The 288358-nt window shown below is 33.9% G+C and overlaps 1 protein-coding gene and 1 non-coding gene across 2 annotated transcripts; one reads left to right on the top strand and one right to left on the bottom strand.

The window, feature by feature from the left end:
• Positions 1 to 52323: 52323 nt before the first annotated feature.
• Positions 52324 to 52430, bottom strand: LOC135274945 (U6 spliceosomal RNA). Its single transcript, XR_010342688.1, has one exon. It is a non-coding gene; the product is annotated as a U6 spliceosomal RNA (small nuclear RNA).
• Positions 52431 to 132543: 80113 nt separating this feature from the next.
• Positions 132544 to 284531, top strand: CDH9 (cadherin 9). Its single transcript, XM_012459926.2, has 12 exons — positions 132544 to 132744; positions 182307 to 182583; positions 248419 to 248713; positions 256978 to 257097; positions 257688 to 257855; positions 260310 to 260497; positions 261535 to 261788; positions 273921 to 274057; positions 274528 to 274649; positions 278340 to 278457; positions 278559 to 278810; positions 283071 to 284531. The coding sequence occupies exons 2-12, from the start codon at positions 182356 to 182358 to the stop codon at positions 283556 to 283558; spliced, it is 2370 nt and encodes a 789-aa protein (XP_012315349.2). The 5' UTR covers positions 132544 to 132744; positions 182307 to 182355; the 3' UTR covers positions 283559 to 284531.
• Positions 284532 to 288358: the final 3827 nt, after the last annotated feature.

Genomic DNA, 288358 nt, shown 5'->3' with positions numbered 1-288358 from the left:
GCTTACAAAAACTGTGACTGAGACGAGTCCACAGTGCAGGAAAGTGGCGCAGGTGGAAATGGTAGACAAAATAATGAGCAGGCCGCACACTAACGAGAATAAGTGTTGGATTCTTACTTAAAGTATGCCACCATCTGCAGCTTAATTGTCACTTGCCACTCACTGATAGGGTTTTGATAGGAGTCTGCAAGCAATTGATTTATTATGGTCTCTGTGCAGTCAAACCTCTCTGCTAATGTTGCTAATGTTAATCTGTATTTCCATCTGCTTCCCAGCCCTAGCATCACCACGTCAGTACCACTGCAAATCATCAGCCATCATTAGATTCTCAGAAGTAGTGCACAACCTAGATCCTGCACATGTGCAGTTCACAATAGGGTTCGAGTTCCTATGAAAATCTAATGTCATTGCTGATTTGACAGGAGGTGGAGCTCAGGCAGTAATGTGAGCAGTAGGGAGCAGCTGTAAATAGAGACAAAGCTTCACTCCACTCACGGGCCACTGGCCTCCTGCTGTGTGGCCCAGCTCCTAACAGGCCATGAAATGGTATTGGTCCATGGCCCAGGGCTTGGAGACCCCTGCCTTACATCAGATGTGCCCATCTTGTATAGCTATTACAGCCAGGGGAAATTATGAAGCATGAGCTGTTCAAATTATAAATAGAAAACTTTTGTAAAGATAAATATTTCTGTGTCTAAATGCAGAACAATTAACAAAGAAAAGGCACCACTTATCAAGAGGGGAAAAAAAAGTTACAGCGCATATCTCAGTGTCCTATCTGCAGAATACACAGCTCTATAGGAATCATGAGAAAAGGAAAATAAAATCCTGAAAGAGCAGCTCATTGGCATAAGTTTAATTTAAATAATTTAACTCTAAGAGGCACATAAAACTGTGACACGTAGCCAAGAGATAAAATTGTGTGCATGTATCCATACACTCGAATCTTTGGTCCTTGATTTCATTTGGTCCCCGGTGGCTTTTTAGCTTTGCCTTTACATTTTTAAGAACAAAACTGCGTAATACATATGTATTTTGCTGCTACAGAGTGCAATTCAAACTGTTTAAAGAAAAATTATTCAGGATACTTGTTAAAACAGCAATGCAGAATTTATTCTGGACTATCAGAATAGGTATAGGGACTACTGCAATGAATATTTGCAGAGAAATTGGGTGAGAGAAATTGGGCTCAATTCCAAATACAAAACCAAAAGGCATGAGTTTATAGCCAAGCAGTTGGGCAAAGGGTAAGTGGATGAAAAAATACCAGTTGGAGACTTTAGAGGGAAGGGGAACTTTGGTTTCACTTACCTAGTAGGATTCTTGCTGAAGGCCAAATGGCATGATCAGATATCAAGTGTTGGGGATGCTGGCTAAACCAACTTTACAGGATTCTTGCTAAAACTGGGCTCTCAGAGGACATGCCCAAGAACTGGGCCTATAGTGGAACTCAGAAGGGCCTAAGGTTTGGTCCAAAAGAATATCTTTGTCAAAATCTCTCTAACTTAAGAAAGGACATTAAAATAACAACAGCTCTATAAAATAAAAAATTAATGAAAAATATCTTTGGGTATTTGTAATATGGATTTAACTGCTATTAGTATAAGTGAGATTGAGTTCTTAAGCCTTTATGAAATAAAGACAGTAATTTATTTTTTGACTGCCTGATATTTTCTCAAAATTTCAGGATGCCTTATAAATTATTATACATTTTATATGTACGTACCTACATATAAAGTTAAAGATTATGCGTTATTACATAAATGGAAAAATGTTTCATACCAATGTTATCTATCATTTACCAATAGAAAATGTAATAAAATTTATAATGGCCTTAGCAATTAAAAATTTGAAATCAACAATGAGACCTTTTTATATCCAAATTTAAGAGAAGAGATAACTTGTAACAAATGACGTATTATTAGAGGTCAAAAAGTACACTGTGGAAGGAAAATATACTTTGTCTCACCACCAAATTCTTCAACTTGTTTTAAGTTAGAGAATAGCAAATGTGTTATTTGTTTTTTAGTTATTGTTTTCTAGTAAATGTTCAATTAATTAATGTGGTATCTTGCATGTCCTTCACATGTACCCCAAAACCTAAAATGCAATTAAAAAAAAAGTTATGTGGTAATAGACTGAGCAATGGCCTTCTAAAGATATCCAAATCTTTATTCTTGAAACCTGTGAATGTTACATAAAAAAGACTTTATAGATGTTACATCAAAGATCTTGGTATAGGGATATTATATTAGATTATACAGGGGGCCCAAAATACAATCGCACGAGTCTTTACAAGGCAGAGAAAGATTTCACAGATAACAGTAGAAGATAATGTGATCAGTAAAACAGATATTGAAATTTTGCAGCAACAAAACAAAACGCTGGCAGCCACCAGAAGCCAGGAGAGGCAAGGGATGAATTCTTCCCAGAGTCTTCAGTTGGAGTGTAAACCCTGTTGGCGATTTTATTCTTGTCAATGCTGTGATACTGTATTTGGTCTTTTGAACTTTTTATATATGCAGTGTACTTTACGACACAGCATAGTTCATTAATCTTCTCACAAGCTCTTTACCTCATCACAGACTCGCAAAGGTAGTCCATGGATACAGTCTAGGAGCACATCTTAAAGCTCATCTGCTACCCTGTGATGTGTTTCTTTAGTTTATTCTCATCCCAAGTTTGACATTACTTTATCTACCAAAAATAAAAGGTGTGTCATTTAAAACTCTACAAAGTTAAAAGCTCACTTTCTCCTTAAAACTTGGATTTTAGTAGCAACTGTTTTGTATATTTATTATAATTTTAAAAAATGTATTTATTATACTTTACGTTCTGGGGTACATGGGCTGAACATGCAGATTTGTTACATAGGTATACACCTGCCATGGTAGTTTGCTGCATCCATCACACCATCATCTACATCAGATTTTTCTCCTAATACTATCTCTCCTCAGTTCCCCGACCCCCTGCTATCTCTACCCTATTCCCCTGTCCCCCCAGCAGGCCCCGGTGTGTGATGTTCTCCTCCCTGTGTCCATGTGTTCTCATTGTTCAACACCCACTTATGAGTGAGAACATGTGGTGTTTGCTTTTCTGTTCTTGTGTCTTAGATGCTACTGAAGACTTAGACAATCTCCTAAACCTGGGGGAAATAACACTCCCACTTTTACATCACTGAATTTTGGGAAGAGTCAATTTGGAAACACTATATTTAATTACTTTTAGAAAAAATGTCCTGCTTAATGTAATAAAGATATCTAAACAAAGCTAATTTAATTCATAGATGCATATATCATATTTTATCCTATCCAAGGAATATAGTAAGTAGGTATGTAACTTTGAGCTACACTATTAATATTAAACATTACCTATATATAGGAAAAACCTTCCTCTTACTGGATCGAAGAATAGTAGCTAGCTGTAAATGAGAAAAACCAATGAGTGTTGTCTTCTGTATAGATAGCATGAATTGAAAAGAAATGTGATGCATTTACTTTGAAAGGATGTTATGCGTTCAGATTTTTAAAATGTGATCTATTTACTTCCAAAGATGACATTTTCTTTACCAAACGTTTCCTTGAAATTTATTTGGATAAAAAATGACTTCTATATAGCTACAATTGTGTGTATGAAGTGTAGGCGGAATCAGTGGCCTTGAGATGAATGGAATTTAAAATTATTTATTCAGGGTCGGTTGTAAATATAAGTAGTCTGTTATAACTCTTAAAACAGCCATTGTGATTGTTTTTCTTTTTTGTAAGCTACCAATAGGATTATTATTTCTTTAAATGAATCAATTTAATCGTTACCAGGCATTTAGTCAAGAATTTCAGATCATATTTTCACCCTATTTACAAGTACTTTTCTTTATTCAAAGGGAATTGCTACAGGTATTTATTATTTGTGAAAAATAATATTGTGAAAGATCTAACTTGGTATTTTTTATAATTCATCCCAGAGACTATGATTACATACACAAAACAATTGAGTTATTCAGATGAACATGACTAGCTTTTAGGCAAATAAATCTATAATATAGATTAACACAATCATCTATTTGTAGGAATGAGGGAAAAAGTTAACTTTACAAATTCTATTGCAATAGAATTGTAAATATCAAAACTATTTCAGCAATGCTAATTCAGTAATACATACCCCAGAAGTTACACATACCTAGGTACATGCATAGCTATAAACAGGCAAATCTAGGACTGGAGAACTAATTTTCTATCTTGAAAATTTTTTCATTGTATGTATCACGATGTCACAAAAACTTGACTCTTTTATATGCTCGAGAGTCCTGGATATAACTCAGTCAAATAATGGCCAATATTGTTTGTTCAAAAATGTCTGCTCAGGAAAATTATCCAGATTTTATATAAAGAGCACAGACTCTTAATATACATTAAAATTTTGTTCCTTCTACATACATCAGCAGACTGTGTAGTATCCAAATTTGTAGCATTTCTTTTTATAACCAGGATAAATGTAAGATTGTCTCATGAAAATAAAACTCAGTTAAATTTTAATATTTTTTTCTAGGTGATGCACAGGGATCTAAATATAAGCTTGGGCATTCCTTCCAACAGCTCTTAATTAAACCACTCATGCAAATGTTATCATCTGTAGAAAAAGTATTATAGCTCTCTGTGCTTAGCTTCTCTCTTCTTCTCACCCCTTTCCTTCATGTGGTCATCAGTATTTCTTTAATACCTACTGTATATCTGGTGTTATAAGCAGATTCCAGCAACATCCTAACAAATAATCTAGACTAAACACACCCTCATTTTTTTGTAATGTATTTATACACAGGATTATTTTAGGAATATTATGCAGGACTATCAAAATATTCATAATGAAATTTTTACATTCTTACAAGATGTCTATAGAAAAAGCAGCATATTTAGTGCTAATGTTAGGGATTTATTGTGATGACAGTATTATAATGAAAACAATGTCTTAATTTTAGAAATACATAAAATTTGATTCTCTAAACTAGATGTGGTACCTGATATTCAAGCCTTTAATACTTATAAGTACTTAGAACAATTAAATATAAATAAGAGATTTTGTGTTCTATTTACCAATAGATGTTGACTTTTTAAAAATTATCATGGGGAGTATGTTAGCTTGTATGACATACATTATTTCTCTCTGGAAAATAAAAAATGACAGGAAAAATTATCCCTTTTTGGTTGCCAGAAGGTTAAGGTAACTGTTTGGCTAGAACCTTAAGTGTGTGTGTGTGTTTGTGTGTGTGTGTAAAGAAATGACTACATGGGTTTGGTGGCTAATGCCTGTGACCCAGCACTTTGAGAGTGCACTGGGGCAGGCAGATCACCTGAAGTCAGGAGTTCGAGATCAGCCTGGACAACGTGGTGAGACCCTGTCTCTACTAAAAATACAAAAAAAAAAAAAAAAAATCAGCTGGGTATGATGGTGGCTGCCTGCAATCCCAGCTACTTGGGAGGCTGAGGCAGGAGAATCACACTTGAACTTGAAAGGTGGAGGTTGCAGTGAGTCAAGACAGTGCCATTGCACTCCAGTCTGGGCATCAAAGAGTGAAACATCACGTCAAAAAAAAAATTGACCATGTAATTGGTAACTTAGGAAATGTACTCCTCTGATTTGCATTAATTGAAGAAAAGATTTGTTGGAATAAATGACATGACAAAAATGTAGGTTCATGATTTCCAAACAGAATAAATAAAAGGCTTTATAAGAAATATTAAGGGAGAGAGATCCAAGATGGCTGATGATTAGCAGCTCGGGCACGTACCTCCCAGTGAAAGCGCAAAGAACGAGAGGACGCCACACTTTCAGACGAATATTAGTTGCTCACGGACCAGGAGATTCCCAGTGGAAGAGCTCCACGGGTCGCCAGGGCGACTCTTGTGGCCGGCGTGGCGGTTTTGCTGGTGCCTTAGCACGCCAGTTCTTGGTGCAGAGTCCGGAGATTCCCGGGCAGAAAAGCACCATCAATCTTAACACCGCTGTTTTGGCCGGCTCAGTGGATTGCTCAGATTTCGGCGCAGGGAATCAACAAGTTGGACGTCAGAGACCCAGTTAGAAAGTCGGTAATTATAAAGACGACAGACAGACAAATATATAATGAAGGGAAGAAACCAGCGTAAAAAGGTAGAGAATACTCAAAATCAGAATGCCTCTCCCTCTACAGGGGATTGCAATTCCTCATCAGTAACGGAACAAGGCTTAATAGATTACACGTGTGTTCCAATAACAGAAGCAGGTTTCAAAACGTGGGTGATAAGAAACTTCTGTGAATTAAAAGAACTTGTTCTAACCCAATGCAAAGAAACTAAGAACCTTGAAAAAAGGTTTGACGAAATGTTAACGAGAATGGACAATTTAGAGAATATAAGTGAATTGATGGAGCTGAAAAACACAACACGAGAACTTCGCGAAGCATGCACAAGTTTAAACAGTCGAATTGATCAAGCAGAAGGAAAGATATCAGAAGTCGAGGACCAGCTCAGTGAAATGAAACGAGAAGACAAGAATGCAGAAAAAAGGATGAAAAGGAATGAGCAAAGTCTCCAGGAAATATGGGACTATGTGAAAAGACCTAATTTACGTTTGATAGGTGTACCTGAATGTGATGAAGAGAATGAATCCAAGTTGGAAAATACTCTTCAGGATATCATTCAGGAAAATTTTCCCAACCTGGCAAGGCAGGGTAATATTCAACTCCAGGTAATACAGAGAACACCACAAAGATATTCTTCAAGAAGACCAACCCCAAGGCACATAATCGCCAGATTTATTAGGGTTGAAATGAAGGAGAAAATACTAAGGGCAGCCAGAGAGAAAGGTCAGGTTACCCCTAAAGGGAAACCTATCAGACTTACAGCAGATCTCTCAGCAGAAACCCTACAAGCCAGAAAAGAGTGGGGACCAATATTTAACATCCTTAAAGAAAAGAACTTTCAACCCAGAATTTCCTATCCAGCCAAACTAAGCTTTATGAGCGAAGGAAAAATTAAATCTTTTGCGAACAAACAAGTACTTAGAGAGTTCACCACCACCAGGCCTGCTTTACAAGAGCTTCTGAAAGAAGCACTATACATATAAAGGAACAACCAATATCAGCCTTTCCAAAAATATATCAAAAAGCAAAGAACTTTAACACAATAAAAAATTTACATCAACTAATGGGCAAAACAGCCAGCTAGCATCAAACGCCGGTATTAAACTTACATATATTTTAATTGGATAAAAAGCCAAAACCCATCGGTATGCTGCATCTGGGCCCATTTTACATGCAACAATACACAAAGACTCAGAGAGAAGGAGGAAGATTTACCAATCAAACAGAGAGTAAAAATAAACCAATAAACAAAAAGCAGGAGATGCAATTCTCGCCTCTGATAAAGTAGACTTTAAAGCAACAAAGATCAAAAGAGGCGAGGAATGACATTACATAATGGCAAAAGGATCAATGCAACAAGAAGAGCTAACGATTCCATAGATTAACGAGATAGAAAATTAACAAGGATATTCAGAACTTGAACTCAGACCCGGAACAAGTAAACTTAATAAACATTTATAGATCTCTCCACTTCAAATACACAAACATACATTACCACCTCACACCTATTCCAAAGGTGACTATATAATTGGAAGTAAATCACTCCTCAGTAATCGCATAGCATTTCATAGGTTTAAATGAAATATTGGTTGGCTGTTTGTTTGTTATCTTCTTCCCTTATTCCTTCCTGACTACATCATTAAGTATAATTATCAGTATAAAAGAGGTTTTCAATACCCATTACTAAATTGCATTCTAGTCTGGGCAAGAAATCAATACTCCCATTCTCTCTCCCTCTTTCTTTTCCTTCTCCCTCCTCCCCATTCTGTCTCTCTCTTTCTCTTCCTTTTTCCTCCTCCCTATAAAAAAAAAAAAAAAAAAAAAAGAAATATTAAAAATACAGTCACGTGTTGCTTAACTACAAGTATACATTCTGATAATTGCATCATTAGGAAATTTTTGTTTTGCAAACATCGAAGAGTGTACTTACACAAACCTAGATGCTATAGTCTGCTACACTCCTATGCTATGTAGTATAACCTATTGCTCCTAGACTACAAACCAATATAGCATATCACTGTCCTGAATACTGTAGGCAACTGTAACATGATGGTAAGTATGTCTGTATCTAAACATATCTAAACAGAGAAGAAGTACAGTAAGAAGACAGTATAAAATATAAAAATAATGCCATTGCTTTTGGTGTTTTAGTCATGAAGTCCTTGCCCATGCCTATGTCCTGAATGGTATTGCCTAGGTTTTATTTAGCCAAAATTGACAAATAGGATCTAATTAAAGTAAAGAACATCTGCACAGCGAAAGAAACTATCATCAGACTGAACAGGCAGCCTACAGAATGGGAGAAAATTTTTGCAATCTATCCATCTGACAAAGGGCTAATATCCAGAATATACAAAGAGCTTAGAGAAATTTAGAATTAGAAAAACCAAACAACCCCATCAAAAAGTGGATGAAAGATATACACAGACACTTCTCAAAAGAAGACATGTGTGTGACCGACAAACATATAAAAAAAGCTCATCATCACTGGTCATTAGAGAAATGCAAATCAAAACCACAATGAGATACAACTCATGCCAGTTAGAATGGTGATCATTAAAAAGTCAGGAAACAGCAGATGCTGGAGAGGATATGGAGAAACAGGAATGCTTTTACACTGTTGATGGGAGTATAAATTAGTTTAACCGTTGTATAAGACAGTGTGGCAATTCCTCAAGGATCTAAACCAGAAATACCATTTTACCTAGGCATCCCATTACTGGGTATATACCCAAAGGATTATAAATCATTTTACTATAAAGACACACGAACACATATGTATAGTGTAGCACTATTCCCAATAGCAAAGGCTTGGAAGCAACCCAAATGCCCATCAACGATAGACCAGATAAAGAAAATGTGGCACATATACAGCATGGAATACTATGCAGCCATAAAAAGATGAATTCATGTCCTTTGCAGGGACATGGATGAAGCTGGAAGTCATCAGTCTTAGCAAACTAACACAGGAACAAAAAATCAAACACTGCATGTTCTCACTCATAAGTGGAAGTTGAACAATGAGAACACATGGACACAGGAATGGGAATACCACACACACCAGGGCCAGTCAGGAGGTTGGGGGCTGTGGGAGGGATAGCATTAGGAGAAATACCTAATGTAGATGATGGGTTGATGGGTGCAGCAAACCACCATGGCACGTGTATAGTATGTAACAAACCTGCATGTTCTGCACATGTATCTCAGAACTTAAAGTATAAATAACAATAATAAAGAAATAAGGAAATGCAGTTGACAAAATTAAAGAGACACAGGATTCAGTCTTCTTGTGTTGAAACTAAATAGTTGGGTTTTCTTCACTCCATGAAGATGCAGGCAGGGCTGAGGGTCCCAGGAGCTTCTATCTCCAACCATAAAGAATCAGGAACCTGCAGTGAGTGCAAAGTGTAGACATGTAACTGCTGCTTGGTCTTATTCTAAAACTCTGGGGGTTCTCCCACTCAAATGGAAAGCTCCCATCATGTTTTTGCAACCACCAGGTCCAATCTCTTTGTGAAGAGCCATGACCAAGAGAACTGGATTGCTTGGCTGTAAGAGATCTTAGAAATCTAATAGTGGTTGAAAGTTTGCACTTTGGTGTCAATCTTCCTGGTTTTAGTTCTAGTTTTGCACCTTGAGCAAGTTATTTGACTTCTCCAGACCTCAATCTCCACATGTGTAAAAGAGGAATTATAATATATACAGTGAATTTTGTGAGGATTAAGTGAGAGGATTAAATGCTTGTAATCTGGTACATGTTAAATAAACAATAAAGTAATTGGCTATTATTTTATTTAATTCATTCACTTTATGTATACAGAGAAGATAATAACAAATATAAACTTCCAGCTTTGTTCTTTTCTTTCAGGGTTTCATTGCCTATTTTTGTTTTTTAAAGTTTTCATGTACAATTTAGAGAAAGGTTCTTTCTGCTTTAAGAAATGAGAGAAAATAGTATAGAGGACAGCATCTTGCAACTTGGATGTCAGTCCAGTCACAGTGAAATAAAGCACTAGGCAAATATCTGAAGCCCAGAATTCCAAGTCTTTGCTCCTGGATGGTGTTTGTAGACTAACTCTAGGCAAGATGGAAATCCACCGCCTCAACGGAATAAAGCCAGTCACAGGAGAATTTCTCACCTGCTGACTAACATGGTCTTGAGCCTTGAATAAGCATTAGCAGCAGCCAGTCAGTGCTGGCGACAACGCTTGGGTGAATTCCAGTATTGTGCTAGTCTACAAGACTTCAGGTGTATCCCTGTGTAGTAACAGCTGTGGTGACCATGAGAGTGGCCAAATCACACCTTTCCCAACTCCAGGCATCCCAGAGCAATGAGAGACCCTTTCTGTTTGGGGGAAAGAGAGAAAGGAGAGCAGGAGACTGCCTGGCAGCTCAGGGAATTATCCGTTAACTTACTCATGTGCATCAAGGCACTGTATCTAGGAAGTTACAAGACTCACAGGGTTTGGGGACTTAGTTTACTGTTTCCTGGTGCTGAAACAACTGCAATGACTGTAGGCTTACGTCACAACACTTAATCTTCTTTGAATTTGTGAAAAACTCTCTCCAGAAGAATTAATAAAAGTAAGTCCAGACTTGGAAGATTGGAATAAATACCTCACACTTCAATAGCCAGATATGCACAAGTGTCCATAAGTGCCAAGAATATCAGGTAAACATGACTTTTCCAGATGGACAAAATAAAGCACCATGATTGTATTAGTTCATTTTCACACTACTGTAAAGATACTACCTTGGACTGGGTAATTTATTTTAAAAAAATTAATTGACTTACAGTTTTGTATGGCTAATGAGGCCTCTGAAAACTTGTTATCATGGCAGAAGGTGAAGAAGAAGCTAGAAATTTTTTCACAAGTCAGCAGGAAAGAGTAAAGGGGAAGCTGCCAATTACTTTTAAAACTATCAACTGTTATGGTAACTCACTCACTATCATATCACTATCACTGTCATAGTATAGAGAAAACCATTCCCATAATCTAATCACCTCCCACCCGGCCCCTCCCTTGACACATAGAAATTACAATTCCCAGTGAGCTTTGGGTGAGGACACAAAGCCAAACCCTGTCATTCTGCCCCAAACCCTCTAAAATCTCATGTCCCTCTCACATTCAAAATCAATCATGCCATCCCAAATATTTTCCAAAATCTTAACTCATTCAGCATTAACTCAGAAGCACAAATCCAAAGTTTCATATAATGAAAGGCAAGTCTCTTCTGCCTCTGAGCCTGTAAAATAAAAAATACGTTAGTTACTTCCAATATACAAGGATTTTGGTAAATGTTTCCATTCCAAATGGGAGAAAATGGCCAAAACTAAGGGGCAACAGGGTCCATGCAAGTACAAAATCTGGCAGAGCACGCATTCTATCTTAAAGATCCAAAACCTCCTTTGACTCCATGTCTCACATTTAGGGCATGCTGATGCAAGGAGTGGACTCCCACAGCCTTGGGCAGCTCAGACTCTGTGGCTCTTCAGGGTGCAGTCCCTGTAGCTATTTTTATGGGCTGGTGTTTTTCCATGCTCACAGTGCAAGCTTTTAGTGGGTCTACCATTATTGGGTCTGGAGGACAGTGGCCCTTTTCTCACAGCTCCACTAGGCCATGCTCCAGTGGGGACTCTGTGTGGGTGGTCGAACTCCACATTTTTCTTTTGCACTTCCCTAGTTGGGGTTCTCCATGAGGGCTCTCCCCATGCAGCAGACATCTGCCTGGACATCCAGGTATTTCCATATATCCTCTGAAATCTACGTGGAGTTTCCTAAACCATAACCATTGTCTCTGCATACCTGCTGACCCTATACCATGTGAAAGCTGCCAATCCTTGGGGTTTGTACACTCTGAAGCAATGGCCCAAGCTGGATTTTGGCCTCTTTTCACCATGGCTAGAGCTGGAATGGTTAGGATGCAAGACATCATGTTTTAAGGCTGCACAGAGCAGCAGGGCACTAAGCCTGGCCCATTAAACCATTTCTCGTTCCTAGGCCTCCTGGCCTGTGACGGGAGGGGTTGCTGCACAGATCTCCAAAAAGCCCTATAGACATTTTCACCATTGTCTTGGAAATTAACATTTGGCTCCTCAGCTGGTTTGAATTTCTCTCCAGAATTTTTTTTTTCTTTTCTACTGCACGGTCAGACTGCAATTTTTTCAAACTTTTATGCTCTGCTTTCCTTACAACCATAAGTTCCAATTTCACATCATCTTTATGTGAGTGCATGTAAGTGTGCACTTTGAAAAAAGCCAGGTTGGCTCTTGAATGCTTTGCTGAGTAGAAATTTCTTCTGCCAGATATGCTAAATCGTCTCTCCTTAGCTCAAAGTTCCAGAGATCTCTAGGGCAGGGCCAAAATGCCAACAGTCTCTTTGCTTAAGCCAAGAATCACCTTTGCTTCCATTCCCAACAAGTTCCTCATCTCTATCTGAAACCACTTCCACCTGGACTTCATTGTCTATATCATTATCAGCATTTTGGTAAAAACCATTCAACAAGTCTGTAGTAAGTTCCAAACTTTCTCACATCTTCCTGTCTTCTTCTGGGCCCTCCTAACTGTTCCAATCTCTGCCCATTACCCAGTTCCAAAGTTGCTTTCACATTTTCAGGATATCTTTATAGTAACACCCCACTCTGCTGATACCAATTCTCTGTGTTAGTTTGTTTTCATGCTGCTATAAAGGTACTGAGACAGGATAATTTACAAAGAAAAAAAGGTTGAATTGACTCAGAGTTTCACATGGCTGAAGAAACCTCAGGAAACTTATAATCATTGCAGAAGGTGGAGGATAAGCAAGCAACTTCTTCACAAGGTGGCAGTATGGAGAGAGAGCAGAGGGGAAACTGCCAAACACTTTTAAAACTGTCAGCTCTCATGGTAACTCACTCACTATCCCAATAACAACATGGCAGAAACTGTCCCCATGATCCAATCACCCCCCGCCAGGCCCCTCATGTAACATGTAGGGATTAATATTCCAGATGAGACTTTAGTGGGAACACAGAGTCAATCCATATTCTCAAGTGATAGAGACGTGACATTTTTCAACAAGAAATTTCAATTCGCTGTCTTGAGGAAGCCCAATAAACTTCAAGTCAACACAGAGAAAGAATTCTGATTTACAGACAAAAAATCTTTAGAAAATCAATCTAAAATTTTGGAGCTGAACAATGTAATTGACAAACTGACAAATGCATCATAGACTCTAAAGAGCAGTACTGATTAAGTGAATAAACAAAGTAGTTAGTTTTAAGACAGGCTTTATGAAAATACACAGTCAAAAAAGAAAAAATAATAATAATAAAGAATTAAGCACACCCAGAAGACCCAGAAAATAGCCTGAAAGGAGAAATTTAAGAATTATTGGTCTTAAAAAGAGTACATTTAGAGAGATGTGGGTAGAAAGTTTATTCAATGAAATAATAATAGATAAATTTTCAAACCTAGAGAAAGATCTGAATATTTATGTTGAATGTCAAAGAACACAAAAGAAATTTAACCCAAATGAGACTACCTCAAGGCATTTAACAATCAAACTCTCAAAGGTTAAAGGTAAACGATGCTAAAAGCATCAAGAGAAAAGACTCAAATAACCTATAAAAAAGCTCCAATATCTCTTGCCGCAGAAATCTCAACAGAAAGTTTAAGACCAGGAGGAAGTGAAATAATACAGTCAAAATGCTGAAGAAAAAAAAGCTTTCAACATAGAATATTATGTCCAGCAAAATTCTACCTTAAACTTAAAAGAGAAATCAGAGTTTTTTTGTTACACAGATGACTCCATTTTTATTTCAACAATTCTCGTATTTCCCCATTTTGATCAAGGTCTTTTCTGATACCTCAAGAAAAGTCAAGAATGCAGAATCGAGTTATTCTGGAGGAAAACATTGTTCTTTTCAGTTTTTATGATACAAATTTCAGACACAAAAACAATGGTAAATAGGTGTGATTCAAACTAAAAAATTTCTTCACGGCAAAAAAAAAAATCAGCAGAATAAACAGACAACTCATAGAGTGGTAGAAAATCTTTGCAATCTATACATCTGACAAAGGACTAATATCTAGAATCTACAAGTAACTAAAACAAATTAGCCAGGATAAAAACCAGTCCCATCAAAAAATCAGCTAAGCACCTGAATAGACAATTCTCCAAAGAAGATATATGAATGGCCAACAAACATATGAAAAAGACGTTCAACATCATGAGTAATTAGGAAAATGCAAATCAAACCCACAGTGCAATACCACTTTACCCCTACAAAAATGGCCATAATCATCAATACATCAAAAAATAATAGGGGTTGGTGAGGATGCAGTGAAAAGGGAACACTTTTACATTGCTGGTGTGAATGTAAAATAGTACAACCACTATGGAAAACAGAGTGGAGATTTCATAAAGATTTAAAAATAGAACTACTATTCAATACAATAATGCCACTAATGGGTATCTAACCTGAGGAAAAGAAGTCATTATAGAAAAAAGTGCATTATTATACTTGCACATACATGTTTATAGCAGCACAATTCACAATTGCAAAAACATGGAACCAGCCCAAATGCCCATCAATCAATGAGTGAATAAATTGTGATATTTATATATTATATAGTATTATACATAATATCATATATAATTAATTACTATTCTATACATATACATATTTTAGATACTATATTACTATAGAATATATTACTATAGAATATTCTATATTACTATAGAATTAATATATCATATATATTACTATTCTATACATATACATGTTTTAGATACTATATTACTATAGAATATTACTATATGTTACTATAGAATATTCTATATTTTACTATATAGAATAGTAATATATTCTATACTATACAGTATAGAATATATTACTATAGAATATTCTATATAGTAGAATATTACTATATATATTACTATATAGAATATTCTATATTACTTTAGAATATATTACTATTCTATACATATACATATTTTAGATATTCTTGTTTATATATATATTTTATATATGGAAGATATATATATATAGAGAGAATAGTATATAATGGAATGGAATATCATTGTATTTATTTTTTTGGCTGAATAGTATTCCATGGCACATATATATAATTTATACACACACACTATATATATATATAAAAATATATATATAATATGAATATATATAGAAGACTATATATATAGAAGACAATATATATATATTGTGTGTATGTGTGTGTGTGTATATATGTATTCCATATATTATATATATATATGTCATAGAATATTATTCAGCCAAAAAATGAACACAATAATGGTATTCACAACAACCTCGATGGAATTGGAGACTGTTATTCTCAGTGAAGCAACTTAGGAATATAAAACCAAATATCATATATTCTCACTCATAAGTTGGAGCAAAGCTCTTAGGATGCAAAAACATAAGAATTATACAACGGACTTTAGAGAGTTGGAGAAAAGGGTGGGAGGGAGGTGAAAGATAAAAGACTACAACTGGGTACAGGGTATACTGCTTGGATGATGGGTGAACCAAAATCTCACAAATCACCACTAAAGAACTTAACTCATGTAACAAAGCATCACCTGTTCCCCAAAATCCTATGGACTTTTTAAATTTCTTTTTTCAAAAAGATAAACATTCCAGTCTCAGGTCACAGAATCAGTGTTAGAATGGAAGAATATTGTTAAAGGAGTGAATTAAAAAGGTGGTGGAGAGAATTATTATTGTTACTCTTTTCAAGGGGATAAAAAAAGAAGAGCAGAAGGCAATGAAATATGACTTGTAAATCACATGTAAAAAATTATGCCCATTGTTAGATTTTGAAATATGAACCTGAAACGTGTTAAGAAAACATTATCTTGAAAAATAAAATTACTACTTTGTATAAAAGATATTATTTTTTTCCAATGGGGGGGGCATAAAGGATCCTGTAAAACAGACAAAAAAGAAAATGTAAAATTAAAACCTCTGATAATTTTACTAAGAACAGTTTAATATTTCAAGAAAACCTTATCATTCTAACATAGGGAACATTTTTTAGTTTTTTATTATGTATTTTAATATCAAATATTAATCTTAAGAAAGATTAATTTAGTAAAATAATTATTTAACTATAGCCTACTTGATCAAACAATTTTTTTTAATTTACCCTTTACTAACCTTATCATGATGTACTCAGATCTCTGACAACATACTTACACTTTCTGCTTTATCCTATATTTCCTCTTTACTAAATTACCTACGATTTTAGTATAATACAAAAATTTACCACTCAAGATTATTTTTCTGAGAAAATTACCTTTTTTCTAAACTTCCTTACCAAAAGAATCTTTATATTCAAAACCTTTTTCACATCTGTCTGTCCTACTTACTTTCTTTTTATTTTGTTTCTATTTCCTTCCTAAATGCATGTTTCCAAGCAACCTTTTAATAACCTCTGAGTCAGAAAAAAAATATATTTTTTAAATGAAGAATACATTTAAAATGCTTTTATTATATTTTTTCTCATCAAAACCACATTTCACCTTTTAGGTACACTTTATATACACGCATATATTAATTTTTAGTGAAACCTAGGAAGCAAGCAATTTTCTTATAATGTTAAAAATGCTTTTCTTATTTTTGTCCTCATTAAAAATACATTTCACCTTTTTGGTACACTTTATATACACACATATATTAATTTTTAGTGAAATCTAGGAAGCAAGCAATTTTTAAATCTCTGTCACATATCAGTATTATAGAAGTGAGAACTATTTTATAATTTTTAGAAAGTTTTTCCCATAACATAATTATTTTTATATGTTTTCATAGACCCAAATAAACTTAATCTTTCTATAAAATTTAAGAAGGCAAGAACAAGATTTATATTAATGTTCAGCAATTTTTTTATGTCTTATATGGAAATGTCCAAGGAATTTAATTGGTGTTATTTAATTTAATATAACTTTATAATTTTAAATTGCATAACATGTTTGTTTTTAAATGTTTATCCCATTTATGTTTAACTAATTATTTGTTTTTAACGATTTTCCTTAATTACTTATGAAAACTTAGATATCAGATGAAGCTTGTCATTATTTCAAATTATTCCTTTGTGAATCTTTCTTATAGCCTGTAAATATCAGATGTTCACAGAAATAGTAACATTAAGCTTAAATATATGGGTATTTTGCCAATAACTCAGAAGATATATCTCTTTAAAAATTAAGCCTGCAATGTTCACTTAGTCTTACTTATGGCAGAATTGCACAAAGATCAATCTGTTTAGGTTGGATTTATAGTTTTATAATGTCTGTATCAAAACTTGATATTATAAAATATCTAGTAGAGACAAATATGAAGCAATCTCACCAATAAAGCCAGGCAAACATTTATGCTGATCTTTTCGAAGATATTTATATTGATATCTTAACCACCATTATAAAATAAGCTTATTTATCATTTACTTAAGTCACTTCAACTAAAAGTAATTTGGACTATTTGTTACTAGGTTACTTGAGCTCTTATCTATCTAAGCCAATCTGAATAGAATTTATTAAGAGCTTTCTGGCCAACTATGGTAGAATTCATCATGTAGACTCAACATACAACATAATGCATGTATGTAGGTGTAAACACACCTAGACGTGTACACACAAAGATCTCATAGTTTTTATATTAGAATTTATATGTGAAATAGTAACATACTTTTGCCAGTTTATAAAAAGCAGTAAAATCCAAATTGTATTTTTGACAAAGTAAAACATATTCACATGGGTAAAACTTCAGAATCTATATCATATTGACAATAAAACTATATTATATTTTATTTTTATTGGCTATGATTTTCTTTTTGTAATTTTCTCTGCCTTAATTTGGAGAAAATAATGGTAGGTAAAGTATTATAAGATTTGTTATAAGTATATTCTTTATTTCATGTTTATTTTGTTTTGTTTTTTATTTCTCTAACGCAGACTTGGTGAAGTTTTATTTAAGGAGCCAAATGTTAATAGTAAATATTTTAGGCTTTTTGAACCACATATAGTCTCTGTCACATATTTTTATTTATTTGCTTTTTCTTTACAACCTTTTAAAATAATATTATTATTACCTTGCCAGTCATTATTTATTGATAACTTTAACATATCATTTCTATTTTTCTTGTGTTTACTTTAAATGTAAAGATTTTGTAAAACATAATATTTCAAAATCTATAATGAAAATTTATTTTCTCTTCCCAAAAATATATGAACTTTTCCTGTTTTAACTTCCCTCCATTTCTCCCTCAACCTCCTCAAACTCCATTTGAAAAGTACTTGTGGTACCAATTGTTGGAAATTATTTATTACAGAATGTAATTTATATGGCAATGTGACTATTATCTAAACATACAGAACTGCCTAAATCATTGTAACAGCATCATTCTAATTGTCTTAATGGTATTAATGCATTTTATTTGTATAATATTAGGTAGATAATATTAGACTCAACCTTCCATATCTGTGGGTTTAGCACCCATGGATTCAGCCAACCACTGATTGAAATTATTTGAAGTAATAAAAGTGTACTGAACATACACAATATTTTTTATTATTATTTTCTAAACAATGCAGTATAACAACTATGTGCATAGCACTTTATTTTATTTGTTATTATAGGCAATCTGGAGATGATTTATAACGTATAAGAGAATGTGTGTTAGTTATATGCAAATATACAGTAGTTAATATAAATAATTTTAGCATCCACACATTTTGGCATACATAGGGAGCCCTGGAGCCAATCACTCACAGATACCAGAAAATAACTTTAGACAGACTTTTATTGCCATTACATAAATGAGTAAAAATTATGCACAAAGAATTTACATGATTCACTCAATATCAAACAGCTAATATTAGGTAGTGGAATCAGTCCACAAATACAATCTGGCTGGCTTCAGAATACTTGCCTTTAATCATTTAGACAGAAATACAAGTATTTTCAGTTTTTCTCTTCATCACTATCTATAACCTTCCTTTGATATTACCCTCTTTTTTTTTTTTAACCATTTGTCTTAATTTATTTAGAGAGAATTTGTGGTAAATGTTTATATATTTTAAAATCTTAGACTGTTATATTAAATGGCACCTGGTAAAGACTTCAAAATGCAAAATAAGTTTTGTTATTTGTTTTTCTTTTTCAAATTACTGAAGTTACTGTTTCTGTATCTGCTAGCATCAATTGTTTCTGTTGAGAAGATTAGTTTGATGTAATTCTCATTCCACTGCTGTAACACTGGGATTTCCTCATGTTTACTTCCTTTTGTGTGTAAATGTTTTGTCACTATTTCATTTCTGAAAGCATTTTAGAATTTCTTTCAAATCTTGTAACAGCATGATATTGCTATTGTGGGCCTTTTTATTTGAATACTTAACTAAGAATTTGTTCTTGTATAATTAATTTTAGAGATGTGAGGATTTTTTAATGCTTGTTCTAATTTATTTCATCCAATTTTATTATATTAATGCAATACTTTCTTCCATTTTAAAATCATAACTTTTTATTTGTTTTTACTTTGTTTGGTTGAATATTTAACTGTTTATTTTTATTTCTTCATTTCTTTCTCTAGTTAATATGTTTAAGATATTAATATTCTCTCTGAATAGCGATTTGGCAGCAACATACTGGCTTTGTTTTACTCTGAACACTTACTGATAAAAAATAAAATACATGAAATTAAAAAGTTGATGCAGACAAAAATAGAAATATATATTGAACCAGTATATATTCAGATGCAAATACTGTCCTAATTTTCAATATGAGATAAAAGTAAGACTCAGAAATTAGAGGCCAATTACTTTTGCTATGGCTGATGGAGCAATAGCAAAAGTAAACATAGATATATTCTCTCTATAAAAATACTTTATTTTATTATTATGTTCATTTTTATTTTTTTCCTATTCTGATTCATGTCTTCTAATTCAGCCAGTTAGAAAATATTTTAATATTTGTCTGTGATAATACTATGTATAAAATATTAAAAATCAGAAGGGTAGGCCGGGCGCGGTGGCTCACGCCTGTAATCCCAGAACTTTGGGAGGCCGAGGCGGGTGGATCACTAGGTAAAGAGATCGAGACCATCCTGGTCAACATGGTGAAACCCCATCTCTACTAAAGATACAAAAAATTAGCTGGGCATGGTGGCGCGTGCCTGTAATCCCAGCTACTCAGGAGGCTGAGGCAGGAGAATTGCCTGAACCCAGGAGGCGGAGGTTGCGGTGAGCCGAGATCGCGCCATTGCACTCCAGCCTGGGTAACAAGAGCGAAACTCCGTCTCAAAAAAAAAAAAAAAAAGAAAAAATCAGAAGGGTAAATGCAAATGTAGCAGCAGTAACAACATCGAACTGTAGACTTATCTCAAAGTTATGCTGCATTCTATTTTTGGTCAACTGTGTGTATTTTAACATCCTCACAATGAACAAAATAGTGTTTAATCCTATAGATCAGCATTTCTGATACTTTGTTTCTCAACTGTGAAGCTGTGCACCATAGATAAGATGATGGTCAAGAAGTTTGAGTTATTTTGTTATAGAATATAAAACTCAGGCCAGATAACATCAGTTATAAAAGTAACAGCATACAGGAACTAGAGGTATACTCAGGGGGCTGACATAAGGCAGCATTGAACTAAGAGAACACTTTAGGTTTAACTAAGTTAAAAAAAAATGGATGAGCATTTCCAAGGCAGTGAATTTCAAGAAGTAGAATGAAGACAGGTGAAAGCAATTGAGAGCATGACACTTTCAGAGACTAAAAGTAATTCGGAGTTGCTAAAATTTACAGGGAAGTTGGAAAGAGTGAGAGATGAGATGAAATAAAATTAGTAAGTGAGCAGTTCAGGGATAGCAAGTTAAGTTAAAACAAACTAAGTCGACTTGCACCAAAGGCATAGGAAGAGTGTTAAGCAGGAGAATGGCAGTAGTAAGATAAAAATGAAAAATAAAAATTGAAATATAATAATACTAGTAAGCAAAATAGTATTTTTGATTATTAAAAGTCAAAATTATCCTATTATAAAAATTATCAAACCAGGATATTATTTAGAAAACTGGATGAAGTAAAATATATGTATAAACATAAGATACAGAAATATGAACAACAAAAAAAAGAGGACAAGAACAGATTTTAAAATATTTATATGTGTATTAAGAGACAATTATTGTTGGGAGGTAGAATGTATCACTTGTTCACTAACACCATTTCTCCCTGTTGATCCTTATGCAGTTAGAAATCTTGAGAGCTGAGGTAATGTCTTTCTGCACAAGTGCAATGTTATTTATTTGCCATGAAGTGTAGTGGATTTTTTAAGCTCAGTATTACTTTGCACGCAACACACTGCCCATGCAGTCTTCAACTGATCCATGTCCCCTTAGGGAACTTCAGGGCAAAGGAAACTTTGACAAGTTTGATGACATTGCTAGTATTGGCTGTGTGGTGTTTAATTTCATTATTTGTCTCTGACCCAGAAATCTCATGTATTCTGTCAGCATCTATAGAACTGTAACAGGCTGAGTCATTAGCTCGTAAGTGAAGTAAAATCAGTCTTCCTACAATTATGTATTGTGATTGATTTATTTTTGAGAGGGTAAATAAATGTTTAATATTCTAGAATATTTCAAATAAATAAAATAAATTCCCAAAAAATATTTTGAAAAATATCTCAGACACCAAATAATTTTGGAGAGCTTTTCCAAATTATTGAAACTCTTAAGGACAAATTCTACCTACTGAGGAAAGTAAGATATTTTTTAAAGTATGCCAATTTATTGTATTAGACTAACAAAAGTGTGCAGAGTAATAAACAACAATAAACTATGAAGATCAATCTTATCTGTGAACATCACTGGAGAAAGATACAATTATCGGTTAACAATAAGAATCAAATAATAATGTATAATGCAGTATGGCACATGTGCTTTCAGCTATCAGTTTACCAAAATCTAACAATGCTAAAGCAACTTCTCATTGTTTTTGTATCTGATTTTATTAGCAACATAACAGACAAAATGCTGAATTGGGATATATGAATACCAATTACTACTTATTGTTTTATATATTAACTAGTTGAAACATTTTGTTCTAGACTTTGCTAAAAATGAATTAGCTGACTGGCTTCTTAAAGTAGAATCATTTACCTTATATTGATAGCACCTAGTATAATGTCAGGCATTTGGAAAATTATCAATAAGCATTTAATGTTAGCAATAGTATCCTTTATGAAAGTCAGCCATGAAGCCTTTATTTCACTGGTTGCATTAGGCATATATATTCCATATTCACAGCAGCAGACATGGAAAGTTAGGGGAAGAGAGGAGATGTAAACATGACTGTTTCATTTGCAAGAATAAGAAAAATACTTCACACTGTTTCTTTCAATATTGCAAGGCAAAACTTATTAATATTGGTTAAGTGAGGCATATTCTTTTTTGCTACTGTAAAAAATTAACACAACATTGATGGCTTCAAACAACCCAAATTGATTATTTTACTATTCTGCATGTCAAAAGTCCAGCATGAGTCTTTCTGGTTAAAATCAAGGCATCGACCCCACTGTGTTTCTCCATGCTCCAGGAAAAACACAGTTTCCTTGGTTCTTCAGGTCGTTAGAAGAATTTCATTGCTGTTGTTGGTTGTAGGACTGAAGTCCTCGTTGCCCTTCAAACCTGTGAACACTGATACATGTCATTATTACCTGTTATTACTCCTTATTACCTCTTTTTACCCATCTGTGGATTCCTCTTTTATAATTTTGATCTCTCCTATTCCTCTCATTTTTTTTTTTAAGTTTCTAGGACACATGTAATTATATTGACCCAACAAATACTCAAGGATAATCTTCCTGTTTTAAAATCTGTAACCTTAATTCCATCTTCAGTGTCTCTGTTTTCTTTTTTGCCATATAATGTAACATACTCACAGATTCTGGGGATTAGGACATGAACATCTGTAGGGAATTTTCTTATGTTACTACCACATTAATTAATAAATAGAATTACTGAAACGATTTCCTTAACAAATTTATGTTTTTACATAAATCATTTAACTTATATACTAGGTAATGTAATTCAGATTTATTTTCCAGAAAATATGTATCTGTCAGTAAAAGAACACATTATAATATTAAATTAATCATAATTATAATAAAGTTTAAGCATTTATTCTATTGGAAATAGTAACAAAAGTATTATTTCTGACCTATACTAAATTCCTTAACAAGAGATGTTTTTAAATTTACATCTTAATCAGCAAAGTGAGTAAGAAATTTACTTTGCATTTCAAATAGATATACATTGAGAGTTTTAACTAAAGACATGTGAACTTGGGCTGGGCATGGTGGCTCATGTGTATAATTCCAGCACCTTGGGAGGTCAAAGCAGGTGGATCACCTGAGATCAGGAGTTCAAGACCAGTCTGGCCAACATGGCAAAACCCCATCTCTACTGAAAATACAAAGAAAAAAAATATATCTGGGTGTTGAGCGCCTGTAATCCCAGCTACTTAGGAGGCTGAGGCAGGAGAATTGCTTGCACTCCAGACTGGGTGACAAGAGCAAAACTGTTTCAAAAAAAAAAAAAAAGAAAGAAAGAAAGACATGTGAAGTCATAAATGTTGAAAAGAATTCCTGTAAATTATTGCAACTAGTAAATTTTCAATAAAATCAGTTAGCTATTTTCTTTATTTTATTTTATTATATATTATTCTTTATGTGCTTTTCCTGGGTCATTTTGTGTTTTTATCACTTCATTATAATTTTACCTTAAATAATCATCTTCTTTTTAATAGGCTTCTGTACAATAGAAAAATAAAATAGACCCTCACCCATCACTAGGGTCTTGTCTGAGATGCATATATGTGTGTGTGTGTGTGTGTGTGTGTGTGTGTATATATGTAGTTACTCTCATATATATATATAGTTACTCATATATATATGTGTGATTAACTAGAGAAAATCTTGCAAATTTATTTAATTAATTTTATGTGACACAGAATCCTTCATTAGGAAATGAGGCCCCCAGGACCCAGATGAAATTGTATTTTTGTAAACAATTAGCAGAGTCATGATTGGAGGGAAAAAGAGTATGATGTAATGGTAACGAAGTGAGAGGAACTTAGGAAACTCTGTTTGTTCACATACTTCTTGGCATCTGTGTGACATTCTTTCTGTGCAGGTATAGGGAAGACACCTGATAGATGAGGTTAATTAGGAACTAAGGGAAGGAGAAGGCCAGAGAGTGAGCTTCCTGAATTTTATGGCTTGCTTCAGGGGAGACTGAAGCAAGGTGGGGAGAAAATGAGAGTGGCTTTCCTGATTCTACTGTTTTCTGACATTCTCTGGTGTCATATTTTGGAGTAGCATTTCCTGCACTCAATAACTCTCCATCACCATTTCAAGTTTTGGAAACAAAATTCCAGAAAATTATTTTCTATATCTTCCTAAGAATATTTTTAAGTTGGTAGAATATTTATAGATTATTAGAAGAGCTATTTGAACAACCTTCTGAATTTGTAGGTGCATTTTTAAATTCATAGTTGTATTTTTATACCAACAATTAAAAGGTAAAAATGAAAATTAACATCATTGATATTCACAAAATATTTTTTAAAACATAAGCAATATTTTTCAAATGGAATAATACTTTTGTCTGTCTGTATTTAAATATTTACATTTCACATATAAAAGGATTGTTTCAAGTATTAAAAAGAAGATAATACTTAAGACCTAGAGTACTTTTAAAATGTAGTAAGCAATTAATATTTGTTTAGTAGATTTTTCTGTGATTAACCTTTTGTAAAACATAATATTAATGAATAAACCTGAAAATATGTTATATTTGCATATAGGAAAAGTAAATCATTTAAAGATATTAATTCATCTGCAGAAAATTTGTGAATCAAAAACAAATTCTATACAAATGTCCAAAACAATTTTGAAAAGAACAAGAAAAAAGAAAGTAGAGGAAAAGAAGATGTAAAAAGGAAGAGAAAAGGAGTAGGGAGAATTAGGGACTGGCCTTTCCTGACATAAACATTTGAAATAAAACCAAGTTCAACAAATTGGTTAAAATGTTTTGATTGCATTAACTCAGAGCTCATCTTTTTTTCCTGGAAAATGAGTAATACCAGATGTAAACAAATACTTAAATGTATAGGAGATCTTAAGTAGGCTGTTGTTCTTTGTGTAATGAGAAAAACATTGGGTTTCATATGGAAGTTAATTTGACATTATAAACTATACATTTCTGCAGCAGTCACTGTCTATACTTAAGACAATAAGATAAAGAGGGGGAAACACACTTTGGGGAGGCCAATTAGAGAGATAATGTTGTAGCATAAAAAATAATTAACAAATTGTTTTCAAATTCATTTTTTGAGTCCAGTGCCATTATTCTATTCAATGGTATATAAATGTTGTTACATCATACAATGGAATATTATTCAGTGATTAAAAAAGTAAACTATTAAGCTACAAAAAGATGAAAAAAAAACTTGAGTACGTATTGCTCAGTGAGATATACCAGTCTGAAAGACTATATACTATATAATTTCAACTGTATGACATTTAGGAAATGCAGAACTGTAGAGACTATAAAATGATCAGTAATTGTCAAGGGCTTGAGATGGGGAGGAGAGATAAATACTTGGGCATAATAGGTTTACTGGACAGTGAAACTATACTGTATGATATTTTAATTGTTGGATTCATGATATTGTGCATTTGTTAAGATCCATAAAAATATACAACATAAACAGTGAGCCCCATTGTAACGTATTATCTTAGTCCACTTTGTGCTGCTATAATAGAACACCACAGACACAATAACTTAGAATAAACAAAATTTATTGGCTCACACTTCTGGAAAATTAAAGTCCAGTATCAAGGTGCCAGAATCCTGTGAGGTCCTTGTTGTTGTGCCATCACATGGCAGAATATGAGAGGGCAAGAGAGAGCAAGAGGGAGGAAAACTCACCTTTCTTTCTAAGAGCATCAATCCCACCTTTGTAAGTCCTCATAACTTAAATAACTTAACTGTTCCACCTCCTGATACTGTTATAATGGCAATTACATGTCAACATGAGATTTGGAGGAGACAGAGATTCAAACTGTATCAACTTTGGAGTTTAATTAATAATAATGTAACAATCACACTTAACACAATGTTAATAGGAGGGAAAATTGTTGGGACAGAGTTGATACAGAAACTCTCTAGGAACTACTCAATTTTCTGCAATTCTAAAACTGTTCTTAAAATATAAAGTATATTAGTTAAAATTAAATGAAATATGAGAGGCTAAGGCAGATCAACCTGAGGTCAGGAGTTTGAGACCAGTCTGGCCAACATGATGAAACCCCATCTCTACTAAAAATACAAAAATTAGCTGGGCATGGTGGCACACACCTGTAGTCCCAGCTGCTCAAGAGGCTGAGGCAGGAGAATCACTTGAACCCAGGAGGGGGAGGTTGCAATGAGCCGAGATCACTCCACGGCACTCCAGTCTGGGTGACAATACTAGGCTCTGTATCAACAATAACAATGATAGTAAATGATATGAATTTTTAAAAATTATTTAAGCAGATAATTAGTCACAGAATGTTGATAGGTGTTCAAGCTGAGAAAAGTAACACTTATTCACAGATGAGAAATTCAGAGACAAGAATATAAGTGACCCATGTTTATTTTTTCTTTCTTTGTGCCCTGCAACTGAAAACAGTTGCCTGACTAAAAAATAGCACATTTAGTGATTGATCAAATAATTTTTATTTGAGGAAATATGTTTTATATGAGGAATTTTATATGAGGAAACACTGTAATTACATGTTTTATGTGTGTATGTGTGTACACATAAGTGTGCTTCACTGTGTGTACAGTACAACAGATGCTTAAATATACATCTCTATATAGAGATATTATAGATTCTGTATTTATTATATTCTTAATTATTAATGTATAAATGGTAGTACAAAGTATGTATGTTTTTCCCTTTGGCTTTTACAGCATTTAAGAGGTAGGGGTTTGTTGTGTGTTCTGTATCCTACTTTTATACAAACTCACCTCCCTTAAGATTCAATAACTAAGATATAACATAAATGTACACACAGACACACACACAAACAGAGACACACACATGCACACACACAGTATTTGAACTCTGGCAAATATTTTTTTCTTTTTTTTAGTAGAGATGGGGTTTCACCATGATGGTCAGGCTGGTCTTGAACTCCTGACCTCGTGGTCTGCCCACCTTGGCCTCCCAAAGATTACAGGTGTGAGCCACCATGCCAGGCCCACAAATATTTTTTTCAAAAAATTCTTTTCTAAGTCCACAAGTTTGTTACAAAAAGGGAAATTACTTTCTTTGTGACAATTTATCAAGATTTAATGGTCACGTACCTTATTTTTTACCATCGGTTTTCTTTCATGCTCAACCATTCTCTCAAAAAAGTCTAACCCAAAGGGTGAACAATTTTGTTGCTTAGGGATAGAAGCTATTTATTGTTCCTATGTGTTTAATTATAGGAGTGAAGACAGAAACAATATGACAGCTTGTGAAGCCAAATGGATGGAAGAGACAGATAAAATATTTTCAGCTAGGTTTTCTAATCCCTGTGGTTACAAGTAATGAAGAAACACATCATACTACCACCAACGTCATTCACTTACACTTACCTCTGAGCCAGGCTTTAGAATAGGTCTTTTCCTAACATAGGAATTAAAAATAAACAAAACACCAATTTTTTGATCAAATTTATTTTTCTGGCAGAGGAAGAAATAGACATGAGAAAAAGTGTTGTATAGGGAAATAAAGAGTCTTCATCCTTCAAGCTCAATTCAGTCTACTCTCATCATCAGTGTGAAGAGTGACTTGGCATAACATGGGTCCTTACTAACAGGGTTCTGCTGTGAAAGAAGGGGATAGAAATAAAGGTCAAGTCAACTGTGGTACAAAACTCCCACCTATGTGAGTTATTAAGAGGGGACCCAGATAATTCCTCCGTAAATCCAGGCTCCCTCCAACACACTGTGCCCTAAATTTGCTGGGTTTAGTCCCATTATATATTTCATCCTCTTTTGTGGTATCCCCAAGAACCCCTAGACTCAGTCATACTTCATGGTCCAAAATCCAATCTTTTTTAAAGCTCTGTAATCCCTATTTTTCCTCTTTTATTACCATCCTACTTCCTGGCATCCTTACATTGTTTCAGATGAATTATTTTACATTCTGAGATCAAATTCTTTGACTTTTCCTTTCAAACTATTTTTCTGATGAAAACATGGATCTCTCCTGAGGACATGGCTTCCACTACTGGCCTCTAAGTAATATTTGTTTTTGTTCCCACAGCTTCACAAAACAAATCTGGGTATTTTCTTAAATATTATTTCCAGTTTCAGGGCATTCTTTCTCTTCTTCCTGAAGATCCTCAGGTTTTTGATATGGCTTGGTTCTGTGTCCCCATCTGATAAGGTTTGGCTATGTCCCCACCCAAATCTCACCTTGAATTGTATCTCCCACAGTTCACATGCGTTGTTGGAGGAACCCAGTGGGAGGTGATTGAATTACTGGGGTGGGACTTGCCTGCACTTTTCTCATTATAGTGAATGAGTCTCACGAGATCTGATCCACCCAACTCCTGGCACTACAGATCCTTGAATTTCATGCCCTAAAGTTCTGGTCTTTGTCTCAGCCATAATCTATTTAGCCTGTATGTAGATCTTGTGGTACTAATGAATACATCACCTCCATGATCTCAGTTTATTGAATTCTATACTTTGACCACCAACTCTTTTAATTCACTTTATCACCCTGACTTAGCAACACTTAAAGTCTCTTAAAACTTCCATTCCATTGATCTTACTAACATTTATTTGTCCCTCTTCTACTTGATGTCTCCTGTTTCTCATCCCTCGGGTTTAATTCCATGGACATTAATCTCATAATAGATATCCACTAAGTAATTATTATGTGCTTTCAGTATTTTGTCTTTCATATTTATTAGCACATGAAGATGAAAAGATTCCTCTGTATTAATTCCTGAAACAATAGATGAAACATATTTGTTTCTATCAAATATCAGTCACTTCCTTCTAATCTATTCAAAGGTGTCATTTTGGCAATTCTTCTCTCTTCCTTCTATGTAATCAAACGTTCCCCTCTATTACGATATTTCCATTACTACATAGTTTCTCCTAAAGAAAGGTAATGATTTTGTTTTGCTTACTTTATCAAATATAATACTATTTATTTGGTCATATTTGCAGAACAACTGTTTGAGATTATTGACAATTACCATTGTTTCTCTCTGACTTTCTAAAAATTTGTTCAAATTAGTCCTTCTCCCCTATGGCTCTACCAAAACTACTGTCATTGTTGTGGACAGAAAATAGGTGAAACTTCATGATTCCCACCCACATATACTTATGCTTTTGTGTTTATCACTACTTTCTCCTCATTTCCTTGGCTTCTTGGATTCATCCCTTCTTTGCTTTTCCTCCTAACTTGCTAGGTGATACTACTCATCTCTTTTGCTGGATTCCCATTTGCTCCCCACATCTTTAATCTATGAATTTCCTAGGACTCTAGATTCAGGCAATAGTCTATGTTTCTGTTAAAGCCATTTGTCTTCAAAAAATTGAAATACAACTCTGTCTTTGGCAAAGAAAAGTTTATTGTCTCATATTTTAAACATGGAAAGTATAGAGGTACAGCTGGGTCTCAGGAAGGACTGGATTCTGGTATCCAATGTTGCCGTCACTCTTTCTGTCCTTCTCTCTCTGTCTCTGGTCTCTGTAAGCTGGCTTACTCTGTCATTACATTTTACTCCGAACTCTAAGATTACTTTTTGTTCTGGACCTCTGTGGAAAATATGCATAATTTCTTCTCCTAAGATCTGTGTAAGAAAGCCTCAGATAGTCTCATAAGGACTCAGAGAATCTTATCTTGAACTCTGGCAGAAAAGGGGTCACTTGGAAAACATGACTAAAAGAGTAAAGTTTCATAAAGTAGGAGTTTCATTTTTGGAAAGTTAGAAACAATAAAACAGTTGAGAAAAGGTTTAAGAATTGTACAACAGTAAACAATATTAAATGTTAACATTTTTTATCAATAAATTGTTTACGTTGTTTTCAAATGTGCTTCCTAAGTAATGATAATAATAATAAATTGATAATAATAATTAGCTTATTTTACCTGTATCATATGCTCTGCTAAATATTTTACAAGCATCTCATGATCTTAAAGAATTTCTAAAGTAGAGATACTATTATTATTCTCATTAGCACATCAGGAAATCCAGACAGCTTAAGGAATGTTTCAAAGATTCCTCTGGAGTTCAAAGGTAGACTGGCCGATTCCAAACTCATGTGTTATACATTAAATCTTACTGAAGGTGTGCATCTGCTGATGCCTATTCCTTCATTCATGGGAGCAGGTGTTTCCTGATCATTAAAGCACAGGCTTTGATGTGAAACAGTCCTCGGATTTGACAGGAGTCTGATGATTCTTAACCATGGTAACCTAGTCAACTTTTTTAACCTGTTCTCTGTACCTCATTTTTCAACAGGAGAATTGGGTTAGTGAAAATTGGAATTAGAGTAATAGTAATATCTACATTTAATGAATTAAATAAAATTATGCACTTGTATGCTTTCTTGCCACATATAGTGTTCACTATTAACTATTATTATTGTGAAAAGTAAGATGTCAGAGTCTCTTTCTCTGAAGCAGGTGCATTTCACACTGTCTTTCTTTGTTTTTAGTTAGTTAGTTTGTTTTGTTTGTTTGTCTGTTTGTTTTTGAGAGGGAGTCTTGCTCTGTCACCCAGGATGGAGTACAGTGGTGTGATCTTGGCTCACTGCAACCTCTACCTCCTAGGTTCAAGCCATTCTCCTGCCATTCTCCTAGGTTCAGCCTCTCCAGTAGCTGGGATTACAGGCACTCACAATCACTCCTAGCTAATTTTTTTATTTTTATTTTTAGTAGAGACAGGGTTTCACCATATTGTCAAGGCTGGCCTTAAACTCCTGACCTCATGCCCCATCTCAGCCACTCAAAGTGCTGAGATTACAGGTGTCAACCACCACGCCTGGCTTCTGTCTGTTTTTCCTAAAAATCAAAATGAATTTTTAAGCTCGGTTATAAGAATGGGCAAATTATGGGGTAATTGCAACTAAATTAACACAGGCTGATAAAGTAAGAAATCTGAGAAAGCTGAAAGAATAAAACACTTGGATTTTTATATTTACTTATCAGAGAACTGGAGACCAGTTATTTCAAGCCAGTCATATTGCATTATACACCTCAATTCTTCACCCACTTGCATCTGTTTCCCATGCCCTTTGACTCAGTGATAAACAACTTTTCTTCCACTTGACTTTGATTCAACCATATGACCTACCTTGGACATTAAAATAAGGCAGAAATAATGGCAGGCCATTTCTGAATTTTCACCTGACACTTTACCTTTCCTCTCTTATGCTTCTGCTGCTTCTATGACAAAAACATGTCAGATCAATTTCACTTGACCTGGAAGGGGGAGGAAAGACAGATGCAACAAATAACATCTGATTTATGTAGAACAAACAAGCATAGGTAAGATCAATACGGCTCCTAGCTAATGTCCATCTACTGTAGTTAATATTCAGCCTAACTGCAGATCCATGACAGTAAATTTAATAAAAATAATATATTAAACCTTTGATCTAGAAATTCATTACATAGAAAATTTAGTTTAAATGTTTTAACTGATATATTCAGGAACATTCTGTTAAGCCTTTTAAAACCTTTTCATTCTCTGCATGTTTTAGTATGACTGAACTAAGCAACCACATTAAAAAGGTTCATACAAGTTTGAGGCCATCTTTATCCTTTAAGGGCTGTGTGGGAGGATGAGATGATTTGACTAATTCAGTTAATTTACAAATCAGTGATGAAGGAGTGAATGTAGATTGATGATCATGTGTTTAAGCAAAACCCATTTTAGTTAATTTTTTTCCTCAATTTGTACTGGCTAATTATGTGTGAAGAGTCTTATTCTTTTATTTCAAAGGCTTGTCAACATGTGAAATGACAGTAAAGAGGAAGATAGTAGTTCTTATTAATTGTTCTGAGCTCTGAACACTCTTTGGTGCATACTTGGGATGTGAAATTATTTGATTCTCATTGCTTCTATTTGAACAAACTTAGACAAAAAAGCAAAAATATATAAACAAAAATATAAAAAATGTAGAAAAATAACCATTGTTTCTACATAGTTCTCATTAATCCAGTGAGATTGAAACTCCAGAATAAAAGCACAAGTACCAGTGAGTCCTTTTTTTATAGTTGTTAGAGAACAGACTAGAAAGTTTTTTCAATTTTTTTGTTCATATAAACACAGTGACTTAAATGCAAAAGTATGTTTTGTAGATAAGATCTAGTTAATTTGGCATTCTATAAATACTTTCAAGGATTTAGACAGATATAGATGTTTATATACCTAGTAAATGCTTTGTGATGTGATGAATTTTAGCATCCTTCAACTGTATTTTCTGATTATTAGTTTTTAATTGAAAAGTCTTCTAAAATTCAAACCACTCATTCAATGTTTAATTTTTAAAAATAGAATTGCAGTGAATGAAATAATATGTGTAGGAAAAGTATATATATATATATATTTCAATCATTTGTTGAAGTCATACAGTAAATATGCTGTGAAATAACTAAATCTTAATTTAAGACTATTGTAATTTCTCAGACATCAGTGTACTGATGTAAAATAAAAGGTACTCTGAAACTCATTTTTTATTGAAATAGTTTCTCCAATATTCATATATAACAGTAAATCTATGTATTTTTAAGAGTTTAACATGCTTTCACGTATTATATATGTCACTTTTCACTCTAAAGTAAAAAGAAGAAAGACTATATTTGCTTCATTTTATCCCTTGCCAGCTGCTTACTGCTGGGTACAATTTTTGTGTCATTCTCATTTTTCTGCCTTCTTAGCATGAGTTTACTTAAGTGTTTGGTGACTAGTTCTATTTTTCACAGTAATTTTATCCTTGAAGCTCTTGCTTTCTTAGAAATTGAACTGTTGTTGTCAATTCCAGGCTGATGCCAGATCTAATCTTAGCATCATGAGTAACAGAATTAATAGCCCTCCACTTGACACAACTATTTGTCTATGACTCTTAACCTATTCCAGTTGGATGTACCCTTCTACTGAATAGATTAAAAACTAATCCATTTGATAGGAAACAAGTTTTTTGAAATTTCATTTATAGCATAACATTACAAATAAAATTGTATATGCAAATCTCTATTTGTATATACTTAAAAAAAAAGAAATTAAATCTTTAAAGCTTGTGCACCAAATTATATCCTGCAAAATTTGTCTGGTTTGTGAATTTTTAAAAAGTGGTTTACTTTCTTCTGTGTTGCTTTAATGTATTTTAATAATCATGTGGGATCATGTGCACATGTCCATGCTTTTTAAAACTGATAATACTTATGAAAAAGATTATTCTCACTGATAACTTTGGGTATATAATTTTGAGTTTTGATTGTCACACCAAAAACCCGAATATTTTAAAGTTATTGATTCATCCTTTAAAGCTATTATTTTATATAAACTATGCTTTGGCTTTAAGCCCATAGATTATATTGAGGACAAAACCATTAAATTCTTACTGTTTTACTTAGGATTATTTTACATACAAGTGGACATAAAACTTAGCACAAAATGGCTCAATCAGTATGGAAATTTACTGACTCATCTTAGTATTTTAGGGTGGAATTCACAGGTGTTTTGAGGTGGTATTAATGTCAAAGCCTTGACATCTTTGCATCTTTCTTCTTTGCCTTTAGCTTGGAACTGCATTTTTGTGCAAGATAATAATATACAAGTCCAGGGCAATAAGATAAAGCATCTAAGTTTAGAAGAAAATAAAATTTCTAATCAGAAAGTGACATAGGGATCATCACTTGCTGACTTGTTTACATACATCACCTTGAACCTGTCTGGGTGATGTAACTAGGATTATGCCGATTGGTTATTCTAAGCAGACTCATTGCCTAAAGCTCTGAATGCCACACATCACAAGCCCATGAGGTAGAGTGGTAGGATAGTACCAAATTTTGTAAGTGTATTATTCTTAGAATTAATAATGATTAACTGTAGCTAAACCATTGTGTTTCACTATCAGCTTAGTGATGGACATTAAAAATATATCCTCAATTCCATCTTATAAATAAATTCTATGACATAGATGATATAAGTAAAAAGAATTTCTCTAGAGATTATTTTCACTGTGTCACTCAATATAAACTGTATAAAATTTATGAAAGACATTTATTTTCAGATTAGGTTCTGTAAAGCTGCATTTTTCCTCTGAGGTATAAAATGTATTATGTTCCTTGATAAACAGTAAAAATATTTTAACTGAATAAATTTTATATTGCAAGAAACTCAAGACCAAATTTAGTACTAAACATTAATAGCCATGTAGAATCCTAGTGCTTATATATTAATTTTATAATTTTCCTACGGTTTTAATCATCCATTGAAATGATATTTTTCTGTTTGTAGACATCTGGGCTTGGATAGCAATGGTAATATCTCCCTTATTCTCCTGAAATGAGAAAAAATCAACAAGGGCAAAAAATAACACCCCATGGGACCCACACTTATAATCTCACTAGGAGACAGTGAACACTATAACTCTAGATAATTTTTAATTAAGAGAAATGGGAAAGGCAATATCAACTGAACACGCACCATAATCTCATATTTGCTCTAAAGTTGTGGGTACAGAGACATTGAAAAGGGAGACCGGAAAAGACTCCATAACCAAGAACAGCCATCAGCAGAGGACTTAGAGGAGGCACATTACATCATCCTCAGAAAGAGAAAGTGAAATAAGAATTGAACACAGGTTAAGCCTTAGAAATTCATAGACGTCATTATGAATTAAGCTTAAAAATGTGTGAAATTATAAGTGGCAGCTTGGAAAAGTGATGCTTCTTGGAAAGAACCAGATGCAGAAGAGATAGCATACTTTGGAGGTGATGTCATGAAGGAAATAAAACAGAGGGGAAATGTAAGTATCCTACTAAAGTAAGTATTCTGCAGTTGATGAAAGAATAGCACCACAAATTTCTTTTCTCTCTTCTCGCAACCATAAAAGAAAATATGCAGAAGAGAGCAAAAACAGTAGAAGAAGGAATTCACAAAGTAGGAGCTCTGACCACTAAGAAAGAGTAGAAAAGGGTAGATATCACGAAAGTTCCATATAAAGTTAGATATTGCAAAATAAATATTTTCCGCTAGTAGAAAGTTTCAATAATACACAAATTACACAAATGAAAAAATCAACATTGCAAGAAACTTACATCAAAACAAAATAAAAACATGAAATATTACCTTGAATCAAAATACAAAACATACAAAGAAAAATAAAAAATGATTAAAGAAAAGTTCACTAAAATTGTAAAATAAACATGTGTAAAAGATAAAATGATATCATTAATAAAGACATCATCAGAAAATGTCCTTGAGATAATAGATTTGAATGAACCCTTCTTAAAGCATACTGAATCAAGGCAGGAAAATAATCTAGAGAATAAACTTGAGATGTTTAAAAAATTATAAAGGACCAGAACAAAAGTGATTGAGATGGAAGAAAGACAAATGAGGTTGAACTTTTGCATTATTATTTTCCCAGATGAAGAAAATTAAACTATATACCAAAACTAATATTTCAAATTATATACTAGAAAAGTTTCCAGACATAAAAGTAGGCCAGATATGTGCACACTGTCTTTAATATTTAAGTGGAGTCATACTACTTCTAACCAATGGACTGTGCATGGAGACATTTTATCAAAATTTGAGAATCAGTTACTCAAAATATTTCTAAATTTCCATAACTTCTCCTCCACGAATGAGCCTGAAAGTCCATTTAGAGAGAAATGTAGACAGATCAATGCTGTTTGGAATACCAAATCATTACATAAAGAACAGTTAATTGAAGATTTGCTTGGACTTACTTTGAACTTTGAAAGAGAGAAATAAACCCTATTTTGATATATCACTGAAATATTTGTGGTTCTTGTTATGGTAGCAAAAACTAACCTATTATGTCTGATGCAATTAGTCATAGTAAAAATATGAAACCAAAATATAGTTTTGTTCAGTACTATATGTAAATAATAAATTATAAATTAATATAAAACTCTAAAACTGATTAACTCTGTTCTGTTATATCAGAATCCCTTTGGCTAAAGCCCAGGAATTGCTATTTTTAAAATGTTCTCCAAGTATACAGCCATGGCTAACGACCTCTACTTGATTGAAATGGAGTCTGTACATAATTATGAAAATGTTTCAGTGAAAATGTATTTCAAAAACAAAATATGCAGAAAATTTATCATTACAAAAATCATTATTTTTCCTCTCTAGAAGATAATTTATTATTTCAATGTGATTCCATATCATCATGCATGATTTGCACCTGTTGATGTTTTGCAAAATTCTTCATTTCTAAGATGATTGCTTTGTGTAGTTTGCACTTCTTCTATTTTAATTTGCATCATCTTCTGAAAAACTACTTGTTTTCTGAACTAGAGTTCTCATTAAAGTTTTGAGGGCTGATTGCAGCTGATGTGCACTGTATAATCATAAAGCTTAGTCACATAGCTTGGAACAAGTATGGCATCTAGTCTTTCTTAGAAAGTAATTAGGTAAAATTTAACATCTTATGACCAGCATCACTTTCTCTTAAAAAAATAAAAAAATTTGCTCCACCTGTCCTCAATTTTATTTTGTGTCACATTTCATCTTTTTAAGTCCTTATCATGATTTTCTTTTTATGCATTTTTTCATTTTTATTTATTTTGACTCAGCACACTCAATAACTTTGGCATTTTTTCTTATTTTTTAACGTTTTCCCCTAGAACAATACTTTTAATGGCTTATGATCTGAAATATGTCCTTAGCACTCCTTATCACTTTCTCTCTCACATCCATGTGATAGATAGATAACAGACAGATACAGGAACAGATACATAGATATAATTGATTTCATTGATAATACTGCCATTTTTCTGTATATAATCTCCCTGTGTAATGACTATGAATAATGTTATTTTTTAGCCATCATCATATTCCACATAAGAGGTAGTTGTTCCTTTAGAAAGGATCTCTTTTTGATCCATTTATAAACAGAAAAGCAGTATCTCCAATAAGTTTTATATTTTGACAAGCAATTTAAAAATTAGCTATGTTGCTCTACAGAGGGAGTACTTAAAAATGGTTGAGTGGGTATGGGAAGGTTGAGGACCTGGACAGACTACTTAAGTGTTGTAAATAAGAAATTATTTCCAAGAGTAATTCACATCTTATGTCATCCAGCATACAAATCCAGATCATTATTCAGATTTTCTCAATGCATTTTCTTAACAATATGTCAAATTCAAAATTTCACATGGTGAGTTGATAATATTCTGAATATGTCCTGTGACGGTTAAAAGCTATCATTTTGTCAAGGTTTTATTGGTAGGTCAATAAAACCTTGAAAAATTTTATTGATTACTTGTGTCCCCAAATGATAAAATAAATTCCCAACCCTCAGTCCCTCATAATGTGATCTAATTTGGAACTAGAGCCATTGTAGATGTAGTCAGTCAAGTTAAAATAAAGTTATTCTGATTAGGGGGGTTTTAATCTGATACAATTGGTGTCCTTAGAAGGACAGGAGGAGAGATACCAAGATGGTGAGACACAGGGAGTATATCATGTGATGTCACAGGCTGAGATTGGAGTCATGCCACTGCAAACCAAGGAATGCCAAGGGTTTTCACAACAGACTGGGGAAAGAAATCAGAACCACATTCTCCTGTAGAGCTTTCAGAGAGGGCACTGCCATGCTGACACATTGATTTTGAACTTCTTGCTTTCAGAGCTATGAGAAAATAAATTGCTGTTGTTTCAGCCACACATTGCATAGTACTTTGTTTTAGGAGCTCTGGAAACTAATACACTAGATAACATTACAGCTAGTTTGAGTCACATAATAATAAGTTAACATTGCAGCTAGTTTGAGTCACATTTTCCTTGGAGTTTATGAAGATGTAACCCTTAAAATATTGATAAACTCCTACACATTACAGTTTGCCTTATTTTGTTGTCTACTTTCATTTCAGAAATATCATTAGAATTTGTTGGTAATATATAATATCTGACTTTACCTCCATAAGCGTCAATATTGAAAAATGAAACTACAGTTTTGAAAACTCATCCAATGGGTATCAATGCAGTTGTTCAGGCAATCCTCATTATGTTTTCTTGAATCTTTTTTTCTTATTAGTCAATGCTCATTTCACCTGTCATTACCTATTTTGGATAATACTCATGGAAAGTATCATTAAATTTGCCATAGTAAAAACTAAAGAACAATGTTAGGTAGTTAGTTGACTATGAAATATTCAAGAAAATGTGGACTTTACAAAACCTCACACCAAACAGTAACATGAAAAGCAATCTTCTTGCATGGAGTTTCAAGTAATAAAAGACTAACCTGGATCATGATTTTAACTGCGACGTGGCTATGCTGAAAATTTCACTTGTATTTGTATTAGTACATGTTTAAATATCTATGAAATGTTATAAATGTGTGTCAACAAAACAGCCCTAAAATTTGCTACCAAGAAGTTTATAACATACACAATTATGAATTGTTGAATATAATTAGTTCCATCCACACCTTAGTTAAAAGTGCAAGTTAACCGTGACGGAATAGTCAACTGGTAGTCAAAATATTTTCTCAACGTTAGAGGAATAAAAAAATTTTGCACAGTCTGTTTGATTTTATTGAAATAGTCACCTCCAGAACTCTTAAATTAATTTAAAGTTGTTTGAAGTTATTAGTTTGTATTTCCTAGAAATGTTCAGAACGGTGAGTTTTCTTATAACAATATAAAGAAGTTTGGATTCTTTATTTTAAATGTCAGAAAAAATCTTCTTCGAGTCTTCTCACCCCTGTTATTTTCTTCATGATTATGGCAGTTAGCTGTGTGCTAGACCGACTACCCTGCTGTGGTGTTAATCAGAGGAGAGAAGACCCTGCTGGGAGTTGTGGTAATTACACTGGGATAGTTCATCTCTTTCTGAACTCTCTCTAGGTCTTCATTTCTCCTAAGAGCAGCAACGATACCAATTAAAAATGGATGTTAATTATAAAAGTTTAAAATATTCTCTTTACAAGTTAATGTAATATTTTCTACCAATGAAATAGATTTTTCTATTTCTGTAGCTCTTTTGTCCAGCTCTCTGAAGTTAAAAAATAATATGTTTCAGTATAACTATTTTTATAAATGATAAATAAATGTCCCTTCATCCAGGGACATATTTTTCATTCTCATTTAGGTATATTTTAGACCCTAAAGCTGTTTCAGTTATTAATAAATATACCTCCTATTAAACTTTATGGCTTATAAAATTGGCATCCTGCTTACAAAAAGAGTGGGGTGTTTATTGAAGCTTTGAAAAACAATCTTTATTTATAGAGAGTTACTAAACATCAACTAGCTGATGTTTTCCCAAGAATGACAAGTGCAAATACATTCTGATGTTAATGCATTTATGTAGTTATTGAGGTATTTCATCTAAACCTCTTTTTTATTGATATTAAAATTATAAAGTATATGGTATTGCAAATAAATGTGAAAAATATTTATTAATAAAACTGTGTCTTCAAAAATAATAAAATCAGCTTAAAAATCGCAAATGTATTAGTAACATATGTTGGTCATAGATAATAGAGAAAATTGGTAGTAAAATTGTGCCGAGAGGATGTGAATAGGAACATTATAAGAAAATCTTGTGCGTTTTATATGCTTAATTTAAATGTAAAGCAGCAATTCTAAAATTGGAACTACAATTTTTATTAGTTGTGTTCCCATTTAAATTTCATATTTTACTTTGCACAGAAAGTATTAAAATATCCAGAAAACATTCTATAAAAGAATAAACACTTGTGACTTATAAGCACTAGATAAAATTCTAGCAATTATTCCATGAAATCTGGGACAAAGAAGCTAATTGAGTGTATTATTATAAAATTCTAGGGGGAGAAACAACAAGTTAAGCAGTACTGTCAAAGGTTTAGAATATCTCTACCCTTTTTAGGATTAATCTCTCTGGAAGCAGAAGATCTGAAGCCAACCATGAAAGAAGCAATCATATTTTAAGTGCTAGTGCATCAAAAGAGGTTGTCATTTCTCTAGTAACCATAGCATCTTTAAATATTAGACAATGAAAAAAGTGAGGGTTTTAAATTTAGTTCTCCATCAAATTCTTCTAAAACACAGTTACATATTTTAAATATAATAGGATAAAACATGACTCTATTGTTTAGAAATAATCTTATTTTACAAATTTCATATATTTGGTACAAATAAATAATGCCAAGTGTGATATAATTTCTTAAATTTTTTTGATGTCCACCTCTATTTAACTCTATGATGCTGCTTTGTTGATTCTGAGATTCTGTAGTTTTGAAATTCAGAATACTTAGTTCAGGTTCTGAATGCATAGTTCAGATTTAATTAAAACTGGATGAGTCATTGTCAATTTTTGAGTAATTTGAGTCCATTTGGCTAATTTTTAAATTTTTTTTTTTTGTAGAAATTGGGTCTCACTATATTGCCCAACTTGATCTCAAACTGCTGACCTCAAGTTATCCTCCTGCTCAGCCTCCCAAAGTTCTAGGATTAGAAGTGTGCGCTTTTAGGAAGTTAATTAATATATGTGAGTCATAATTTTATCATCTACTATGTTATGGAAATAAAATGATATGGCCAGGTGTGGTGGCTCATGACCGTAGTTACAGCCACTTGGAAGGCTCAGGTGAGAGGATCCCTTGAGCCTCAGAGGCGGAGGTTGCAGTGAGCTGATACCATACCACTGCACTGGAGCCTGGGCAACAGAGTGAGACCCTGTCTCAAAAAAAGAAATAAAACAGTGCCCAAGCATGATGGCTCATGCCTGTAATTCCAGCATTTTGGGAAGTTGAGATGGACAGATCACCTGAGGTCAGGAGTTTGAGACCAGCCTGGCTAACATGACAAAACTCTGTCTCTATTAAAAATCCAAAAAAAAAAAAAAAAAAAAAAAAAAAAAATAGCAGGGTGGGGTGGTGCACACCTGTAATCCCAGCTACTTGGGAGGCTGAAGTATGACAATTGCTTGAAGCCTAGAGGCAGTGAGCCTACATTGGACCACTGTAGTCAAGCCTGGGTGACAGGCAAGACCCTGTCTCAATAATAGTAATAATATTTAAAGGAAGAAAAGAAAACATTTAAAATGATATAATTTAATTTAGGAATATAAATACATTTTTGTAATATACAATACCACTTAGAAGCCCTATAGATGCTTGTGATCCTGACTTTACTACGTATTTTAGTGTTTGATATCCTCATGGGAAATTGAAAGTGTCTGTGAACTAACAAAGAAATCAATTATATTATTTCATTGGAAAATACCTTGGAGGAATTATTTGGTAATCTGTGAACAAAATCTATATGGCAAGTTATGATATAACTTGTAAGCTTTGCAATATATGGCAAGCTTTCCTATAGTACCTTTTGACAAACTGCATGTTTAATTTCTAATCAGCTGTTATTTTCAAAATTCTAGTAATCAAAATAAGACCATTCTGTGAAAGCGAAATTAGATTTATGAATTATATCATTACAAAGTAACTGGTAATGTATAATTACAGATCTATTTTCTATAAATCTGTAAACAAAATAAATGTATACTGTAATATTGATGAAGCTGTTCAATGTGCATTCTGCTCATATTAATAAGAAACAGTGAAGCATTTTCCCTGCAGATATAGTAATGGATAGGGAAAGTTTTTCTAGAGAAAAGTTGCATTCAATGTGTATTGTAATCAGTATGTGTTATAAATCCTGGAACTTTTCCAGGAATTTATATGGTTGATCTTCATTGTTCAGAGATTCTATATTTATGAAACGGTTGATCTTCATTATTCAGAGAGTCTATGTTTTTGAAATGAACAACTTTCTAATGTTTATTTGTAATCTCAAAATGAACACTCTGGAACTTTTGTGGTCGTTTTCAGATATATGCAGAAAGGTGAAAAGCTTTGAGTCCCCCAACACACGTATTCCCAGCTGAGGTCACACGTGGAGATGCTCCAATTTCACATATTACCTCTTACCCTGCAAACAGTATAAGAGCTCTTATACTGCAAAGTCCTTAAGTGTTCTTTTTGTAGCCATATTGTTAGCATTTTTGTGCTTTTGTTGCTGATTTTATAGTTTGGCCCCCAAACACAGTGCTAAAGTAATATCTAGTGCCTAACCACAAGCAGCCTAATTCACCTTATAGAAACAAATATATATTGGATAAGCTTTGTTCAGACATGAGTTATAGTAGTGTTGGCTTTGACTTTAATGCTATTTAATCAGCAATCTATAGCAAATAAGGTGAGTTTATAGAGAAACACACATAAACAAGTTTATGTATTGGTAAGTTGACTAGAGAAACCTAATCCTGTATTTTTCCTTGAAGCAATGGTTTGGTATTAGTTAATTTACTGTTCTTGAAGACTATAAAATATATACACTGAGAATAGTAATAAGTGACTGCATTTTTCTCTCTGGATTATTTTTCACTCACAGAAAGATATTAGATTATTTTCTGGTATAAAATGAATTAATTCCATCTATTGTGCTTCTTAGTATTTACTCAAATAAGTTGAAAATGTATGTATGTACACACAAAAACATGGACATGAATACTATATCAGTACTATTTATGATTGCCAAAGCTTGGAATGAGCTAATATGTCCCTTAATAGTGAATGGATGAGCAAACTATGGTACCTCAAAACAATGAAATATTATTCACCAATATAATGAAATAAGCTGGCCAGGTGCAATAGCTCATGCTTGTAATACCAACACTTTGGGAGGCCAAGGCAGAAGGATTGCTTGAGCCCAGGAGCTTGAAACCAGCCTGGGAAACAAAGTGAGACACTGTCTCTACAAAACATTAAAAAGGTAGCTGGGTATGGTGGCTGGGACCTGTAGTCCCAGCGACTCAGGAGGCTATGGCAGGACACTGTCTTGAGCCCAGGAGACTGAGGTTGCAGTGAGCCATGATCATGCCACTACATTTCAGCCTGTGGTACAGAGTGAAATCCTGCCTCAAAAAAAAGAAAGGAAGGAAAGAAGGAAATGAGGAAGGAAGGAAGGAAGGAGGGAGGGAGGGAGGGAGGGAGGAGGGAAAGAGTGAGAGAGACGAAAGAAGAAAGAAAGAAAAGAAAGAAAGAAAAGAAAGAAGAAAGGAGAGAGGGAGGGAGTCTGTATGACTCTGTCAAGGCAGTGTCATATAGACTGACATATGACATAGAATACATGTCATTATACATTTGTCAAACCCACAGAATGTACAACACCAACAGTGACTCTTAATGTAAACTATGAACTTTAATTAAAAATGGTGTATCAACATTGGTTCATCAATTAGAATTATACCACAGTAACTCAACATGTTAATAACAGGAGTAACTGGGGGTACTAGTTAGAAGTTTTTACTTTCTGTTCAATCTTTCCATGAAACCAAAACTTCAAAAAAATAGCCTACTAATTATTTAAAATTTGATTAGTTAAGTTTTTCAAGTTCAAATCAAATAAACTAAGTTTACCTGGGTTAGCAGAAATAAAATAGATAATTTAGAGAAATAAGTATTCATAAGAAACAAACTTTGAGGCACCCTGAAATGATACCCAAAACTGTAATACAGAATTGTCCCAACATTCATAGGTACAAACACTGTACTTTTTATACCCAACAAAGCTGCCTTTTGATATTGAATGTTATAACAAATGTCAACCCTAGTACAAACTCTGCAAACTTCAAGTTGATGCTACGGTCACTACCCACAAATAGGGGTTTCTTCCTGGACTACTTTTTTGAGTTATTACCCACTGACTGAAAGTTTATGGTCTGCTAAGAAAATCAACTGTGACATGGTTGGGTACCTGTACCCTTGCCTTTAAGGGAACTTTGCCTCCAACAAAAGATGTTTAAGACAAGAATTGTCCATGCAAAAGGGAGTTCAGATTCTGACAAACCAAAAAAAAATTGCAATAAGATAATGTATTAATAGAAGACAAAATATTATTAAGATATTGGCAAAATCACATTTTATCCAATGTAAAAAATAGTAATTGTTGAGCAAGCAAAAAATCGTCATGCTTTGGAAAACTCAGATCCAAGTTAGGATTTGATACAAATTTATTTTTTAGATGACACCTTAAGGCCTGATTGATGCTTAGGAGATTACTATTTTACTAATACTGATCTGGACAATTTCCTCTTTTACCCTCTATTTTCACAAGCAAGCTACTTTAAGGAGTATTTCATCAGTGCTAGGCTGCATCCAACTAGAACTTGCATTTAGGTTTATTGCAATCGCTCTTTTTTTTTTAATTACATATTTTATTGCGTTTTAGGTTTTGGGGTACACGTGAAGAACATGCAAGATTGCTGCATAGGTACATACACGACAATTGCTCTTATGTTACCAATGCCTTCTTCATTTTTTTCTATTTTAAATTTTATTTCAGCTTCTGACAAAACTGCAATTACTAATGATGTTGAAAATTTCTGCCTTGAAATTCTCTACCTCTTTTCTTCCATGAAACCATTATCTATTTTCACCAGTTACTTTGTTCCTGAGCAATTTAAGAACCTCTAAAATCTAGATGATCATGAGTCTTTTTAAAATCTATATCCACTCTTCTATGTGAACTCATCCAAATCCATTGCTTCAAAAGTGACTCATATACTCCTAATTCTCTGTGTTTCATCGTGCTTAGGTACAGACCTAAATTTGGGTAGTGTGTACAGAAGTATCTGCTAGTACCACTTTCCTCCTTAGTTAACACATTCTACACGTTAAGTCTGCTTTTCCACTTAAACTTCTTTTCTAAATTAAAGACATTGTGACCCAGGGATAGGTTAAAACATGGGCATTGTCCTAAAATTCACATTTGCATTTGCTCATCACAGCCAACCTGTCTCCCAGTTCTATACATTCTACCCCCAAATAGTATGCCATCACTCTCTTTTTAAGACTCCCAATATTTTAGTTAGACCCTATTTTTTTCACCAAAACAATTGCATTCTAATACATTCCTTACTCTTTTGCTTTCCCCAATGGCTTCCCTCACAAATAGTGTCTCAACTCTTTGTATTTCCCTACACATGCCATCTTTCTTTACAATTCAGTAACAAGTCAAGAAGTAGGGTGATGGATAAAAAAGATATATGACTGGAATTAGATGATTTCGAGGATGAATCCTGGCTCTCCATGTTATCTTTAATTGGGGCAAGGTTATTTCTCTGTGTTTCAATTTCCTAATTTGTAAAATGGGCATATATCTAATGATGTTATGATGTGTTATAAACAAAGAGTTTGATACACATGGTTCATTAAGTCTATTTTTATCTGGGCCCTCCACCTACCTCTTACAAGCCACTCTTTTATTCATTCAATTATAAATTCATGAGTACCCACTGTGTGCCAGACTTCACTAAAAAGGGGAAGTGTGCATGTTTCTATATTTCCTTTGATTGTTTTTGTCTCTTTATCTTTCTACTTTTGACACATCTGATTCAAATGGTTTTGCCATCCTATCTGTCTGAAAGCTTACATTTGCAGGCTCATTGAGGAAAGTCACATACATTGTCTTCCTCCCAAAGTTAAGAAACGTTATTCAGATAGTTTAGTCCAGCTTGTATATACATTAAGTATGATATTCATTACTTAATTTCAATTTATTTATTTGTTCTTACTATTAGATAATGAACTCTTGGAATACAGAGCCCATATCTCATCACTTTTTAGCTACCCACCAAAAAAAAAAAAAAGGATATAATAAACAATTTAATAAGAAAATATCTCTTAGATATTTTAAATCATATACTTATATTTCTCTACCCATATCTATTAAAACTATTTTTAAAATATTGAAGATAAAAAATTATAAAAATCATTCTTAAAATTTCTTTGAGCAGGAAAGGCATTTGCATGAAAATATTAAATTGCAATATACCATTCATTGCATATTTGACTAATAGTTCATATAATAAATTCCATAAGAGTTCTGAATAGAGAAGCATCAGTGTGGATTACTCCATTTAAGTGAAATTTTCATGCAGGGTTTAACTTTAATGAGAGGAGAGAAAATTCAAGGACTTTCCAGGTGATAGGAATGAAGTAAGTCATGGAGCAGAGACAGGAATTGTATATTTATTTATTTATTTTTAATAGATTCTTTGGGGATCTATGGCATATTTTATGGGGAAAATATTAGATGAATTTTTGTAAAGTAAAGAATTCACTTACAGAAGTAGTGAGTGATAAATTTGGAGACATACAGACTGGCTTATGAAGGGTTTGAAGGCCAGTGCTTCAGTGGGGCTGTATGATTTAGGTAGCAGAGTCACGACACTTAATTCAGGAGGTGGAAGGAAGTACACAGCATTGTTTTAGAAAAGTTAGTTGGGCTGTGAGTTACTTAAGGGTTTACCTTATACGTATCTACGTATCTGGAGAGATCAGTCAAAAGCCTATTGCGATCCTCTTACTATAAAATAATGAGAACCCAATGTAGATTTTTGGTATATTCTTTAGTCTTCTTGGTGAATCTAATTTCTTGATCATGCCAAAGTGATTGCGGTATCTTCAGATAAAATATAAGAAGTTTCTATGAAATGCATATAGGTTTCATAATTATATTCTAATTGACTTATTTCCAAAAGATACCTGAAATGTAGTGAATTAAAATCATGTGAGTTCTAGAGAATTTGAGTAATTGTTTGATATAAATAAGTGTTTAGCATTCATTAAATATTTAAATTATTATTATACTGTACAAGAGAGAAAATGAATGGAATAATTTTTGCTTTTGCAATGTTTACAATCTATCAGCAAGACAGTCAAATTTGTCAGTATAATATCAAAAAGTAATGAGTGAAGAATATTATAAGGGTTTATTAAAAACAAGCTTCATGAGATTATAATTTTGGAAGAAATAATCGAGGTAAGCGTTGCTGGAAGTGTTTCATGTAGGCTTTGCTCTGAAGTATGTATAGGATTTTGAGTCATAGAGATGTCACTGAGGATAAGAGTCTCAAATAAATAGAGACAGAAGAAACACATGCAATTTTGGAAATTGGCAGGGAGTCCACTCTGGTCTAAATAAAGGATGAAAGAAGAAGTGTCCTGATAAGCAAAGAAGGTATAGTTGACTATGGTCATATCAGTGGGGTGTGTGCCTGTGTGTGTACGTGAATTTGTATGTGTGCTTGAAGAGCCAGAATATAAGCATCTTTCTATTGAATTTCAATGTTATTTTGGAGGGAACAGGGACTCGCGGAGGTGGAAGAAGAACGAAACAGGAGACTACTAGTGATGTGCCACGGCCAGATCACAAGCACAGCAAGGAGTTTGGACTCTGATGTTTATCGAGATTTTTTTGCTTGAGCAAACTTCAATCAGGTCTTTGAAAATCCTCTTATGCTCATCTGTGCATTTCCTTGTAAAATTCAGTTTTATAAAGACCCTTGCTAGATCAGTTGAGCAAGAATTCTTCCTTTGATATCTAATCATTCTTGGTATTAGATGAGGTTCCTCATGCTCCACCTTCCTCCAGGTAAGGGCTGATCATTCTAGCCTGTCTTCAGCTGGAATCCTGCTAGGTCAGTTTAGCCAGAATTCCCCCTACCTCTGATATTTCCTCTTAGTAATTTTCCCTCCACGGACCTTCAACCTGTTTCTTGGCTATGAATGACCACTTAGCCATGCTGTATCCTCTTTGCCCATGCTTGGTTAAACCCAATCTCTCTTCCCCACTGCAAAATTCCATTGCAGTGGTCTCTACACCTATCACTCTTAACTGAATAGTCTTTTTTACTGAGCTTTCACAAGGATCATTGTTATCACAGTGAATATGTGTTTTCTTTTTTCCTTTTATTTTGTTTTGACGTGGGGTATCACTCTGTCACCCAGTGGCATAAACACAGCTCACAGCAGCCTCAACCTGGCCTCAAGTAATCCTCCTACCTCAACTGGGATAGCTGGGATCACAGGTGCACACACTATGCCCATCCAGCTGTTTTAGTTTTTCTAGAAATGGGGTCTCACTGTGTTGCACCAGCTGACCTAGAACTCCTGGGCTCAAGTGGTCCTTCTGCTTCACCCTCTCAAAGTGCTGGGATTACAGGCATGAGACACCAAACCTAGCCATTTTTTTTTTTTTTTTTTTAGCAATGTAAGCATCAAGAAGTCTCTGGAGATTTTTGAGCAGAAGGATGACACAGTGTATTGGATATTTGTTTTAGGGAAATATCTAAGACAGAAAAATGTACGATAGTTTATAAATGTATAAATGTCAAGTTGAGAGAAAAGACTAGGTGGCCACTTAGATTTCTGTAATAATTTGAATGAGACAAAAAACAGATGTGAATCTCTGCCTCCCACCAAACACAAATTAAGGATGCATTCGAAAACATGAGCTGAATTCTAATAAGTAAATTCTGGTCATACAATTCAAAATCAAATACTGTAATATTGATTTAGTAAATCAATTTAACAGCACAGTATTTTTTCAGGTACTGGACAGAAATTTAATATTATACATACAACCATTATAAAATAGATTGGGTATTCTTTATTTTGTCAAAGAGAAAAGCTTTAGAAACAATTTTTGTAAAATATGTCTGTTTACAAATACATTTAGTAATAAACGAAGTAAAAATTCGAATTTCTAATGTCTATAAATTGTAACCTTAGAAATACTGAAAATTTTATAGCAAATGAAAAATTTGTCCCTGTAGGTCAAATTCTTTCATTGATTCTTCCAGTAAACATTATGTCCTTGCAGATCAAATTCCTCAACTGAGATCAAGTCCTACAGGCCAAATTCAAATCATATATTTATTTATTAATAGCTATTATCAAGAAATTTAATTATTTTATTATTTATTACAAAGAAAATATTCTAATTTACAAAATGTATGTATTAAACAAAAGCAGTTAAAATCTGTTAAGTAACATATTTTTTAGCAGCAACATTGCATGTAAGTTAACAATAACATATGTTTTATTTCCCCAAGTTTGGTTATTTCAGCACCTCATCAACATAAAGACACAGTTTCTATGCGACACTGTGCTCACTGTCCTTGGCATGCTAACAGTCCCTTTTAGGTTTGTTACCCTCATGACACCAAAATGGCTGCTGCAGCTTCAGACTTTACCTGCATTTGGAAAACTTTTGTTTGTTTGTTCGTTACTTTAAGTTATGGGATACATGTGCAGAACGTGCAGGTTTGTTACATAGGTATACATGTGCCATAGTGGTTTGCTGCACCTAACAACCCATCACTAAAATTTTTTTTTTTTGGAACAGAGTTCAAACGGAGTTTGGTCTCCCAGGCTGGAGTGGTGCGATCTTGGCTCACTGCAACCTCCACCTCCCGGATTCAAGCAATTCTCCTGCCTCAGTCTCCCAAGTAGCTGAGATTACAGGTGTGTGCCACCACACCCAGCTAACTTTTGTGTGTGTGTGTGTGTGTGTGTGTGTTTTTAGTAAAGATGGGGTTTCGCTATGTTAGCCAGGCTGGTCTCAAACTCCGGACCTCGATTTCTGCCTGCCTTGCCTCCCAAAGTGCTGGGATTACAGGTGTGAGCCACCTCACCCAGCCAGTTTTAAGCACCTGATGCATTAGCTATTTATTCTGATGCTCTCCCACCTCTCACCCACCTCCTCGCTTCACCCTCGACAGGCTGCAGTGTGTGTTGTTTCCCTCCCTGTGTCCATGTGTTCTCATTATTCTGCTCCCACTTATGAGTGAGAAAATGCAGTGTTCGGTTTTTCTTTACTGTGTTTGTTTGCTGAGGATAATGGCTTCCAGCTTCATCCATGTCCCTGAAAAGGACATGAACTCCTCCTTTTTATGGCTGCATAGTATTCCATGGTATATATGTATTACATTTTCTTTATTCAGTCCATCTTGATTCACATTTGGGTTGGATCCATGTCTTTGCTACTGTGAATACTGTTTTAATAAACATGCATATGCACATATGTTTACAATAGAATGATGTATATTCCTTTGGGTATATACCCAGTAATGGGATTGCTGGATCAAATGATGCTTCTTGTTCTAGATCCTTGAAGAATAACCACACTGTCTTCCACAATGGTTGAACTAATTTACATTTCAACCAATGGTGTAAAAGCATTCCTATTTCTCCACAGCCTCACCAGCATCCCTTATTTTTTGACTTTTTAATAATTGCCATTTTGAATGGCATAAGATGGTATCTAATTATGGTTTTTATTTGCATTTCTCTAATTATCAGTGCTGTTGAGCTTTCTTTATATGTTTATTGGCTGCATATATATTTTCTTTTGAGAGGGGTCTGTTCATATCCATTGCCCACTTTTTGATAGGGTTGCTTATTTTTTTCTTATAAATTTGTTTAAGTTCCTTGCAAATTCTGGATATTAGGCCTTTGTCAGATGGTTAGATCACAAAAATTTTCTCTCATTCTGTAGGTTACGTGTTCACTTTGATGATAGTTTCTTTTGCTGTGCAGAAGCTCTTCCATTTAATTAAATCCCATTTGTCAATTTTTGCTTTTGTTGTAATTGCTTTTGGTGTTTTAGTCATGAAGTCTTTGCCCATGCCTATGTCCTGACAGGCATCGCCTCAGTTCTTCTAGGGTTTTTTTTTATGGTTTGGGGTTTTACATTTAAGTCTATCATTCTTCTCAAGTTAATGTTTTTAAAATGTGTAAGGAAGGAATGTAGTTTCACTTTTCTCCATATGGCTAGCCAGTTTTCTTAGCACCGTTTATTAAATAGGGAATCCTTTCCTCATTGCTTGTTTTTGTCATGTTTGTTGAAGATCAGATGGTTGTAGTTGTAGATTTATGGTCTTATTTCTGAGTTCTCTGTTTTGTTCCATTGGTATATGTGTCTGTTTTTGTACCAGTACCATGTTGTTTTGGTTCCTGTAGCCTTGTGGTATAGTTTGAAGTCTGGTAGCATGATGCATCCATCTTTGTTCTTTTTGCTTAACATTGTTTGGTTATACAAGGTCTTTCTTAGTTCCATATGAATTTTAAGGTAGTTTTTTCTAATTTCATGAAGAATATCAATGGTAGTTTTATGGGAATAGCATTGAATCTATAAATTACTTTGGGCAGTATGGACGTTCTTATGATACCGATTCCTCCTATCCATGAGGATGGAATTCTTTTCCATGTGTGTGTGTCCTCTCTTATTCCCTTGAGAAGTGGTTTGTAGCTCTCCTTGAAAGGTTCTACATGTCCCTTGTTGGCTGTAATCCTAGTAATTTGATTCTCTTTGTAGCAATTGTGAATGGGAGGTCATTCATTATGTGGCTCTCTGCTTGTCTATTGTTGATGTATAGGAATGTTTGTGATCTTTTTTTACATTAATTTTGTATTTGAGACTTTGCTGAAGTTGCTTATCAGCTTAGCAAATCTTTGGGCTGAGACTATTGGATTTTACAGAGATAATCTGATTTTCTCTCTTCCTATTTAAATATCTTTCTTTCTTTCACTTGACTGATTGCCCTGGCCAGAACTTCCAATAATATGTTGAATAGGAGTGGTGAGAGGGAACATCCTTGTCTTGTGCCAGTTTTTAAAAGGAATTCTTCCAGCTTTTGCCCCTTCAGTATGATATTGGCTGTGGGTTTGTCATAAATAGCTCTTATTATTTTGAGATATTTTCCATCAATACCTAGTTTATTGTGAGTTTTTATTATGAGGGGATGTTGAATTTTATCAGAGGCCTTTTCAGCATCTGTTCAGAATACAATGCAGTTTTTGTCATTGGTTCCGTTTATGTGATGGATTACGCTTATTGATTTGTGTATGTTGAACCAGTCTCGCATTTTGGGAATGAAGCCAACTTGATCATGGTAGATAAGCTTTTTGATGTAGTGCTGGATTTGGTTTGCCAGTATTTTACTGAGGATTTTCACATCCATGTTCATCAGGGAATTGGCTTGAAGTTTCCTTTCTTTGTTGTGTCTCTGCCAGGTTTTGGTATCAGGATGATCCTGGCCAAAAATATGTAATGTTTCATGAATTTGCATGTCATCCGTACACAGGGGTTATACTAATCTTCTCTGTATCATTCCAATTTTAGTATATGTACTGCTGAAGCGAGCACTCAAATTTTATTTTTTTAGTTGTTTTATCTTTGAGAAAAAATTTATTCACTTTCCCAATGAATAGATGTTTATTTCAAGATAGACTGCAGTCCATTATTGTCAACACTTCAATCTTACTAGCCATTGCCTTCTTCAAGTGGCATAATTTGTTATCCTGTAAGTGCAAGGTCACTTATGTTCAGCCAATTGTATATATGTTTCCATATACGGATTCAATAATTGTTAAATTAAGTTTAACCTAAAGCTACCTTCTTGTAAGTTCAGCTTAAAAGTTCCTTCATACCTAGTGAACTGTGACCTTAAGTGAATGTTTAAACAGCCTGTAACCTATTCTTGTACAAATCACCAAGTTTAGCCAAAGGTGATGAACTCTTCAGGGTTAGCCTAAGACAAGTGCCGGGCTGTAACCAATCCAACTGTTTCTCTCCTCACTTCCATCATCTGTAAGGGTGGTGTGGTCTTGGTGCACAATTCATGAATTGTCCTTTGCTCAGTTAAACTCTGTTAAGTTTAATCTGTTCAAAAATTCTCTTTCATATAACACATTTCCTAAAAGGAAAAATTCTATGTCTAGATTTATATTTCGAATTTACAAAAATAATTTTACTCATTAACTCCACTGAAATTTATTTTTGTTTCGGTTATCATTTATGGTATGTTGGGCTCATATTTTGCTGAATGTATGTGGCATGATCAATCTAAAAATAATAATTTTGACTCCCTTTCACTGCATATGTCAGAGGCATTTGAACCAGAGCAACTCTGTCTTGAATAGGAGCTGGGTAAAATATGGCTGAACCTAAGGGCTGCATTCCCAGAGAGTTAGACATTCTAAGTCAGAGGATGGGACAGGAGGTTGGCACAAGACACAGGTCATAAAGACCTTGCTGATAAAACAGGCTGCACTAAAGAAGCCGGGTAAAACTCATCAAAACCAAGATGGCCACAAGAGTGACCTCTGGTCTTCCTCACTGCTACACTCCCACCATCACCATAACAGTTTATAAATGTCATGGTAGCATCAAGCAGTTACCCTACATGGTCTAAAAAGGAGAGGCATGAATATGCATACATCGTTTAGCATGTAATCAAAAAATAACCATAAAAATAGGCAACCAGCAGCCCTTGGGGCTTCTCTGCCTATGGAGCAGCCATTCTCTGGTTTTTACTTTCCTAATAAACTTGCTTTCACTTTACTTGGACTCACCCTGGATTCTTTCTTGCGTGAGATCCAAGAGCCCTCTCTTGGGGTCTGGAGCGGGACCCTTTTCCTGTAACACATGTATCAGAACAATTTCCTATTCATTAAGTTTCAACTTTTGGTTGTAGTATATTTTAGTACGAACATCCAGGAACAAATTCTCAGCTGAATATATCTGAGAGAAAAATTGTCCAATGATCAAATATTTTAAAGCTCTTAGAAGATGAAGTATCACTGTAGTTCAAACACATGTAAAGTTTTACTATTTCTTGTAAGGATATGTTCTTCCAGTGTAACTATAACTCGAGTTGGTAATATATTATTTATACTTTAACTGGAAAATATGAGAATTGTATTTTTTATCATAGAAATTTCAATAATTTTACATTTTGAGTATATTCAAATATTAAAAGAATTAAATTGGAACTCTGTTTGTACATTAAAAGTAGACATAGCTGGGTACGATGGCTCGTGCCTGTAATCCCAGCACATGGGCGAGGCCAAGGTGGGCAGATCACCTGAGGTCAGGAGTTCAAGACCAACCTGACCAACATAGAGGAAACCCTGTCTCTACTAAAAATACAAAATTAGCCAGGCAAGGTGGTCCATGCCTCTAATCCCAGCTACTTGGGAGGCTGAGGCAGGAGAATTGTTTGAAGCTGGGAGGTGAAGGTTGCAGTGAGCCGAAATCACACCATTACACTCCAGCCTGGGCAACAAGAGTGAAACTCCATCTCAAAAATTAAAAAATAAAAATAAAATAAAATAAAATAAAAGTGGAGATAATTTTATAAATAATATATGTCATTATTTATAAGTGAGAATGGACTATAGAGATAGGTGGGTTCCAAACACATCACTCAAAATATGACTGTTGGTGTCCAGAATATGTCACCCTGATCAATGCTTCTCAGACATATTGATTATTTTGAGCTGGTTACTCTGAGAAACAGACACAGAAGTAGCTCTGAAAATTTGTCCTTCTGTAAGAGAAATTTACATCTATAAAGAAAATTTCTTTGGGAGGCCGAGGCGGGTGGATCACGAGGTCAAGAGATCGAGACCATCCTGGTCAACATGGTGAAACCCCGTCTCTACTAAAAAACTACAAAAAATTAGCTGGGCATGGTGGCGCGTGCCTGTAATCCCAGCTACTCAGGAAGCTGAGGCAGGAGAATTGCCTGAACCCAGGAGGCGGAGGTTGCGGTGAGCCGAGATCGCGCCATTGCACTCCAGTCTGGGTAACAAGAGCGAAACTCCGTCTCAAAAAAAAAAAAAAAATAAAAAAAAAAAAAAAATAAAATAAAAAGAAAATTTCTGTTTGTGTCTCTTCCTCTCTGCACCAGGAGTTGAGAGAGGACTTAATGAAGAAGGCATGGACTTAAGTCTGCATAACAAACCATGCTTTCCTTAAGGTGATTTTCCTGATCATTTCATCTTAACCAGGCCTTTCCCTGCACACTTTTTTTTTTTTTTTGAGATAATGATGACATGTAAGTCTGAAGTTTGAAAGTATTTTTTGAGATATACTTTGAAAAATTACACATGTTCTGGTGTCTCCCATATATATATACAAAACTATAAATGTTAATAAATGTCTGTTTGTTTTTGCATGTTAATTTGTGTGTGTGTGTGTGTGTGTGTGTGTGTGTGTTTTACAGAAAGCCCAGTATAAAACTATGAAAGGTAAGGAAAAAAAAATTTTTCCCGTGTACAGACATGAGTTGCAATAGCCCTTAGCTATCTGCTACTGTTAGTGATGATAATATTTGCACTACTTCTCTAAATAACATACCCATGCCACTTGTTTAACTGATGCCAGAACCAGAAATAGATCCTCAGATTTAACTCTTATTCTATTTTTTGTTCATGACATCATTGCACTCTCTTATGATTTAAAGTACCATAATACAACCTATCATTTAGTTGCTAGTATGTACTGTACTTTGCTTTGATTTACAGAATTACTAAATTCTAAAACAATGCTTTTTTCAGTTTTTCTCGTTAGAAATAGTATGATGATACTGCTTGTTTTATAATAATGTAGTCTTAGTTTTAATTGTATTAAGATAACATTTTAATTAGAAAAGTTTATTTTATCAAATCTTAATCTAAAAGAGTAAAATGTTTATATAAAGAGCATAACTTTAATTTTTGTTATTTCACTAAATCGAATTGCTATTGTAGGTATCTGGGTGAGATATGAGCAGGGCAGGAGAAGGTTCCCCCACTCTACACGCACCTGGCATGTCAGGCCATCAGGCAGTTAACTGTCTCTCTAAAATAATAATTGGTCACAGCCAGCACTAGAGAAAGGCAGCCTCCCAATAGATGGAAAACACCTGAAACTGGTGATCAGAGCTTCCTAATAAGATCTCAGGAGTTGGCTAAGCGGGCTCAAGCATGTGCATTAAGATGCAAAATGACGGAGTTCAACTTGTATATGACCTCCTAGGGATATCTGATAGGTGAGGGAAGAATGCCTCAAGTAAGCATACCTACAATTCCAGTAAACCTTACACTGCGCATGCTCCCTTCCCAAGTGCTCCTAGGCCACTGTGCATGGGTGCATCCCATCCTAAGGGAAGAATCAGGGCACAGGGGATGCAAGACCCTGAAGTATGCCAACATAGAAAACCCCAAGTCAAAGGGCAAGTTGTGCGCCTGCCTTTTGACTCACCTGCTTAGCCCTCTTCCAAGTGTGCTTTGCTTTCTTTTGTTCCTGCTCTAAAGCTTTTAAATAAACTTTCACTTTTGCTCTAACACTGGCTTCGGTCTCTGCTTCTGCCTTAGGCCCCTCAGTCATAAGGGGCTGAGGTTGCTGCAGAACCATATGGATTTTCCACCAGTAACATACTTTGGTGCCGTGTGACTCAGATATGTTCTGCTACTAACAAAATGTTGTCAAATGATACTCAAAAATCTTTTCTTTGCCATCAATTAGTTCGTTATCTGGTTTTAATTGCCTTATAAGAAATTTCAGATATTTTAGTTTTCTTCGCATTAAAAATGATTTCAATTGAGAGGCCATTAGTCTGAGACAGTTCCCATGCCTTGAATGCCTACATAAGCAAGCTGAAGCCCAATGTGAAAATTGAAATGAAGCCTAAGCTAAACCTGCCAGAACTGCCAGTTATCCTCTAAGGACATTCCACAGGATTATACCTACAATAAACAAATGCCTGGCTGTAGCCAATCAAGTAATTTCTTTACTTCGTGTCGACATTCAGCCTATAAAACATCACTGCTCATGCTGCTAAAGTGGAGCTTTCTTAACCTCTTCTGGTCATGAGGACTGTCTGATCCACAAATTGTTCTTTGCTCAGATAAACCCTATTAAATTAATATGTCTAACTTTTTTTTAACGTATTTGTTTCTTCCTATAAGTAAATTAGAGAGTTTTAAAAATATATTTTAATGATATGCTTTGCAACCAGTGCTTATGATTTTTCCATACTTAGAATGGGAAGAACAAAAAACTCCCATACATTTTATCCTTATTCAAGGAAACTTCAGTAATATACCAAATAATACAGTATTTTCCTGTGTGACATGTATATAGGGACTTATAGACCTAGACCTTTTCAGGAATACTGTAAAAATAACTCCTATTTTTTTCTTCTTTAATTTTAGCTGTTGATCATTTTTTTAAAATAATATGCATTGACCGAATAACTCTTAGTTAGATATGCTGACTGAATTTCCACTAAAATATTTGTACAAGTTTGATTAATTAGATAACTAATGGGTAGCTGCTTCTATGTCTTCTCCGAGTTTTAAAGATGTTAAATACATTGTGAATTTAAAGTTTCCAAAGGAATATGGTAAAATTTGGAATCTCAAAATTAGTTTGAAAGCTAATATCTATGTTCTGGAAAGCTTGTGTTTAAAATTGTATTCTGGTTTTTCAATACCTTTTAAACTGGTTTTAGAGTTCATAAGTCATCTGTGTACTTTGTGTTTTGGAACTTTTCTGTCCTCATTATTAAGGATATTCTCTTTTATCTCTCTCATCCTACTTTCCTACTGGAAATTTTTATTTTTAAACAAAGCTTTTGTGGTCTTTGGGGTGATCCCTTTCCATCCTCTCCTAACCCCAATCCCTATAATTTTCTTTGGAAAATAGTATAACCAGTAAATAAATTACAACTTGTTTTATATCTTGAAAGTCTTGAAAGTCTTACCTAATATAAAGAGAGAGAAGCAAATTGATTACTACAGTTAAATTGATAATTAACAGGATCTCAAGAATGTTATATTTCATATTTTTATACTATTAACAGAAAAGCTCAGTTTCAACAGTCTTTGAATTAAAGGATGCAATAGATCAAGGGCATTAATCTATTGCATTCTTTAACACTAGGTTGAGGCTCTGGGTGGGATATGGGTAATTTCAGGAGAAAGCAACATGCCAGCTCCATTCACTAACCTGAGGTTGTTGGTCCAGGGGCCACATAACCAGCTCATCTGAACAAGTATCACTCCATATAATGAGACAAGTAGGTAGGAAATGACAAAACGTTTTTAAATTCTGGAGGCTTAAACTGTAATATATATATTTAAAACATTTATATACATCTATACAGACACATAGATATATTTCACATATATTTCATTTTATATATATATATATATATATTTTCCATTATGTGTGTGTATATATTTATATAATGGAAATTATCTGAGTATAATTACCTACTTATACTATTTAACAATATCTTTTCTACTTCCTAGATCAGAAGGTGTATTAGTTTGCTAGGGCTCCCATGACAAAATACAACAGTAAGAGTGGCTTAAGCAATATATACTTAAGTATATATAAGTAATATATACTGGAAGCTAGAAGTCCATGTTCAAGGCAGTTTTATTCTGATGCCTCTCTTCTGGGCTTCCAGATGGCTATCTTTTTGAATGTTCACACATGCTTTTCCCTCTATGTGTCTGCATCCTTGATGATCCTTTGTGTGTCCAAATTTCCTCTTATAAAGGGCATCAGTCAGATTGGACAAGCATCCTAAATGGCCTCATTTTAATCTAATCACCTCATGAAAGATCTTCTCACAAAATACATTCAAACAGTGAGGTGCCTGGGGTTAATCCTGAAATATAAGAATTTCTGGGGTAATTCAAAAAGCATTGAGGTTGAAATCGGAATGTCTGAAGAAAATAACTTCATTGCACGCATTAAATAAGTCAATAGGCCTCTGCTTCCTAACCTATTATATGGAAATAATAATATCTATCTTAAGGTAATTATTATATGATGATATCTATATATCTATGTATCTATATATAGAATCTACCAAACTACCTTATCTGTGTTAATAATAAATTTATTGAATGTGCATATTATATCATAGTCATTGTATATTTTTTACACTCTAAGTTTAAAGAAATAATTTGATAGAAAATACAAAATTTAAATACAGTGTCTTCACTTTGCCCTTGCAAGTAACACATTTTTTATGAAGAACATATTTGAGCCTAATATATTAAATGTGTCCTAAAATTCTGATAGCATTTTTAAACTGCTCCAATTTAGACACTTCAGTTCTATTTAGCCCTCCATAAAGCTTTTGTTCATGCATCATTGATTTATGGACACTTGTCACAAACAGGATAGGCCCATATGTTAAAAGCACTTGCCATTTTTTAGTGACTGCCCTCAATCAGTTTTAGCAGATTAATGATTGTAGTAATCTGCCATCCTGATTTTTGACTACAAGGTTTTAACTATCCCACTATTTCAGCTTTGTCTCTTAATCCAAATCATTAATCTCTTTAGGACTGATTACAGCCTCTTTTTACACATATTGATCTGCATTCAAGCTGTATGTCTTCTGTAACATTAATGTTCTATAAGTATATTCATAGCAAAGTATTTCTATTAATTGATGTGTTGATGTATTGTTATATTGCTTCACTTCAAATATCTCACCCCTCACCCTGCACATTTCAATTTCACTATTTTAAATGTTTTAACCTCTTATAGGTCTTTGTAATGTCCTTCCGTATAAGATCAAGTACAGTCTGTTGACTGTATTTTCTAGTTCAAATTAAAACACCATTTGTTCAGCTTGACTTATGCTTAGTGACAGCTCTGTGTATTTTTCACTGTGATGTGAATACATGAAGGACACAGCCTAGAAACTTAGTGCATTATACTCCATCTGCACAGTGAGGTAAATGTGACTGGGGTAATTACTGCCACCTAAGTTTTTATTTCTTTTTTCATTAAAGCTGTTATCATGCCAGGGACAAAATAAATAATACCCAATATCTGGCTTTTATTAGTTTCTGTCTTTGTTAAATGTGAATGACGTGAATGGCAATAAGGAAGGCTATAAAGAAATCATAAATAAAACATTAGCACATTTTTGTAATAGCGCAGGTGTAAATGTCACTAATGAAGTAAGAATAAATGTGTGATGTTAATTAGTCTTGTTTGCCTAACTATGAAATATGAAAGGAAATGTAGTGCTTGACAAGAATGAAAACAGGAAAATAGAATATATTGTTTTTATTTCCCTGGGAAATACTAAATTTTTGTTTACTTGCAAAACAAAGAGTAGTTTATACTGCAGAGTGGGTCATAGATTGAATCTGTTTTATAGAGTAATATTCTAAACACATGAAGTTACATATGCCTGTTACACCAGCTGGTCCTAAACAGAGACATATGTGTGTGTGTGTGTGTGTGTGTATGTGTGTGTGTGAGAGTGGGTTCTCATGCATGCACGCTTTTATATACTTGCATATGTACGTGTATATATGTATATGCTGTTTTTATATATGCATATACTGTCTACATATATACACACACATTGCTTTTGCATATACATAAACACACACACATATACATGTACACATAAGGACAAATCATAAAGTACATTTTTCTATCTATTTCTTCAGGGTAAGATAGTCAGCACATCACACTTCACGAGTGCTTCATCATCCCTTATTCTACAAACTCTTTCTGCTGTGGACCAATTGCTCTTTTATAATGTGCCAAGAAATGGGAAAGCTAAATGTGTTAGAATTATGTTTAACCATGTGTAAGAAAGCCAGAAATTAAGATAAAAAATGAACTTATAAGTTCATAAGCTTTAACAATGATTTTTAAAAGTTCATTGTTTTGAAATGATTTGTTTGTTTATTTGTTATGTCCTAAAACAGGAAAAGAATGTGTTGTTGAAGTTCCTGGCTCACTTTTGGACATCTCATTACTTTTGTTTATATAAGTTGGAGAGATAGACTGTTATACTAACCATCTCACCATTAGGTAGAATCAACAAGACAGAGCTCAGATTTTCATGATTCCTTCAAAAATTAGCTCTAATAATCATTCACTCTTCTCGCTTATTGAATGCCATTGCATCCAGAAAAAAAAATCATACATCTCACTCTGCATGCTTTACACTTACACTCTGTCTTATATACAGAAGTAGCAATGATTAAACTAGTTTAGCTTATATGTAATTGAAAGTCCTCATTTTACAGACAACTAATCTTTGTATCAGAGAGAATAATTGACTCTCCAATTTCACATAGCCATAAATTTCAAAATCAGAATTTAAATTGGAATTCAACACTTCATTTTGCACCTAAGCTTCAATGCTGTCTTGTTCCAAAAGCTTCTATCTAGTTTACTCAGATGTGATTTCTCAACACATCTATTTGGATGCTATAAACACATTTTACCTTAACTTAATCTCTCTTTAAGGGCATCTAGAACAGTAGCACAGGTCACCTTGATTGAGTGGCAATATTTATTGTTTCCTTTTTTGAAATGTTAATTTGCCATATTTCAGAAAAAACGAATCTTGTTTTTAAAAGTAAATGTTTGCCATAACTGAATTGAGAACAAATTATGCTTTCTTTTTTCTTTCTTTCTTTTTTTCTTTTTTTAAGATGGTGTTTCACTCTGTCACCAAGACTGGATGCTATGGCACAATCTCAGCTCACTGCAACCTCTGCCTCCCAGGTTCAAGCAATTAGTCTGCCTCAACCTCCGGAGTAGCTGTCACTACAGGTGCACGCCACCACACCTGACTAATTTTTGTATTTTTAGTAGAGATGGAGTTTCACCATCTTGGCAGTCTGGTCTTGAACTCCTGACCTCATGATCCACCTGCTTAGTCCTCCCAAAGTGCTGGGATTACAGGTGTGAGCCACTGCACCCAGCCAAATTATGCTTTCTAAAGTAAATATCCATTACAGTAAATGAAATGTGTTTCTTCATTATTTATTAATGTTTGTTGTGCTGAAAAATTTAAATCATACTGCCTATATGTCTAATTAAATTATTCTAAATATTAAGCAAGACTAACATCATTGGAAATAATAAAATAAGCATTATGAAAACCAGCATGACTCACATAAAAACTACTAAGATTAGAGGATTTGATTAACTTACTGTAAAAAGAGCAAGATATACAGCCCGTAGTTAGCTGGAAATTATTTTGAATATCCTATGCACAATTATAACAGAAATCCATGAAATTACTTAGAAATACAATTCATAAGAGGGATGAACTATATAAATAAAACTGTTAAAATACAATGAAATGGCTGGGCATGGTGGTTCGCACCTGTAATCTCAGCATGTTGGGAGGCTGAGGTGGGCAGATCATGAGGTCAGGATTCAGACCAGCCTGGGAACATGGTGAAATCCCATCTCTACTAAAAATACAAAAAAATTAGCTGGACGTGGTGGTGGGCACCTGTAATCCCAGCTACTTGGGAGGCTGACCCAGGAGAATCCTTTGAACACGGGAGGCTGAGATTGCAGTGAGCCGAGATTGCACCACTGCACTCCAGTCTGGGCAACCGCATGAGATTCCATCCCCCCCACCCAAAAAAAATGAATAAAATAAAAATTCATAATAGAGGGAAATAATTCCTATTCCTTGAGATTTAAATATCCAAATGTTAGCAATAGCAAAAAAGTAATTTATAAACACAATGCATAACAAAATTCAAAGTTTTAAAATAAAAACTAGTTTTAATTTTTATAACATAGAATACATTTCCAAGACATTGATATATTATCTTGAAAATAACAATTGCACTTATGAAAAATATTTTGCAATATATGGTAGAGTTTGGATGTTTACAGTCTACAATCCAGCAACTCCACCTCTAGTCTATAATGCAAATGAATTCTCACACATTTGCAAAAATAAAAAAATAAAGAATGTTTAATACATGAGTAACAACATAGTTTACTAAAGCAATATATTGGAAACAAACTCTATGTCAATCAAAAACAAAATGGGCAAATAAATGATGGGTATATCCATAGAATAAAATATTACTCATAGAGTAAACTAGATTATATTGGTGAATATATTAAAGCTAGCATTGAGAAATAGAAACAAATTCCAGAAGAGCACATAAAACAGCAGTCCCCAATCTTTTTGGCACCAGAGACCAGTTTCATGAAAGACAATTTTTCCACAGATGTTGGTGGGATAGTTTTGGGGAGAAACAGTTCCACCTCAGATCATCAGGCATTAGATTCTCATAAGAAGCGAGCAACCTACATCCTTCCACATGCAGTTCACAATAGGGTTCCAGCTCCTATGAGAATCTGATGCCACAACTGACCTGATAGGAGGTGGCGCTCAGGCTGTAAACTCACTTGCTCACCACCCACCTCCTGCTGTGCAGCCTGGTTCTTAACAGTCCATAGATCAGTACCAGTCTGTGGCCTGGGGGTTGGGGATCCCTGACATAGTGTATAATATTTTATCTTTAAAGTTAAAAAACATGTAAAGAATGCAGTACTATATATTATTTGATTAAATATTTAATAATGTATGTTACAAAATATTCAGAAATGCATGAAAATAAGAAACAGCAATTTCAAGATACTGGTTATCTCTATCAAAAAGAGTTTATGCAATTGATAAAGAGTGCACATATGACTTCAATTGACTAGGTAAGGTTTTATTTACTTATTTGTATACTGGATGGTACACATGCAGATATTCCCGGAAATAGTTTTACACAACTCTATACATCTTAAATATTTTATGACAAATTACTAAAGAAAACATCTGTTAGGATACATTATACACTGATTAGTATTGTTAATAAAACAATACTTTTTTACTAGTAAGTATTATTGCTAGTAAGAAAATTGCACCATGACTTCCATGGATTTTTTTTTTAGTACATCTTCACATAGTTTACATTCTGCAAGTAGGAATATGATGGTAAAAACATTTATCATTAAAGATTATCAAATATAAAGATGTGCCCTCTTTAGCTGGAAGTATACAGAACTATATAGCTAGCAACCACTGTGATAAAAATAAGTTAATTTGACATTATTAATTATAAATTAAAATATCAATGAGTTATTTGCCTTCAACAAAGAATAGTAATCTCGGGTGCACTGAGTAAGCTCAGGATACTGACAATTACTGTTAAAATTTATTCAGAAAAAAATGTGGGAGAATCTATTAAGATATGTACATTATTTTTTAAAATAGAAGTTCAGCCCTGAAGCTGTGGAAATCAAAACTTTTAAAAAGCCTAAATAAAAAAAAAAAAACTACAGGTGCATTACTATCTAGGGAAAATGTTTGCAAATGCAAAATGTATATAACAACTTAAATGTTTGTAAATAGAAGACTGACAATAAATAATCATGGGACATTCATCATAAGAAATACATCTATTTAAAAAATATTTGAATTGTAAACTATTGGCAAGAATATAGGTAAAAGATATTAAGTAGGAAAAATAAACTATATCTATTATAAGTTTATTATATACCATATATATTTGCTTATACATTATATATCTCAGGATATCACTGAAAGTAAACAAAATAACTGCATGTGAGTCTATATGTATAATTACAGAGAAGAATGTGAAAAGGTTCACATAAACTGTGATAAATAAAAAACCCAGAACCTTGCACTGGAAGGATAAATCAATATATAAGTGTGTCAACATCTTATCATTTCTTTTGTTACCAAGACTATTTATTATTTATGTGAAAATATTTTTTAAAGTCGAACAGCTTACAAAGTAGAAATTGAATTGTGATTGTAATACACTTTTTAAGAGAACATAAGTCAAGCATCCTGAAGGAAATTCATATCATTCAGAAGCAAGATATAAATATAAAATAAAATGTCTTCTACTTTATTAGTATGCAATTTTTATCTCTGTAGAATATACATATACTCCTCTTCAGACAGTAAATGAGGATATTTTTTCTTTCATTTCTTAATCTGATGCTATATGATGGTGATTAACATCTGGGAGTGGAGATGACTGAATTGGCAACTGGAAAACCAAAAGAAGCTTCCATTCATGTGTACAAATCAAGTCTCTTGATAATGATTGCAGACATGATGTGAAGTGCTTATTGCTAGTGAATCATAGTTGGCCCAAAGATTTTGCTGTAAAAAGGCTTCTTGATTCCCAAACTTTTAATAGGAAATGGTTGTAAAAGGGCTCTGCCAAATCAGAAATTTGTATTAAAGCAACGTCATGACATTCTTGATTGCTTTTGCCCGGGCTGAGCCCATCCAGCAGTGCACTCACTAAAAATGCACCTGGTGCAAAATGGGCAAAGGACATTTTTGTTGTGCAAACTTGAAAAAACAGAATACCATCCTTCTTTTTGTAAGTCTTTCAACACAGATGTAGATTTAAAAATAACTGATACAAAGAGAAGGAAGCATTTAGCTTTGCAAGCCAGTGGAGTCTTTGTTGGAGGGCGAGAAGGGCCCTTCATAGAAAGGCTTTCACTCTGGTAGATGCGTTCACCACCTCATCTATTTCAGCGTCTACTTGTGCAGACAGTTACAGTAAGCTCCTGTTTATATTTGTGAGCAAAATCATTGAAAGCCTTTTTGAAATTGTTGAGTTGGAGGCCCACAAAGGATGGGACTATAAAGAAGATTTATAGTATAAAAAGATAACACTTTGGGAGGCCGAGGCAGGCAGCTCATGAGGTCAGGAGATCCAGAGCAGCCTAACATGGTGAAATCCCATCTCTACTAAAAATACAAAGAATTGGCTGGGTGTGGTAGCATGCTCCTGTAATACCAGCTACTGGGGAGGCTGAGGCAGGAGAATCACTTGAACCTGGGAAGCAGAGGTTGCAGTGAGCGGAGATTGCTCTGCTGCACACCAACCTGGGTGACAGCAAGCCTCTTTAAAAAAAAAAAAAGAATAAAAAGATAAAAGTAACTTCAGAATTCTAATGGCAGGGATGATGTTAAACATCAACATGTCTAGGAAACTGCAGAAATAGAAAGATCTAAAAGAAAAACAGAGAATGAAAGCCACAAGCACTGCATTTCTACTTTATCTAGGTGCGAATTTCCTCACACTTTCCAAGGCAATGAGATTCTGTGCTATATCTTAATCTTAGGGAAAGATATGAAATGAAATATAAAATAAATGTAATACTATAGTTTATAGACTCCTTTGCTTATTGAAATAAAATCATAGAAAAGGAGCTTAGATGTGATTTAGTCCAATCCCTCAGGAAAATTGGGGCACAGAGAAGTGAAGAGATTTAGGCACATTTATGGGAGAAAAGCCAGCCATTAATGGAGCAGAGATTAACATGTAGGACTGCTAAACTGTCTTCAGTGATTTTTTTTTTTTTTGTAGAAAGAGAGAAATAATAAAACAATTCATCTATATAGTTGAAAAATAAATATTTATTAGGCACATCTTAGTAATCTGATATTCTCCTATGTCTCAGGATAGAGCTGAGAACATGACACATTTTTTGTTGGGATACTGTTTAGATTCTAATAGGGGAGACAGAAAGAAGGAAAAAAACAGTGCAAAATGATAATTAATGTTGCATAATAAATAGAATAAAATGTGTGAATGTAATATCACCTGAGAAGGTGATATTTGAGCTGGTTTCTGAAGGGCAAGGGTCTGTCACCGTAGGAAATACGTTAAGGGAATATCTGGCAGAGGGTCTTGAGACTCCCAAATCTAAAAATGTGAAATGAATTTGAGATGCTTATGCATCAGAAGGCAAGATGTGTTTGGAGACTAGTAACCATAAAGGCAGGTGTTAATCAAAATGGTGTGGAACTATTCAGGAGTTGGATGAAGTAAGATATTGAAAGCATATAAATAAGCCTGGATTTTATTTTAATGATAGAAAAAGTCATTGGCATATTTTAATCACAGATGCTATTAGATTAACATGCTATGAATAAATTGATTTATATAGAGGCAATAGCAGAATCAGAGAAATCAATTAGAAGATTATTAATTTAGTTCATGAGGTAAACAATCCTTTGATTAAAGTGCCATCAGTAAAAATCAGGAATCATTGATTACATATCTTTTATTTTTTGAGGATAAGTCTGATAATTCTTCAAAATAAACACATTATGAGAAATTAGATGAAAAGAAGAATTAAGTGTATTCCACTTGGTTTGAGCAATTGGGTGAGCTGTGGCATCCTTAAGAGGAGAAAAAAACAAGACTGTTGTGCAGTAAAGTCAGGATCAAATTTGGACTTTTTACCTTAAAAAATGTATGAGACAACAGCATGGAGGTATCAAGGAGATCATGGGATTTATGAATCTGGAGTTCAAGGCACTCAAATGGGTAAAGATATAAATGTGAAGTCATCTACATATAGATGTTAGAGTCGTGTGACAAGAGAAGATTCCTCTATGAGAGTAAAACTAATGTGACAGTATAACATCAACTCTAGGGATCTCTAGCTCAGTGAACTAGAAGCAGCACATGTGACTGAAAGGAAATGTACTATGAGTGGGGAAGAAAATGATACAATTATGGTGTCATGGTGAAGCCACGTTTGCAAGATTGTGACTGAGACAGTGAGAGAGATCTAACTTAACTGACTCCATCTTGCTTCTAAGCTCCAGATGGTCCTTGTTCATTCCTGGGTATAGGTTGAAATAAGTTTGAGAGAAACATCATTTATAGTTTGTGGTTTAAGGCAAAGTCTATAGGGGCCCTTTCCCAGGGCAGACCTCCTTCTTTCCTGGGGACTAGATTGCCTTTGTAGGACTAACATTAACCACAAGATTAGAAAATATGGCTTAGGAGTCATGCCACTGGAGGCTGCAAGATTGTGACCCTCCCTAAACTGCTACTAAGATCAGTGCATGAGATATTTTGTGGACCCTGCACTTGATGGATCAACTAGCACTGCCTAGATAGTGAACTGGCTCATCAGGTCTTATGGCCCCAATCCAGGAGCTGATACAGCACAAGAAGACAGCTTTTTGTCTCTGACTAATTAGCACTCCCAGCTCACTGCCTTCCCCCACCCACCAAGTTGTCCTTGAAAACTCTGCTCCCCAAATTCTTGGTGAGACTATCTGAGCAATAATAAAACTATGGTCTCTCTCACAGCCAGCTCTGGGTGAATTATGCTTTCTCTATTGCAATTCTCGTCTTTATAAATTGGCTCTGTCTAGGCAGCAGACAAGGTGAACCCACTGGTTGGTTACAATGGAAGACCAGAAGTTAGTATGTTTCAAGAAGTAAAATGTCATCTCTATTAAATGCTGTGCCCAGCTCATGAAGCTCATGAAGTCACTTTGCAAAAATCATAACTGAGAAAATATGATAGTAAAATATATTAGACTAAACTGACCCCATCTTGCTTCTAACCTCTTAATTGTCCTTGTTCATTCCTGGGCATAGGTCGAACTAGATTTGGGAAGGAATTTAGTGTATAGTTTATATAGAATAGCCCTTCCCAAAAGGCTAAGGTGTTCTTGAAAAACAAGTGAAAGGCCATCAGCCACCAAGTCAAAATGAGAGGGGCTGGAATTCCAAATATTACTAGCCAATTAATTATTCTGGAGGTCAAAAAATTTGCAACTTCCTCAATCACTCTTGAAGCTAACATCACTATTGTGAACCTAAAATTGACCTTCTAAGGTGTCTTTTCAGTTTTTTGTATTTCCAACAACCAGATGGCCCCACCTCGACCTGCCAATCAATTCTGCAGCCTCCACCAAGGAACTAACTGAGCAGAAGAAAACCACTTCGACTCCCTATGATTTCATCCCCCAGTCAACCAATCAACATTCCCAAGTCACTGGGCCCCTACTCACCAAATTATCCTTAAAAGCTGTCATCACCGAGATTTCAGGGAGACTAATTTGAGTAATAATAAAACTTGATGTCTCGCACAGCTTGTTCTGCGTGAATTACTCTTTCTCTGTTGCAATTGCCCTGTCTTGATAAATCAGGTCTGTCTAGGCAGTGGGCATGGTGAAGCCCTTGGACAGTTATACACACATGAGATGAAAGAAGTTTTATGTTTTTTAGATTTGGCATACAGCAAGTCACCATGGACCTTGACTAGAGGCATTTTACAGTAAAGGATGTAGCAATATTATATAAAATTGCATATGAGGCCAGTACAAAATGAGAAAGAACTAAAATAATCTGAATAAAATAAGTTTGAGAAGGATTGTTAATAGATTTAATCTGGCCTGTACTTTCATAATTTGAGAAATTTTAATGGCTTTTTTTAATTATATTTTGAGTTCTGGGATACATATGCAGAACATGCAGGATTGTTACATAGGTATACATGTGCCATGGAGGTTTGCTCACCCATCAACCCATCATTTACATTAGGTATTCCTCCTAATTCTATTCCACCTCTATGTGTGATGCCCCCCTCCCTGTGTCCATGTGTTCTCATTGTTCAACTCCCACCTATGAGTGGGAACATGTGGTGTTTGGTTTTCTGTTTGTGTGTTGGTTTGCTGAGAATGATGGTTTCCAGCTTCATTCATGAAGGACATGAACTCATCCTTTTTTTATGGCTGCATTGTATTCCTTGGTGTATATGTGCCACATGTTCTTTATACAATCTATCATTGATGGTATTTGGGTTAGTTCCAAGTCTTTGCTATTGTAAATAGTGCTGCAATAAACATACTCGTGCATGTGTTTTTACAGTAGAATAACTTATAATTCTTTGAGTATATACCAAGTAATGGGATTGCTGGATCAAATGGTATTTCTAGTTCTAGATCCTTGAGGAATTGCCACAGTGTCTTCCACAATGGTTGAACTAATTTGCACTCCCACCAACAGTGTAAAAGCGTTCCTGTTTCTCCACATCTATTGTTTCCTAAATTTTTAATGATTGCCATTCTAACTGTCATGAGATGGTATTTCATTGTGGCCATTAGAGATTTGCATTTCTCTAATGACCAGTGATAATGAGCTTTTTTTCATATGTTTGCTGGCCACATAAAAGTCTTCTTTTGAGAAGTGTCTGTTCATATGCTTTGCCCACTTTTTGATGAGGTTGTTTGTTTTTTTCTTGTAAATTTGTTTAAGTTCCTTGTAGATTCTGGATATTAGCCCTTTGTCAGATGGATAGATTACAAAAATTTTCTCCCATTCTGTAGGTTGCCTGTTCACACTGATGATAGCTTCTTTTGCTGTACAGAAGCTCTTTAGTTTAATTAGGTTCTATTTGTCAATATTGGCTTTTGTTGCCATTGTTTTTGGTGTTTTAGTCATGAAGTCTTTGCCTATCCTACGTCCTGAATGATATTGCCTAGGTTTCCTTCTAGGGTTTTATGGCTTTAGGCCTTACATTTAAGTCTTTAATCTATCTTGAGTTAATATCTGCATAAGATGTAAGGAAGAGGTCCAGTTTCAGTTTCTGCATATGGCTAGCCAATTTTCCCAACACCATTTATTAAATAAGAAATCCTTTTCCTATTGCTTGTTTTGGTCAGGTTTGTCAAAGATCAGATAGCTGTAGATGTGTGGTGTTATTTCTGAGGCCTCTGTTCTTTCCCATTGGTCTATATATCTGCTTTCTTACCAGTATCATACTGTTTTGGTTACTGTAGCCTTATAGTATAGTTTGAAGTCAGGTAGCATGATATCTCCAGCTTTGTTCTTTTTGGTTAGGATTGTCTTTGCCATATGGGCTCTTTTTTGATTCCATATAAATTTTAAATTAGTTCTTTCTAATTCTGTGAAGAAATTCAGTGGTATCTTGATGGGGGTAGCATTCAATCTATAAATTACTTTGGGCAGTATAGCCATTTTCATGATATTGATTCTTCCTATTCATGAGCATGGAGTGTTTTTCCATTTGTTTGTGTCCTCTCTTATTTCCTTGAGCAGTGGTTGGTAGTTCTCCTTGAAGAGGTCCCTCACATCCCTTGTAAGTGGTATTTCTAGGCATTTTATTCTCTTGGTAACAATTGTGAATGATCATGATTTGGCTTTCTGTTTGTCGACTACTGGTGAATAAGAATGCTTGATATTTTTGCACATTGATTTTGTATCTAGAGACTTTGTTGAAGTTGCTTATCAGTGTAAGGAGATTTTGGACTGAGACAATAGAGTTTTTGAAATATACAATCGTGTCATCTGCCAGATGGATTCACAGCCAAATCAACCAGAGGTACAAACAGGAGCCGTCACCATTCCTTCTGAAATCTTTCTAAACAATAGAAAAAGAGGTATTTCTCCCTAACTCATTTTATGAAGCCAGCATCATCCCAATACCAAAACCTGGCAGAGATACAGCAAAAAAAGAAAATTTCAGGCCAATATCCCTGATGAACATCAATGTGAAAATCCTCAATAAAATACTGGCAAACTGAATCCAGCAGCACATCAAAAAGCTTATCCACCATGATCAAGTTGACTTCATCCTGGAGATGCAAGACTGGTTCAACATACACAAATCAATAAACATAATCCATCACATAAACAGAACCAATGACAAAAACCACGTGATTATCTCAATAGCTGCAGAAAAGGCCTTCAACAAATTTCAATAGCCCTTCATGCTAAAAACTCTCAATAAGCTAGGTATTGATGGAACTTATCTCAAAATAATAAGAGCTATTTTTGACAGACCCACAGCCAATATCATACTGAATGGGCAAAAGCTGGAAGCATTCCATTTGAAAACCAGCAAAAGACAAGTATACCCTTTCTCACCACTCCTATTCTCCATAGTATTGGAAGTTCTGGCCAGGGCAATCAGGCAAGAGAAAGAAATAAAGGTATTCAATGGCATTTTTAATGAGAAAAATCTGGCCCTAAATAATTAGCCTGAGAAATCCCTCTAGGCAAAAAGGTTAACTCTGACAGAAATGAAGTTAAGTCATGACTATTGAAGCAAAATAAATAACCAAACTTCATTATCTCAGGAAATAACATATGATGTGAGACTTACGTTATTTCCTGAGATAGACATAGAACATAACCTGGTAGATTACATGATGAATAGAATTACACAGTACTTTAGAAGAATAGGTGACAATCCTGCATCATTTTTATTTTTTTATATTTTGAAAAATACTTTTAAATATAATGCCTTTCAATTTATTTTTATTTCTGAAATATATTACTAGATGTTTAGACAGGCATTTCCAAAGCTCAAGTCATGCTGTACATAAAATAGACTGCAGGAATTAATAATTTTTAACAATTCTAAATACTCTTTAATTAAGTTACTTTCCCTGGCTTACAGTGGAAGCAAAACTAGTCAATTATATAATTGATCGGGTAGTTCTTTTTCTAAGGTAGTTGAATATCATTTGTTAAATCATCATGCTGATTTGACAATAAAAATTGGTTAAATTTAGGTAGCTAAAAGTACCTTCAAAGAATAAATAGGACTTTATTTTGCAATAATTAATTTAGTTAACAGCGCTGGCTGGGTCAGATAATATTGGACAACTCCATACAAAAAGAAAGTGGATACAACTGATGACTAAACTTACTTAAAAAAATGGATCTCCAACTAATTTTAGCTGATACTTTGAGAGTAATTAATATTCCTGATGAAAAAGTTTTTTTTTTTTTTCCTTTCTGCAGTAGGTACTCTTCTTTTCACATCTGGAGAATATTATGTTGAAGGGATGCTCATTCAGAAACACCATGCATCCAAACCTCAGTATCCCAGTATTGAATAGTGTGATACAAAAAGTTTCTTATGGATAGCAAATTAATTAATTTGAATTTCTGCTTGCTTTGCTCTTGTGGAGTCTGGGAAGAGAATTGCAGTACAGCTGTAATAAATGAGGTTAGGTATAAATTCAGATTTGTACTCTTTATTATTTTGAGAATACAATGCATGCATTCATTTTATATTTAATAAGAAAAGTTTGACTTACTTCAAAACAACTGAAGGACTTTTTCAACTTAAAGGAAAGGCATATTTCCTAATATGCACTTTTACTAGAAGATAGTCAACAAGAGTTTCAAATTGGTTTGTTATCTGTAACAAATGCATGAGTTAGGGTAGATGATTTTAGAATGGAAACCTATAAAGTAAAAAGCAGAGAGTTGAAATAAACCCATCAACATGTGGAATCCAACTGTTCATAATTGCTTGTGAATGCAGCAAGTGAAAAAAAAAAGAAAAAAATCCTAATATCTCTGATTCATTTTCATGATCCATTGGCCAGCTGCTATGAGAAGACTCACTAATGAAGCTTGTGGTTTCATGCTGTTTGGCCCCACAGCATGAGCCATGTGTCACCTTATGGTCACATTTTGTATTCTCTATTAACACCAAAAAGGTCCATGTGTTTTGAACACATTAAAATATGATATGTACATATTATTCAGCTTCCTTTGAAAATCACTGACAGCTACCATGCCATTTGTGGGAGTGACAGCGTTCAGTGGAGCATTGTTCTGTGAAATAGAGTACAGAATCACACAGTGTGAAAGGAAAAATGTAGAATCAAAAGTTTTCCAGAAGCTATTATTTAGTAGGGCTTTTGTTAAGGAGTTAATACTGTAAGAATTCACCTGTAATTTTTGTTTCTTCTTCTGATAAAAATTGAGTTTTTGAAACTACCAGAATTTAGTGTTTGTTGCCCGTTTTTGATGTTCCTATCACTTATTAGGCTTGTGTTGTATTTCATAGAACTATAAGAAACTATGTGGTCTTTGACATTACAGCTTACAATTGAGTGTTGACAGGATAGCAATGAGATTTTCTTACTACATTACTCTTACAAGCATTGAAAATAAATTTCATAAGGGTACTTTGAATTCTTGCATGTCAGAAGTGAACAGCCTTGTTTTTTCTTAAGCCACCTACTGGTTGTTGAGGTTGTTCAGTTGATTCAAGTATAAATATGAAGCTCATTTATGTCTCTGTTCTTATTTTGGAACTGAAGTTGAGATTGTGTTTCAAATGCAAATAATTTACAGAATTTCATCCATGAATACTGTTGTTATTAAAAGATGAGCATGTATCCTATATTTATCTACTAAAATGTGCCCTAACTCAGAATGTTTAACCTGTTAGTACAGTCAAGTGTGCTTTCTTACATTATTTAGTTCATTATATCACGAGTTTGCACTATGAATAATACATTATGCATACAAGAAAATTAAAGAAATTATAGTAACATAGAAGACCACACTGCTGGCACCAGCTGAGTTAGAATTACGGCCAAAGCACTTGCCTGGATATTGTAGATAAAATGGAAATTCACTGTAGTTACCTATTTTCATATAAAGCATAATGGTAATTTTTCAAGTACCTAGAAATGCCATATGTTTGTTTTTTCTAAGAATCATTCATCTTTGGTTCCCCAGAAAATAGGATTTGATTATCTGAGATCAATGGAGAAGCAGTTGTTTGAGGTGTGATCTTGTAACTGCTCAATGGGTTCTTTTGCCCACTTCCCACATAGAGCTGATGACAAGACAGAAGAATTGCAATAGAAAAAAATTTTAATACACAGATCTGGCTAAAAGGGTGACTGGAATCTTCTTATTACTCAAATCAGCCTTCCCCAGAATTTGGAGGTTAGGGATTTGCAGAGATGGTTCCTTAGGGAGAGGGCTGGCTAAGGAATGAGTGCTATTGATTGGTTGGAGATGCAATCATAGGGATGTGGAAAATAGTCCCTATGCATTTAGCCCCCTTCCGAGTGGGGGCCACAACACTAGTTCAGTCAAGTGTCATGGACTGGGTGGGGCCATCTAGTCATCAGAGAGGCAAAAGCCTGAAAAGAGATCTCAAAAGGCCAGTCTTAGGTTCTACAACAGTGATTTTATCTGCAGAAGTTATTGGGGAAGTTGCAAATTATGTGACTTGCAGAATAATGCCTGGTAATCATGTAATGCCTATATCTTAGCATAATTCTGGCTTCTCTCATCCTTCTAATATGGTGGTCTTTCATTAGTTTTATAAAGGTGGTTTAATGGAGGGGAAGGGCTATCATCATTTAAACTATAAACTAAATTTTTCCCAAAGATAGTGTGGGCCAAACCCCGAAATAACCAAGGGTAGCTGCAAGATGAAGGCAAAATGGAGTTGGTTAGATCAGATCCTTTTCACTGTTAGAATTTTCTCACCATTCTGATTTTCGCCAAGACAGTTTTATTCCCAGAAAGAATGCCTGTTTCAGGGAAGGAAGCAAGATTAGACAGAGTGGGGAGTAAGACTTGGATGTCCTTGGAATAAAGGACTTACCTTGTCCAAAGATCAGTTTTGAGTTAGGATGAAAGGATTTTGAAGCACAATGGCCAGGCATTAACCTCCATCAAGATTAGTAACTAAATATGGGCCTCCTGGGGAGGAGACAAAGCCTTGCCCAAGTTGCTTTTTCATCCAAGAATAATTTCAAGGAATGGTTTTGGTTATCCTATAAATTTATATCTATTACACTATTTTACAATTTTAAATAAATTGAAACATGTTCCAAATGTCAATTATTTAAAATTTATCTTTGTTTTTATAATTAACAACATATAATATTACCTTAAATATTAGGAGTGATTAAAAAAAGTTCAACCATTTTAATAAAAATGACATTATTAATGCCATTTATTAATTTTTCATGCTGCTAATGATACTGATGGGTTATAAATTTGTGTGTTGTTAAATTTGGAGTATTAATTTTTATAAAACATTAAAAAATCAATTTTTTGTTATAAGGCATATAAAATGTTTTGTTAAAGTTTGAACACATGATTAGCCAGAGGTAAACAGCAACATAGAACTTGTAAAGGAAAAACAAATATCTTTGAGAAAATATAGCACTTGAAATGGCTGAATGTATTATATTATAAAAATTATGCTAGATAAACTTTAAAAAGTAAAAAGCTAAAAATGTAAATCTCCCAATAAACTGTCAAAATACCACATTGGTGCCTAGTAAGGTGATTATAAATAAAATTCGGTAAAACCAGTCACCCTTCATATCCCTGGAATCTATTATTGTATCCTTCTTGCCAACATTTCATAAGGGTCACTATTATTATCTACTTTTAAAGATAAGAAAATTGAAATTCAATGGAAATGAAGGAATAGGTTATTTAGCTAAAACATGAAAGATGTGATCATGTACCCATATTCTCTTAAAAAAAATTACCACTTAAAATCACTGAAATTCATTGTGGTAACATAAAGGAAGAGAGAGTGGTGAGAAAAAATAAATCACAAGAATAAGAAAAATGGGAAGGAGACATTGCCTCCTCACACTAGAACAGGGTAACGTATATGGTAGCAAAAGAGAAACACATGAATGTACATTGACTTGATGCAGCTCTATTACCTGTATTTTGAGCTGTAATCTCTTTAGTTAAGTATTTCAACAAAAGTATCTATTATGTTCTTGGGACAGGATATAAGGTATTTTGCCCTCACAGGAGCCAGTATTTAGAAATGAAAGATTCCCTCACGCCTGTAATCCCAGCACTTTGGGAGGCTGAGCCGGGTGGATCACGAGGTCAAGAGATCAAGACCATCCTGGTCAACACGGTGAAACCCCGTCTCTATTAAAGATACAAAAATTTAGCTGGGCATGGTGGCGCATGCCTGTAATCCCAGCTACTCGGGAGGCTGAGGCAGGAAAAACTCCGTCTCAAAAAAAAAAAAAAAAAAAAAAACGAAATGAAAGATTCCTCTCTTTTCTTTAACTATAACTTCTTTATCTTTAAGAAGTGTATTCATATAGGAATAAGGTTTTTTAAAAAGGAAGCTGTTTTTTTTGGTTTTAACTCACATAATCATTGATAGCATGAGCTGTATGCGCTCTAATTTTAGGGACATTATTCAATACACTATAAAATGCAATTATGAGTTTACGATTTTAAAATCTGCCTCTAAATTAAATACATAGTTGACAATTAGTCTTTGTCATATTCAAGTCATTCTATTTCTTGGAATCAGGTAAAACTTTGAAAGTGATTAGTTCATCTTATAAAAAAAAAAAAAAAAACAACACTTAGTGCCTAGAGTTTTTTTTTTTTTCTTTTTTATATTTAAACTTCATTGGATGACTTGATCTGAGGCTTAGCCTCTGGTTTCCTCATGCTCTGAAATTTAGCAGGGAAAGTTAAAGAATATCTTACTGTTTAAAAGTGAAGTTCTGAATGTAAAGTCATGTGAGAAAAGTAAACATTATTTCTGGAAATTAATGGTTGCCAAGATAGTAGAACACAGAATATAATTTAAAATAAATTTTCATATGTAATTTTTAGAAAAAGAGGCATAAGGACTGGGAAAGAAAAAAGAAAGAAAACGAAGATATGTAAAAATTAGAAAATGTGTGTACAGAGAAAATCCTTCTACAGTTTTTGTTCCAAAATTTTATTTAAAATGTTTAAACATTCTACAAAGGTGAAAGAAGTTTACAGGGAATATCCACTACCTCCCATTTAATATTTTATTACATTTGCTTTAACATATATCTGCCCATTTATCCATCACTTTTTCATCAGTTTCTCATTTATATATTTTAAATTTAATCATGTTATGATTTTAAAATTATTATTTAAGATTCTCATGGTAGTATTCCTCAGATCTTTGCAAAATGTTTTATCAATTACTCTTGCCTTGAACATAGTATTATATTTAAAATTGCAACTCTTTGTGGGGCAAAGTAGCTCATGCCTATAGTCAGTACTTTGGGTGGCCGAGGTGGGCAGATCACTTTAGGTCAGGAAATTGAGACCAGCCTAGCCAACATGGTGGAACCCCATCCCTACTAAAAATATTTACATAAATAAATTAGCTGGGCATGGTGGTGTGAGCATGGAATCCCAGCTACTCAGGAGACTGAATAGAAGAATTGCTTGAACCTGAGAGGCGAAGGTGGCAGTGAGCTGAAATCAGGCCTCTGCACTCCAGCCTGTGTGACAGAGCAAGACTCCATCTCAAAACATAAAAATACAAATTAATAAATAATAAAAATGAAATAAAATTGCAACTGTTTCAACACACACAAAAACACACACGTACATGCCCATGCACCCATGCATGTGCTCATGTGAGCACACACACATACACAGCATCCAAACTCCCATTGCAACATGTATATTTTTACATAGCCCTTACCACCTTCCAGCTTATGAAAATGTACACACCTTAAAGGCAGAATTTGTTTTTTATTGTCTAATTGATTTCAAAAGCCCAGAATAGAGTCTGGTGCACAATATACGGTCAACATATATTAGTTGCATTTTACTGTGTGCATATGTGATGGCAAATGATATTCCATTGTAAATTACAGCAAGTTTTTTGGATATATCCTGAATTTCCACATGCAATCATATCATTTCAAGATACCCCTACAGCTCTGTAAATTGATCCGAAGCCCCTTTCCTATAATATCTGCTATTAATTTTACAATGTTTATTTCAGTTTCTTTTTAAAGTCATCTCTGTCCTGAATAACTCTTAAGATATAGTTTTAAATAAGAAAAATTCTACGTATGCCAGTTTCGTCTTTGGTGTGCATTTCCACCATCAGCGCCGTCATTTCCTGTTTGTTGATACAGCACCAATATATCGCTGAATTACTACCATTTAGCAATTATTACCAAATTATTGTTTCCATTCCTTCTTCTAATTGTTTTTACTACTTCTATGTTTATTACAGATGTCAAAATGAATAAGTTATCTGAAAGCTGATGTATGTTAAACATTCCCCCCATCCCAAACCATCACCACAGACACAAAAGCATCTCTCTCTCTCTTTCATTATATGTGGAAGATCAACAAACCTCCAAGATTTAATATATCAATGGCAAAGAGGTAGGCTTGGTTTTTGAGGGCCCCTCAGATCTCTGTCATGCCCTCAGATTTACATAAAGCCAGCTTCTTATGCTTCCTATTCTAAACCGTGCACTGCTTTCCTGTTTTGACAATCTGTTTATTATGATGAGGTCTCAGCTTTGACTTAATCTTGACATCAGTTGGCTTTTAGCTGAAAATCTGCAATTGAGATGCTGAAGCTGTCACTCTTGTTGACCTTTTAACAGCCTAGTGTCAGAGACCTATTTCTTTTTGCTAGACTTAAGTTAACCAGAGATTCTGTGGGCCAGTTTATATGAGAGATTTGGAAAAGCAAGCTAACAAACTGACAAATAGGATTAAAATATTCAATGTGTGAAAACATGCTTGTTATTCTATCAGATGATAGAATTTTGAGTTTGCTTATATAAGCTGCTTTTCAAAATACAGGAGCCAAATTCAGCAGATAATTTTTCATTTCTCCTTTTGACATTGCTTGTGAATATTCCTCCTGAAACTAAAACTGATCAATCCTAGAGACTATATTATTCTACACTAAAAACTTTCCTGATAACATTCAGAAGCAATGGAAATTGGATATTACAAATAAACAGTATTTATATAAATAAAGGATGCTTACTATGTCTATAATATAAAATATGTTTTAAAAATATTGCAAGAATAAATGTCTTCACATTGTTAAGCATAAAAAGTCCATAAAAGCCAAAAATAAAGTTTTAGAAATGCATATCAATTTCTTATATGGTAAAGTATATTTAATAGACAATTATAAATTATAATTATATCAACTCGTATGTCATTGAAATAAAATATGTATTTTATATACCTTAACCTTGAAATCTGGAAAATATGAAAGTATTTATTAGCATTTATTTCTTACATTTAGGTATGCATTTATATTAAAGAGTGCTTAAGGTATACATTTCATTTTTCCATAAACCTTGTGCTTTTAAATGCTGCATAATTCTCCTATGACATTCTCAGAAAATATAAATTCATGATCCATATTTGATGTTTTATTTTCTTTTTTCTCTACATTTTCCCTTTCAATCCTTTCCCAAAACATGCGTGATTCATATTAATCTTTTAATAGTAATTCTACCTCATCATTATAATAAACCATTTTAATGAGCATTTTAAAAAACACTTCTGACATTCTTATCAAGCATTTAATAGCACAAATTAAGTAAATGGCAAATTATGATTTCATTTGTATTCACTGTAATAATGTTATTCATCAGGCATTATTTTGGCTTTCATGTGAATACAACTCTCTATTTCCATGGAAATTTATTTTTATTTTGTCCTTAATTGAGTCAACTTGACACATTGTTCTAGATGGTTTAGCTAGCTAGTTTCAAGCTTAGAGTACCTAAAAAATAACTGAGGTTCAAAAGGAAGAAGAGAAATTCTACACTTTTAAGAAATGTTTTGTTAGGCCAGTATTGAAAAGGCATTAAAATGTAAATTTGGAAGAATTTGGCCGGGCGCGGTGGCTCAAGCCTGTAATCCCAGCACTTTGGGAGGCCGAGGCGGGTGGATCACGAGGTCAATAGATCGAGACCATCCTGGTCAACATGGTGAAACCCCGTCTCTACTAATACAAAAAAATTAGCTGGGCACGGTGGCGCGTGCCTGTAATCCCAGCTACTCAGGAGGCTGAGGCAGGAGAATTGCCTGAACCCAGGAGGCGGAGATTGCGGTGAGCCGAGATCGCGCCATTGCGCTCCAGCCTGGGTATCAAGAGTGAAACTCCGTCTCAAAAAAAAAAAAAAAAAAAAAAAAAAAAAAAAAAAAAAAAAAAAAAATTTGGAAGAATTTGTATAGCAATCAGAATTTCTGGTTTATCTTCTGCTTTATCATCAAAAAGTTTATTTTGCAGAAATAAACTTTTGGAGTGTGTTTTCTAGCTTGTCATAATTCCATTCAACTTTCATCTCGTCCTTGTTTTCTACTTTGTATTAACTTCCTATCTCTTACAGACCGGTGAGCTTGCACCACTCAGGACACAGGCTTTCTTGAAGGGTATTGGGATACCTTATCCCTGTGTCACCTGTTAAGTTTGTTTCTAACCTTAGTTCAGGAACCGGATATCATGGAACTGATAATGTTATCAGTAGACAGGTAATTAGGCAGAGTACAATTTGTTAGGGTTTCTGTAAAGGAAGTGGGAACAAAATCAACCAGTTGCCTGTGTTAAACTCCTGTTCTTGATTACAGGCAGCAAACTCCTGTACCAGATGGCTGTTGTGGAAAATGGAATGGCTACTTGTGATTCTTTGTGTTTATGACAATTGCTGGATTCTAGAAAAAGTTCTTAAATAAGGGAAATTATAACTAAACCAAGTTGTTTTTTAAGAAACTGTCAGAAGAAAAAAATGTAATAGTCCAACTATCACAGTCCTTGATGCTAACTATGTTTTGCTTTTGTTTTTCTTCCCTTGTATTTATCATTGTAAAGAAGGTCCTTAACTTCACTATTTTGAACATTTTAGTGATCATATCTACATTAGGAGCTTATTTTGTATTGGATCAACTTTTCTAATACAGTAAAAAGATAATACTTCAAGTAAGCACATTTGTCTAGGTTGCAATTACTGTTGAGTATAAGGTCTATTGTTCCTGTCAGGATACTTTTTTTAAAAAGTACTTGCAATAATTAAACTTCCATGAAGATCAGCCCTTAAAAAGACCTTCATATATCAATCAACCCTATACCACCCACGTCCCTGCTCATAAACATTTATATTTGTTATCCTTTAGTTTTTATCATTTTATCTTCTCTAGCATTTTCATCATGTTTAAAGAGAAAGCCCATAGCTTACAGAGACAGAAATTCTTGCTCTGCCATTTTTAGTTACATGTAAGAGACTGCCCAGGCTCTACCTTTTATAGTATAACTTTCCATAATAAATTGACCTTTCTAGGCTTCTCATTTTCATCTGCAAATGTAGATAATATCACTTAGCTTGCCAACTCCATAAGGATTTTTTGAGTTTCAGCAATCATTACGAATTCATAGCCTGTTTTGAAAAATAAAGCATTGCTTTTACAACTTTAATTCAGGCCAAGCCATTTTATTTCTATATCGTCGCATCTAAATGAAACTTGTTAGATTTAAAAGTATGATGGTAGAAGTGATGGAAAAGGAAAGTAATATGATTTTACTGTCAGGAATGTAAGAAAATGGTTGTTTTTTCGTTTTGTTTTTGTTTTTTCTGAGACGGAGTCCTGCTCTTGTCTCTCGGCCTAGTGTGCAATGGCGCAATCTCAGGATCTCAGCTCATTGCAACCTCCGCCTCTCTGGTTCAAGGTTGAATGTTTTTTCTAAGATTGTTAAGAATCCAGTTCCCCTCTCTACTCCCCCACTTATTGCTGTTGCCGCCAATAGACTCATTCCCCCCTCCCCATTTCCTTCTGTTATGTAACCCTAACTAGAATAATGCAAGGCTTTTAAAATTTGGCAAAAACAACTAAGAGATGTCGTTTTTCAGAGAATGTATAGCTTGCCTGCTCCCACGATCAACCCCCATAAAAACCCCCTATCCTGGAAGCTCAGGGCTGCCTCCCTCTGCTTGTGAAGGAGCAGCCCAATGAGGTCAATAACCTGACTAGCCTGACTCTAGGTCTGTTCATCTTTCCTTTCCGCCGACCTTACGAAGACAAAAATTGATTCCAATCAGAATTTCTTTCCTAAAACACAAATTTGAAAATATTGTTTTGTTGCTCAATATTCTTGTCAATAAGATAGATTTCTAATCATTATTCATAGCATGAAACATCCTTTAGGATCTAGGCCCTACCTATATTTCCAGTCCTTTACTTTATTATCATTTATTTCCTTAGCCCTGTGGTAAGCAAACTGAGCTATACTTACTAGGAATTTCCCAAATATGCTTTTGTTTCATGTGTCCATGTTTTTTTTTTTTTTTTTTTTGATTGATGGTCTTTGATTAGAATTCCCTAGTGTTTTGGTCAACTGGCTATCATTTCTTGACATTTTAAAAAATCTAATCTTGTGATATCTCCACTGAGAATTATGCTTAACATGAGGAATTAAAGTGATTATTCCTTTGCCTTAGCTGTCATTGTGAATATGAAGGTGGGAGAGCTAGAATAGAATGAATAGCCAATAAGCCTGAAAGAAAAGAGAGAAGTCTACATTTTGGGACATTATGAAGGATTTTTAAACAACCTTCTCTGAAATCAGATGTATATTTTTTTCATCTAGCTGGAGTTGGCCTAAAAGGCAGAAGAGAGAACTGGCTCTTTAACTGAAAATCTGGGAAGGGAGATTGATACAAGAGGCAGTAATATGCATTTGAAGAGGCCTGTCAGAGAGGACGAATCCAGGCATGATTGTTGCTAAATCAGAGTAAGATAGTTTAGAAAGTAGAAAGCTGAACCTGGAGTGATTCCTTAAAATGAAATCTAGCGGATATTAGCTGCAGAAAATGATTTTTTTGTTTCTTCTTCTTTTTTTTTTTTTTTGTTTGTTTGTTTAGCAGAATGTTTTAGACTCATTCATAGAAAAGATAGAAAAGGAACAAGCTGTTAAGAAACTAAGCCAGTTCAGAAAGATAAAAACAAGGATGACCTGGGATCAGGCCAGGATCTGAAGACTGAACTTTTAAGTTAATTAATTGTGCAGAGTTTGCTGTGGCTCTACCACACAAACCTGATAGTATTCTTTAAATATATTTCCCCAAACTTTGATAAAAGAAGTATGCATTCACATAATGGCTCTTAAAGTAAAAGCACTCTTCATTGAAATGATTATACGCAAAATAAAAAATAATATGAAAATGAATTACAATTGTTACATAGCTATTATGTGCAAGGCATTGTGCTAAGCAATACATGAAAATAATCACATTGACTCATCTGAAAAAAATTCTAATAACCATTTTTGGAAGAAAGCAAACTGAAATTTAGAAGCATTATGCAATTTGATGAAGACCCGTGAGTATTAAGGAAAGCCACAATACAAGCTAGGTGTGTCTGTCCATCAATGTTGAGCCTTGAAAGTTTTTCATCCTCACAATGAATCCTACCTCTATTTGATGGCTTTGTAGATAACTTGTTGCAACCCTTTATGTAGAAAACTGTGTAATTTTTCATTAAAAGATGCAGTCTAAAACCTTTATTTTAACTATTCTCACTAATATCCCCTAGTACATATCAATCTTATGATTAAGTTTTATGTACCCAGCTAAAGTTGAAATTAAACATGTATTAATAGAAGCTTTTTGTGTACTCACAAAGCAGTATTTAGAAGAATGCAATTCAAGGAAGATGAGTTGGCATTTCCATTTTTAATTTAAATAATTACTTGCTGACTATCTAATATTTTTGGAGTCAGATTCAGAAATATTTTTCAGGCTCTGGATCTCCAAGTTTGCATTAATTTACATATTTTAAAGAAAAATAAGGTTTTATTATTGAAACTTTCTATACAACAAAGAAACATTTTTAGGTTAGATGAAAATGCATGTATTCTCTTAGTCATAAAACTAGGATTAGGTTCCTGGATGCTTAGTAAAATACTTCTTAGGATATAAAATATTCTAACTTTAGGTAGCAAGTGCTAACATTTTTTTCTTCAATCCTCTCTAAACCTTTCATGGGACTTCTAGGTATTTGTGAATAGGGTTGCTATTGAAAACAGATAATGATATTTCTGTCTGTCTATAAAATACTGCATATTGAGGGAAAGATGGTATTTTATTTAACTTTTCCTTCTTTTTGTTCTATATTATAATTTATACTTGACTTTGGCTATAAATATAAGGAATATGAGAAACTTAGGCCAGTAGTTGCTAATACGGTTTCAACAAAGAAGAAACTTGGTAGTTGGTTTCAAATTTCATGATAATTTACCACTAGTTTAGCAATGCATGATTGAGAATCATGTTATTGCACTTGTCACAGGAATGTACAGGAAATAACATTTTTAAAAAAATGGTAATGCAATTTAAAAAATAGTCCTCATGTAAAGTTGGCTTATATTATTCATGGAAATTAACCTCCTGCCAATTCAAAAATATCTTGTGAGAGCTCTGTAGCCCAGAGACCATAGTCCAAGCTGTGACCTGCCATGAGGCCAGCAGTTCTTGCACACAGGGAGAGTGTAACCATTAAATTGCGTATTGTTCCTTGACTTCTAATCAGAGGTGGTCTTAGAAATAACCCACATTAATTCTGTCACATTCTTGGTAAATTATAACTTTGTTTCCTCAGTATGCCCAAGTTGTAGAACTTATCAAAGCTTGCACCCCAACTCAGCCTGAATTTAATCATCAGTAATTTTTTCTCATATGCTTACATTAATGAGTTATTTAAGAAGACTGGGAGCAAAACTAATGTAATAGATTTTTAGGTATAGTTACTTAGATGCCATGACAGGTCTAAAAGAGAAAGATATTCTTCAATACAGGATAATACCCTAGATAGCTCTTTTTTTCTATCATAACTTATTTGTTTGTTTAATTAAAAATTATTTTAGATTTGGGGGCACTTGTGAAGGTTTGTTACATAAATAAACATATGTCACAGGGGTTCATTATACATATTATTACATCACCCAGGTATTAAGCCCAGTACTCAATAATATTTTTTCTTTTCTGTTCCTCTCCCTCCTCTCACATTCCCACCTCAAGTAGACCCCAGTGTCTGTTGTTTACTTCTTTGTGTTCCTAAGTTCTTATCATTTAGCTCCCACTTATAAGTGAGAACATGTGGTATTTGGTTTTCTGTTTCTGCATTAGTTTGCTAAGGATGATAGCCTCCAGCTCCATTCATGTTCTAGCAAAAGACATAATCTCATTTTTTTATAACTACATAATGTTCCATGGTGTATGCGTGCCATATTTTCTTTATCCAGTCTGTCATTGATGGGCATTTAGATTGATTTCATGTCTTTGCTATTGTGAACAGTGGTGCAATGAACACTCACATGCATGCATCTTTATGGTATAATGCTTTCTATTTCTCTGGGTATATACCTAGTAATGGCATTGCTGGGTAAAATGATAGTACTGCTTTTAGTTCTTTGAGGAATCGCCATGCTGCTTTCCACAATGTTTACATTAATTTACACTCCCACCAACAGTGTTTAAGAGTTGTCTTTTCTTTACAACCTCACAAGCATCTGTAATTTTTTGATCCTTTGATAATAGTCATTGATTGGTATGAGATGGTATGTGATATGGTTTGTGTTTGTCCCCACCAAAATCTCAACTTGAATTGTAACTCCCAGAATTCCCTCAAGGGACCCAGGGGGAGGTAACTGCATCATGGGATCCAGTCTTTCCCATGCTATTCTCATGATAGTGAATACATTTCACGAGATCTGACGAGTTAAGCAGGGGATTCTGCTTTCGCGTCTTTCTCATTTTCTCTTACTGCTGCAATGTAAAAAGTGACTTTCAGCTCCCGTCATGATTCTGAGGCCTTCCTAGCTACGTGAAACTGTAAGTCCAACTAAACTTCTTTTGCTTCTCAGTCTCAGGTATGTTATTATCAGCAGTGTGAATACAGACTAATACAGTAAATTGGTACTAATAGTGTGAGGCATAGCTGAAAAAATATCCAAAAATGTGGACACAACTTTGGAACTGAGTAACAGGCAGAGGTTGGAATAGTTTGGAGGGCTCAGAAGACAGGAATATGTGGGAAAGTTTGGAACTTCCTAGACTTTTCGAATGGCTTTGTCCAAAATACTGATAGTGATATGAACAATAAGATCCAGGATGAAGTGGTCTCCGGTGGAGATGAGGAACTTGTTGGGAACTGGAACAAAGGTGACTCTTGCCATATTTTAGTAAAGGGACTGGTGGCATTTTGCCCCTGCCCTAGAGATTTGTGAAACTTCAAACTTGAGACACATGATTTAGGGTATCCAGCCAAAAAAAACTTTCTAAGCAGCAAAGTAGTTTGTTTTAAAAGGGAAACAGAGCATAAAAGTTTAGAAAATTTGCAGCCTGACTATGCAATAGAAAAGAAACACCCATTTTCTAAGAAGAATTCAAGCCAGCTGCAGAAATTTGCATAAGGAGCAAGGAGCCTAATGTTAATCCCCAAGACCATGGGAAAAATGTCTCCAGGGCATGTCAGAGGTCTTCACAGCAGCCCCTCCCATCTCAGGACCCAAGACCCTTGAGGAAAAAGTGGTTTTGTGGGCAGGGCCCAGGGTCCCCTGTGCTGTGTGCAGTCTAGAAACTTGATGCCCTGTGTTTCAGCTGCTCCAGCCATGGCTGAAAAGGGACAACACAGAGCTTCAGAGGGTAGAAACCCCAAGCCTTGACAGCTTCCACGTGGTGTTGAGCCTGCAGATGCACAGAAGCCAAGGACTGAGGTTTGGGAACCTCCACCTAGATTTCAGAAGATGTATGGAAACACCTGAATGCTCAGGCAAAAGTTTGCTGCAGGGGCGAGGCCCTCATGAAGAACCTCTGCTAGGGAAGTGCAGAAGGAAAATGTGGGGTCGAAGCCCCTACACAGAGTCCCTACTGTGACACTACCTAGTGGAGCTGTGAGAAGAGGGCCAAAATCCTCCAGACCCCAGAATGGTAGATCCACTGACAGCTTCCACTGTGTCTGGAAAAGCTGCAGGCACTCAATGCCAGTCCATGAAAGCAGACAGGAGAGAGTCTATATCTTGCAAAGCCAGAGGGATGGAGCTGCCCAAGACCATCCGAAACCATCTCTTGCATCGGCGTGACCTGGATGTGAGACCCAAAGTCAAAGGAGATCATTTTGGAGCTTTACAATTTGACTGCTGCTTTGGATTTTAGCCTTGCATGGGCCCTGTAGCCCTTTGTTTTGGCCAACTTCTCATATTTGAAACAGCTATATTTACCCAATACCTGTATCCCCATTTTTTCTAGGAAGTAACTAGATTGCTTTTGATTTTAAAGGCTCATAGGTGGAAGGGACTTGCCTTGTCTCAGATAAGACTTTAGACTGTGGTCTTTTGGGTTAATGTTGAAATGAGTCAAGACTTTGGGAGACTCTTGGGAAGGCATGATTGGTTTTGAAATGTGAATTCAATTATTGTGGGAGGGACCTCAGGGGAGGTAATTGAATCATGGGACTGGTCTGTCTTGTGCTATTCACTTGATAGAGAATAAGCATCACAAGATTTGATGGGTTTATAAGAGGTTTCCGCTTTGCTTCTTTCTCATTTTCTCTTGCTGCCACCATGTAAGAAGTGCCATTCACCTCCCACCATGATTCTGAGACCTCCCCAACCATGTGGAACTGTAAATTCAATTAAAACTCTTGTTTTTCTCAGTCTCTGGTATGTCTTTATCAGCAGCATGAATACAAACTAACATAGTATTTCACTGTGGTTTTTATTTGCATTTCTCTAATAATCAATGATACTGAACTTTTTTTCACATTTTTTTTGGCCAAATGTATGTCTTCTTTTGAGAAATGTCAGTTAATATACTTTGCCCACTTTTGAATGGGTTGTTTCTCTGTTGTAAATTTGTTTAAGTTCCTTATAGATGCTGATATTAGATTGTCAGATGCGTAGCTTGCAAATATTTTCTCCCATTCTGTAGGTTATGTATTTACTTTCTTAATAGTTTTTTCTGCTGTGCAGAAGCTCTGAAGTTATTTAGCTCCCATTTGTCAATTTTTGCTTTTGTTCTGATTGTTTTTGGTGTCTTTGTCATGAAATCTGTTCCTGTTCCTATGTTCAGGAAGGCATTGCATAGGTTGTCTTCCAGAGTTTTTATAATTTGTTTTTTACATTTAAGTCTTTAATCCATTTTGAGTTGAAATTTGTATATGGTGTAAGGAAAGGGTCCAGCTTAAATCTTCTGCATATGGCTATCCAGGTATTACAGCACCATTTATTGAATAGGGTGTCATTTCCCCATTGCTGGTTTTTGTCAGCTTTGTCAAAGATCAGATAGATGGTCATAGATGTGCTTATTTCTAGGCTCTCTATTCTGTTTCATTGGTCTATGTATCTGTGTTTGTATGAGTACCATGCTGTTTTGGTCACAGTATCCTTGTAGTATAGTTCAAAGTCAGGTAACATGATTTCTCCAGCTTTGTTTTTTTGTTTAGGATTGACTTGGCTGTTTGGGCTCTTTTTTTGTTCCATATATATATTTTAAAATATATTTTTTTCTAGTTCTGTAAAGAATGTTATTGGTGGTAGCAATATTGCTGAATCTGTAAATTGTTTTTGGTAGTACACCCTTTAATGTTGCTAATTCTTCCTATCCATGAGCATGGGATATTTTTAAATTTGTTTTTGTGTTCTCTGATTTCTTTGAGCATTGTTTTATAATTCTGATTGTAGAAGTCTTTCACTTCCCTGGTTAGCTGTATTCTTTTTTGCATGTGTGGCAACTATGAGTTGGATTACTGTTCTAATTTGGCTCTCAGTTTGGTTGTTGTTGGTGTATAGGAATGCTGTTGATTTTTGTACATTGATTTTAAATCCTGACAACCTGCTGAGGTCATTTATCAGCTGAAGGAAATTTTGGGCTAAAAGTATGGAGTTTTCTAGATATATAATTTGTCATGTGCAAACAAAAGATAGTTTGACTTTCTCTCTCCAGTTGTATGTGCTTTATTTTTTTCTCTTGCTTGATTGCTCTGGTTAGGATTTCCAATAATATACTGAATAGAAATCATGAGAGAGGGCATTCTTGTCTTCTGCCAGTTTTCAAGGGGAATGCTTCCAGCTTTTGCCCATTCAGTATAATGTGGGTTGTGGTTTTGTCATAGATGGCTTTTATCATTTTTAGGTATGTTCTTTCAATACCTAATTTATTGAGAGTTATCAACATAAAGGAATGTTGAATTTTCAAAAGACTTTTCTGCATCTATTGAGGTAATTAAGTGATTATTTTCTTAGTTCTGTTTATTTGATGAATTACATTTGTTGATTTTCATATGTTGAACCAAACTTGCCTCCCAGGGATGAAGCTGACTTGCCTATGGTGGATTAGCTTTTTGATGTGTTACTGCATTCAGTTTGCAAGTATTTTATTGAGGACTTTTGGATCAATGTTCATAAAGAATATCGGCCTGGGCCGGGCGCAGTGGCTCACACCTGTAATCCCAGCACTTTGGGTGGCTGAGGCAGGTAGATCACGAGGTCAAGAGATCGAGACCATCCTGGCCAACATGGTGAAACCCAGTCTCTACTAAAAATACAAAAATTAGCTGGCCTTCGTGGCATGCTCCTGTAGTCCCAGCTATTCGGGAGGCTGAGGCAGGAGAATTGCTTGAACATGGGAGGTGGAAGTTGCAGTGAGCCGAGATCACGCCACTGCACTCTAGCCTGGCACCTGGCAACAAAGTGAGACTCTGTCTCAAAAACAACAACAACAAAAGAATATTGGCTTGAAGTGTTCGTTTGCTGTTGCGTCTCTGCCAGGTGTTGGTATCAAGATGATTCTGGCCTTATAGATGTGAATTGGGAAGAAGTCCCAACTCCTCAACTTTTTGAAAAGTTTCTGTAGGAATTGTGTCAGTTTTTCTTTGTACATCTGGTAGAATTCAGCTGTGAATCCATCAGGTCCTGGACTTTTTCTGGTTGGTAGGCTATACATTACTGATTCAATTTTGGAGATCATTATTTGTCTGTCCAGGGAATCAATTTATTCCTGGCTCAGTTTTAGGAGGGTGTATTTGTCCAGGAATTTACCTCTTCTAGGTTTTCTAATTTGTATGCATAGAGGTGTTCATAATGGTTTCTAATGTTTTTTTTTTTTTAAATTTTAATTTCTGTGGGGTCAGTAGTAACATTCCCTCTGTCATTTATAATTGTGTTTATTTGGATCTTCTCTTTTTTCTTACTAGTCTACCTAGCGACCTATCTAATTTATTGCTTTATTCAGAAAACCTACTTCTGGATTCATTTATTTTTTGTTAATGGTTTTTCATGTCTCAGTTCAGCTTCAGTTCAGTTCAGCTCTGATTTTTGTTATTTCTCATCTTTTGCTAGCTTTGGGGTTGATTTTTTTCTGGCTTCTCTAATTCTTTCAGTTGCAGAGTTAAGTTGTTAATATGGCATCTTTTTTACTTTTTGATATGGGCATTTAGTGTACCAGAGGTTCTGATATGTTGTATCTTTCTTCTTATTATTTTCAGAGAGCTTCTTGATTTTTGCCTTAATTTTATTTTTTACCCAAAAGTTATACAAGACCATGCTGTTTAATTTCCAAGTAACTGTATGGTTTTGAGTGATTTTATTCGTGTTGACTTGTATTTTTATTGTGCTGTGGTCCAAGAATGTGTTATGATGTTGGTACTTTTACTTTTGTCAAGGATTGCTTTATTTCCAATTATGTGGTTGCTTTTGGAGTAGATGTGATGTAGATATAAAAAAAAAATCCATATATTCTGTTGGTTTTGGGTGAACATCTATCAACTCTATTTGGTGTAATGCTATGATTAGGTGTTGAATATTTTTGTTTATTTTCTGCCTCGATAATCTTTCTAATATTGTCAGTAAAGTATTGAAGTCTCCCACTATTATTATGTGGGAGTTTATGTCTCTTTGTAGGTCTCCAAGAACTTTCTTTATAAATCTGGGTGCTCCTGTGTTGGGTGCATATATATTTAGAATAGATATGGTCTTCTTGTCTAATTGAATCCTTTACCATTATGTAGTGCCCTTCCTTGTTTTTTTATATCTTTGTTGGTTTTAAATTTTTTTTTCCCAAAATTAGGATTGCAAACCCTGCTTTTTTCTGTTTTTCATTTGCTTAGTAGGTTTTTTGTCCACTTACTTATTTTGATCCTCTGTGTCATTATCGGTGATATGGATCTCTTGAAGATAACATACCAGTGGGCCTTGTTTTTTTAATCCAGCTTACCAGTCTCTGCCTTTTTAGTGGGGCATTTAGCCAGTATACCCTCTAGGTTAGTACTGATATGTGTGGATTTGATCCTGACATTGTGCTGTTAGCTTGTTATTATGTTGGCTTGTTTGTGTGATTGCTTTACAGTGACACTTGTCTGTGTGTTTAAGTGTGTTTTTTTATCAGCTGGTAGTGGTATTTCCTTTCTATATTTAGTGCTTTATTCAAGATCTCTTGTAAGCCTGGTTGGTAGGAATGAAGTCTATCAATATTTGCTTATGTGAAAAGGATTTTATTTCTCCTTCACTTGGGAAGCTTAGTTTAGCTGGATATAAAATTCTAGGTTGAAGATTTTTTTTCTTAAAGAATGTTGAACATAGGCCCCTGATCTCTTCTGGCTTGCAGAGTTCCGGTTAAGAGGACTGCTGTTAATTTGATGGGGTACCCTTTGTAGTAACTTGCTCTTTCTCACTTGCTGCCTTTAACATTTTTTCTTTCATTTCAGCCTTGGAAAATCTGATGATTATCTGTCTAGGGCATGATCTTTTTGTGTAGAATCTTTGGGAGTTCTCTATTTCCTGAATTTTACTGTGAGCCTCTCTATCAAGGTTGGGGAAGTTTTTATGGATGATATCCTGAAACATATTTTTCAAATTGTTAGCTTTCTACCCCTGCCTTTCAGGGATGCCAGTGATTTATAGATTTGGCCTCTTTGCATAATCCCATACTTCCCAGAGGTTTTATTCATTCATTTTTATTCTTTTTTCTTTATTTTTGTCTGGCATCTTACTTCAGAGAATCAGTCTTCAAGTTCTGAGATTCTTTCTTCAGTTTGTTTCATCCTGCTGTTAATACCTGTGATTACATTGTGAAATTATTGTATTATGTTATTCAGCTCTGTCAGACCCATTAGGTTCTTTTTTATACTGGCTATTTTTCCTTCAGCTCCTGTATCACTATATTGTGATTCTTCTTTTCCTTAGATTGGGTTTTGCCATCCTCCTGAATCTCAACAATCTTTTGTCCTAGCTATGTTTGGAATTCTATTTCTTTCATTTCAGCAAGTTTGGCTTGGTTAAGGTGCAGTTATTGGGCAGACCTATGACACTCTGGCCATTTGAGTTACTAGACTTCTTGCATTGGTTCTTTCTCATTTCTGCATATGGGTGTTCCTTTAAGTGCAGTGTAGATTGAGTACAGTCAATAAACTTATGTTCTGGATATTTTCATCAGCCAAGGCATTGTGTAGGGTCTTTATTTGAAGCTGACTTTTTGTCCTTGGTTTCAGAGGTCAGTATATTGGTGAGGTATTTTGGTGTCAAAGCTTTGGGGTTTGATTTAGCAGGTGACACTTAGGTAGACCATTGCTCGGTTGTATGGCTCTCCTATGTTTATTCACATTTTCAGCTGTGTTCCCTCTCAGTGTTCTGAAAGTGTGGGTATCTCTACCCCTTAAGTACTGGCTATAGTTTATGACTTGGCATTCTTAGGCAGCTCACTGCCTCTCTACAGCAATCTCAGTGTTTATGTTTCTTCTTTAACTAAGAGGAAGATATCTTAGCAGTGGTTGTGACCAAGGGTTATTTGCATGACTTTGGGGGCTACATCCCAGAGAGATGCAGGTCAGCACCTGCTCGGTGCATTCAGCCCAAGATGATGGGTTTGTGCTGTGTGCACAAGCCACGGGTTCCTTGTCTGGTGACAAGCAGTTGGCGATGTGTAGCACCCATGAGAGATGGATTGACCTCATCTCCTTGGGTTGACTGCAGCTTGTTGGAGTTGTGGATAAGGCACTTAGGGTCTTTGGTCCTTTGTTAGTCCAAGGGTGTCATGGCCAATTCCCTTGCAGACACTGTTGCAGAGAAGTTTTCAGTTGCCCCTGGAGGCTCTGTCCAGGTTTGATAGCTCTGGCAGGGGATGGCTAGAGGCTCAGGCCTGGAGGACCTGTCCAGTGTGAAGATATGGGAATGGGCAATCATGTAACAGTCTGGCCACTCTTCTATATAACTGCTGCAGTATGCTTGGTGTCTGCTCCAGTCCCTAGTTACCTCAGATTTTCCAGAACTTGGAGGTGTCAATGATGAAAGAAAACAAGAAAATGGCAGTCTCTCCCTCCCTCTGGAGCTTTATCTCAAAGAGGCACAAACATGTTGCCAGCCCAAAGGCACCTATAGGAAGTAGCTGGAGACCCCATTTGGGAGGTTCTGCCCAGAGAGGAGGAATGAAATTGAGACTCACTTTAAAAAAGCAGTCTAGCGACATTTTGGTAGAGCAGCTGTGCTGTGCTGGGGGTCCACTTCAGCACCCACATTGCTTCAGACATTCTGAAGCCCAGAGGATTGAAATACTAAGTCACCCTAACAGCAAAAGATGGCAGCCTGCTTCTTCCTCTGGAAGTGCCATTCTGTGGGGAATCAGATCTCTTGTTAGCTGGAGACCTTGGGTGGGGGTGGCTGGAGGCCCCAGTTGGGAGGTCTTGTCCAGTGAGGAGGAATGGAATACAACATTCATTTAAAGCAGGAGCGTCTGCCTATATTTTGGTAGAGCAGCTGTGCTATGCTAGGGGATAACTTCTGCCCTGGGTCAACTTAGACTCTCCAAAGCCTGATGGGTGGGACAGCTAAGACATCCAAACACCAAAGATGGCAGCTGTCTCCCAAGGATCTCCTTATTAGAGCAGTGCAATGCCGCTTCTGGTAGCTAGCTGGAATTCCAAGCCAGTGGGTCTTACCTTGTGAGATGCTCTGGAAGTGGAGCCTGCAGGCCATTGCTGCTCATCCCCATGGATTCATCCTCCTTCCTAGGGGTATGTACAGGAGTCTAACCTTCCACTTTGATGGAGCTGCAGCTACTCTGTCAGAAAGCTGGAGCATCTAAGCCTCCAGGGTCTCCACACATGCCTGAGCAGCTGCTCTGCTGAGACTTCATGTAGCTCTGTCTGTCAGACTGAAGACTGAAGGCCCTGGTGGAGTGGGTTCAATAGGAGCTCTCCTGACTTGAGAGTTACAAGATCTTTGGGAGAAGGATGGTTTCCCAGGGTCATGCATTCACTCACCCCTTCCCTGGGCAGGGGAGTTGCTCCCAAGTGGCTGGTTGTCCTATCTTGCTTTTCTTTGTTGTCTGTGGTTCGAGTTGTTTTCTTGATTAGTCCCAATGTGAATATCTGGATGTTTCATTTGAAGATGTTGTATTTGCTCGCCCCTCGTTTCTCTGTGCGGGAGCCATCCACACTGGCTGCTTCTAGTCAGCTATCTTGGTCACTTCCCTCTAAATAGTTCTGACTCATCAATTTTATACTATTATTTCTATATTTTGAAAAATAAATCTAGATTTCTCATCTAAGTGGTTGCTAACTACTTTTTACAAAATTAATCATTACAATTAAAACTTCAAATTAAATGATATTTTGGATAAAACACCAAAAAGTCATTCATCTGTTTCATTAAATTAGCTTGTTAAATTAATTTTCTAGGTTAATTTAAATTAATAAAACATATACGTGAAGAATTTTCCAGGTGAAAATAGGTTGTTTGTTTATAGGAAGGAAGGGATATAATAATGCCATTCAAATACAAACCAGCAGAGAAGAAAACACGCTCTAATAATGTTCTCAATGTTTGCTTATAAAGATGTTTCTCTGTAAACCTCTTTCATTCCCTGAAAGAAAACAGTTTATGATACATCTTAAAAACAAGACAAAATAAAAACTTGCACCGCAAAGTTACAAAAACAAAACAAAACAAAACAAGTGTTAAGAAATAGATATACATTGGGAAAAAGGAAGACATATAGTATTTAGGAAGTGCTATCCCCAGATATTGAAATTGTAAAAGTTTCCAAGTAAAGACATTTTTGCATAAATGAATTTACTTTACCAAATCCTCAGCTCTTGAGAAAAATATAGGATTTCCCTACTCTACGTAACACTGTTGTGGTGGATATGTAACCTCAATAAATAAACAAATAAATAAAAAAGAGAAATATATAGGATTTCCCTTAGCACTGTATTAGTTCCTTCTCTACTGCTATAAAGAAATACTTTAGAATAGATAAAGAAGAGAGATGTAATTGGCTCATATTTCAACAGGGAATACAGGTAGCATGGCGAGGGAGGCCTCAGAAAACTTTCATTTATGGTGGATGGCAAAGGGGAAGTAAACATATCCTGCTTGGCTGGAGCAGGAAGAAGAAGTGAAGTGGGAGGTGCTGCACACTTTTAAACAACCAAGTCTCACAAGAACTTCCTATCAACAGAACAGTAAGGGGAAAACCCACCCCCATGATTCAATCTTCTCCTACTGGGTCACTCTTCCAACACTGGGGCTTATGATTGGATATGAGATTTGGACAGGTGCACAAATCCACACCATATCAAGCATGAATAAACACATTATCAGCCACATTTTAAGATACTTCAGATGGGCTGGGCACGGTAACTCACTCTTGTAATCCCAGTACTTTGGGAGGCTGAGGCAGGGGAATTGTTTGAGGGCTGGAGTTCAAGATCACCGTGGGCACAATAGCAAGATTTCAACTCTACAAGGAGTAAAAAATAAAGATATACAATTTGCCAGGAATAATGGCATGGGCCTACTGTCCAAACAACTTGGGAGGAGTTTGAGCTCAGGAGTTTGAACTCAGGAGTTTGAGGCTACAGTGAGCTATGATTATGCCATTGCACTCTAGCCTGGGTGATGGTAAAATACCTTGTCTATAAAATATTAAAAAGAAAACCTTCATATACTTCAGTTGTTTGTGAATCATTACTCAACAGATTTTATGTCAGAAAAGAATAGTGGCGGTGAAAATTAATGTTGTTCAATAATATTAGTTTATAGAAATTATTCAAATTTAACATTACTAAGCTCTTCTTAAAGGTGCATTGTGCTCAGAAACTATTACACTTCAAAGTAACTTTTTATATTTTTTCAGTAATTAAAACATAAAACTATGCTTATATTTTCATTAATTTTTCTACTTACAAAGCACAAATATTCAGTTTAGAACAATAGAAAAAATATTTACTTAAGTCAGTTTTAAACTATAAAATGTTACTGTATAGCCAAACCTATGTTTATTGATTTAGGAATGCTAAGTCACTATTCTTAGCAGTTTTAGTAAATAGTGAGAATGTTTATTTAAGGGAAGTAATAAATGTTGAGTTTATACAGCTAAATAATATAAAGTTGAAGTTTTTAATATTCCCAAATTATTTTACAAATATATCTTTGTACTAAAATGAGAAATAGAATTCTGGAACAGAAAAATTCTTAAACTGATATTGTATCTAAATTATTTTATGCATTATAAAATGTGCATATTTCATAGATATTTTTACTTTAACTACATTAACCACTTGGTTGTTAACAAGAGGCCATATAATACATCTTGAATATTCGATGTTGTAAAGGACAGGGAATTTTGTATATTCAACAACACCGCCTTTCCTTCAGGCCAACTTTCTACGCATAAGCCATCTATGTCTGATACATTATGCTACACTTGAAAGGCAGAGCCGATTATCACAGAGAAAAAAGAGAACAACACACTATTTGTTGTTTGCAATTAAGATAACTTGAACATAAAACAATAGGAAAATAAAGATATACCATATAAACTTGAAATATAACAATATAAGAAAGAAGTGGACTTCAAGAAAAAGAATACTGTTATGTTTAAAGAAGGGCATTTCAGCAAAATAGGAGGCTCATTAAACCCACAGTGATCAAGGGAGTGTGACATCAGTATAAATATACCGTATTCCAAAATATAAACAAGGAAGCTACAATACTTCCGTAACCTGGGACTGCAGAAAGTTTTCATATTCTGGGATATGCAAAGGATTCTTAAACAGGATACCAAAAGCACTAATGAAGAATAATGTATTAGGGCCAGGCGCAGTGGCTCACGCCTGTAATCCCAACACTTTGGGAGGCTGAGGCGGGCGGATCATGAGGTCAGCAGATCAAGACCATCCTGGCCATGGTGAAACCCCATCTCTACTAAAATACAAAAAAAATAGCCGAGTGTGGTGGCACGTGCCTGTAGTCCCAGCTACTCAGGAGGCTGAGGCAGAAGAATCGCTTCAATCTGGGAAATGGAGGTTACAGTGAGAAAAGATCTTGCCACTGCACTCCAGCCTGACTAAAGAGCAAGACTCCATCTCAAATAATAATAATAATATATTAGATTTATTATTTTTTAAATCTGCCTTTGGAAAGATATCTGTCCAGAATTTGTAAGGGTCTCTTACAACTTAATAATAATAATGCAAATTTGATAAAATTGTTGAGTGAATACTTTGTAAGAAAGCTCAGCACACAACTAACAAATACATTAAAATGCTGTATTAGCCTTGAGAAAATGCAGATTAAAACCACAATTAATTTCCACTTTACACATACTAGAAAGGCTAAAATTATACAGACTGACAAGAAAAATTGATCATAGGCTTGTAGAGCATACATTGCTGGTAGGAATATAAAATGGTATAACTACTTTGGAAAATAGTTTGTAAACCGTCTATAAAGCTAAATATACAACTTATCATATGCTCCAGCAGTTCCTCTCTTAGGTATTTACTTAAGTTATGTAACCTAAATCTGCTAAATATGTATAAACAAATGTTCATAGTAGCTTTATTCATAATAGTCAAAAACTGAAAGCAACATTCATTGGTGAATACACAGACAAAAATTAGGCATATTTATACATTTAAGCAATAAAAAGGAACAAATTTCTCATTCATACAGAAGAGTATGCTGAGTTAAAGAAGCCAAACACACAAAAAAAGAAACATTCTGTTTCTTCTATTTTTCTGGAACGAGAAAAAAATATATCAATTGTTATATGCAGAAACAAATAATGTTCAAATTGGTAAGTGTGTCTCTTTGATTTTCCTCTGTTAATGAATCTTTTCTTTTAGAAACACTGTTCCTAAAAAAGAAAATCTAAGACAGAATTATTTGACCTGTGGTTAAATTATGTTTCTTGTGTTACTTTTTAAACTATTGGAGTCTAAAAATTCATATTTTGTGGTAGATGCTACTTCTGATAATATGTATTTAGCTAAAAAACCTAGAACATAGAGAGTGATTTAAAAATTGGTTGTGCTTTCAGTTTGGTCACTAGTAAATAACCACAGTAGGGATTTTCACCTGGGATGACACTCAAAATATTAAAAGTATACACATATAGACAGAATCTAATGCTTGCCCTGCTTCCTCTCCTTGTTTTTTGGAAACTGCTTTAGATTTCAGTCCTCTTTAGTAATGGAAAGGAAGTAACAGTTTTGAAGAAAATAAGAAAAAAAAAAAAAAACACAAATACAACAAACAAGCTTTACATGGATAGTGCTTGAAAGAGAAGAAAAGGTGCAGAAAAAGTAGAGAGAAAAATCAGGAAATAGAGTAAAGAGACATAAACTACCAAACAAGTGGCTGGGAGATAGGATTTGAAAATTTGTTAAAAATAAGAAAAAATGGAAGTACAACCCTGATGTAAAATGTTATATAAGAGAAGGATTTTAAAGAGATTTTACTCTATGTTTTCTGTTATCATTTTCCTCATTTATTTATTAATTGATTTTGCTTTTTCAGAAAAACTACATGAATTTTCAATTTTTGCAAAAGTCAGATTTTTGTTTATTTTGGATCTGTTCCTATGCAAAGTTTATCTTCAAATGTCTCAGTTTCATTTTTATCAGCCATATGTTGGTAATTGGGGGTTACAATATGGCCTTAGATTTTTAGGCATTATCAGGCAATTATCTATTCATTAGAATTGTGCCTCTCATTCTTGGTTGTGCCTTCTTCCAACTTTTAAAAATTGTGCCTAATTTATTTTAAGGAAAATAAACTCTGTTCAACAATCTACTTACAATGGTTAATTAAAAACAAGTATTTCTCTTACAATAGCAAAATTTTTGATGAAATACAGTTGGTTTAGAAAACCAGTATGTATAGTGAAAACAATAATTCTAAAAATGTATAGCTCAGAAAGGTATGTTTTAATGTTTTGAAAAATTAATCATGAAATTATCACCAAAACACTGAAATTAAAAGCCCAAACAAACCACAAATGAAAAAAAGATACCATTTTACTTTACACTTTCTTTTATTTCCTAGCTTTAAAACTTCCTTTTATTTCCTAACTTTATAACTTCCTTTCATTGTGAAAATAAGGTAAACTTATTACAAAAGAATCAGAAAAGATATATTCACCATAAGAATATATAGAATAATCATAATCTCAATCATCCTATGCTGGATTTGGTGCCTATCCACTTACATAAAGATATTTGCATACTGTGATCAGTATTATTATTATTAAATAGAATCATATTGTACATGCTGCCCTTGAATTTACCATGGTCTGTTTAAGAGGTCCACTTATTTGAAGATTCAAATAAGCTTTAGCAGTTTTGTTTGCAGCTACTGTGAGGTGACTTGATGACTAGGACTGGGAGTGGTATGCTCTAACCTGCCATAGTCCAGTGACCAGATTTTAATCACGTGATTGTGTCTAGGGGAAAGGGAGACAAGAAACGTGGTCTATCTGCACCAGAGTTGTGTTTCTGTGGTTTTCCAAACGTGAGCAGAAAGAACAAAACTGAAATAACTGACTAAAACAAACGTTTGAAAAATAAGTTAAGCTAACTGAAAAATAAATAATCTTGTTTAAATCACATGGTGGTGAAAATTTCTCCAATGGACATATTAAAAAATAAAATGAGTGAGAATAATTACTTTGCATCAACCATACTTATAACTGACCTATTTTGATAAAGTATAATTTTTTTTTGAGATGAAATTTTGCTCTAGTTGCCCAGGCTGGAATGCAGTGGCACGATCTCAGTTCACCGAAACCTTTGCCTCCTGAGTTCAAGTGATTTTTCTGCCTTAGCTTTCCAAGTAGCTGGGATTACAGGCATGCACCGCCATTCCCGGCTAATTTTGTGTTTTTAGTAGTGACAGGGTTTCTCCATGTTAGTCAGGCTGATCTTGAACTCCTGACCTCAGGTGATCTGCCAGTCTCGGCCTCCCAAAGTGCTGGGATTACAGGAGTGAGCCACCATGACCAGCCAATAAAGTATAATTTAACCCATTACTTAGATTCACTTTATTCATATTTATTGTATCCAGAGTATTTTCATACCTACTATATTGCTTAAGTTTCTAAAGGAAGAAGCAAGTTCTTGAAAAAGAACTTAAAGATTAAACCAAAAAATCATGAATGAAAGACTTTCGTTGTAACTGCCCAAAATCCCAGAAGTGGGAGGGAACTCTCAAATTTAAGCAGATCTGTTTTATCCCTGATGTTGTTTCTCTTTGATATTCTTTGTGCTGCAGCAAAGGATTCTGATCAGTCAGATGTAATTGAACAAAATAAAAAATTATGTCCTTCTATGCAAAGGTTGCCAAACTATATTTGAATTTGTATAAAACCTTAAATTGTTTTTTTCTCTTTTATGTTCAAGGCATGCCGATTGATGATGTTGTAAATTTTCTTATGTCCATGACCCTGTGTCTGTAATCTTTGTAGATGGAGATTATTTAAAAGACCATTGTGTTAGAATTTTCTATAGTGCCCTCATGGCAGCAGATAAAATTGGAACTGGTATAGTTCGGTTGGGATGGTGGTTTGGCTAAACATAAAGTTAGAGAACACGAGTCACAAACTTATAATCTATGAGGAGCAAAAAGCATTGTCTTATTTATTGCTGTGTCCTTGACACTTATAGTTCCTATTGCATAGTAGATATTCAATAATGATTTTTGATAAGTTAAATAATAATATGATTTATCCTGAGAGCTTTGAGATGTATGCATTCTAAGCTTTTGGTTGAGAAATAAATGGCACACCTCATCTTATGTCATTGCTATGTATAGAAAGAGGCAGTTGTTCTATACTGGCAAAATAAGCTTATTTTGGAATTAGACTGCCTGGGTTCAAATACTTGCTCTGCTACTTACAAGTTTTGTGGTGTTGGGCAAAATGTGAACCTCTGTGTAATAATTTATCAACTAAAAAATAAGTGATTATAATAGTGCATATTTAGTAAGGGTGATGTGATAATCTCATGTGTTTCTATTAGTGTCTGAGGCAATATAAGAGCTGAATGGACAGCGCTTAGCTCAGTTTAATGAAATGTATAGTTAAGTCACGTGCCCACTTAACAGTCTAATATTATTAACAGCTGACAAGTAACACTAAATGGCACAAAGGTTGTTAGTGATTAATAAATTAATCAGTAGTTTATCTCTCAAAAAACATTTAAGAAAGTAAATGGCTTAAGGTTTATGTTTCTAAAACATTTTAAATCTACTCACTTATTCTTTGTGCTTTTCTTTTATTAGAAGTAGTCTCCTATACAGCTTTTCTGTTTCAGTCAGATGAGATTACTTCTTATCACATTTTAGAACAAGTAATAGAAATAAAATATAAATAGGCAGGTTGATTGATAGATGATAGACAGATAAATATATGAATATAATTTTAGTGTTTCAGAAAATAGTAAATATTAAGTTGCCCAAAGATGGACACCAGGATGCTGTACAGTGGAAATACGGACTATAAAGAGATGACTTTCAATAAAGTAGTATACTTTCAAACTCCACTTTCTTGAGAAATTATGAATATAGATTAGATTTGGGCTCGTGTCAAAGTAATTTTCCAAGGTGGGAATCCTGCTGCTAGTCACTTTTATTCATTTTATTTGTTTGGATTCACCCTTTTAGTGAAAAATTACACATTGGTTTCCAGATCTCAGTAGAATGAACATAGTAAACCCAATCCCCAAGCCTCCAAAGTGGAAAGGTAACTGTTAATGTCATCAGCCTGGGAATGTGAAGCTGAAATCGGTGGTATACAAACAGTGCCACTAATCACTTTCCATATAGAAATATGATTCAAGGGTCTCCAAAGAGTTTCCTTACAGAAATAGTAAAATGGTTTTCCATTGTATAAGCTGGTCATCTTTTATCAAAGAAAATATAGCTGGTTGGTCATTCTGAGTAATGAGAGATTGAATTTATTCTATAGTTCAATGAGGAGTGCAAAGAGTAGAATATGGTGATAATAACCTTCTTGAGTTTGCATTTATATCATTCTAATTCTGCTGCTCTTAGGCAAAAGTCAGTAAAGATTGAGGAACTTTACATGATTCTTCAAAAACCTCCAAGAAAAAAACCCAGTAATATTTAAATTAATAAGACTTTTTAAATTAATACATTTTATATGAATATGTACTTTGTGGAAATCTTAATCTTTTAGATATAGTCTTATAACATTACCTCTTATTTCTCTTATCCCAAGATAGAATATAAAAATTCAAACCACTTTGAGGAAATGTGCAATTAATCCTACTCCTTCTGGAATATTCACATCACAGTGCACTATTTTCTCCATTGGAAACTGTAATTACCTGAACTCTCGAATGGATATTATCATTCTCAGATAATAACTAAATAAGGATAAGATAATATATTCTTAGAAATTTATAATATAAATTACAAAATATATACTTAAAACAGAAAAAAAAGAGATGATTGGAGACTTAGAGTAGCTTTCAAAATGGTGTAATATGATTAATATTGTGGATACAACCATAGATTCATGAGCTAAGTAGACCCAGACAACTGTGTTCATTGTATCTTGCAACAGGATTTTCCAAGTAATTTAAGTACTCTATTGTGTTTTTTAATCATTAAAATTAGAATAATGACATTATAATGATATCGTGAGATTGTTATGAAAATTACATAAGGCAATTATCTGTATTTTATGAAATTATAATGGATGAGTTTAGATACATCACTTTTTAATTTGAAATCACAAAGATTTATCATAGAGGTATTTACTTTTCACCCACAAATATTTATTTCCTGAAATAGGGCAGACATTTCTATTTCCAATATTGAGTTTTAAAAATAATGGTTACGTAATAAGTGCTCAATCACCATAAGGCCAAGGGTGGTACTAAAAATTTTATGGTTGGTAAGATATAGATAAGGTCAAACTAAAACAGATGCCAAGTATGAGCTGCCAGTAAGTAAGAACTATTACAAAACAGCTGATTATCAACCCAACAAAAAGATAAATATATAGAAAAAATAGATATGTCATTTATAGCAAATTTGCTAGATTATGAACATCTTAATGATTTCCATTGAGTTTTCTGTATTTAATGTATTTTAACACAATAATTTGTTTATGTTTGTTTTTATTTATTAGTTTGTTTTGTTCTAATGTAGGAATATATTTGGGTTTTTAAACTAGTCTAAGATGCACTGTGATAGGTGTGTCTTAAGATTATAGCTGCCATTTGTTAACTGAATGCATCAATTAAAAATCATTTATTTTTATCATTTAGAAATATATTAGTTGCATATTATTAATAATTTGACTAAATTGCATTTTTTTCTCTATATTACAATAATTGTTATATGGGGTTTCTTACACATTTTACTATCTTTACTACGTTTTAGAATTTTTGTTAAGTTTAATAAAATATTGACTGATAATTATTTTAAAATTGTACTTTATATTCTGGAATAAGATGGGAAGACTTTTTCATTAAAAAGCTAGACACTATACAGTATAGGTTTGGGAAACATATGGCTCTGTCTCAAATATTTAACTTTGCTGTTGAAGGTGAAACAGCCTTAGATAAAATGTGAATGAATTTGAGTAACTGAGCTAAAATAAAACTAAATGTATGAAAACAAGCTGTCGGTCTAGATTTGGTTCATGGGCCTTGGTTGCTGAATCCCTGTCCTGGGAGCATTCTTTCCCACCCACAGGGATGTCTATGGAAAAGTAATCTGTATTAGTCAAGATTCTCCAGAGAAACAGAACCTATAAGGTATGTGTGTGTGTATGTATGTGTATATATATATACACACACACATATACATATACATATAAATATATATGAAGATGTATTATGGGAATTGGCTCATGTAATTACAGAGGTCAAGGAGTCCCACAATCTGCCATCTGGAAGCTGGAGAATCAAGAAAGTCAGTGCTGTAATTCAGTCCAAATCTGAAGGCCTGAGAACCAGAAGAAACATGGTAGAAGGCTCAGAATTCAAACACTTAAGCATCTGAAGTTCCCATGTGTGAGAAATTCTCCCAGGAGGAGAAGGATATCCAGCTCCAAAAGAGATAGAATATGTACCCTTGTTCTGTCTATTTGTCCTGTCCAGGACTTTAGTCAATTGGATAAGGTCTGCCTGTGTTGGTGTGGAGAGATCTTTATTTATTCTACTTATTCAAATGTTAATTTCCTCTGGAAACACCCTTGCAGACACACCCAGAAATAATGGTTTAAAAGATGCTATCTGGGCCACTCTTTACCCAGTTAAGTTGGCACCTAAAATTAATTATTACAGGACATCACAGTCATGTTGGTACATAAAATGAACCATTGTATCTGTTTTGTTTACCACATTATAACTGGTAAACAACGAAGTTCCTGGAACATAGCATGAATTTAAGAATTTTATGGTGAGGGAATAAATAAAATAGTATCTTCTCAGTGGAGGCATTATTAAATCTTTTAGTTTATAGAAATTGTATTTAAACTATAATTCAGTAGTATATATCCTACTTTCAGCAAAGCTTAAACTCTATTAAAGGGATTCTGTTTATAAGAGGATAATACATTTCCTCAGTGAGAAAATTATGAATGCATATCCCTCTATGAATAATGTACTCAGTCATTCACATATACTACTAATAGCTTGCAAAATTTAATAAGAAGTCTATAAAATAAGAAAAAACAAAAATACTGCTCTTAGGTATCCTTAATTTCTATATTTAATGTTGATTGTTTTATGTAAATATTTGTCATGGGAATATATCATTAGCTAATATACATATTGTATATGCAAGTTTCTCAGGATTTTGAAGCAAATATTCTTACTTAAATACAACAAAATACAATGCTATTTTGTACTAAATTTAGTTCTATAAGTGAGAGGTTTCTTCCGAAAACTCAGTTTATTTTATGTTTTAATTCAACATCTCAAAATTTTTACATTAAATTTATTTAGGAGTAAATTCATTTCAGCAAGTTACAACCTATTTTAGTAGTTAATTGTAGTGTTAATATTAATATTTGATTCAAGCCTACTAATATTCCTTATTGTTATCAGAATATGTATTTATTTGTTGTGATTCACTGTTAACATTCTTTTAACAAATCACACGGGAATAAAACATTCGTTTGCACATTGAGAGTGCAATCTGAAATAAGATGTTGCTTTTGTGAGATCCAGTAAGCATACTGGTGTAATAATCATAAACAGAAAATTATCTGTATAGCATTTTCCCTCAGGAAAATTTATATTTATGTAATATGATATTATTTATTAACATAGATATAGCTGAGAAATATGAGTCTGTAAGAAAACTGTGTAAGAGTTTACCTTTTAATAAAATTAGTTTTCATCAATTATCTCATTTAGAAACTAGAAATTTTTCCTAGCACTCCAATTTCATTTTATGATTAAAATGTATACCATAAAATCTGTAATGTTTATGTTATTGTATAATCATGGAGCTTGAAGGAGCCTCAAGTGTTATCTGAATATTAATCTAATAACTTCTTGGTAGATTGTAAAAATTACCATATTTATTGGTGCCATTTTTGCCCATGAGAAAGCAATACAAATGATTGATGATCAAAAGTCCCAGGCCAAGTTCACTTCAATAGTCATTCAATACCCAAGCAAATATCTTAGCGGTTTCCATGGATGTCAACTGAGATTGGCTATTTTAAGTACATTCCTCAAGTACAGTTAAATAATTGTCATATCTAACATCATCTGTTTTATTTTCTAAATTTCTTTATGCTAGCAAATTTAGACAAAAAAATAAAAGCTCCGTTTGCAACTATGGATTAGTAACAAAAAAGACCTAAAGATGTTAAAGAGGAAAAACATAAAGATTTAGTATAGTCTATTGAACCACAGTCTCCTTATGTTTTAACAAAACGTTCACCACAATGCAAAATCACAAGTTATGACTGCCACTGCATTCTCTGTTGTGGCCATACAATCCAATACTCTGGTCCAGATATTACATATGCATCCTAGCTTTACATCTCCTGAGAAATGTATGAGGCATTTTCACTCAGATGTGCTGTACTTGCCTGAAAGTGTATGATTTAAAAATTGATATCATTTTTTTTCCTCCCTGAGTATTTTTATCTCTGAATGGATAAGGCCAGAAAAGTTAAATTTTCTTTTAGAAAAAGTCCTACCAACAATTATTAATGCCTCAAAATGTGAATTTCTCTCTGATCTTCATTGACATACTTTGTGCAGATTGAGATCCTCTTTATTAATAAGATACCCAGCAAAAAATACTAATACTTTAATTATAATCCTCAAAATATCACAAAGGATACTGTCAACTCCATATAATTGATGGAAGGACTGAGGTATTTCATATGCCAACTGAGTAATAATACCAAATATTGGTGCTGTAAAATGTAAATATTAAACACTATAGAACATGGAGCATTTGATTTTCATTTTTAAATTTAAAAAATTTTCACTTTGAAATCACTGTGATTTTCTTTAATTTAGCTAATGTAATTTTTATCCACTATGTAATAATGTTTATAATATTTTGGATCTTGAGAATGTTTGCAAAACTGTTTTCTCTATGATGGTTTGTCATTCTTGTTCATTTCTACCCTTCTATATCAGAACTATCCAGTAGCATTTTCTTCCCTGTCTAACATGGAAGTCAGTACCCACCTGTCATTATTGAACAGTTAAAATCTGGCTAGTTAGACTGAGGAACTTAATTTTTAATCAATTTAAGTATAAACTGTATGAATTATATTCTGATAAATGACACCAGTAGATTCTCACTTGGTGTCTGCTACCTTAACAATTTAAACATTACTTTATTCTACTTATGACTCTGCTCTGTGTGACTCTGCTCTGTGTGTGCATTTGTGTGTGTGTGTGCGTGTGTGTGTTTACATCCCATTGTTCTTAGTCCCATGTATTCTTACAATTGGCAATGTTGTATCACACAGGCAATTCTGATTCTGTGGATAGACTGCATCCTAGATCATGACATCCCACACTTACAGAGCACAGCATTGCCACAAGGCTGGTACTTCATCATCTCCTTCAGTAGATTCCTGCTATCTCATATCTGGTCAACTACTTCTGGATGGTATGATAACTTTTTTGCTATGAAGCATATCTGCTGTTCAAATGCTATATTATGGTGGTGTTTCTATGTCCATAGATAAGGCATTCCATAGGAAATTGGATAGTGTTTCTGGCTGAGGATCTGATAAGCAGAAAAGGCAAATCTGCATCTGGAATATACATCTATTCTTCTCAGGATCAACCTTTAGCCTATCCAGAATAGAAGGAAGGAACCTAATGTTGTTAACTTGCAACCACGTGGCCAAATTAGTATTCTCAGACTGATGAACTTTTGTGCATTTGGTTTCATGTTCTTACTTCATTGATCAAGCTGACTGGTATCCCAAACTTGAATCCCATTGGTACTATGCAGGTTTCTGCTTGTACTTGTTAGCAACATTGGGATATATCCTCTTCCATTCCTCATTATGTCCAGCACATCTCAAGCTTGCATATGCTTTGATTTAATATTAGTTGACCTGGAAACCAGAAGCCTGCAATCTAGGAGTAGAGGTGACAAAAACCATGCCTTGAACGAGGGACATCCCCCCTGAAGTGTATTTTCACATCGGGGAGATGCTAATTCTTATTAGCAGGGGGTGCGCTTGCTCTTTGGGCTCTGAGAATTCAAGAAATCAGCAAAGCCATACTCCTATTGGAATCTATTCAAACATATTTATCTCATGTGTAAGAATCCCAGATTTTTTCTACCAGGGCCCTGACCTTGGCATAACAGACTTGCCTTGGCTGATAATTCAATGGTCTTTGATGGTCTCAGTCATAACTATCAAATTCTTAGTATACCCATCATTTGTGTCCATGCTCCTGCTAGAAAAGACAAAGGCCTCTTTATGTGCTACAAAGTGTTTCTTTGTCACTCAAAAATCACTTTTATTTTTGATAATCACCTTCAATTTTGTACTGTCCCTCTGAAAAGAATTAACACATTTTAAAGTGAGACATCTTTAATATAGTTACAGTTATTTCCCTCTCTCGCTCAAAAAATGCCTGAATCTGGATTTACTGGCAAAGGCAGTTTACCTCATTGGGATATTTTTTTTTTTTACCCAAATCACAGTCTAAAGAATTTTGAATCTTTGGATTACTACTTTGTGCTAGGAACTATTCAGATCCCACATACTTCAACAGCCAGTTGGCAAGTGATCCAATCTCTAAGCTTCATCATTTTGTCGATTTCTTAGACCACTTCTGACATGACTACTGTGTCAGTTTGTGTTCTCTAAAAACCACAGTTCAGGATAAAGTTAGAACTGCAAGTGATTTATTGTGAGTTAAGCCTGTGCCAGATAAAGTTGAAAGAGAATGGATAGACAGGAAAAGCTTCAGGCTGTGGCACAGGTCTGCTACCTATAAAAGGAAAGAAGAAAAGAAGCATGTTTATTTAAGAGAAGCTCAGCATCTAGAACAGCTCTGAGAAAGTCCCAGCTATTCTAATGTGGAGTTTGAATGCAAATGTTGCCCTAAGAGAAGAATAACATTGGGCAGAAATTCTGTGCTGCTAATAGCCCACCATTTTCAGTTAATTTTTATAGCTGTTTGGAGACAGCATAGCCTTGGTTCAAAGCTAGAGCTAATGCTAAGAGAAGTGTAATGAGAGATTATCATTTAATTGCATTCCTCATATGAAGTTCCTTTTTTAAAGTATCTTGTGTGGGTACCTCCATGTCTGTCACATGTTGTGTATATGTAGAAAGGTATGTTTTGTTTATATTGTCACACATCTTTACCTTGTAATTATTCATTTATTTATTCATTCATCCAACATGTGTTTGAGTACTTACTTTGTGCCAGACAACAGGGGTTGAGTGGCAAAAACTCCTTCTATGATAAAGCAATTATAGATTATGAGAAGGACTAGAAAGAAAACACATGAATGTTGTGTAAAGACTGAAGGTACCAAGGAAGGAAGAGAGGCTGTTTGGCCGGGTTGTTAGAAAATCATTTCTATGGTGGCATTTAATTTGAAAACCAAAGAATGTGTATAAACTGCCCATTGCTAGATCAAGAGAAAAGTCACTTTAGTGAAATGAAAAAAAAAAAAAATGCAAGGTATGAAATAGAAAAACAGTATGGTTTGCTCTAGTAACTGAGGAAAAAAAAACTAGTATGAATAGAAAATACTACATAAGAATGGGAACAGAGGAAGCATTCAGACTATGCAGTCTCTATAAACTGAGGTAGATAATTTAACTTTACTTTATATGCCATAAGCAATCTACAAATTATTTTGGCCTCGTAAATGATCTGATTGACTCTCCTTATTAAATCATTTGTTGTTTGGTTGATAAATTCAGAAGCGACAATGGAAGCTAAAATACAAATATCAATCCTGAAGATAGTACAGTATTCCTAAAAAGAGATGAATAAAACTTTTCAGGATGAGGAAGGAGACCCAGGCATCTAGGATCACCTCCCCCTTGACTTCCACACTGCATTTCAATAGAAGAAAAAGCTGGATGACTGGCACCTCCTAAATCACCTTCCTGTAAATAGCAGGCATGGTGTGGTGGAATCTCTCGGGAAGACATTGTTTTTACTTAAACAAGATCAAAATCCTGCCCACTCCTCCATCGACCAAGACCCTTTCATACGTGATTTCTAAAGCTGCAAACCCAAGACCCTTTCACTTGTAATTTCTAAGGCTGTGAACCTAAGATTCTTTCATGTGTAATACCTAGAGTGTAAGCCTATATAAAGGCAGAGCCTCTCTTTGTTAGGGGAGCTTGGTTGTTAGACAAACATGTAGCCTTGCTGCTGGGCCGTAATAAAATACCTCTTCCTTCCTAGTTTGGTGTCCGAGAGATCTGTGGCCAATCCTGCTTCAATAGATGTAGGTATTCAGCTAATGTATGCAAATCTAATTGTTTCTAATCTGAACATGCACTGAATCATTGTTTCCTAATCTCCAGGTCATATATACACAAAAAATCATGAGGGCATCTAAAGTAGCCTAAAGAAAAGATCATTGGCAACATTCTACTCTTCATGTTAATTAAAATGGTATTAGGAAAATGATGGCTTAGCCTATTAAAGTGGCATGTGCCTACTTGTCTATTATGCATAAATGCCAAAGTTATGCATCTAACTTCTTTGTATCAAATCATAATTATCTCTGTGCTTGTCACCGGTGTCTAAAACTCACGGTGTTAACTTTTCCCACTGATTTCCTTTGTGTTTCTCCACTAGTAGAATGTGATCCTCTTTAAGAAAAAGGTCTTATTTACATTTATATCTTTATATTTTAGCTCATTTCCCAACATGAAATACATCTTCATTAAATGTTTGTTAATTAAAAAATGAAATACTGATTTAATAGTTTTGAAAACAATCTGGTAATACATACTGTGCATATTTGTTTGGCTAGCGATGTAAGTTATTTAAATAACAATCAGTTATCACTCTGTATTTGGATTTAGATTCATACATGCATGGTGAGATGTGATATGGAACTCTGTCACTTGTTTGCTCACTGATTCTTGATAGATTGTGAGAAAATAACTAAATCAGGTGAGAATGCAGTTATAGATACGGTTGTGAGGGAGGGGCAAGTTAACAAAGCCATTGTCCATTGATATCAGGAAGTGACCAGGAAATGGCACTTCAAGATAACCTAAAGAAATGTCTCAGAAAATGGACAGAGGAAAATGATGGGTATTTTTAAAGTCCCAGTGTAATAGTCAACATGTGACCAAGAAAACAGAGGCCACTAAGTGCTTCACAGGTTTGAAGGATGTAATATAAGGACTAGTGTTTATACCACTGTTGAAAACGCTGGGGAAACAAAGGTCACAGAAACCATCATAAAGTTTCGAAAAGCTGTTATTAAAACTATTTTTATAGAGCAAAGAAGTCACCACAAAATATCTTAACCTGAAGTTCTAAAACAGATGCTTCTCAGGAGGTCACTAAGAAGTCCCTGTGAATTGTATTTACCTTTGCTTCTGGCTGTAAATATTTTTTAGAGCATAATCTTTTCCTTCCCTTTTGTCCTCTGAATCTCATTAGAGTACCTCACGTTGAAAACTCTGAACTGGAATCACATACGGAAGGGGATTTGGGAAAATTTTGTTCCTGGCATCTCTTACGAGGTGCAGAGATTATAGATCAAAGAAGAGGATGAGAGAGTCTATATCAAAATTAGACATGGCACAAACCAACCCTTTGCCAACTCAGCATTTATATCCAGCCCTTTTAACCACACATAATTTCAGAATAAAGTAAAACATTCAAACACATTATTATTCTTCCAAACTGGATGCAATTATTTCTCATGCAACTGAAGGTGTACTCAAACTTTCCCTAAAAATGGAGACACAAAGCACATTATTTAATTTTATCAATCTATAAGTGATAATTATGTTTTCTCAGCTCAGTCACAATCATTCTTAGAAATGCTGTAACTTAAATATTGAGTTGTATGTTTCAGAATAAACAATCGCCTTGTTAATTAAAGATAAGTTTATAAAAGGACCATTGTTTGTATAAGATCTATGAATAACATAATGAAAAAGAAAACATGCTTAGCTACCACCATCTTTAATTATGCAACTGGCCATACGGTCATAATTTGTATTTATAATTTCGTTTCTTCATTGTGCACTACTTGTTTCTTTTCTCCTTGCTGGAAACCTCAGTTGGTTCTTACTTGGAGAGGTAATCCGAAACTTTCTAACTGAAGGATTTGACTATTAACAATCTTGCCTGTTTTTGACAACTAAATTTTTATTAATTTTGATCTGTTGGCATGGGATAAAAAGAGAAGACCCAGATAATCTTCTGGGTTGCATATATATGTCTTCTAGCTTTTATTGTATAGTAACTATTCTGTTTCTTCCCTATGATAACAATCAACCTAGTTAGTACAGCAACTCTCTTATTTGTCTATAGTTTCAGTGACAAGAGTTGTTCAAAATGATCAGGTAATGATCTCAACTTCCAGTTTAATGGAAACCTTATAGAGTCCTCTAGTCCAGTAGATTTTACCAATTGAAGATAAAAAGACATTTTTTCTTTCTTTTTTTTTTTTTTTTTTTTGCTAGTGTATGCCTATAATTACGAGTAGTAGAGAAAGAAGTCACTCCCATTTCCACATCTCTGTTCTTATATATTTTCATATCCTGGCTATGGTGAAAAAGTCTAATTGTATTTGTCACTGACAAAAATCAGGAACTGGATCATAGGACAGCCCTTTAACACTAATGGTGGCCCCACTCAGCCAATGCCATAACTTGAGTTTGCAGTAGACCAGTCTATCAGGCAAGCTGCTTTGGGGAGACAGTTGTGTAGAATACTTTAAAATTATCTGATCTTAGTCTTACTATCTAACTTTATTTTCTCTAACGTGAGTTCCTTGGACAAAATTGATTCTTTGAGGAATAAAATGGAGATGAACAAAATATTACGTAAATCCATATGGTAGTGCTTTTGAGAGACTTATTTTGAGCTAGAAAGTCAAATTTATATCCAGAAAGTCAAATCTATTTCCACTAAAATTACCTCTTCTAGTGAGGTCACACGAGTACCCTCTATTTGATGGGGGTATTTGCTGTACTCAGCATGCCAGCATATGGCTTGATAGTCCACTGAAAAATATTGGAATGTGGTAGCTCATTTTTTTTTCTCTGCTGTTAACAGGTCAGAACTAAGCATTGGCCACAGCAGGATCCATCTTGGTGAAGCTTAGAATTGTTACAGAGACTTCTTTTTCTCCAGTAAATCTAGCAGCTTTATGGATTCTTTGGTTAATGGTGGACAATAGCATGCTGAATGATATATATGCTACCTTTAACAGCCACAGATTCTGCTGAGCATGATAAACCCTTCTTGGTGGTGGGAAATGCCATTTATAGCAAGGCCTTAACATTGTAGGGGATATGTCAACATACTTCAGTCCACTGGAAGTCTAGAAACATTACTGAGCTAATGGGCTGCTGATCTCCTGGGGGTCACAGTTCACACTCTCTTTCACACTTGCTTCTAAACCAGGCATGTAAGGTACTCGTTATTACTTGGGGACCAGTTATAATCAATGTTGTCACATTTTTATTGCACATCTATCCAACTTTCTACTGGTAGACTGTGTGCTTTCTCTGAACACACTTTGCTACACATTCTGCACACAGAAAACATTGTGGAATTGACATTCTCCCCTCAAGAGCAGACCTCAGCCAAAGCCTAAAGAAAAACAGAATAAACATACTTCAGCTCACCTGCCCTTTGAGCAGGATAATTAATAAATACATGTTTTATTCTGGCTTCTGGATGTTCTCAGTGGGATTAAGCTCCAAATACTCAGTGATAACTTGACTGACAACAACTCTTTACAGTCTACCTTTCTTCTTTTGTACTATGACTTGATTTCTCTACCTGAGCTGACCTTCAAAATGAACTACATAGAATCAAGATGTGGTCTCAAGATCTAGCTCTGAGAAAAGCAAACCAAGACACTGTGTTTTCCCAGGAATGCCTTAATAAATTATCAATGTCAACAACAATTAATATCACATATAAAATGATCTGGCTTCATGGTCATACAGAATGTTTGTGACAATTAATTTAATGTAATATAGTTAGAATAGTCTTGCCTGTTTCCTTGTGGGCTGGATAGTCCATAAATGGGTGGATATACAGATATGTCCCTTTGGCACTTTTGATATTTCAGAGACTAAGCAGAGTTAATAGAAAATCATGTCTATTTATGTCTATTACTTTTATTTCTATTAATTTTCATTGGGTTTTCATTATTTCTTTCTCTATATCATTCTATTAGCTGATTCTGCAAAATTTTATTTAGGTCTAGGCCTTTCAGTGAGGTATAGAAAATTTAAGAAATTAAAATTTATTTTCCTAGTTATACCAGTACTTGATTGTATAACCTAATCTTGTAATATTTTGTAACTTAGTATAAACACTGGCATATCTAAGGAACTGTAAAAGATTCTTTTATTCACACACTGAAATTAAGCTACCGATATCGGTGTAATGGTTTCATGATTAGTTACTATTTGCCAATGTGTCCAAACGAAATCATTTCAAGTGGAGAAGAGGAAAAGAAATAAAAAGAAGAAGAGAGAGATAGAATGACACATCTGCACAAAAAATTTGAAATTATGTCAATTACTTGAAAAATCAATTTAATAGTCTTACTGTGTTTGGTAATTTAAGTTTAAATAACCATTTTTACTATGCAGTCATATTTCTTTCATTTAATCAGTAGTATTACGTAATGGCTGGATAAAGGGTGCTGAAATCAGAAACAGTTTTAACTTAATAATTATATGATTGATAAAACATGTTTGAGACAGAAAACTGAATTCTATGATTAAAGGCTATATCAGTGAGAAGTTTTATTGCACTTTCATGGTAGAACAATGGGAGATGTGCAATTCTGCTTAAATTTGTTTCACTCTACAGTTTATAATGTAATACACTGTCACAGGTTCTTTTCTGCTTTTAAGTTAGTAAATAGCAAAACAATAATTTCAACTAGATGGCATAAGTTGCTATTCAAAATGAATAATTCCTTTCTATTTGTATATAAAAATAATCCACACTTTTCACAACAACTTGAAATATGTCATGTATACACGTTTATAAATTTATAAGATATTCATTTTATTATGAAGTTTGTAAGTTTATATGTTTTTAGTGGCGACATTTAAATTAGTCACTGGCTTACTACAAAGAGTTCTACAAACATATTTTATATATGCACATACTAAATCTAAGATACTCTGAATACTTTATTTACTTTTAAGAGTGTCATGCTGTTCCTTGATATCATGAAATCTATTCAATGACTTCAGAAGTGTATATTTTCTAAAATATTAAATGTGTATGTATGTTTATAGAGGTTACATTCAAGTTAACTCATTTTGTTCATTCTATTCCATTCATTTTAATTAAAATATTATATTTACTTCCTATTGCCTTAAAGTGTCATCTCTATAAATTAAAATATAATAATAAATTTGTAAAATTTCTAATCAAATGGATAATCACATTGTCAGTTTGGATTAACTGAAAGAATTTGTACTCTAGAGTCATAGAAAACCAGGTTTCCAGTGGATTCTGGAGTCTTGTAGTATGGTTTCCCAAGTAGAAGAGTATAAAACCAGGTTAGCTATTATGAAATTTTCTCAGCCCCAATTTTTTGGTTTAATATTAATGAGAAAAATGGTTAGGATAATCATGGATATTTAATTTAACCACTGAATATATCATATCAATGTTGCTCAATATATCAAATATATTATTGCATTTTATTCACATAGTGTTTTTTTCTACCTAATAACTATTATTTATTGCCCTCACCCATGTACTAGTGAGTAATAGGAACACAAATTAGGAGAAAAACGATGTTTTGCTTGAAGTGTATTGTGTTCAGTACACAATATATGAAACATAAAAATGCCAATATAGAATTATGCCCAGTGGTTTATGGAAACATAAAGGAGGAAGTTCTTAATTCTGCTTGAGCTGGTAGGAGAAAGAGTTAAAGGTAAGTAGATATTTGAGCAAAATCTGAAGGGTGGAATTTGTGTTCTTCAAGTACATTGCCTTAGAAGGTAGAACAGGCAGGGAGGAGAAGATTAAAATGAGTAGAAAATTTTCTAGCAGAGGAAACAGCATATGGAGCAAAAATAAGACTGACATATTTAGTTACCTGATTCCGGAATGTGTGCAGCAAAAAGATTTTATACCATAAGGAGTCACATAAGCTGTCTTAGTCTGTTTTGTGTTGCCATAAAGGAATACCTGAGGCTGATAATTTATAGAGAAAAGAAGTTTATTTGGCTCACTGTTCTGCAAGCTGTACAAGAAGCAAGGATGGCACCAGCGTCTGCATCTGGTGAGGGCCTTCGGTTGCTTCCACTCATGAAGGAAGGTGTAGGGGAGCTGGTGTGTGCAGAAATCCCTGACAAAAGAGGAAGCGAAAGAGGAGGGGGTGCCAGGCTCTATTTAGCAACAAGCTCTTGCAGGAGCTAGTGAAGCAAGAACTCATTCACCCCTGAGGGAGGGCATTAATCTATTCATGAGGGATTTGCCACCTTGACATAACCAACCTATCATTAGGCCCTACTTCCAACACTGGGATTGAATTTCAACATGAGATTTGGAAGGGACTTCGGAAAGAAAAGAGAAAACAGTAGCAGATCCATGGGTCACCCTCTCCCTACATGGAGTTAATCTAATTGAGGCATCAAAATTTCTATACCACAGTACCTCATAGACGTAGTATATATTAAGATTCCTGAGAAGTTATACTAAAATGCTTTTTAGCAGTGGATACACAAATACTTAGTTCACTTGTTATACATAAATATGTAATTTATAGCAATAGGAATTTTAGCAGACTGAAATATGGAAAATACTCATATAGACTTTTCCTATTTGTGTGTCTGGTGAAGTATTTTCTCTAAAAAAGTCCAAACCAAAAGGACTTGCTGTAAGAACAATACTCCACACATAGTATAAAATTTCTTATGCTACTACAAAAACACAAAACCACATTCTTAGTTTGAAAGAAAAAAAAAAAGAAGAAGCCATGTCTGACTGATTGAGGGCACTCTATAAAGAAATGCAGAGTTCGCAGGGCACGGTTGCTCACGCCTGTAATCCCAACACTTTGGGAAGCTGAGGCAGGTGGATGACTTGAGGTCAGGAGTTAGAGACCAGCCTGGCCAACATGCTGAAACACCTGTCTCTACCAAAAAATACAAAAAATTAGCCAAGCACCCCTGTAAGACCAGCTATTCGGGAGGTTGAGGCAGGACAATCATTTGAACCCAGGAGGTGGAGGTTGTAGTGAGCTCAGACTGCACCATTGCACTCCAATCTGGGTGACAGAGCTAGATTCCTTCTCAAAAACAAAGAAATGCAGAATTGATGTGTTCCTTGAATCATTATTGAAGTTTTAGGTAAGGTTGATGAGTTGTGTGAGTATGCTTTGATAATTCAATATGTTGTGGTTATATATTATCTCACAATGTGGACTTAATTTTTACCTATAAACCATCTGAAGGATTGAAAACTGTATGTAAGAAAGTGACAAGATAAAATAAACATTTATGTCTGTTTACATGCAAGACCCACCCAAAAAGTTTTATTGGTTATTGGTATGTAATAATCCTGGATTTCATATGATCTTGATTAAGTATGCTTTGCACTGGCATTTTTAAAAACTTCCCTCCAGGGTGTTCTAATATGAAGCAAGACTTGAAAACCATAAATTTACATAGGTCATTTATTGAGTTCTTCAAAAAACGTCTAATTTAAATAAATTTTCATGTACCTATTATTATTATGGAAATATTTATTGAATCCCCCTCTAATGGTTATATGGAGTAGAAATACTTTACCTTTTTCAAACTAAATGATGTTGTGTCAGAACTTTTTGCCTAAATAGACACAAAAATATAAATAACGATTAAACTAGTCTGTAAAACTTTATTTTTTCTTTTTAAAGGCCTAATAATTCTACTTATGATAGAGTAGCCATTAGTGAATTTGGCTTCCATCTTAAAAAGCTATTAAATCTAGACAACATAGATAGATGATAGATAGAATGAGATGAATAAAAGGTGAGTTTTCACATTTATTTCAGCTTTTTCCTTGAGTATGTTTTTCAAAGGTGCATAGGAAAATAGAACATAAGTTAAAAAAAGTGGCTATAATGTTGCCATTGGATGAAAGAAAGATTGGAAATCAAGGCAGCTATAGCAGCTAAGTTTTGGAGACAAGATACAGGAAAATTAGAAACTACATATGAGGTTCCCAATATCTGTACAAAAACCCCTTAGTTGTTCTTGGCTCTACTTAGTCAAAGCCAAAGTTTACATGCTTAGAAGAGATCAGATACTGGAAGACTGGGAACCAAATAAAATGTCAGAGGTTACACAATGGTGAAAGTTCTGTGGTGTATGAGTCCATGAGAAGATTCTGAATTTGAGACACTGAAGAGCAGTAAGAAAAAGAACCAACAGAAATAAATCTTCCCTAATTGACCCCAAACCAAGCCTCAACAGGGTTAAAAACTAAGTTTCAACAGGGTTAAGAAGATTCATGAGAATTAGTCCTCAAACCAGAACCAATATCAAAGAAGACAACATAACCAAAATCTCAGTGAGAATTATCCACAACGTTCAGTAGATGGTAAAAATCATGAGAGCTGTTAAGAGACAAATCTGTCAAGTGATATTCAGGAGGTAAAGCTGTCAATGGAAGCATATCCTGAAAATAATCCAGATATTGGGGTAAGCACAAGAATCAACACTGAGGATTGATTGATTAAATAGAGAAACTAATTGACAAAAGGTATCAAAAAGCATGAGTTAGCAGCAGGCTATTATAGTATTAGTGAACAGAAAATGGGATTTGAAAACTTAAGAACAGTCCAAGAGAAGACACCCAACATGGAACAGAGGAAGAGAAAAAAAATGAAAAGAAAGATTGTAACAGAGACGTAGTATAGGAAATACTAACATACAGTAAAGGAGGAGAGAGAAAAACACACAGAAGCAATTTTATAAAATAAATAATAAAAAATAATTTTCAAAATCTAAAAGAGCCACCAAACTACCTATTCAAGAAGATGAGCGAGCCAGGCACAGTGGCTCACACCTTTATTTTCAGCACTTTGGACGGCCGAGGTCAGGAGTTCAAGACCAGTCTGATCAACATGGTGAGATTTCACCATCTCTACTAAAAATACAAAAATTAGCCAGATGTGGTGGCACGCCCCTATAATCCCAGCTACTTAAGAGGTTGAGGCAGGAGAATCACTTGAACCCGGAAGGCAGAGGTTGCAGTGAGCCAAGATCACACTATTGCACTCCAACCTGGGAGACAAAGCAAGACTTCATCTCATAAAAAACAAAAAGAAAGAAAGAAAGAACAAGGATAAACCACAAGAAGACGTGCAGAAGAAACTCTGCCTAGGAAAATCATTACCAACTGCAGAGAATAAAACATAAACTGTAAATCTTAAAATCAGCCAGTGAAAAATTTAAAAAGCATTATTTTTGATCAATAAGGAAAAAAACCTGACTTTTCTACAAAAAGTTTGTTTCAGGAGACTTAATTTAATCTCAAAGCAAAACAAAAAAAAGCTAAGAAGAAATAAACATTATTGGGAGAGTATTTATATTTTGCAATATATTTTTAATACTATTAAATAATACAAAATGATCTCAATTTAAAGAAATATTAAATATAATGTCTTGTGTTTTTGGACATATGTAAACAAAATACGTAACTGTAATCACAAAAAAACTGGCAGAAAAAACTAAGTAAATTAATTACAATGATTTTTGCATTGTTTTTGATGTTGTAAAAGTACTAAATTGTCTCTAATAATAAAAATATGCATTGTTTTTTCTAGCATGTGAAGGCTACATTTTAAATTTCTAAGATAACCAGTAGATGCATAGTAATAAAAGATAAAACAAAAAATCTAATCTAAGAAGGAAAATAAAATAATAAAAATATATAATGTACAAGATGCCAGGAAGGAAGGAAAGAAGGAAGGATGGAAGGAAGGAAGAATAAAGGAGCATATGAGACATAGAAAACAAGGAATAATATGGCAGATTTGAAACCAAGTATATCAGCAATTATATTAAACATAAATGTTCTAAGCATTCCAATTAAAACACAAAGCTTTACAGGATTCAAAAGGTACCTTTTAAAAACATACACACCTTAAATAGAATAAACTTTATATAAAGCCTAAAACACCCAGAATAAAAATCTGTCTAAAATATGGACAGACTCAGGACCACAGTGTAGGAATAGGTACTATATAAAGCTCAAATGTAAAATTGATGACATTACCACTGTAACTTTTTATTACAGTGCTTTTCTCCCCAATAAGATAGAGGATGTGCTTTAATGGTGCACATTGTAGAAATTTAGTAAATACAATTTAAATTTCCTTCTTTGGCAGATTCTGTTCTCTACAGGCAAAATAGTGATTTTCTAATCATGCCCTTACATTATTTTGCATAATGGAGTTAATATTCTGTAAGCAGTCTATAATGCTACCCAGAGAAGGTGGCATTTACATTGCCTTTAAGTCAGTATTACCTATCAGGGTTAGTCTGGAATCCCAAAATGTAAACATCCAGCTGAAGACTTCAACTGTGAGTGAATGAGGCAAAGTCAAACACTAGTCTGGTTCAGTAGCCAAACTGGAGGTATAGTCAGGAAAATATAGGATGATATAAAATATAGAATAATGCAATTAGGCCAATAAGACCGCAAGAACTGTTGAGGTAGGCTAGAGTCTTGTCTGTCTGTTTTCAAAGCAAAAATTCCAGATTTGATGTCCTTCATCTGAAATCTAATTCTCTGTAACCATGTCATTGTCTCATTTTGTCTTCACAGAAACTCTATGATAAGAACATGATTTCTTCCTTTTTTGAGTGAAAACTGAGATCTGTGAGCTAATGGAGTAATTTGGCTGGATTCATGTAGACAGCGTGTGGTATCATTCCCCTAAAGGTTAAATTACAAAAGGAAAATCAGACATTAGTGCCCAGAAAGTGCAATCTGATGTTCTTATATATAGCATGCTAGAATTAACAAAGGTGTAAATGAGGAGTAAAACAGACCAGTATTCAATCACACCTGTGCCCTGCCAGCTGTGAAACTTGGGTGTTACATCGGACCATTTCTGAGACTAAGTTTCCTTATCTGTAGGGTAAGAAAACTTACCCATCCTTTTGTATGTTATTGTGGGGATCCAATTAATTAAATTCAGAGGGTACCTACTGTAGTAACCATTGTAGTTAGGTTTCATAAAATGGTAGCTTTTATTGTTAAAAAAATAATACCACTTATACTTTAAACAAAGCAAACAAAAACACTAGTACAGTCTGATTTTTCTCTTTTTGTTTTGACACTTTAAGACGTGAAATTAATATGCAGTTACTAATGTATTAATCTTCATACAAAATAGCTGAAACTATACAAGTGTTGACTAATATTATATTTCTTTTTAAGATGTGTTTGTTATAGTTGTTACTTTAGCTTTCCCTGTTAAATTATTCCACTGTATAGATAAGTTAAGCTATATTTTAAAAATAATGAGGCAATCGCAGACAGCTCATCTTTTAGAAAAAAAAATGAGATACATATATTAACCAATCGACTAATTTACAAATTAGAATGCCCCCTTTATGAGTCCCACTATATGCCAAACAAGTAATGTAAGTGCTAATAATGTCACAATTTGTTAATGAGAAAATATTACAGTCTCCAAGGAACTTATTGTCCGATGGAGGAAGATGGACTTGTCATCAACAACAAACACAAGAGAGGCAGAATGAAATATAAACCCAGCAGACATATCTAAGGAGTAATGGAAAAATAAGAGACGCTTTCATGCCTCCAGAGAGAAGGTGGCATTTACGTTGCCTGCAAGGATTAAAAAAAATATATAGATAACAGGACTCTTCTGGTAGAAATTTTATGTGAGTGCATGAAGAGGTGGGGGTTAAAAAAAAAAAAACAAAAAACAGGACATTTAGGAAAGTGGGAGCAATTCCATTTCCCATGAGCACTGCATATTGAGATTGAAATTGCTGGAACCTGAAACCTTCTGGGACCTCCAGATATCACATACTATCTCTGAGCATAACCAGGGGCTGGAACTGTAAATCTATTAGGTTAACTCACTAGCCTGTGGTTGCTTTCTGACATATATGTATGTTGAAATCATTAGGGGAGCTATTGAAATTGCAAAGTTGGGGCTTTACCCCAGAACAATTCAATATGAATCTCTAGATAGCAGCCAAGGCTCAGGTGATTCTACTGTGTAACCAGAGCTGATAACCTCTGACCTCCTTTCTCCAGACTGGGATGTATGCTAATATGCTAAGTAGACAGAAAATAGGTAAGAGTCAAAAGTCTGTCCTTTTAGTTGGTTTAAAAGGAAAACTTCTCAAGGTCACTTTCACTCTGCAGGATATAAAATAGCCCTTTGGTGTCTTTAGAGAAGAAACTCAGCCTTTCTTGTCTGGTGTTTCAGGGCTTCCAGCAAAGTACTGAGTTCATGGAGTTATTCTTTATAGCTTGGCTTATTTATGGAGATGATGTTACAGTCAGTGTTTAACTCAGAGCTTTCAATTTTTCAATCGTTTTCTGGCTGTATATCTAAGAATGAATATATATGTGTGTGTGTATATATATATATGATAAACAACATACCTTATATAATTATATTTATATAAAAATATATTTGAAGTTTATATATGTATAAACAGTTAAATACATTAGTATGCTTTTTACAATATGGACAATTTACAAAATATTTACTACAATGATGTAATGTCTTGATATAGTGCAATATTGTAAATACAGAATGAAAAGTTGGCAATGGTTAAATAAATACAAATTCAATGATATTATAATTTGTTTTTGAATTTAAAAAGAAAAAATGAAGGATTGAAAATATAAATTGGATTTTATTATTAAAAAGATTTGGCAAAAAAGAACAAAAGGGCATTATTAGCAGAAAGTTTGGTAAGGTATTTATCTGAAAGGTACGGATAGCTCCTTATGAAGGACTTACTAGCAATTGCTATTAGCTAAATCAAAACATCATACACATAGAGATAAATATGAACTTATTTATTGCAAAATTCATTTTCTTCTCTTACTTCTTTATAATTTCTACTATTTGCATGGGCAGGCTCCTCTTTTGAAGCTTTGAGATACTGGTAACTCATAAATAACCTTAAGAAGCAATGCTTTAGAATTTAAATTATTAATAACAAACTTTAATACTGAAGTCTCTCAATTTATATTTTTCTTTTTAAATTTGGTGGAGAAAATGTAGTTTTTAAAATTAGTGTTGCTGTTCTTGTTCTTCCAGTTTATTAATGAACTAATAATCTAAACATAAAACCTGGATCAATCTGAAAATTGAACACAGACACGTAATTTCATTCCTTTCTGATAAACAAATAAAAACAATTCAAAAAAGAAGAAATTACCAATAAAGAAAAAGATAGTTAGATTTTGGAAGCTTGAAAGCAGATTTAAAAAAAAAGTGTTTGCTGGGCGCAGTGGCTCAAGCCTGTAATTTCAGCACTTTGGGAGGCCAAGGTGGGCAGATCATGAGGCCAGGAGATTGAGACCATCCTGGCCAACATGGTGAAACACCATCTCTACTAAAAATACAAAAATTAGCTAGATGAGGTGGTGCATGCCTGTAATCCCAGCTATTTGGGAGGCTGAGGCATGAGAATCACTTGAACCCAGGAGGCGGAGGTTACAGTGAGCCAAGATTGTGCCATTGCACTCCAGCCTGGGTGACAGAGTGAGACTCCGTCACAAAAAACAAAAAGTATTTTACCAAGAAAATCTGATGTTAAATTTTTAAAGAAGCTAGATAACCTGATCACTATCCCAATGGAAGAAGGTTTGTGATATAAATACATTATGATATAGGTTCAAAAGCTAATAGTAGGGTTTTAATCTTAATTTGAATACATGCATGTTCATTATGTTATTATTCTTTAAACTGCATGTATTTTATACCCTATGTCTGAAACATTTTAAAACAAACAATAAATAGAAATAGACATGAAGTATGAAGTACACTTTGTGCTTTTCTTTCTACGTTTCTTCCATTTTAAAAGAACTTCTCGTTTTTTTAATTATATTTTATTCAATCATTATTCTTTCAGTTATTTTTTCCTAACAGGTGATGTAAAGACTGTAAGTGATGAACACAGGTGAATTCAAGGAGGGAGTCAGTAAATGTTTGGAAAATTTGTCAGAGCAGAGTGTTTACAGATGGTGAGGTAACCCATTGGGATGAGAATTCGCAAGAATGAGGCAGTAGACTTGGAAGCCCTGAGCAGGTGAGCAAGAGGGCTCTACTGAGTTTCATCACAAAAGCTGAAACTTGAAAAAAAATGTACATACAAAGTTAAAAAGCCAGTTTCTATTAACTAAAGAAAATAAGACACTGTGAAAAAAAAATTATGTCTTTTGATAATGATAAGCCTCCCTGAATGTTAGACTGTGACATGGGTAAGAACACCTGTATCTGTGTGAAGAGCCAAGATGACCCTAGAATTTATGTAACACAGTGGTAGCTGCTGAGACATTATGTCCCAGACCACTCTAATATGAAGTGAAAAAAATCTACTCCCTATGTAATAGAAAGAGTAGAACTCATAGTTGTTTGTGTACTTCCTGCTTTGAGAATGTCTTACGGAATGAAGATAAAGCTGTAAAAAATTTAAAAAAAATTAAGCAAAGTATCAGAAGGTGGATTAGACATACCAACTAGTAAATGTAGTACAAAGCCACTACTATTAGAGCAGCAAGGTATTGTTACAAAAAAGACTGGTGTAACTTTTTTTTCTCACTATTGAAGTGTATGTCTCAAGAAAGACTGAAGGTGATCCAGTCTAGTTCCTTATAAATATGCTGAAAATAAATATCGTGTTTAACATGTCACTATAATTTGCATACTTATGGAACACATTTATCAAGATGAGCCTAGTTGTTAAAGATTGTCTGTGGTAAATATAACTGAAAACTGTGTCATCTAACAAAGTAAAACAGAAATGTTTTGTCAACTAAATGATATATTGGTGCAAGTAATATCCTCTGGCATAGTAGGTAGAGGCTTCATATGTTTAAAACTGGTCCAGGCAAGTCTGATGTGGTAACAAGGGACCTGGCCCTAGACTTCTCCTAGATTCAACTGTGCCTGTGGCTACCTGTCTTACTGAAATAATCCATAATGCTTGAGAGTAGGTAAGATCACTGATTAGTGTCAGTCTAATTTTAAAATTCACTTTTTCATTTCTCTCAGGGAGAATAAAATATAATCCAGTAAGTATAAGAATTTAACACATAAAAAGGTGATATTTTAATTAAAGATTAAGAGTCGACACTTCCTTGAAAAGATAACTGAAAAGGTCAATAGTAAGTTATTAGAGTGAAATTTAGCGAAAGTAACAACCAAAAAAATAAAAAAATTAAAGGGTAAAATCCTCAGGGAACTATGAATTATAGCCTATAGGTAATATAATATTAAATGTCTATTAAAAATATTCCCAGTGCAATGCAGAAATAATATTCTGAACATATTCTTCAAAAAATTAAAAACAGAAACATTAAAAATGTTAGAGAATAATAATTGTGTACTTTATATATGTTCATAATGGATACATATAAATCTTGAAAAAATGAAACTGAATACTAAACAGAATCAGATATTCAGCAGCCCTTAAAACAATATATCAGTTAATTTGTGGAGATTTCTACATTGTTAAGTAGAAAGCAAGATGCACAGAAAATAATGAAATATGCTATTTATTTTTAATTAAAACACTAAAGATAAATACAAACAGCAGATAGAGTAGTAGGTAGATAAATTTTTAATATGACAATGTAGGGTACAGACAATTATCAGAGAGGCTGCTAATTTCTGTCCTTGCATTGGAAAAATGGAGTGGCAAGTAAAAGAGGAAAAAATGGGGAAAGTAAAAAAAATGTAATGTTAAAAAAATGAAGCATTCATGATAAAAGCAATAAGCAGTATGATCGCAATTATTGAAAATTAATTATGTGAACAACTTTAGTTGCATGCTAAAATTATGGTAATAGAAATTGTGTGTTTTCAAATGATTTCACTTTGTTTTCATGATTGTATTCCATGTTATTTGACTTTTCAGATAAACATCCAGCGTTTATGCATAATGTTTTAACGAAACTATTTTAATTTTAAAACAAAACAGGTGACTATGTGTTTTTACGTTTTCATCTTGCCTGAAACCTATTAATCACATAATATACCATTTAATGATCGACCGCTTTGTGCTTTTCCATGTGCTTAGAAGATATGAAGTTGAATAAAACTTTAATAATTTAAAAATATATTTTTCCTTAATGTAGAAATGTTTGTCATTACATTTTTTTTTTTAGAATATTTACCAAACATATTTTGGAAAAGCATTTAAAATTATTTCCAAAAACCTTACCCATGAACCTAAACATTTTTTAGAATGTGCTTTATACATAAAGATCATTCATAATTTTGCATAGCTTTATAAACAATTTTTGGCAAATTATTTATAAATTTGCTTGTTTTTCTAATCTAATTTCTAAAATTTCCATTGTTCTTATATTTAAAATTCTTTTTAGCAAGGAAAAAAAGTTTAGATATATATTCATATCATATAGAAAGTCTGAGGATGAGACTTTTTTTCTAAGGTATACACAATATTCTATTTACCTTTGGTCATCAGTGCCTTAGTTGTGATACACTTTGTTGCTGATGGGACAATTGAAGGTGGCTTTACCGTGTAGTGGTTAACATGATTGGCACTGAACTTAAATAGAAGTGGTTTCTACTCCTGATTGTATCAACTGCCTAAGTAGACAAATAACCTTACCGAGCATCAGTTTCCTTATAACCCATCAAAAAAAAAAAAAAAAAATCTACTTTGTAGAACTGTTTTAAAAAATGATATTTATAGAATGCTAACAGTTATAATTTAAGTGTAACCGGGTGGCAGGACGACAGGGGCTCAGCTCCCTCCCATGCTCACCAGGTGTGTCCAGGTTCTTGGGCTCACTTGTCCCAGGAATGGGGGAAGTGCCTGGCGGCATAGTGAGCTTACCGTCCAAGTAAATATCAGACCCAAAGAGTTTAGCAGAAAGCAAGAGAGAGAGAAAGAGAGAGAGCTCCCACATTGCCCTGGGAGGGGAATCCGAATGGGATATCCGTATAGGAAGAGAGGGAGAGACAGTTCTTACCTTACCACGGCAGGGGATCCCAGAGAGGGAAATCCTATAGGTAAGGGAGCAGGGGGATTTTAACAATGGAGTTATTCCCTCCTCATTCCTGTTCTTGTCCAATTAGATGAGTTCTTTCAAACTTCCTGTGGAGTGATTGATCTTCGACTCTGAGCCTGGATTGATTACTTGGGCCCACAACAGAGCACCTCCTCCCAGGGCTTTTGAGGGGCTTTCTCAACAAAAGAAGTTCACCTGGAATTTCTATCAGGCCTGTGCATGGGAAAGTTAAAGAACTTTACATTTGAAACACCTCTGGTCCCTGGATGTGGGCATGGATGGAAGTATGGCCTTGGGAAATTCCTGCTTTTGAAACACAGGCAATTTTCCTTAACACGGTCCCTCATAAGTATACAATAAAGTAAAGTCTTTGCTATTATTATGATTAGTGCTATTATGACTATTAGTGGTGGCGGCATTAGTCGCAGTCATGGTAGGGTAATAATAGTAATGGTGAGAGTTGTATAAAGGAGATGAGCCTAACTGTAAGAAGAATTTTAAAAACTGTGGGGTCACTATTATAAGCCATCCATATTCTGCATAGTTTATGCACATCCAAGTATAGACTTCAAGGATGTTTTCAACTTTCTGAACAGTCGTCTTCAAGAAAGGCCTGGAATATGTTGAAGCTTCCTGAACAATGAAGAAAAAAGAGTAGCTGAGAAAAGAAACTCCAATACCAAAGTTCTGCTGTTGCTACATTATTGGTATACAGATTACCCCATAAAACAAGATTCCAAGCATCCTAGATTCCATCCCTGCTCCATATTTTATTGCTACAAATACCATAGGTAGCCCCCTTTCCTTTAGCTTTTTACTAAAAAAATTTACATATTCATGCAATCACAGAGTGATAGCAAAACTAGACACTATGTAAGAGTGTGATTTTGATAATAGGTTTCGGGAAAAACCTAAGTAAGCAGAGAAAGAAAGGAGATCTCAGAGAGATAACAAATATAAAAAAAAAAAAAAAAAAAAAAAAAGAAGTGTGGATTCAATGGCAGAGCCTAAAGGAAGGAAGAATAGCTGGCATCGGATCACAGAGAGAAAGACTTAATTGTAGCGATCAGGGCAAAATTAGAATATTTGAAAAAACATATTTTAGAAGTCATACTGGTTTTGCTAATTAAAAGTCTGGGTATTAAGGTCAGGAACAAGCATAACTATGACACACAGCATAAGTTTAAAGCAAAGTTTATCTGGGGAAAAAAAGTAACAGAGAAAATCAATATAATGCTTTTAGTTCCTTAGTTACTTTCTCCATCTCACAGAAAGGAGTGCTTGGGCTAGGTACACAGAAAACGCTCTTGAAGAGAATCTCTACCCTAGGAGAGAGCAGAAGGTACCAAATCCTTTGATCTGTTTGGTTGAGATAAGGGCATCAGGACAAAATGAACATTCTTCCCTCCGATTTTGTCCTCTGGAGGAATCCATTTGCCAGTCATAAAAGACAAGTAGAAACTGAACAGCCTTTCACACTAATCCAGTTTAGTTCTACTGAGTCAAGTCGTTGTTAGTCCACCTTGAGGCATGGAATGGAGAAAACCCATATGGGTGCTCAGAAGAAAAAGAAAATTTTTTTCTTGTACTTAATAGGGTGTGGCCGTAAGATTGCAAACGGAATGGAGAGGAAGAGATGATTATTGGGAATGAGAAAGTGAAGGCAAGGAAGGGGTAGGTGTATCATGGAAGATCGTGTAAGTGGCTGCTAAACTTCTTAAGAATGAGGACAGTCAGAATTTTAAAACAAAATAGTAAAACATAATAAAAATAATAAGAAGTTAACACAGGTATTCAGTTTCAATGAATGAAAAGGAGTAATGATTTGGTCTTTAAATGATTTTGCCAAGTAGAGTTAAACAAGAAATAAGCTAATGGAAGGTACGGAGAAAAGAGGGAAGAAAAGTGCCTCAGCAATGGCAAGACGGAAGATGATCTATTCCAGCTCCAGGCCCTGTTGTACATGGCTCTGAGAATAGTATCATTTTTCTTTTGAGAAATCAAAAATAAAAAAGAATCCTTAGACAACAGCCGGCTTTGATTTAGAACAGAGAGCTGAAGAGAATGTTCAAAGAAAAGTTGAAGGAGTCGAAGGGTTTTGTAGTGTCACACTGAGATCCACCAATGGGGATAATTGGACTGAAGGTATTTCAATAAGATCTTAGGATATTTCAGGCCACAGAGTAATTAGAATTATGGTCATGGTAGATGATTGGAGAAGCTTAAACTTCTGAGAAAACCTGATAAAAGACCAAATGTAAACAATGATGGGATTAATGTCAATAGCTTGCTAGAGAAAAGAAGGGAATTTATCATTTTCGCTTGATTCTTAAGTATAGTTTAATCTTCACGTCGTAGGAGCAAGTCCTTGGTGCCACTGGAAAGGGTTATTTATAGTAGTGACATGCAATAGCTATTGAACAAGGTATTTCAGTTTTAGTTAGAAAGGTGTGAATGTGTGTTACCAAGAGCAGAGGGTGGTCTTAAATTCCGGGGTGCTCCTATGAGTGGTATCATAGCACAGGGAGCTTCTGTCTCAAGATTTTCCTAGTGTAATACCATAAATATGCCTTTATGGGACTGTCTGAAGACTGAAAGACTAATTGTAAGCTTAACAACTCACTTGAGTATAAAGTTTATTTTCTATTTCAGTACAAGATAAACTGGTATTGTGTCTATTTTTTTAGTTTTTCTTTCTCAACAATTTGCAAAATTATCATTATATGATAGAATATATTTATAATCATAAAATGCAAAAAAATGAAGTTTTATATTTGGCAGACATCTATCCATCTTTTTGAACAGTATTAAATAGATGGAGTCCTTAAGTATGAGAATGCATTATGTTCAAAGAAGAGGAAAGGAAAAATATCCATATAATTTCTTTTTCACAATAAGGTAGTACATTCAGTACACCAAATAATTAAGAAAAAGTGAATTCAGGCTAATCTTGGATATTTCACATAATATTTTACATTTACTCCTAATAATTTTTTATGTTTAAATACACAAAAGGAGGGCATAGAGTCTGCTACTATAATGACTAATAGTTTTGTACAAACATATTTGCTAAATATTCATATATATTACTGCAATGATGAAAAGTTGTTTTCATGTGATAAAGAATGCTACCCACATTTGAAAATTTACAAGTAGCTATACACATGATATAAAAGAATTTTGAGAATTCCAAGGTTTAAGTCCTTTGTTTTCAAATGCTGGTTCCATACCAAATGAAAAAGGTAGAAGACCTTTCACTTGGCAACCCCTTTTTTTCCTCCTTTTTTCAGAGTAGTAAAAATAACTTCAAATCAGGATTTAGACTGCTCTGTTGAATTGTGGATTTCACACAAAACAGTCTTTTCCCACAGATGGATTTCAGTGGGAAATAAAATGTATGCAGCATTTTTTAAAGCTTTTATTTGGGAATATTTACCTTAAACGATGATAAAATATTTTGTTTGGTTCCTTTTTCCCACTTTACATACATTACTTTATCTCAGTATTAATAAAGAGGCTTCTATAATATGTCGTTTTATTTAAAGGAGAATGTAGACCCAGAAGACATAATTCTAAAGGAGCCTGTGAATTTTAAATTAAGTGTCTTTGCCTCAAGAAAACAGTCTTAGGCTCCATGAAGAATTCACCAAGCTGTCTTAACCACTTGAAATCTATCTAGCCCTGGGAATATGCATCAGGCTTAAATTCTTCCTTCTTTTTCTTTATTTATGGATGAACAAAACAAAGTGTTTATGGATGAACAAAACAAAGTTCTCTCTTTTGCCCACCTCCTATACTTCAAACACAGAATTATTTAAAAGCCATTCACTCCATGTTCAATTACCACGCTGTAATAGTGTCACATTTTATTTGGGTATATGTAAAATTGTATTTTTTTAAACATTTGTTTTCCTTTTCAAGAAATGAATTTTCATAAAGCACAAGTCTCAGATAGGTACCTCTATTATCTATACTTCATAGATAAACTTTAACATTGGGGGAAAAAAGAAGTGGAATTGTTTTTTCCATTGTCATTTTTCCTTTGAAGCATTAAATAGGATATTGATATTTTTTCACACTTAAGCTATTTACTTACTGTGACTTAACGAGCCGTTATAAAGTGAGCCATATTCCCACCGTGCATTTCATACAACTATTACTAGAACTTCTTTTCAGAAGGATTTATCTACTAATCAATAGCTTTCTTATTGTGCCATTTCCAGAAGTACTAAAGAGACTTCTCTCTGAAGCAGCGTTTGACTCTTGCTTTGGTTTACCCTAAGAGTTGTGAAATGTACAACAGGGATTCTAACAGGTGGATCGTGTAGTTTTTGTGATGTGGCTGTGGTCACCATTATTTGTGGTTATTTCCAGGGAAGATGAAACTCATTCAATTGCATTATCAAGTAAAAAGCAGAGTCGTTCTAGAAATATAAAATTATTCTTAAAATCATTACCTTTACTGAAAATGAATATGTCAATCATTAATGTTTAGATGTTCAACAATGTTTCTAAAGGATTATTTTAGATTATTAACTCATAAAGTCACAGAGAAAAATTCATCGTTATCAATGATAAACATTATCTGGATTTTTTCTTTTCTTATTCTTAAACTTGACATTTTGACACTGAATTGAAATAGGTAGTAGTACATTCTGCAGAAACCAAACACAAAATTCCTTTTTGAGCAACAGCACTCTCCCTGTGATATATGTTTTCTACAGATGATTTACAGGTTACACGCTGTGACCTCTCTCCCAATTGCAAACAGATTAAGGAGAGCTGATTAACCGAGACTAAAAACACTGGGTTGTTTTCTCTTATGTGGGGTCTTCGACAAAGCCCTCCTTTCTGAGTCCTCCCACTTCATTCGCTTTCAAATCACTGTGCCCAAAGAGGTCTTCACTCCCCCAAGCCCAAACCTGGAGCCCTGCAGCGCCATCAGCGGCAGTATCTCCCTATTTGAGGGACGTCTCTTATTAATCAGAAACGCTGAATGGAAACCAATCAGATAGAGAGTTCCTTTGGCTTCAGCTTCCTGCCTGTCTGAGTTAAAAGTGATGCTCGAAGAGAAATCCACACTGAGATGCATGAAGATTCCGCTGTGAAGATACTATAAAAAGAGAAGAGAAGGACCGAGACAGAAGCAACGACGGAATTGTCAGTGCTGAGTAGTGCTAAACTCAGTTCCATTGTTAAGCAAGGTAAGTGTTATTTACTTTGCTTGACAATATATGCTCTTCAGTTTTTGCTTTCTTATAACGAAGTAGTACAAATATTGCTTTTCTCCTAGTTGCTATATTTTGCTCGCTCTCTCTCCCTCTCAACATTTGCAAGCACGTAAGAATACATTTTATAGTATTTGAATAAAATGTTTATAGGCTCAGTGAGAAAACTTGCAACATTTGCTTCTTATTTTACTTTTACAAAGCTGATACCTACTCAAGCTCTATATATAGTCCTCAGATTTGCATCTGGAATATTGTTGTAAAAATAAAACTAAACTTAAAATTGTATCAGTTGATTGTGGTGGTTTTCAATTACTCACATATTTGTGTGTTCATGTATGTGAATGTTATATTAATTTGAAATGGACGCTGATCTTCTCATAACTTTTGTTTAAATTATTTGAGTCAAAACTGTCAAAAATAAGGGCATTTTTATTCATAATTGAATAAGAAATGCTTTCTTTATTTTCAATATTATAAATGAAATAAAATATGAATAGTAAAAATGCCACAGATGCATATTGGATGTCAGGATTAAGGTGATCACTTTACCTGGTAAGAGCTTTCTTCACAGATTCGTGGCTGTCACTCAGATCAGCACTCTGACTGTATATGTCTGTTAGCTATAATTGCTTTCCATTATTGTAGGCAAATGTGTCTTAATATAATGAAGACTAGATAAAAGCCACAGGAGAGGGATAGTGTTTCTAAGCCAAAATTGACATTTACAAAATTCTAAGTGATATGGGAAATGCATTGATTTGGTGGAACATTGTTTTATTGTGTTTTCCATCTCATGCTCAAGATCACCATTTACATCAAATAAATTTTTGCAAGCATTCTCATCTCAAAAAAGCCTTGATTTTAGCAATAAGGTCATCAAATTTTTTTTTTATATTGACAGTTAGAAACTGTTACCAGGGTGAAATTCTCATAATCTGGTTTAAATAATAACAGTGTAATAAAAGGAAAGTTATCAACTGTAGTAAATAAGTTTACATTTATTTGTATCATCAACTTTTGATGAGAATGTAATGAACTTCGGATTTGGGGAGAAATTGGTGGTTTATTGGGGAGATGTGTTGTCATTTTATATTTTATGTTATAGATATATGAAATTCCTAATTTTTTTTTTTTACAAGCTTTCTAAAATCTTTGTAGCATGGAGAACGAATGATTTTGCAAATCAGAAAAAGTGGTAACTTTTGCAAACAGTAGGGAATCTTCCTTCAGCTCCCTTTGCTTTATGAATTTAGAAGAGTTACCCATCTTTAGTCACAGTTGTTTAAGATGAATTTGATTATTCAAGGTTCTCAATTTTGTAAAAAACCTCCTCCTACATTCTATAGAAGATGTATCCTATTTTTCAGATTCAGACACTACATCATTGCCTAGGCAATGCTATATCAATTATGAGATACATTTTTGCAACTGTAAAACTGGCTAATCCAGGTTTGAAACAGATCTTTTGAAAGATAAGGAAGATGAAATAACATGCTGTTACAGCACTTAGCACCAAAGAACTTGAACGTAACATAAATAGCATATGTTTGTAGTCTTGTCACCAAACATGTTATGGGTTCAACTAAAGTTTTTTCAAAGGAAGAGTACATAAATAATTATATGCACTTAATAGATATATGCTGACATGTTGAAATACCGTCATCCCTATGTGTGTTTTGAAAAATGGAAATAAAATGTAAAATAGGTTTGATGTAAAATAAATTAAGAGAAATTTAATTATGGAAATAAATAAAAAAAATACTTTAGAGAAAGCCTAGAGTAGTATGAATTTAAGAGTAATTCACTAAATTTAAGTCAGATAGATTTGATAGTACTAATAAAAACAATAGTCTTATGAGATAATTTTTCTAGAATAAAAAAATATTTTTCTTTTATTACAGTATTTGATAGTTTTAAAAACATTTGACATGGTTTACATAATTATGCTACTGTTCTTGCATTCATTGCATAGTGGAAATAAAAATGTCTTATACCATTGCCTGTCTTTAAAAAGATCACAATATCAAAGTGGATCTTGAAATTGCTCTTTTAAATGTTGTGTTGCTCAACTTGATAAATCATGTGTTGAATCAGAGTTCATCTGAACGTCACCTGGCATGGAAAGATTTCTTCTGGTGTTTTCCTGTAACCCCTATACATGTCAAGCTTAGCCAATGCAGTGTCCCTTTCAGGGTACATTCACCAAGTAAGATTTTTAAAGTAAAGTTAATTAGACTTTTTTTTTTAATTTTACTGGCTTAGCTCTATTTAGGTATCAATAGTGATATCAAGCAGATGCTCCTTTCCCATGGTATTTCTATAGTGTATTGGTGTAGTTAATAAGAATGCTTTAGAGACTGTCTACCAATTATGTAATATATGAAATGCAATTAATGTGGCAACATATAGTATGCAAGAAAGTATAAATTAAGGTGAAAGTTAATTTAAAAAATATGTGTGAATATGTCATGAATACACATTGGTTGTAACTTGTTCTCTATGAAAAGTAAACAGCTTAGATAGATAATTATTCAACATTAATGCAGATGCTTCACTATAACTTATTATTAATTTGCTACATTCTTCAAGACTAATTTGTTCACTCCAAGCCACATTTAAATATGATGTGCAAATAATCTTGGATTAGAAAAAAAATGATACCTTAAAAAGTGTTCAGTATAACACTTTTGACTTCAAGGACACACACACATGAACACACACAAGTCAATAGCAATATTAACACAGAGTAATTTTGGTTCATAGTGAGATTTTTGGTAATAAAAACTCTAGTTAGTTTCTTGGGTATTTTACCTTGTAAATGATCTGCTTAAAGTTGAATTCTCTTAAGGAAGAAGAAAGCATGCTAAACAGGATCAAAGGACATTGATTTAAAATGAGCCTTGTTTGTTTTCACCTGATGCTAAATGTATAAATATGATCATTTTTATTGTAGAACATAAAGCATGTTTCCTAAGATAAAGCAATTTCTTTCTCTGTATCTTGTATATTTGTTTTCAGAAACAGTTGTCTTTTTAAAGATACTTCAAATAGCTGTCAAGACCCATGACATTATCTTATTTAGGTGTTTACATAAAATTTTGGAATTTTAGAAAAGTAGTTTTAACTCTTTCCATGACTAATTTTACACATAAAAAAGCAGAGGTTTAGAAAGATCAGGCTACATATCCAAGACTGTCAAGTTATATATATATATAGGCAATACTATGTGGAAATGTATATTAAGTCATGAACCTCAAATTAGAAATATAGAAAACTACATAAAGATAGATGATAGACAGATAGATAGTTGATAGATATATACATAGATAGATGATGGATTGATAGAGAAATACATAGATAGATAGATAGATAGATAGATAGATAGATAGATAGATAGATATAGCTTGTTGAAAACAATTATGGATTGTTATAAATAATCTAAAAAATTTCTTTTATTTCTCTTATGAGTAATTTCAATTTTTCTGCCTGGAAGTACCATTATCTTCATTATTAAAATATGGTAAGGAGTGTACAGTGAGGAAAATGTCTTTATAGCACTCTTATACATTTCCATAATAGCTTTAACATGTTAATGCACTTATTCCTAAATTTAGCACTAGTAAGGCATGGTCTTCTAGCCGCAGTACAAATGCAAAGTGCCTGAAAAAAAGCAGGATCTCTGGAGCCTGACCAAGAGATTTCATATTAACACTTTCAAGAAACACCTCTCCAAACATAAAAGTCATTATAATGGATCTCATTGGCTATGAAGGGAAAGTGGAAACATCACGGGGTGTTGTGGCCAGATGCTCTGTGTGAGAGAGAGAGAGAGAGAGAGTGTGTGTGTGTGTGTGTGTGTGAGAGAGAGAGAGAGAGAGAGAGACAGAGAGAGAGAGAGACAGAAACAGAGATGTATTATTTATTTATTTATATTTTAGGAAGAGAAGTTAAAAAAGAAAAAAGAAAGAAAAGAGCTGAATATTTTCTTAAAGTTACGTTCAATGTTTTTCTGAGTTTTTTTCCCCCATCCTATTAATTTAGCAAATTAGAAACCAATTGCAGGAGAAATAAGTGTTCTTCTATAGCTTTTATTTCTCTTGATGAGCAAGATAATCTTTGGTCTCTCTAATTGATTGATGAAACACCAGAGCATATGATTGTTTCATAAATATGGATTAAAAACCCAGCCTCTCATATCAGATTTTGAAATTGGCTCTACAATTCTGAAAAGCGTGGATGACTTCATTTTAATTTCTACTCCAAATACTAATTCAGTTTACAAGGGAAATAGTAGTAACTAATAGTTATTATTTAAATTTCAATATAAAAGATTGAACATGTTCATTAATGTGTTGGATATTGGAAGAAACATATATCTAATAGAATTTGTATTAGACTATGCTGCGCTTGACATGCTTTATGTATTGTTAAAACGGTTTCCAAGACATAATAGACTCTTTCCTCCTGTTTTGTAAAATAAGCTCTTTAGAAAGTCATACAAAAAAAAATGATATACACAGGAAGCTGTGTAATAGGGGAGACAACAAATAATGCATATAACAAAGTGTAATCCAGGCAAATGAGCAACAGTAATTCACTTCCTGGGTCAAAAGACATGATATAAAATATACTGCTTTTATAAAACTGGGCAATCAGTCTTAAAAGTTTTCTAAGGGAGTTTTCACCAATCAACCAACTCTAAAATGTATTTGTTTTTTTCTACCAAAGCAGTTTACTGTAGTAATAGTACATAATTTCTAGAAATGTTTTAAAATATTCATGTCTATATGTTATAAATACTCCATAATATAAAGAATACATAAAAAATTTATTTTTAAAAATTTTAAAGATAGTTAAGCCACAGAGGAAATGTAACTATTTCCCGTTATGGAAAACTTAACAGCTTCAGAAACTTAACAGAAATTAAGAGAAAACTTAGTTCAAATTCCAGAGTAACAACTATCTATCTATCTATCCATCTATCTATCTATAACTTTATATTGTTATCTGTATATCTACATATATCTGTGTTTTCATTCATATTTCTGTATATCTGTAGCTGTAGCTATGTCTGTGCGTTTGTGTGTGTGTGCATCCAGAATACATATGGAAAACAGAAAGAAAGCACAACCAATTAATTCAAAAATTGTGAACATTCAATATTCACATAAATTAATTATAATATTTAATTATTACAGGGGTATAACATGAGGAATGAAAATAACTTTTATTAGGCAATTTTAATTATATTATGAACAAATGATAAAATACCATTTGAATATTTTTTATTTTGGGAAAATTTTAAACTCATACTCCATCTACTGTGGTTGACTTGGATAATTTTTTAATAGGGAAAATTAAAATTTTTATTTTTTCAACTGTATCTAGAAATAATTATTCTTTATTGATTTTCACAATTCTTGAACACCTTACAAAAAATAAAATATTTTTACCCACTTTTACAGTAGATAAGAAAATTGTTATATAAAGTAGAAGTCAATGCTATTTCAAACTATACTTATATAAAAAGTAGATAATTATTATCAGAAAATAAAATTCTTATAGTTTTACATTTGTCAAGTATAATACAAAGCAAACACATTATAAAATAAAATGTTTAATTATAAATTTGACTATTTTCCCTAAAAGTCAATAGGCTCTTAAATATTTGTTGTAGTTCTAGATAAATTAGCAATTTGCTTGACTGTATATTTACTTTATATTAAAAATATGATAAAAAGATTAAATAGTATTGCTTTTTTCTAATATGCAATATATAGTAATTCATAAAACAGTGAAGAGAAGTATTTTATTATTACCACTCCTTCTAGCTTAATGTCACAACTTATTTATGTTACAACTTAATAAAGCATTTACACATGTATTAAGCAGGGATTGGAATAAGTTCAACTGTTGAAAGAGAGAAAATAGTTTTCTGTCTCCCCCAAGTTTTGCCAGTTTATCTAGATGATGTAACATATTAGATATGGTTTGAATTCAGCTTTTTTCATACAATAGCATTAAATAAGATTCAGATGTATATTTTGGTCAATACATAATTTTCCAAAAATTAAATAATTAACTTACTATAATAATGATATGTATGCTTATTTATACAAATAATATTTATCTGTCTTTTTTATTTGGTTTAGAATCAGATTCCTGATACAATCACTAAGTATGAAGAATATTATTTAACTTAGAATAAACAAATAAACTAAACTCTGTCTGTTGAAGTCTTACCTTGAGTACGTTTTTAAACACACATTCAGGAAATAACAAAATGTTATTTCAGAGTAAAAATGTCACTTACATGTCTTATATTTTATATCTTAATGATCATAAATTGTACTCTTCCTAAATTACAAGAAATTGTGAGTAAAAGGTTTATATAGAAAAAGTGTGAGAACATTCTAACCCAGATTGAAAATTCTACTTAGATTATGGATTGGAAGAAATGTATCATAACCACTTAAAAATAATATTTTGCTCTATAAAATATGAATTTGAAAGTATATCTTGAAAGATAAGTAACTATTTTTATAATTATAATTAATTTTAGTTTAAAATACAAAGTTCTATTAAAATACAAATGATGAATAGCAGTAATAAAATACTCTTTAAAAATATTATAAGATTATTTCAGCACATTAAAATAGAGAGTTTTTATCAATAGTCTGTTCATATTTATAAATCTCTCTATATATAGACAGCTAGATTATATAAATATGTGTGATATATCTTCCCTTCACAACTTTGGACCTATGACCTGTGTTAAACTTGGTTTCTCAATAGCTAACTATGTCAGATTATTTTATTTAAATAGGAATGTAAGGTTCAACTTTGGAAATCATTTGTTATTTTAGAAAATTAAGAAGAGAACTTTTCTGATAGAATATCTTGAAATGTATGTGTCAGCAAGCTACTGGGAATTCATAAGCATTTATACCCAAAGATTAATGTTGAAACCTACAGAGACCAAATGACAGAATGAAGACAAGAGAGGGGTGGGATTCCATAGCAGATTCAGTAGCACAGTCACGTAACAGTTTACTTTGAAAAATGTTGCCATCCTAGACATTTTGCTATTCCCAGACCATTAGGCATGCAAGTTTGCTAGTTGACAGATAAAGCATTCGCTTTGGAATCACTGAAACCCTTTATTAAACATGGGCATGAAAATTATTCTATACACCTAAGACTAAACTATGTCTGTTGAAGTCTTACATTGAATAAATTTTTAAAACACATTCGGGAAATAACAAAATGTCATTTCAAAGTAAAAATGCCACTTACATATGTCTTACATTTATATTTCAATGATCGTAAATTGTACTCTTCCTAAATTACAAGAAAACATGAGTAAAAGGCCTATATAGAAAAAATGTGAGGACATTCTAACCCAGATTCTATTTAGATTATGGATTTGAAGACATGCATCCTAATCACTTAAAATATATATTGAGTTGAGTATATATATATATTTTGCATTTTACTTTAGGTTCTGGGGTACATGTTCAGGTCATGCAGGGTTGTTGCATAGGTGCATACATAACCAGGTGGTTTGCTGCCTCTATTCCTGCTTTGACTATATCCGGCATTTCTCCTCATTTAATCCCTCCCCACCCTCCTCACTCACCCCCCACTGTCACTCCCCTTGCCCCCAACCCAACTGCCCCCAGTGTGTGATGCTCCTCTCCCTGAGTCCATGTGTTCTCATTGTTCAACACCCGCCTATGAGTGAGAACATGTGGTGTTTGGTTTTCTGTTCTTGTGTCAGTTTGCTGAGAATGACCGTTTCCAGATTCATCCCAGTCCCTACAAATGACACAAACTCATCGTTTTTTATGGCTTTGTATTTTGCTCTATAAAATATGAATTGGAAAGAATATCTTGAAAAATAAGTAACTATTTCATCATTTTAGAATTCTGTATGTATATATTTAAACAGTATAGTGATTTTCTCTGATTAAGAGATGTTTTATGAACCTTCAGTGATATAAATTTTTCATTAAAATTACAGTTGTATATCATTTATCCAAATGTAATTATGTAATGTTTTATTTATATTTCTTTCTCAGTTTTTGGCTTCTGCTAATCAGCCTTGTATGAAAGTGATCTTTAATTACTTTGGTTGTGGGAAAAATTTAAAAGTATTAAACAATCCACTTGAAAAAGGTAGATTTGTAACCAATTTTAGCATACAGAAAAGAAAGCATATAAATTAAGTTTACAGAAGATATTTTTAGTAGTTAACATGTGATTTAAGATGTTCTCCGTACATATATCTAAAAAAATCAAATAATATACTAAGTATACAATTATATATAGATGTGAAGAATTACTAATTTACTATAGTTACTATGCTAGATTCATGTGCTGAGTGTTACCTGTATTTGTTCCTTTAATTATAATTATAATCTATGAGGAAAGATAGCCATACTTGAATCCTTCTATCTATTTGTTATGCTGTAATTCTAAATCATTCGATGGCTAAAATAAAGTTAACTTAGGTTGCATGCTATCTACTGCTTTCTAGCAAATTGAGCATAAATCTACGGCAATACCTAGAAAGCAGATGGGTCTTGCAATGAACTGTGATGACTTACTTGCTTTTGACCACCTGTGCTTCTTGACTTCAGTATAGCTTTTTTTTTTTTTTTTTTTTTTGCTTTTTTGAATCCCTGCTTCTCCGCTACTTCTGTTTCCATCCGTGCTGCTTTTCTACTTTCCCTGGTTCATTATTCCCTATCCCCACTCCTCCTCTACTTCAAAGACAGACTAAATTTAACTAAAAGTGTTTCTCCTTTTAACTTAGCATTCATTTTGGGAGATTACTCAGTTAATTGCTACAAAAAGTGGCTTTTCCAGATTGAGAAACTCCTTAGATGTGAAAACTGATAAAAATGGGTCAATGTATTTTATGATAAGCTTTAGAAGCTCCTCTCCTCTCCTCTACCACTCCCTACTATGGGAAATGAGGTTTACAGGGAGTTGAGTATTGCCAAGGTCACAATTCACAAAGAAGGGGTAAGTAGGACAAGGTGAAGTACTTTTACTAACAAGAGGGCCTGCCTACAAGTCCAGCAATATAGCCCTGCGTGTATACAGCTGCATGAGGATTTTGGAGAATTGTTAAGAAAAACTGAGCCTTGAAAAGCAAAGGATATCCTTGTATATTTATTACTACTTTTAAAGGAGGTGGAGTGGGTGAAGAAACAAATTGGCAAAACGTTTTTATACTGCCTGCTTGGCCTCGGAAGCCCCAAAATTGATGTATCTAACTTTTCACATTAAGAATCTGATCTTGTGTCTCATTTCCGTGTCATAGAAATGTCAGCCCATCTTTAAATTTGCATGTGTAGGAAGCAATGCTTCTCATAACACCACCACTGAAGTGTGATATCCCAAATGCGTGTAGGTTTGTTGAGAAGTCTATTTGGAATCCTGTATGAGCACTTCATTTTCCTATCTTTCAGACTCACAATCAGGAAAAAGATCTTTAGATTTTTCTGTAATAATGTATTCATCCATCCATTAGCTGATTATTTCGTCTTCATATATTTGAACTTTCTCATTATTGAACGCTTACTATATCTTAGGCACTGTGCTGTGGTGAGGCTGCACCTGCTGCGCTGGGAAGACCACTTTCACTTGGAGACCACTGTTTCAAACAACTTCGGATAGAGATTTCAGATAGAGATTCCTTCCTTCCTTCCTTCCTTCTTTCCTTCCTTCCTTCCTTCCTTTCTTTTTCTTTCTTTCTTTCTTCTCTTTTTTTTTTGAGATGGGCTGTTGCCAGGCTGGAGTGCAATGGCTCTATCTCAGCTCACTGCAACCTCTGCCTCCCCCATTCAAGAGAGTCTTTTGCCTCAGACTCTTGAGTAGCTGGGACTGCAGGTGCACACCACCACACCTGGCTAATTTTTGTATATTTAGTAGAAACAGGGTATCATCATTTTAGCCAGGCTGATCTCGAACTCCTGACCTCGTGATCTGCCTGCCTCGGCCTTCCAAAGCACTGGGATGGCAGATGTGAGCCACCATGCCCGGCCCCTTTCTTTTCATTGTGACAAAAAATCTGCTTACAACTTTCTCTCTCACTTCCCCTCTCTCTCTGTCTTTGTTTTGCCCAGATAGCTTGGAACTGATCTTTATTTCACCTCTATTTAATAGCATTAAATTCATTCAAAGAAAATTCTGTTAGCCTACTATATGTTCTCTTCAGTATAAACATCCCATATTGCTCCAATTCTATGAGAAATATTTTGTAGATCACACCCTATCACTAACTAACCCTGTGTGAAGTGAATTCTCTTTGATATTGCCTCTAAAGTGGAAACAACCCAATAATTACACTGTAATGTTTCAAATTACTTCAAGGTCATGTTTTCATTACTTCTCAATCCTTCTAAACCCTTCATATAGAAAAAAAAAAAAGTTTCCATAATTTGTAATTAACTCTTTTAAAATAAGATGTTGTCAAACTGAGAGAGCTATAACCTTTACTGTACCTTACATTGGTCTTTGCTAGTTAGTCAGTCTTTGGACCATTCTTCTTGAGAAAATTAATACCTCTTTGGCCATATTATTTTAATAACCTTTTAGTTGTTGACCTGGCCAACAATTCCTTCAACTACTGATACATTCTACAAAATGCAATTTTGTAAAGTGAGGATCTGTTCAAGTAATCCTTTCTCTCCTTATCCCTACCAACACGCCATCACATCCAGAAATGTAAGTCAGTACTCTTCAGACTTGAATCTAAGTTTTTGGCAATGCGTTCTTTTCCTGTATTTTATTTTATTTTTTCTGCTATATTCTGAGTCTTAAAAATATGGTTTTTCATTTATATCTATAAACCAGTACCTAAAAATGTACTTGAAGCAGAATTTTGTCAGGAAATACTTGAGGAATTGAATTATCTCCAAGTGCACTTTCAAAATCACTCTAGTCAAAATCTCTCTCGTCAAAACAGACACTACACTTTATGGAAAAGACTTGTCCTTGACTGACTCTGTGCTCTTTTTCATATGATTTCCTCTTATTCAAATGTCGTTCCCAAGTACAGTCCATTACAACAGTACCTATCAATTATTAAAGACTATATTGGGCTGGGTGCAGGGTTCATGTCTGTAATCCCAGCACTTTGGGAGGCCAAGGCTGGCGGATCAGGGGGTCAGGAGTTCAAGACCAGCCTGACTAACATGGGGAAACCTCATCTCCATTAAAAATACAAAAATTAGCTGGGCATGGTGGTGTGTGACTGTAATCCCAGCTACTCAGGAGCCTGAGGCAGAAGAATCGTTTGAACCCAGGAGGCAGAGATTGCAGTGAACCGAGATTGTGCCACTGTACTCCAGCCTGGGCAACAGAGTCAGACTCCATCACAAAAAAAAAAAAAAAAACAAAAAAGATTATATCAGGCCCTATGTAGTGATTTTTTTTTTTTTTTTTTAGTTTTACCAATGATTTTCTTTTTTCTTTTTTTTTCCTTTGAGACAAGGTCTCACTCTATCTCCCAGGTTGGAGTACAGTGGCAGGATCTTGGCTCACTGCAACCTCTGTCTCCCAGGTTCAAGCAATTATTGCACCTCAGTCTCCCACGTGGCATGCCACCATGCCTAGCTAATAAACAGTTCATAAATTAAAGCATTTGTGATCTAAAATACAATTTTATCAGAATGAAAACAAAACTGCACTAGGCTGATAATGTCAGCCCCATGCACATGGAGACCCATGATCTCCTCTAACTCCCACATTAACTTACTCTGTTTTGCTAGTAGGTTATCTTTATTTCTGGGTGCAAATCGTCTCATGTAGAAAATGCAGTAAACAAGAACTTTAGTAGGCAGTATTTTATGATAGGGTAAGGGCAGGTGGAGTCCTGAAGCCAGACATCCTACCTGCAAAGCTAGTTTTACTCTATACCTCATGTGTGAGTTTGAGAAAGTCTTTTAAAGCCTTGGGGCTCCAGGAGCTTCCTGTGTAAAAGTAGGATGGTAACAGTAACTTCATTATAGGGTATTAAAAGGAAACACAAGTGATGGCTTTTTTAATGACTACCATTATTCTTAAGAATGTTATGGGTCAGGTTCTTTATATCTGGGTAAAGGTAGGAGAGAGGTCTAGATTAATTTAATGTATAAAAGCAGGAGAGAGGCCTAGATTAATCATTAATTTTATTGTTCTTGAAATTATATAAGCTAAGTCTGAATGTAAATATTCATATCATATTGTTTCTTAAGTTGACATAATACACAATGGAAATACTTTATATTTTGAACAATTTTGTGTTGCAGGTTTGTATTATCTTGGAGTTAATACAGAATACTTAATATCATAGATAGAAAACTCTACATTTATCTCTTGAAGGTAAAATTAGCACATTACTCATGAGTCTTGGAGATGTGAGTGAATTTTGAAAGTCTTTTAAATCAATAATAATAAAATTTCATAGACTCTCATATCACAATATAACTTAATGCCAAGTATTTAACTTTGTTTTTTTAAATCATTTTTATGACAGCCCCCTTTTAGTTTTTGAATTACATTAACAACTATAAAGTTAATGCCACTGTTGACCTTAAAATAAATACAACTGATAAAAGATGGTACATTTATGTAAGGATTTGACTGTGGTTTGAAAAATGTGATTCTAACAAAAATGGTAACAGTGACTGCATACTTGCAAGTAACATTCACTTAAATTAACTTGAACAGTATATTTGTGGTGAATGTAAATGATTTGCTAGTTTTCCCAATGCATTGTCAACTGTAGTTAATGTTTATAAAATATACAAACATTTATAAAATATACAAACAAATATTTTGTATATAAAATATACAAAATATAATAAATAATATATAATTATATTTTGTATATTTTGTAAATATATTTAAATTTATGTAAAAATATAAATTTAAATATTTTGTATATTTTATATACAAAAAGTTCATTCAAACTTTACTATGCATGAAACATTTTTCTGGGTGCCAATATTATAGCAGTGAGTGTGATACAACTTTTTAATCACAGAAAGGTATTTTCTAGATACAAATAATAAAAAGGATAATTAAATATATTTTTAAATGCTGTGGAAAGAGGTGGTATGATGGAGAGTGACTGAAGAGGTAAGTAGAGCTTCATGAAGGTGGTGAGGGAGTTTTCTTGGAGAAGGTGACATTTGAATTGAATACAAATGAAGAGAAGGAAATATTATGACATACACCATTTGGGGTAGTAAAAATGACAGGTACAACAGCCCTGATATGTTAACAAACTTTATTCATGTTAGCATAGAAGTCTAACTCTAGTTAATTTAATTCATAAACCTCACATTGTTATATTACACTTACCTCAGTAATTATAAACTTATAATAAAAACGTGAACTGGACACTTTCCATTTCTTCTTTCAGTGTTTTATTAACTAAAACCTACATTATTCTATTTTTGTTCTTGCTTCATTAAATAAGATATTCCAATATGATATAATGTTCATCTTTTATGTATACAAAGTTAAGAGTTTCATTAAATATTGCTAATTAATAAATTTTAAACAGAAAATTCAAGCAGCTACTATAGAACATTAAAATTTTAACTTTGGGTGTCCAAAAACTTTGTTCTCCAGTACCTCCTGGTTATAAGTTAAAGACTCACTGAAGCTAAGGCAGGAAGTGGGATCTTTTTTTTTCCAAGCCAAACTTTATCCAGCTTTATTAAAGATACTTTCCGTAAACAATCATGGTATTTCAGGCAGGACATAGGCAGACAATCATTAATAGTATACAACTTTCAAACTCCCTTCTTCAATAGACTACCAAAAATCAAAAAGCCATTATAAAACCCAATGGAGTCTTCATCTGATGCTCTGTACAGGGAAAGTTTAGAGTGAGGGTTAACAGCTCACATTTAGCATGTTGTTTAACAACTTTTCAGAAGCCAAACCTGACTTTCAGGAAGTGAAATGAAAATGGCAGAATTTATCTGAAGATCCACAATTTAGAAATGGAACCATTGCTCTTTTGACAGGTGCCATTTCAGTGACATCACTGGAAAGTCCAGATTTGCTGACACTCTGGTAACCAATGACCAGGGGTCAGGTCCCAACAGATGTCTGGGCTTAAGGGAGTTAAGTCTATCTTAGTGTAAGGACATATATCTCAGTATATGTCTCTGTCAATTTCTGTATCTTTATTTACAATAGCACAGGACACAATCTTACAACTCTCCAAAAAATACAATTCTGTAACAGGATTGATGCTTCTTTGGTCTGAATGTTGAGGGAGATTCTATTCTTCATGGAGGCACTAGGGAATAAAGATCTGTTGTTCTAGAATTCTCTCAAACGTCACCGAAGGTCAAGTCCTTCCCTGTCTGTGTGATTTTTATCTTGAACGTTTTCCATCCTTCTAGTACAGCTTCCAAAAGAAGGAACCTAATTACATGATGGCAGCTCTTCTCTACTTCCCAGAAACTGTTGTCTTGCAGGCTCCACTGTTAGCACTTTGTCTACTGTGCCATGCCCACCTTTATTTCTTTATTTACTTCATTTTTATGGCTTCTCTTTCCTCATTACTGACTTATTCTTTTGATGATCTCCAGTTAAACTTTCTGAGTTAATTGTACTAATGTAACCTGTATTTCTTTTTATCAGGACTCTGGTCAGGCTTTTGATTGGTCTCCAGTTATTTTCCTTACCTTATCTGTATTAAGTGATGATCCCAGTCATCCTCTCTTAAATCCTCTGATATGCCATGTATTTATTAAACCTTGAACTTTAAGCTCTTAACAGAGAATGCTTGGATAACTTTCCTTAAAAATACCTGTTGGTGTGTTACTCAAAATATTTGGTAGGTCTATACCACTTGTGCAAATTAAACATTTGTAATGAGGATATTCTTCCCCAAAATAACACACAATATGCTTCTCTCATTCTACACAATTGATTACACATTTTGGCTGAAATGTTATAAGGTATAAATGAGGCCCAATTTGGATTTTTAAGATAATGTCACAAAACAATTTAATAGATTTTTTCTACAAGGAAATGCAACACTGTATTTTGGGTGAATCATGTTTTGCTAAACTATTATTTTTTCTGCATTGCTTAATTATCACACTAATTCATATGCTCCATTGTAAATGGTACAGTATTTATGATTTTTGATCTGATGCTAACTCTATGCCTCCTACTTTCCTGCATCTTCCTAGCTCAAAATACTGGTCCTATATTTTCAGCTACAGAGTAGAAATCAACTCAAGAATACCTAAATATTAGATGTAATGGATAAGAATTCATGTTCTTAGTCAGAAACATCAGTTCCATCTCTTGCTTCCAATGTGGTATCAATTAATTTATTTTGTTTCTCCAAATATCAGTTTCTTCATGCAAAAATGTAGATAATTAGAATTCTTGCAATTGTGGTTAATGGTTGTGGTAATGTAAGCATCAAAGAGCTTACTGTTATTTGTGTTTATTATTATTATATTCACTCATTTATATACTCAAACTGACAGTTTCTGTCTTAAGATAATTTTCCTACTGTATTTAAGAAAGTAGAAACTCTTTTCCTTACATGTTTTAGTTTTTCTTGCCTAGACTCTTAAGAAGGTGGAAAATAAAATATAATTATACCTCCAAATAAATAATTGAAAAGAAGTTTTGTCCTGACTAGGGTCTTACTTGAAGGGATGCTATATTTTTTCAAAAGAAATTTACACTGGCTTTAAAAAATGCCATATGATTAATCATGAATGCAGAGTGGGAGTAACAATATGAACATATTGAAAAACTTGGAAAATTGTTAAAAATTATGTAAGCACTCAGACTTTCCAAGGGCACAGAGAATAAAAAATACTCCCATTTATGAGTGTATTAAAAATATATTTGAAAATATATGAAAAATACGATTCTTAGAAAATATTTGTCCAGTTTTCATCATTAATAAAAATAGGGTCACGTTAAAATGATTTATAATGATATTAAATGCTATGTTTCCCTTCCTTCCTTCCTTCCTTCCTTCCTTCCTTCTTTTTTTGAGAGAATCTCGCTTTGTCACCCAGGCTGGCATGATCTCGGCTTACTGCAACCTCTGCCTTCCAGTTCAAGTAATTCTCCTCCCTCAGTCTCCTAAGTAGATGGGATTGCAGGTGCCCACCACCACCCCCAACTAAGTTTTGTATTTTTAGTAGCGATAGAATTTCACCATGTTGGCCAGGATGATCTCGAACTCCTGGCCTCAGGTGATCCCCTGGCTTCGTCCTCCCAAAGTGCTGAGATTACAGCTGTAAGCCACCATGCCTGGCCCTTATACGCTATTTTTAAATAAAAATGTTAATCCTACAAGATGTTCTCTCTGTTGGATAAAAGATCGTTATTAAGAAAAGAATAATTCAATATGGTCAGGGATTATTACAGCAAGAGGAAAGCAAATTTACATTTTAATTAATTGACTGATTTTACAGGTAAGAATACCAAGACCCTGAGAAATTGCTTAAAAAAATGACCCTGCAGAAAGAAAGAAACAAACAAACAAACAAAAAGACTAGAATCCAGGTTTAATGGAGTAATTATATAAATAAGAATGCATTATCAGTGAAAATCTATGTACTTTTACAAAATTATTTTTGTTTCATAATCCTTTACATGGAAAATATGGTATTAAGCATGAGTAACAATCAGAGAAAAATAACTACCATTCAATTCACTACTGTGATTGGGCCTGGCTTTCTATGAAAATCTTTCTTAAAGAAAAACATGATGAATCAACTAAGTCTCCCAAGTAGAAAAGAAAGAATTGATTTATGCCAAGTGTCTATTCTGTCTTCAAGTATTAAAGTAGAATTAACTAATCATTTCCCAGATTGTACATGGTGGAATTACACTCTACCGTGTATATTACACCATTAGTATAGTAAAGAGAGCAACAGATGGGAGTAAAAAGATCAGAGAGAGGGATCCTGTATTCATTTACCACACTGGGACTTAACGCCTTCATTTTAAAATGATGGAAGGAGGCTAGAAGATACCTAAGGGCTCTTTGAGTTTCAAAGTCATTTAAAACTATGCTTGAAAATAGTATTATTAAATTTTCAACCATTTTGGTAATAAGCTTCCATCTTATAAGGAAATAAAACAGAACAATGGAAATAACTGAACTACTAGGAAGTATCAAAAGCCTGAATATCATGGCCTCACACCTGACCTCCTTGAAGGCCATTTCTGAGGTGTGGAGTCCTCTGTGTTGGTGACCTGTTTGGCACCAGAACTACTTGCATATTGCCTAAATTTCTCCACATTGATATCAGTATTTCTGTGTATAAAAAGAACGTGGTTTAGAATTTCATTATTGTCCCACAAATTCAGAAATGTATTCGGTTACCCTGTCTTAAAAACAGTTTGCTTCAATTGAGCAATCAAGACAGTCGCATCTATCATTACCTGGCAACAAATTCAGTTATCAACCACCTAAAAGAAACGTGTATTTCAGTCATCATTTATCTATTTTAAATTATTTGTGTGGTACAGCTAATTCAATTAGTCATCAACTCATTTGATTGAACCCATTATATATGTTTCTGCAACTATGAAATTGTGCTGTTTGATACTATTTTCATATACAAATTATTTTTATATCAATGAATTGTATGGTATGGAGAAATTTGTCAATACAACTGTTCAATCCTTTGAAGAAGACAAGATATATATGTCTGACAATTTAAAGGTAAATGTTCAAATCAAAGAATAAATTATTCTAATGTCCAATGAATCCATTAAAAAGCTCAATTTGTGAAAAACTAGATTTAAAAAAAGTACACTCAGTTATTTCTTTGAGAGATCATATATTGTCATGTTTCCAAAATTCTGTGCTTGTTTGTTATTTCATTGGCTTATATCTTAAAAAAATTCTCTGAAGGGCACTTCAGATACTAGATGCATCAGAAATTACTATTCTTAACCATGTTTTATCTGTAGTCTTATGGGAGTAATAAGAAAAGCACGAACGTGTAAGATAAGCACTCTCAATTCACAAAAGAGCAACACCCTCTGTTTCAATGTAATGTCTTGAGGAACCGTAACAATACGAGAATATCTGATAGTGAATTAAGCATTTTGTTTTCACAGTCTATTTACATGAAAATTAATTATTTATAGGTAAATTATCTCCTCTCCTTGTGATTTCTTTCTGGAGTTAAAAGATTTCTTTCTGATGTTGGGAAGAAGGAAATTAATCTATTCACTAATTAAATTAATCCTGTTGTAAAATACCGTTTTAGAATAAAGTTCTACAGATTCTCTTTTACTCTGGCAATGAACCTTTATTTACCACGGTATCTTGTTGGAGTCTATGGGGAACATGGAGAGCAGCTGTGCTGGATAAACCACACGTAATTAGCATACAGGATCTCTTTGCCAATGATATTCTGGATGTTATACAAAAACTTATATATTCTTGTTCTGTACTTTCTAACTACATCGTATTTTATACTACTTTAAAAAGATATTCGGCTGTTTAAAAATAACTTCAGTGTTATTAGTCTTAAGTGTAGAGAAATAAACCATGTGATGGAAGTTGTAAGAGGCTTATATGATTTATCTCCTTCCTTTAAAAGACTCAACATTTAAGAGGAATTTTAGTTAATACTTCTTCCAACTTTTGTAATTTACTTTTATAATTTTCTGATTGTTGAAAATGATTTTCTTCTGGGGGAATATACAATGTTAGATCATAAGTTAAGTACTGACTATTATATGTCAATATTAATAAGTCAACATCAAACTCAGTTAAGTGTACATATAGACATAGTGTGCAATTCATGTGTAAAACTGCTCCAGACCTCACATTCATAAAATCAAAATGCTTAATGCAATGCTTTAGCTCCCTCTTTTGGATAGCCCAGATTATAATATGAAAATAGGAGAAGCTGCCCTAACATGCTCTCATTTCTACTGGCATTTTATAATATTTGAGTCAATATTTATTCCATGATTAAACTCATAAAATAAGCACTTTAGTCATTTTTCAAAAGAAAATAAGCTAAATCTACCCTTAGAAATAGTTTTACTAATTGATTTCTCAGTAATTGAACACTTCACTAAGTTAAGGATATATTTTGATAAAAGTTTTTTAATACACATTATTTTAAATGAATTAATAGTCAATTTTATGAGGGTCTTAAAATATTATTTACCCAAATTAAATATTTGAGCTCAATTATCCCATGAACTATATACTAGTTATCTTTAAAACATTTAATAAGAAGAATTTTTAAATGTATTGAACACTAGGCTATAAATATATATATATATGTGAATTCTTATCTTAAATAATCTTTTTCTCAGTTATTTTCATAATGGCATAGAAAATAATACATCAAGATCAAAATGTATAAAACAAAAGTCTGTGCAACTTTCTTTAAAATTAACAAAAATATGTACATGATAAACACTTAAGGTAGACATATATCTTACCTACAATAACATCACTTAAAATAATTCAATACTAACACTAAAATAATTCAAGTTACTAAAAAGCTAATAGCCATCACATTTGGTTAATTTGTTTTTGTTTATTGTCTTGCAGTAAGTATCTATAGTATTAAAGTGTTTAATCTTTAATAACCGTAAGTGCCAATTATGTTAATATAAAATTCATGGAATTGTTGCCTTCCAAAAAAAAAAAGTTAAGCTATTATTTTAAGTATCTAAAAGTATAAATACAGAGGTCTATTTTCATTTTTGTTTTTAAGCTATTGAAATGTATTTGCTGAACCCTTACTTTGGAAACAAACAACTGTTTTAAATAATTATTTTTTAAAATTAAATATTAATTGGCATGGCATTATTTGTACACAAAATAATATAGTAGGCAATGCAGATAATAAAGTTTTCAGATTTAAATATTATAAACCTATATTATGAAATATTAATGTCATTACAAATTATGGAATATAAATTATAATGAATATATTATCACAGAGCATTCAGAAAAAGGAATTTAAGTTAATATCATCTATTCCAGTTGTGTCTACTTTCTAAACCCACAATTCCAGTAGGGACACTTCTTTTAATGTATTTAATTTCACAGATACTTTAAGTTCCAATCATTGTTTGGATAATTCAATAATATGAAAATACTTCAAAGTCCATATATGGTAGATGAATATTTGGAATTTTGCATGTAGACAAATGACTCTGTCTTAAATTTTCTATTGTATTTAAAACTTACTTTATTTCCAAGGATATATAAAATTATTGTTTCCAATGAGTGAATTTAAAAATCTATTTTATTTGTATTTATTTTTTACATATTTCATAATTGAATGGCCAACATTTTCCCAGCTAAATTGGAGCTGAACACTTTGTAGCAATTTTTCTGCTCTCTGTGTTAAGAAATATGCAAAAGCTTTACCATGAGCTTGATTTCAGCATAGGTAAATGCTATATATCGCAATTACATCACCTCAACCTATTCACAAAATGACACCAAGATAATAAAAATTAAATCTAGAATATTTAGTAATATTTTCTAATGATAATAACAGAATGGAGTGAAATATTTACAAAATAGGCCAGGATTAATTCTAGATTATAAAATGTGTTAAATAATGTTATTTTTCTAATGTTACATACAAACTATTACAATGAAGTTTACATTTTAGAAAAAAAAAATCAAATTTTAAAACACATCCAAAAATGTCATTATTTAGAGATAGGCTAAGCTATGACCTTAACTTTATTAATATCTGCCTCTCCATTTCTATAGTCTAGTTTGTATTAGCAGATGAAGGTTTTCCAGTCTTCCATAGTTGTCCTTTCTCTTCATACCTACATACGGCATACGGCATTCTGGTTCAACCTTCCATGAAATTGAGTCTACTCCACCAATTATTTCAATTCTGAATTTCACCTGCTACCACTTTGGGACTCTTCCTAAAATTTCTACACTGATTTCAGTGCTTAGTTTAAATTAGGTTTCTCTAGTTTTTCCCAGCACTACTAATAATAGGATTGGATAATAATAATAATACAGTAATAATAATAACATACTTTGTAATGGGACAAAGGAATAAAGATGATATACAGAATACAAAGCCTGAGGAAAGAAAAATTAAAATCCAATAGATCGCTGCAAACTCAAAATTCCATTGTCCTGGTAATACCCCAGTCCAGACTGGACTCCTGGACATCTAGGAATCCTTTGCTGTCTGCTTGCTGCTACGTAGCTGGTTTACATCTCCCTAACCAACAGGTACTACCTCAACACAAATTTTAATTTGGGACTCCAAAACCTTCAATCCTTGATTTATGAGTTAGTTGGAAAACTTAGTATACCTTATGCTAAACTTGTAAGACAATATTTTTGAAAATAATGTAATTTAATCTGATAATATTATCCCAGAGATATCAACATTAAAAAATACATTATTAAAGAGAGTGCTTAATATCTCAGAATGACATATAAGCATTAGGATGTCTCCATTTAAAAGCACAGGACCGTCACTTAAAATATATCTACATGATTACATGATTTAAAGGGCTCCCTGGGAAAAGAAAGAGCTTTCCATAAAGACAACTCAAACTTACTAATAGTAGAATCTTAGAAATAAATGTTATTCATTTTGTTAATAATATTTTTCCTCTAATTAGAACTACGTCTGTTTCAGAAATATGTCATTTTTTCCTCTCTGAATTATGAACAATTATATATATTTAATTTTACATGTAAGCTTGTATGTATTTAAATCAAGATGATATATACCTGAGAAAAATTCTATATATAATATGTGAAAACAAGTTTTTAAAATTCTCTTCCCATAAATAAATACAAGCTTCAATTGGTTTAAACGGCTTTTCAGTTTTGGGGTTACCAAAGTTTATGAAATAGCCCATTTGTAATATAGAAGTCAATCCAAATAATCTTCTGAGAAAGATAATAGATCTTAAGCTGTGTTTTTTTGTAAAAGTAAATAAAAATTATGATTTGTGTCACTCAGCCTTATTAGAACTAATACTTGTTCTTACTGAATAGAAAAAAAATCAGTTAACTTTACTATCACATATAAAGCATTTCTCAAAAATTGTCAACATAATTTTCAAAGCATAATATAAATGACAAAATAAAGAAAAAAATTATACTAAAATACCTACTATATCACTACTACAATACAATATACAAGGACCTATACGTGAATTAGGCAGATAGAAATGCAGACGGATCAAGGAATGCTGGATTTTTGCCAACTTCTATCTCCTAAATGCCTTTGCCTTCAGCAACATGGCTTTCTAAACGCTTTTTAATGACAAGTTTCTAAACAAAATATACTTTTGTCTTCCCTTGATTTCTGAGTTAGTTGGAAAATTTAGCATACCTTATGTTAAACTTGACAAAATAGATATAACTGAGTGTTAAAACGTTGAATAAATAAAAACTAAAAACTAAAACAAACAAATAAAAGACAAAGTGTGGGGCAGGAAGCAATTCTTTGACATTTGGGACTTCTTTAACTTTTGCAGAGTAGTTAGCTTGCCCCAAAAAACATTTTCAGTGGACCCAAGCATTGTAAAACAGAAAAGCAATCCCTCTGAACGTTTGTTTTTTTTTTAAGTTGCCTTGCTTGGAAACCATTTCTTCAGTTCAGGACCACTGATTGAAATAATTAAGAGAAAACAATACTATTTTTGATGTTAGGAAAATAAAAGACAATACCAAAAATAAAAATGAGTCTCTCCATCACTTCAACTCTCTCACTACTATTGGTTTTCCTCATTCTCAATGTGCCTGAAGAGTATGTGTGTCTTTTATGATTAAGGTAATGCAAGAATGAAATTGTAATTTTTGTAAAGTGCTTTGACATATACATGACAAACAGCAGCAACAACGACAAAACAGACAGTGAGGAAAAATGGAAATAACACATGAACGGTTTTGAGCTGAGGAGTTTCTCCAATTATTACACTTGAAGCTTGTGATAGTGGAGAAAAGGGAACAAAGAAATAACTTTAAAATGACAACATCTGTTAGCATTCCAGATCCCAGCGTTCCAAGTGATATGAATACAACCCTTTAGAAAACTATAAAGATTTAATATTGACTGAATAAAAATGTCCCCTTTATTTCTGTGGACCAAGAAACAATGTGCTCTTTGAAACTTTGTATATGCTTCTTTAATTTTTCTCTCAATCTCACCAAAATCACACAAATAAAAAGTTTATAACCCATGTTTTGACTCTTTAATGTCTGAAGATAACATAAATTTATTTTATGGATAATTTACACATTGGTTTTAAATTATTTTTAGATTTAAAGCTACTATTTTTGGAGAAAATTATGCTAAATTTCTCTCAAAATGGACGGAACAAAAGTCTCAGATTCTGAAATGCTATATTTGGAAAACTCAAAGTTCAAAAATACCTAAACCTTAAAAATGCATTTTTATGAAATGTATAGCAAATGCACTTTTAAGCACATTGAAAAAATGGGTTTTCTTTCTGAATTTATGGTGTACTCTTATATGTACCATAATTAAACTTCCTATAATTATGCTCACATGATGGTATTTTGTGATGATTAAAGTACTTTTTCATCAAACAATGATCTCTCCTCAACCCAGTACAGTCTATTGATTCTATCACTGAATGATAAAAATGACTTGTAAATGTATGGCTAAAACTTATACTTGACATTCTATCATTGTTCTTGAAAATCTAGGATAAAGTTAATTAATAGTAGATACTCAGTGTTAGTTGGAGATTTATTGAGATATTACAGTACTCATCTCTGAGGATGGTTACATTAAAGAGACAACAGCTCTTCAAAAGTGGTGATTATACATTATGCAGAAGTGTTAAATATAGATTATCTCACTAGTAAAAATTAGGTATGATGTCAATACATGTTTGAATTTGTCTTGATCTGTACAGCCTTCTTGTTATTTACCTAAGTCAGTTCTGATGATGACTGATGAGGTCTCATTAGATTAGGATGACAAAATCATCAACTAAAAATAATTTTGCACTGTCATTATCAGGAGATAATGTCATAGTAAATATTCTGAGTAGAGCTGTTGACACAGGTGACCCTCATATACTTAATAAGCAGAATTCCATTATAAAAGACAGCTGTGAAAAGTAGTGACTCATTTGCAAAAGCTTTTGTGTCAAGTGTTTGGCAGAGTACATAGTTATAATATTATGCAGTAGAAACATGCTTCAAATAATTCTGGGAATCACTATCAACACTGAAGAAACCATATCATATATTTCATAATTTATGTTTAGTAACAGTCAACTTCCTAAGAGAAAAACATTTGAAGATACTTTTTATGGGCTTTGATAAATATATTTTATTTTGGTATTTCATATATGTAATGCTTAATGATGCTGTTTAAACAGCAAGCAAATGTTTCTTTACTAAATTCAGAGGGAAAAAATTAAAAAAGTAAATTGCTCTTATTTTGTGGCAGAATTAAATGAGGTTTCTACAGAGAAGTATGCACAACAGGAGGTATAAGTAATCTCAATCAGGCCTGATTTTAAGAAATTAGCATTGATACATTTTTACATTTTAGATTTCTCTTGTAGCAAAAAAAGTCCTAATAAACATCAATAGTGCGAACATGATTATTTAAAGATGAAATAATACCCTCCTTTAGAATTCCGTGAGTTTGTAACAGAAATATTGCAGTCAGTCCTCTACTAACTTCATTCATTGTGCAATAATTCTAAATTAAAATTTATTCATTTTTAACTTTACAGTGTTTTAGAAATGGAATCCAATTATGTGCAATATGTGTAAAGTGAAAGATAACATTCAAATTATTGGAAGTTTTTTATAGTTATGTGATCCATTGCATCCCAGTCTTCCAAAGCACAGACTGAGCACACTGAGTCACTTTAACTTTTGGTCCATATTTCTACATTAAACTTTGGGGATATGATAAGCATAATTAATTTCTATTTTAAAAATTTTGGATTATTTTTCGAAAAACTCTTAGATGAATTGAGGGGTTCAGAGTGGACTGGGATAAAAATAAAACAGTGGAACAAGAGAAGGGTCTTGTATGAACCAATGATAAGTATCATCCATGAACTGGGAGTATAGATGGTTCAACCCTCTGCAAAATGTATTCCTTAATAATTTTTTAAAATAAATCTTTATCTATATTTATCTATGTCTATATGTATATCTGGCATATATGTATAGTGTACATATTTGATATCTATAGAGTTCAGTATATATATATATACACACACACACACACATATAGAGAGAGAGCTCAGTAAAAAATTATCTATCATAGTTTTTAGAAAGAAATCACCTGCGATAATTATCTTATTAGTTTTTCAATCTCATACTGCTTATTTGGATTACAACATAGTGGTTACATTGTGGGTGCTAAAGACGAACTTCCTGAGAGTAAGTTTCAACTACCACTGAAAAAGACCAGCTCTCACAAGATCTCTGGGAACACAGCTATAGTCAACCACTGATAGGTGCACTAACTTCCTGCAGCAAGGCTTATTGCCATCATGGGAACATTTCAGGTGTTTGGTCAGAGGGGGTTAGCATGGAATTATTAAAGCTTGAGAAATGCTGGGGCCATCTGAGGAGTGCTTTAAAAAGCTTGATCCATCCTTGATTAGGTACTGTCAGGAAATGGGGATACTTCTGTGGTTGTATATTAATTTCTATTTAGGGAGCTGGAAAATGAAGTTTAACGTGATTGATAAGGAAGAAGTAACCAGGAGAGGGAGATATTGGTCATATTTGAGCTGTGGCCTTGCTCTTGTCTATTCAGTCACAGCTGTTGAATGAGCTCAGCTGATGATGATATTCTGTTAAATTGTTAGTGTTCAGCAGAGAAAACCAGGGCCTCGTTGCTAGTTTCCAGGCCGTGTGCCAGATATCAGTTCTCAAGCTTATTTTTGCTTTCTTCTTTACCACCTAATAGATGTGTTATCTCAGGAAATATATTTAATTGCTCTGAATTTTCATTTTGTATGTGATATAGAATGTAAATCATAGGACCTTCCTCAAGTGAATTTAGAGACAGTCATATAATTTAAAATATGTGTCAGTAATACATAAAAAAACTATAGCTAAAATGGTAAGAAAGAGCCTTGAAATCTCAGTGAGCTTAAAACAAATGAAAATAGTATTTTTTTCTTGCAATATATGTTCATCACAGGTCTGTTGGTAGGGCTGTAGAGGAGTATTCTTGTCTTCATCTTGGAATCTAGACTTGAAAGTGTTGCTACTTGGCAGGGCAAAGGAAAAAGCCCATGGTACAATCATGGAGATGCTCATAAGCCTTCTTTCCAGAAATAACTTATCACATTCACTCAAACTTCAATGGCCAAACAGCCACATATAGTAGCAAGATGCTGGTGAAGCCTCATCCTATGTTCTGGAAAGAGGGAGACATAGGGTTGTTGTTGAATAGAGTGTGTTAATAGATAAATGTAAGCATATTAAAATACTAGAGAGTTTATTTTAGCAGATAGCAATTCATGGATCAGGGAGCACCAGACCTCAAGCAATTGGGTTTCATTGATGGGGTGCAAGGAGAAAACTTTTACACATGTTGGCAGAAGTCAGAAAAAGAAAATATTTGATTGATTAAAGTTCCTAGACAAACTTTAGGTAGCAGTTTTTGAGTGGGTATGCTCAAGTTTTGTATTCTTTGGATATGATCATTTACACTGCCTTGGGTTCAGATTTGCTCATATAGAAACCCAAGGTGCTGGAGCTGCTTTAATCTAATCACCTCTAGATTGATTATTTTAATGAACAAATGGCCACCACAAACTGTGAGGCACTTAGGACAATGTCTGGCCCATGCTTAATAAATGCTAGTTATAACACTAATAAATTATCATTTATTATTATCATCTCTTTTTTTCACTCACCCTCCCACAGATTAATAATAATGGTTCAAACAACATGCAAATTTGCTCATTTTCAGATGGGCTTTCCAGCTTAAATAAACACTAGAATTTTAATAGCAGTGTTTGGCATCAAGATATTAAGGAAATATTCCTTGTAATTTTACTGAGTTCTAATAGGTGACTGGCAGAGGAAAACATGCTAATGTGTTTTTACACTAAAATGTTTTTGAAGTTAAGTTAGAGTATTTTTTTGCACTTTGAAACCAAGGAATAATTTCTTAGTTGTTTCTTGTTTGATTTTTTTGGACTTGTAGATTTTATTTGGCTGGTACAAATAATCTGTAGATCCATTATTATGTTGCCAAATGGTACATTAGACTCATGTTAGACTGGAGACTAATTGAAAGCATTACCATGGTGATTGCTATAGTAACATTTAAATTGGCATTGGTGCCAAGAAATTTTTATTATTGAGCTGATAACATTTATTTTACAGTACAGCTCCAGAATATAAGTGGAATTCTGCTGATATTTTCATACAGGTAGAATAAAGGAAAAGGATTCTTAAAATTTGTTTCAAGCATGATAATAGATTATTTAGATAAAATCCTAATGAAATATTCATGATCGGCATCTACAGATTCAACCAAAGATGGATTGAAAAGATTTTAAAAAACAACTCAAATTAATACTACAATGACAAAAATAACATGAATAAGAACAACAGAGTATAACAGCTTTTAAATAGAATTACATATTATAAGTAATCTAGAGATGATTTTAAGTATACAGAAGGAGTGCACAGGTTGTATGCTGGCAATACACCATTTTACATAAGGGAACTGAATATCTGCAAGTTTGGTTATCCAAGGGTATACTGGAGCCTAGTCCCTGTGGATATTGAGGAAGGATTGTATATAGATTTGCAAAGTCCCTATTCTGTTTTTGAATCATAGTGTGGAAAAGAGAGAGTGATAAGTCATTTAATTTAGCACTTTTCTAAACTTTTAAAGAGAATTTGCATCAATGTCATGAGTTTTATTATTATGATAACAAATCCCATTTTACAAATTAGGGAAAAAAAATTAAAAAGCAGGCAGAAAGAGAGGTTGGTGACTTGCCAAAAGTTATACAACTATTAAGTAGCACCACTTTCTGGAACATTTGCAAGTATTTACAAGTAGAACTTAAAAACTATTCATATTAACTCTCTGTTCTTTGTAATACAGACTCAATGCTGCTAAAGCATAGATGAAAAATCTCTTACCTTGACCTGTGATTAACTTTAGCATTGTATGTTTCCTAAGGCTGCCATAACAAGGTATGACAAACTAGGTGGCTTAAAACAGCAGAAATGTGTTATCTTCCAGTTCTGGAGATATAAATCTGAAACTAAGATGTTGGTAGGACCACAGTCCCTCCAAAGATTGTAGAGAAGCAGCTTTCTTTGTCTTTTCCAGCTTCTGGTATTTTGATTTCTTATATCTCCGTCTCCTTCTTCACATGGTCATCTTCCCTCTGTTCCTGCTGTCTGTGTCTCTTCTGCTCTTCTTTTAATAATCCCAATAATATTGAGTTATGGTTCATACTCATTCAGGAAGACTTCATCTGAACCTGATTACATTGTCAATAATTCTGTTTCCACATAAGGTCAGATTCCTAGGTGCCAGGGGTTGAGACTTAAATATATCTTTTGGTGAGACACAGTTCAACCTATAAAAAACATGTGCATATGCCAGCAAAATAATCATTAGAACTGTTGACCAAATATTTCTGGCTTTCTGTTACTTATAGAGATCATAGATTGCACTTGATTGCACTTCTCCCCCACCTCTAAATTTAGAAATAACTATGGAATTCTTTGTGCCCATTGAAATGTGAGTGCAAGTGAATGTGTCTCCCCTGTGGAAGGCTTAAGGGCAATGGGATTTTCCAGGTTCCCTCTCTTTTCTTGGCAATTATGGGAGCATGGTGATGGAACTTTCCTTTCCTTAGATTCCTGTTGATAAAGTGTATCAGCCTTCCTGGAAAACCACCGAGGTCATATAGCATAAACAAGAATAAACATTTGCTTTTAAAGACATTGTGATTTTGAGATTTGTCTGTTTTCCACAGAATAACTCATCCCACTGCAACTGGTACACATATATCTACCAGAAATTTTATGCTGTCTTAAAAATATATATGAAATTTGCCATATTGGCTTAAGGATTGACCATCCAGCCGTGAAGAAAGCCTCATTAGAGTCTAAAAAGATGAAGATCAATTTTACTTGGGGGTGTAACATTTGGTAAAACTGTCACTTGTGATAACTTGGGAGGCAGATCCTTCACTCAATGTAGGATCTGAGGGCAAAATGTAGGAAAACAGAGTATTCCTAGGGTGGGCTTGTCAGTATGGCTATATTTTCAAGGTACTTTAAGAAAGGGATAAATTCAGAGAGTCTTTTGACAAATTACTGGCAAGAATGTAAGGTATTGGAGGTGACCCATGCATGAGGGACTCCTGGGGTATAGGAAGATACAACTTTCTCTGACACTCCTTGATGGAAGATAGAAATAAGGATACACCTTCGTGTGTAACTGTCAAATATCATTTGTTAAAAAGAAATACAGCATGATTCCGCTTATATGAGGATCTAAAGTAGTTAAGCTAATAACAGCAGAAAGTAGAATGGTGGTTATCAATGGCTGGGGGGAGGGAAAAATTGGCATAAGTGCTGTTCAAAAAGTATAATGTTTCAGTTATGTCAAATGAAAAAAAATTCTAGAGATCTGAGGTATAATATTGTATTTACAGTTAACAGTAATGTAGCGTACATGTAACAATTTGTTAACAGGATAGTTCCCATGTTATATGTCCATATGTGTGTGTTTACTATGAATTTTTAAAGGATATCTTTATGTGAAAATAGATGATTGAAAGTCTTGTAGCCAGGAGCAAATCAAGTGAATGGCCGCTACATCTATTTTTAAACTTCTGAATGATTATATAAGGAAGATTAAGGATTCCGCTAAGGGTTCAGTTTCCAGTAAATCCTTTTAATTGGACAAAATGCCTCACGTTAAAGCTGTGTCTCACCTAATAAAGCTCAATGAGCCTAAGGGACCCATAATTTAAGTAGTCACAGCAAAGTCTATGGAGCCAGAGTAAGAAAATAAATATAAAAAATCTAATAAGTATGTTTAAAAATATAATATTTCTATGGCATGTCTCTTAACACATGAAAACTGACTGGAGTCAAATAGATAAGGTATTTCCATTTTAAGAGTTATACTGCCAAAGAAACCAGCCCGCCAGACAAAGGAAGTCTGAGTGGTGTTGGGGCTGAAATAATCCCAGGGCCATCAATGTCCATAGCCAGTAAGCTAGCTGAGAAATCTGTATTACTCTCAAGGAGTTTATATATATGTCTACTCCTTCAGTGGTGGCCAGTGAGGTTAATGAAAGTGAAAGTATTCCAGAAGGTGAATGGACCCACAGAATAGTAAATAGGGGAGCCCTTCTTAACTCTCAGGTTAGGAGGGCTTGCAATAGGACAAAATTTCATTGGCTACCATGTGTTTCTCTTTCTTCTCCTTCTAGAAGTAAAGCATTTATTGTGTTTACACTACCCCTGTTTCACCACCGTTTATTGCATGTGGGAGAGCAGATACAATATCTTTTAATTTATAAGTTCTTTGACTTGTGCTGCTTTCTCTAAACCTGATGTGGAAACTACAGCTTGTTATTTTTCCTCCTCACCCTCTCACTATCCCCAACCCTCCACCCCAAACACAAACTGGATCAATGTATAAACTATCAAACCCTTCCATTTGAAATTGATAACAAGCCTGGCTATGGCTTGTGAGTTGCCTTTCTTGAATATTTTTCTGCAGGAGAAAGAATCATTCCCATATTTGGTAATCTCGTGGTGAACCACCATGATCATCATGTTTTTTACCAAATAATTCTAACTTCTGAGTGCATGGTAAGATGGTTCTTCACTAATGCTGTTGAAGTTAGACAAAGTAACCTTATTTGGTCCATGAAAATTTACTGAAATGCATGGGTGTCGGTTCTGGGTGGAGGTGTTAGAAGATTGGACTTCAATTGCAAAGTTATTTTTCCCTGCCTTGGCAAAGGTAGAACAAATCAGTCTCGTGGTATTACAAACAGTGAGCTAATAATGTTCATAATGTTTGTGGACTGGCTTGGTAATGAGATCTGCAGGGAGCGCTGCAGCATCTATGAGGTAATCACATTAACACCTACTATAAACTGGGAATGTGCTTACGCCTTGAAACGGCAAATGTTTGCAGTGACCCTCTCAAATCTCATTTATAGTTTTCTGGCTAAATGCACATTGTTTTATTGCCCTTTAATAGAATGTAATTATACTGTGACCTAATCAAAAGTTTCTTTCTGAAAGAAGAGAGACTATAATTGTATATTATAGATCTACTTATTTCTTTCTACTAAAGACTGAAATTGCATATTATGGATCTACTTATTTCTAAGGTTCTTTCTATACATATTTTGTTGTTGTTGTTGTTGTTTTTCTCGAGAGAGAGGATCTCACTCTGTTGCCCAGATTGGAGTCCATTGGTGCAATCTCAGCTCACTGTAAACTCTGCCTTCCCGATTCAAGTGATTATCATGCCTCAGCCTCTCAAGTAGCTGGGATTACAGGCATGCACCACCATGGCCAGATAATATTTGTATTTTTAGTGAAGATGGGGTTTCACCATGTTGGCCAGTATGGTCTTAAACTCCTGCCCTCAAGTGATCCACCCCCTTCAGCCTCCCAAAGTGCTGGGATTAAAGGCATGCACCACTGTGCCCAGCTTATACGCATAGTTTTATTTAGTCAACTTAACTCCTTGTAAGATCAGCTGATGATTCCCATGCTAGATATAATGAAACTAAAATGTAATTATAAATTCAAGTAATCTCATTAAAATTGAAACAAACTCAGAATATTAATTCATATCTCCTCATTGCAGGCTTACTGTTCATTCAGCTTGTCTGTCCCACATCTATAACGTTTATGTCAAATTACATAGTTTTCTACATGTGTCTTTTTTTTTTGAAAGTTGTTCTAAGTCTGGTTAACATGGAGTCCATAAATTTAAGCTGAAAAAAAAACCCAATATTTGTCCTAATATCTAATTGAAATTTAGTGTACTCCTCAATCATGATAATGGGCATCAATTCACAGCAGTATGAGAAATATCCAAGACTTTATCAGTAAAAAACGAATATTATACTAAATACCTTGCATGTTTATTACTTCTTTGGAATTTTGGCAGTGATTAGACCTGATGCTTGATTTTGAATTAAGATATTATTTTACTCTAACTGTTTTAAAAATATTTCATAGCTATATTTTAATGAAATTGGTTTCCTATGTCATGGTACATATTTTCTATATTTATTTGTGCTTTAAAAGTATAATTCTGTCACCAGACTGACAAAAAGTTTCATTAAATGAGAAAAGTTGAGATTTGTCTTAAAAATTTATAATAAACTCTTGAATATTTGATTACTACATTGTGTATCATGTGTGTCTCTACTATGGGAGTTATTATAAATTTGCAAACATTTCATAATTTGCACTTATATAGCTGTTTAATTTCCCTTTCTCTTCTCAATATTGCTGTGCACACACTCCCCGTCCTCCCATCCATTCCCATCTCCCCTCCCTCCCCACAGACATAAGCTGGCTAACAGTTTGGGCTGAACTATTGCCTTCTCCAGCTAACTTAAGACAGGAGCTCTGTCAAATCAAATACAGTTTTAAATATAGACAATTTTTAACACTGTGTGCTTTTTCTTAAATGAAAAGTACTTTGTGTAGGCTGGCTCATGTAAGACACTCATTAGCTTGCATCTGACAAACTCTGATGTTCATTTTTGAAGCTGGAAGCTGACATGAAACCATAGGCTGAAAATTCATTTATAGCTTTCTCTACTCATTAAAAACTTGCTATATAAATCAAAGTTTTCCTTTCATTTTCTCAGTAGATTAAATATTATTCAATAAATGACTTTTAGGGGCAGTATTCTATTCAGGCATGTGTCATAAACTCTCTTGTTATGTATGTAAACTATGTTTCTAGAGTAAAAACTCCTCAAGGAATCTGCTATTCTGTCTACCAAGAAAAATGCCTACCTAATGTAGAAGATGGGGTGATGGATGAAGCAAACCACCATGGCACACTACGTAACAAACCTGCACGTTCTACACATGTACCCCAGAACTTAAGGCATAACAATAATAAAAAAGTAGAGAACAAAAAATTAAAAAAAAAAGAAAATCAGTAGACACTTCATATATATTTGATGAAAGGGTAACAATAATACATAGATGTTTTGATGATTTTATGATATAATACTGTATTCCATAAGAGCAGCATGATCTATTCACTCTTCCCTAATGCATCTGTCAAGGAATTTCCAGGAAACTGATGACATACTCAAATGCTATCATTGGGAAGGGCTTAACAGAGGATGTGGGTATGGTTAAGGGATCTGACTAAGGATGGTACCATAGCAGAATTCTCAAAAGGATGAGCTTCTTACCTATCCTGGTCCTGAAGAAACATAGGTTGGAAGCAGATATCACTCCAGAGGGAGAATCCTGTTATATTAGCAGAGCATCATCTGAAAGAAGCTGTGGCTCATTGTAGAGAAAGGCAGCCAACTCTTAGCCGTGCTGCATAGAGGAGAACAGACCTCCCCTCCTGCCACCGTTGGTCTCCTGACTGTGCTTCACACTGGCTAAACTCAACCCAGGACTAATAACCTGGTGAGCCCAGATATACAGTTCTCAGAGTTTACCTTTTGCAGCACTGAGCAAAATGAAGAAGACCTGAGAATGAATCAAAAAAAGCAAACATAATTTCTGGTTAATCTAATAATAAAAGATGGTTGGATAAACATGTTTATCTAAATCTCTCACGAGACTAATTTTATTTTATTTTATTTTTTAAAATTTTTATTATAGGTTCAAGGGTACTTGTGAAGGTTTGTTACAAAGGTGAGCTTGTGTCACAGAGGTTTGCTATACAGATTATTTAATCACCCAGGTATTAAGCCCAGTATCCAATAATTATCTTTTCTATTCCACTCCCTCTTCCCAGCATCCACCCCCAACTAGATCCTACTATCTGTTGTTTTTTCCTTTGTCTTCATGAGTTCTCGTTATTTAGCTCCCACTTATAAGTGACGTGGTATTTGGTTTTCTATTCCTGTATCAGTTTGCTTAGGGTAATAGCCCCCAGCTCCATCCATGTTCAAGCAAAATGCATGACTGCATTCTTTTTATGGCTGCATATTATTCCATGGTGTATATGTACCACATTTTTAAAATCCAGTCTGTCATTGATGGTCATTTAGGGCATTTAGGTTGATTCTATGTCTTTGCTTTTCTGAATAGTGCTACAATCAATATACACATGCACGTGTCCTTATGGTAGAATGATTTATATTCCTCTGGGTATATATTCAGTAATGGGATTGCTGGGTCAAATGTTAATTCTGCTTTCGGCTCTTTGAGGCATTGCCATACTGCTCTCCACAGTAGTTGAACTAGTTTACACCCCTTCCATCAATGCATGTGTTTGCTTTTCTCTGCAACCTCGTCTGCATCTATTATTTTTTGACTTTTTAATAATGGCCATTCTGATTGATGTGAGATGGGATCTTATTGCAGTTTTAATATGTATTTTTCTAATTATCAGTGATACTGAGCTTTTTTTTTTTTCTTTTCACATGCTTGTTGGTCACATGTATGGCTTCTTTTGAGAAGTGTCAGTTCATGTCGTTTGCTTTTGTTGCAGTTGCTTTTGGTGTCTTTGTCATGAAATCTTTGCCCTTCCTATGTCCAGGATGATATTGCCTAGGTTGCATATGACTAACTTCTTAAGAAACTTTCTAGAATTTGAGTTAATCAAATACTGAACATAATTTTAAAAACTCTAATGTATTTTCGTGATCATGGTATCTCCCCTGCCAGGTAAGTATAAAATTTTAATGTATTTTCTAAATTAATTTGAAAAACAATTGCATGTATTTTACTACCACCATTATTAATATTTATATAATTATTTTGGCTTCTCTTTTTATACAAAGAGTTGTCCATCCTGTTACCCACTTAATAGCACTGAATGCTGTCCATGTTTGTGCCTTTTCTTCCAGCATATTAACTGAAATATTCTGTCAAATAGCAAATCTTATAAGCTCAAACTTCAATTTTAAAATTTACATTTTGTTCCCTTCCATTGATACTAAAATTGCATTATTTTTTTTTTATTTAATGTAAGATTTTAACCACGTCCATATTTTTGATAGCTATGGAATATACTGATGAATCTCAGGATTATAAATCTGCTGTAAATTCCAGACTCCATTATCCAAATGCAGATTTGATTGATTCTTTCCACTTGGATGTTAAATGCATATTTGAGTAATTATTTCCACTTGGCTGTTAAATAGGGCACATTGATCAATCTTAACATTCAAAATCAAAACCTTGGCTTTCTACTCCCACACGTAACCTGAACATCTCATGTGTTTCTCATTACCAAATGACAGCACTAATCTTTTGTTCAAGATAAAGCCTTAAATTCATCTCTCACTCCTTCATTTCTATTAATTTAATCCTGATTGTCTCTCCCTGCCTTTTTTTGACCAGGATATTTTAATATCCTCATTATTTTCTCTTTCTCCTTTCATACCTTGTAATGTCTATGTTTTATGTAGCAGCCAGAGCTACCATTTAATATTTAAGTTATATCATGATCCTCTTCTGCCACAAATACTCATGTGATTTAAATATCATAATATTAAAACAATTTATGGGTTGCAAACTCGGAAATCCTGCTGTTGCTTTGATTTATCTATAAACTCTCCTCATTCGCTCAGCTGTAGGTACACTTTTGTCCCTTCTGTGACTTGTACTTTTCTGCCCTAAAGGTCCATTCTCTGCCCCACCTTCTAGCACATACACATTTTGCTCGGCCTTTTCTCTGGAATGCTGTTCTCATTGATATCATCATGGTTCGTACCCTATCTCCCTTCAGCTTTCTGCTCAAATGTCACCATAACAGAGAGGCCTCTTTTTTTTTTTTTTTCAGAAAGTCCCTCTTTGAACACAATATCAGAAGTAACTACCCCTCCCCAGTTTATCCTCCCTCCACTCTACTTGCTTTATTCTTCTCATACTTAATTTTTAGAAGAGTTTTAGATTTACATAAAGTCTTAAAAGCTAGTACACAATATTCCAGTATACCTTTCAACCAGTTTTGCCTATTTTAACATTTTACGTTAGTATAGTACATGTTTTATAATTAAAGAATAAATATAGATTATTTTATATTTAAATCTTATTGTTAATTCAGATTTTGTTAATTTATGTCTCATAGTTTTTCTCTTCTAAGATTCCATCCAGGATGCCACATTTCATTCAGTAGTCACGTCTTCTTAGGCTTCTCTTGGCAAAGACGTTTTCCCATATTTTTGAGAAAATTATTTATTTTTGATGACGTTGGCATTGTTAAGGAGTACCTGTCAGGCGTTTTGTAGAATGCCACTTTGTTGGAATTTCCTCATTTTTTTCTTTGTTTGTTTTGGGGCGTTGGTTTTTTGCTTTTCTTTTTTTTTAATTTTTTTTCTTTTCACTGAGGGTCTGAGGTGGAAGAGTATGGAGATAACATGCCATTTTCAACATATTGTAAGGAGAGTACTGCTATCCTTGTTATAATATTGTGATACTGGCCTTGACTGCCTGGTTGATGTAGCTTATCAGATTTCTCCACTGGAAAGTTATTTGTTTCTTGCAATTTCTATCCTTTTTGGGAAGAAATTACTCTGTGCATCTTACACTTAGGAAGTAAGGATTTATGCTTTTCCTCCTTGACGGGAAAGTATTTACATATATTACTTAAAACTTATTTTTAAGAGAAATTATATCCTTGCCTAATTATCTATTGATTCAATTGTTTATGTATATCAGTATAAACTTACAAATACAGGCTGAGCATCCAAAATTCAAAACTCTGAAATCTGAAATGCTCCAATATTTGAAACTTTTTGATTGCCAACATGATGCTCAAAGGAAATGCTCATTGGCACATTTTGAATTTGGGGTTTTCAGATTTGAAATGCTCAACCAGTAAATATAATGCAAATACTTCAAAATCTGAAAAGATCCAAAACCAAAACACTTCTGGTCTTATGTATTTTATTTAAAGAATACCCCACCTGTATTTATTTCACACATTAGGTTATAACACAATATTTCTTTATTTATTCTGTTGTTCAGGTTGTTCCAACTTTGGTCACTGTGAATTGTTCCATGCTGTTTCCCTTTAAAAAAGCTCCATAAATGTAGTGGCTTTGTTTTGTTGAGTGTGTGTGTGTGTGTGTGTGTGTTTGTTTTAAGCACTGCTTTGATTTCTGACACTATGAGATGCTCCAAGTTCATCACGTATTTCCCTCTCTAATCTTAGCCATGTTTTGAAGGGCCTGATTCCTTTTGACACTAAGATAAAATGGTATTAGACACTAAGAGCTAGGTTATAGATTAGTTCATTAGTACTGGATGACATCGCTTATAGGCCATCTCAGCTGATGGAGTAAAGAATATGTATATGTATATACTAACTGGTGTAAATATACATATCTACAAATATTTCAAAATGTAGTCATCTATACCTATATTAAAATAAATGATTTTACATTGATATTTTCAACCCTTATTTATTACCACATGAATCATGCTAACCTCCTCTTAGTTATCTGTAAATCTCCACAACAAAAATAAGAAATCTGAATCTCAGCCTCTGCCAACTATTTACTTAATTGTTTGATTCCAGTATACAAATACAGCAGCATGAGAATTGTTAATGCATAACCTTGAGGAAAACAATTTTAGTAACTAGAGTCCAGTGCCTCTGTGTAATTTCTTTTCCATTTAGTCTTAGAAACTCCACTCGTTTCCAAAGTGACTTAAGCCAGCATATTTTCCTCCCACTCTCTCCACCGAGGTTGTTTCATACATTTATAATACAGTGGGATTATCTTGTTACAGTCTGAATTTTTTTCTGAAGCCATCTTTCCTGCTCCCTCCTATTAAATGATTTCTTTTAATTTATATACATTAAGGTTCACTCATAATAAACTTTTATGTAAAGTTCTGCGGGTTTTGGTAAATGCTTAATGTCATGTATCTACCAGGGCAGTATTATACAAAACAGTTTCACTGCCCAAAACATCTCCTTTGCTTCACCTGTTCATCCTTCTTGTCTTTTCAAACCACTGGAAACCACTCATCTTTTACTATCTTCATGGTTTTACCTATTGCAGAATATCATATAATTTAAATCATTCAGTATGTAGCCTTTTGAGACAAGATGCTCTCATTTAGCACTTTGCATTGAAATTTCCTTTTGTCTTTGTGTAACTCGGTAGCTCGCTTCTTTTAATTACTCAGTGTGTTCAATTACAGAAATACATCACAATCTGTTTATCTATTCACCTATTAAAAAACATCTAGGACTTTCCCCCAGTTTTTGGAGATTAGGAATAAAGGTTCTATAAATACTAGTATGTAGGTTTTCCTGTGGGCATTGTTTTTCAATCCAGTATATATGTTAGTGTGATTCCATGTTTTATCGTTTATTAGAAAGCTTAGCTTTTGCTTAACTTGTTCCAACTTTGGTCACTGTGATTGTTTCATTCTGTGTCACTTTAAAACCCCCCCATCAACATTTTATCTGTTTTACTGAGTGTATGGGTGTGTAGAAACGTCCGAATAGTTTTCCAAAGTGGCTGTACCATTTTGCATTCTCACCAGCAGTGAAAGAGTTACTGTCGCTCCATATCCATGGCAGCATCTGAAATTCTCAGTTTTTGGATTTTCATCATTCAAATATAATAGGTATGTCATAGCATCTTGTTCTAATTTGCAATTCACTAATCGCAAATGGTTTTGACCATTTTTATGCTTATTTGTCCTATGTATATCTTCTTTGATGAGGTATCTTTGCAGAACTTTTGTTGATATATTTCTATCCTTATTGCAGAGTTTTCAGTGTTCTTTGTATATGTTAGATAGTCGTCCTTATCAGATATGTGTTACAAATATTTTCTTCCAGTCTGCCTTATCTTTCCATTCTCTTAACACTGTGTTTGACAAAAAAATAAGTTTTTGAATTCAATAGAATCCACGTTATCAATTATTTTAATGAATCATACTTTTGGTGTTGTATCTAAAATTCATCGCCAGACCCAAGATACTTTTGGCTCTGGGGGTTTTTCTAAAATTCGTCTCCAAACCCAAGGTCACCAAGATACGCTTCTGTCTTTTCTTCAATACATTTTGTAATATTTTTATATGCATCATAAAGGAAAGTGTAGTATTTGTTTTCTGGGAAGACAAACTCCTTTTGTCTTCCGAAAAAGCCTCCTACATAGTTGAAAAAGAATTGTAATTTTGCATTTTACATTTACATCTAGGATACATTCTGTGTTAATTCAACTGAAAAGTCTCTCTCTCTTTCAATTTATTTATTTTTTATTTTGCATGTGGTTGCCCAGTTTTCCCAGCACCATTTGTTGAGAAGATTATTCTTTCTGCATTGAACTGCCTTTGTCCCTTTGTGAAATGAGAGTTGAGAATATTTATGTGGATCCAATTCTGCACTCTATTCTATCCAATGATCCTATCATCTGTTCTTTCAGCAATACCATGCTATAGTGATTACTGTAACTAAATAGTAACTTTGGAAATTATTATGCTTTGTTTTTATTCATAACACTTGGTAACATTTGCCATTAAATTTATTGTTTGTTTTTCTTCTGACACCTTCTCTATCGAATAAGGGTCTCTGTTTAACTCATTGCTATCCTCATATGAAAAAAAGTCATTGCATATGACGTTATTTGTATCAAATTTGGAAAATGTGTGCATATATACTTATAGCTCATGTGTATGTTTTTGTTTGTTCATTTTGTTTGGGGTTTTTTTGGATATGTAGGTCCACTCTGTTGCCAGGCTGGAGTGCAGTGGCGTGATCTCGGCTCACTGCAATCTCTGGCTCCTGGGTTCAAGTGATTCTCCTTCCTCAGTCTCCCGAGTAGCTGGGACTACAGGTGCATGCCACCACACCAGGCTAATTTTTGTATTTTTAGTAGAGACAGAGTTTCACCATTTTGCCAGGATGGTCTCAATCCCTTGACCTCGTGATCCGCCTGCCTCGATCTCCCAAAGTGCTGGGATTACAGTCCTGAGTCACCTTACACTGCCTCGTGTATATTTTTAAATGACATAGATACGTATCTTATTTTGTTCCAGCTTTTAATAACTGTTTAATATATTAATGATATTGACTCATTCACCATAAAATCTTGTGTAATCTTAACGGAAGGCCACTCAGATTGTAGGATGTGGTGAAATTAGATACTTCTTTTACATCAGCTTAATTTCTCCTTCCTTTGTAAAAATCTGATATTCTATAGGTTCACAGACCCCGATCTGCTGTGGGTGGAAGCCCTGTTGGAATTAGCTTGTTTTTTATTTCTCAAATGCAAGTGTTAACACATGTACTTATGGTTCTATGCTGGGTGTGGAATGCCTTTGGCTTTATTATAGTCAAATTTCATGCTCCATATTATATCTTTTGACATATCAACTTTAAAACCTTTCCTTCAAGTAAAAATACTACTTGCTCCCCAACTACTACCTTGTTAGCTGACATTCTTAAATATGTCAGGACCATAGACAACTTCCTCCTAACTGTTGCTTTCCTGTCTCCGACATTGATTAAAAAGATTTGCTCTAAGGTATATCTCCAAGTTAAAATATATCCAATATTATATCATTCTCCGTATTCTGTTTTTCCTTTGTGTTGTTATAGTCTAAACCTGCGTTAATTCAATTGATATGGTAGTATCTTGACCATCTCCAAGGCAGACATCTTTGCAATGAAAGACCATATACCATTTTTTGATTCCCTGGATTCCCATTCAAGGGGAATTCCCAGAATTCCCATTCTGACAATCCAATATTGTCAGAAAAATTGCTTACCTCTGTCCTTTAAATTGAAAATGGACATGATTATATCTATATATATGTATATAGATATATATATGTATAGACACACACACACACATATATGTATCCTCGAAAGCAACAGGTCTTTATTTATTAAACTAGCTCCACTATCATTATAGACAATAGTTAATATTCTCATATTCTGGCAATGAGTTGTTTTTATATCTTTATATTCTATCATTTCATACATTTTATACATATTGTTATGTTTTATAATATATAATATTGTTGTTATTTTGATAGACTATTAGCAAAAGCTGATTCAAAAGCTTCTCTTCTGATACTAGAATTTTTGCCTTAGGGAAGGCATGAAGCTAAATTTTTAAAGCTGGACATTTGATGGTGATAGCCATTAGGGATTGCTTATATGAAGATGGCAGCTCATATTTCTGCTATCTCATTCTGTTTTTATCAAACTAATTTTACACCATTAATTTAATTACATGTCTGTGCTTGTGCATAGAGTTCTTAAAAAAATCAGTAAATGTTTTTTAAAAGCATATATATATACACACACACACATAATATATAAATGTGATATATATCAGTAAATGGTTTTAAAAATCAGTATTTAAAAATCAGTTTAAAAAATAAGTAAATGGTTTCAAAAAGCATATATATGACATATATCATAACAAAGTAATGATTAAATATATATGTTTTTATACATGTACACATATATGATTATATAATAAATGTAATCACAATTAATAAGAAAAAACAAATTTAAGCATATATCCTCGAAAGTTATTTGGTTTTAGAAGATACATCATTTTAATGTCACTAATATTTATAGAATGTGTTCTTTATATCTGTGCTATTTGCTTACCTAGGCTGTCAAGCTTGTCTCCTCAACTGATGTAAGAGACAAAACAGAATATTGGAAAAATTACAGGAATCTAGGAATCAAACAACATATGTATGACATTTTCCAAAATTACAAAATTATTGGGTGATGAGAAATAATTTGTTTCATCTCTCCATACATCAGAAATATCATTTGAAAAAAATATTTAAATTATGTGATCATATCACACAGTTTTGTTTTTGCATTTTGAAGATCAATAGGTTAATTTATGTTGAAGTTCATTATTCATCAAAATAGTCTAATAATATTAAAATTAATCACAAACACTTATGTTATTTGTACATTTCATCTGAGAAACTTTAACTAAAGAACAAAATTAGAATAATTAAAATACCTTATCTGAGTTAAAACTTCTGCAAGTGTATATGTGTAGGCATAGAGAGGAGAAAGCACATAATTTAATTTTAGATGCATATTTCATATGCTAAAAATTCTATTTAATTACAGTAATGCACCTTTTTCTTGACATACAAATATTTAATAGCAGACATTTTCCTCAAATATAATTGAAATATAATTAAGAGAGCAAAAGAATAATAAGAAAACAATTTTCAGTTTTTAAAGTTAACAAGATTCAAGTGAATTCCCTGATTACAAAATTAAAGTTGAACCAAATTTAAAACATTATACTTTATAATACATTGATAGTATTTATTTATTAACAAAAATGTTATTAAAATGCAAAGCACTAAAGGATGATATAAATAATTAAGCATAGAAAATGTAATAATCAGCTTTTTGCTATTGAATAAATAATATGAAGAATTTTTAATAAATCCCATGGATAAAAGCTTACTGTCTTTAAAATAAAAATGCAACAGAAAATCCTTTTGGATGTGCAATTTTGTCCAAAAGCAGAGGAATGTACAGGTGTTAAATTGGCCCCAAGAGGGTTATAGTGATGTTCCCTAAATGAGAAATAAATTTATAAAGAATCATGAGAAAAATAAAGAAGATATACCATCAAAGGACTATAAAGTTGAAACATTCTGTAATTTATACCAATCGTGTTGTGAAGTTTACACAGAATCTCATGTTATGCACATTTTTATGAGAATTACTCTATGTCACTGCAGTTTTTATCCCATTTGTTAGGGGGAAAAAAAAAATACCCTGAATGTCTTCAAAAGGTATATTTTTTCCCAGTTCAACTCTTTCTATTTCTCTAACAGTTAGTTTATGCATGGGAATGCTAAGTCAATTAATGTCATACCTGATTCCAGGCTCAAATTAGTAATTATTTATATTAGGCATTAATGAATTAACCAATTAATTTTACAAATACAGTGTTGACTGCATGTCAGTAACTTTTATGCAGAACACAGTAATTTGCAAAATATTTAACCGCTATACGTGTTACATTTAAACTAGTGGAAAAAGTCAATAAGTATATAATCCATTAAATGAAAGAGATAATAAAAGTTGTGGTAGATCATGTGAAGAAAATGAATGGATGGGCATAACAGAAAGCAATAGAGACTAAAATGGGGTAAGCTATTTTTCAAAAGGTTGTTCAGAGACTTCCCCCCAAACAGAATACAATATAGAAACTGAAAGAAATGAGGAGATGGCCATGGATGAGCTAGATAAGATAGATCCAGGTCAGAGCATGAGCAAAGGCAGGAAGTCCCTGAATTGGGCAAGTGCTTAAAGCACATAGGAGGTCTTCAGGTGGGTGCATGTGCAGCAGTATCACTTTGTTTTAGTCAGTTTGTGCTGCTCCATCAAGATACCATAGATTAAGTGGCTTAAACAACAAATTTTTATTTCTGACAGTTCTGGAAACTGGAAAATCCAAGATCAAGACACCAGAAGGTGTGCTGTCTGATGAGAGCACTCTTTCTGGTTTACAGACAACCATTTTCTCATTGTATCTTCACATAGTCAAGAGCTAGAAAAACAGAAATAAAAGTTCAGGTACCTTCATGTTTTTCTAAGGGCACTAATCTCATCATTAGAGGCTCCACTCTCATGACCTAATCTAACCCTAGTATTTTCTAAAGGCCTACATCCTAATACCATCAGTTTGGGTGTTAAAATTTCAGCATATGAGTTTTGGTGGAACATAAATTTTTAGGCTATGATATTCCACCCTAGTTTCCCCATATTCATGTGCTTTTCACATATGAAACACATCACTTCATCCCAATAGCCCCAAAAGCCTTTACTTATTCCAGCATCAGTTCTGTACTCTAAAAGTCCAAAATCTCATCTACTATTACATAAATGAGATATGGAGACACAAGGTATTATTAATCCTAAGCAAAACTTTTCTCGACATTTGAACCAGTGAAATCAAGCCAGTAATGTACTCTCAAAATACAATAATAGGATAAGCAATGATAAGATAAACATTCTTATTCTAAAAGGGAGAAATGGGAAAGGAGAAAAGAATGACAGGACCCAAGCAAGTTTAAAACCCAACAAGGCAAACTCAGTGAGATCCTAAGCCTTGAGAATAATTCTCTTTGCCTTAGTGCTCTGCAGTCCAAGTCCACTGGGGCAGTGGTCTCATTTTCTGAATCCCCTGGGGTGGCAGTCCTGGGTGACCACCCCCACCCCAAAGCCCTGTGAAGAAACCATCTGGCATGTTGAAAGGGAGGCAGTGGTCCCCTCCTTTGAAACCAACAACACATACCTGAATTATCTTTGGAGCCATTCCTCTCTTGAATAATAGCTCATTTTTTGCATCCGAATAGTCGTATGGAGCTGGCCTATGAAATCTAAGAAATCCATCAGCCTTCCTTCATTCCTTCCCATATCCTTCTTCACTTCAAACTGGAAGGCTTCTTCCTGGGGTGTCATATTAAGTCTATGGTTCATACCCATACTAACCCCTTAATCAAAAGACACTTAGCCATACCTTTAGTATTCTCTCCCAAACGCTTTATTTTTGCAATATGAAAAACCTGAAAATGTTTCAAATCTTTAAACTTTGCTTCATTCTTGCTAAACAATTCCATTTTAAGTATTCAAGAGAAGCCAAGATACACCTGTGAAAATTTTCTTAGAAATCTCTCTAGCTATGATTCGATTTCATTGCTCCCAAATGTTACATCCTGTAAAACACTAGAACACAAACACAATTTAGCAAAATTATTTTCTACTTTATAACAAGGATACCCTTTTTTCAAGTTTCGAATAACGTGTTCCTCATTTCCATCTGAAAGTTCACTAGAATGGCATTTACTGTCCATATTTCTATCAACATTCTGTTCCATGTTATTTAGATATTCTTCAAGAAGATTAAGCATTTCTCTATTCTCTTCTTTCTGAGACCTCATCAGAATTATCTTCAATGATCTTTTCACAGTAATGCAGACTTTTCCTAGCATGCACCTAAAACTCCCTCAGCCTTCATTACTCAGTTCCAAAGCCACCTCTACATTTCTAGACGTTTGTTATAGTAGCAACCCACTTCTGGCACTAATCTTAGTTTGTGCTGCTATAACCAATTATGGTTTACTAGGCGGCTTATAAACAGCAGAAATAGATTTCTCAAAGTGCTGAAGCCTGAAAAGTCTAACATCAAGCAAGGCATGGCAATTTCGGTGTATACCGAGGGCCAATTTCCTGGCTCATAGACGGCCATTGTTCTGCTGTGTCATCACAAGGTCAAAAGGCAAGAGAATCCTCTCTTGTCTTTCTTATAAGGGCACTATCTCATTCATAAGATTGTTCTGCTGTGTCATCACAAGGTCAAAAGGCAAGAGAATTCTCTCTTGTCTTTCTTATAAGGGCACTATCTCATTCATAAGAGCTCTACGTCCATGACATAATCACATCCCCACAGCCCCATTCCCAATAATATCACCTTGAGCAGGGCACCCCTCCAGCCCCTGTCTGTTGACCAGTACTGGTCCCTGGCCTGTGAGGGACCAGGCTGCACAGCAGGAGGTGAGCAGCAGGCAAGAGAGCATGACACCTGAGCTCTGCCTCTTGTGAGATCAGGAGCAGCATTAGATTCTCATAGGAGTGCAAACCCCATTGTAAGCTGTCCATGAGAGGGATCTAGGTTGTGCTCTTCTTATGAGAAGATGATACATATATACATTTGTATGTACGGGTTCATATATCCATCTTTATACATGTATCCATATGTATATATAATATATATTTGTGTGTATGTATTCAAGTTACAGTATAAAACCATTAGAAGCACTTTGCTCTCTATTTTTAATTATGCTCAAATGGTGTTAACAGTATAAGAATCACCTTTTTAACTAAGAATGATAAAAGAATAGATTCTTTATTTTTCCAATAAATCTGCTTTTGTCCTGATATAAATGACACTTAAGAAATGGCTCAGTCATCCACCTAGTTCACAAATAATTTATAAGTTATATCTTTTTATTTTTTCTTTACCCTCCATAACCAATATATAAGATGATATTATCTATTACTGTGAATATCTACATATGTGAATTAGATCCACATCTTAGGTCTGATTTCCCAGAAACAAACCCTGAGACAAGGATTTGTGTGCAATGGATTGGTTAAAAATTTTATTCCAGGTAAGGAATTGCAGGATAAAGTGGAGTCATAGGACAGGAATGGAAAAGAAGCCAAACACAGGTATCAAAGTGCCAGCTTCAGTATGATTCTGTAGGAAAACTCTAGAATGTAAATAATATGGTGGTTTTCATATTTCTGCACCTGTTATATACTGGCAATGGGATGTTATAGATGTTTGTAAACTTTCAGGCACATTAGGCGTCCTGTGCATGTGGGCAAAGGGGTTCCAGTAGCCAAGGGAAGTTGTTCAAAAATAGTTGCAGGTGCAGATCATTAGAAGTAAAAGCATACAAAAATTGTCATGTATGTAGTGTGAGTGTGTGGCCGTATTAAAGGATCAAAGGGAATCTGAGTAGCGTTTCACTATCCACTCCAAACCTCTTCTCTATATGCCTTCATCATCTCTTACTGGACTAGAGTAATAGAGCCTAGCTGATCTCTCTCTTAACCAAATCTGTTTCCTGACCTCTAACCTATTTTCTAGTCTGCATCAGATTGATCTTTTCAGAACGTATCACGTTAAAATCTTCCAACTGCTTTCAATGGCACTGAAAATGAATGAGAATTTCTTACTGTAGTTTATAAAAGCCTAAGGGATCCTAGCCCCAGCCTAAGTCTGTTTCCCCATCTAATAAAACTAGATTGTTCTGCTCAAAGGCCTACATTCCACACAAAGTGGGCATCACTGTTAGAACTGACCCCAGGAAATACAGAGTATCCTTTGATTGCTCTGGCAAGGGTTATAAGCAAGGTGAATGATCAAAATAAATTCTACCAGTGGAAAGAAACCAGGGTAACCCGTGTGGTCAACTAAGGAATTTGTTGTATTTTATCAAAGTAAGATAACAGTTACCCTTGAGATTCTCTGGCTGTTCATTTTCCACTACAGCATCACTGAGCTACAAAACGTGGGGCATGTTCTGGGCCAGTGGCCACTAAGTTACTTTTCCATTACACATTTTTCTAAGCACTATTGGACATTGTAAATTTCCTATATCTAATTCAGGGTTTTATATTGGCTGTAATTAAGTTTACCAATTATTCCATAGTTTATAGGATTACAAATAGCCACATAAAGTCCTGATGATAATAACCATAACCTGAGATTTTGACATTGAAAAATGATGTAATTTTGGATTACTGTAATTCTGAAGTTTAATCACATGTATGTATTAAGAGCAGCATACATTTGTAACCATATGTTTGTATTAAGAGCTAACAGTGACCAGTTTCTTAAATAATAGGTATGGAAATTAGGGTACATAGATGTGTCGGACAGAACCTGTAGCTCTGGACCATAGCAAGAATCTGAAATACCACCTGCCAATGACCATTGTTCTTTCTGCTGAGTTGGACCCATATCTCTATGCCTACAGTAGGAGCAACCATGCTTGATGATGACAATGACAATGATGATGCTTGTGATGATCATGATGATAATACTAATATGTTGAGGTGTATGCTAGCACTATGCTAACTCTTCCAGATGTATTGTCTTATATTAAAAACTGTGTTTAAGACTGTGGGTCTGAAACCTGATTCTAACATTTATTACCTGTATGACTTTTGTTATGTAACTTAAATTCATCATACCTCAGATTTGCTGTCTTTGAAATAAAATAAAACCTTGCAATATACATGACTATTACTTTGTATTGATAAAAGATTAAAATAAAATTCAAAACAATACATTTTGGGTCAGGTACTAATTAAGACCAAGTGATATAGGTTGGTATTCAAAAATATCACAGATAGTAAGGTAGAAAGCGAAGCTAGATCCTTATATTTGACTTTTATATTTTGTAATTCCCATTACTGAATTCATAGATGCTTGGTTGAACATCGGGTTTCTGGCTTAAACCCGGTAAATCAGAGTCCATTTTCAGGATTCTTAAAACTCCAATTAGAAAAGACTATCAGTTGCTTTCTAAAATTGAAGATTTTAAATATTAATTCAGGAGATATAATCACCCACATAATTTATTCAAATTGAGGAGGCTTAGTCATTGAGAGACAAAATAAGAGAGAGAGAGAGAGAGAGAGAGAGAGAGAGAATAGAATACTCAAGCCCCTAATTCTAGTTTTCATAATTAGGAAATGCCCAGCTGCTTCTTTGCTCGTTTTGTTGTTTTCCTTTCCATACTTAATTTGATTTTATAACCCAATGACTTTTTGCCTACTAGTTTGAGATTGGTTTCCATTGCTTAACAGATCACAGCCATGATCATCTCACATCTTCTACATTAAATATCATACAAACTAAACCCAATTTGATAACAAATAAAACTAATTGTGAAATACCAAATGAACTATAATTTTATACAAGAATAACCAACTTATTATATTAACAGGGAGACATTGTTTCCAATTTCTGGATCAGAATATCCTATGCGTAACATGTCTTATTTAATTTTTCAATATCAACTTTGTATGCTCTTTTTTCTTATTATTTTATAAATAAATTTGTTCTTAGTTACCATGTAAAATTTTCATTTAGAGCATGTACTCCTCAGTCTCAAATAAATTTGACTGTCCTACTCAATTAATTGCTGAAAAAAATAGTTATTGATTGGAAAAGATCGACATGGTAATAAGTATTGCAAGACACAATCCTGAGTATATTTGGTACCATTTAATTTGCCTTGAGGGAACATTTCAACCTGATAGAAGGAGGAAGAGTAAGGACAAAGGAAGATAGGAGGCAGAGGAGAGAAACAGTTTATTAAAAATGGTGGATTATGAGAAGTGCTCTTTAAAATATATAATTTCATATGCATATGTATGTTAATAAATATTCTACTTTTATTAGTCTTAAGGACTATGGAGCATTCACTGTGATAATTTGTATACTGTAGAGCTTACTTTTCAAAATATTTAGTGTTTTAAATTACAAATATATTAATACGCATCTGATTATTTTATAGTTATCTTCAATTAGTTGCTAAATTTCTGTTTAGTTTACTTGAGCTATATATGTATTTCTACTTATCTATGAGATAAGTGAGTTTTTCATGATTGTTCACTGATGTAATGTAGAAATGTAATGTATATACAGTACATAATAAAATTTAAATAACATTCGGAATAAGTTTTTCAGTTTACATGTTATGGGAAAGTGAAACTCAAGCTAATAAAGCCATTTTTTCTCCTTACCTTTAGGAGAAACAAACATTACATTGAATTTGACAACCCACCGAAGTTGAAGATAATGAGGACTTACCATTGTATACCGTTATTCATCTGGACCTATATGTGCCATACAGTTGACACCATCCTATTACAAGAAAAAGCTAACGGTTACTTATCAAGCAAAAAGATAGTGGGTCTGACAAAAGATGATGGTAAAATGCTACGTCGCACCAAGCGTGGCTGGATGTGGAATCAGTTCTTCTTATTGGAAGAGTACACAGGTACTGACACACAATATGTAGGCAAGGTAAGAATTTTTGAATGAGAAATCTAAAAGCTGAAAGTGACAGTGATTTATTTTTTATAGCAACTTTCCACAACACTAGTGATCATTCAAAAATATGTAACTAATTACTGTCTTCAGAAGGTGTGGTATTGCAAATTATTTTGGTGAGGAAGGGCAAGGAAACATATCTGGGCTCTACATGTAAATCAGTATCAATAATGAGCATAAACTAATAAGTCATGTAGATGGATGTAATTCATTATCAATCAGCTAGTTATTATTTAATCGTATGTGTGTTATTGAAATAAAACTCTCCTTGAAATATATTGATAGTTTATCATAATTAAGAATAGTATACTCTGCATGAGAAATAAAGTACTTCTAGATATTTCTATTTCTTAATATCAGCCAGGCTGAGCTTCCTGCTTGTAATCCAGACAAAAGTGTTCAAGGCAATTGGATAAAGACAAGATTAAAAAAAAAAAAAGAGAAAGAAGACACTATCTTTAAGTAGATACACTTCTGTGTTAGTAGGAGCAAAGTCACTCATGAGCAATCAGAAGCAGACAATAATAGAGAATATGTAACTCCATTCTTGTGTTCAGTTTTGAAGCATATTCACTGCTCTCCTTCATCTCTGTTTAGAGACCTCTTTTTCCTTAACTTATTATCACTTTCTTTTTCTTTCTTTAGCGGCATAACCTTTCTGACATCCATAGTTTTCTTTTTATCTATCATCTGTTTCCTTACCAATCACATTCACACTATTCTAAACTCAGAACAATTCATTTGTTAACTGTGATTATTCTCAATTTATACCCAATGCTGAGATATGTTAAAATTTTTACAACAAAACAAACAATTTTAAGTACTAGCAGTCTACAGATCATAAATGTATTATTATTTTTTTTTTGAGTAACGGCATATATGTACTTGAAGGGACTGTAATGGTCTGATTATTGTTTGACTCACTGATAGCACCAGGCAAATAAATTAGAACAGGCCAAAAATGAAAAAAAAAAAAAAAAATACAGATACCTAATATCACAAACGTCATGCTTGTAGCTTTCAAACCAGAAATACATTTGATCATGAAATTGCCAAAATTTTGATCTAATTCTTCCTTCCGTGTGTGGGCCAATCAAATGCAGCCTCCTTTATCAGAAACCTATTAGTTTATCTTCTTTTGAAATTTCTCTTTTCTGGTTCCATAGGTCATGCTTATTCCGCCCCATTCAGTTCCCTTGCTGGTTCTTTTGTGCCTGTTATTTCTTCTCAGCTTAGTCATATGGCATCCTCAGCCATCCCTCATTTAACATCACTTTTCACACTACACTTAATAACTAACATCGGGAAATTCAAGTTCAGCTAGCAAACATTTTTTGTCTAAGGATGTGAAATTGCCTTATGATTCTCCAAGGAAGTGTATAAAGGACACACTGAGGTCACAGGGCCTTACAGAAACCGTTTTATCCTTGCAGATTTACAGACGCAGAAGAATAGCCACAGATAAAAAGAGATGCTCATAATCTTAAGGAAGTTAAGGGTCTATAGCAAGCATTTATTTTTAGTCAAAAACAAAAATGCTTCCTTCTAAACACTGAGTGTACACTGATTAATATCTGAATTGACCACCATTCCTGCTCTCACATTTTTAAATATACATTATGGTTTAAAATTTTCTATGTAATCATGCTTACTTTTTAATTAATTCCATAATCTGTCATAAACAACTACTAAATGTATATACATGGCTTTGTTTAATTACTTTTCATAATTTTTTTTCATTTGTGTTGGAAAAATGGCATTTTGGATTTATGCATGGACAAGTTAAGGCATGTGATGTTTGCCCCTATTTATTCTTGACGATGGGGTTATGAACCTCAAATAGATTACTCATTATCATATCAGATGTTGGGGGGAAATAAATACAATGAAACCCAAACTACCTATCAACTACTTTTATGTTTCCAATTGAAAATAATATGTATATGAAAGAGACACCTTAACAAAATAAAACACTTATACTACTTTTTGAAGAAAAAATAAAAATCTTTGTTTTTTAAATAGGGACTTATCTAAGAAATGCCATTACCACATATCTAGTTCATTATAAAAGTGGGCTGACTTTCAACCACATCTTAGCTTTTAGTAAGTTATTAAGGGCATTTACACTCTTTTTATCCTGCTTTTCTGGCTTTCAACATTGCTATTTATTTGCATTTACAAAGGCTGACCAGACCCTTAACTCTAAACTTAGTCAGACATATGAATTCTAATAAGGATTTAACTTCTTGAGCACCACATAGATTATCTTTTTGACCACAGTGTTTCTGGTTTCCCTGGGTAGACCTAAATCTAGTCTTCCAGGTTCCACTGTATTTGGTGGTATCTCCTGTAAAGAAAAGACCTGTCATATTCACCATGCACCATGATTGGAAAGTCTTCTAATGGGAAGAAATTTCCATGGTTTCTTTATAGTTTTATAGATGCTAGGTATCACAGAAAATGATAGGCACCATATTAATTTACAGGTGCTATAAAATTGTATAAAATTGGAAAGACATATTTTTAAAAGTTAAAAACTAGGGTTTTATCCTGAATTTAGAGGAAGCAGTTTTAGAAAAATAAAATAGTGCATCAAAATGTAATAAATAAATTATATACATATACACACACCAACATGCAATTTACAAGATTTTTTCTTGATTGTGACATTTACTATTAGTATTCGGAAGTTGTTTAAACTTTACAAGCCTCAGATTCTTGTTAGGTTAATTTACATTGTCATTAAGATTTTTTCCATTCCAAATTTCTGGTCTTTTCTCAGATTTTGGAAAGGCCTGCCATTAAGCACAAAAACATCCAGAGACATTTTTGTAAATACGTGTATGTGCACAAATCTTAGAAGGTGAAATTGCATGCATATAGCACGATAAAAGAGACGAGTCTAAAAGGATAAAGCTAGGCCTTCACTATGAAAGCTCTGGAATTCTAGGCTGAATTGTTTTTACATACAGCATGAAATGTGAATAAATCTATTACTTTATACAAATCAGTTATGGGTGGAGCACAGAACTAAAATAATCAGTTTTCTTTCATTATCAGAATGGAAGATCCTAATCAGTTTTCTTTTATTGTCAGAATGGATTAAAAGAGTTAGGAAATGAATTAAGATAATTTTAACAAGGCAATACTGCATAATCTTTTATGGCATTTCAGACATTTGCAATATAGAAAAGTCAGAAATGTTAGAATTAATAGCAAGTTTTTGTTTTTCACAATAATGCAATTTGAAATTTGGTTGGTCATTCTTGACTAAAACCATCAGAGATTTATTAATACTGATTTATGTCATAAGGGAAACATATTGTTACCCAAGAGAAAAACAAAGTCATAATAAGTGCCATCTAGCTTCTCTATAATTTGAATAGACACATGTGACTAAATTATTTAGGCAGAATAGAAACAATGCTTGAGAGAAATTAAAATAATTTTAACAAGAAACATGGAAATGCCCGTACTATTCTGTTAGTCTTTATAACACTTTTTTTTGTACACAAGGACAAAGTCCAGAATAATCTCTGCTTATCATGGATCAATAATCAATTAACTATATCCCAATTATCATTGAGAATGGAATAGAATTTACCTATTTGATTTGAATATTTGGCTGTTAAAGCACATTCATTTTATGAAGAGAAACTCAATATCCAGGCACAGCAGACATAGTGTTTATTCTTCATAAGGAAATTGTGAAGATTCATTTAATAATTTGGAATATCAACTTAACTGAACATTACATTTTAATTTAAAAATATGTATTTAGCACTTGCTTTGTGCAGAGCAAGGAACATGGAGCTAATGAGCTGCCTAAAGGTAGCCACCATTAGAATACAATGTTATCCTTGTTGCAGAGTTCTCTCTCACATTTTTATAATTTTAATTTACAAACTTTTGTTATTCCATTCTGAAATCATGAGTGTAATCAGAGAATCTAGAGTGGAAGAGGATTTTAACATTTATTGAATTCTGCTTTCTTGATTACAATTGGTTTTCATGTTACATAAAACAATGGGAAACATGGGTAACAAAAGAAAGTTTGGTAGGAATCTGTTTTATATTTGTGCATCGAAAGGTGGAGTGACACTCTTTAACACTTACATATGCTGGTTTGAAGTATATATAAAATAATGGACTTGAATAGGTAATTTTTTCTTAAGCTTTTCAGGTATGGCAGTTCGATATGTACGTGTAACTGATGGAAGATAACGTAGAAACAGAAATAAAATCGCAAATTTATTTAAAGAGTTTCGATGAGTTGTTATAGTATATCAGTGTTTTTCAGAATCTAAGTTAACTAAGTGTATGATGGTTTTTAAGTGTGATTACTTACGGTGCAGTATATGGAGCGGCTGCTTTTGATTTATAAATACATTGTATTCCAGAATTCTCTCTATGCATTAGTTGTTTGTAAATCACAACACAAGAAAAACATTAAACATTCTGACAAGACTTTAAGGACAGAATACTGAGGTATGTTTAGCACTGAGTTCCATAAAAACTCACTTTAAAGATAGAGCTCCATCTTTTATTTTTACTGCCAGTACTGTACAATCACTGTGCTTGACAACTCCTATAGCACACTAAACTTATCTTTTTCTGACTTTATTTATACTTATTTTTTTTAATGATCAGAAGCAGTTTACCAGTATCTCTTGACTAATGCCAATCTCTAGCACAAAAATATCTATAGAAAACTAGCCGAAATTCACTTAAGGGGAATTCAAAGTGTTCCTTAGTATTCTTGCACATTCCCGCCTATGTTCTATGTCCCCATACATTTGTACTTAAGTTCTAGTCAACAGGATATTTCTTCTTCCATATATCTCAGCGTTCTTTTTTTTCTTCACATCTACAGCCCCCTTCCCATGGAGTATCTTACTCAGTTTTCCATAATCTCATCTCTTATTTTTCTTTTCATTCTATATGCTATGAAAACTTTTGTGTCCAATTTTACATAAAACCCATTTCATTTTCCCTGGCTAGAATTACCTTTAGAAACTATGAGCTCATCTCTTAAAATCCTATTCGTAGCACAATTTCAGTTATTTGGATATATTTTCTATTTTGTCTCCTAGAATCTGTGACCTTTGGGTTTTGAGTCTGTGTTGGATTTATTTTCTTTCCCCAAATTTTCAGCATAATAGGTTTACTCAAAATTAATATTCAGCTACTATTTTAAAAAATATTTATTCTTTGTTAATCTGAATCCTGAGAAACTTACATTTTGAAAAATAGAAAAAGCAGAATATATGTATCAATAAAAAGTATATTTCATAAAAATATATTCCCTTTTTCTGACAAATGGTACACCAAAGTCAGACTTTCTAAATAGATGTGGTTTTTCTTTGCTGTTCTTACAATTCTTTCCCTGTATTTCCATTATATTAGAGGGTTTTAATAACTCTGAAGCCATTTAAAAAATGCTAAGTATGGTAGAAAATGGTTTTTCATATGGCTATCAAATTGTATGTGTAACTTTTTTCACACTTCCAACACTGATTTCAATGTTTTTGAACTAATTCTAATATTACAACATATTCTTCCTTGACTTCTAAACTTGCAGATGATCAAATCCACCTTTATGTACTCATCAGTGAAGGAAGGGAGGCAGGAAGAGTGCGAGGAAGGGAAAAACTTGCAGATGATCAAATCCTCTTTTATACCCTCATATCAGGAAGGAAGGGAGGGATGGAGGGGGAAAACAAGTGGCAGAAGTGGCATTATCTTCAGCAGGGTATGGAGAGATGGATGGGGAAAGCTATTTATGTACATGGTCATAAATTATGATGAAGATGATGATGTCATTATATGAGCAGTATGTGCTCCCTTTGAAAAACAGGGTACATAAAATTTAAAAATAATTTTAAAAAATCTGTGATATCACTAAGACAAGGCTAAGATGTCTAATTTTTTGTTTAATCTATTTACTATTTTTATTTTTAACACTGTTGGTTTTCTATTGCTTTTATACTATTTTATCTTGCTACAACAAATGTTTCTCTTGAAAAATTATAATATTCTCCCACAGATTTTTTTTAGAAAAAACTACATTTTAAAACTACTTTGGTAAATGTTTCTTATATACTTGAATGTTTATTACATACTTGCTGGGTATAATATTCTTAGGAAAAGAATTTTTAAAAAATTAATGATGCTGTTGCTCAGTTCTCCAGCATTCCGTATTTTGTGTCTCCATGTTCAAATTCTTCCTGGGAGTAAGATTTTTACATGCTCCATTTGAAAATTTTTCTCTTTTTAACTCTGTCTTTTTTTCTTATTTATTTTAATGAAATTATTAGGTACATATCCAGTTATCTTTTTTATATTTGATTAAATGTTTTATCATCATGAAATACAGTCCTTCATCTGTGATAATACTATTTACTTGAGATTAACTTTGCCTGCTAAGAATTTGCCCACACAACTTTTCTCATGAACCTGCTTGTGTTATTCATTTTTTGCCATTCTTTTGCTCTGAGCCTTTCTGTGTAATTCTATTAAAAATCCAGCTGTAAGGATTTATTGTCATATAAAGAGCTCAGAATTGGCTTATTCTTTGTATGCAATCTGACAATATTTGACATTTAATTGATGTAAACTCATTTATATGTAATGCCATTATTGATATATTTGGATTTAAATCTGTCATTTTCTTCTTTTCTATCCCTTTCAGTTGTTCTTTATAGCTTTGTTTCTTTATTTGTGTGTGTGTGTTTGTGTGTGTGTGTCTGTAATCTTTTGGAGCAATTAAGTATTTGTTTAAACACCTATATTTATGACCTTTATTGGCCAGTCTTATCTATACTTCTTTGTATTTTTATTTATTTATTTTTTAATTAAACTTTAAGTTCTGTAGTACATGTGCAGATCTTGCAGGATTGTTGCATAGGTCCACACATGTCATAGTGGTTTGCTGTCTCCATCTCCCCATCATCTACATCAGGCATTTCTCCCAGTGTTGTCCCTCCCCAACCTCCACACCTCCCACTATCCCTCCCCTAGCCCCTCACCCCCAAAAGACCAGAGTGTGTGATGTTCCCCTCCCTGTGCCCATGTGTTCTCATTGTTCAACACCCACTTATGAATGAGAACATGCAGTGTTTGGTTTTCTGTTCTTGTGTCAGTTTGCTGAGAATGATGGTTTCCAGATTCATCCATGTCCCTACAAAGGACATGAACTCATCCTTTTTTATGACTGCATACTATTCCATGGTGTATATGTGCCACATTTTCTTTGTCCAGTCTATCATTGATGGGCATTTGGGTTGGTTCCAGGTCTTTGTTATTGTAAACAGTGCCGCAATGAATGTACATGTACATGTGTCTTTATAATAGAATGATTTATAATCCTTTGGATACATAACCAGTAATGGGATTGCTGGGTCAAATGGTATTTCTAGTTCTAGATCCTTGAGGAATCGCCACACTGTATTTTTACCTTTTAGTGTGTGTTCAAGCCATCTTAGTTTTCATTCTTAATTTGTTACAGTATAAATTGAATTAATCTTGTATATTTTAGCATATAATATACTCATCTTACAATAGCATAATTTAATTTCTCTTGCAAGACTTTGTTCTATTTTTGTCATATATTTTTCTTGTACATATTGTAAACTGCACAATGCATTGTTAATGTTTATTTAAACATTATTATTTATTTGAAAACATTTAGAGATTAAAAAATAATCATTTATATTAGTTCATATAAGTATATCTAGCCAGTGCTTTTTATTCTTATCTGTAGTCCAGAATTTCTGTGTGACATCATTTCCCTTCAACTTAAAGAATTCTTTTAGCATTACTTGTAGTGTGTGTCTGCTGGAAACAAACTTTCTTAGCTTTTTGTTATTTGAAATATTTTATTTTTTCTTCTTTTTCTTTTTTTTTTCATTGCATTTTAGGTTTTGGGGTACATGTGAAGAAAATACAAGATTGTTGCATGGGTACACACATGGCAGTGTGATTTGCTGCCATCCTCCCCATCACCAATATCAGGCATTTCTCCCCATGCTCTCTCTCCCCAACTCCCCACCCTCCACTGTCCCTCCCCTAATTCCCCCCTACAGACCCCAGTGTGTGATGCTACCTTCCTTGTGTCCAAGTGTTCTCATTGTTCAACACCCTTTATTTCATTTTTATTTTGAAAAATGTTTTAACTGGATGTAAAACTGTGGGTTAATCTGACATTTATTTTCATTTTAGCACTTAAAATTGTTGTTACATTGTATTGTGAATTATATTACTTTTAATAAAAAGCCATTATTCTTATTGTTGCTGCCCTATATGTAATATGTGTTTTTCTGGCTGCTTTTAAGGTTGTATTTATATTTTTGCTCTCTTTAATCTTAATTTGATACCTAGCTGTGTGTTTTATTTATTTTTTTTACCTTGTTTGGAATTCACTGGATTCCTTACATTGGTGAGTTGTATTTCATCAGTTGTATTTCATTTTAAAATTAAATGGGCATTTAAAAAATAGTTAATTTTGTGGCCATTTTCTCTTCCTGTTGGAAGGTTCAAACACAAATATTTTAGAGCACTTCATCTTGTCCCATAGTTGGAAACTATTTTTGGTTGATATGATATTGTGTCTGTGCTTAAATTTGGGAAATTTATTTTCAGATTTATTGTTTCTTATTTTTCTGTGTGCAATCATCATTATATGTTTTTAATTCAGGTATTATATTTTCAGTTGTGGGTTTCCTTTATTATCTGTTAGATTGTTGACACATTTTATGACATTTTTCATGTACTTACCATTATTTTAGTATGCCCTATAAATTCTTCAGTATATTGATGTTAATTACTTTTAGGTCTTTGTCCCATTAAATTCAATATTGGAGTCTTCTTTAAGTCTATTTTTATTCACTACCTATTTTTCATTATGTGTTAGAATGTTTCTGCTTTTTTTAATCTCTAGAAAGCTTAGATTATATACTAGACATTGTGAATAACACATTGCAGAAATTCTATTATCTTGCTTTAAAGAGTGTTGAGTTTCATCCCAGCAGGCAATAAAATTACACTGGATGCTACTTTGATTCTGTGCAGGTTTGGTTTTAGAAATTTCTAGGCAGACTATTATTTTGTTTATTCCCTGAATCTTGTAGTGTAACCCTTATTCTTAGTACATCTTCTTTAAGTTATTATTCTACTGATGTTTCACTGGAAATCCCTAAGTGTTTACCAAGCATGTCTACCTAAGAGAAGCTTGAATTTTAAACTCTTCTTCTCTGTATCTGAAGTGCTTAAAATCTCTGCTCAGTTCTTACTCATGTCTTACTGTATACATGTTCAGTTTAAGAGTCAGCCACACATTAAATGTGTATGCCAGTTTTAGGGCTGCCTCCTCTGTGGTTTCCTCCATTCCTGGATCTTTCTCCTCTCAATTGTTAACCAGTATGGCAGCCTTGAATTCAGATCCTGAATTCTTAAAATTTGTATTTTATATGACACATGAAATGAAGTATGCCCTCAAAGAGATTAATGTAGAATTCACTTTATCTCCTATTTGCTTATACCCTTTCCAGTCTTTGTTTGCTCCTGGTTATTACATAGTGCCATATATACATACATACACATATATACACACACACGTGCACACACACATACACATACATATATATCTATATAGATAATTTTAATACAATTTTTAGAATCACTTATTGTTATTAAAAACAAAGGGGTCAATTCTATTTGATGTCAATACCAAACTGCCTTAGTTATTGAAACATTATGGTTTTGTCAATCTGATCATGCAGGCTCCCCAATCGTAGTCCTCCTTTAGAAGATCACTGTGACTTTCAAAGTCCTTTAGATTTTCATAAAATTATCTTCTCAATTTCAATTATTCTGAGAAATTGTTTGAGATTAAAGAAAATAACATGACATGCCTATTTAAGAAAATGTATAGTTTTGCATTGAATACTGAATTTAAGTGAGAAATTGCCACAACGATATTACTGAAACAATTGGCATATTTGAAGATGGACTGTTTATTCCAATGTGGAATATAATTATATTGTTAAAATTCTTTAATTTAAATTTGTGATAATACTATGATTATATTAGCCATTTCCTTGTTCTTAGATTACAGATTCTGAAATCCTCATTTAATGGTATAAGCAATTAATATATCTGCAAATAAGAGAAAGTAATTTTAATAAATGTAATACATACAATAATAGACATGACAAAATATTTTATTTATGCAAATATTTAAAAATCAATAAGAAAAAGATGAGAAGATATAAATTAGAGCAAAAAGACTGAATAGATATTTCACACAAAAGGATATCCAACTGGCCAGTATGCATGATAAAATGTTTTAAGATGTTTAACTTGTTAGGAACATGTGGATTTAAACCATGCAAACACTAGAATGACTAACTAAAAAGACAGAAAATTCCAAGGGTCGGTAATGTTATGAACAGGCTGGAAATCTCACAGATTCAGATTGAATTAAAAGTGCTAGAAACATAAAAGTAGACAATAACTGGAAAAATAAAATATGCATAGAAATGAGAAGACTATTTGAGATCAGGAGTTTAAGACCAGCCTGGACAACATGATAAAACCCCTTCTTTACCAAAAATACACAAAATTAGCTTGATCAAGTGCCTGTGGTCTCAGCTATTCAGGAGTCTGAGGTGGGAGGATTGCTTGAGTCTTGGAGGCAGAAGTTGCCGTGAGCCAAGATCATGCCACTACACTCCAACCTGGGTGAGACCCTGTCTCAAATAACAAAACAAAACAAAAAATTAGAGGACCATAAAATAACCTAAATATTAAATGTCATCACAATTAATATACCTGTGTATTTTTGATAACTTAACTTTTTCAGTCTTATAGGAGGGTCACTCAAATTGTACCAACTTTTGTACACTCTTTTGTCAGATTCACCAATTACCAATATTTCATCAGATTGGTTTTGTCACTCTTTCTGTTCATATAGTGTTTATGCTAAGGTAGAAATAGTTCAGCTTGTCATTACGTCTAAAACTTGTCCCTGCTTGAGATCTACAGAACTTTTAAAACACTCTCAAATTCACACTAACTTGGTGGAGTATTTAACTATAATTTTTGTTTCCTTCTCAATAAATTTGTGTTCAATTCCTTAGCCTTCTTGCAAACGTTTTCTACGAAGTTACTTGGATGTCTGTCTTGTGCATGTGAAGTTTAGATAACAACAAAATAGTTGGGCATGTTAAAAGAGACCTGGAGTTTCCACTCTCTGTGACTCCTGTTTAAGATTGTGCCTTCCTATTTCTTACCAGTGTCACAGGCTCAAACTATCTACACAGCCTCTACTACCCATAACTGGGAATTACCTTTAGGAGGAAAGCCTGGTTATGATACAAGCCATAAGAAGCTTAAATTAAGGCCCTCAATTATGCAGTTCTTCTTCTGTGGTGGGTGTCCAGTGTCAACAAATTTTTGTTTATCTGTACATTTGTTTGTTTGGGTCAGACTTTCTTAATTACTTTCAGTGGGTATATCTGTCCAACACAAAAACTTTGTGAAGACAAAAACCTGAACACCAGGATTGCTTTTGAAAAACACAGCACAACGTGATCATGCAGGTGTCACACTAAGTGCTATAATAATGTAATATTTAAAAAATTTTCTAACGTGCTAAGTCAAAATAAACCCTCTTGTTTTTTGTCACAAAGCTCTACTAATTATTTCTGGTTCATGTTTCAATACATTAGGTACAGAGTTTTATATCATAGGTGATAGTATGAATCATTCTCTCCTATTTTAAAATGCCACTCTTGAGACTAAAACTCTGGATAGTTTGAGGTGCTTTAGCATGTTAAGAAACATGGTAGCTCACTGATTCCTTATCGGGAAATAACTCAGACCTTCAAATGGGAGTCTGCTTTGGCCATATGTAAATATTTTCTAATCGCTTCTTGTCTCGATCTGGCAAGCCTATTTTGGAGTCATATCCTTGCTCTTCTGATAACAATGTCTCAAGTGGCTGTGAGACCAGGAAGTAGCTTCCCTTCTTTCGAGGACAATTTTGTGAGCACCTCCACTCACATGTCAATCAGATATGTGAGGGCAGATGTCAATGGTCATACTCAGCCTTTATGTTGTAAACTTTCTATTCTTTCACTCTATTACATGTATATAACAGATTTGGGACTGAGAGTGGGGAAAACGGAGAGCTGTTGGTCAAAGGGTCTAAACTGTTAGTTATAGAATGAATACAGTCTAGAGATCAAATGTACAGCATGGTGACTGCAGTTGTATACTTGAAGTTTCCTAAGAGAATAGATCTTATGTAGATCTTATGTTCTCACCACACACACACACACACACACACACACGCACACAAGCTAACTATATGAGGTGATGGAAATGTTAATTAGCTTAATTGTGCTCACTTCATAATTTATATATATATCAAAACATCACATTATACACCTCAAGTAGATATATTTTGTATTTATCATTTGTATACCTCAATAAACCTCGGAAAAATCAGAATAAATTAACACTCACATCACCATTTTGTATTTTGCATTTTATAAAAATACTCCCATAGACATCCATTCAGACAAGTTTATTCCTGAAAGTATAGAAGCCCCCAGCAGCCAGTTCAGTGCCTGGCACATGTTAACACTCAATTCATTGTTGATTTTAATCTAGGATTTTTGAGCACAGAACTGTAATATTCCTGATCACTACTGTAATCACTGGACTGCTTAAACACACGATGAAATATCTAAAATGAACAGGCAAATACCTTCCAAACCCATAGAACTGCTTTGTTGGAATTTTACAAATAGAATTTAGAAAGCACATATCATGTTACTTGACTTATTTGTCTTCATACGGGCAAACTCATTATTTTGCTTACTATAGATGGCCTTTTCTTCTTTTCTTTTCTTTTTTTTTTGAGACAGAGTCTCACTCAGCCATCCAGGCTGGAGTGCAGTGATGCCATCTCGGCTCACTGCAGCTACCATCTCCTAGGTTCAAGGGATTTTCCTGGCTCAGCCTCCTGAGTAACTGGGATCACAGGCACCTGCCATCATGCCTTGCTAATTTTTGTATTTTAGTAAAGATGGGGTTTCACCATGTTGGCCAGGCTGGTCTTGAACTCCTGACCTCAGGTGACCTGCCTGCCTCAGCCTCCCAAAGTGCTAGGATTACAGGTGTGAGCCACCGTGCCCAGCTATAGATGGCCTTTTCTTAACATGAATACACGATCTTAAAAAATGGAGCAGAGCAGCAAAAAATTAAGTTTTAAAATATACTATGCAAGATAATTAAAACAGAGGCATATTAAATAACCTTGACATTACATGTTGTTTTGTTGGTGTTTCACTGCATTTTCAAATGTAAAAATGCATTGCAGACACTGTTTTGAACCTTAAATTTGTTCATCATATTAAAACAGAAAATGAGGTAGTAACACAAAAAGAAAGAAAATCCATTCAAAGAAATATTTATTAACACATGCTCCCTGAGATGTATTAGGGCAGAGAGACAGACACTTAAATCAGTGAAATTTCATCAGTTGGAATTACTTGAAAAGCTTTGTTCATGGAAGGGGTTGAAATTGATGAATGGTATTCTATAATTACATGTTTGTGATAAATTTAAATTCAGTCTTGACTGAATTTTTTGTTAATCAATTGTTAATATGCCTTGCACTCCTCATCTTCAAGGAACATCTTTTGTAAAAAAAAAAAAAAATACAAAATAAAATTGATACTAAAAAGGGGATCTCAAGCTAATGTACAAAAGAAAATAATACATTGATGCAATCAGATACCCAGTGGACCTTCCAGAGGCTAAGCAGACCCTTGTGGCTCAGGTTTCACGATTTCTTAGGTTTTTAACTGAAGGCATAATATAGATCTGGTATAGAGAGCATATTCAGTAGTAAATTTTAGAGCTCCCATAATCAATTTTAAAGCCCCACTGATATCCAGTGACCAGGTATTGCTTCCAAGTGGGATAAAAATCTGAGTTTACTATTACTTTGCTACAGTTAGCATCGAGATTAACAGCCAGCATTCTCACATGTTAGTTTCTTCCTCCTACCCACAACCTGCAACTAAAGTGCAGAACTTTTTTCAGTGTTTGGCCATATGTTGTTAAAGACTGGTAGAAATTATTTTAATATTTTTGTAACAGGACCGCTGAAAAGCAACCAGTAGAGAAGGTGCAGTTGATCCTTTAACGACACTGATTTAACTGTGCATGTCCACTTGTAGGCAGACTTCGTTCACCCAAACTCAGATTGAAAAGTGGGACAAGAAATCCTCATATAGGAAGGGCTGACTTTTTTGGCCAAGTTTTCTTTTAGGGAGGTTCCACAGGGTCAATGGCCGAACTTGAGTATTCTGAGATTTTGATATATGTGGGTTTCCTGGAACCCATCCCCCACATATACTGAGGGACAACTATATAACAAAAACAAATTGTACAAAAACAAATGCATTCAGTTTATTATTGATGTCTCTGCCTTTTTATTACTCCTGTGATTAATCTGGTTCTATTGATTATCTTCCAAACTCCTAAATGTGGTTGCATATCAGTCGCTGCTGACAGCAGTCAATCTTTCAATGTTTCTAGTTGACTTTCTTGTACTAGACACCTAACGGGTCTTATTACATCTTGTTTTCTTTCCCCTTTAAAACAAGTTTTTTATACTGTTTAGGAAAAGCGTATAGTATGCTTTTCCTAAATTACATATCACAATGTTATCCTCCTCAAATATTTGAATGGCTCTTGTATAGGAAAAATGCTCAAATACATCTAGATTGCCATTCTTTTAACACCTTTAAAATTGGACATTTACTGTTATTAACCCCTAATCACACCAATATTTAATTTACCATTTAATCACTTCACCTTCCCAGTTTATTCATACCTTCCATTCTATTCCATGAATAGTAAATCCTGTTGAGATTTAAAAGGTTTTCATCTGATGTCACTTTTTATGAGCAATTTTCTCACCTGCCAGTTAGTGGTTGCTGTCTCTGTGCTCTGTTACTATATATTTTGTAGTGTTTTTATATTTTCTTATCACACAGATCTTTGTGTGTGTGTGTATGTGTGTGTGTCTGTGTGTGTCTGTGTGTGTGTGTATATTTAAATCCACTCATCCACTTGAGTACAGGCTGTGAAAATAAAAATTACCTAACACTCTTACATTTTCTATCCCCTTAGCACAGTGCAGGCATATGTACGCACGTGCACAGAAACACATTTGTCAAATCAGTTCAAATAGATTTCATTGTGAAGAGATTAAACTTGAGAAGCGAATATCCTAAAGCAAATCCTACATTTCAGCCATGTAGTTGATTTTAGCAACATATACAAATAATATGTTGCAAGATAATGATTCACTCTAAACTCTTTTTTTCTGCTGAAGTTCTTATATTTAATGAATTTTATACATTGAGAGCACAATGGATCAGCATTACTTAACACTGATCCTACTAAGTAGGTATTTCTCTAAAGTTGGAATGAAACAGTGAGAGTGAAAATACATTTCTGTAGTTAGCACTCCCCAGAGTGTAAAAATTGCCTCTTAAAAATGATGTGTTCAAGGCTATAACCTTCGTTTGTGTCCTGTGAGATATAATATGACCGATGAGTGAATTCTAATTTTCTCTCATGCCATTTCACTCCGGGTAATGCATGCTTCATCTTGACCATTTTCATGGTGAATAATGCTGGAATCATAAAGTACACATTCTCTTTTCTGACTTTCTGGTCAAGACTAGAAATAGAGGCTCCCATTTTAGCTTTACATAAAGCTGAAAAGAAGCAGAGTTTGCATTTATGTCAAAAGGAACTTCATAGGACAAAAGATAGCTGAAATGTGTGAATTGTGATAAGAATGGCCCCTTCTATGTCGGAAGCATTTCTAATGTTTTTACTGCTAACATTCTTTTCCCCTCTATGGATCAGAAAATTTAGAGGAAATGAAAGATTATGTTGGTATCCAAGCTGAATTACATGTGAATATCCCAGGACCATTCTTACTATATTTACACTAGACATTTGAATCACTATAAAGACTTGCAAGTTTTATGAGAAAGATCATCTTATTTATATTTATACAGGTATACGGGCCAAGGTCAATTTTGCAAAATGAGTTTTTTTTAAGAAAATAAATGAGGTCTAGCCTATGTATGTAAATATATGGAAAAACATTCAGTGAAGGCAGAGCAATGAAGGTTCTGATTACAATTGCATAAATTTCAAGGGGTAGTCAATTATTCTGTCATATTTCTTTGGAGTTGTTGCAATCATTTAGTTATTTTCTATGCTTATTTTAGGCTAACAAGTCAGGTATATAGGATGTAACTTGAACAATGTAGCTTGATCATGAAGCAACAGTATATTGGGAGGAACATTTACACAATACATGAAATCATGTCCATCATGTGTATTGTATATTCAGATGAAGTGAGGTTATTTTTCTTCACATTTTTCAGGTTAGATAAATGGTTAGAAAACTGTATGTGAATCTAATAGGATTATTCTTTACTGTAAAATAATGTGACTCATGGTCATTTCTTTACATAGCTACTCGAAAAAAAATTGATCAGAAAAAATTGTAAAATCAATCACTATAGTTTAAACTATATATATAAAGGGGAAAATAAATACATATTTAGTTTGGTGACATTTTCATAAAATCAGCAAAAAATGGATTCATGTCAAGTATTATAATTCAGTATTTTTAAAGTATTTTAACTTAATTATATCATTAACTTTATTAATTTAATAACTGTATATTTAACTTAATTATATTGAACACCACTATATATGACTTAATTAGATTGTTAATCTCATAACCATATTATTAACTTTTCTATAACTTAAAAATATAAAAATAAACCTCTAGACTTAAAATTGGTTTTGTTAGAAAGAAGTACTGAAAATAAGACGACTGGTTGTCATTTGTATGAGTGTGTGTATATATATATATATATATATACACACATACATATATATATACACACATAAATACACTAATAGACACACGTACAGATTACATGTATTTTTTTAACCAGCCAGTAAAATCAGCAAAGGACAAAGGAAATGAAAATCTAAGATCTCTGATGACAATTATCAATAAAACAAAGGGAAGATCAAAAGAATTAATGTGCACCGATATCAGGCAAAAAAGCTTGTGAGTTATTGAAGTATCAATACCAGTGCAATAAATCTATACAGCTATGGATTAAATATGTTAGTTTTAAGCACTTCTCTGTGACATTTAGTTTTACAATGAATGTTAACAGGAATCATAGAGTCCAGTGGCATTGGGAGCAGGAACATATTAACAAAGGAAAACATAACTTTGATTCAAAACCCACTAAAATAGACTCCTTCATTTTGCTTTATTTCCATGTTTCAATTTATCACACTGATTTTTCAAACATTTGAAATGATCACCATCCTTTTCTAATCAATTAACATATGAACAGGTTTTTGGCTTCCCTCACAATTACAATAATAATATTAAAATAATGAAATGTAGTTCCTCTTCAGTTTTGTAAAATAAAGAAATTTACTTATTGGCAGGGGATTGTTAAGTACATTTTTGCTAGAGTATTCAAAAATGACAAAACATAAAATAATAGTTTATACTTGGGACAGTTCTCCAACTACCAGTTTATTCAGTGGATAAATTCTTAGAAATATGTGAAAATATATTTATAAGAATACCCACTATAGTATTCAGTAAAATACCTAGTGATAATAACAAAGGCACCACCTATCAATTCATTGAAGATTGTTTAAAAAGAATGAACAATTTCTTCACTGTGAAAAATGAATATATAGAACTAATAAATAATATAAGGATCTTTCTGAGATAAATTGTTTAGTAAAAGGAAAAGTGCAAGAGATTTTAGGTTTTAGGAGGGCAAATGTCAGTTAATAGCTATATATTTTTAACCTATGATATATCAGACTGCATGTTTCAGTTCAGTGAGGTAAGGACATATGGGATCAATTGCATTAGCTTTGCTTTATATACATGTTTAGTATCTTAATCATTTACCATCTTCACATGTTGCTTTTATATTAAGGAACAGTACTAATACTTCTATTCATTTTGATGGCATAAAAACTCGTCTAAATCTGGCCCCATCTCCCTCTTTGAATTCTAGAAACTTCCCCTGCAAAAGATTTTCCCCAAACCATACTGAAATGCTTATTATCTCTATATCATACCATGCTTTTCATCCTTCCAGGGATTTTATAATTTGTTGATTTTTAAATGCTGTGGACTGTCTCTCCTCATTTGGCTTGCCAGCTACTTGAAATAATAACTCTTCATTTTAGAAAATTTACCTCATACATCATCAATTCCAGAAGCATTTCCCTGTAATCATCTCTGGATTTCTTCTCTTTTCTGAATCTATTTCTGTTTATACTTTAGTAATAGCAATCTGTAGTTCTTTGTTTGGATGTTTGACATCCAATATAATGTGAATTCCATTACATTAATTTTTGTGTTATCTCTGCAAATATAATGTATAGTTATTGAAATATAATACGTTCTAAAACTTTTGATAAATGATGATGCAAAAAAGATTATGGTATGTGAAAAATAGGTAGATTCAGTGACTCATGTCTGTAATCACAGCACTTCGGGAGGTGGTGGTGAGAGAATCACTTGAGGCCAAGAGTTCAAGACCAGCGTGGGCAACATAGAAAGGCTCCACCTCTGCAAAAAATTCAAAAAATTTAAAAGTTAACCAGACATAGTGGCACCTGGCATCTGTAGTCCCAGCTACTTGGGAAGTTGAGGCAAGAGGCTTGCTTGAGCCAAAGAATTTGCAGTTACATTGAGCTATGATTGTGCCACTATACCCCAGCCTGGGTGACAGAGGAAGACCTGCCTGGAAAAAAAAAAAAGTATAAAAAAATGATGCTTAAAAGAATGTTTGTAACTTAAAATAGGACATTGTGAGTACATCTAGAATGTAAGCTCCATTCATCAAGCATTTTTATTTGTGTGACTTATTGCTATATTTCTGGTGCCTGGAAAAGTACCTAGAATATATTTTGATAATTAATAAGTAATAAATTCATAAATACTCTCCTTGAGGAGATTGGTAATTAGAGTAATTAAATAAATTTCCTAACAATATTAACTTAAAGTCACTTTAAATTTGAACTGATATAATTTCAATTTCCAGAGGAATAATCCAGGCAGAAGTCCAACAGACACCTGGTTCTGAAGCTCATGAGCAAGGCTACCATTTAGAAAAACTTAGATAAACATAGTGCTTGATGACACTGATGGGAATAAAATTATCAGAGCAACAAGTTTTGGAGGAAAAGAGAGAATAGAAGAAAAGACAAGTCAGATGCAGCAGTTCATGCTACAGCCCCAGAATTTTGGGAGGTATAGGCAAGAGGATCACTTGAGCCTAGTAGATGAAGTTCAGCCTGGGAAAGGTAGTAAAAACTTGTATCTACAAAAAAAAATAAAAATAAAAATAAAAAAATTAGCCAGCTGTGGTGGTGCATGTATGCAGTCCAAAGTTGGAGGATAGCTTAAGTCTGGAACGTCCGGGCTTCCATGAGCCATGATCTCACCATTGCACTCCAGCCAGAGCAACAGAGAGAGACCCTGTCACTAACTAACTAACTTACTAAATAAATAAATAAATAAATAAATAAATAAATAAATAAATAAATGGAGCTTAAAAAAATTAGATAAGAGAGAAGATAAGACAAAAGTAGACAAGGGAAGAAACAAGAAGAGGGACTGACCACTGAGGATTTATGTTTGGGGAGCAGAAAAAGAACTAGCAGTTCCTAAAAGAGTACAGGAAGTGAAAATGAGAAGAGGCTGCATGGGAATCAGAAGACTGTAATACCACAAAGCTTAAGCAAAGATAATTTGCTATAAATGTGTGTTATTCATTTAACTAGATGAAGAGAAATATGGAATTTGTTACCTCCAAAATAACATTTTACTGTTGGGAGTAGAAGGCAAACTGTGAAGAAATCTCTAAGGAATGTCAGAAGAAAACTTGAATAAAGCTAATAGGTACCCCTCATTTATTGTAGGAAAAGTAAAAAGGAAATAAAAGGATGCTTTAGGTTACAACCATGCAAATAAAATATTTTTATTATTTGCAAATATAATTACAAGAAATTGGATACCTGTGTTCAGAAGAATAGTTTGAATAATGGTTGCAACTTAGATTGTTCCCTGGGAGGCAGATGTTGAGGCAGAGCTTTGCATGGGGAAGGTTTTCTAGAGCCTTCTTGGAACAAGACCTGTGAGGCACTGCAGGGGTGAGGATTGGACAGAAGGAGAAGTCGAAATGTAATACAGTTGCCAGAGTCAATCTCACAAGAAACTTCAGGGCTGGAATTGCTTTACAGAGCTGCCCCAAATGGTGACATGGACACTGGACATTTGTATCCTGAATCAATCAGTCACTGGATGTGAACAACCCTAGGGTAGAGCTGTAACCTTGGGTGAAATGGTTTCCTTTCCCTAAGCAGCAGTGATTGAATAGAAGCACATCCGTGGAGCTGGGGAAATAAGTGCCTAGTTCAGAGAGGGAGCTCAGGTGGATCAGAACACACAGGTTTATAGCCTCAAATTTCCATTGTGAAAAATACTATATGATATAATAAAACATAAGCTTATCAAAAAGATGTATGTGATTATTCAAGATTTTAAATGCTTATGAAAATAGTGTTTTCTTTTCTATTCTATATTGTCATAGACTAATTTAATACCTATGATTTTGATGATTTTGCTATCACTGTTGCAACGCTTGTGAATCTGTTCTATATACATCTTGGGCAAAAACGAACTATATTAATCTAGTACTCTGACTCTTACTGTCAGTTTGTGCTCTTCATTTCTTGGGTAAAGCCCAGAAATGATCCAAGAATTAGGCTAAAATAATTAACGCAGTTTCTAGTTGTCCAATTTTTGTTTCCTGTTCATAAAACTCATAAATCTATCACCAACTGTTAAAGATAAATATTCTATTTTTATTATTACTTTTTTGAGACAAAGTCTCACTGTGTAGCCCAGGCTGGAGTGCAATGGACAATCTTGGCTCACTGCAACCTCCACCTCCCAGGATCAAGCGATTCCCCTGCCTCAGCTTCCCGAGTAGCTAGGATTACAGGCATGTGCCACCACGTGGGGCTAATTTTTGTATTTTCACTAGAGATAGGCTTTCAGTATGTTGTCTAGGCTGGTCTCAAGTGATCCACCTGCCTCAGCCTCCCAAAGTGCAGGCATTACAGGAGTGAACCACTGTGCCCAGCCAGAAATATTTTATTTTAAGGATGAAATAGAAGAAGCTATTTAATAGATTTGGGCTTTTAAACATCACTATTAATGGTACTGGGATGTTTTAATTTTAAACAATTTCAGTTTTTGATAGAATAATTTAACAGTTCTATTAAGAGGGGATATTACAGGAAAAGGATATTCTGAAAGTCTTGTAGTAATTGATGAATCTACTCAGTGTCTGTTCCTTGTAAAATCACTAAGAGATCAGTAAGAATAAAGATTAGCCAGAAGTTTTTATCACAGTCAAAGCGTTTGGAATTTTGCTCAATTAAGAGCTATTTTAATTATTTTTAAGGGAAAAAATAATTCCAGATGCTTAAATATGACAATATATAAACAAGGTGTTTAGAAAAGGTGTCAGATCATGAAAGCAAAATCCTTCCATTCAATCGACACACTTAATTTTTCTGGGAAAGGAGATATAATAACACAATTTATAGTTGTATATATTTTTTTAAATTTTACATTCTATGCATAAATTGAAAAAGGACACACCATAACTCGGTGGACCAAATTCTTAGAGAGTAGAAACAATTCTTTCTTTTTGGTGCTCTTACTAATCTGGCTTTAGTGAAATATAGAATTGAAAAATTTTCTTCTTCCCCATGTTCTACCATGAATGTGTGTGTGTGTGTGTGTGTCTGTGTGTATGTGTGTGTGTGTATTAATCATCATAGAGTCTTGCTTTTCACTGAATGTAAGTTTTGTGCAGATAAGGGAGTATTTTCTTGAATAAAACAATAAAGTATGAAACAATATGAGAGCTTTATTACAGAGCTTGTGGAAATACTCTTCACAATTTCTTGATTATATTTAGCATAAACACTCATATTTTCTTTTTTATTTTAGGGAAAGTTTTAATGTTAAACCTGCCTTGACAGTGCATATAATTTGGTAAAAGCTCTTTAAGTTAGTAAGATAGATTTGTTGCTTTTTCTAAGATCATACCAGCCTTGTGAAAGCCTTTCAAATGCCGTATCAGTGTCATTTCTTTCTATTAACCTTTAAGTTTCAATTCAAGGTACACTTTCCACCTTATTTTGTGATTCAGTTAACATTCATCCAGTTTCCTAGTCTCTGGGAATTACATCACAATACCTATTGAAATTATGTATCTTTTATTAAAAGAAGGTCAAAGGCATGTAACAATCCTGCATATTCTGTACATGTACCCCAGAAATTAATGTATATTCTTTTAAAAAAAGAAGAAAGTCAAAGGCATAATTGCCAAAATGCCCTAATGTTCATATGGTAAAGGTCAATTTGAATTTGTGCTCATTATTCTAGGAAAAATATACAAAATAATGAAGTAAAATCTTTAAAGTTCCTCTATTTCAGAATCTTTTGAAAGTTCAGTGGTGGCTATTATTTTATTTACTCATTTATATATTTATTTGGTGCTAATTCTACAACATTTTAGTAAGTTATAAAAAAAATGTGCTGGTTGGGCTCAAATGTCCATGATGAACGGTTGCTATCATCATAAACCAAAATAGGTAGAATTGGCATTCAGTGCCTTTATATCGAACCTTATTTTCTCTATGTATTTTGAGAGTCTAAGACATAATTGACTTACACAAAATCAACTAAAAAGGAGTCCAGTTTAGCATCTCAAAGGAGACTAGAGCCAGAAGCTAAATCCACTGCTATCCTTCTAGAATATATATTGTTTTATTGTTTTTATTGCACTTCTTTCACATTTTCTTCCAGGCAAAACTATCAATGTTTCTCTAGAAAGGCAAAGGTCTATTGCCAGTAGTTCTGCATGACTAATTCTAATGTGATTTAATAAGTTCTGATTAATAATAGCTCAGTATTTATCTGCATCATAATAACTGTTTTTGCAATTATTTAATACTAACGTGAATAATTTTTTAAACCTTCTTTTATAGTTTTATAAAATCACTGTGCAGGTAAACATATTCAAGAGAATAAATTTCTCTGTAAGAAAATATATTGAGTTGGTTGTCAGGTGGGTTCTTATTATTAAGAAAATTTTTTGTTTAAAAAAATTGATAAACTAATTAGAGTGACATCTTGAGGAGATGGGAAGGACCTAAACCAACAAAAAGTAGTTAAAATGAGAAAGATTATTTTTATCCCATGGAAAGGCAGCATAACAGAAGAGGACAGCCGTCACTGCCTGTTCTCACTCATAGGCGGGTGTTGAACAATGCGAACACATGGACACAGGAAGGGGACATCACACACTGGGGTCTGTGGAGGAGAACTAGGGAGGGACAGTGGGAGGTGGGGAGTTGGGGAGGGATAACTTGGGGAGAAATGCCAGATATAGGTGATGGGGAGGAAGGCAGCAAACCACATTGCCATGTATGTACCTATGCAACAATCCTGCATGTTCTTCACAGGTACCCCAAAACCTAAAACACAATAAAAATAATAATAATAATAAAAAAGATTACAGTGACAGAAGACTGTCACCTTTCTGTGGAGAGGCCTGACAGTGAGAGTCAGTAAGAAAATTGCAGGTTGTGAGTAAAAAGGGCTTCAAGAAAATGAACTCATGGTGCTAGGTTTATGAGTGGTGATGAAACAGACCCAATGCTGTCTTTCATATAATAAATATGATCTCCTTCAACACAATAAAAATTGCATATAGGTTGGTTGGTTCATTGGTTGATTTGAGTGGAAATTAAATGGATTTTTTTTTACTTTTCTTTATTTCTAAATTAACATCTTTGGAATGACATAGAAAACAACAAAGAAGGGGAAAAGTGATATAATGAAGGTATCCTAGATACTTGTTCAGCTAATGGAGACGGCTTTGTAATTCAAAAAGACATAGAAAGAGTTTATGCAGTTCTATCTAGAATTTTAAGAGGTCAGAATATACCAACTCATACTCAGTTTACAATTGAAGCTATAGTACAGATTTTAAAAATTATAACTACTGAGAGGTGATTGGGGAGATGTTGGCCCAAGAATACAACATTTTATTTAGGAAGAATAAGTTCAAAAGATCTAGTGCACAGTGTGGTAATGATAGATGATAAAAATGTCTTGGATATTTAAAAATTGCTAAGAGAGTAGATTTTGAGTGTTTTCTCCACAAAAAATGGTAAGTAGGTGCATATGTTTATTAGTTTGATTTAGTCATTCCACAGTGTATGCATCTGTCAAAACATCTTATTGTTTATCATAAATATATATAAATTGTATTTGTCAATTTAAAATATATAAGGATGCCAAGCAAGGTGGCTCATATCTGTAATATCAGCACTTTGGGAGGCTGAGGTGGGTGGATCACGAGGCCAGGAGTTCAAGACCTGCCTGGCCAAGATGGTGAAACTCTGTCTCTACTAAAAATACAAAATTTAGCTGGGTGCAGTGGTGGGCACCTGTAATCCCAGCTTCTCAGGAGACTGAGTCAGGAGAATCGCTTGAAGCCAGTAGGCTGAGGTTGCAGTGAGCTGAAATTGCGCCACTGCACTGTAGCCTGAGTGACAGAGCAAGACTCCATCTCAAAAAAAAAGAAAAAGAAAAAAGAAAAAACATTATTGACAATCAATGTTAATCCATAGTAGCCTGAGAAGAAATAGGCAATCAGCTTTAAATAAAAAAAAAAAAAAAAAAAAAAAAAGGAGGACAAGGAGCAAGAAGAGAGGAAGGACTCTACTTTCCAATGATGGAAATCAAGTTATCTTACCAAAGCATAAATTGGGAGTCAGATGTGCATGCACTTTTGATTGGGTGTTTACTTTTTGATTTATAAAAAATTTAGTAGTTTTACAAAGTAATTTATGTGTTTTAAATTATTATTGTTAGTAGTGAAATAGACATGTATATGGAAATAAAATCCCAAGGATGCCTAGATTTTCAAACTGTGATGGAATTACTTTTACAATGAAAACTTTTATGTAATTTATTTTTATATTTATTTCACGTACTTGAGAAAGATTCTGAAAAGGAACAAAACATTAAATAAGATTTACAATTATGGTTATTTAACATTTATTTAGTAAATACTAGTGTATATATAGGAAGTGTTATTTCATTTATCATATATTTTCAATAAAATAGTATTGCTTAGATGACTTAAATGAAAGCAGTCAAAGCTTCAAGATGATATGAATTTTTTCCTCTAATACCTATCTGCTGTTAAAATCATGCTACTTTTTCATTTGTTTTCTAATTGAACTGTGACTACTTTCCAGAGATTTTTATTTTTAAAGTAACTGATCATCTTTATATGTAGAAATGTAAAAATGCTATCCTCAACAAAAAATCTTCAGTGTCATAAGTATACTAGTGATTGGAAAGTTTAATATGTTGTCTAAACCTTTCAGTTATTTTAAAAGCAGCATATGAAAGGTAAACTCTTGATTTTATCTTTACATTTAATTCAGAATTTTTTAAATTATGAAATTAAAGTTTCAAAATCATGTATCCTTAGAACATGACCAGCACTGATCATTTCTTTATATTTCACCATCAGGGGTGATTGCTAGAAAGTCTACTGTTCAGATAACACACATTCCTGGACAGGTGATTTTCTTGTTTTTTCTCTCTGAAAATATTTAGGATGTTTTCTGTTTACACAGTATTTTGCAATTTCATAGATGAGAAAAAGAATTAAAGAGGATCCAAATTTCTATATTTCATGAATTTATTTTTTGAGGTGTTATTAACATAAAAGTAACCATTTTGAAGTGCACTACTCAGTGGAATTTAGTACATTTTCAATGGTGATCAACTTACACCACTATTTAGTTCCAAAATATTTTCATCACCCCAAAAAGAAACTCTATATCTTTTAAATAATCACTCCCTAGTACCCTTAGATCCCAAACACTGACCATCACTAATTGTTTTCTGCCGCGATGTATTTACCTATTCTGGATATTTTGTATCTATTTTATATGTTATATTAAAAAATATATACATTAGGTGATCTTTTGCCACTGACCTATTTCAGTTAGCAAAATGTTTTTGAGGTTTATCAACATTGTGTCATGTGTCATTACTTCATTTTTAAGGTTGAGTAATAATCCGTTGTATAAATTGATTCATCACATTTTGTTCAGCCGTTCATCCATTGATAGATCTTCGGTTTTTTCTTTTGGCTTTTATGAAGAAAGCAACTTTGAACATTTACATACAAGTATTTGTTTGAAAACTTGTTTTCAATTGTTTTGGGTAAATAAGAAATAGAATTGCTGGGTCATATAATATCTCTATTTAACTTTTTGAGGTACTGTCAACATGTTTTTCACCAGTGATTGCACCCTCTTCTATGCCCACTACCAATATATGAGTGTTCCAATTTCTCTATAACCTTGATGCCTACTCTATTCAGTGTGAAATGGTATCTCAATTTGGTTTTGTTTAGCATTTACCTAATGACTAATCTCACTGAGCATATTTTTGTATGTTTGTTGACCATTTGTGTATTTTCTTTGAATAAATTCTTTTTCAAGCCATTTATCCATTTGGTTGAAAGTGGTGTTGTCTTTTTATTGTTGGGTTCTAAGAGTTCTTTTTATATATTATGAATCCTAGACATAATTAAATAAACTTAAAAAATAAATGTTTTGGAAATAATTCTTCTCATTATGAAGGTTATCTATTTATCTTTATGGTAATGTCTTTTGATATACAATAGTTTGTTTTTATGAAGTTTATTTTATCTATATTGTCTTTCGTTTATGTTTCTGACGTCATATAAAGAATATATTGCCAAATCCATGTCATGAAAATTTACCTTTATGTTTTCTCCTAATAGTTTTGTATTTGCAGTCCTTGAACATAGGACATTGACCACTTTGAGTTAATTTTTGGCATCATCTTATTTATATCCTTATTTTTGTGCAGTCACACTTATTAATACTTCTGCATGCTTTTTATTAAATAATTTCTAGACCTCCATTTATTTATTATTCTTTTACAGTGAACTATTTTACATAAATGAGTGTAAGCTATTTCTACCTATACTAAACACACAATCTAGAATTTAAACAACATTTAAAACAACATTTTATTATACTGAGGCAGTGTCTTCTTGGTTTATTTTTTAATATTAAATTATTTACTTTCAGGTCACCAGTTTTCCTCAAATATATCATGATAATTTTTGTCTGTTTATATCTACAGCTAATATTACTGCCACTTTTTCTGACTTACAGCTGAACTTCAGCTTTGTGTGTCTTAGAGATGCCTGAGGAATGACAGACTCTATCTCAGGAGGCATGCAGGGAGATCAGGCAGGCAAACAGGGAGGTTATCATTTAGTTAAATAAACAAGAAAGACCTGTTTAAGAAATATTTCTGATTTTTTTTTTCAGAAAGCATATGCTTTATTTCCATTTGGATACAAACCATCTCTTTCACAATGTTGGTTTAGGGAAGAGGGGTAGTAGAAACCAATCGACCAAAGGTGCAGTGTACAGACTGTTGATTCTTTGATTACCTCCACTAAGGTTCATTTTCTTCTCTCTTTCACTCTCCTCTGCTGCTAACCTCAGAGATTCACATGTGCTTAACAGCAAAATTAAGACTCTAACATTCCCCATTCAAGGATTCTCTGTTGCTCTTGTTTTCTGAGCCTTTTGTCTTTTTTCTCTGAATCATGTGTTACTAAGTCTCATCCATTTGCTCCTCCCCAGGAACTTACTAGAATTTATTCTCAAAACTATCATGAATGAATTTACTGTATTTTTTTTATGTTCCAGTAAATGTGAAACAGGATGGGAGACTAATTTTGTTTGCGTCATCTGTCATTTTAAATCAGAAGTCTCACAATAACTTTGAGATAATATTTAAATAGAATCAATACATAAAATAATGCAAAATAATGGTAACTTGTTTAAAATATTAGCAGTGCCAGAACATATTAACTAACTTGTCAAAAAGAAAGCATACATTTTTATATCATGGAATTTGCATCATGCCTGGCATTGCGCCTCAAATTTGCCACAAAAGGAAAAAAACATGTAATTCAAAATATTCACAGAAATATTAATTCAAATAAAGATAATTTTCTTTTTAATTCTTTCTTTTCTTTTTTTTTTGAGACAGAGTCTTGCTCTGTCAGACAGCTGGAGTGCAGTGGCACGATCTCTGCTCACTCCAACATCTGCCTCCCAGGTTCAAGCAATTCTCCTGCCTCAGCCTTCAGAGTGTCTGGGATTATAGGCATGCACTACCATGCCTGGCTAATTTTTGTATTTTTAATAGAGACAGGGTTTCATCATGTTGACCAGGCTAGTCTCAAACTCCTGACATCAGGTGATCTGCCTGTCTCCGATCACAAATCAGACTGACACTCCATTTTTCCATAAAATCATCATCATAATAGCAACCACTGTTAGTACTGGGGATTATATTTGTTAAAATACAATCTTCCCCTCCCAAAGTGATGGGATTATAGGTGTGAGCCACCACACCTGGCCAACGGTAATTTTCAATGACTATATTTTATTGTTTACAGCCTATGATTTTTAAAAACCATTTCTCATCTGGATTATATACAAATGTTTCTCAATAATGGCATAAAATGGCTTCACAGCATTCTTACAACAAATGTGATTACAAATTTCATAGGGTCATTTATTTTCTTTAGTATTTTAGACAAAAAAAAAATTAGATATTAAAATTTAATCCCCAAAAGAAATTATTGATGGTGCAGGAAAATACATAAAAATCAGGGGTATATTCTATCATAATATTCTATTAATTCTATTATAACTTTGTAAGAAAAGAATTAAAAACTAAATACTAAGGATATCAAAGTAATTAAATGGCCAAAGTGAAATGAAAAAAAAAAAAAAAAAACACATGGAAAGACAATTGCATTGCAATATGCTAGTGACTATCACTAATACTATTGAGTATAACCATGGCCTAGACACTGTTCTAAATGTTTATACATTTTAATAAACGTAATCCCCAGTACTAACAGTGATTGCTATTATGATGATGATTTTACAGAAAAAATGGAGTGTCAGTCTGATTTGTGATCTGATAACAGAATGCCTGAAATTGGCTAATTTCTAATCAACAGAAATTTATTAGCATAATAGATTGGATATTGGAGGCTAGGAAATCCAGTATCAAGGTGCTACCATCTTGTAAGTGTCTTCTTGCTGTGTCATGCCATGGTGGAAAGCAGAAAGACTGTGGGATCTGTGAAGGGTGGCAGGGGACTAATACAGACACATTGGAGATTAAATTTCAGCATGAATTTTGAGAAACAAATATTCAAACCATGGCCTACGTGCTGAAGATGAAAGTTTTGTGAGCATATTGACCCAAGAAAAGTGTTATCTGTGAAAACAGCCTTAGGATGTCTCTGATTAAATAATGATAAGTACTTTCTTTTCCTTCTAGGTTAAGACAAACTTGCTTTTTTATAACAGTACTGTATTAGTCCATTTTGATGCTGCTAATAAGGACATAAAGGACATACCTGATAAGGACATACCCGAGACTGGACAATTTACAAAAAAAAAAGAGGTTTAATAGACTCACAGTTCCACGTAGCTTAGGAGGCCTCACAATCATGGCAGAAGGTAAAAGTCACACTCATATGGTGCAGAGAAGAGATGAGAACTTGTGTAGGAAAACTTCCTTTTATAAAACCATCAGATTTCATGAGATCTAGTCACCATCCAGAGACTAGCACAGGAAAGACAAATCCCCATGATTCAATTATCTTCCACCAGGTTCGTCCCACAACACATGGGAATTGTGGAAGCTACAATTCAAAATGAGATTTGGGTGGTGACACAGCCAAACTATATCAAGTACCAATCCCATCAACAAGGGTTAGAGCCTACATGGCCTAAGTATCTCTTATAGGTCTCATATCTTAACAATGTTTAAATGGCAATTAAGTTTTAGCATAGTTTTGGAAGAAACACACATTCAAACACCAGCATGGAGATACAAAAAGGATAAATTATTCTCCCAAATCACATAGGTGTGAATTTGCAGACCTAGGATTTGATTCCATGCTATCTGCCTCTGATAAACATGTATTTAGCCACTATCCTATATTGACGTTCAGTTTAGCCTAAAGCACAGTATATGAGTAGTACATCTGCAAAGTATAGAAAGACTAGAGTGAGAGAGTGTGAAGATATGTGATAAGATAAATGATGGCTCCTGAACATGCCCATGTCCAAAATCCCAGAATCTGTGACTCCAGTGCCATTTATAACAAAAGAGAATTGATGCAGGTAGTCAGCTGAAATAGAAATAATGAGAAACACAGAAAAAGAGAGAGAGAGAGAGAGAGACTGCCACAAAAGAAACATCTGAGAGGTATCACATGAAAGTTACTGGACCTGCTCTTTCTGGTTTTAGAATGGGGCTATGAGCCAAGGAATTCAGGCAGCCCACAAAAACTTTAAAAGGCAAGGAAATGAATTCTCCCCTTGAGCCTGGAGGAAAGGAATGTGGCCCTGCTGATAACTTGATTTGAGCTTAGTTACAATTTTCAGACCTGGAGAAATACTTATGTTATAATACAAGATAACACACTTATGTCACCTTAGGGCACTAAGTTTGTGGTTACCTGTTACAGTGGCAATAGGACACTTCTCCAGGGCATAAATAAGGGCTTGTCATGATTGTAACATTTAACCTCTCCTTGAAGAAATACAAATACCAGAAATTGATAAAAGAAGGGGAGATAAAACATTGCAAATAGTGGGGTCTGGTATTTGAAAAGAAAACTAGAAAAGAAGAGTTGAGGAATGGCATATAGAGATTTTTGGATTTAAGTTACACTGAGTAACAGCTTATTAAGATGATATCCAAATAATCTATTAAACTTATTTTATTTTATTTTTATTTTTTGAGAAATGTTCTCACTCTGTTGCCAGGCTGGTGTGTAGTGGTGCAACCACAGGTCAATACAGCCTGAACATCCCGGCCTGAAGCAGTCCTCCCTGCCTCAGACTCTAAAGTAGCTGGGACTATACAGGCATGCACCATTATGCTTGGCTAATTTTGAAGTTTATTTGTGGAGATGAAGTCTCACAGTGTTGCCCAGGATGATCTGGAAGTCCTGGGCTCAGGGAACCCTTCTGCCTCCCAAAGTGTCAGAATTACAGGCATAAGCCACCAAAGCTTGCCCATTATAAAATTATTTATGTTGACTCTTATGATGACATATATGACACAGTCTGCGTTTAATATTTTGCAGTTTTGTTAGATTTATTTTAGTTTATATTTTAACACTTTAATTTTAACATTATCTTCATCACAATATGGAAGTACTTAAAACCACAGAGTGGTGATGTTTTTTTTTCAAGAATGAAAACAAAGGCTGTTCCAATAATAAAAAGATTTAAAAATGTCTAAAACTGCAGTTATTAATGTTAAAATTGACAGTCACAAGTAAAAGAAGCATGGGAAACATTGTTGCTCATTGAAATTTATACAATTACAGAAAGAAATGAACTATGAATAGTCAGAAAAATATTCATTTAAATCCCTTTCATGATAAAATTCCAACAGAGACCTGGTAATCCAGCTGTCACTCTGAGTTATAGAGCTTGGACCAAATTACATTGAGACACATGATAAAAAACAAAAGTCATTATGGGTATAGTTTAATGACAGAGGAGAGAAATAATGACCTGATAAATCTGGAAAGAAAGCTCACGTAAAACTTTGGAATCCACGGTAGTCTTTTCGTTTGATTGATTTTTCTTTTTTTTTTTTTTTTTTTTTTGTGTGTGTGTGTGTGTGTGTGTGTGAATTTCATTTAGTGCACAGAAAAGCCATGGATGTACTTTAAGCAAGTAATTCTAAAAATTGATTCATAGTTTGAAAAGGATCAGTCTAGTTGTAGTGTGGAACATGGATTCTAGAGGAGAAAGAGACTCAGAGAGTCTAGTTTTCAGGAAGCCATTGAATTCAGGTGGTCAACAGTGGTGGCTTGCACTTAAATGTTAGCAGAAGAGATAAAAATATAGAACTTTCTGATGGAAAGAATGAAGGGATGAGATAAACAGAGAAAACAAAAGATATAGGCATGCATAGTAGATGACTCAGAGAGAAACAGAGAATTCTGTTTGGGCCCTATGAAGTTTAAATGTCTCATCTGACAACGGTGAGAATGCAAAGCAGGCATTTAAATATCAGATTCAAAAAAATCAATTGAATATTCAGGATAGAGATGTGATTGTGAGAGTCATTACCCATGGTTTTCTTGTCATTCGACTGGTTAAACTTAGGGAGAAAGTATAAATAGAAAATGAGAATAAAGATCCTTATTTTGGTATAATTACAAATTCATTAACGCAATATCCATGGTAATGTCTAGGAGAAAATGCATTGTAATTACAACTGTAGTGTACAAGTCCCTAAGTTTTAGTTTGTTTTTAGAAAATATTTTTGAAGCACAATGGAGAAATATTTAATATAATAATAATTACATTTTCAGATCCACTAAGTAATAATTAAATCAAAATTAGAGTGTATCTCTATATGTCAAATAATTGGTTCATTACATTTTCTAAAGAAGAATGTTTGATATATTGCTAAGTATGAACTTTAATGTTTCACAATAAAAGATAGAGAAAAAATGTTGCAGAATAATAAAACCTTCACTAGGATACGCTGAAGTTAATGTATAGAATCTGTAGCAGGCAGTGTGCCTTATGTTGACACTGCATAGAATATCAATTATATCATATGTTTCCTAATTATGTATGCATTTAATTTTCTTTACTGTTTAAAATTGCCTCACTATTCAACTCTGACTGTATTCCCCTTAAATTGTGTGTGTGTTTTTTAAGGTATAGAAACATTTTGGTTTAACTCAGTGAAAATTATTCTTATAACCATCAAGATTCCCTGGGATAATTATTTTTCTTTTGGTCACTGGACCTATATTTTCTTAGTCCACTTTCCGTTGCTTACAACAGAATACCTGAAACTGGGTAATTTATAAAGAAAACACATTAATTTCTTACAATCATGGAGGCTGAGAAGTCCTAGGTCAAGAGCCACATCCAGGGCCTTCTTACTGGTAGGAACTCTCTGCAGAGTCCTGAGGCAGAGCAGGGTATCTTACGGGGGCTGAGTGTACTAGCTTAGGTCACTCTTCCTTTTCTTATAAAGCCTACAATATCACTCCCATGGTACGCCATTTGTCCATTAACACATTAACCCATTAATCCATTAATCCATGAGTGGATTCATCTATACACAAGGACCACTATTCATAAGGACCAAGCTCTCATGACCCAATCACCTCTCAAAGGCCCTCCTCCTCACTACTGCCACACTGAGTATTAAATTTCAACATGAGGCCAGGTGCAGTGGCTGATGTCTGTAATCCCAACATTTTGGGAGGCCAAGGTGGGCAGATCACTTGAGATCAGGAGTTTGAGACCAGCCGGGCTAACATGATGAAACTGTCTCTACTAAAAATACAAAAATTAGCCAGGCATGGTGGCAGGCACCTGTAATTCCAGCTACTCAGGAGACTGAGGAATGAGAATGGGTTGAACCCAGAGGTTCAGTGAGCTGAGATTGTGCCACTGCACTCTAGAATGGGCAACAGAGCAATACTCTGTCTCAAAATAAAAGAAAAGAAAATAAATTTAAATGTGAGTATTGAAAGGGGACAAACCGATGAGTCACAGCATACGTGTTGAAATGAAAGTTTTATGGCACATTTGCCCCAAGAAAAGAGAAATTTTTGAAAACAGCTTGAGGATATCTCTGATTAAGAATTACAAATAACTGTCCTTTCCTTCCAAGCTAAGACAAGTGAGTAAGAATTGTTAAAACAGACTCACATAGATCAGAAATACTACCCAATATAAAACTTATTTAATAATTTCAAGAATATACAATCCAGAGAAAAATATATAGGAAAAGTTCAGAATATTCTATGCAGCTCCCCAGATATCTGTAGAAGGTACTCTCCAGCCCACATGTAAAGACTAGGTCCCCAAGTAGGACGGGCAGTCAATTGCCTTAGAAAATAAATTTAGGTTATGAAACATCTCCATTTTATACTCATATAGCTTATGTGACATTTTCTAGGGAGTATGCCAAATTAATCATAGATTCTTTATTTAATTACCAAAGGCAACCCTAAAGTGGGGACATGCCACTAAAGCATCTAAAGGTAAGTACTCTCCTCCTACCAAATACCATTAGTTTGTTTTTAGGGTCTGTGCTCTGAGCAGGGTTATAAGGAGATTAGATTGTATGCACATGCCTTTTTTTTATTCCAAGTGTCCCCAGCAGTGCAAAAAAAATGCAACATAACAACTGTTTAACTTCTCAGTCTAGTATCTCTATCTCTATTATGTATTTTGAAATTACATTTCTATATTCTGCCTTATGCTCTGTGCTATATTTTCTATAAAGAGTAATTTGACATCCTAACAATGACTGGGAATTTACTCATGTAATTTTAACGAGAGTTTTCTTTACAAACTTGTTAAACCAATGATACTCCAGATTTGTTTTAATATTATTTTATCAGTGTAATGATCCTTATTCCCCTATTGACCATAGTCATTTAATCTTTTTTCCTATGTATGTTGAAGCCAGTATTTATTGAATGTGTAACTTTTATACAAAATATTTTGTTTTTTGTTTTTATAAATAATCACCACTAATGCAGCAGGAACCGATGTGATCATAAAAGATATTAAAAAGTCAGAAGAATGTTAGCATTCATTTTTATAAGGCCAACTTTACTTCCTTCTCTGGACAGTTTCTGGAGGCATTTAATCAAGTGGTGATTTCTATTCAGAACATAAAACATTTTTTCATCTTGAGGAATTATCATTTACATAATCTGGTTTTAGTTTCATTCTATAAATGAATTTTCAAATGCTTTGTTCATCATATAGCTTTGTCAGAGGGATAAATGTATTTTCACATGTCCCATACATTCCCATGTACTAACATAGTGACCTAAGGACATTATTCTGTGAATTCTGGAATTAATCTGAATGCGTTTTGTTCGTGAGCATAACGATATTCCACTCATCACAGGAAACACTGTAGAACACTAGCTTCCAGTGTGAGTGTCTTACCTGATCTGTCTATACCCAGTAGGGATAACAGTTCTGCCTCTCTATCATTCAAACCCAGTTGCACGGCAGCGAAGAAAACTCCTTTTTATGTAGGATATCCAAACCATTAGAAAACAATGATAAAAGCCACAACTCACGGAGATGTCCAAGTACACTTAAGTTTAACATAGTTATTCAAATGACTGAAATTCCTTTCGTTCTCTAAGCCACACAGTCACTAACCATGAAGACATCAGTGATTATGATATCTTATAACCTTGCTTTGTAATGAATAAGCTGTTTCCCACCATTTTTGAGAGCTCTGCTAAAGGTTTTGTCAATTAATATATATAATTAGAGTTTTGTTTTCTCTCCTGACAGATTTCCAGCCTGGAAAGTCTTCTACAAAAGAGATACTTCCTTATGTCTTTATTTGTGTTAACAAGCAAGATTTTTTTTTGTCATCCTGACAACCTTCTAGGAATGTTACTTCAATCCTGCTCAGAATACAAGATGATCTCCTAACATACCCAAAGAATATTTAGAAAAATGGTGCCAGTGGTGGTGAAGTCATCATATATATTGTTGCTGTGTCATGATGAACATGAGTTCAGTGTTTCTTCTGTGAGGATAACAAGTACTGAAGTTTCTCCCACAGCTTGCCATTGGTCATGGTCAGGTCTGAGAGGAATAACTAAGAGTTTTGTTGTCTTGTGCTGACATGTTCATTGTTTAATTTGCAGATGCAGCCTTCCTTGGAATATTAATCCTTTTACGTGTATTTCTTCCATTTGTCATATCTCCTATTTCAACTCATTACATTTTCTTCCACCTGAAGTTGACTTTTAAATTCAGCAGCTGTATCGTTCACCCACAGATGTGCTAACGAGGGCCACCTTACCAACATCTATCAGTACACCTTCTCACCTTCACTCCAAGCTGATGAGAAATTTGACATCTAGAGAATAAAAGACAAACCTTGTTGCGTGGTAATAGAGTTGCATTTACTGGTAGCCCTTGTTAAGCCAACAGGGTCAAATTTATGCCTCATTTCAAATTTGAGTCATAAATATGCATTGCTAAATTGCTACCCCTAACCCTAAGCCTAGAAATACGAACTGGTAAATCCAATGATATCATTATTAGGTATAAGACATTCCTTAAGTATACATAATTTCAAAAGAATGTCTTTAAGGCTTGTCTGGCACCAGTGGATAAGAAATAATGAAAAAATATTGTTAGATGGAAAAATGGAGCATTGGTTAATAGCATCTTCCCACCCCCTCATTCCTGCCTCTAGATTCTAAGAAATCATTCCAGTGAAGATTACACCTTATGTCCTCTCATTTTCAAATTTAGGACATGTTAAGTTAAACAATTAAGCCAATCCATAGATACAGCCTTTCCATCATCAATTATCAGTAACAGATGTTTCAATTGCCTATTGAATAGTGCACTTCTCTGAGTATAATAAGTGCTGTGGCATGTTCATCACATGTATGTTGCCTTGATTATTTCTATATATTGATTACAGGATGGTGTATCTTGAGTAGAAAAAATATATTCATGTAGGCCACACTGACAGGGAATTTGCCGTTCTAAACTTTTAAATGTATTCTCTCATGTTACATCTGTTACATGATCAGGAAAGGTGACATAAGAACTAGTGGCAGCGCCACATGATGAATATTTGTAACCCATAGAGTTAGCAGTAGAGGCTGTGTGGTATGTGCTATGTGCTGTCCCAGTCTTTGGGGACTTGTAACCACAGGCATTTTCAAGACATTTTTCTTCTGTTGATATTGGATGAGTTCCTGGGCACATTGAGTATTTTGTTGAATTCTAAGGAAATATTTCATCTCTCAGCTCATCAGTAATTGGCTGAGACCCAAATATTGTTTTCTTTTAGGAATACAAACAGCTCTAGTCTGACTAAGGCACTGCCTTAGCATCTCATCTCCTTTATGAGCTGTCACCCGTGTGTTGCCATTCTTGCTGTTTGTTTGGCATTTATAAACAATCCACATTAAGGATACGTGTGGACTGTTTGGACTTTAAAGATAAATTAAGTCTCTCTTTGATTTGCCTGACCACAGAGCAAGACTATAGCCCAAAAGTCTATGAATATACAAGCACTTTCCTCATAGCGGGGACCAATTTCTCTTCCACTATGGACAGCTTTCAACTATCAGTATTCAAAATATCCTTCACTTTTTTCAATTACAGTTTTAGCATCTGTAAATAGTATTTATCCTAATTGCCAAAGAGCAAGGCAAACCTACATCTTGGAGATCCCATGAGTGAACGAGGCAGCCTGCTGGGTCTCGGCCAGGAGGATATTAAAAGATTTGTACCACACAGTGATGGAGGCTAGAGATTCTTGGAATATTCTTCCTTCAGCTTTTGGCCAATAAACACACCTTGCTCATAGATGTGCATAAGTGCTGTACGCATCTGAACTTCTCCCTCGTGCCATGCTCTCTAAAACAGCATTTCTTCATAATAGAGCTTCACGGTGCTGCTCTTGCCTTATTTCAATGCTTCTCTGTCATTAGCCACAGGAGGGTCCATTTTCTGGTTCATGTGCTTTCATGATGAAAGTGTTTTTGATTAGTATTATCAATTTGCGTTCAAATAAGTTACACATAGAGCTTCCTTAGGCAACTTTTGGGATCAAAAACTCAAGAGGTCTCTGCTAAGTAGCCATGATTGAGTTCTGTCAAAACTGCAGCCTGTATCTAATGTCAGTGAACAGTTGGACCGTAGAGCCTGGTGAGATGACTTGAGCCACCACCCTCTGTAACAGTTTTATTGATTACTTCTTTTGGGGCCTCATTCACATTTATATTTCTTTCTACGAATAGAAATTGTGCTTACTAGCCATGAAAGATTGTCTAAAAGGGAATTAGTGAAAACAGATCTCTCCACATGATCATTTCCTTAAGCTTAAGAGTGATATATTGCTTAATTCCATGAACTCTATATTGCTTAATGTTTTCCACCAAAGGGGACTAGGACAATTTAAAGACTGGCATTAAATCTGGTTGAATGGCAGATATAGTCAAATACCCCTGTGAAAAAGGTAAAGTCAGCAGGTCGTCTTCATACATAATAATATCCATCAGAGTTATGTATCAGGTAAAAGTTACGCAGCCACTGAAAAATATCTTTAGCACACTTTGCATTCAAGAGTTCATCCCTATACATTCTCACCACTGTTAATTTTAAGAATGTATCCCAGTGGGGGTTTGCCTGACTCCTGATGGTATTTATCTATAGTTTTCTCACTGCTTAATAGAATAAGCTCAGGATTCAGAAGTCATTTGTGTTTGACCTACAGCTACCTATTCAGATTTTTCAGGCAATTTCTGTTCTTCTGTTACTTTGGGAATAAATAGGATATCTTTCCAAGTAGCCACAGAATCATAAGACCTGCTGCCCTTTGAAAAGTCAGGCTTGTACCAGCGACATTAATAACTGCCAGAGAATAAGACTTTTGCTGCCTTTTTTTTCATTACTTTCTTCAGTGTTCAATTCCCTTAACCTGTTTATGTAGCTTTAAAACTATTACCTTTAAATTCAGTTGGTGAGACATTTCATCATCTGCTTCAAAGCTTTTGCCACTTAATGGCAAATACAGGTAGCCTCACTTCTTTACATTAAATCATCATCATACGTATCCTCTCCTTTTTTTCTTCTAAAAGAGTACATTAGGTATGATAAGTAGTGTATTTCAACACATTCTTGCCCAATAGCATCAATCTGAGCTAAAACGTGTTTACAAATCAAATTTTGCTATTAAACTCAAGAATACAAACAATCAAGAAGTACAGAAGAATCAGGAAGGAGTCTGGGATGTTCAGTGTAAGTCACCAGGTCTTCCTTCCTGCATTGAGAATTTGCTCTAGCCCAGCTCAAAATATAAAGCTTCTAGGAGAGAGTTGTGATTATCTCTTTCACACAGCTAGAAACTTTCAAGTTATCAGACATCTCAATTTTTTACTCAGATAATTATGTGGCTTATGTAACATACAGAAAGCCATATCCCATTACTCATAGTGTCTAGGAAATTTAAAATAGCAATCCTAAACCATGGAGTTCCTGTCAAAGAATTACATGGCTCAAGATTCTCATCATAGTTTGTTCTTAGTTTGTTAAATAATACACTTGCAAGGAGATTATACCAAAGTCACCTACATTCTTGTTTTCTGAAGCATGTTCCCCAGTGATGGAAAAGAATGGATAGCAAGTCTGCTAATTATCTGCTTTCTTATTACCATAAGCCATAAATATTTCATATTCTTCATTTGACTTAGTTCTTTCTCTTGCCAGGTTTCCACTACTGTCGTTGACACTTTTTAATTCAGAGTTTTTGATCTAAACTATTCCCCAGCAGAGTACTATCTTTACAAAATTAAAATAATCAATAATATAAGAAAATGCTGTATGACCACATGCATTTCTTTTATTGTGAACTTGAAAATTTCTTTGATTAGTTAATTGATTCTTAAGCTATTTGAGGGGCAAGTCTAAATGCTAATTTTAAAATAGTGACATAAAAAATTGGAACTAAATACAATATTCCAATTTATCAGCAACATTATGACATATTTGTAAACATAAAGCAATTAAGAAGTAAAAAGAAATAGTTGGATGTATATCAATAAAGAAACTTTTTAACTTTCTAATAAATTATTTAAACGAATATTAACCTTTTACAAAAAAGTTTACTTATTGAGATGCATGCAATAATTGATATGCATTATTTTAATACAATTGTAAAATGATTCTTGAGTTAAAGTTTGTAAGAACAGATTGAAAAGTACATTTGACTGTTAAGTCCTCAGTAGCCATTGGATCTTAGCCATGCAATTGATTCAGGTGAGAAAAAAAAAGCAAGGAAACATAAATAGCGGAATGGTAATTCTGGTTTAAGAGGGAAATTGAAGTAGAGTTATACAATTTCTCCCCATGTTAGCTAAAAAAAAGTAAAAGTTAAAAACAAACTGACTTTTATTTCTCAAATTCTCTGTATAAAACATTAGATGGTAACTCTAAAACACACTAGAGTACAAATAGGAGAAGCGTTTTAAGGGGACATCAAACCCTCTTGGAAGATAGAGTTTTACTCAGAGTTCTACTAATAGTGTATATCAAAGTTTAAAGTTTTATTATTATTATAATTTTAGTTTTATTATAGTATAACTTTGTTTTAATATTAAACAGTATAAGTTAAGGAGAGAGGCCGGGAGCTATGGCTGAGGCGGGTGGATCACGAGGTCAAGAGATTGAGGCCATCCTGGCCAACATGGTGAAACCTCATCCCTACTAAAAATATCAAAATTATCTGAGCTTGGTGACACATGCTTGTAGTCCCATCTACTCGGGAGGCTAAGGCAGGAGAATCTCTTGAACCTGAAAGGGGGAGGCTGCAGTGAGCCTAGATCGTGCCACTGCACTCCCAGCCTGGCAACAGAGCAAAATTCTATCTCAAAGAAAAAAAAAAAAAAAAAAAGGGAAAGTAAAATTACATGAGACTAGCTTCCTGTCAGTGTTGGAAATGAAGCTGAAATTTATATTTCTGGAAATATAAGTAACAGAAAAAGCAGAGAAATCAGGATTTAAACATACTAATATACTTGAATGTGCAAGTATGCAATAATTTCGAAGGAACAGAGAATAATAAATTATCTTTTTATATTGTTTTGTTCATTTATTTATTTTGTGAGACAGTGTCTCACTCTGTCAGGCTAGGCTGGAGTGCAGAACCAGGATCATGGCTGACTGCAGTCTTGACTTCCTGGGCTCCAACAATCCTCCTGCCTCAGCCTCCTGAGATGCTGGAACTACAGGTGTGTTCCATTATGCCCAGCTAATGTTTTAAAAATTTTGGGGGAGATGGGGTCTTCTGTATTTTCCAGGCTGGTCTCAAACTCCTGGGCTCAAGCAATCCTTTTGCCCCAGCCTCCCAAAGTGCTGGGATTAGAGGCGTGAGATTGTGCCCAGTCAAGATATCCTTTTTAGAGACAAGACATTTTGGAAAGCAATTTGATTTTCCTCAAAATAGAACTGTCTCTATAGGAAAGAGTCAAGAATAAAAATAAAATAAAAGAGAGATATAAATTAAAAACAATAAAGATAGGAAATTGAAAATCAATGAGGTATAGCAGGAATCCAAGGAAATTAAAAATGTGATTATATTGGAGGAAGTAAGGAGAAGCATTCACAGAGGAAAAATCAAATCCAAAACATGAATTAGTGAATAAGGAAAAAAATGTACCATAGTATGGACTAAAAATAATCATAAGCAAAGCAAAAATAACAGGAAAATCTGTAGCTATGATGCAATAAGAATGAGGGATTGCAGTTGTGAATTAGAATAATTAGAAATGTAATAATCAAATTTCATAGGCAGGCTTTAAACATAACCAAAGAACAGTTTTAATCACATACTAGTTTATTGAATGCATGTTATGTAATAGAAACTGAGCTAAGACTGCAAATTTTATCTCATGTAAACTTTAAATAACATAGATGTAATTAGCATTACTTAATTGTCACTTGAATGGGATTTAATTGTCTCTTGGAGGCAAATGCTTTAGAAAGTATACTTGTATATCATGCAGCAATCTGTTATCTTCCTGCCATCACCTTCCCACTTCCATATCTTAGTTAATTTCCAACAACATGTGCTATAGATTTTGCATCCATTTATTCAGGTTGCAGCCTCCAGTATCTGCCTCAAAACAGTCTTAGCCCTTTGAAATATTTGTGTAGTATAATCCTGACATATTGTCTTTTCACCAGGCCACCTTGTCCTACGGAGCCTCATGAAACGCCTGAATTAGCTATTTTCCCCAGTGATGTGTGGTTGAGGTATGAGGTATCTCTAAGGAGAGTTGAAAGATCAAGGTTTTTGTGTTTGCATTTTTGGTTTTTGTTTGTTTTGCTTTGCTTTCTTAAAGTATCGGGGTAAAATCTGATGCTTGTATTGGCAGGAAGGTAACGTCATTCCATCCCGTAGAACTCTGATTATTTGGTGTTGTCCCGTATAACAGGATAATTAATTAATGTGACCTTTAAAATTGTTTTTCTTCATTACTGTCCATAATCTTCAATGTCAGCAGGGACTTTTAGATATAAGGGACACATCCTTTGTGTTACAATGACTGAAAACAAAACAGAAACAAAAAGTCGAAATCCGGGTCAGATTTTGAAACATCAAGATATGTGCAAAGTATTTGGTTTTAGAGTAGCTTTAGCAAAAGTTCCCAAAGATATCATCTATGTCTCTGAGGTTATATAACCAAGTTAGTCTATGTAACTGGTTAAACCAGACATAAGCCATCTATCTACAGGATCCTGAATAGAACAAACAAAATGACTCAGCATGTCACCCTCGGAGTTTAGAACTTTAAACAGCATATTATGAATCAGCTGCTTGCTTATCTCATCCTGTCTTGGCCAAAAGTCGGTACCAAACTTTTGTGCCTCCTGGGAGTAAGCATAGAATTATCAGAATTCAGTTTAAGGTAACTGTTGTACGCAAGTACTGTGGTTTAAATGCCCTCTTCAGAACTGATGTTGAAACTTAACCTCCCTGTGGCCTTATTGAGATGTGGGACATTTAGAGGGGATTAAATCGTGAGGGCTGTGCCCTCATAAATGGATTAACCCATTTATGGATTAAGAGGTTGATATGGTTTGGCTGTGCCCCCACCCAAAACTCATCTTGAATTGTAGTTCCCATAATCTCCACTTATTGTGGGAGGGACCCAGTGGGATGTAACTGAATCATATTCATTGCAGCAGTGTTTACAATAGCAAAGACCTGGAACAAACCCAAATGCCCATCGATGATAGACTGGACAAAGAAAATGTGTCCCATATATACCATGGAATACTATGCAGCCATAAAAAGGATGAGTTCATGTCCTTTGTAGGGACATAGATGAGTATGGGAACCATCATTCTTAGCAAACTGACACAAGAACAGAAAACCAAACACCACATGTTCTCACTCATAGGTAGGTGTTGAACAATGAGAACACATGGGCACAGGGAGGGGAATGTCACACACTGGGGTCTGTTGGGGGGCAGGGGATAGGGGAGGGATAGAGAGGGTGGGAAGGTTGGAGAAGGATAACATTGGGAGACATGCCTGATGTAGGTGTTGGGGGGATGGAGGTAGCAAACTACCATGGCATGTGTGTATCTATGCAACAATCCTGCAAGATCTGCACATGTACCCTAGAACTTAAAGTACAATTAAAAAAAGAAAAGAGACCTGAGCTAACTAGCACTTCATGCATAGCCCCCTTGCCACATGATTCCCTGTGCCACTAGGTACTCTGCAGAGAGTTCCCACTGGCAAGAAGGCACTCATCAGACGTGTCCCCTGCACCTTGGACTTCCCAGCCTCCTTAACTGTAAGAAAAAAATTCCTATTCTTTATAAATTTCCCAACTTTCTGTACTGTTATAAGCAAGAGAATACAGCAAGTATAGGATAATAAAATTATCCATGGAATATCTAGTCATTTAGAGCTATTTTTCTTTTCCCCGTATCTGCTGATGACAACCAAAACATACAACGTAACGTGCTCTGTCACGAGTTGGAGATATCGACAGTTTCTGTTGCAGGGGCTTTTCCATTAACTTTGGTTTTGGGACTTGCCCTCAGAATACTGAACTCTTAGAAAACTTCAGGGTTTAGAAAGGACAAAAGCAGCATATCCTGCTTTCCACCCCTAACTGTGATAGGAAATAGTCTGGCTCATATTTTCTGTGTCACAATGACAGGGAGCAGTTGAGTGGAAAAATCTGTATGGGATGACAGGGACACAGACTTCCTGAGGTGTGACCACCACAGCGCTGTCATCCCAAAGGGGCACAGAAAACCACCAGATGTTTCCTCATGGTTTCAAAGAGTCTGGAAGTTCTTGCCTATGGAAAAATTACCTCCAGCTGAGTAAATGACCCTTGATGACATAACAAATATATGCCTATATAGAAAGCATCAAAACCAATTTGCATTCATCTCATGGAACAATAATGTGTTCCCAGAATCAGATGGGCTGATTATTCATCATTGTTTATATCTAGCAAGAGTGGCTCTCTGACAATCCAATGATGTGGCATTCATTCTGATTTAAAACTGAGCAATCTTGAGTTGTTTGAAGCCATCTGAAAGTGACTAGTATAAGAAGGTATGTTTAGTGAGTTGGTGGAAAACATTCATTCATTTTCTCATTCAACGATTATTTATTAAACCCATACCCTGTGCTAAGCACAATTCGAGTTCTGTGAAAACCATATCTATTACATCAGCTTCAGGCTGGATAAGTTTATTTTCGGGAAGGTAGAGATAATTTCCTCTTTCCAATGTTTCTGAATTAGTTTTACTAAGCAAGCAAGGTGCCCTTGGTTTTTTAATACAAATTAACTTCCTACAGTAATATTTTCAGGGTAATTGTTCTTACCAATGTAATTGTACCTCGTTTTTCAAAATCAATTCCACTATACTATGTTGTGTGCCTTATTTCAGATCTCTCATGATTTATTATATATGTAGACAGTGGCTCTGCTCCCTGTTAGTGTCTGAACAGAAGATTTGTTTTTGTCACTGAAATATCAATTATTCCTGCATATCTACTAGGGTGTAATTGGATATTTCCTTAATAAAAAAGGCAGTTCTGCTTGGACCAGTTCCCAAAAACCACATATCAAATGTCCTCTCTTTTATAACCTTTTGGTAGGATATTCTAATGACAGCTTAACAATTGTGAATCTTCTGGCCTGGCATTTTCTTCATATATCTAGTTTTTTTAATAATGTGCACTTTTAATCAATTTTCCATTATTTTAAATAGATAACTCCTGTTTAACTATTACTACAGGATCCTGGGAATACTTTCAGGGAAAATGAAGCAAGTTAAAAGGCTCTGAAAATGTTCCAAGTCTTTTACCAGTGTATTTCCTCACCTTTTAGAAAAAAATACATTATATCATGTTCTAGGAATTATGCCATTCATCCTATATACACTCTCGTTTTTTACTAGGTAATTTGTCAACAACAATAACAAAAAAAAAATCTTTTTTTTTTTGAGACTGAATCTTGCTCTGTTGCACAGGCTAGAGTGCACTGGTGCCGTCTTGGCTCTCTGCAACCTCTGCCTCCTGGATTCAAACTATTCTCCTGCCTCAGTCTCCTGAGTAGCTGGGATTACAGGCACATGCCACCACACCTGGATAATTTTTCACATTTTTATTAACAGTAGAGTCAGGGTTTTGCCATTTGGCTAGGCTCGTCTCAAACTCCTGGTCTCAAGTGATCCAGTCACCTCAGCCTCCTAAAGCGCTGGGATTACAGGGTGAGCCACCATGCCTGGCCATGTATGCTTTTTATAAATTAGTTTTATTTTTATTTTTTCTACTGAATGATAGGGAAAAAAGTCATGCATGCATGCCTAAACAATTCTCTATGGTATATTATTATTTTAATAAAACATGAATTATGACAAACAAACATCTTCATAGATATACTTAGAAGTGTGTGTTTTTTGTATTTTCTAAGTAGAAAAAAACTGCCTTGGAAAAATTGTGTCAAAAAGTATAGACTTATAATTTATAGGAAATCATCATTTGCTTGCTTCATTTTTTGAACAAATACACACATTAATTATGAGTTAATATTTCTAGTTTTTCTTTCTAATATCATCTATAATCATTCTTTTGTCACTGTAAATTTGAGAGTATATGTATATATATTTCTCTAAACTTTTGGTAACAAGTTAAATATTTTTTCTTATTTGTTATTTATAATTTCTTTTGTGAAATGTGATTACTTTCTGAATCCAGTTCTCAATTAGTGTTTATTTTTGTATTTAAGTATAAGAGCTCATTTTATATTAACAATTCTAGTTGATACGTATATTACAAATATTTCACCAGTTCAATTTTTTTGCTTTAATTTTTGACATTTTTCAGATTCCAGCTAATGCCTTCATATTCCAACTGAAATTTAGAATACATTAAGTTTGAAAATAATCATTACACTTTATTTAAGAAATTGATTTTGGGAGAATTGATATACTTAACAATATTAAGCATTTCCTTCCATTAACTTGGTGAAATACTTCCTCTGTTTAAATTATTCATGTCACATCCTGAAGATATAATAACATTTTCTTGATATCAATCCTACAAATGTATTGAAATTTCACACAATATTTTAAATTGTTGTTGTTACTATTTTTCTTCATTTTATTTGCTGTAGTCACTGCTGTAGTCAAGGAAAATTAGTATGATCTAAATTTTTATATTTAATGAACTCCTTCATTAATCTCTTCTTAATCAAAATTATATTTATTTTTAGTTTACATACGTAGACATTCAATGAATATACTGTTACTCATATCATCATAAATGTTTTTCTGTTCTTGATATTATATAATTGGAATCATATAGAATGCACATTTATACATTTGACTTTTATAGTCAATATAATGTATTTCAGAACATATAAATTGCTGAAGGCATCAGTGTTTTATTTTTTAATTGCTGAGCAGTATGCTCTTTCATGAATATACCCCAACTTGTTGATCAGTTCTCCTGTTAGTTATCAAGCTATTATAAATAAAACTTAAATGAACAATTTAATACATTTATTTGAAGAGAGCATTGACATATATGAGCAAATGCCAAAGAATGCACTTCTCTGTCTTAGGTTAGGTGTATAATTAATTTTATTTAAAATTGTCAAAGAGTTTGTTAGAAAAGCAAAATAAATACTTCAAATTACCGTCTTTTGCACACCCAATTTTGAAAAATTTAGTTAACTTTAGCCTTTCTATAATATATACAGTATCCTACCCTGAGATTTTCACCTATATCACCTATATTTTACAAAAGTATAATGCTGTTGAGGAAGATTTTATATGTTGTTTGACTATACAAGCATCTAATTTTGTGAAATGCCTGTTTTTCTTTTACCGATTTGCATTGGTTCAATCATTTGTCTTCTGCTCATTGATTTATAATATATATGTAAATATATATAATAGATATGAGTTCTTCTAAAATATATACTTCCTAAATATTTTATTCTAGCCTATGGCTTTTTCACTTTTGTTTACATTGATTTTTGTAACTTTGTATTTTTCTTTTTAATTAGTAGATTTATATTTTTAGGTAAGTTTTAAGTTGACAGAAAAATGAAGCAGGACTTACAAAGAGTTTCTATATCCTCCCTCTACACCTTGCCCCCAACAGAATTTTTTTATATTATAAATATCTTGTATTATCATGGTACATTTCTTGCAATGATATACCAATATTATTATGTTATTATTAACTAAAGCGCATAGTTTACACAAGGGTTCAATTTTGTTTGTGTTGTGCAGTTCAATGGGTCTTCATAAATGGAAAGTGTCTTGCATTCACCATTTTGGTATTATACAGACTAGTTTCACTGCTTTAAAAAAAAATCCCCTGTGTCCCATCTATTCATCTCTCCCTAACACCTCCTGAGGCCCTGGCAATCACTGAACAGGGTACTTGCTCTATAGTTTTGCCTTTCCCAGACGCCATATAATTAGAATCCTAGGGTATATATCTTTTTCAAACCAGTTTCCTTCTCTTAGCAACATGAATTTAATGTCCTTCTATGTCCTTTTGTACATTGACAGATTATTTTTTATTGCTGAATAATATTCCATTATAGGGATGCATCATGATTTGTTTATTACTTCAACTATTGAAGGACCTCTTGCTTGATTCAAATTATGAATAATGTTGCTATACACATTCATGTAACAAGTTTTTCAATCAGGTAATATAATTGCTAAATCATATGCTGTGACTGTTTAGCATTGTAGGAAACTCACAAACTCTCCGCCAAAGTGATTTTAGCATTTTCTTAAAGCATTTTACCAGTAATGACTGAGTTCCCATTGGCCCAAATTCTCACCAGCATTTAGTGTTGTCAGTGCTTTGGATTTTAGGCATTCTGATAGGAACGTAGTGCTGTCTCATTGTTTTAGTTTGCCATTCACAAATGAAATATGATGTTGCACATTTTCATATGCTTATTTGCCATTTGTGTCTTCTTTTGTGAGGTATCTTCAGATCTTTAGCCGTTTTCTAATTGGGCTATTTATTTTCTTAAGAGTTTCTTGTATACTTTGAATAGAATTCCTTTGCCAAATATGTGTTTGGCTAACATTTTATTTTTCAGTATGTGGCTTTTCTTTACATTACTCTACCACCATCTTTCACTAAGTAGATGGTTTTAACTTTAATGAAGTTCAATTTATCAATTTTTCATTCATGGATTGTTCTTTTGGTGCTGTATCTAAAAAAGACCTTTCACACCCAAGTGACATACTTTCTCCTGTGTTATTGCCTAAAAGTTTGTACCTTTGCATTTAAATTTAGGTCTACGATTTAAAAACACATTTTGAGTGCTGTGTGTGTGTGTGTGAAGGCTATAAGGTCTATATCTGTATTTATTTGTTCAATGCAGATGTCCAGTTGCCCAGAATAATTAGTTAAAAAAACTGTCTTTTCTTGTTTGTGAGAGATCAGTTGACTATATTTGTTTGAACGTATTTCTGGGATCTCTATTCTGTTTCATTGATCTATTTGTTTGTTCATTAATACTACCCTGCCTTGATAACTGTATTTTTATAGTAAGTCTTTGAGCAGTGTCAGTTATACAACTTTCATTTTCTCTGTATTATGTTGGCTATTCTGAAATTTTTTTGATTTTTTATGTAAACATTTGATGTAGTTACCTTTGCTTCAACTTTGACTGGAATTGCAATGAATCCACAGACCAAGTTGGAAAGAAATGACTCTTTAAAATATTGAGTGGTCTTATTCAGCAACATGGAATATTTGTTCAGTTTCCATTTATTTAGTTTCTTGATTTCTTACATGAGGAATTTTATACTTGTACATATATTGTCAAATTTATACCTAAATATTTCACTTTTTTGGCATTAAGGTAGATAATCTTATCTTTTTAATTACAGTACCAAGTGGTTATTGCTATAGAAAGTGACTGAATTTTGTATATTTTTAAAATTTTTATTTCAGTAGCTTGGGGGTACAGGTGGTCTTGGCTACATGCATAAGTTCTTTAGTGGTGATTTCTGAGATTTTGGTGTACTCATCACCCTAGCAGTGTACACTGTACCCAATATGTAGAGTTTTTTTCTCTCACCACCCTCCACCCTTCCTCATGAAATCCCCAAAGTCCATTACATCATTCTTATGCCTTTGCATCCTTATAGCTTAGTACCCACTTATGAATGAGAATATACGATATTTGATTTTCCATCCCATTATTTGGCCTTTCCATAATGGCCTCCAGCTGTATCCAAGTTGCTGTGGAAGACATTATTTTGTTCCTTTTTATGGCTGAGTAGTATTCCATGGTATATATATGCCATATTTTCTTTATCCACCTGTTTGTTGATAGGAACTTAGGTTGGTTCCATAGTTTTGCAATTGCAAATGATGCTGCTATAAACATGTGTGTGTATGTGTCTTTTTCATATAATGACTGGTTTTTCATTGGTTAGATTCCCAGTAGTGGGATTGCTGCATCCAATGGTAGTTCTACTTTTAGTTCTTTGTGGAATCTTCATACTGTTTTCCATAGTGGTTGTACTGGTTTACATTGCCTCCAGCAGTGTAAAAGTATTCTCTTTTCACTACATTTGCATGAACATCTACTATTGTTTTACTCTTTAGCTGTGGCCATTCTTGCAGAAGTAAGGTGGTATCTCATTGTGGTTTTAATTTGCATTTCCCTGATTCAATCCAGAAATTTGTTGTTTTGGATTCTATGAGATTTTGTACAGAAACAATAACATTACATGTGCACAAAGGCAGTTTTATTTCTTCCTTCACAATCTGTGCACCTATCATTTTCCATTCTTGTGTTACTGCATTAGGTAGGATGTCTAGTAATATGTTCAATAGGAGTGAGTAAGAGGGTACATTCCTACTTTGTTCCTGATGATAGGGGTAAAGCATCTAAATTTTCACCATTAGGTATATTGGCTGACAATTGTTTTGTAGATGTCCTTTGTCATCATTTAGAAAATATCCTCCTTTATTCTTAGCTTGCTGTTACTAGCTTTTCATCATGAAAATGTTTTGGAAACTGTTAAGTACTTTTTCTCCATCTATTTGTATGATCATATGACTTTTTTTTTTTTTTTGCCTCTTGATAAGAAAAATTACCTAATTCACTTCTGAGTGTTAAATTAGTCTTGTATACCTGGAATAACCCCCACTTCATCATGTTATAATTGTTTGTATACACTGTTGGATTATATTTGAATTTATTTTTGAGAATTTTTACATCTATGTTCATGAGAAACACTGGTCTCTGTGTGTGTGTGTGTGTGTGTGTGTGTGTGTGTGTTTGTTTTTTTTTTTTTTTTTTTTTTTTTTTTTCCAGTATCTTTGTTTTATTTTTGTATTAGAATAATTCTGGTCTAGAGTTAAAATGTGTTCTTCTGCTTCTACTTTCTGAAACAGATTTTAGAGAATTGGTAGCAATTATTTCTTAAATGTTGGATAGAATTCACCAGTACAGCTATCTGGGCTGGATGTTTTCTCTTTCTTAAGGACACTAATTGTTAATTCATTTTTCTCTATCAGCCTATTTAGACTAATTCTCTCACTGTCAGGGTGGTAGATGATGGCATTTGATGAATTGGTTCATTTCATCTAAGAAATCAAATTTGTGGCTCTGGGATGGCTTGGATATAGTTTGTTTGGCTATATCAAGTCTCATGTTGAAATGTGATCCCCATGGTTGGAGGTGGGGCCTGGGTGGGAGGTGTTTGGATCAATGGGGCTGGCCCCTCACCAATGGCTTGGTGCTATTCTCCCAGGAGTGAATGAGTTCTCTTAGTTTCTTTCTTTTTTCTTTCTCTCTTTTTCTCCTTCCTTCCTTTCTTTCGTTCTCTCTCTCTTACTTTCCCTCACTCCCTCCCTTCCCCTCTCTCTCTTTCTTTCTTTCCCTTTCTTTCTTTCTTTCTTTCTTTCTTTCTTTCTTTCTTTCTTTCTTTCTTTCTTTCTTTCTTTCTTTCTTTCTTTCTTTCTTTCTTTCTTTCTTTCTTTCTTTCTTTCTTCCTCTTTCTTTTTCTTTCTTCTTTCTTCCTAGACTGGTCTTGTTGTGTAGGCCAGGCTAGAGTGCAGTTACTCAATCACAGTTTAATATAGCCTCAATTCCCAGGCTCAAGTAATCCTCCCTCCTCATCCTCCCTAGTATCTGGGACTACAGGCACACACCACAATGCCCGGTTAATTTTTGTAATTATTGTATGAAGTCTCATGATGTTGTCCAGGCTGGTCACAAACTCATGGGCTCAAGACATCTGCTTGGCCTTAGCCTCCTAAAGAGTTGGGATTACCACACCAGGCCTTGAGTTCTTACTCTTAGTTTCATCAAGAACTGGTTGTTGAAAGGAACCTGGCACCTTTCTTCCCTTTTTCTTTATTCCTTTTTTGCCATACAATATCTGCTGTCCTTTGCCTTCTGCCATTAGTGGCTTCTGATGAGGCCCTCATCAGATGCAGATGCTGGCACCATGCTTCTTATATTAAGAACTATGAGTGAGAAAAACTACTTTTCTTTATAAATTACTGGGCATCAGGAATTCCTTTATGCCAACACAAATGGACTAAGGCAGAATTGTTTATAATATTTATTTACTATCCTTTGACTGTTTATGGGGTTAGTCGTGATATCTAATAGTAGTAACATGTATCTTCTCTCTTTTTTTTTCTATAGTTAGCCTGGCTAGAGTTTTATACATTTTATTTGTATTTCCAGCATTTAGCTTTATTGATAGCTTTTATGATCTCCTATTGTCGATTTCATTGACTTCTTTCTCTTTTTCCTATTTATCATTTTGGACTTAACAACAAAAACATTTTTCATGGTTGTAGAGGGTGGAAGTTCAAGATCAAAGTGTCAGCAATATTGAATTTCCCTCAGGTTTAATTTGCTCATCTTTTGTAGTTTCCCCAGATGAAATTTTACATCATGTATTTTATATATTATTTGTAATATGTTTATGCAATTATATGCAATCATATTTACTTATTAATTGTATATTTATATTTAACTTAATTGTAAATATAATTATATACTTTTAAAAATTGCTTTAATTAATTACCTTTTTTTTGAGATAGGTCTTGTTCTGTAGCTCAGGCTAGAGTGCAGTGGCTCAATCACAGTTCTCTATAGCCTCAGTTTCCCATGCTCAAGCAATCCTCCCACCTCATCTCCCCTACAGTATCGGGGACTGTAGGCTTAAATATAAATACAAATAATATTAACCCCATATATAACTATGTTATATATTTATAAATATGTAAAAATTTTTATCTATATAATTATATATGTAATACCTATAATACTCTAAAGCAACTGTCAAATATTTTAAATTATTATAATTAATTTTCTTAGAGTGGAGAGAAAATGAAATCATAAAGCTCAATCATACCTAGACAAGGCAGGAAAAAATTGGAAACCAAAATAAAGACTGAACAAGACAAGGAATCAGAGAAATCAATAGAAAATATTATAAACAATCATCATGAATAATCTTTTTAATGTGTTGTTGAATTCAGTTTGCTAGAATTTGTTGAGGATTTTTGTGTCAGTATTTATCAAGGATGTTGGCCTGCATTTTTCTTTTTTCTTTGCTATATTTTTGCCTGACTATGGTATCAAGGTAATACTGGCCTCACAGAATGAGTTTAGAAGTATTTCCTCCTTCTTTATTTTTTGAAATAGTTTGACTATAATTTTTAATTATTTTTAAATTGGTGAAATTCAGCATTGAAGTTATTGGTCTTGGGCTTTTCTTTGTTGGAACACTTTTTTTTATTACAACCTAAGTCTCATTCATTGTTATTTATCTGTTCAGGTTTTGGATTTCCTCATGGTCTAATCTTGTTAAGTTTAATGTGTCTGGGAATTTATCCATTTCTTCTAGGTTTTCCAATTTATTGGCATATAATTGTTCATAGAAGCCTGTAATGATCCTTTGAATTTCTTTGGTCTCAGGTGTAATATCTTATTTTTTATCTTGATTTTACTTATTTTATTTATTTACTTCTGTTCTTTGTTATTTAACCTGGATAAATGATAGTTGATTTTGCTAAACTTTCTAATAAATCATGTTTCTGTTTCATTGATCGTCTATATTGTTTTTCTTGTTTCAATTTCATTTATTTCTGTTCTGATTTTTATTATTTATTTTACTAACTTTGGGGTTAATTTTCTCTTGCTTTTTAAGTGTCTTAAGATTATTATTAGGTTGTTTATTTGAAGTGTTTCTACTTTTTTGATGTAAGTGCTTATGCTACAAACGTTCCTCTTACTATTGCTTTTACTGTATTCTGTGGGTTTTAGTAAGTTTCAAGAAGTTTTCTAATTTTATTGTTAATTTATTCATTGACTTACTTATCATTCAGGAGCATATTAATTAATTTCCATGTGCTGCTTAGTTTTTCTAAAATTCCTCACATGTTTGATTTCTAGTTTTATTCCATTGTGATCAGAGAAGATACTTGATATTATTTCAATTGTTTAGATGTTTAAAACATGTTTTGTGGCCTAACATATAATCTATCCTTGAAAATGATTGATAAGAATGTTTGTTCTGTGGTCGTTAGATAAAATCTTCTGTAAATATTGATTATGTCCATTTGGTTTATAGTACAGATTAAGTTCCAATGTTTCTTTGTTGGTGTTTTGTCTAGATGATCTTTCCAATGCTGAAAGTGGTGTGTTGAAGTCTCTAGCTATTATTATATTAAGATCTGTTTTTCTCTTTAGCTCTAATAATGTTTGCTTTGTATATATGGGTGCTCTATTGTGAAGTACATATATATTTACAATTGTTATATCTTCTTGCTAAATTGAATCCTTTATCATAATAAAGTAATGACTTTTTTTGTCCCTTCTTATATTTCTGTCTTGATACCTATTTTGTCTAAGTATAGCTACTCCTGCTTTTTATTGTTGTTGTTTAGACTGGCATAGAATATATTTTTTCACCCCTTTATTTTCAGTTAATGTGTGTCTTTATAGATGTAGCGTTTCTTGTAAACAATAGATTGCTTTGTCTTTCTTTTTTGTTTATCCATTAAGCAAGATTATTGGGTCTTGCTTATTTTAATTCATGTAACTACTCTATGTCTTTAGATAGGAGCATTTAAACCGTTTACATCTATTGCTATTACTGAGAAGTAGGGATTTATTTCTGATATTTTTTTTTCTGGTTGCTTTGTCCTCTTCCTTCCTTTTTTTTTTAAACCCTATTATCCACTCAATACTAATTGAATAAACAAACAAACAAGCACGCAAAGAGAAAATTAATAAAAACTACATTTTAACTCTAGATTTTAACTTTACATTTAACTTTACTTTCTCTTTAACTTTTTATTTTTGTTTATGTCTTATTATACTCTCTATGTCTTAAAAAGTTGCTGTAGTTATTTTTAATTGGTTCTTTTCATCTTTCTACTCCAGATATGAGTAGTTTATACACTACAATTACAGTGTCATAATATGTTAGAATATTCTGTGTCTTTCTGGGTACTTACTCTTACTAGTGAGTTTGTACCGTCAGGTGATTTCTTATTGCTCATTAACATATTTTTCCTTCACATTAAAGAACTCCCTTTAACATTTCTTCTAGGACAAGTCTGGTGTTGAAGTCTCCTGGCTTTGTTTTTCTGCTTAAGCCTTTATTTCACCTTCAATTCTGAAGGATATGTCTACGGAATATAAGTGATTTTTTTTTCTTTTAGCACTTTAAATATGTTGTGCCACTCTCTCCCGTCTTGTAAGTTTTCCACTGAAAAATCTGTTGCCAGATGTATTTAAGCTCCTTTGCATGTTGTTTGTTTATTTTCTCTTACTGCTTTTAGGATACTTTCTTTATGTGTCCTTGACTTTTGGAAGTTTGAGTAGTAAATGCCTTGTTAGTCTTATTTGGGTTCAATGTGCTTACTACTGTTCTATAAACTTCTTGTCCTTGAATATTAATATTTTTCTCTAAGTTTTGGAAGTTCTCTGTTAGTATCTCTTTGAATAAACTTTCTACTCTCATCTCTTTCTCTCTCCTCTTAGATTTTATCTTTTGAGATCAATAACCCTTAGATTTTCTCTTTTGAGACAGTTTTATAGATTTTGTAGTCATACTTTATTCATTTTTATTCTCTCTCATTTTTAGGGGTGTCTATTCTGATTGTGTATTTTCACATAGCCTGTCTTCAAGTGAACTATTTCTTCTGTTTGATCAATCCTGCTTTTAATATACTCTGATGCGTTCTTCAGTGTGCATTTTTTCAACTCCAGAATTTCGGCTTGATTCTTTTTTGTTATTTTAATTTTTTTGTTAAATTTACCTAACAGAATTCTGACTTCTTTCTCTGTGTTTTCTTGAATTTTCCTGAGTTTCCTTAATATGTTACCGGAAGTGCAGAGTCCTCAGTTCTTAGACTTATTTGAGGGAAAGAATTCAACAAAGAGACTATTTACTCAACAATAGAGAGATTACTGAAGAAAAGTAGAGAGAAAAGAGTTTATTTAGAGAGACAGTACACTCAGAGATGAGGCAGAGCAGGCTGTTGAAAGTGAATGAGCCAGCAGCAGCCCTGAGAGTTCTGTATTGGGTTATATTGATGCCAGATATTTTCTTGAAGTTTCTGTCTTAAGTTTCCACCTTTTTATTTGTCTAGTTTCTCCCTTCTGCTTTAGTCCCTTTCTAGTTCCCATCCCAGTGTGGTGGGATTCTCACTGACTATCAGTGTGAATGTGTGGGCCCAGTGCTGTATACCAATTCTATGCAATGGCTACATTGCTCTTTCCTGCCACCTCAGGAAGGTTGAATATCGGTCAAATCTATACTTATTGTGCCTATGTATCTCTTCAAAATTTCTTTTTTGCCCTCTTCCCTTCCTTATCAGCATGTAACTAGCTATATTCTGACAGGTTAACTACAGAGTGAGTAATTACTGGGCATCTTAAAGGGTGTTTCTTTCGGCACAGGTATTTCCCTTTTTCTGCTCATATCTGGCATACATGTTTTAGGTGGTCTCTGGGATGTAAGATTTTCCAGACCTCCCTTTTCTCAGGGGCTCTCTCTCCTGCTCAAGTCTAGCTATTTGTCTACTCTAACAAAAACAGCTATTGTGAATCCTCTGTTTGAATGGTCACATAGCTACGTCTTTACAGAATTAGTACCTGGTGCATTATTTAGTTCACTTGATGAGGTCATGTTTTCCTGACTAGTTTTAATGCTTGAAGATGTTCATCAATGTCTGGGCATTAAAGAGTTTGGCATTTACTGTAGTCTTTTCAGTCTGTGCTTGTTTGCACTCATCCTTCTTAGGAAGGCTTTCCAAGTATTTGAAGGAATGTGGGTGTTGTAATCTGTGTCTTTGGACATATCTGCAGCCATATCTTCATAAAAGAATCCCAGGCTCAGTAATAACACTGTGGCTCTTGCAGACTCACAGAGGTACTGCTTTGGTGGTCTTGGGTGAGAGCTGGGAAAATTATCTGCATTACCAGGCAAAGACTTTTGCTTTTTTTCTTTTTCCACTTTTCTTCAAGCAAATGGAGTCTGTCTCTGTGCTGAGCTGCATGAAGCTGGGGTAGGGGTGACACAGCACTGTTGTGGCCCCCACCACTGGGACTGCACTAGTTGTCTCCCAAGGCCCGCAGTACACACTGCTTGGCTGCCATCTGTGTTCAGTCAAGTTCTGAGGGCTCTAAAATCAACACATAGTAAATCTAACCAGGCTTATGTTCTTCTTTCAGGGCAGTGAGTTTCCCCTGGTCTTAGCTTGGTCCAGAGATGCCATCCAGGATCCAAGGCCTGAAGTCAGGAACCTTAGGAATCTATGTGGGTTTTCTATCGTACTGACACTAAGCTGACAACAAAACCACAAGAAAAAGTCCTTCTCACTCTTCCCTCCCCTTTCCTTAAGCAGAGGGTCTTTCCCTGTAGCCATACCACCTCCAACCCATGCCAAGTACTGCCTGGTTACCACCAATGTTCACTCAAGAACCAAGGACTCTTTCATTAGCTGCTAGGCCTGGGTCTCTCCCTTCAGGGAAGTGGACTTCCCTATGGCCACAGTCAGGTTCAGAGATACTGTTCATGAGCAAAGACCCACAATTGGTACCCCCAGGATTACTTTTGGTCCTCTACCCCACTGTGGCCAAACTGGTCCACCAGATGCACGACCAAGTCCCTCTCCTTTCCTCAAGCAGAATTGTCTCCCCATGACCGCCACAGCTGGGAATGTGCTTGGTCACACCTGAAGCCAGTGCAGCTCTGGGTCTTACTCAAGGTCCACAGCGAGTACTGCTTGCCTACCACTGCTGATTATCAGGGCCCAGAGGCTCCTTAGTCAGCAGGTGGTGAACCAGAATTAGATTCTTCTCTTCAGGATAGTGAGTCCCTTCTGACCCAGGGTATGTCTGGAAATGTCATCCAGTAGCTAAGGCCCAAAATGGGGGCCTCAGGACTCTGCCCTATCCTACTGTGGCTGAGCTGGTATCCAAGTTGCAAGATAAAATCCTCTTTACCCTCTCATCTCCTCTTTGAAAGCAGAGGAAAGGCTCTCTCCCTGAACTGCTGGTTGTGCTGTTGGTGGTTGGGAGAGGCGAGGCACAGGTATGCCTTTGGCTGCCCCAGTTGGTGTCTCACTAGGTCACATCCCCGCTAAGTCCACTGACTCTGAGCCCAGCAAGGCACCAGGACTTACCCAATAATTACAGTTCTTGTGGCCTAGACTGCCTTTCAAGTTTATTTTAGACCCCAGAACACTTTAGACCATGGTGGCTTGTTGGCACTTGACTTCTGACCACTGGAATGAGCAATTCCCCTCTGGCAAGGGTTAGTCTAAATGCTTTCTCCATGGGTGCCGGCTTGAGTTCTACCCCATGTTGCTTTCCATTGTGACAGGGCAGCATTGAGTTCATTCCAATTCAAAGTTTCACAGTCACTACATTCTCATTCTCCCAAGCACATAGATTCTCTTTCCTCACCACGCGGCTGCTGCAAGTGGATGAGAGAAGAGTGGTGTAGCCAAGTAAAGACTGTCTTTTCTGCCCTTTTCAGTGCCTCTTTTCTAAATATGATGTTAAAATCAGGTACTGTGATCACTCGCCCGATTTTTCATTCTTATGAAGGTGAGTTTTCAGGGATAGTTGTTCAATTTGATGTTCCCGTGGGAGGAATGATCACTGCAGGCTTGTACTTGGCCATCTTATTCCACTTCATCTTCCACAAATCAGTTTTAAAAACTTTTAAAATCAGATGTTTTATTAGTCTGGATTCTCCAGAAAAACAGAAAACATATATAATTTTATTATAAGGAATTGGTTCTCAAGATTATGGAGGCAAAGATGTTCCAAGAGCTGCAGTTGGCAAGCTGAAGACTCAGAAGAACTATCATATAGTTTCAGCCTGAGTCCAAAATTCTGAGAAGCTAGGTGATATATCATATGCGTTCCAGATTGAGTCTGAGTCCAAAGGCAGGAGAGGATTGATATATTGGCTTGCAGATAGGCAAAGGGAGAAAATTATCTCTTACTTAGCTTTTTATTTTGTACTCAGGACTTTAAGGGATTGTGTGAAGACTCTTCACCCATACTGAGGTGGACAATCCACTTTACTAAGTCTATCCATTATCTACCTTCCTCTCTTCTGGAAACACCCTCACAGACACATCCAGAATAATGTTTAACAAAATATCTGGACACTCTATGGCCATATCTGGACACACAAAATTAACTATCACGAATCTGCCCCTTGTCAACTTGGTACCCATATGCATCTTCTTCAACCATACATAGTCCCCTTCTCCAAGAAAATAAAAGAAGGAAGGAAGAAAAGAAGAACAGTAAGAAAGTCATAAATCTATCTAATATGACACCACTATTTTGTATACAACCAAAAACACACTGACCCCTTTCCCAGAAGAGAAGGTAAAGACCTTGAGTAATGCCTACTTTCCTCCTTGGTATCTCAGAACTTGCATACTATAATGATAAAATTAACAATAATGAAATACTTTAAGGTAAAGTTAATGTAGCTTATGTTACATGATAAGGGGATAAGAGATTGAAGAGAAGATGGATATTTGAAATATATACACACATTCATGACAAAATAAAGAGAAAATATTCATCACAATTATGTCTTTGTTTCTCTAACTGGTCATATGATTGTAGCTGGTATTTATTGTAGGGAACCAATACCCACATCACCCATGGGTACCCCTAGTTCGGTGGCAACCAAGGATTGAGAAAAAGATTAAAAGTGCAAACAGTGGGACCCGGGGACCATCACTTATTACTCTGGAGGCAGTGAAGGACCTGAGCTCTGGTCTCTCACACTGTTTATTGGTTACAATCACTTTGATCTATAGGGTAGGGGTGGAGTGATGGTGGGGAGAGGGTGACATGATGGTGAAGTGAATCAGTGAGCTGCAATCGTTGTGTCATTCTAAAGATTGATAACAGTGGTGGTTTGGGAGTTCCACAAAACAAGAACATGTGGTTATCTTTAGCCTGTTATCTCTGTGCAGCTGGTGGAATGCAGGCTTTACAAGGATCCTAAAAGTCTGGCTACGTCATAGTGCTACAAAGGGATTTTATGTCCTTGAGCACAATGTTTATGGTAACAGAGCCAAGGTCACCCTGCACCAGAACATGAGGCATGGAGAGGCCTTCCTTCTCAGAGGCTTCCTGTGGCCTTCTACAGTTTGTTGTTCCTTGTTTATATGTTATTCATAATCAATTTCTGTAGGCACTCTGTAAGTCCTTTCTCCTTTGCTGCTTCCCCCAACAACTTATAACTACTTTTTTTGGTGATCCATTTTATATTTTGTTTGCATTCAGGAAACACCTCAGCAGGACATAGTTTTTCATCTGGTGGAGTAACTGAAACCTTCATTCCTGAAGGATTTGTATCATTAGTAGTCCTGCAGGGATTGGGTTGTTGTAATTTTCATTGACCTTAAATACAGAGCATGGGAATACTAAGATATGATCTGAAGAAACTCCTGTATGACAGACGTACTCTTCCTTACCTCCACTGTGGATTAGCAGCCACATTTCCCCTCAGTAATCAAGTCTAATCTCTGCAGCCAGCACAGTAACTCTCTTCTTTGCCTGTTGATTTAGATACATGAGGAGCCCAAGTGGCTGGGCAGCATTATTTACTTCCAGTTCAATAAATTTATTGATGTATCTCTCAGTGGAAGTTTTCTTCCCTTTGGAGGTAAGACGTTGAGGCCAGCAAAGCACCAGAATGTGCAAACAGCAAGCAAAAATTTTCTAGTGGGTCACTACAGATAACAGTGATGTCACTCTTATTCCTAGATCTTGATTCCTAAACCTGTGAATCCCAGCTACAGGAAAAGCAGCACCTACATTAGGCATTAATTCAAAGCATATACAACCTTCCAGGGAAACTTTCCCCAACCCTGCAAGGTATTGCCAACTAGTTGGCAAAGGGACTAAATTTTTAATAGGGCATTCCATCATTCTATTAAACCAGCTGCCACAGGGTGATGAGGAACATGGTAGGGTCAGTAAACTCCATGTGTATGGGCCCATTTATGCATCTTTTTTTTTTTTTTTGGCTGTGAAATGAGCTCCTTTGTCAGAAGCAATGCCATTTGGAACATTATGAAGCATTCTGCAAATTCTGCAAGCACAAATATGGTAGTTTTGGCAGAAGCATTGCATGCAGGGAAGGCAAATCTATATCCAGTATAAGTGCCTATTTAGTATTTACTAAGGACAAAACATTGTCTCTTCCAAAATGAGAGCTATCCAATGTAATTATCCTGCCACTTTGTAGCTGACTGATCGTTTGGGGGATGGTGTCATATCCAAGGCTCAGTGTTGGTTTCTGTGGTTGAGAGCTTCAGCACTGTCAGCAGTGGCTGGAGTGAGCTTGGCCTTGATGAATGGAAGTCCATGTTGCTGAGTCCAAGCATAACTCCATCCCAGCCATCCTAGCCAGTTTGTTCATAAGCTCATTGGCTGATGAAAAAGGTGGCTGGGAAAACAGGCTGACTGGGATTCATGAAACAGACTATCCTGTCCACTTGATTATTAAACTGCCAGTACATTGGGGTTATCATTTGGTGCCTATTCAGAACAATAGGCAAAAATGTGATTCATATACCTTTTCCACAAACTTCTTTGTCACCAATTGTTCAATCGTGTTCCTCCCATGGTCTTAGTCGTGGAACCATACCATTAGTCACAGCCTGTGAATTGGTACACAATTGCACATGTGGCCATTACACCTTCCAAGCAAAGTGAATAACCAGGAGCATTGCTCAAATTCTGCCACTAGCAAGATTTCCCTTCATCACTTCTATTCACAAATGTTATAGAAAGGGGCTATATGCTATAGCTGTCCATTTTCAGTTGGTGCCTGCATATTATGCAGAATCCTCTGTAAAACAGACCTAAACATTCTTTTCTTTAGTAAAATCAATCATAGGGGATTCTCTGTGTGGTCACAGAGGTAGTCTGATTGAGAAGACAGTGTAGAAGGAGTGGAGATTACAGACATTTGTGCTACTTCTTCAATTTACTTGTGCCTCAGGGCCTACTGAGGCCATATCACCTATATAAAACTTCCATTCGATGATGCAACTCTGTTGTCTATGTCCAACTTTATGACTTGGTGAATCAGGTAACAGTATAATCACTCAGATTACATAGTAAATTGGTAGACAATTGGTCTTCAGTAGAAGACCAGTAACTGCCTCTCAGAGAGTAGTTATCGGCAGAGAACAGCAAAGCTTTTTTTCCAAAACTCTGTGAGAGTGTGCTATCTTCAAACCATTAGATGAGGCACACATATATTGAGAAAGTCAATCTGTTTTTGTTAGACTACTGATTCAAATATTAATTTCATCCAAAAACATCATCACAAACACACCCAAGATATTGTTTTTTTTTTTTTTTTGAGACGGAGTTTCGCTCTTGTTACCCAGGCTGGAGTGCAATGGCGCGATCTCGGCTCACCGCAACCTCCGCCTCCTGGGTTCAGGCAATTCTCCTGCCTCAGCCTCCTGAGTAGCTGGGATTACAGGCACGCGCCACCGTGCCCAGCTAATTTTTTGTAGTAGTAGAGACGGGGTTTCACCATGTTGACCAGGATGGTCTCGATCTCTTGACCTCGTGATCCACCCGCCTCGGCCTCCCAAAGTGCTGGGATTACAGGCGTGAGCCACCGCGCCCGGCCCAAGATATTGTTTAACTGAATCTGTCTGCATCCCACGGCCCAGTCAAGCTGACACATAAAATTAACCATCACAGATATATTTTAAATTGTTAGTTTGTTTTGTATGTACATGCTTAATTTTTCAAATTTCTCAAAACAAAAAGAAAACTACATCAAGGCAAAACAAAAAGATACTGTTGAAAAATAATAGCAGGTTTAAAAGGTACTGTTATTGGGCATCTAATACGTAACATTCTCCACTTATCCACCTTTTTCATTTTTGCTATTTTTTTCCTTTCATCAAAAGTATATATTTTTCTTTCCATCCTCTTAGAATATAATGACTAGTAATGCAAAGATAAAAGTACAAAAATATTAACTATAAAAGGTTTGAAAAAGGCATTTCAAAAAGATAGTCATTAAAAACATCAGTGACACATAGAATTATAGGATGTAACCTAAATTAAAAGGCAAGTTTTATTTTATGTATTATCTGATTTTTCTAATTGTATTTATGTGACTAGTTAGTGTTAAAAAAGGAAGTATTAGTGGACTTCAAGAAATATATGTTGAGTGATTGAATAGAGGAGTATCAGTCTTTCCCTGATGTATTTTACAGCTGAGTGGGCATGGTAAACAATTACATCAAATGTGATGAGTATCATTTTAGGGAATGAAGTGTGCTATGTAAGTCCAGAACAGGCCCATCCATCCTAATCCAGTGAGTCAGGAAAGGCATCCCTAAGGAGGAAATTTTAAAATAAGATAAGGCAAATTTAGTTAAAGGAAAATACTAAAAAAAGGGAAAGATGTAAAAAGGTGAGATGCAAACATCGGGTTTGAAAGCTAGAACAGGCCTTCTGAGACCTAAAGACAATACAAAATAATTGTTATGTATAGAATGTATATATAGCAAGAGGGAAAAGAGGCAGATATGGCTCTGAAATTCAGGGCCAGATTATCCAGGATGTATAAATAAGGTTATGGAATTCAAGCTATCACAATAACAATAAAAGTAAAGATTAAAAATATATACTCTTTTAATAAAATAAACAAGTTTAAAAACAAAGAAAAAAAACAATGAAAACCCCAAAACCCAAAAACAAACAAATAAAAAACAAGCAAACAACATGCCCAATATAACACAGAAATACGCATGACACTAACCCTGGTTTTTATGACTTTGGGTGTATAGTTCTTAAATGCTATGACTTGAAGATTTTTAACCTAGATAGTAATATGACTAGATTTTTGATGTGGAAAAATCACCCTTTTTGCTATGAAAAATTGCTTGAAGTAGAGCAAGAGTGGAGGCAGCATGATTAGAAGATTGCTCTGGTGGTCCAGAGAAGATAAGATGATGGAAAATATACGAAGTAGCCACAAAAATGAAGAAAGATGTCTTGAGAAGATATTTCACAGATGGAAAGTCTACCTACATATGATAATTATTTTGATGCTAAACTTGCAAAGGAGGTGTAAAATATGAAACATTTATAATTTGGACTATGATTAAAAAACAGAATTTTAATAGTCAAATAATTCAAAGAAAATGGAGTGCTGAAGAAACAGGTGAGGGCAGGATGTAATAAGAATTGTAAAGTGTATGATGTAAGTCAAGGTAGCAGGGAAGTTAAAACTCCAGTTTTATTTAAAATTTACTCTTCTGGTAATTTTGAATATATAATTATTATCATTTATTATACTCACCTTGCAGAGCAAAAGACCACTGAAGCTTATTACTCCTGAATAAGAAAATTTTGCATTTCTTGATCAATATCTCATCTCCATCCACCTCTATGTAAATGTTCTCACCATAAAAACAAAATTATAAGTATATGAGGTGATGGATTTGTTAGTTTTATTTAATAATTTTATAATGTAAGCATATATAAAAATATACTGTATCCATAATTTATGATATAAATAATTATTGTTTTCAGTTAATTTTTAAAAATTATAATTTTAGAATCATGTTAGTATTGCAAAAACTTTAAGGTTTTTTTCAATTCACAATTTCTAGGATTACATGGTCTGTTTGTTTTAAATATTCCATGATCAGCCTTCTACATTAAAAAGTTGTTTTTATAGATGGGCACATATTAATGGAAATAAAATAATTTATGAAAAAATTCTATTTTTTCCTTAGACATAGTTCATATGGCCAGAGGACAAGCTGTGAGTTTTATATTACTTGAATGCAAAAGATCTAAAAAATACAACATTTTATAAAAATGAAAACATTGTGGTTGAAAAAGTGTTCTCCTAGAGTCATATAGAAAATAAGCAATTAAAAATCTCTTTCTCTCTCTGATTAGTCTCTTTTAAACAGTTTGTATTTCTACAAAGAATATTATACCTAATTCCATAATTTCCCCTTAATCATGGTTGTACTTTCTGAGGTTTCAATTACCCATGGTAAATAACAATAAGATATTTTGAGAGAGGGAGAAAGAGAGACTGTTCACATAGCTTTCATTACAGTATATGGTTATAATTGTTCCCTTTTATCATTAGTTACTGTTGCACATCTCTTATTGTGCCTAACTTAGAAATTAAACTTTATCATAGGAAGGCATATATAGGAAAAGACATACTATATACAGGGTTCAGTACTATCCATAGTTTCAGGGATCCACTTATGAAATGTATACTCCACAGATAAGGGGATAATCTATCCTGAAGGGGAATAAAATCAGTTAAAAATTAAGGTATCTACCCTAAACTTGTCATTATAACAAATTCAGAAATCCCTCATATCTTAGAGCTTAGTCATTTTAAATGTAATCAACATTAATTAATATTTTACACTCAAAATATAGGTTAATAGTTTTTTTTTTAACGCACTAGGGGTCAAAATCTTGGTAACATTTTACTGATAAATATCTTTGTTTTGACAGATACATATAAATTTTCACATTATTTTAAATCTAGTCTCTTATGATGTCTAAATATGACAGTTAAAAATTTTGAGTATAATAAGAACAGAAATATTTAACTCCCTCCGACAGTGAAAGTCAAGACAATCATTAAGATAATCATTGCATAGCTGTTATGTGGACACATATTTATAGTGCCAAAATTATGTTTTATGTAACGATAATGTGTATATTTACAGAACTCTTTTTTTCTACCTCTCTAAAGCTTCACACTGACCAAGATAAAGGAGATGGAAATTTAAAATACATATTAACAGGAGATGGGGCTGGCAGTCTATTTGTTATAGATGAAAATACAGGAGACATTCATGCTGCAAAGAAACTAGACAGAGAAGAAAAATCTCTGTACATTCTTCGTGCCAAGGCTATAGACAGAAAAACTGGGCGGCAGGTGGAACCGGAATCGGAATTTATCATTAAAATTCATGATATCAATGACAATGAGCCAAAATTTACAAAAGACTTATACACTGCCAGTGTTCCTGAAATGTCTGGAGTCGGTAGGTATATTCTAATCCATGTAAACTTCTTATTTGTTTGTTTGCTCAGATAATTACTACTTACATGTGGTTATGATATGTGACCTCTTTCAAGATAATAGTTGTAACTGGAAACTACTATTTAGCTTAAACAAACTCTTCTATTTTAAATTCTACGTATTTTAATTCTCCTGTTTTGCTGTAATTTATATAAAATATGATTACTGATAGCAGTTAATTCACTTTATTTCAGTCAATACCCTCAACTCTACTTAACTGGCATTCAAACAGCAGCCAAGTGGAATGTATTTTTGCCAGAGATAAAAAAAAAAATAGATAATCAGCAGTTTTGGACAATTTTGCTTGCATTATTTTGAATAACAATTAATGCTTGCATTTGGCAAATTTCTATTGAAGTGTTTTCTCATTTGATCATTAAAGCCAACTTATGTGGTAGGCATGAGAAATAGAACTTTAAACCCCTGTTCTGTTAATTAGGAACTGAAGATTCAGAAAGGCTAAGCAAGTGAATTAAGATCAAATAAACTGGTAGTATCATGACAAGATTGCAAGTCTTTTTATGTTATTTTTGTGCACATTTCACTACTGACCATTGGCTTATGCAAATTGAAAAATAATTGTTTCACTTCTTGCTGCCCACCATTTTAGATACCACTTGTAAAAGTTTTATCTGTGTATGACTACATTTAACTCTATTAATATGAAAGGTCTAGATTTGTTAATGAGAGAATGAGAACTGATTCAAATCATATTTCTAAAATAAGTGATATAATTGAATTTATAAGATCTGCAACCAATTTCCCAAATTTGATACAATTTAGTTGAACACTATTTCAAAACCAGTTTTAAGTGTATGATTTTGACATTTTTATAACTAATATATGTTTCAGTCTAAAATAATTTCTATACAAGGAGAAACAAACTTATCCACATTTGCTGAATGTTTAATGTAGAATTTAACTATGTGGGCTTTTTAGTAGGAAGAACCAAGAGGTTTTAAAAAACATATTTATTCTCACCTCAAATGAAATCTCATCCATCTGAGGAAAATGCAGTTAAACAGAACTGCAATAGCCCTTTCAGATATTCACTCTAATAATACCAAAGGGATTTATCAAATTAGACAGGACTCCTGTGAAATCACAATGCCCTAAAATAAAACATGAGTAGATGTTTCCTGTCATATTTTTTAGTACCTGAGTTGCATGGAAAGTACTGGATTGGTTTTTATAGGTTTACCAGCGGGCTACTTTAGACACCTGTCATGGTTTTTTAATGGGTTTATATGTGAGAAAAAGGTACAGATGAAATTATATTCATCAACTTCCTATTGATGATTATTTTAAAGTAATTCTGTTTTTAAGTTAGTACCTTTTATAAGATATTATTTCTCTTGTGTACCTATTGTTTTGTGAGATATTTTGAAAACTTACAGCACAAAAACCTTCACTTGTCCTTCCTCAGAAAGATTTGACATATCTAGAAAAGTAAAAAGTGTAATTAGGATAATGAAAACATCTAAATATGAGAAACTTTAATAATAATTGCTTTAGATGTGAATGCACAAAAGTTTTTCAAAGAAGTACCCCACTTTTGTGGAAAAACAAATATTTCTCTATCAGAATCTGTAGATATCCAATCACACATAACCTGTATTTTCTCCTACATTATTTTCAGTGGACTATTATATTTCACTTTGTCTGTTACCATTTATCAGCTGTATACAGAATTCAAATATGTTTTGTCTCATATGAAATATTAATATAACTGGGTTCTATTAATATTGATTGAATATGTAATAATATCAGGACTGAAATAAACACACACATACACACATGCACACACATATTTTACAATCCTGGTTTCATCATTCATAATAAAATATACAATACATAAGTTTATGCATGAAAGATGGTTTGTAGTTTATATTGTACAAAATCTCCTTCTGTGCAAAATCTCTTTCTGTTAGGCAATCTATATTTCATTTGCATAAGCTTTAAAGTGTAAGCAGTACAATTTCAGATTAGTGTAGGTTGCAAAAATAAGTATTTGAGCCACTGTCAGCTGCATTCACTACATGGCTAGAATTACCACAAAATGAGACAAGTATGTAGCAGCAGGCAGCTGTATGGCTCTGACTGCAGCTTTTGGCATGAAAAACTAAGTGTTTAAGAATACAGATAAATTTTAATCCTGAACATTTGTTATTCTTCATTACTAATATTAACATCACATTACTTGCTTCCACCTTGGTTCACCTATAATGTTGTATGTGCTTCCATTACTTAAATATAAATGTATAATATATTTTATTATATATAATATGTATATGCAGAAGATACTCTACTTGGTTTAATTGCCTATTTTAATAAATAAATAAAAATGAGCCCAAAAGAATTAAACTGACTTGACCAAAACCACACAGAATCAGCTTACTACTAGCCTATTTTTAAAAAGAAAAAGAAAAGTTAATAGATGCAGAGTGTATCAGTCCATTTTCATACCTCTGATAAAGTCATACCTGAAATTGGGAAGAAAAAGAGATGAATGGACTTACAGTTCTCATGGGCAGAGAGGCCTCATAATCATGACAGAAGGCAAGGTGGGGCAAGTCATGTCTTACATGGATGGCAGAAGGCAAAGAAAGAGAACTTGTGCAGGGAAACCCCTGTCTTTAAAACCATCAGATCTCGTGAGACTCAGTCACTATCAGGAGAACTATGTAGGAGAAACCCGCCCCCGTAATTGACATGGGAATTATGGGAGTTACAATTCAAGATGAGATTTGGGTGGGAGCACAGCCAAACCGTATCAAAGAGATAGCTGGACAGTTTTAATGCCTATTTTTCTCTGTTAAATAGTTATGCTTATTATTCAAAATGTAATCTGGAAAACTTCTAATTTAGTAAATTGAGAGTAACTCCTCTAAAGTAGAACTTTCTCATTTATTACTTTATATCAAATTCCCTTATCATTCAAATTAAATCTAAATAAGAATATAGAGGATAAAGCCCCTGCCTTTTAATACATACATATCTATATATAACCATATATATATATATAACTATATATATAACATATATATCAATAACTATATATATAACATATATATCACTATATATATAAAACCATATATATCACTATATATAACCATATAAATAATATCTAAATAAAAAGTAGATGTATTTTACTTCCTAAACTTGTGTTGATCTTTGATTGTAACTCTCCTACCTTATTTAAAGGAAAATAAAAGACTAACTCATTATAAGCATTGCAGGTGTGATTTTCTTTATACCTATGTATGCAAATAAACCAATTTACTTAGGAAAACTAACAAGTAATATTTAAGAACTCTGTCATGCCTTGTGTAAACAATATATTAACAGTTAAATCTGATACATAATCAAAGAATTAAGAATATATCTATAAATAAAATAATTCACAATAATTTAATTCTAGAATTATTTTCAGATAGTACAAGGGATTTCATTTAAATCAGAGTTGAAAGCAACAAGTATTAGCTTTGTGAAGAAATAGAGTCTTATGGAATAAGACAAGATTTCTTTATTATTGCCCTACCCTTCTTTACAATGTTATCTTCTGACAATCTCCATTTATCTGCCCCTTATTTCCATTCATTTTTATTTCCTAAAGTATTTTTTTATGCCTTTCCTCTCTCACCAATTCCTTTCCTTGTTGCTTCCCTCTGCCTCAGTTGCTGTCTGTCACAATCATGTGCCATATTTCACATTAAATTTTTAGTGCCAAATGCCCTACCCCATTTTCAGTTAAATTAAGTTGCCTCCAATAAACTCATGAAATCTGAAATACATTAGCACATTCTAACCAGAACATATAATCTGGAAGCTATATAAAGATATATAATTAAATATAATGTGATCTACTTTGCTTACAATGTTTTGCATTTTCCATTTCCATTTCTACTTTTTATATTTTTCATGTCTTGTGATCATTATACTATTGATTAAAGATTTTCTATGAACTTTCTTCATGTGCATGCTTTCTTCTTCTCCTAGGCAAATTCCTGTTGTGTAAATTTGGCGATGCATCCTTTCTCAATGACTGGAAATTTCCCCTACCTTCACTCTGAAAAACATATCCAGTCCTCCTCCTAGCACTTTGATCCCCAACCAGGAATCTCTTTGTAGTTTTTTATAGACCATAAAAGTAACTCAGTCAGTGAATTCTTCATGTCCCAGAGGTTCACTATGTGTCAATTCAATACTGTATCCAATTGTATCTGTAACACCAGAGAGTTAGGCCATTTGGTAAAATATCTATAAGAAACACTTTTTTTTTTTTTTTTTTTACCAAATGTATTTAGAATAGAATTAGACCAAGTCCAGCTCTATCACCCACTGGATTTGTGATCATTAGCAATTTTTATGTGCCCCAAGGCCCACATCCCACATACGCCCTGAAGATAAAGTAATAAGAACCAATCAGGTACTGAGAACTACGTCTAGTCCACATTAAGCATTCTGTGAATGTTAGTTCTTATGATTTTGCACTAGATGCTCTGCTAGGTTTTAAGTATAAAATGTTGAATAAACCAGATATGGACTCTGCCCTTAAAGAGTTTTCATTTAACAGGAAAATGAACTTATATTTAACAAAGCACAATTTCAATTCCTGGACATCTAATTAAAAGACCCCTTAGAATTCCACTGCAATATCTGAAAACATCACCCCTACTTCTCTTATTAGTGGCCCCCACAGCATAAACATTTATGTTGAGGGCAGTGTTTTCCCCTAATCCTCATATTAATGGCTGTCATCACACTATGGCAGAAGCAAGTAGCTGACTGTCAAACCGGAATCACAGAGAGGTGTGAAGAATAACCTCCTTCTTCATTTTCTGTAACTTTCATTACCTTGTTCTCACATTGAAAATATTCCAATTTCTTTTCTACAGTGCTCAAAAGTCAGGCCTTAGGCTATAGGGTAGAATAGAGATCATATTATTCACCTTTTTTCTTTGTTTCCCCTAGTTCATAGAGTGATTCTGTTTCTTTACACTTTAATTGGCTTTACCATTATATCAACAACTCCAGACATACAGAAAGATAGATGGTAGATAGATATACATAGATATAGACAAAGAGAAAGTATGTGTGAGAGAGAAAGCTTTTAAATGTTATACAACAAAATAGGCTGTGAGGTATATTTTCTGACATTAACATGCCACAGGGTTGCTGTTTATTAAAGAAGAGTAAAGGCCTTATTTCCCCTTCTCAATATTATCTGTGTTTAATAAAACATTTTCAAATTAGTAACATTTATGCTGCCTGAGTAATCTTTGTATACAAATATTTCATTGTAACTTTTTATATAAATATAATTAATCAATGATAGATAGATAGATGATAGATACAAGGCCTATGTTTTGGGGTCATTTACATTAGATATTTTAAATATTTCAAACAGCAGATTCAAAACATTTTCATATTTACATATAAGGCACAAATATAAATAGGGATATCTTTTCTTTTATATATAAGATTATTTTGTATAGTGTAATAACCTGAATTGATATAACTTCCTCTAATATGATGTGTAAATATATATATGTAAGACCAACTGGCATAGCTTGATTATATTGTGTAATCTAGACTTTTCTTATCTTTAAATTATAATAATAATTATATTGATGAATTTTTCTTCCATATCCAGAGGAGTGCTTTTGGTTCTCCAAAATCTGTAGCCATCAAGTTATTTATTTATCAGCTTTTAACATTTCTTCATGATTTGCTATTAGAATTAGCCTTTGTGTCTTTGAAATTTTTCCTAAATATTATTAGTTATATATTTAAGTAAATAATGAGTTAAGAATTACAGTGAACTTATTTGATTCTTTAACATATTTTCTATTTAAATTAAGACATATTATATGCAAAACTCTTACAAACATATGAATTGAAAAAATAGTGATCTCAAAATCAAGTCATCTCTTTGATATGAGATGAAATACATAAATTTGTCATTCAAGTTTCACTAGTTTTACTTATATTTTTATATTTGTTTAATATGAAAATATTTATTTTAAATAACTAATGAACAGATAAAAAGTATACGTATTTTGGAAAATTTAGAGGGATGTAATTATCCAAGTGTATTCTCTTTTATTTTGTCTTTATAAACAAACATTTATAAAATTAGTATAAGACATATAAACCATTTTCTATCTAATTTTATTACTACTTTGTGTAATAAATCATTATATTTCTGAATAAAACTACAATTATTTATTCCCTATAATCCACCATATTGTCTCTCAGTTTGCTAAAAAATAATGTATCAATGATATTTTATCAGTGGTTACTGGTGTTTAAAAGCAATCCTTAGTATTACCAGAGTTCTGAGAGATGGAACAAGCATTTTATATGTGTGCTTTTAGCTTTTTAGCCACATCATAGAATTTATTTCTACTGTTTATAACCTCTTTGTGAAGCATCTTCGCTTAACTTCAAAGAACATCTACCCAATGATAGAGCTGATCACTGAAACTAAAATTTCACAACAAAAATATTATTCAAAAGAGTCAAATAGCTATAGAAGACTGTTTTTACCTGTACCCACGATGAAAACTTATAATATGCTGATGTTAAAAGAAAAATAAAATGGGTAACTCAAGAAACGTCCTAAAATTATGAACTATTTGTATTTTTAGCATATTAGGAATGCTTAATAATTCATATTTCAATATCCCCCAATTGTGAAAAACACACTTATTCTAACGTATATCTCATAGAATTATGTAAAAGACATTACATGCAAATTTAAAAAAAACACTTTGTTGAACTTCTGCATATCATAAAGTGATTTGTGTGGGGGGGATGAAAATCACTTTATCATTTTTCTTTCATCTAGTGAACACATGAGTGGATAATTTTTTAATGATAAAAACTTACAGCTGAGATGAATTAAGTAAATAGATAGTGCTTCCATCCACTCACAGGACACATCAATTTCATTACAGTTGAGAAAACAAAGGCCTCAAGAGAATGAACTCAAGTTCTCAACATTATGCTAATTAATTTTGAGAAAACATTAAAAAGCTTTGCTCAATTCATGTGTTAACATTCAAATGTATTGACAGGAAATAAACTGTTAGTATTTATCTTAATTACCATATATTAATTTTTGGAATTGCCGTACACATATACACACAACATTGGAGAAACCGCCACCATAATTCAATTAGACAATTATTGAGTGTGTAATGTATGTAGGCTTATTAAAATGGGTGGTGGGGTCGATATGGAATTCTCCTTGTTTTCAAAAACTTTAAAATATATGTAAGAACCAGACTCAAACTTTTAGAAATTATGTAAAATATACTGAAAATGTCCTACCTACAATCTAGGTTTCTCCAAGGGCATGCCTCGTAGGCTTTAGTTAAGGGTGATGTTAGAACTGTGCTTTGAATCTTTATAGAAAAAATAATTTAAAAAGTCATCAATATGTTTTATTATGTTTATTCCCACTTTTAAAACACTTTTATCTTTTGAAATATTTGAAACAAAGTTTAAAATAATTTAAGTTTTATTATATAAAATTTGATAGCAAGGTTAAATTATAATATTGCATGTGGTGCCAGAATTATACAGTTTACATCTTCTTTTGGATAACGCTGATTTACAAATGTACAGGAAATAACTCATATTATTCAGCATATCAATAGGGGTAATCATAACTAACCATATTATCTATATTTAAAAGAAAGGCATAGGCCATAAATAATTAGATATATCTTGGGAACAAAAAATATCTTGCAGGTCAATTTTACAGCATTTTGGTTTGTTTCTTCATAGAAACTGTCTCTTTATTTTATTAACTATTCACAGTCAAATATACCAGAGTGAAAACACAAGCAGGATAAAAACATGTTAGATTTGTTTTTTAAATACATGTTTTCAGTTAGCAGTAAATATACTACTTATAAATTTCATGTGCCTTATATTCATTTTAAGAATGTTTGCCCATAAAATATTTCCAATTAAAAATACAATACATTAATTAGACTCATTATATTCGTCTTACTGATAAAATATATTTTGATACTTTTTCTTAAACAAAAAAATTAAGAAACACTTAAGTTTATAGAAAATGAGAAAGAAAAGTAACTTTTTTGAGGAAGTATTTAAATTTCTTCAAACATACAGCAACATATTTTTAAGAAAGATTGTTTCAAATTTGGAAGTATGTAAATGTCTCTGTTTGGGGATGGGGGTTTCACGTAGGTACATCTGTTATACAAGTGACAGCAACTGATGCAGATGACGCCAACTATGGAAATAGTGCCAAAGTGGTCTATAGCATATTGCAAGGACAGCCGTATTTTTCAGTGGACCCAGAATCAGGTACAACATTTAATCTTGGTTGACCTCTTATTGTGTAATACATTAAGATGCATATTAGTTTATAGATCTTAAAAATATTTTTAAACCATTATTCATTCAGTTTCATGTTTCTTTTTGTTTCCTGTTGTTATTGAATGTAAACAAATGTAAGCTTTCTATTATTTAAATAACTTATTAGAAACTTTAGCTCTTTAAACTTTTATTCATTGGGTTTAAATTTGAAACATTTAAATACAAAATTTCACAGAGATTCAGCACATCATATGGTATAGAGAATACTCAAAACTTGAATGTGACAATTATCAAAATTAAACAACTGTATTTGTCTAAAGATTTTTGACTGAAGTTAATTTTTGTATTCAACAAAATAAATACATTGATTTAGCAAAACTCATCTCATGAACAATAGCCTATGGCAAAACTCTTCTTGTTCTGTGAATTATGTTAAGGTGGTTATGGATTGAAAGGCATATTTAAATAAACTGACATTTATGTTTGTTATAATCAACTTCTGTAAAATGAGTTTCATCTAGCTTAATTTTAAAATTCAGTGATTTAATTGCAAAACTTGTGTCAACTTTTCTCTAAAGGTATAATAAAAACTGCATTACCAGACATGAGCAGAGAAAATAGAGAGCAGTACCAGGTTGTTATACAGGCCAAAGACATGGGCGGCCAGATGGGAGGCCTTTCTGGAACCACCACAGTCAACATCACGCTGACAGATGTCAATAATAATCCTCCTCGATTTCCACAGAGTAAGGAATGTTTCAGTGATCTCATGTCCAAAATCTTCTCGAACACACTACTAATAGAGTTTAACATTCACACTTCATAATTGTAGTTTTGCTATTGGTTTATGCATAATGGCAAAACCACAATCTATTCCTCTACAAAAAAAAAAAAAAAAAAAAATCACAATTTCCCACAAATAGCGATGGCAATTATTTTCATCATTTTTTGGAGTATGCAATGGGAGAAAACAAAGTATTACTCTTCTCTGGCAACTTTTTAATTAACTTTTCTAATTTTGAAGTGTTACAAAGTTTTCCAGACATCTTTTCTCAACATTCACTATGACCATCTTCAAATTTTCCTCTGGATCTGCTTCTTGGTTAGGATTATGGGCTCTCTTGTCTGGCTATCTGGATTCAAATACTGTGCCTTTCACCTGTCTTACTTCAGCTACTTTGTTTGCATGTAAAACTTACAGTGTCTTCTCTAATTGATTCTGAAATCAATTCTAATGGATTCTGGGTTTCAAGCAATTCTCTTGCCCCAGCCTCCTGAGTAGCTGGGACTATAGGTATGCGCCACCATGCCCAGCTAATTTTTGTATTTTTAGTAGAGTCGAGTTTCACCATGTTGGCCAGAATGGTTTCAATCTCTTGACCTCGTGATCCACCCGCCTCAGCCTCCGAAAGTGCTGGGATTACGGGTGTGAGCAACCTCACCTGGCTGAGACCATTGTTTAAGCACTACGATGGCCAAGTGGAGAATCTGGCCGACATCCGTAGGAGAAGTTAAACTGTTCACCTGGATTCTGAATGCTTCCGGTGGACATTATCATAAGACACAATGACTTCTTGATATTTTAAAAACATCAGTGCAGATTGGCTTATTTAGCATCATGTTTATATTTTCTTAGTGTCCCATAGAATTATGGTTTACTATGTTTGTGAGGGTATTTTAGACATATTCAAGTTTGGTAGTATCTCTGTTACGAAGTTACAAAAATTACATCACTTAACACTCTTTGAGTTGTCATCATTTTAGGGTGGACATTAAACCATGGATGCTTTGCATTCACTGATGTCCTGCAGAAAAAGATTTCCATTCTCTGCTGAAATTTGTCATGTTGCAGTGAATAAACATATGAGGAGCCCTATCTCAAAATATTCAGTTAAAAGCTGAAATTTAAATTCTTATCACTAATCTCAATACAGTAAAACATTTTTCCAGGTCAATTAGATTTAAAACTTTTTATCGAAATTTGATTGATGGACATATTCATATGATACAGATAAAGTTTGCCAAGAACACAAATAATAAGCCTAAATAACATAAACTTAAATTCTGCATTCATAATTCTTTATAAAGTGTATTGCTTGATGAATTCTTAATGTCTTGACATTCTGTAATTCTGTTATCTATAATAATGTTAACAAAAGGTTTGGAACGGTAATAGTAATAATAAAATACCAAGGACTAGACCCAGAGCTAAATTTATGTATTCCAAAAAATAGACCTATGATGAATTACTATCATTATCATTCTTATTCCTTAGATGTGGATATCAAAGTTTAGAGAATTTAACTAACTGGCAATGTGGTAAGAATTCAAACCCAGGCAGTTGGTTTTATATACTCATATTCTCAACCACCAAATAAACTGGAAATAATAAAGACTTTGAAGTCAGAAAGAATTAGTTTTGCATTTTCCCTTTCCCAAATCTTCAGGGTAATTTCCTTAAGGCCTACCCTTGAAGATGAGGTAGGTAAATTGATCCTTTTTGGACTAGTGTGAGGATTAAGTAAATTAGCATATAAGCCCTTTGACCTTGTGTAGACTGCAGCACAGTGTAAATGTTCAAAAATATTTCTGACCTTCATTAACATTAAAATTTTCTTTTTCCTGTTGTCTCTTAAATAGGTAGCCACAAACTAAAATGTTTTTAGGGACAGCAGAATACAATATAATGCTTGGCTGAACATATAAAAAATAGAAAAATTCATGCCCCACTAAAAGATATTAAAACTAAAAACAAACAGGCAAAGAAAAGATGCATTGGTCTGTATGGCATTATTTTTCATTCCCGATTCAGAATAAAATAATAAATGCATTTTTTAAAAATAATTGCGTACACGTAAAGAATGTGTGATTACCATTTTGAAAGCCCCAGATGAGCAGTAAATAATTGCTTTTCATGTTCTTTTAAGTCAAATGTTCTAGATTCGTATATCATGCCTACCATCAAGAGTCTAAATAATCTTCTCCGTTTTGGGGACTTACACTTCTCCTTTACAAAATGCGAGTGTTATGCTGTTATAAATTATTTTTCCAACTTAATAAATACATAATTTTTGACAGCTTACAATTCAATAGTATAAAAACTCTATTTAAAATTAATGTGTTTAAGTGAAAAATGCAGAGGTAATGAAATAATGTTATCTAAAGATGCAATGTCAAAACAGCTCTTACTTAACTTATAGGTACATATCAATTTAATTCTCCTGAGTCTGTACCTCTTGGAACTCATCTTGGAAGGATAAAAGCCAATGACCCTGACGTGGGGCAAAATGCAGAGATGGAATATAGCATTGCTGAAGGAGATGGTGCAGACACGTTCGATGTCATCACTGACAAGGATACACAGGAAGGGATTATAACTGTCAAACAGGTTTCTTTTCGCTGTCTTCATTTTTTCATTGAGTGCTTTATGATTTATTTTTGCTTTTCAGTAAAGGGAAGAAAAGCCTGGGATCTATTTTCTCCCATCTTCTACATGCTGTCTATCCTTAAGATAAGTGGGAATAGTGGTGATCTCACTTCAAACAAGTTAAATGTCTTCTTCATTGGCATTTATAAACCTCAGCGGCTCATGCTTACACTAGACAACAGTCAAATTAAAATTAGATAAACTTAAAGGTACTTGTTTTATATTTCTCCATAGAGGAAAAAATAGACATGCAGCTATCATTATTTCATGCGCTTTTCAAAATACTTCCATTGTAAGTGTGATGATCTATTTAAATAAATGAAACCTGAAGATACCTTGTGTTTTCTGTTGGTTGCCTCGATTTTCAATGCAGTGTGGGAGAACATTCTGAATCTTTACATCTAATAATACAGCTCAATATTGATCATTTCATATTGTTCTTATTTCACTTTTGATTTCTATCTTACTTTCCACAAATGCTTAAATTTTTTAATAAAATAGAAATAACTTTTATTCTATACTTCTATTTTATTATATTTTTCCTCTGACTACAGCAGTACAACTTTAGTAATGATAATACATAATGTATAAATACATTAGATAGTACTTCATTTACCTGTCACCAAAAAACTGAAGTATACAACTAAGTGAAACTCAATCTCAATACTTCATTTGCCTGTCACCAAAAAACTGAAGTATACTACTAAGTGAACCTCAATCTCAATACTTCATTTACCTGTCACCAAAAAACTGAAGTATACTACTAAGTGAAACTCAATCTCAATGTGTATTCCATTATAGTAAATTAACCCTCTATAAATAAGTATATGGTGAAACAAATACTTACAAATTTATTTTATATACCTATGAAACAATAATTGAGAAAGTTATTTAAACAAAATTGTTGGTATAATCAGGATTGCTGGCTATTAAAATTTGAAATCGTCTTCCATTGTCATATCTTCCGAATTATGCTAATTTCTTTCATTTAACTTCAGAATTTAGATTTTGAAAATAAAATGCACTACACTTTAAGAGTGGATGCCAGCAACACTCACCCTGATCCACGATTCTTACACCTGGGACCTTTCAAAGACACGGCTGTGGTCAAAATATCTGTGGAAGATATAGATGAGCCTCCTGTGTTCAGTAAAGTCTCTTACTTGATAGAAGTAGATGAAGATGTAAAGGAGGGCAGCATCATTGGACAGGTTGCAGCGTACGACCCAGATGCCAGGAACAATTTAATAAAGTAAGTGCTTTGAAAATATTTATGTTTTTAGAAATATAATAACCTATCATAAAAAAAGAAGTATAATAATCTCACTCTTTACAAACTGTGTGGGGAAAAAAAGGTTGCACAATGTATAATCAAGCATAGTAATACTATCGAACTCTTCCAGAGCACAAATTCTTAGCTTGGCTGTCTTTGATATACTCTGAGTACAAGGTAGATAGTATTATAATATTTTTCTGGAGATATAAAACTGAGGCACTGAGTACTTAAATTATTTGCCCAGTGTTTATTAGCAAAGCTGGGTTTAAGAACCAGGAAGTTTAACTCCAGAGTCGATGATTTTAATTCCTTTATCGTTGGTGTAGTTCTTGTCTCTTTGTCCCTCTTGGTTAAATAAAAGTTCAAAAAACTAATGAAATAAATAAATTAGAAAAAAATATGTTATCCTAGAAATGATGAAATATTTTCTTTTGAATATTGTTCATATATATATCTGTGTGTGTGTGTGCGTGTGTGTATACACACACGCACACACATATATATATATACTTTAAGTTCTGGGATACATGTGCAGAAGGTGAAGGTTTGTTGCCTAGGTATACATGTGCCATTGTGATTTCCTGCACCCATCAACTCATCATCTATATTAGGTATTTCTCACAATGCTATCCCAGACCTAGTTTCCCATCCCCAACAGGTCCCAGTGCGTGATAGCCCCCTCTCTGTATCCACTAAGGCCTAACACATATCAACATTTTTGAATAATATTATCTCAGTTATATTCCCCAAACACAGAGTATTGCTAAATGGATGACATTTAAGTCAATAAGAAAGATAAAAGTATTAATTTGTTTAGTATAATATCTTTTAAAATTTCAAATAACTTTTTACCATTTTATAGGTTTTAAATATGCCAGAAACATAAATAAATCTCATATATTGTTCAAAGGGGAATTTAAATGTAGTTGGCGCATATAGAAATTTATGCATGGGGTGGATAATGATAGGTGGATGTGTGGAGGAAAATATTGACAGCTGAAGAGATAGACAATACATTAGCCTATTAAACATACAGCTAATAAATTACCTAAAATTCTACTTTGCTTAAAGTTTAATTAGTTAGGGAAAATAAGTGGTTAAATTAATTTCATGTCCTTTACACATAGCAAATTAATAATCACAATACTAAATGTATAACTATTTAATTTTCATTTTAGGACTATCCAAATATGTTAATTCACAAAGCATTTTGTTGCACTAAATATATTTTAATGATGATTTAATTTGTTGGTCAGATTAATATATTATTAAACATGTTAACCTTTGTAATTAAGAAACAGTCCATAAAATCCAATCTGTAGTTAATGCCCAAAGTTGATATTAGCTTGAAAATTTGGGTTAGCTTTAGGTTTATTACATTATGATTCTCTATCTGTTTTTAAAAAATAAATTATTAGTGCCAAATTATGCAATTTGTATATTGTTTAACATCATTTTTGAAACATGACTTCTTGTTAATATTGGAGATTATTTTACTCTGGCAGAATTTTTATCAGTATATATAAAATGTTTAATTTAAAATCTTCATATTACTTAAAGTAAAACTCTTGAAACAAAATGAAGAAGTAATCTAGTTTTCCAGTGATCAATGTATATGTACTAGCATGTTCATATCCAAAGCAATGTAGATTTGTGTTTCATTGAAATGGTATATGACTGCTTGGTGTTGGTGTCTCTTGTATGCAGGTCTATTAGATAAAAGTATAAATTATTTTTAAGTTTTCTGCAGTACTGAGATGGAAATAAGTATTCGTCCATTTTTTTTTAAAGGATGAGGGGTTGTTCATACCAGTAGCTACAAATGCTCAATAAGTGTCTGTTATTGACAGTTTTTGTCATGTTTCAAAAAAAATCATCAATGTTGGTTGTTCCTTTATTTCTCCTTAGCATTTGTTGCACCAAATGTTTATGCTTGAAATGCTACATTCATTTTTAAAGTAATAGATTGTAACCTTTTTCAATGCAATCACATGTTATCAGAAAATTGTAAACAATGACATTATATCAACTTAGATAATGAACCATGTTATTGCTGGACAATTGAATATTTTTGAGTCTGAATGAGACCAAATATTTATAATAATACATGTATCTTTTCTTCATCCATCTAGCATATGTGCATATTAGGAATTTAATAAATGTTGGGTACCTCACAAGGGGAATGATTCCCCTTCTATGTCACCAAGGGTATTTGTTCATTTATTCAGATCAGGGGTCCCATGAAGCTTTGTCAGTTCTTTAACATTCCTTTCTGAACAAATGTTGTCATCTTCTCAGTAAGTCCGACATAAGCAACAACATATATGTTCTTTAGTCAAATCGTAGCATCAAATTCATGACATGTAGACTGTCTTAAACATTTTGTCTACTCTTTCTTCTATAAAATAGTGTTCATCAGGTATTTAGCTCTTGCTCTGAAGTGGAAACTGTTTAGAAGTTTATATTTATTGTTTCATTTAGGCTTCATCACAACGTATAAGGCAGGCACACTTATTACCACTCCAATTTTACAGAAGAATAAACTAAGATGAAAAAAATTCAGGTAATTTTCCCAAGGACACAGTGCAAATAATTTGCGGACATCTGAGTAGAAATCCAATTTGTTATCAAATATACAGCATGTGGTTTCTCTGTGACTTGATTATGAGGTAGAAGTAATTAATATGATGCTCTTCATTTGTAGACAAATTCAGCTGATCTCAGTGGTACCAAGCAAAGCTCTCAAGGGCAAAATTATGTAGGAAGCAAAACATGGCTTTTGTCCCTAAGACTTTGGTCCAATTATTTTCCAGGACTACAAAATGGAATTTCATAAACACCATATATATTATCTTAGGAAACTATGGTTTTATTTCCATTCTTTGAATTGCATCATTGAGGTGTAATTGGCCTGCAGTAAACGGCACAAATGTAAAGTATACGAGTATAACACTGATCTGCTTTCTTTCAATAGATTCAATTTTCTTTTTTTTCTTTCTTTCCTTACTTCCTTCCTTTTCTTTCTTTCCTTCCTTTTTTCTTTCTTTTCTTTCTTTTTTTTTATTTTTGAGATGAAATCTTGCTCTTGTTGCCCAGGCTGGAGTGCAATGGTGCGATCTGGGCTCACCGCCACCTTTGCTTTCCAAGTTCAAGCGATTCTCCTGCCTCAGCCTTCCCAGTAGCTGGGATTACAGGCATGCACCACCATGACCAGCTAATATTTGTGTCTTTAATACAGACAGTGTTTCTCCATGTTGGTCATGTGATCTTGAACTCCCAACCTCAGATGACCAACCCGCCTAGGCCTCCCAAAGTTCTGACAGGAGTGAGGTACTGAGCCCAGCCAATAGATTGGATTTTCTAGAATTCTATGTAAATGAATCCTGTGTGTTCATTCTTGTTGAGTGCATGAATAGTTTTCTTCCTTAAATAGCTAAATAGCACTTCAATATATAAAAATATAACAGTTTTCTTATTCACTCACTTGTTAATTGCCATTTTGGATTGTTTCCAACCCTGGAATATATTTATACAAATATGTATGTGAGTACACACGTACACACTTTTGCATCATTGGATAGCTACAGGCTTTCATTTCTCTTGAGTAAATACCTAGAAGAGTAATGGTTGACCATACAGAAGATAAATGTTTAATATTTAAGAAACTGACAGATTGTTCAAAGTAGTTGTACGATTTTAACATTTCCACCAGTATGTACGAAGGTTCCAATTGCTCCAATTCTCACCAATACTTAGTGCAGTCAATCCCTTTAATTTTAACTATTCAAGTGAGCAGTAGTATCTCATTTTGGTTTTTATATCCCCCCATAGCTAATGACATTTGTCACATGTTTATATGCTACCCATATACATTCTTTGAGGAATTGTCCATTCACATATTTGTCTTTATTTATATTTTACTGGATTGTTTCTTTTCTTTAAAATTTATTTATTATACTTTAAGTTCTGGGGTACATATGCAGATCGTGCAGGTTTGTTACATAGGTATACAAGTGCTATGGTGGTGGTTTGCTGCATCCATCGGCCCATCATCTACATTAAGTATTTTTCCTAATGCTATTCCCCCAACTCCCCCCACCCCCTGCTATTCCTCCCTTAGCCCCTCACCGCCCAGGTTCCAGTGTGTGATGTTCCCCTCCCTGTGTCCATGTGTTCTCATTGTTCAACATTCAATTATAAGTGAGAACACACGGTGCCTGGTTTTCTGTTCCTTTATCAGTTTGCTGCGAATGATGATTTCCCGTTTTATCCAGGTCCCTGCACAGGACATGAAATCTTCCTTTTTTTATGGCTGCATAGTATTCCGTGGTGTATATTTGTCACAGTTTCTTTATCCAGTCTGTCACTGATGGGCATTTGTAAATCCTGACGGCTGCTGTCTTTTTTTTTTTTTTTTCTGAGACGTCCTGCCCAGCAAGAAGGGAATCTATTTGACAGTCTGCCTGCAGAAGTCTTGCTGAACTGCCATACTGGGCTCTGCCCAGCTTCTGCGTAAACTTTCCAGTGGCTTTTTTCACACAGGCAATGTTGAAACCACCTACTGGAGCCTCAGCAATGACAAGTGCCCCTCCCCCCACCAAGCGCTAACGTCCTAGGTCCAGCTCAGACTGCTGTTCTGGCTGCAAGAATTTCAAGCCAGTAGAGATTAACTTGTCGGGACCCACCAAGCCAGCCGCTTGGCGCCCTGGCTTTAGCCCCCTTTTGCGGGGGGAATGAGCAGTTCTGTTTCACTGGTGTTCCAGGTGCCACTCGACTAAACTTTTGGTTTTATAATTTTTTCTTTTACATTTTTTCTTTTTAAAAATTGTACTTCAAGTTCTGGGATAAATGAGCAGAACGTGCAGGTTTGTTATATAGGTATACACATGCCATGGCGGTTTGCTGCACCCATTAACCAGGCATCTACATTAGGTATTTCTCCTAATGCAATCACTCCCCTGCCCCACCCCTGGCGAAAGGCCCTGGTGTGTGATTTTCCCCTCCCTGTGTCCATGTGTTCTCCTTGTTAACTCCCACTTATGAGTGGAACATGTGGTGTTTGGTTTTCTGTTCTTCTGTTAGTTTGCTGAGAATGATGGTTTCCAGCTTCATCCATATCCCTGCAAAGGACATGAACTCATCTATTTTATGGCTTCATAGTATTCCATGGTGTATATGTATCATGTTTTCTTAATCCAGTCTACCATTGATAGGCATCTGTGTTGGTTCCAAGTCTTTGCTATTGTGAATAGTGCTGCAATACACATACATGTGCATGTGTCTTTATAATAGAATGATTTGTAATTCTTTGGGTATATACCCAGTAATGGGATTGCTGAGTCAAATGGTATTTCTGGTTCTAGATCTTTGAGGGATCACCACACTGTCTTCAACAATGGTTGAACTAATTTACACTCCCACCAACAGTGTTAAAGTATTTCTGTTTCTCCACATCCTCTCTAGTACATGTCGTTTCCTGATTTTTTAATGATCACCATTCTAACTGGTATGAAATGGTATCTCATTGTGGTTTTGATTTGTATTCCAGTGATGATGAGCATTTTTTTTTAAAGTTTATTGGCTGAATAATGTATTCTATTCCACGGTCTTGACAAACTGCAGACGAGGAGATTCCCTCCAGTGCCCACAGCACCAGTGCCCAGGTTTCCGGCCATTTTAGCCACAGTAGTTTTTTTTGTTTTGTTTTTTTCTCATAGCCCAGTGGCACCTGGAATGCCAGTGAGACAGAACTGCTCATTTCCCTGTAAAAAGGGGGCTGAAGCCAGGGAGCCAAGTACTCTGGCTTGGTGGGTCCCACCCCCATGAAGACCAGCAAGTTAAGACCTGAAATTCCTGCAGCCAGCACAGCAATCTGAGCTTGACCTGAGACACTGGAGCTCAGTGGGGGGCAGGGGCATTCACCATTACTGAGGCTCCGGCAGGCTGATCTAAACTCACTGTGGAAACAAAGTCTCTGGGAAGTTGACATAGAAACTGGGCAGAACTGAGCAAGGCCTCTGGGCAGATTGTGACTAGATTTTCTTCTAGGGTTTTTATGGTGTTAGGTCTTATGTTTAAGTCTTTAATCCATCTGGAGTTAATTTTAGTGTAAGATGTCACACTGCTTGCCAGTTTTCCCGACACCATTTATTAAACAGGGAATCCTTTCCCCATTGCTTGTTTTCATCAGGTTTGTCAAAGATCGGATGATTGTAGATGTGTTGTGTTGCCTCTGAGGCCCAGCACATTGGGAGGCCAAGGCAGGCAGATAGTGAAGTCGGAGTTCGAGATCAGCCTGGCCAACATGGTGAAACCCCATCTCTACTGAAAATACAAAAATCTAGCCAGGCTTGGTTGTGGGCACCTGTAATCCCAGCTTCTCAGGAGGCTATGACAGGAGAATCGCTTGAAACTGGAAGGCAGAGGTTGCAGTGAGCCAAGATCATGCCACCACACTCCAGCCTGAGTGAAAGAGTGAAACTTTTTCTTAAAAAAAAAAAAATGCTCAGTTTAAAAGTCTTTCAGAAATCTTTGTTTTGTATAGGGTACTCAAGTCCTGGAAATAATCCATTATAATTTCACCTGTAACATCTCAAGAATTATTATAAGCAGAAGAAACAGGTTGAGAGACCAGATTAGTCTCAAATTATATTCTTCAGTTGGTACTAGCAATTCTGCCAATTTATGAGGTCATACCTGAAAACATAGCATAGAGGATGGTTCCTGTTAGCATATAAAATGTATGCAAAAAAGCTTTAGATATCCAATTATAGTGTGAAGAAAAATGAGCAATAATTCACCAAGAATGCGACATTGTAGCATGGGACTGTTTTGTTTGCTATGATCAAATTTAGAAGGATGACTGATCTCAGTGCTGAAATAGGCAATGATAAGCATCACGGAGAAACATTTTTCCAAGGAAAGATTGGGAACTAATCCTCATCCACGATTAAATCTGTTCATCAAATATATTTTCTGAAATACATCTGCCACTTGCAACATGAGATTATGGTTACAATTAGCAGCTGTTGTCAGCTCTGCTTCACCTCATTAGTAATCATGGATCTCCAAAGTTACAGGGTTGATTATAGCTTTACAAGAACAGAAAGAACACGTTGCCTCATTTCACACCTATTTTATGCTTAACGTATTTAAAGTTCAATGATTTTTAAAAGAAATCCTTTCTACAGCTGTGGAATTGAAAAGTAATAAAACAAACTTTCTGGTGAGAGATTTAATCATGTCTCAATAAAATATCCACGACTTCAGAATAAACTGGAATAAATGTGTAAGTGCATTCCTATATAGAGCTGCTCCTCTCATATTTGCTTGATTTTACTGCAAGAAGTAAAATAATAATGATCTAACAATAATATCACTAATCTCTATAAAAAAGATTTGAACTTTTTTCAAATGAAGTTAGAAATAATGTCATTGTATAGCTAATACGCTATTCATTTTTGAGAAGTAATGAAGGTTGGATAGGTCGCAGCTATAAGAAACACATGCTTCTGGAGCGCAGTAGCTGGAAAGTAAAATGACATCCTAGCTAAACTGACCTAGTCAGTGGAAGAAATATATGGAATCTCGTAGAGAAAAAGGAATGTATTCTTGACATATCTCGCATATTACTCATTTGTTCTGGTGTCTGTAATTTAGTTTAAATTATTTGTGCTAGGTAAAAAAATATGTATCTGACACATGCTTGACTTTTAATGGTAGAACATAAAAATACAAAGAGCAAACAAGAAAAATGAAAAGCAGAGTTCAGCTTCTGCAGGAAGAGAGCTCTTGCGCTCTCTTGCACATGTTATTTGATGCCTATATGATTGGATCCTGTCTCTGCAGAAAGTATTCATACAAAAAATTTATGACAATGGCCTTTTTTTAACTTATTGTCCAAAATTCAATGTGAGGAGATCAATAAAATATTGTTGTCATAATAGGCCATCTGCTGGAACATAGAGATAGCTTTGTTCTGTGTGGAGGGTTTATCAGGCTCTTTCTGGTCATTTGTGGTAATCCGATGTATTTATTATTAATAAGTAAATCAGAATGTCCTATTCTGTGTTGAAAATAGAAATCTGGCTGCTAAATAAAAGAAAATTATCTCTGAGTTTTGACAAATTGTGAGACATCGTTTGCACTGGAAACAAAAATCTGAATATAGACCTGAAGGTTGACAATGTCAAAGTTAAAAGTGAGCTATTTCTGTATCATTAGAGAGTTTCCTTCATGGATTCTTAAAGTGAAAAACAGTGCCTTTCAAGGTTGTACCTAAGAGTAGGATGACCAGAAACTCAAATCTATTTTGATCCTTAAAAAAGATACAAATATGTCAAAGTTTGACTTTTATCATGTTGCAATTGTTAGCTGTTCCTCAATCATAGAAATATAGAAATCTCTAGGCCAAACTTGAGGGCAACTAGCAATGAGCACAAAAGGAAAATTTAATTTCCTCTCTGATCTTCAATGGAAACAGTAGGAAAAAATCCAAGAACTATTCAGACATAAGCAGGTAATGGTTAACTATTGACCTTTCCAACAATAGAGAGAAATATTTACATGTGAATATTATGAATTCAGCTCCATTCAATGCACAGATGTAGTTCTGTTCTTTTACTTTCACTTTCTTTTTGTAGATTTTAGGTTTATTTTTATTCATAAGCAGAATTTGTGTAGCTAAGGAAAAAATACATTTTTATTGTTCCAATGACTTTCTTTGCTTTTATCTCAAAAACCTTGTAATAGTGATTTGGTTCTAACATCAATAAAGCCCACATCAGAAACTGTAAGAGAGTCGAAACCTATAGATAGGAAACATAATATTTTTTTTCATCTTAGCACAACTGGAAATAGAGAATAAAAATAAAAATTTCAGTATAACTTGCAAGCTCAGTTTTAACTACATTGTTATTTTACAAATCAGATTTATCTCTGATAATAGTCTTAGAAAGAATTGTTAGTTAAAAGCCAACATGACTTCTGCTTCCAGAAAACAATAAAATAAAATAAAATATTTCTGGAAGCAGAAGCCTCTGTTGCCAGGCTGAAGTGAAGTGATGTGATCTCAGCTCACTGCAACCTCCACCTCCTGGGTTCAAGCGATTCCCTGCCTCAGCCTCCTGAGTAGCTGAGACTACAGGTGCCTGCCACCACACTCAGATAATTTTTGAATTTTTTGTAGAGATGGGGTTTCACATGTTGACCAGGATGGTTTCTATCTCTTGACCTTGTGATCTGATCACCTCGGCCTTCCAAAGTGCTGGGATTACAGGTGTGAGCCACTGCACTTGGCATAAATGATTGTATTTTAAGTGCCTAAATTCTTTTTATAACACCTTGTGGAAAGATTACAATAATGATTACTGAACATCTTGAGGGAATACTGTCATTTCCATATAGTTCTGTTGTGGATTGCAGAATCCTACTGAATGACAAAAGGGAGATTATTGAACTATTGCCATGTACTGGGAGTGAGGTAGAACTTGAGACCAACTATATGAAGTCTTTTAGCCATTCCACCATTGAGATGACACCCAATAACTTTTTTTCCATGGCCCAAATACTCTCTTTGAAGCAGTATCTGTGACTCTGCAATATTATTTTATAAAATATAGCAGAAAGTAAATTAAGCATCTTCATGTACTGTATTAAATTGTTAAAATTATGATCAGATACAAGTTTACTTAATAGATTCCTTAGGTTCAGCATAATTCTCAAACAATAGATTAAATAGTTATGTCCTGGCTGGGCATGGTGCCTCAGGCCTGTAATCCCAGCACTTTGGAAGGCCAAGGCAGGTGGATCACTTGAGGTCGGGAGTTCCAGACTGGCCTGACCAACATGGAGAAACCCCGTCTCTACTAAAAATTCAAAATTAACTGAGCAAGGTGGTGCATGTCTGTAATCAAAGCTACTGGGGAGGCTGAGGCAGGAGAATTGCTTGAACCTGGAGGGCTGATGTTGTGGTGAGCCGAGATTGCGGCATTGTACTCCAGTCTGGGCAACAAGAGCAAAACTTCATCAAAAAAAAAAAAAAAAAAGAAGAATGTCCTTCAATAAACAATTTAAACAACAACAACAACAAAATACAGTTGAGGTTAATGTATATTCACCCAATAATTTAAAAATTGCCAATACTTCATAATGTTTCGAAACCTAAATGTCTATCAGTTATGTTTGCCAAAGTCAGTGCCAAAGCATGAATATATTAAAGATTTATAATGGGAACTGTGACTTTCCAATTCACTTGATCAAAAAGAAGTTCATAATAAGATAAGATGCCTTTAATAAGATACCAAGAAAAATGAGGACTACACCAAGGGCTGATTGAGCTATTGAATCAAACTCACCCTTGAGCTATTGAATCAAACTCATTCGTACGTGATTCGCCTAAATGTTAACGTTTGAGAAGCACTCACTTTTTGATATGGCTCAATTAAAGGCTCGGCAACAGAAATCTCAAAAAGTTGTAAAAAATTAGCTAGTATGGCATAACATGGTCTGATGTAACTGAAGGACTGTCACATAAATTAATCTTTTCTAAACTTTATCTTTTAAATATATATTAGATTTCTATTACTGCCACACACAAAAATACTATAAATGTGTTATGTTACAGATAGGTGTGAACTACTGTAGGTCAGAAATTCAGTATGAGTCTCACTGGGCTAAAGTCAAGGTGCTGGTGTGAACAGGCCATTTTCTTTCTGTGGATTCCAGCCAGGGAATTGTTTCCTTGATCATTCAGGCTGTGATCAGTCAGCTTCCTTGCAGTTGTGTGTGCAAGGTCCCTGTTTTCTTACTGGTTGTCAGCTTAAGGACCATCCTCAGTTTCTAGAAGCTGCCTACATGCATTGTTTATTGGTTTGTGGCTCCTTTCCTTCAGCTTTAAAGCCAGCAGCAATGGGTCAAGTACTTCTCATTCTCCGAATCTCTTCTCTTTTTCTCTTCTGTTTCATCTCTCTAAACCAATTTTCTGCCTTCCCGTGCCATTTTTTGTTTGTTTGTTTTTGAGATGGAGTCTTGTTCTGTCACCCAGGCTAGAGTGCTGTGCTGCTGTCTCAACTCACTGCAACCTCTGCTTCCCAGGTTCAAGCGATTCTCCTGCCACATCCTCTGGAGTAGCTGAAACTATAGGGGCCTGCCACCACACCCTGCTAATTTTGTAATAGATATGGGGTTTCTCCATGTTGGCCAGGCTGGTCTGGAACTCCTGACCTCAAGTAATCCTCCCTCTTTGACCTCCCAAAGTGCTGGGATTACAGGCTTGAGCCACCATGCCCGGCCTTCCCCTTCCACTTTTAAGGGCTCATAGGATTAAACCAGGCACATCTTGATAATCAGGGATAATCCCCTGTATCAATGTTTTTAACCTTAATCACATCTGCAAAGTTACTTTTGAGGTGTGAGACAAAATCTTCACAGGTTCTGGGGATTTGGGTATAGACATCTTAGGGAGAGGAGATACTATTTTGCCAACTGCAGAGTGATACAAAGCTTACAATGATGTCTTCCATATACAGCCCTAATGAGAAAGTTACAGAACTCTCTGGTGATACGACATTTCATTTTGATTTGAAATAAGTTGGAGGGATAGATGGAAGGAAGGCCTATATTCAGCTGGATGTTTCTTGAATAAAAAGCCATTCATGAGTTATGTATTTTATAATAGCCTTCTCTATATTCACTTATAGAGGATTCTGGACACAGTTATGAATTTTTTTAACATACTTTTGATTTATTCATTACAATCAACTCAATCAAGTTTAACATTACTGTTTCATGTATCTCAAGCACTGCAGTCAGCCTATGATAAGTGAACCAAGTGATACTTAAGAACTCACTTTACCAGCTGCCACCCAGATTTATGTGTATAAATAATGGCTCTAAAGTACACATAATCATGGAATTGTAAGTAGAAAGAGTCAAATACATGAAATTGCTCAAATGACAATTCTATAAAATAAAAATTCAAGAAAGTTGTTAGCATTTTACATTTCACGTCTTTGTCAGATCATTGTGGAAATTACCTATAATTTCAAGATACAGTAGAACTAATAACCTTAGAAGAACACCTGGATTTATGAGTGTCTCTTCTGTCAGATACTCTGTTGATCGGCATACTGATATGGACCGTATTTTCGGCATCCACTCAGAAAATGGCTCTATTTTCACTTTGAAAGCCCTTGACCGGGAATCATCTCCTTGGCATAACATCACTGTTACAGCCACAGAAACAAGTAAGTCAGAGCTACCTCCACCTGAACACACTGTCTTTCATCAAAGTGGTAAAATAATAGCACCAGCTGGACTCATTTTCTTGAGTGGTATGATTGTATCCTTAGCAAGATCTTAGAGAAATGGTTTAGAATGTCAACACATTTCTAAATTATTTTTAAGGGTTATCAAATAATTCATTCCTTTCAAATTTGATATTCTTTTACACCTTATATGGGAGAGAAACATAATTTAACCTCATAAAAATAATCTAAGAAAATTATTACAAGTAATACTTCATTCTCAATTATATTTTCCTCAATTTTATTGTGCTTTTCATTTGGACCATGTAAGAGAGCTGAGATATTCATCAGCAGCCCAATTGAGAAAGTGCACACCACAAAAAGGATCTGTTGCTAAGCTACAAATGGGTGAGTGGTTTCACTGCTTCTCTGTAAATGAGACTGAAATCTTGCACATGTTCTCGTTGCAGATAACCCAAAACAAAGTAGCCACATTCCTGTCTTCATCAGAATTCTAGATATAAATGACCATGCTCCGGAATTTGCCATGTATTATGAAACATTTGTTTGTGAAAATGCAAAACCTGGGCAGGTAAATAAAATCATTAAAAAAGTTAAAAGAATATATTTTCTCTTTACAAGGTCAAATGACAATTCATCACTTTATTTTCAGGGTTTCTTTTGTGTAAACTATTGTCCATACTTCTTGTCCACCATTTATTTATCCTTACCAAAGAACTCACAGGGATTTTAAAAAGGTGATTTAAAAAATACTTTTATGATGGAATAAATAATATAGTAGGGAATATTATAACATATGTTTTAATTTATATACTGGATTTATCATGAATATCACATATGTAGAAGCTGTTACCTACATTCATAATTATGCTAATGCTGAGTCATATTCACTAACAGAATGAAAATACATTATTAAATAAAACATAAAGTATGAAAGTGAAATTGTTTTATGTTACTATAAAGGTAATCATAATAATTGTCTTGATTAGATTTTTCCACTTTTAATAGTTTTAGGAGATTTTGATATGAGTGATACTTTGTAAGTTTTGAATCACTGAAATGAAGTAGACTTGTTTGTAAAAAAAATAGGAAGTCTTCTTACAAAGTAATTCTTTCAAATGTATATAAAGTAGTTCTAAATGCAGAATATGCTTATTTTTGACAAAAATACAGCATTTTTCAATAACAATAACTGCATAATTTTTACCAAAGGTAATTTAATCAGATAATTAACTACTTTAAAGAAAAAAATAGATAGATGTTCAGAACCATCTAAATTCTATCATGTATTTTTAAGTTAGAAAATAAACTGAAATACAGTCTTTCTTCTATTCCAATAGAGAATATTATGAACTGAGTATTTGTGGTCCTCCTCCAAATTCATATTTTGAAAATGTAACCCTAGTGTCTTGTATTTGGATATGTGTTTCCAAGAAGTAATTAAGATGAAGTGAAGTCATAAAGGGATTGAGCCTGACCTGATGGGATTAAGCATACTAAGAAGAGATAAAAGAGAGCTCGCCCGCTCTCTTTCTTCCTGTCCCTGAATTCATGGACCAATGAAAAACTATGTGAGAGCATTCAGGGAGAAGCCAGCTATTAATATTTGTAAACCCTCACCAAAAGCCAACAATGCTAGCATCTTGAGCTCAACCCTTACATCCTCCAGAAGTACGTGAAAATGCATTTCTGTTGTTTATGCCATTGAGTGTGTGGGATTGTTATGGCAGCCCAGCTGACTAAGACAGAGATACATAGCACATTCCACCTACATATACAAAAATACAAATGAGATTTTTATTTGTAATGACACGAAATTATTACAAAGCTATTTGGATTAAAAAATTGCTTTTCTTTTTCAGTTTTCAATTTATAATGAGCATTTCAGTTTGGTAAATAATTATTTTTAATTTTCATAGCATAGTTACCTATCACTTATTCAGTTACTTTCTTCTTAATGAAAATTTGGTTTATCAACAAAATGTTACCCTAGCAGGTAGTACCATAATGAGCATTGTAGTACATTATGCTTGTTTGCCACCTTTCCTTTGACGATATAATTCTCAAAGTAGGAGTAATTAAATTCTATCTATAAATATTAATAAATATCCTCAGATAATTTTCCAAATCTGTCATAAACTAGGTGATATTCCCACCAAATATGTATGATTGCCTATATACTTAGCAATTCTAGATTTTAAACGTCTGCCAATATGTAAATTTCTCATAACACTTTTAGTGTGAATTCTTTCAAATTCATGAAGACCAAAGTTTTTTTTTCATAAAAATGTGGCTTTAAAAATAATTTATAGCTGCATTAGTTTCCAAGGGCTGCCATGACAAATTACCACAAACAGAATGACTTAAAATACAGAATTTCATTTCTCATAATTTTGGAGGCTGGAAGTATAAAATCAACGTGCAGCAGGGCTATGTTCTCTCTAGAGGCTCTAGGAGACTTCCTTTCCTTGGCACTCTCTAGCTTCCTTGACATCCCTTGGCTTGTGGACCCCAACTGCTCCAATCTCTGTCTCCATCATTTCATGGCATTCTTCCTGTATCTGTTTCTGTGTCCAAATTTGCTTCTTCTTATGAGGACTCCAGTCATTAAATTAGAGTTCTCCCTAATTTAGAATTGGTCTTATTTTAACTGGATTTTATTTGCAAAGAGCCAATTTCCAATAAGCCACATTCGTAGGTACTGGGATTTAGGTCTTGAACAGATCTTTCTGGGGAACACGAGTCAACCTACAGTTACCTATAAATGTTCTTTCCTCACTTATCTTATTAGTATGCTTGTCTTTTATTGATTCAGGTGAGCTTTTGATATATTATATGCTAATATTTTATAAAAATTAAGTAAAACTGATATAACTAATATAATTATTTAATATATGTTATTATCCTTATGGAATTTAACAAGGTTAAACATAGAAGAGATTTTAAATATATGTATATCTTCATAAAATATAGTTACACAAGGCCCATTTAATAATTTCAAGAACTCAAATGTCATATAATTAAAAGATCAATCTTTTTGCAATTTAAATTATTACTAAAAGTTAGATTTGTTATTGCTACTTAGGAACAGGAGGTTGAGCAAAAATATTAGATATTATAATTTTTTTATGTTCCAATTTTCTAAGGAGGAAAGTTTATTGTTTTTATTAATAATTGTACACTTTCAAAAGCACTTTATTAAAAATACAGTTACATATTACTGTCAAAAATAGTGAAATTAAAGTTAATATAAAATTAAAGTGAAAAAAATCACTGACTAGTGAGTATGTAGGTTAGTATGGTGATAAAAGATACACAATGAAACAATGGAAAGTTTAAACTATTATGAATTTCAATGACTATTCATTATATAATGTTAGACTATGATACCTGTTTGTTTTTGTAGAAGAGAAAGTTAGAAGTCAGAGTAATTAAATGACTGATTTCAAATCACACAGATTGCACATACCCCAATGTGTAGCTCAGTGCTTTTTCTACTATAAAATGCTCGGTGAGATTTTTCTGCCCAACCCATAGTTAGCTGTTCCTTATTCCATTAGGGCACACTTCTTATTTACTTACACTAGCTCAGCCAAGCACTCTAATTTTGAAACTTCAACATTGATTTTACAAAACCTTAAAAGCATTTCTTTGTATATCTGTCTTTGCAAATACCATTAAAAGAAAAGCAAGCAATTTGAATAAAATAGTGTAATTATAGTAACGGTGCCCATAGCTTCAAAATCATTTTATTTCTGATAGTACCTGACAAATTCATGTATTATTTAAAAATATATAAATAATATTGTTAATATATAGGAGTGATTGTGCTAAGCATTTGGTTTTTTTAAAAATGTATCTTCTATGTACTCATCCTTTGAAGAATTATTTTCTAGTGAACGTAACAGATTTCTCATCAATTAATACTAAAATGGACTCCTTTCAACAATATCAAAAGAGGATAGGTATTGGAGGAATTGAATTTTGGTTTAAGGTGGCCAGGTATAAGACAATAATGTATTCAGATACCTTGCAAACCATTGCTTAATGGATGTCTTTCACTTTTAACTAAGTAAGTTACCGAAGACAAAGCCATAAACAATAAAACGTTGACATAATTTTCTGAAAATGGCATTTATTTCGTTTTGCTGCTTTGTTTTTGTGATGTATTTAAAGCACAAATATATGGATTTAAGATATCTTGGAATAACGAGAAAATTGCCTTAGGCTTAATGAATTAATTTATTTATTTTGGTTTCAGTTGATTCAGACTATCAGTGTCATGGATAAAGATGACCCTCCCCGAGGTCACAAATTCTTTTTTGAACCAGTGCCAGAATTTACTCTCAATCCGAATTTCACCATTGTAGATAACAAAGGTATTAAGAAAATTCTAAAACTAAAAATTATGAGCCTTTAAGATACAGAGTTAAAAACAATTACGAAAGTTTTTGGTTCTTTACATTTTTTTCTCCCCCAGATAATACGGCAGGGATCATGACTCGAAAAGACGGCTACAGTCGCAACAAAATGAGCACCTACCTACTGCCCATTTTAATCTTTGACAACGATTATCCGATTCAAAGCAGCACTGGCACACTCACAATTCGTGTGTGTGCCTGCGATAGTCAAGGAAACATGCAATCCTGCACTGCTGAAGCCTTGATTCTTTCAGCCGGCCTGAGCACGGGAGCTCTCGTCGCGATTCTGCTCTGTGTTCTCATACTGCTTAGTAAGCTCTGCTCCTCTGAATGCTCCTTTAACTCACAAAAATTTCTCCCTCGTTGTCCAAGGATGGTGCACTGAGCAACACTTTTTAGATACAGATAGAACATTTTCACTTTTCATTAAAATTGTTCTTTCAATTAGGAAAAAGTAAGCTTTTTTGTGTGTGGGGATAGGCCCAGCTTTCCAGAGACCAAAACCAAAGATCTAACAAATGCTACACACATTAATATTTTTAAAAATATATTTTATACCATTAGCTATTATATCTTTGGCTAACTATGGTCACTGTTCTAAGCAGATTTGATTTCATTGATTTCATCTTTGTGTTAAGCTTATAAATACTTTTTTTCTTTTTTTGAGACAGAGTCTTGCTCTGTCGCCCAGGCTGGAGTGCAGTAGCACAATCTCAGCTCATGGTAACCTCCACCTCCTGGGTTCAAGTGATTCTCCTGCCTCAGCCTCCCAAGTAGCTGGGATTACAGGTGCCCCCCACTATGTCCAGCTAGATTTTTTGCATTTTTTAGTAGAGATGAGTTTTCACCATGTTAGCCAGGCTGGTCTCAAAGTCCTGCCCTCGTGATTTGCCCACTTCTGCCTCCCAAAGTGCTTGGATTACAGGTGGGAGTCATTGCTCTCGGTCGTAAATGTATTTTTTTCTAGAGAAAGGCTACATAATTTTCTCCAAGCCACTCATTTAGAAAAGATTTTAGCTAGCATTCAAACATATTACTCTACTATATGGTTTTCCTTTCTATTATTCTCAAACCAAAGACTACTTTACCCTTACAAATAACAATTACTAATAAATTCTGAGTTATCTATATCAGATATCTAACACGCAAATGCATTAAAATTGTCACAATAAGACATTTTCTTCTATATAACTTGTTATATATTGGTGTCACATACTAAATCAAAAAGCTAAAATTTGTTTTTAAAATTTCACTGTGTCACTGTGGTCACATCTAGCCCTGCAATACTTTCTAAATGATGTCATGTTCCAACAGGGAATGTTTTATTTGAGCATGCACTAACAGGACAACGATTTAATTCAATTAGACAGTTGTTCCACTGGAAAATATTCCAAGAAAAATTGTTTCCATCAAATATTCAGCCCAAATGCTTATGCTTAGGGCAGGAGAGCTAGCCAAATTTATGTTCTAATGCTCATATGTGCTGGCTCCTTTTTTCTGCAAATCCTTTCAAACTATCTGGATGAAATCCCTTTGGCCAGATATCCTTGCAGGACTTCAGTAGGGGATTGATGAAAGTGAGGGAAAAACATTTGTCTCAGTTAAGATGATCCAACTATTACCAAAAGCATTTTCTCAGTGTAGTTTAGAACAAACAGACTGCTACCATCACAATCAGCAGTTTCAATCCCCACCTACTGCTAGAAAGTTCAAATCCTGGGTAAAATATTTTTGTATCCCTATGGAGATAAAAATTTGGCTTAGCCTTTTTGCTAAGTGCTACTGATTTCACGTTGCTTTATTTGCTAGGGCAGTTCTACTTTCTTAATTTAGAACAACATGAAAATCTGTTTATTGTTAGATTGTTTTAAAAATTTCTATATTAATGTAACGTACACACACACACAAAGACAGTCATGCACACATAGGAAACTGAAAGCATTCCTCTAAACAAGTTTAGGTATTTTAACATTGTCAAACTAAATTTGATACTATTTTTCTTTATGCAGAAATCCTAGAAGATCTCTTCTTATATTCTGCAAATTCAGCCACCTTTGTTCCTTGAGCATATAGAAAACACTAATCTCTTATTTTTCACTCTCCAGATCATTGCCTAAATATGAAGTGATTTTCTATTACTGTAGTTAAAATTGCTTCTAATTCAGAAATTTATATTTTCAAAGTTACAAAAGCATGTTATCGTTATTTTAGTCTTTATAGTAATGGCTGGACATAGTTATTGCATTTCTATAGTTAAGAGAGTTCGCTTTTTATAAGATGGTGACATAACATTGATGATACTATTTTAGATGTACTTTCATACATTTTGAAGAAATGCAACTCTTAATTCATATCTATTTCACAAGGCAAGGTGGAAGATTAAAACCTAGGGCAGGACTTTTTAAAACTTTTTGGTTCTAGGGACACTTTTGGCACTCTGATGAAGGACCTAGCCAGAATAATGATTTAAATTTATAAGAGTAAAAAAATATAAGACAAAAAGGAAATACGCCTATATAAATGAAATAAAAAACACAAAGAAAAATGTGCTTGCTTATCAAATCATGCATGCCATGTTCTGGAGCAAGTCTAACTATAGTTTGATTTATCTGTCAAACTGTAATACAATACAAAGTATCTGTCACACATACTGCCAGTATCACCATAATATATGCCAACATTCCTATTGGAAAGAAATGCTAAATTTCAGTTGCAGATGGACGAAAATAATGATACACTTTTTTCATTTCCTATCCTATTCTTTCTGAATTCAGTCCGCAAGCCCCAGATTAATGAACTCAATTTAAGAGATGATCCGATAATTTTAATCTGGTAGAAAAGTAAAAGCTCAGAACAGATTCCAAGGACCATTTGTGGGAATTAGCAAGAGTTTCTTAACTAAAAATGCTTAATATACTTTGACTACAAGATTGTTATTTTATTGATAAAAAGTAAAGAACTTATAAATTTGTTTAATATTAAATTTAGAAAGAAATCTCTTTCTCTAGTGCATGACTCAAATTTGGTAGATGTCAGATCCATGTTGGACTTAATTAATCTTATGTCCATCTTTTAAAAGGAGAGTACAGAGGTATCATTTTTACTGCAGAGGTTTTTTTGTTTGTTTGTTTGTTGTAAATGTCTCTAAGATGATCCTGAACATAGTTCAGCTCCCAAAGCCCATTCTGTGGAGGTTAACTACAGATACTTTTAATTATCTTTTGTAAAATCTTTCTATAAGTTAGGAAGAGCAGAGAAAAGTGTACTGGCCAATATGAAAATATCACTGAACAGGGCATTAGTGTAGTTAAAGGGGCCTCAGGGGCCATGCCGAAGTGTAGTTTCAATGACAATGAGTACGCTTTATTTAATCTGGATGTAAAAATTGAGAAAAGCAATAATAGCTTCTTCAGCCAACATTTTCTTATTTTTAGTGAAGCATATGTAGCACTGACAAATAGTTAAATGCCCTAAAGTAAAGGAAACCTAGTTTGTATTTTTCCCTGGTAATGTTGAAGTGTCTTTTGGAGACATTTTCTTGAGTTTATTCTCACATTTCTTATATGTAAATTTATGGGCTTGCCCAATTTTTAATGGAAAATTTATATTTTGAAAATTATGTTGGCTTCTTTTTAAATGAATCTTATTAATTGCAACATGCACTTATTAGGAAAAGGTTCATCTTCCAATATACATAATAATTTGAATTCTGGTATTATAATGAGAAATAAGAAAATACATTATATGAGGGGAAGTTCACAGTTAACTTTGTAACATAGGCATGTAAACAATAAAATTAATAAAGCAAGTAGAGGCAATACAATTAACATTTCATTCCAAAAGCTGAAATCAGACCTTGTGTGTCAAAGGAAGTCCTCTTTAACAAGATACAATCTGAGATGTTTTGAAAGATGAATTTGAGTTTGAATTTTATGTTGTAACTTTTAGAGTTATATTTCATCTTTCCAAATCCCCTGAAAAATTAGACCACTAAAGGAATTTAGTTGAACATAGGCGATATGGGTAGTGATAAAATCAGTGATTTGTACATATTCATGTGTGTCTGTATGCGCACACATGACATATGAATATAATGCATATACAAGTATATATGTATCTATGTATGTGTAATGTTTTTCATAAATTCCCTTGAATCATTAAGAAATTATATTTGTGCCAAACTGAAAGGAATGATCAATATCATTATGATTAGAATTTTAGCATTTTTGTATTTGAAACAAGTACACATTTATAAAGACCGCTGAGGTGTCAGGCAATTACAGTTGGACACATATAATAATTGTACTTGAGTAAAGCTTTTTCAATGCCAGAAGTTCATAGGAGAGTATGTCTTGACCGTAAATTAATGGCATGGTAAATCTGCCCCATTATCAATATAGTACATCCAGTTATTGCCTTGAGGAACTCTGTATTTGTATAGGGTAGTTAGTTCTTTTTATACAATCAATTTTAGTATCTCCTGCACCAAACAAATTATTTCACACACAGAAGTGTACTCTATTTTATCCTGACTCATGAAATCTCACTGTTTTCTCATTTCTTATTAATAGTTTTAGTCGTGCTGTTTGCTGCATTGAAGAGGCAAAGAAAAAAGGAACCTCTGATAATTTCAAAAGACGACGTCCGGGACAACGTTGTGACCTACAATGATGAAGGCGGCGGGGAGGAAGATACCCAAGCTTTTGACATTGGCACATTAAGGAATCCAGAGGCGAGAGAAGACAGTAAACTTAGACGGGATGTAATGCCTGAAACGATTTTTCAGATCAGGAGGACTGTGCCTCTGTGGGAAAATATTGATGTACAAGATTTTATCCATCGAAGATTAAAAGAAAATGACGCAGACCCAAGTGCACCTCCATACGATTCACTGGCAACATATGCCTATGAAGGGAATGATTCCATAGCAGATTCACTCAGTTCTTTAGAATCTCTCACAGTTGATTGTAACCAAGATTATGATTACCTCAGTGACTGGGGGCCTCGTTTTAAAAAACTTGCTGATATGTACGGGGGTGATGATAGTGACCGAGACTAAGAGGATTGTTTGACTTGATCAATATTAGTGGAAGTACTATGTTATTTGATTGAGTGGCCTGAATTATCACCCTGGAAGGAAATTTTTCAAAAAAAAAATGAAATTACAAACAATACATAGGTGTTGTCTTAGTAGGAACTTGCTTAATCAGTAAGTATTCGTGAATGAATATGAATGACATAGATTTTTAAAAAAGTAATAACCAGTTCACCCTCTTTGCCTAACAATCTTGGAAGGAAAGTATATCACATCAATAATCAATAAAAATACTTAAAAGGCTTTTTGTGCCTTTTCTTAGGTATAATAATTTATAACTGCTTTCTTAACTGACTTTCAGTCACCTTTACTATTAAACTAAACATTGTGCAACTGCTTTGTAAATTAATATGGAAAAGATATAACCCTAATGAAATAGGAATGACTATTACTGCCATATTTATTTAGTTGAAGAATGTCTGTGTTAATTCATTCATATTTTTATAAATGTATATTTATATTTTTGTATTTTTATGAAATAAACTAGTATTTATAAAATATATTTCATTTTACTTAATTCCTAGAGACAGATCTGATCTCATTTATAACAAAATGTTTTACACTTTCAAATGTAAAACATGATTCACTCAGGGAATAAGCAGTTCAGAAACTACTGCATCAATTTGGACCTACAATGTAGTGAAAGTATAAAATAACTTGGTACAAATTTTTCCATTTCAGTCACTTAAATATGAACTAATGTTTATAGGACCACTGATGTCTAATTATCAATAGAATATGAGACACATTTGGAATATAAAATATTATATGTATATATATATAGTTGTGGATAATAAACATTTTTTGCAAGTCTTTACTGTGGGATCAACCAGTGAATTATATTTGAGAGTAAATGAAGTGTGTGCTAGTAATGTTATGAAAATATGGAAAAGATCTAAATCAATTTTATTTCATTCATAGTATACTTTCCAAAATGAGAAATCATAGTTCTGATTTTTTTTTTTTCCTTCATGATGAGACAATTCATGGAATATGTGCTCAGCTGTGGGTAACATGTTTAAAATGTGTATTGAAGACTAGAGAGTTTGTTTTTAAATTTATTATTTTATTGGGGAAATTCCAAGTCATTGTATTTGAGAAAATTTTGAAAGAGCTAAGGAAAAGTAGAGAAAAGAAACCTAAAAGAATGTGATGGCTTACTAATGATTGTGGTAGTCCAGAAAATAGAATATAGGCACCTCAAAGAATGGGAGAGAAGAAGAGAAGGGAATCTTAACCATCATCTGCAAATATTTCAAAGATTGCCATGTATGAACTGGCCCTGATTTGGCCTAGAGTATAAAGTTTAAACCAAGAGATGGGAACTTCGCAGAGAGATTGCATGTTACCTATTTTCTGTGCCAAGAATTAACCTTTTATTCTTCTTTAATTATTCATCCTTTAAGCAGCGAATGCCGTGCTCATGGTGATTCCTAGGTGGAATTCAGAGAGGAGAAATTTAACTTTGTCTAGTCTGTTACCAAGAGATTTTAAGGAGCAAATACCAAATTATAGACATGTACTTAATTGTTGTTATATCACTAAGCTTTTGTAGACCAAGACTAACTCTAGAACTTTATCTTCAATAGCTAACACATATTAAAGATTTAACTTAATGTTAAGAAGAAAAGTACTATTAAGAATTATTTGAAATGTTTCTGCTGATCACAATTACCTAGAAAGCAGAAAGATTTTAGTTTTAGTTTTAATTTAGATAATTTTAGTTTTACCTTAGAAAATAATTAGTTTCCCCATTGCCAAAGCTCATCCATCATAGATCAGACAAATATCTGAATAGGATATATAGAGGGGCTTGAGGTAATTAAAAAATAAGTTAGGCATCTAGTAAGCCCTTTTATAATCAATCACTTTATTCTAGAATCACTAGAAGGTTAAGTAACAATAAGTAAATCAATTCTAAGAAGACCTATACTGACTGTACATGTAGTGGCTGTTTAAAAAAGAAGACATTATGTGGCAGGAGAGATGAGGAAATTGGTAGTTATGTAGCTTGCCTGGGCTTACCATGCTTGAAATACTAAGAGCACTGCAACAAACCAAGCTACCTACAAGCTATAGATCTACAATTGATATGAGAGAGTCATATCATCATTAGATAGAATAAGGCATTACATTTTTTAGCTTGTGAAATATTGTTTGGCTGTTTTTTTTTTTTTTTTTTTGACAAATACTGAAGTTAGTTTCAAAGTTCTCCCTTTCTTTGATCTGTGAAATGGCTGACCTATGGTAGTCTTTATAAGAAGGACAGAGCTAGCAGAATTGATATTAACTGCTATATGATTGTTTTTCTATACCTGACTTAAATGCCATGAATCAGAGGGTCTGACTGAATCAAGGAAATTAACAGATCTGTGTAATACTAATACTTTCTATACTTTTCTAACAATCTATGAAATATCCATAGTAGGGAAAATGCATTTAGAAGCCAGATGGACAAGATTTTTTATTTTCTTATTAACAAACTGAATGAATCATTGAAATTCTTCAGAAAAACAGACATCATAATATTCACCCTATTGGATTGGTTATTTATTTTACTAGATGCATACAATATCCTCAGTAAGATTAGTTTCTATTACTTTATTCTCATGAACTATGGGGTTGGTAAAATTTGAAGATAATTTATTCTTAATGTGTTCTTACCAAACTAAATTAATTAGCTCTGATTATTTCAAACTAAAATAGAATTAAATTAAAATCAATTGAGTAACCATTATCCCAAATATAATTAAACTTAATTTCATTGTTTTATTTAGAAAGTTCAATAATTTTCAGAATATGTCTATATTTATATCTGAATTTCTGTCAGTATGAATAACCTATCTACACTATTTGAATTTTAATACACAGCCTGGATATTATTCCATTCAATTTTGCTCTCAGGCACATTGAATCGATTCCAATAACTTAAATACTAAACTTAGTAAAGAAAAGAAAATAGTATTAACAATAAAAGCAAGTAAACAAACAAGAACAAAAAAACAGTAATATCTCACCTTAGTCAGCAGTGGATATTGATCATTCCTTTCACTTTGGCACAAGTATCATAATTGGCCTCCAGGATTCTTTATTCTGTTGGCTGTTCTTTGACTTTACTCTGTCTTTGTTACTGGTTCTTTCTCTTCTTTTCTAGCTCTTTATTTTAGATTTACCCAGGCTTTCTTCCTTTCTAGTTAAATTCAGGACCTCAGTATTGTTATCAATTTTCCAGTTACTATACATGTCTGTATCTATATCTACATAAGATATAGATTGAAAATTTCTGATTTTATACCTCCCACCTTCACCTCTTTCTAATAATCCAAACATATACTCAACTAGCTATTCTAAATTTCTACTTGAATAGATATGCCAAAAGTAACGTGTCCAAATTTTACCTGCTAATTTCCACTCCAATCTTTTCTCAGCTTGTCCCATCGCAGTTAATGAAAACGCTATCCTTCTATTTGTCCAGGCCATAAACCAAGCAGTCAATCTTCATTCATCTCATTCTGTTATCCTCCATATCTAATACTTTAAAAAATCCTACTAATGATGCCTTCAAAATGTAACTGGTATACAAAGACTTTTCATCGCATCTCCTGCTACAATGCTGGTCTAATACTCATACTTGGACACTGCAATGTGCTTCTAAGTGTTTCTTCTCACTAGCTTCTGTTCCTGCCATCTATTTCCAACCCAATACAGAGCAGGTATGCTTCTTTATTTAATTAGCTAAGTTTAGACATGTCACTTCTCTTTTCAGAACTTACCAGTTGTTCATTTACAGTGAGAGGCAGTTCTCATAGTGGCCTCTAAAGACCCATCAGATCAGATTCCCATTATTTCTCTGATAAATTATTCTTATTTCCTTCACTCATTTCAATTCAATTATTCTGGATTCCTTGTTTTTCCTCAAAACTGGCAATCATTTTTTTCCATTTGACTGACTAATCACTTTCTTTGGAGTAATCTTTCCCCAGATAGCCACAAAGTTAACGTTATAACTACCTTCAAGTCCATTTTTAAATGCGACCTTCTTAGTGAGAAATATATTGGCTGGTCTATTTAAAATCATAGTCCTCCACACCCATTTCTCCTTTCCCTATTTTTAAAAATAACATTTGCCACAGCACATTTTACCAATCAACCTGATATATAATTTGTTTATCCTTTTACTTTTTGTCTCTCTACTTCTACTAGAATGCTTGATCTCTTTGGACAACAAATTTTATGTATTTTATTCATTAAAGTATCTCAGGTGCCCAGATTGTTGTCTCATACCTTGTTGGCATGCAGCAAATACTTGCCAAATGTTGAATAAAATGTTCAATATTTATATAAGAATGTTTTAAAAATTTTGTAGAATATTATAAATACATGGGAGGTTAAAAAACAAATGTGGCTGGGCATGGTGGCTCATGCCTATAATAACCAGCACTTTGGGAGACAGAGGTGGTAGGATTCAGGTCAGGAGTTCGAGACCAGTCTGGGCAACACAGGGGAAAACCCTTTTCTACAGAATTTATATATATATATAATTGTACTTTAGGTTCTGAGGTACATGTGCAGATCATGCAGAATTGTTGCATAGGTACATACATAGAAATGTGGTTTGCTGCCTCCATCTCCCCGTCACCTATATCTGGCATTTCTCCCTATGTTATCCCTCCCCAACCTCCTTAACCTCCACTGTCCCTATCCTAGTAATCCCCTCAACAGACCCCAGTGTGTGATGCTCCCCTCCCTGTATCCATGTGTTCT

Source organism: Aotus nancymaae, unplaced genomic scaffold (assembly GCF_030222135.1).
Source record: "Aotus nancymaae isolate 86718 unplaced genomic scaffold, 86718_ANA_hifiasm-v0.15.2.pri h1tg000014l, whole genome shotgun sequence".
In the NCBI taxonomy this organism is placed as follows: Eukaryota; Metazoa; Chordata; class Mammalia; order Primates; family Aotidae; genus Aotus; species Aotus nancymaae.
The sequence above is the reverse complement of the archived record's forward strand: the minus strand, read 5'-3'. Positions and strand labels throughout refer to the sequence as shown.

Excerpts from the sequence above, each read along its gene's own strand:
- CDH9 (XM_012459926.2), top strand. The coding sequence starts at position 182,356 with ATGAGGACTTACCATTGTATACCGTTATTCATCTGGACCTATATGTGC. Across the intron at positions 182,584-248,418 it reads ACACACAATATGTAGGCAAG|CTTCACACTGACCAAGATAA; the intron begins GTAAGAATTTTT and ends ACCTCTCTAAAG. Across the intron at positions 278,811-283,070 it reads CTGTGTTCTCATACTGCTTA|TTTTAGTCGTGCTGTTTGCT; the intron begins GTAAGCTCTGCT and ends TCTTATTAATAG.